Consider the following 269045-nt stretch of genomic DNA (forward strand, 5'->3'; position numbering starts at 1 on the left):
TCCAGGCCACGTTTTAGATGGCCCTTATAGGTATGGGTCCTGAGCTTCCTCAGTGCCAGGAGTCATCAGCAGGCCCTAGCCTCCTTTTGGAGATGGGGTCAGCCAAGTATAGCCCTCTAGGAGCCTGATTTTGGAAGGAATGAAAGGAACATTATCTCTAGTCCCTGAGGCCCAGATCCTCTTCCCCTAACACCAGTGCAGTGTATTTATACCTCTCAGAGCCAGGTGCCATGTGGGTGCACAATTCCTGCCTTTATGTTGCCCTGCCCTATGGTCACTTTGCTTTTAACTGGCCAAACCCTCTGCTGCTGGCAGCACTTTCTCAGCAAACTGAGGGTACTAGGTCTGGCTGAGGGTTCAAATCCATGGCTTTGTCCCTAGTCCCTGGTGTACTTTCTGGCTCCCCGTATAATGCCATGTTTTCATTCATGTGCTCTAGCCTCTCATGTGCCAAATGTAGAAAGCATGCTTTCCCATAAGCCTGTGCCTCCTGCTCCCTCCCATGGAGGTGGCTTTTCTGACCCCTTCTGGAGTCACAAGCAACAAGCTGGCCCACAGTGGTGCTGAGGTTTAGCCGGCATAGCCCGTGGGGCCGTCATTCCCACCTACTGTGCGTAGTTGCCACTTAACAGTATTGCCCATTTCTGAGTTTTGAGAGGTCACATATGGGAGGCAGGGGTCTTTCTGCTGGACCTAATGTTGTCTAACCCCAGGGATAGTGACCACCTGCTGTACCTACCTTTCTCATAGGCCTCCAGGGAGGTGTGCTGTAACTGGCATGGAGAGCAGCAAGGGAGGGAAGGATGGTTTATGAACCATGTGCAACCTTGTCACCTTTCTTTTAAAAAAAGGAATTTAAGGTTTTCTTATATCTGAAACATTTCAAATTCTTTGTACGTTCCTTAGCAATGTGGTGTTGGAGAAGTGGAACAAGAAGGCATTTGTCTTTTTTTGTAGTTTACCTAAATTTTCATCCCCTATTCAGCTATGTGTAACCTGGGGCATCACAGAGACATGGGACCATAAATTGGGAAGGAATTGAGGAATTCTGGAACTTTCCTTGAAGGATTTGGGCCCTTGTAAATGGGGCTGAAGGCCAAAATTGCAGTTGTGTGCTCTCCGAGGAGTTGTTTTCAGGGAATATGCTCTTAAGAACAAATTCAGGTAGGAAATACTTTAAACACATTTCCAGAACACAAGTTCTGAACCTCGGCTGTAACCTCAGACTCACCTGGCAAATTTAAAATGCTCATACCTAGGTCCACTCCCGGGGCTTCTGGTTTAATCATTGAGAGCACCAGGGTTTTAGTTTTGAAATACTTTTAGGCTCACAGAAACATTCTGTACACCACATTCCCAGTTTCCTCTAATTGCAGCATTTCACATAACATTGGTACTTTTTCAAAACTAAAATAACATTGGTGCAATACTCTTTATGGACTTTATTTGGATTTTACCATTTTTTTCCAGTAATGTCCTTTTTCTGTTGCAAGATGTAGTGTAGGATACCAAGTTGCACTTAGAGCTAATGCTTTCATTTTCCCCTTTGTTTTGAAATCATAGATTTAATAAGAAGTTACAAAGATGGAGGTCCCATACACCTTTAACCTAGTTTTCCTCAATGGTTATATCTTTTTTTTTTTTTTTGCCGGTTGTGGGGCCTGAACTCTGGGCCTGGGTGCGGTCCCTCAGCTCTTCAGCTCAAGACTAGCACTCTACCACTTGAGCCACAGTGCAACTTCTGACTTTTTCTGCTTACGTGGTGCTGAGGAATCGAACCCAGGGCCTCATGCATGTAAGGCAAGCACTCTACCACTGAACCACCTTCCCAGCCCTGGTTATATCTTATAGAATTATAATACAGTATCAAAACCTGGATTTTTGACAGTGGTGCAGTATGGCCATAGAAGTCTACATCATTTGGCATTTGCAGATCTATAGAATTCCTGCCCTAGTCCAATACAGCCCTGTCCTATCACCATCAGGATCCCCACAAAGTGCCCTGTTAGAGCCAATATGCCCTTTGCCCCAGTCCTTGGCAACCACTATTTTCATCTTTTTTTTTTGGTCATTTCAAGAATGTTGTATAAATGGGATAAATTAGTATGTAACTATTTGGGATTACTTTTTTCAATTAACGTAATTCTCTGGAGGCTCATCCAGGTCCTTTTGTGTGACAGTGGTTCATCCTTTTATTGCCAAGTGCTATTCCATGGTATACTTGTTGACCGTCAAAGGATATCTGGATTTTCAGTTTTGGGCTATTCCAAATAAAGCTGCTATGAACATTTATGTACAGGTTTCAGTGTAAATATTAGTTTTCTCTGGGATGAAGTCCACTAATTTTTCTGTAGAAATCGAAGTCCTTGATCCCAAAATTTGTCTTTTTTCCCCCCTACATTTTTTTTTACACTTAAATTTTGGTCTGTTTTGTAAAATGTGTGGTGACTCAATACCTTTTTTTTTTTTTTTTTTAAACTACATGCCTGGGCCTTACTCTGTGACTTGGGCTTGCCTCCTACCTCAGCTTCTCTGTGCTGTCATTACAGGTGTGTACCACTATACCTGGCCTTTGAAGTAGAGCAGTACTTGGGTTTGAACTCAAGGAATTATGCTTGCTAGGCAGGTCCTACCATTTGAGCCTTATGCCTACCCCCTTTGCTGTGGTCTAGACCAGTCTTACACTTGCTATACGCCTGGGAAAATGGACACCCACTATCATGCTGGTGTATTCTCAGCAAGCTTTTTATCTCAGTTGAGATGGAGCCATGTGGACTTTTTGCCTCGTCTGGCCTTGAACTGTACTTCTTTTGATTTTCATCTCCTGAGTAGCTGGGATTACAGGTATAAGCCACCATACTGTGCTATTTTTTTCAAGCCTACAGTTGTCCAATTATTTTAGCTCCATTTGTTCAAAAGCCATCTTTCCACTCACTGAATTGCTTTGCACCTTTGCAAAGCTCAAGTATATCAAGGCCTTTGGCCCTGGCAGGCAGTCCTTGGTGCCCAATGTACTGTACTGGCTTAGCCCCGCCAAAGAAAGACAACTAGGCTGTGAGGAATAATCAGTTTAATGAGAAAAACAGTACTTCTCCACATAAAAAAGTGTTTTTGTCTGATACATAAATATCATCATTTTCTAGATAAGGCCCTTAGTCTTGAATGCCTATTTTGCCTATGGCACCAGAGTCTGGGTGCGCACTGGCTGTGTCACCACAGGTCACTGCCTGTGGAAGGTGTGTGTGGCCCCTGGGTATGGAGCACTAGTCGCTTCTTTTTCACATAGTAAAGGTAACCTTGTTCTTAGCCTCAGAAGGCTGTCAAAGTTAGATTAAAAATTAACTGCTGCAAATTAGATGCCAACCCAGGTACGTAGGTAACCCAGGATCGTGTGAGGGAAACAAAGCCTTCATCTTTTTAATCCTCTCAGCCTGTGGTCAGTTGGGAGTAGAGCTCTTTCAGATCAGCTTTCTGGCATTTAAGGAGCCGGCTCCGCCAGCAGTACAGGTCTCTGCCAGTGAAAGAGCAAGGGGAGAGGAGCCAGAAGGGAGCTGGTACACCACCAGTTAGCAGATGAGGGAGGGGAGCGGCGTGCTCCTCACTTTCCCTGTGACCCCCATAGGCCAAGTCCCGAGTTGCTCAGTGTGCAGAGTGGGATACAGGGGCCAGGCCAAAACATCTCCAGTAGTAGAGGACATTGAAGCCTTGAGCAAAATAGGGTTGCGGGCCACCGCCTCAAGAGTTGAGTGGGCCACAAGCAGTCCCTAGCACCCAGGCACTCAAACCCCTCAAAGGAAAGCCGCCAGCCAGCCAATAAAAGTGTGGCAGGCTGGCCTTACCGACCCTTACAGAGTGAGCACAGGTCTCTCCTAAATAAGCTCTAGCTCAGGCTTCTGAGGCAACCCAGTAGGTACTGACTTCTCTGTGGGGCCTCAAACCTGCTGATGCCCTCACAGCCTGCCAGCACCCCCTTCAGAGTCCTGAAGACCAGAGATGGCTAGAGCTACTCCAGACACTATCAGGGTTGCCGTTGATAGGAATGGAGTTCCCAGGGGAAACCTCTCCTAAGGGCAGTGGCCAGCTGCATAATGCCTGGCACCTTCATGGCCTGCTTCCACTTTGGCTCCCATCAAGTCCTGGATATAATTGTCGGTCACACCTGAATCACCACCCACAGAAGACTGGCTTTTGTGGAAGGCCAGGGCTAGTCTTCTGAGGGGTAGCAGACACCAAGGAAGTCTAGCACCCAGCCTTGGGTAGTACCGGCCTGCTCACTTTCTGCTCTGGCTTTGGCTCTCACTCCATCCCCTGACCCTCCTTGTGACCCACTTTGCTTTCTGCTGCACTCTAGTCCTCCGCCCTAGCTCTAGCAGGGAATGCAGCCCCACCTGGCACTGAAGCCGGGAAGGCCTGCTTTTTCTACCTGCTGTGCCTCAGGCCTGAGGAAGCAAAGCCCTGAGGAGTCTGGACTGAGGGTCAAGAGACCCAGAAATACAGTTGCAAGTGAGGTACTGGAATGGTGGCTATGAGAACCCCACAGGTCCGAGTCATCAGCACCGGGTGCGGGGGTGCCCAACATGGGCCTGCAGTGCTTCCCGGATGCCTCGCTGCCAGTCTCGTGACAGCTGCACTGGAGTCAGGGCAGCCTGGAAATAAGGATAGCTGGTCAGTGCTCCCTTTCTTCAAATGCTCCCCTGACCACCTTTGCCCAGCTTGCACTTACCATGTTCTGCACACCCAGCTTGGCTCCATAGAGCAGCAGCAGCTTCATGGCTTTGTAGTGGCCATGCCGCACAGCCTCGTGGAGAGCTGTATCCCCCTCCTGTTGAAAGAGAGGAGGTCACACTCCTGCCATCAGCAGGAAAGTCAGGGTGGCAGGCCTGTCCCTGAGCAGAGTACCTTATCCTGTGCGTTGAGGTGGGCTCCACACTCAATGAGGTGCTCCAGGCAGTCAGAGTGGCCAGTGCGTACTGCCACGTGAAGGGGGGTACTCCAGATCTAGGAGGAAGCAGTAGTCAGTGTTGCCTCTGCCTTCCAATCCCTGAGGATTATACCTTTTCTTCTGCAGGCCTAGCATCTGCTCGCCCCATGCTCTGCTCACGTGCTTCTAACAGGCCACCCGAAGCGGGCACCTTGTCTCCTCACCTTGTCCTGTGCATTAACCTGGGCTCCCTGGTTAAGCAGCTGTTTGAGAATGTCCAGGTGTCCTCCACGGCAGGCCCAGAATACAGGTGTCCTGTCAAGCTGCAACAAAAAGCAGCAAAGCCCTCTGACCTATGGCTGCTGGGCATATTGACTGAAGAGTAGCTAGTACATTAGCCACCAAGAGTGGCCTTGCCTAGCTTCTCACCAAGTCCCGAGCATCCACAGTGGCACCAGCTGCCAGCAGCTTGTTCACCAGTTGGATGTGACCCTTCAGACAGGCCCAGTGCAAGGCTGTGCGGTGGAGCTGTGGGCAGAGACAAGAGACAGCACAGTCAGTCTCAAGTTTACACCCTTCTTGTTCCCAGAGTTGCCTGTTCATATGGCAAAGAGCCTCTCCCTCCCAGTTCAGATATACCACCATATTCAAGCCATGCAAAAGAAAAGCCCTGATGTATCCCAGGCCAGGACTAAGTGTGCACCACTACAGATGCTATATAAGCCCATTCACCCACCAATACTACCTTGTCATGAGCGTTAGGGTCCCCTCCATCTGTCAGGTACTTGTCAATCAGGGCTTCCTGATTTTCAGCAGCTGCCTTCAGGAACATCTCCAGGCCCACAGGCTCCTGCTGGGCCTGTGGCTGTGGCTGTGCAAGCAGAAAGACAAAGTCATTCCTCCCAAGACTGAGCACTGGACACTATAACTTCAGCAGTATATCCCAGTACACTCTGCTGTACCGTTGTACTGTTGGTCTGTGCAGTATTGTTCTTTCATTCTCGAGTACAAATAGGAGTTATATGAGAGAGATGCGCTGACTTTTGTCTCCCTCTCCATGTTGAAGTCATAGCCCCAAGTACCTCAGAATGTGGCTGTTTAGAAATTGGGGCCTTGAAGATATAATTAGTTAGGATGAGGTCATTACTGGAGTAGGCAACCCTTTTAATGTAACTTGTGTTAAGAGAAGCTCTAATCCAGTGTGAAAGACATAACCAGGGACCAGGGAAAGCATCATGTGAACAAGGCAGCAGAAACACCAGGAGCTGATGGCTCACACCTATAATCCTAGCTACTCAGAAGGCTGAGATCTGAGGATTGCAGTTTGAAGCTTGGGAACAATAGAGATTGCTGCTAGCTAGGGAGGAAGGTGAGAATGGCCCCTCCCTCAGCTGTCAGAAGGAACCAGCTCTGCCAATAGCTGAACTTCAAAAGCCCCAGAACTTCAGAAATCCAGTTCTGTGGCTTAAGATCCCCAGGGCACTTCATAACAGCTGCCCTACCAAATACATGAGGACTCAGATGGGTTCCATATGGCCTCCTGGGCACTAGGGGTTCAGTTGTAGCCACAACACCTACTCTTCTCAACCCCACAGGATAGGAGGCCGTACCTCAACAATTCCAGCCCGGGGAACTTGAGTCGCCCTAACTTCTCACTTACCTCAACCATGGGCTCAGGTTTCCTGGGGGGGACTCTGCGTCTCAGTCGTTTTTCTCTTCGTCTTTGAACCAAGTTTTCCAAGTCTCTCAGGTTCTCCAGATTTAGTCTGGAGCTGTTAAATCTTTCCAGCTGGGATGGAAAGAACGCACAAGTCAAGCAAAGGGCCCTGCTCAGAGGAGATGCCCAGCTGTTCAGGTTGCCTGAGGCTGGGCCATGATTCTGAGGCCCTAACATTCAGAGCTGCCCACATCTTAGTTCCCCAGCATCACTCACTTTCTTCTTCTTCTCTTCTTCCAATTTCAACTTCTCCTGGGCCACGGACTCTTGGCGTCCCAGCCTCCAGTCACTAGGCCAGCCTCCAGGATCAGGAGTTTCATGTCCAAATCCCAACACTTTCCTTTCAACTCTTTCTTCACTTACCTATAGGATAGAGTATAGATGAAAGAATCAATGAGATTGGAGGAACCCCTGGAAAACAATCCTGCAGTGCCAGAAGGTGGCTGACCAGCTGATGTACACAGATCACTGCTTTGGACCCGAGTGCCAGCCTGATCCACCCTTTTGAAAGCTTCTTGGCAAGTCCCTGCCTCCCCTGACACCTGTGGTTCTTACCAATTGTGGCAATTGTGGCAATGGCCCAGGCCCAGGGGGCCAAATACTGCCGCCTACTTTGCTCCTGTCAGCAAGATCACAGGGTTGAGCCATGTGAGAAGATATTTATACTGCTGCCAGGCCAGTAGCCTTTGAGCAGATGACACCTTAGCCTCCCTCCTGGGCTGCTACCCTAAATTCCTATTAGATCACATCACACCGCCACCCAACCTGAAGCTCAGGGGTAAAGAAGGTGCTATGGGTAAATCCCTGGTTCAATTCTTGGCAAAGTTGTTTCTACATCTTTAAAGTGGGCTCAAACTTCCAGCACCCAGTGGTTCTTTCCTGTAGTCTTGGAATTTAGGTTTGAAGTCAGCCTGGGCAGAAAAGTCCATGAGACTCTGACCCCCAGTAAACTAGCCGGGGTGGGTGGGGGGGAGGGGAGGGAGGAAGCCAGAAGTAGAAGTAGAGCTCAACTGGTTGAGTAACAGCTGTGAACTCAAGGCCCTGAGTTCAAGTCCTGGTGCTGGCAAAAAAAAATAGTATCAGTGATTCCCACCTGTAATCCTAGCTACTCAGGAGGCTGAGATATGAGAATCAACAGTTCAAAGCCAGCCCAGGTAGGAAAGTCCATGAGACTCTTAACCTCCAGTGAACTGCCAGAGAACAGAAGTGGCACTGTGGCTCAAAGTGGTAGAGCACTAGCCTTAAGTGAAAGAGCTCAGGGACAGTCCAAGTTCAAGCCCCATGACAAACAAAACAAACCAACACCAAGTGTTCTCTGAGCTACCACCAACACCACCATTGGTAGCACTAAGGAAGGTCCATAGTCTATGTCTTCTGGCAACCTAATCTGGCCCCAGCCAGGAGTGATACAGGCTGGGGCCCTAACCCATAGCAGGTATCCTCTATATCTTAGCTCTGAAATTGATATCCCAAAATGTTACTGGCATCACTGTTCATCACTGCCTAGGTAACCCAAGAACACACAAGCCTGTCCCAAAGCAGCCTTTAGACATCCACAGAGCAAGTACTAGCACAAGGCTTTAAAGAAAAGCCCAGCTACACCTGCATCTTCCAAATAAACTTACATGTCCCATATCTACTGTCACAAACTAAGACACAACAGGAAACTTAAGGTGGGGATGTGGCTCAGAAAAACATCTCACAAGTGATGGCCCTGTGACGGATCCTAGTGCTACTCCCCGCCCTGCCCTTCCCCCTCCCCCCCAAAAAAAGAGCTCACTTTAACTCAAGGACTTTTCACGTGTACCATCAGCCAACTCCTTTCCCATGTCTTCCCTCTCTTGCTCCCTGACCCCCTCACCACTTTACATGAGACCAGGAGCTACATGCAGCTTTCTCCTACAGCCTGACTTGCCCAGAGACCAGCTGCCTGCTCTTGGCAGTACTTAGCCACTCTGCTGCAATGGTATAGATATGCCCACCCTTGGCCCCGCAGCCCCACAGCCTCACCAACTGCTGAATGCTGATGAAGTCCATGGTCCCCCCCCACTCTCCACACCCCCAGTGAGAGCACAGAGCTGCTCAGCCCTTTTATAGGAGAGCTGTCTCTTAGAGGTGGGCAGGACAGAGGCATGTGCCAGGGTTAGATGACTCTGGGGCCCTGTCACACTAACCAAAATACCAGTCTGGGAATGTGGCCCACAGAGGGCAGGAAAAGGAGCTATCTATAGCTGAGTCAGCTCCTGAGCCAGACACCCACTACCCTGCCCCTGGCCACATTTCTACATCTACTGGTGAGGAATTTAGTAAACACATCCCGGGGTAAACATTTCTCAGTCTCCTGAGAGCCCACCTGTGAATAGGCCAGCCTCCATGTTGTGGGTCTGGCAGGCTGAGACACTGGGATAGCCCAGCTCAGACACCCCAGCAAAAGGAGGCTAGAATTCCACAGAGAACCTTGGGAGGAGGAGAAGACCACCTACTACAACAGGATTCCGTCACCACAGTGATTACCCCACCATCAGGAGCAAACCTGGCCTGTCTCAGATCCTTCTCTACTGGAGAAGCCTTCCATGTCCCTGTACAGGTCCCTACAGCCATTCCCTGGGCATGGAGGGTGTCATATGGGGAAGGAGGACTCAGAGCCACTCCATCTCATGTGCAGTGACCACCATACCTAGCTGCACAGCAATCTGTCTTCAACCACTAAAGTCAAATTAGCTCATTCTTCTGAAGCCATACAAACCTTCACCCAGCTTGGGCCTTGAACACTAACTTGACCTTTGAAAGGAAATTAGATAGCCAGTAAACAAGACTCCAGAGTTGGCAACATGAGCAGAGATGATCAAACGAGGGAGGGGAACTGTGGCTGGAGAACTAGCGGCCCCACGGGCTGCCAGATGTCCCTCTGACAGAAGCTGGCCATGTGGAAGTGCTCTAGAATGTTGAGAAAACTTAGGGAGACTTTGACTTTTTAACTACAGTTCTGCTTGGCAATAGTGGCACATGCCTATAATCTGAACTACTCAGAAGGCCGGGATCTAGAGGACTGTGGTTCATAGCCAGCCAGTCAGAAAAGCTTGCTAGAACCCATTTCTAAAATAACCAACAAAAAGCAAGGGCTGAAAGGATGAATCAAGAGGTAGAGAACCAACCATAAGCAAGAACACTATATGAGAGCATAAGACCGAGTTCAAATTCCATAACAACCCACTCTAAAAAAAATCAGCTGCTATCCTAGCTACTCAGGAGGATGCCATTAGACTATTGAGGTTTAAAGCCAAACTGAGCAGACAAATTGAAGTACAAGGCCCTGAGTTCAAATTTGGGGGGAGGGGGCGTGAAAAGATAATGTTCAAGAGCTCTTGATTATTCTTGCTACAGATAGCAGTTTAATCCATGTCCTAATTCTTCCTCTGTATATTTTGTGTTCATACATCACCACAATTTGAAGAGGCGGCATGATGTGGAGGGGACACTTGCTATTCTTCCCATGAGAGTCTGTGCTATACTCCAGTAATGTTTGCAGACTTGACCCTTCCCTACCAGAAAACAGGTCAGTTCTCTCAACCTCTTTTCTTTCTAATATACTCCCATGCTTCAGTACATATCTGATGCTGAGGCCCTGTGCAAACTAGATGAGTGTTCTACCACTGATTTACACTCCCAGCCCCCAATGTGCATCTTTGTGAATGCTTCTGAATTTAGACAGCTTTGTAACAATGGAAGAATCTCTCTAGGAAACTCCTGAGAAAGCACTCCTGTACAGTGCCTGCAACGTGCCAAGCACTCTCTTAAGTGCCTTTCCCCAGAGCGACCCTGAGGTGGCTTCAATCAGTGCCACCAGATGAGGAAGCTGAGGTACAGATACCTAGTGTCGTGCACCAAGCTCACTGCTAGAGAGCAGCTACTGCCACATTATTTCCTATTTCTTTCAGTACTTGCAATTTGGAATTTTCATAACTCAGCCTCTTATCTTGAATTTTACCTTTGAGTGGGGGATGAAGTCAGAATATAACTTTATTTTTTTTTTCCTAACTGGATAGATGTTGCTCCGTGAATAACTTCGAAGATGATCATGTGTCTAAACTTAAAGCTTTCAGCCTCACCGAACCTCCTCCCTGGTTACCACGAGGCTCTTCCTATGTTTCCCACCCTGCAGTGTGGGTGCTGGGCAATACAGGGATGTGAAGCGCTAGTCTGTGTACCCTTCAAGGGCAGCTGAAGGGGGAAGGTGGTGCCTCAGCTGGCCAGCAGGTCCCATAAGTCACTGTCACAGGGCAGCAGGTCACATGCTAGCCGTGCTTTCCGGTCTCGGACGGCCTTCAGGGTCGGGCTATGTTGCAACAGTAGAGAGCAAATGTCCACGTGACCCTTCTCTGCAGCCTGTGGAGAGAGAGAGAAGCCCAAATCAGAAGGCATACCTCTACTGAGCCCTGCTCATTTTTGTTCCACTTTCAGGACCTTCTTGCTCATAAAACAGAAATCTGTTGAATGGAAACCCTAGGTTTTGAGCAGATCTCTAATTCCTACCAAATCCCAATTACTTATACACAGACTAGACTATTTCTGTCATCTGAGCATTTAACCCTACTTTTTCTTTCTAGTGACCTTTGCCCAGCAGCCATTCTTGTCTTTGGTCAGGTCTTCATACTAAAAACAAGAACAAAAAAAGCCAGGTGCCTGTGGCTCACAACTGCAATTCTAGCTACCTAGGAGGTTGAGATCTAAGGATCACAGTTCAAAGCCAGCCTGGGCAGGAAAATCCATGAGACTCTCATCTCCAATTAATCACCAAAAAAATCTAGAGGAACTGTGGTTCAAGTGATAAGAGTTCCAGCCTTGAGGGCTGGGAAGGTGGCTCGGTGGTAGAGTGCTTGCCTCGAATGCATGAGGCCCTGGGCTGGATTCCTCTGCACCACATACACAGACAAAGTTGGAAGTGGCACTGTGGCTCAAGTGGTGGAGTGCTAGCCTTGAGCTGAAGAGCTCAGGGATGGTGCCCAGGCCCAGAGTTCAAGCTCCATGACCGACAAAAAAAAAAAAAAGAAAAAAAAAAAAAGAGTTCCAGTCTTGAGCGAAAAAGTGCAGGGACAACACCCAGGCTCCAAGTCCAATCCCCAGTACTGGTGAAAGAAAGAAAAAAAGTGGGGGAGATTGAAGGGAGGAGGGAAGGAAGGAAGAAAGAAAAAAAGGGAGGGGGAGGGAAGGGGGAAGGAGGGAAGAGTTAGGAAGGGGAAGGAAGCAAAGAAAGGAGGGAGGGAAGGAGGAAGAGAGGGAGAGAGAAGATGTGCAAGCAATTGGTAGAGTGAATACCTCAAAGGAGGGGCCAAGGAGACTGAGGGACTAGGAGAAAGATTTCAATGAAGGATCACCCTGGCTACAGCCTTGCAAGGGAGCTGGAGGAGAGGTAAAACAGTCTGCCTAAAAAGGAAAAAGAACTAAAAGGCCAATACCTATCTGCATTAACTGTAGGTATATGTACATTAATAAAGGTGAATGCTGAGACTAACAGGTGATTTCTGTTTTTTTCTCTCTGCTTTTTGTTTTCTCTCTGTTTCCCACAATGCACAAGTTCTAACTTTTTGAACAAGAAAAGGAAAGTTTTGAAGGGGAACAGGGCCATACTTTGTGTAGACTGGTCATGCCGTCATCATCTACCAGCTGGGGGTCAGATCCATGTGAGAGCAGCAGGCGTGCAATCTCGGTGTGACCACAGTAGCTGGCCCGGTGCAGAGCAGTGGCTCCCCCATGGGTCTGGGCATCACACTTTGCTCCACTTTCCAGCAGGAACTGGCAGACGGCATAGTGCCCGTTGCGGCTGGCATAGTGCTGCAGGAGCAAAAACTGAGGTCAGACAGCAGGCAGGCAGATGACAGGGTGGCAAGAGCTCGTGATTTGTCGGTGGAGGGGTCTGAGTCATCTAGGGACCACCTGTAGCAGCTGAGTGACTGGGCAAGCCTCTTTACTCCTACCATCAGTTTCAGCAGTTGGAGGAGTTGAATAATAAGTATTCCTAACTCTGGGGATTGTTAGGAAAATAAGTTGCATAATGGGTATGAACTCTATGTGTGTAGTGGTACTGGGGTTTGAATTTAGGGACTTGCAATCTATTGGCTTTTCTACTCAAATCTGGAACTCTACCACTTGAGTCACACCTCCACTTTTGGCTTTTTTTGTTCTTTTTTGTTATTGTTTTTACTTGAAGATAATAATCTCTTGGATTTGTTTGCCTGGGTTGGCTTTGAACTGAGATCTTCAGATTTCAGCCTCCTGAGTAGCTAGGATTACAGGCTTTGGCTGTACACTAATTAATACACCTAGATTTATTTGATGCTTAAAAGAGTAACTGCTGATAGAGAGAAAATTCAGGCCAAACACCAATTCCCTCCTCAGAGAACAGGCAGCACCCCCAAACTAAAGCTTCTCTCAACAGGTGTGATGGAGTATACCTATAATCCTAGCATTTGGGAGGCTGAGAAAAGAGGAGGATCCAGAGTCCCAGCCAACTTGGATTATATACTGTAAGATCCTCTCTCAAAAGAGAAAAAGAAAAAGAGCTTCCTTGTCTTCCCACTCTGCTCCTCCCAGCTCACCAGAGCAGTATAGCCAGCTGAGTCGGGCTGGCTAGGGTCCGTGGCCTTCTGGATAAAATACTTCACTCGGCCCAGGTCTCCATTCAGTGCTGCTGACCAGATTCCTGCAGAAAGCCAACCAAAGTACTGAGCAGTGCAACACAACCAGAGCCTTTAGTGCTTCCTCCACCTTTTGACCAGAATGTCCCATCTGTAAACTGGAAAATATTTTTTTATACAGCAAATATAAACCAAGTGCTTCTTCTGTGCAAGGATTGCTCTAGGTGTTGTGACATAGCTGTGAACATGACAGACAGGGTTTGTCTACTCAGGACAATAGGACCAGAAAGAGCATCTTGCCATGTATCCTAGCTGACCTTGAACTCAACATCATCCTGCCTCAGCCTATTCAAAAACAAACAAAACAAAATCTTTCAAATACAGAGAGGCTGGATAAAGAATGGTGAAGATGTTCAAATATAAAGTCAAATTCTCAAATAAGAAAATGCCTGGGTACAAGTGGCTCATGCCTATAATGCTAGCTTCTCAGAAGGCTGAGTTCTGAAGACTGGGGTTTGAAGCTAGCCTCGGCAGAAAAGTCTGTGAGATTCTTAAAAAAAAAAAAGAAGAAAGAAAGCTGAAGTGAAGCGATGGCTTAAGTGGTAGAGCACTAGCCTTGAGCAAAACAGCTCAGAGGCAGGGCCTAGTCCCCCACCACACACACACACACACACACACACACACACACACACACACACACACACACACACACACACACACACACACACACACACACACACACACACACACACACACACACACACACACACACACACACACCACCACACACACACACACACACACACACACACTTTTTAATGAAAAGGAAATTGCCTAGTCCCGACACACACACACACACACACACACACATTTTTTTTAATGAAAAGTAAATTGCCAGATTCTAGGAACAAAGTTAAAACCATAAACAAAACAATGAAAAGTACTGACTCTATAGGACCCAAAGGTACTTGGAACTGGACAGCCACTGCCCACCTCAAGGGGCTTTCTGTCACTGCCTCAGCAGGACGGGGAGTGACAGGTGCAAGCATGTGTGGCGGGAGCCAGAGCAAGGCTCTATGTATGAAGCAGGGAGGTAGTGGAGCCCAAGCAGGGACCACTGAGACTGGAGGTCTTCACTTTCCCTCTGCCGAGAGCAGGAGGCAAGCTGCCATGCTCAGGCAATACACTCAACAAGGACCTGCTGAATACAGGATTTAGCAACCCTAATCCAAAAATCCAAAATCTGAAATACTCTCAGCAAGTGGAAAATTCCACAACTGATTTGATGTGGTAGGTTGCAGTGAGAACACAGGAATAGTGTAGAAAATGCATGAAGTGTATATGAAACAAAGGTCAATTTCCTGCTTGTACTTAAGTCCCATCCCAAGATAGCCTACATAGTACATGCAAATATTCCAAACTCTGAAACAATTCCAAACAGTTCTAGGTCCAAGTATTTGGGATAAGGGGTACTCAACTTGTCCCCTGCAGTGTTGTAGACACAAGGGATCAGCTGAGAAAAAAAAATCCCCCCCCAAAAAATTAGCTTTAATTCTAACGGAAAGTATCTATGTGCACACATCTATAAGTTATTATCTATTTATACATGGAAACTATATATTCTATATAATTCATACATATTGTATACATATATATCATATACATTTTAAGTCAAGTTGAAGTGCTAAGTGTGCTAAAGAGAAATCAGAATCTAGACACCAGTGGTTCGCACCTTAATCCTAGCTACTCAGGAGGCTGAGATCTGAGGATCGAGGTTCAAAGTCAGCTCAGGCAGAAAATGCTGTCAAATTGAACTCCAATTAATCACCAAAAAGCTAGAAGTGAGCTGGGTGCCAGTGGCACATGCCTATAATCCTAGCTACTCAAGAAATTAAGATTAAGGTTCCCAGTTCAAAGCCAGCCCAGGCAGGAAAGTCTGTGAGACTTTTTTTTTTTTTTTTGGTCAGTCATGGGGCTTGAACTCTGGGCCTGGGCACTGTCCTTGAGCTCTTCAGCTCAAGGCAAGTCTACTACTTGAGCCACAGTGCCACTTCGTTTTCTGGTGGTTAATTGAAGATAAGAGTCTCATAGACTTTCCTGTCCGGGCTGGCTTTGAATCCAGATCCTCAGATCTCAGTCTCCTGTGTAGCTAGGATTACAGGCATGAGCCACCAGCACCCGGCTCTGTGAGACTCTTCTCTCTAATAAACTACCATAAATCTGGAAGTGGAGCTGGGCTCATGTGGTAGAGTGCTATGAGCAAAAAGAAGCTCAGGGACAACTCCTAGACCCACAGGTCAAGCCCTACCAGCACAAAAAAAAAAAAAAAAAAAAAAAGATGGAAGTGGAGTTGTTGCTCAGATGGTAAAGCAAAATCAAGAGGACAGTGCCCAGGCCTTGAGTTCAAGCCCTAGTAATGACACACAGAAGGAAAGGAAAGGGAGAGAGGAGGAAAAAAAGGAAAGGAAAGAGGGAAGGAAGAAGAGAGATGAGAGAAGGGAAAGAAAGCAAGAGAGAAAGGGAGTGAGTAAGCAGGCTGGATGCTGGTGGCTCACATCTATGATCGTAGATACTCAAGACGCTGAGATGTAGAAGATTAGGGCCCAACGCCAGCCTAGGCAGAAAGGTCTATAAGACTCCCATCTCCAATTAACCAGCAAACTTCTAGGCTGGAGGCATGGCTCAAGTGATAAAGTACCAGCTATGAGGGAAAAGGATAAGCCAAAGCATAAGCCTTTATGTTCAAGTACTGATACTGGGGAAAAAACAAAAAACAAAAAAAAGTAGGAGCCAGACATCAGGCATGGAGGTTCACTCCTTTTATCCTAGCAACTCAGGAGGCAAAGGCAGGAGGATCATCTAGTCCAGGCCAACCCAAGCAAGAGACCTCCTTGCCTCAAATAAACTTCCCCCAAATAAGCAAGCAAAACAAAGATACAACAAAAAACAGATGTGGTGGCTCAGGAGGATAACTTCAAGTCAAGGCCCGGCAAAAAGTGTGTGAGACCCCATCTCAATAGGAAAATTATGGTCCAGTTGACCCTGATCAAAAAGTGAGAACCTATCTCAAAAATGACCAGAGCAGGAGCTGGGAAGGTGGCTCAGCAGTAGAGTGTTTGCCTTGCATACATGAGGCCCTAGGTTCCATTCCTCAGCAGCACATAGGCAGAAAAAGCTGAAAGTGGTGCTGTGGCTCAAGTGGTAGAGAGTTAGCCTTGAGCTGAAAAGTAGTGGGACAGCGCCTAGGCCCAGAGTTCAATCCCCATGACCGACCAAAAAAACAAAAACAGAAACAAACAAACAAAAAAAAGGGAGCACAAAGGGCTAGTGGAATGGCTCAAGTAGTGGAGTATCTACCTAGCATGCATGAAGCCTTGAGTTCAAACTTCAGTACCACCAAAAAGAAGCACTGAGATATGTGGCACATGCTTCACTGGAAGTATAGTGGTCTAAGCTGGCACCAGGCATAAAAGGGCTGATCTACACCCTATTAGAAAAATTACTAAAACAGAAAGTGCTGGGGGCCTGGCTCAAGTGGTAGATAGCTGCCTAGTAAGCACAGGCCCTGAATTTTAACCCTAGTACCACCAAAAAATAAAATAGCCAGGTGCCAGTGGCTCATGCCTGTAATCCTACTACTCAGGAGGCTGAGATCTGAGGATTGAGGTTCAAAGCCAGCCTGGGCAGTAAAGTCCGTGACACTCTTATCTCCAATAAACCACCAGAAAATCAGAAGTGATGCTATGGCTCAAGAGCACTAGCCTTGAGCTGACGAGCTGAGGGACAGCACCCGGGCCCAGAGTTCAAGCCCCGCAACTGACAAAAATAGATAAATAAAATAAGATAAATAATAAAGGGGAAAAGGACTGAGGACTTAGCACAAGTGGCAGAACACTTGTCTATCACTTACAAGGTCCGATTTGAGAAGGGAGTTGGGGAAAAGGACAGGAAAGAGAGAGATGTTATAAACAGTGGGTAGGGGTGGCCTCTCTGATAAGGTATCATGTAACAAAAAGGAAAGAGGCATAATTTGGATAGATGTGTAAAGAATGAAGAAACTAAAAAAATTCGATCCCTTGACTTATGCAACTTGGAAGAATGGGACCTAAGTGTATCTGTATTACCTACCCTCAGGGAGCAAACACCCCAAGCTACCAATGTTATAATCTGGATCAGTCATAAAAGCTAGCTGAGACAAACTCTGTAAGTTAATAGTAATATTTGAAGCTAGGTGTGGTGGTACACCTCTGTGATCTCAGCACTCTTAGAAACTGAGGCAGGAGGATCAGAGTTCAAGATCAAGTTCATAGTGAGACTCTTGTCCAAAAAAACCCTGCAAATCTCAAATACTAGAAAAGGATGCTTCCACAGCTAGCCAAGGCAATGTAAGAACATCCCACAAATGAGCATCTCAAAGACCAGCGTCTGCCAAACAAAAAGAAATCCACCAACATGAGAACATCCAGCAAATACCAGCAGGAAAAGGGATGGCTCAAAATTAGTCATTAAAGCATTAAACAGTGATGTCTAATGTACTCACAAAGCTGAAGGACAGAATCCACAAATCAACAGATCATTAGGGGAAAAAAATCAAAACACAAAATGAGATTTGAAACTGGGTACCAGTGGCTCACTCATGCCTGTAATCCTAGCTACTCAGGAAGCTGAGATCTGTGGATTGCAGTTCAAAGCCAGCACGGGCAGTAAAGTCTGTGAGTCTCTTATCTCCAATAAACCACTCAGAAAATTGGAAGTGGTGCTGTGGCTCAAGTGAAAGAGCATTGGCCTTGAGCTGAGGGATAGTACCCAAGCCCAGAATTCAAGCCCCACGACTGATTCCCCCCCCCCAAAAGAAATCTGAAACAGAAATATGTTAAAATGTAAAATCAGCAAAATAAACAATGAAGGGCTGAGCCATACAGCAGGCCCAGCGGAAGTGAGAATTAGAGCTTTGGAATTCACCCAAATGCAACACAAAATGACAAAAAGAAATGCATTAAAGAGACATAAACACAGAAGACAGAATGAATTAAAATATATTAAAAGGCCGGGTACTGGTGGGTCATGCTACCAGTAATCCTAGCTACTCAGGAGGCTGAGATCTGAGGATTGCAGTTCAAAGCCAGCCTGGGTAAGAAAGTCTGTGAGTTACTTATCTCCAGTTAACCACCAGAAACCCGGAAGTGGAGCTATGGCTCAAGTGAAGAGCTCAGGGACAGGGCCCAGGCTCAGAGTTTAAGGTGCACAACCAACAACAAAAAAGAAGATGGGGTTGGGAAGGTGGCTCAGTGGTAGAATGCTTGCCTTGCATGCATGACACCCTGGGCTCAATTCCTCAGCACCACATAAGCAGAAAAAGCCAGAAGTGGCTGAGGAAAGGAACTTGTCAACCTTGTAATGCTCTGCTCGCCTTAAGCTGAAGAGTGCAGGAACAGCGCCCAGGCCCAGACTTCAAGCCCCACGACCAACCAAAAAAAAAAAAACCACCACCATTGAAAGGAGTGGGGGGGGGGGAGCATACTTGCTATAAACAGAAATAACATCTAAAAATTACCCAAGCCAGGTGTATAATCATAGCTATTCAGAAGGTTGAGATCTAAGGATCATGGTTTAAAGCCAGCCCAGGCAGAAAACTCTTTTTTTCTAGTCAGTCATGGGGCTTGAACTAGGTCCTAGGTACTGTCCCTGAGCTCTTTTCGCTGAAGGTAACACTCAACCACTTTATACCACAGTGCCACTTCAGTTTTCGGTGGTTAATTGGAGATTAATTGGAGATAAGAGTCTCATGGGGACTCTTCTGTCTGAGCTGGCTTCGAACTATGATCTTCAGATCTCAGTCTCTTGAGTAGCTAAGATTACAGGCGTAAACCCAGCCTTCCGTGAGACTCATAATTATTCAGAAATAAAGAAAACCATTAGTCCCCAAGTGAAAAATTGTATTAAATCTCCAGGAGGATTAGTAAAACAGAAGTTAAAAGTTATGCTTGAGGCATGGCTCAAAACAAAAACATTCATCAAAGACCAAAAATCATCCGGGTGCCGGTGGCTCACACCTGTAATCCTAGCTACTCAGGAGGCTAAGATCTGAGGATCGAGGTTCAAAGCCAGCCCAGGCAGGAAAGGCCATAAGACTTTTTTTTTTTTTTTTTTTTTTTTTGGTCGTGGGGCTTGAACTCTGGGCCTAACGGCCATAAGACTCTTTTTTTTTTTTGTCGGCCGTGGGGCTTGAACTCTGGGCCTGGGCGCTGTCCCTCAGCTCTTCACTCAAGGCGAGCGCTCTACCACTTGAGCTACAGCGCCACTTCCGGTTTTCTGGTGGTTTATTGGAGATAGGAGTCTCACGGTCTCTCCTGCTCGGGCTGGCTTTGAACCGCGATCCTCAGATCTCAGCCTCCTGAGTAGCTAGGATTACAGGCGTGAGCCACCAGCGCCCGGCGGCCATAAGACTCTTATCTCCAATTAACCACCAGAAAACCAGAAGTGGTGCTGTAGCTCAAGTGGTAGAGCGCTAGCCTTGAGCTGAAGAGCTGAGAGACAGCGCTCAGGCCCAGAGTTCAAGCCCTATGACCAACAAAAAATAAAAATTAAAAAATTAAAAAGACCAAAAATCAGATTTTTCAACAGTTTAGCTTGTAGCAAGTACAAGCAGATAATGAAATTATATTCCCAAAAGACTGAGGACCTTGTCAACCTGTAATGCTCTGCTCTGAACTCACTAATGTCACAAATGTGAGGAAGAGTAAATAAGGCATCCTTCATGGAGAAAGAAAGCAAACTTTAACAGTATTTCTAGAAGAAAATGAAGGGAAGGGTTGTGATTTGAATAAACTCACTAAAACAGATAAGGGTTTTTGCAGTGTGTAGGAAACAGATAATGAATAAACAAGATGGTGTCAGATGGTACAAACTGCTTTAATGAGCAAAGTGCCAGGTGTAACAGAGTAACCTAGAAGGGGCAGGACCTGCTTTCTCAGCAGGGGCACAACTGACATTTTGGGCCAGATTCTTCCTTTTTGAGAGCTGTTCTGGGCATGGTAGGATGTATGCAGTACACACAAAAATGGCTTGACATTGTCAAAGGCCTTTATGGAACTGACATCTCTAGAATGTCTCAACTCAATAGACTTGAGATCAGAAGGCAAGGCATCAGTTAACTTACAATTTGCAAGAAGTTCACTCTCAGGAGACAAGACAGCAAGAGCAGTGAAAGACCCTAATCAGGAAAAGGTCTTGCATATTTGAAAAATCAAAAGTCCAGTTTGGCTACCAGTCAGTGATTGATGGAAGAAAATCATACATGAGAACTGTATAAGGATAGAGAAATAACAGTAGGTAGGCATTAGCCCTCATAGAGCTTTGTGGGCCACGAAAGGAAACTTGAATTTAAGCAATGGAAAAGGCAATGATCTTATTTATTTGCTGTCTTGAAAAGGTTACTCTGGCTGCTAGGTGGACTACTGCCCAGAGGTGGTCAGTGGGAGGGAGAGGCGTGGAATGGTTATGACCACATCACCTGATGACTGTGATTTGGACTCCACAAGCTGCAGGGTGTGGTGCAGCCGCTGCAGCACGGCAGCACAGCGGTCCCAAACAGTCATCCACCCTGGAGAGCAAAATGGCTAGGCTGTCACCTGTCTGGAGATGGTTGCCCGGACAGAAAGCGCGCCCGAGCGGCCAGCTCCCCAGGCCGCGCCGCGCCAGCCTGGAAGACCCCGCCCTCCGCACTCCAGCAGCGGCGGGCTTCCGGGCCCCGCGCTCGCCGGCGCCCGCGGGCGGCTCCCAGGTGAGTTCCCCCGGTGAGAGGCCGAGCCCGGCCTCGCCACTTTGCGGGGGGGGGGGGGGGGGGTTAGATTGAGGTTCTCTGAAAGGTTTTTGGACACCGATGTCTTAGCTTTCTCGCCTGCACGAGAAGCGCGGTGTCCGGTGTCGGAGGCCGCGTCGGGTCGCTGGCGAGATCCCAGCTACGCGGGGCTGTGGGCTCCGCCCCGGCCGCCCTCCCGCACCAGGCCCCGACAGCGAGACTCGGCCCGCAGTCCATAGGGCCGCCAGGCCCGGGGAGAGCTCCCAGGCCCGCCTCACCCCTCTCGAAGTCCATCTCCTCTAGCGTCTGCTGCACGCCGGGCACCGCACCAGAGTGGGAGCAGCAGGACCCGTCCGCGCAAGGCCGCGGTGCCGCCATCCCGGCTTCCACTCTCGAGCCCAGGCCTCGCGCGGCCAGGCCGACGGATGCAATGTCAGTTCCACTAGTCTGGCCAGTCGGCGTGCACGGTAGTCTTTTCAGTCCCGCCACCTCGCCTGAGCTGACCAATCCAGCATCTAGTTTTTAGGTCTAGAGCCAATCGCTTTGAGGGGAGGGACTTGCTGCTCTGGGCCGCGCTCTGAATGCCGCCACGAGAGGGCGCGCGAGGCTAAGCGAAGGGAAGAGGCGCTGCGTGTTGGGACGGGACTGTGTGGGACGGAAGGCCGCACCGCCCATCCCTGTAGGAGATGCCGACCAAAAACCAAACAGCCAGGAGCCTTCACGCTGGCCAACATCCAACCTTCCCGACGCTCTTCCCGTCCACTGCCCTTGTCCCACCAGACACTCCGGGGAACGGGTCTCTTTGGGCCCTCACCCCCTCTTCGTGCATCTCCCAAGGCTCAAGGCGCCTGCGGGCGGTGCAGCGACCGCGGGAAATCACTCAGACACTCCCTGCCCGCTCCCGCCAGGTTACTTGGAAATCCTGTAGGGAACCAGTGGCCATCTTGTCCTGTGACAAGCCCCGAGGACAAGCCAGGATCAAATTTCCGTCCACCCCAGAGTGGACGTTTACATTACCGGGTCAGTAAGTATGTATTTCACATTATGGATTGACATCCGCAGGCTTGCTTAGTGTCCTGTAGGCGTCAGATCTAGCCTTCTGAACCCATTTGGGGAAATCCTGGACAGTGGCCTGAATGTACAGGGGCACCTCAAACCCACCGCCTCCATCCTCGGACATGGATGAAGTAAGTCTGCGCCCATTGGGGGCTCTCAGAAATCCAGACTACAACCCGGTTGTCTTGGGAGACCTGTACTGGCCCACTGGGAGGGCCAGGAGCTTGGAACTCGCTGGGTGGCAATATGGAGAAGCCCATTCCCTACATGGTGGTTCAGGCATTCAACATGTATTCTTGGAGGTTAGGCTAGAACTCTCCTCTGCTAGTTGGGACCCCCAACCTCAACACCCAGCCACACACCCCAGAGTTGCTTCTAGGAAGTCCCCTCCTTTGTACTCTGCACCACCCCTTCACCAGTTCTGGGAAGACAGGCCTCTCCTCCTCCCCCAGTGCCCTGACTTCTCCCTCTGGCCAGAGTCCAAGGTTGGCTCCCTTGGGGGCTGTGGCCCTGGTTCCCAGCCCCATAGGCATCACTGTGGGAAAACGCTGAATTCTGGGCTGCCCTCTCCAGAAAGGGGCAGCGTAAGCATGGGGCAGCTGCTCTGGCTGCAGTGAGAAGGGAGGATTCAGTCCAGCATTGCTCAACGGATAGGTTTTAGTCCAAATATCTTTGTCCAACGTTTCATTTTGTCCATTTTATTTGTCCATATAAAAATACTCAAATATTTACAACAAATAAATACGTAGGGACACAATAAATTACACTGTTAGGAGCCCTTTTTCTAGGGCTGAGAGAGGATGTCAGTATCCACAGCATGCCCACCTTTTCCCTCCCCCTCCCCCACACAACCTTTCCTAGCCCAGTATGGGAAGAGGACAAGTACAAAATACCACTGAACCCAGGGGCCAAGTGGGAAGCCCCGCCCACCCTTCCCCCCAAACACACAGGAGGCTCCATCTCCCTCCCCCCACCCTAAAAACATTCACAGCCCTAGGAGCAGGAGCAGGCCCATCCAGAGCCCTGCACTTCCCCCAAGGGGTATAGCACCCTGCTCCCCCCACTATGTACATGGCTGCCCCTAGCTGGGGACAGGTGGGGGTGAGGCAAAGTGATCCAACCCCTTCCCCTTCATAGCTCCAAAGACTCACCAGGAGGACCCCAGGCCAAGGGAAGACTTAAAACAGGAAGGTTATGCCGTACATCCACCTTCACACACACACACACACACACACACACATACACTCACACTCGGACACACGCACACAATTTTAAAACTTCTGCCTTGAAAAGTTTGGCTGCTGGGTCCCATGTGGCCAAGATTCACAGAGGAACAGGAGCCTCCTGTGAGGCTGGTGCCCTGGTAAACCACCAGAAGTGGCAGTGCCCATGCTGAGCAGGTCCTCATGGCCAGGCGGGTGCTGGGCAGTGCCTGTCCCAGGCAGAGCAGGTGCCCGTGCCATGTCCCTGAGGTAGCTGGTGCCTGTGCAAAAGTAGGAGCTGCACCTCCTACGTGCCCCCGCCGCCAGTGCGGTGGGGGGCTCCCCTCATACTGAGGACTCCTCGGGGTTGGAGTCCGGCAGTGGCTGGCGCTGCTGCAGTTTTCGCCTCAGTTCATCAGCAATCTCAGGCAGGGGGTTCCCCAGCCCTCCCCGGTCCTCCCCTCCTAGTTGTAAGCGCACGTAACCATTGGCATTTGAGTTCCGCCCACCCCCCAAATGAAGCCTAGTCGGAGAAGGCAGGGGCTGGCCAGGGATGCCAGGAGGTGGAGACGGCGGCCCGCCCCCAGGCTGGCACCGCGCATGTCCAGGCACAATCTTGAGGGAACCATCTGAGTAGTAGTATCCAACAGGATCCCAAAGTTTCTCGTCGGTTTCCGAGCCAGGCCGAAAGGGGGGACTGGTGGGTTCCTTGGGCAACTCCAGGGGATACACCAGGGTCCTCTCTGTTGCCTTGGCACCTTTTTCCAGCTCTTCTCGCAGTCGCCGGCGCAGTGACAGAACGAGCAGCAACAGCACTAGGCACAAGGCCCCCAAGGCCACCACAGCCAGCCATACTAACCCTAGGTTTTCCAGTGGGGCCCGAGCCTCTAGGGTCACAGACTGGCCTGCCACAACAGCCACAAGGTAGCCTTCAGCAGCCAGCCGCGCTCCTTGCTCCTCTGAAAAGCAGTGGTAGGCCCCGGCATGACGGGGCTGAGCAGCCATCACCACGAGGGCCTGGAGTTGGGCATCGTAGAGGAAGGAGCCAGGCTGTTCCACAGGTAGATCTCGGCCCCCAAAGGTCCAATGGGCATGGGCCAGGTTGGAGGAAAGACGGCAGGGCAGCACCAAGTCTGTGCCTGCTACCACTGTTATGTTTTTGGGTGTTAGCCTGACTGTAGTGGCAGAAATGAGAGAGAAGAGTTAGTGCAGTCACCCCAGAGTGATGAGAGGCAAAAATTCTTCTCATCATTCTTCTTACCACTAGGATGAAAGGCAGAAAAGTCCAGCTGTTGTCTAGGGCCCATCCCAACTGGAGGGGCATAAAAGGGTAGCTTACCTTTCTTAGTGTGCAAGTTACAAATGCCTGAGGTGTCCAAGATTGTCACATGCTGCATCAGCAGGGATCTGGTAGAGGAAGCAGGGGACGTCAGCAGCTCAGCCCCACCCACTCTGCCCTTCCCACCTGCAACTGGCACTCAAAGAACCCATCTCACCCGGAGTGGCTGCCTACGGCCACACAGCGGCTAGTGTTGACATTCCAGGCACAAAAGGGGTCCCGTGCCAGGACACAGTCCACACAGGAACGGTACTTCAGACAGTCAGCCAAGGGCAGCTGTACCAGTTGTGAGCGAGAGCCCGCAAAAAGCAGTTTCTGCAGGAAATTCAGGCACAGGAGGGTCAGGGATGCCACATCTGTGGCAGGGCACGGTAGGGAAAGATGACAGTCCTGCAAGGGACCAAAAACACAAGCGGCATCCCAAGGAAGGAAGCAAAACTAAGACCTGCAGATGGAAACCTTAGTCTTGAAAAACTCAGAGGGCTGGCTTACAAGTCAGCAATCTTAAGCACCTTACAGACATGACCTTATTAGACAGGGGCAGCACGCTTGTGAGGCCAAGATGTAATCTCTCTCTCTCTCTCACACACACACACACACACACACATGCAGCCTGACAGACAGGGGCAGCACACTTGTGAGGCCAAGATGTAAACACACACACACACACACACACACACACACACACACACACACACACACACACAAACACACACACACACACGCAGCCTGAACAATAGCACCAGGAAAGCATAAGGTGTTTCCTTGTTTGAGTGGTGCCTGCCAATCTTTGTTTATTCAGCCCCACACTTTCTTTCTGTTGTTATTCTGTTATTATTTCATGTTCTAGCGAACAATCTTGAGTCACAATAACTGGTAAAAGGCAAACAACTAGAAACCCAGAGGGTGCTGCAAATATGCCAGAAAGAAGTTTTGCATGGGCTAGGAGCAAATGCCAACGCTTCAGGAAGTGTGGAGGAAGTAGAGGGTCTGGCCCAGACAGTCACTGGGGAGTGGAAAGAAGCTAACATCACAGGGCAATGTAAACAGTGTGCAGCCTGGAAGGTCTGGCCAACGGGAGCATTATGGGAGAGGAGAGTGCAGGCAGAGTCTGGCCCACCTTGGAGAGACCTGATGAAAGCCTGAGAGCAGTTGCCAAGGCTTGATTTGGGGAATGCAGCCCCTAGGGACCACTATAAATAATGGCCCTGGGGCATGCAAACTCCCTTATGTTAGCACTTGCTTACTTCCTGGAGCTTGCCTGAGCTAAGCATGGTGTTCTGCACTGGCCAAGCACACATAAAGGAGGAAAGCAGACATACAGAGGGCGTGAGACAGATGGTACTAGGGACAGTACTGTGCAGGGCCTAATTTTACTACCTTGCTCTGAGACAACACCAAGCTTTCCACAGGCTCCTGGTCAAACACCTGCAGCTCCTCAATCAGATGGACCCAGGACCCCAGGCTCACAGCCTTCAGCAGCCAGCCATCTCCTGAAGCGTAGGGTGTGGGAGGCATATGTAAGTGACAGGAAACAAGGTCCTGGGGCATCTTGTCTTCCTACCCTGGGCACAGCTGGACACTGACCTGTGCCAATGAACAGCACTGTATAGGTGGTTCCATCAAGCCCTATAACCCGGTCAGCCACCAGGTGAGTGAAGTTGGTATCCTTCTTCACAAGCAGGGGGCGGCCCCACCGAGGCCCCACCTGTTCCTCCATCAGCGGGTGCTTCTTGATGAAGTTGAGGGTGTTGTCAGGCAGCTCCAGGGAACTGGTGTAGCCATGGTGGCGATGCCAGTTGTTGATGCACTGCATGGGGTCAGGGTGAGGGAGGAGCCATCAGCCAGTGGAAGGGCACCAGAGATGACCACAGGAGCATGTGTCCCTCCCTAGGACTCACCGAGCCAGGCCGAGGGCTGGGGACGGGGTCAGTATAGCGGCCCCACTTCTGGGCTTGCTCATGGTACTCCTTGTAGGGACCCTCGAACACCCGCTGGATGTCTTCCAGCTGATACTCACAGACGGCTGACAGGTCCACATCCCCCCTGTGGCAATGCGGGAGAGATCTCTAGGGTTAGGTTTGGTGCCTACCTTCCCCCATCTTTCCCCAACCTCCAAGGCAAGCAGCAAAAAGGCAGAGTTCAGTGCAAAGGGCAGAAGAACATAGAAGTTCTAAAGTGTCTTTTGGGGCAGAGCCCTGTCCACCTCCTCCAAGGCACTCAAAGGGAGGCACAAGTTCAGTGCTCTTGGATACTAGCTACTAGCTACTTAAGACTCGCTGCAGGGCCTCACACCCATCCGTCACCTCTAACCTGAATACCTGCTCCTTCCCACCCCAGGGATTCCCAGGTCACTCACCAACGTGCTCGAAAAACCCCAAAGAAGGTAGTGTTGTGCCAGGAGGCACCCTGCAGGGTATGCATCGCCCGTAGCTGGTTGAAATAGAGTTGCCAGTTGGGAGCGGAGCATGCCAGTCGCGCTTTTAAGAATGTGGTCCACTTTTTCTGCAGTGTCCGTGCGCCTCCCATGTCACCCTGGCAGATAACATGGCTGGTCAGCCACTGCCAGGCAGCAGGCAGGGTTCCCAGGGCCCACTGCTGCAGGACTCAGTACCTTACATACACGGGCCACACGAGCCACCACCTGCTCAGCGTAGCAGTCATACTCCACTGCCCGCTCACTGAAGAAGAAGTAGATCTTGTCATCATCTCCTGTGAAGCTTCCTACACTCTCGGGGACATAAGCAGAACCTACAAAGTGGGGCTCTGCAGCAAAACAGGAAGGCAGTGGTCAGTGGCGGAGTACACAGCCCTCACAGGGTCTCCCATGCTCCACAAACCCAGCTACACTGCAATGGCTCACCATTGAGCCAAAAGGCCAGGTACTCTGTCTTCATGGAATGATGGGGTCCCATGTTACGCAGGATGACGGGCTCTGTGCCCAAGAAGTTGTTAAGCGTTGCCGAGTATAGCTCACCATCTGTGGGAGACAGAGGGTCAGCTAAGACCAGAAGCACTGGCCCACAAGAGCCTACAGGACCACCAAGTCCCAGAGAACCTGCCCTGTCTGCATCAGGGATAGCTACTCACCCACAAGTAGGCCAGTGTGGCCCTTAGCTGGGTCGTAGGGACACTTCCCCTTCCCATCCTCAAACTCTCCATTCCCCAAGGTGAAGGTGAGTATGTCCTAGGGGTAAGGGAGGAATGATGAGAAAGAGGCACAAAGCAAGGCCCCTCAGTGTCTAGGAGACCACAGTCTGTGGGTCCAAAGAAGGAAGGGCACAAAAGACTGGAGAGCGATGGGGCAAGAAGTGTGGACACCCAAGAGGAAAAGCGGCACTCACGATATAAGCACACTTGGGCTGGAAGGCATAGGTACCACAGACGTAGAGGTGGGAGGCATTGTATGGCTGGAGGAAGCGGATGAAGTTGAAGCACTCAGTCTAGAAGAAAAAAGTCTCCAGTCAGAATATGAGGACCAAACGTGGGACCACTAGTGCCAAGAATGGGAGTGAGGCCAGCAAGTACCCTGAGAGGCCCAGATGACGGGCAGTACCCTGAGCACCTACCTGGTTGCTTTTCCCTTTCTGGATACATTCAGTCTTCTTTTCAGCAGGGGCCTCCCAGGAGATCTGGGGACAAAAAGGAGTTCATCAGCAATGACAGTTATGTGCGGGGCATGTGCCATCAAACAGCTTGCAGCTGCCACATGAGGAATACTAAGTGGACTGTCCCTAGCGTATAAGGGCTTCGTTCAGTGGAGGACCATCCCATCATGGCCAATCCAGAAAGTACCATAGGAGTGGGAGAGCAACCTGCTAATCTCAACTAGAGGGGGCAGCCTGAGCAAGCCAGGCCTTGGGGTCCTGCCCTCATCCTGCCTGTGTGCCTCCCCCTGCCCCACCTCTCACCACTCCTTGCAGCTCCAAAGCCTCCACGCTGAAGGCAAACAAGGCCTCCCGGGCCCCCACGTACAGGAGCCCCGACCGCTCTGTCAGAGTCAGCGTCAGAAAGTCCTGGATGCCCGTTTGGGAGAACCGCCGCACAATGGTGACCAGCTCTGCATGGACAGATACAAGTACAAGGCAGGAGTGAGTAGGCTGTGGATGGGCAGGCAGGTTCCAGGAACCCCTATGGTTATTCCAGCCAGGTGCCAGTGATTCACACCTGTAATCCTAGCTACACAGGAGGTTGAGATCTGAGGATCACAGTTTGAAGCCAGCTTGGACAGCAAAGTCCCTAAGACTCCTAACTCCAATTAACGACCAGAAAGCTGGAAGTGGAGCTGTGGCTCAAGTGGTAAAGCACTAGCTTTAAGCAAAAAAAAAAAAAAAGTTCAGGGACAGTACCCAGACCCTGAGTTCAAGCCCCAGTGCTGGCACAAAAAGAAACTGACATTCCACATGCTAGCCAGGCCTGACTGGACTTGAGGATATTTTCTGAATAGGCTTTTGCTCTAACAGCCCCACCCAGGCCTCTATGGCCTTCCTCAGCCTGGGAGGAGGCAAATCCGGCTGGTAAGGAGGAAGGAAGGATCTCTCAGCCACAGCTTCCGGCCAGAGGAAACCATCAGACTGATGGCTCTCACTCTCAGGGTCAGCAGCATCTCCAGCTCGGAGCTGGGCACTTCCCACCCCTTCTTCCTCTGAGGGTGTTTCCTTCTTTGTTCTGCTGCCCACATCAGGGTCCAGCCAGACCCTGGCAGCTGATTCAGCAGAGGAGGAGTTACAGGAACAGATATAAGCACTACTTGTCTCAGGAAACCCTTCACTCCAGCAGGACCAAATCCAGACTGCTGGAGATGCAAGCACAGATGGCCCTGGGACAGGCAGGGGTGGCAGGGGGAGAAAATGAAAGGAGTTGGGATTGGGAGGCCTGGCTGGGACCAGCAATGGCACTGTAGCCTAAGGCCTGGGAAGCCTTGCAACACACATGGGGTACAATATCCATGGTCATGTGGTCCTTGTCACACACACACACACACCCCAAAAAAATACCTGTCTAGTAGTCTAAAAGGTCCCATCAAATCAGCCTCAGTCTTTGGAGGCAATGATGGGAGAGTTTCATTAGCACCTGGGTGCAGCCTGTGGGAGGTGAGCTCACCCCAGGTCCCCAGAGTACAGAGATGACACAAACACCTGACATCACCTCTCATACAGGCGTGTGTGTCCAAAGAGCACTGCCAGGACCCGGACCCCTCCATATGTACACATGCGAATACACACATCCATCCAGGGCCACCAAAAGACATCAGCAACAGGGGGTCCAGCAGGGTGGATAATGGGGCTTCCAGAGGAAGAAAGCTAGAAAGCCTAGGGGTGGGAGTGAAGCTTTGGCTTTTACCTATCCTGGTTCTTCTTTCTCTGGGATTCCAGCACTAGTGATAATTCAAGAAGTAAGACACAGGAGAATGACACAGAATGGGCTGTATCTTTCTCCTTGTATATCACCAGCCAGGTCTGGGTTGGGGGTTAGCAAGAGGCTCGCAGAGGTATCCTAATTATCAGAAGAGGGCAAATCTCAGGTCCTGACCTGTACTATCAGTTTTGAGTCTCTTGGGGCCTGACACATTTCTTAGAAAGACATACAGACACACATACAGACAGACAAACACACACACACACACACACACACACACAGGAATAAAGACAATTCATAATTGGGGATAATTCCTTAACTGCATCCCTGTACTTCCTGCAAGCTCTTGTTTTTCCCCAATTGTCCCTCCTGCTACCCTACCCTCCCACCCTTTCCCCTGGACACTCACCCCCAGAAGATACTGTCTTCCGGGGCACAAGGTTCCACCACACCTCAGCCCCAATGCCCAGGCCCCACAGCCCTGCTGCCAGCAGCCAGACAGCCCAGTGTGGGGCCATGGCACACAGGCAGGCTCTATATTCCAGGCCAGCTGCCCTAAGAGGAAAAGAAATGGTTAGCATCACAGTCCAAGAAAACAACCTAGAATGTAGAGAGAGCAGCATAAAACACACACCTGATCAGAGCTCTCCAGGACCCCTTGGTTTCAAGTGGGACCTGGCCCCCCTGCACCTGGCCTCGGGCCCCTTACTCCAGAGAAAATGAGGTCTCCCTGGAGGACCGAGGGAAGAGCTGAGTCAGCAGGAGGCGTGGACAGACATGAAGAAATGAAATCCTCCAGGTTTCCAGGCTATTCCTACTCCCACTAACAGGAAATACTGTAGAAAAACAATTTTCGGGGGTCGGGGGAGGACTCCACTCCCACCTTCTAGCCCCAAAGACTTAAGTTTCTTCCATGAAGCAGGAGCTGCAATTCTGGGGCTCGGCTGAGCTTCAAGCCCTAAAATCGGGGAAAGCAGCCCCTCGGTTGGACTAGGGCGGCACCGAGGTGGGATTCGCAGAGCCCACCCCTGGGGCCTGACGAGGAGCGCGTAAAGGGCCTGGGCCCAGCCGGTCTCCTCCCTCGGCGCAGACAATAGCCACGCAGAGCCCTGAACCGGGTTCCACCTCAGCAGAGCCGGAGCGGGAGTAGGGCCGGGAGCCGAAGGGGCCCAGCTTCCCGAGGCCTCTTTGTTGCCCAAGAGGGAGGCAGGAAGTGGGTGGGATGGGCGTGGACAGGACCAGGCCTCATCCTGTTCCCCGCACAGCCTCCGAGGAGACGCTACACCTCTGGCTAAGGGGCCACCGGACCGCGAAGCTCCGGTCTACGCGGGGATCGCCTCGCGGCGCGGGCGGGCGGGGAGAAGCGAAGGGGCGGGATCCCCGGCGGGGTTCCTCCAGGACGGCGGGGGACGCACGCGCACGGCCGGCGCCCACGGCGCTCCCCTGGGTCCGACGAACCTTCCCAACTCCGAGATTGCGCCCCAGGGACCCCGGCCTCGGCAGGCCAGCAGGACTGATTTCCTCTGCTCCAGCTCTACTGTGCCGGGCACTGGCTCACCCAAGCCCGGGATCGGCTTACCCCGGAACAAGGGATCCCCGCCAAGACCCCATTTCGGGGTCGTCACCTTCAGTCCCGGTTCTCCCCTCCCCCCAGCTCCCGGGATTTGAATGCAAACAAAGCGGCGGCTCCGGGAGCGTGGCGGAGCCCGGCCTGCGGACGCCCCCTGTCGGCCTGCAACCCCAGCGCGGGAAGGGAGCGGGGCCGGAGCGTCGATGGCCCCCGACAGTCCCCCCCCTCCTACCCCCCCCACCTTCCTCTGCCCCTTGCCCCGGGCTCAGGTCGAACCCCAAGGCGTGCTGAGAGAATCTCCCGCGCAGCAGAGCCCCCACCCCCAGCTCCTCCCCGGGCCGCGGGGCGGGGGTGGGGGGCGGGGGGTTGCGGGCTCCAGGCTGAGCACCCCGCACCCTAACCCACCTCAAGCAGCCCGGCCAGGGATGGCGGCGCTCCAGCGCGGGACCGGGCGGCCAGGTTCGGACTGGGGGGCCTGGCTTTTCGAGCCAGCCCGCCTCCCCAGCGGAACTGGCGGGCGGGGGGCCGCGGTAGGGAAATCCGATCCCACAACATCGGCCTCGGTCCAAGCCCGTCCCAAACTTTCCGTCAGGGGTGGGGGAACCAGAGCAGCTCGGGGAGCCTGAGCAGGATCCCGGCCGCGCGCCCGACAGCACGAGGGTCCCCGGCTCCCCGGGGCCCTGCTCCCGGCGGGCCCGCCCCTCCGGCCCCGGGAGGTGCGGACGCGGCCGGCCCGCTCCCGAAAGCCCCCTCCCGGGGGTCGCAGGCAGGACCTCGGCGGGCGGCTGTCTCCCCGGCCGCTTCCCCTCGAGCCCGCAGACACTGACTCCTCCGCGCCCGGCAGCCTCAAGCCCGAGCAGTCGGACAAAGCGGCGGCTCCGGGGGGGCCCCCGCGGCTCCGGCCCCTTGCAATCCCGGCCCCACTCACCTCTTCCCCCGCGCAGCTCGAATCCCTGGGCGCCGCCCTCGCCTTCGGCTCCGACCGCAGCCTCCCCCGACCCCCGCGCCGCGCCTGTGCGCCCGCGCTCGCCAGCCCGCCTCCGCTGCCCCTCTGCCACCGCCCCTCGGTCCCGGCTCGGCTCCGCACCCCTGGGCTCGGGCTCCGAGCTCCGCCGGGCGCCGGCTCTTTCTCCGCCGCTCTCCGCCCCCTCCCCTGACGTCAGGCGGGGGGGTGTCGAGCCGAGGCCGGGGGCGGGACGCGCAGGCCCGCCCAGGAGGGGGCAGCGACCTGCGGCGACCGCCGTCTGGCCAGCTCCGCGGCCGGGAACGGGACCCTCGCTCCGCCCGGTGCCCGGCCGCCCCGGTGCCTTCGAGTCGGGGGCTGCGCCACGGCTCTCGGAGGGAGGTGAGGCCGGGGAGGGGCTGTGGGCACCGCCACGGGGGAGGCGCACTCACCTGGTCTTTCCGAAGTGTCCCCTGAGACCTGCGGCGGGCTGGGCTCGGGAATAGGGCTGAGAGACTCCCCCGCCGCGCTCCAGTTACGGAAACGGGCGCTGGCCAGCCACTTCGGGGCGCGCGTCCCGGGGGCAGGCACAGGGGAGGAAACCAAAGCTCCTCTTGGGGGCGGACCAGCGTGGTCTGTCGTTTGGCCCCAAATTCTGTCTCCTTTCTGGGCCCCAACGCCGCCCACTGGACCTTGTCCTCAGCCCGAACGGAGCTTACCAGACCAGCAAGACTCTCGAGTCTCTGATAGCTAATGCCTTGTTTTCAAACTCCAGGCAGAACCTACCCCTGGTGTCAGTGGAAGGCTGGTTAACCAGTGATTCCAGCCCTTCTGTTCTGATGACAGGGGCTGAGGGGAACCACGCTGTGAACCAGCACCATCTTCAGAACAGCCAGCCTCCTCCCACAAGCCTTAGAAGTAACTTGTAGCTCTGGTCTTCTGGGCGGTTTCTGGCCAATCCTCCTTGCCAGCTGGTCCACCGAGCTAGGCAGGTGGACAGAGTAACCTCAGGGAGAATGCCCCACAGGCACTTGGAGATAGATGCCACCCCCCTTGGCTAGAAGGGCAGGGGTGAAGGGCCTCAAGGCCCCAGCTTCGCGTGGTAACTTTAAGCCATGGGGTAATCCTGGAGGGGGGAACACATTAGGCCCTGTCAGCAGATCTGCAGTATAAATCAGCCCGACAGCAGCTTTTGTTCTGAGTTAAAACTTGGCATCTGAAAAGTGGAGACCAGAAGAGCAGTGGAGATAATTGAGAAAGTCAGCCCAGTTTGGTTTTGGTAACAATTGGGTCTTTGCTGCTACATATAAAGGCCCCTTCTCCCTAACTGGCCAAAGCTGCATTTCCCAGCATCTTTCCATTAGGACCAAACAACAACAACAAAAACTGTGGCCTTGGAGATGCTGAAGATAGGAGCCAAACCAGATAACAATGACCATGGTGGGCAGGGGAAACTCCCTGTTGAATTGGCCAGTTAGGGAAAACGTACAGTACCCTCTTTCCCTCCTCTTGATTAGACCCTGTATCTATTTAAGTTAGGGTAAATTGATAGGCAGATGCACCCACATTTGTTCTGAGCCTCAGATCTTACAATCTGCCTTTCTATTTCCTCTACTCTCATGCCCACACTTTAAATAAAGTTGGTATTGATGGGACTGGGAAGGGTTAGACCTTAAGGGTTAGATCTTAAGTTTGAGGTCGTCTAGGGCTAAATAGTATTTGAGGCCAGTAAGTATTGTTTCTCCCATTTTTATCAGAAAGATTAAACAACAGCCCAAATTCAGGTCACCAGAAGGGTCAGAATTGTTATTGTTGGTCATGAAGCTTGAACCACTTTGAGCCACAGCTCCCCTTCCAGTTTTCTGATGGTTAATTGGAGATAAGAGTCATGGAGGCTGGGAATGTGGCTTAGTGGTAGAGTGCTTGCCTAGCATGCATGAAGCATGTATCAATTCCTCAGTACCACATAAACAGAAAAAGCCAGAAGTGGTGCTGTGGCTTAAGTGGTAGAGTGCTAGCCTTGAGCAAAGGAAGCTCAGGGACAGTGCCTGCCCAGACCCTGAGTTCAAGCGCCAGGACTGGTTAAAAAAAAAAAAAAGTCTCATGGACTTTCCTGGGCTGGCTTTGAACCACAATCCTCAGATCTCAGCCTCCTGCCTCCTGAATAGTTAGGATTATAGGTGTGAGCCATGGTACCTGGCAAGGTCAGATTTTTTTTTTTTTTTTTTTTTTTGGTAGGGGCCTGAACTCTGGGCCTGGGCGCTGTCCCTCAGCTCTTCAGCTCAAGGCTAGCACTCTACCACTTGAGCCACAGTGCTATTTCTGGCTTTTTTCTTATGTGGTGCTGAGGAATCGAACCCAGGGCCTCAAGCATGCAAGGCAAGTGCTCTACCACTGAGCCACCTTCCCAGCCCAAGGTCAGAATTTTTAAATTAGACCTGGGAGCTGGGAGCTGGGAGAAACCTATAGTCTAAGCTACTAGAGAGGCCAAAGCCAGAAGACTGCTTAAACCTATGAGATTAATATTCACCTGAGCAACCTAGCAAGACCCCATCTCAAAAAACAAATAAAGCATGTCTTCCTACACTGCTCTACTTCCTGTTTTCCCTCATCTTCAAACCTTACCCTCAGTCTCTAGGTGTGAAGGTTACTAGGCAGAGACCTGAGCTCCCTGGCTCTACCTCCAAGGTGGCCCCAGTGGAAAGTTTCAAAAGGCGGTTTGGTTTCATTGGCAGGGCCAGTGTTGTTCTGTACCTCAATGACAGGTGTCAAGGTCCTCCAAGCCAGGGATGTAGGTGGAAAGTAGAAGCCTCCAGTGAAGCCAGTCCTTCCCAAAGGCTTCTCAAAAACCAGGCTCCAGATACCCCTTCCCTTTCCTACCTCTGTGCATTTCTTGCTATGCTCTGTTCATTGCCAGCATTGGTCTTTTCCATGAGTGGGTGTCAGAGGATAAAGTTTCCTAGACTATTAGCTCATGATTCATGTGTTTTAATAAAAGGAAAAATGAGGATTCCTGTGTCTTCTATTAAGAAAAAGATTAAAACCAGAAAGGGGGGGGGAGGAAGGTTCACCAACCTGTGTAGTCTGCCTGGCATATTCTATGGGAGGCATCCACCCTTCAGATCTTAAGCCTGAAAAACCTGAAGATGTGTTACATGCCTCCCCAGGCTCCCCAAGATTCCCCAGGAGCTCAGGCCAACCTCCACAGATGGCCCTATTGGTCGTAGGCTTTGGTGCCCTGCATTTGAGCTACTCACTGACCACTCTCTAGCGGCAGCTCTCTGTCGAGACCCAGGGCACACATCGGGTTCTCCAGTCAAGGCCACCTGGACCATTTCCAAGGCAACAAGGAGCTGTTCTCAATCACATATGGGGAAGTGAAAAGGGTTGGGTGAGCCACCCTCCGGGGAGCTTTCTGAGGACCTGGAGACCCAGGAGCTGGGACATAGGAAAACAGCTTCCTCTCTACTTCCTCCAATAGGAGAGTTATCAAAGCTGTCCACCTGGGAAGCCTTTCCCTTCCCAGCCCCTCCCTGTCACCATCACCAAAAGGAAGCAGGAAAACATCCGTCATCACAGCCCCGGATGCTGTTTTTCCAGTGGCTTCTGTCAGGATATCCCCTGCCTTTTCCCAGGGGCTGAAGGGTCAAAGACCTGGAAAGCAAATGGTAAAATTGCCAGCAATACTGCTAAGTGTTTGGCTTTGAGGAAAGCAGGTTTTTAACTGATGCCAGCCTGGCTGCAGCTCTTTGGTCAGCTCCTAGCCAGTCCCAGACAGGGCACATTACATGGCCCAGGGGATAGTGTCCGCCCTTGGGCAACCTCACAGTGCATACTTCTGCTCAGGTTACAGCCAGGTCTCTGGAGAGACTGAGTTGTCACCAACACCTCCTCTCCCCTTGGTATCCATTTCTCTCTTGGGGTTGAGTCTGCTTGAGGAGCAGGGAGTCAGGCCTGGGGAAGAGGACTTTAGATGTCTGCCTTGATGGACAGCTTGATTCCGTTCTCAGAACCAGGTAGGCGCAGCTTCAAGAACTGGAAACTCCCCAGTTCAGTGTCTTAAGACTCCCTACTCCTCATCTGTGTGCTTGGCAGTAAGAACAAAGAAGGGAAATTTCAAGGTAAATTCCAGGTTTCGGAGCAAACTGAACAGTTGAAGATTGTCAGGATATGCAATAGCAGAAGCAGCAACAGGCCCCAAGGGAGGAGAAGAGGCTGGCTCCCTAGAGTCCCTGTTTTCTGAGGCCTACCTGACGCTGCTGGGCTACGGTGGTGTCCCCAGCCAAGTGGCATGTGATGCAGCCAGGAAGAGAAACCAGAACTCTGAGTCAAGCCCATGGGCATCCAACTCACCCTGGCCCTGGAAGGGTTTCTTCCACTTCTCATGTGGCAAAGACTTTGAGGCAGAAAAAAAAAAGTCCTGTGTGTACTTGGTGCTGTGCTGTGCTCTCTGAATAATAGATATCCCAGCTCCTGGCATTCTGGGGACAGCGTGAGGCAGCTGTGCCTAAAAACAGGCCCAGGAAGAGCTGAGATCTATTTTGGGTCTGTGCCACTTGTCCTAAAGTTCCTTTATTTGGGGGTCAGGGGGTGTCTTTTAGTTAATTCACTTTACCATAGCCCCTTGTATATGAAAGGCAAGAAAGGAGAGGGACACATAAACAGAGAAAGCTCCATGAGAGACCTTGGAATTCAGTTGATGTGTGGGCACAGGCTAACAGGGTCATCTTATGCCACTTTCTTTTTTTGGGGGGAGGGGTCCAGTCGTGGGGCCTGAACTCTGGACCTGGGCGCTGTCCCTCAGCTCTTCAGCTCAAGGCTAGTGCTCTACCACTTGAGCCACAGCGCCACTTCCAGCTTTTTTCTTTTTGCTTATGTGGTGCTGAGGAATCGAACCCAGGGCGTCAGGCATGCAAGGCAAGCGCTCTACCACTGAGCCACCTTCCCAGCACCTCTTATGCCACTTTCTGGCCACTTCTTGTACTGCCTGCAAAGCTTCAACCCAACAGATCAGCCTAGCCAGGGATTCTTAGGAGTGACCAGACAGAGAACGTGGACACCCAGGGGCCTCCTGGGGACACAGAGAACACTCATTTCTCAAGTCAAAGATATCTAGTACCCTGCTCTAGGGATCCAGACCTATTAAACTGATCTGAAGAAGGCCAAGGGAAGCAATAGCAAGATCTGGGACTGTAATTTGGACTACCCCCCCCCTCACCCCAGCCTCCACTCCTAAGTCTGGGGAATTGGACTCAGAGCTCTGTAATAAATTGAATTAAGCATAATTACAGCTCTGACCCACCATCTGATTCCACATGGCCTCCCCAGTAGAGTTGGAAGTAGCCTCTGACTATATTCAAACAATGTTCCCTATCCCAGCTCTGAGGCTTCTAACACCTCTTGGACCACAGGACTAAATGCTCCTCAGTGGGGATTTACAGTGTGGTAGGGAGCAGGGGTGGGACCTGAAGCCATCAAATGACTGTCAGAAGTGACAGTTCAGCACTGGACAGTTGGCTCTCAGGATAGGGATTGAAGAAAGTCTCCTAAACCACTGATGTTGAACACAAGACTTTAATGTGCACAAAGGAACCTCACAATTGTGACAGGGAGAAAGGAAGGAGATAGGGGAAACTATGGCCAGTTAAGAGAGCCCCAGATCCCCAGGATGCCAGAGCTATGGAGTCAAGGCCTTAGGGAAGCAGAGAGATAGCTGGGTGGGGCAGGGGAGCTGAAGGGTAGGTCCAGCAGGGAGAGGCTGACCCCTACAGGTTAGGGGTTTGGGTGTGGTGGTGGCAGGCTCTTCATCAGGCAGGTCAGCATCTGGCTTCCTCTGGCCTCCTTTTTTTTTTTTTTTACTTCTTCAATGCCTTGATCACTAGTGAAATGAAAGGCTCTGGGCTGCCTTGCTCTTGCCTCTTTATGTGCTTTTCCACGGACTGAAAAACTGAGCCTAAGGAGAAAAATAGGCCATGATGTCTGACCTTGGGTGCTGACCCCTGTCCCTGAACTCACAGTGTCCATTCAATATCCACTAATGGGGGGGAGCAGGGGGAGGATGGGAAGGGATGGAAAGGAGAAACAAAGGAGGAGGCTTGATAAGAAATGTACTCATTATCTTGCCCATGTAATTGGAACCCCTCTGTACAGTATTTTCACAATTAAAAAAAAAAGTTTAAAAATATCCACTAATGGCCTCTCTGTAAGGTGCTATGTGAGCAAAACATAGGCAGTCAACAGATCACTTGACCACTTGACCACAGTGCCAAGAAAGGGTCAGCCCTAAGTCAGAGGTTAGAGGGAAGGACAAGAGAAGAGGCAGAGAAAGGCAAGCTGGGAGCGGGGAGCCATGGGAGGGAAAGGTACAGCAATGCACCTGCCAGCCCCAGTTGTTTCCATCAAGGACTGGGGACTTGGAGCAGGAGCACTCCCCAAGCCATGCCCCCAATATGCTGTGTGTTGGGTTAATGGAGGCCAGAAGCAAAGGTGTGAGTGGAGACTGCACAGGCGTGAGAGTCAGGTTGGCTTTGGGCCCTGAGTGTGATGCTCATACTCACGTGAGCTGCCTACAGAATGGGGCAAGGCAAGTTATTCAGTGAGGAGGGGCCTCTGGTTAGCTTGCTCGTCTGTATAACGGGTTCCTAACAGCCCTGGCTTTGTGAGGATCTTAGGGATTCATGTTGAAATGGATCCTTGGCCCAAATATTTTAGCAATAAATGTTATTACCTAGAAGTTCCGAGAAAAGTCAAGGGCTAAAGTTGCTGCTACAGAAATCAGAAAGAGCCTAGGAGTGTTCCTCCAACGGAGTATGAGGCCAGTCCAAGGCCTGCAGGATATGTGCATAGCTGGAGCCTCTGGTGCCCCTTACTGGTCTTGCTCCGCACAAAAGAATCCACTCCCAAAAGAATCCACTCCCCAGAGCTTAGTTTCTCTTTGCATTTGGTCAGAACAGGCCTCTCTCTATCTGCCACCCCTCCCCCTACACTGGCACTACCATCCTGGGCACAGGATTCTAGATAAGAATGATGAAGGTCCCTGAGGCATTTCTATTCTTTCCCATCCCCCGGCCCTGTCCATCCAGTCCCTTTGGAGCTTAGCAGCTGCAGTGGGGGTGGACATGCTGCTGGCTCTGGCCAGCTCTGCCCAACTGACCACTTCCTTCCTCTCCTAGGCCTAAGGGGTTAAGGGGCACCACCTGGGGCTGACAGTGGGCCAACAGCTCCTGCCAACGGATGTAGATCTGGGTGGCCAGGTCCTTGAGTTTGGTCCGGTGCATGGCCTGGGGGCTCTCCCGGATATGGGTGTTGATGTGGCGGTCCAACTGCATACACAGCAGCTGCAGCTCTCCCTGTGGAGGTGGAGACCAGAGGGAGGGTGTATGGCATGATCCAGGCACATCCCAAGGAGAGGAGGGGTCAAGAGGGAGTGCTAGGTCAGAAAGGGGGAGAGCTATCTCTATGACTGCTTGGAAGTTGGGCAAGAAAGGGAGGATAGGGCTGGGACAAGTACTCAGGGACAGGACAGGATGCCTTGTGAAAATCTGAGGGGTTCAGTGGGAGGAAGAGGCCCTGGCACGCTCAGCATCTCTTCCCTGGCCTCTCACTCTGCAGTTCCTGAGGGAGGGCTGGCTCCATCCTGCCCCCTCCCACACAGCTGGACACCCCACCCTACTCTGGCCTAGCATCTTGGGAGACTCACCCACTGGTCTGGAGTAATGTCCTGGCTGCTGACCACCACCCCAGCTAGTGTCAGGAGGCTATGGCACAGGTAGCAGACCTGGGGAAACAGAACAGATGGATGCTTCCTTAACTCTGCCCTGGTCTCTCAGGTCCAGTGGCCTGAGGGCAGACTCGTCCCTCCTCGGGAGTCCAGCAACAGCTTCCAGGAAAGGCATTTTCAAAACGGACTCAGGGAAGGGGAGGTGTGGCTCAGCTTTGAGCGATAAAGCTAAAAATGAGAGTGTGAGGAGCTAAGTTCAAGTCTTACCACCTGAGTGTGTGTGTGTGTGCTTGCGCATACACACCCACACACACCCACACACTCACGTAAATGGGCCTCAGGACCACACTCACACAGAACTGTGAGTGTTCCCCAGCAGATGAAGTCCAGAGATGAAGGCAGAGGGATCCCTGTACTCTGATCTCTGTGCACTCTGTGTCTGCTGAGGCACCTCTACCTATGGGCATTCATTGCTGGGGTGCCACTGTTTCACAGATAGCCTTGAAGCAGCAAAAGGAAGCCCCATTAGGGGAGGGGAGATATGGCCTACAGCTCCCTGGTTCTGCTTACCTCTCCTGTACAAACCTTGGCATGGCCTTGAAGTCAAGTGAAGAGAGAGGAGGCAGGTGGAAGATGGTTTGGGGTAAATCTCTGCACACCTTTCCTACCAACTCCACCCTCATACTTGCCAGCGGACACTTCAGAGGTGAAACAGGACAAAATCCCAGTCTAACTGATGAGACAATGGGTTGGCTCCCGGGAACCCTTGTCTGTATGGGTTCCCCTCATTTATGGGACATTTGTCTGCTAGGTTGTAAGAATGAGATATGGGAGTACTCCAAAGGCAGCCGGGGCTCCTGACGAAAGGTAGCCTTTCCCGGCACTCTGAATTGCTGTGGCACACTGACCCTTATCCGGAGGTCCCTTCCCCTCTGGCTCCTTAGGCTTGAGATAAGGAGAGCAGCTGCAGCTTTTCTGTAACTTTGCCTGTGGCAGATAAGTAGCGCTGAGGAAGAGCTGGGATGGGAAGAGGAAGGCCCCAAGGATGGGCAGCTGCGCTTCAAAGTAGCCTAAGGCCTCCTGCCCCCAGCCCCCAGACCTTATCACCTGCCCTCTTAGAGCACCAGGTGGTACCCGAGGAATAGTCACAGACTCTTTGAACCATCCCAGGAACCTCCCTAGACAGAGTTGGAAACTTTTTTTCTTTTTTTGGTCATTACTGGTGCTTGAACTTGGTGATATTCCTGAGCTCTTTTGCTCAAGGCTACAGCTCTACCACTTTGAGCCACAGTACCACTTCTGGTTTTCTAGTGGTTAATTGGAGATAAGAGTCTTATGGACTTTTCTGCCTGGGCTGGCTTTGGATTGCGATCCTCAGATCTCAGTCTCCTGTATAGCTAGGATTATAGGTGTGAGCCACCAGTGGCTGGCTGCGGGGAACATTTCTGAGGGCTCTAGCCTTGGCATGGTGAACCTCCAATATCTTTTTTTTTTTTTTTGGGTCCAGTCGTGGGGCCTGAACTCTGGGTCTGGGCGCTGTCCCTCAGCTCTTCAGCTCAAGGCTAGCACTCTACCACTTGAGCCACAGTGCCACTTCCGGCTTTTTTCTTTTTGCTTATGCGGTGCTGAGGAATCAAACCCAGGGCCTCAGGCATGCAAGGCAAGCACTCTACCACTGAGCCACCTTCCCAGCCCCGTGAACCTCCAATATCAAATTCATGGTACAAAGTCCTGATGAAATCTTCCACTGGGACTTTCACCATAATACCTTGCCCTACCCAAGACCCAAATGGTTCAGCAAAGCAATAAGGCCCATAGGGAAAGTGATGCCCCAGGCTGTCCGGATCAGGAGCCACTGCACTTAGCAGGCTTCTAAGAGGGCTTCCCATAACCAAACTTGCAACACCCAAGCTCTTGCAGCTCTTCTCCATCTGCCAGGTCCCCAAGCCACCTGTGTGACGGATGTCCCAGTCCCCAGTCAAGCTGGTTTGTCAGCAAGCCGGAGCTTCCCCTGTACAGTGGGTTCAATGGTTCCTTGGGTCCCCTTCCCTAAAAAAACGTGGCTTTGCCCAAAGGAGAGTCCATAGCTCAGTCCATCTAGCCCTTGCAGTCCATTGCCTGCTTCCCACAGCAGGACCACCTCAACTGCCCCTTGCCTGACTAAGATAACAGCCTCACCCACTTAGGGGGCAGAAGATGCTTCAGGACTGACAGCAATCCTTGGTTAGTGAATTTCACATCTCAGCTTCCCTGTGAACCAAAAAAGGAAAGGGTCCTAGTTTGGGGTGAATTGCTGTGGGGACTATAGCTCAGAGGCATCAAGGACTAAGTGATCAAGCCAAAGTAGGATTCAAAAACAAGCCAGGAGCCGGGCGCTGGTGGCTCACGCCTGTAATCCTAGCTACTCAGGAGGCTGAGATCTGAGGATCGTGGTTCAAAGCCAGCCAGGCAGGAGAGACCGTGAGACTCCTATCTCCAATAAACCACCAGAAAACCGGAAGTGGCGCTGTAGCTCAAGTGGTAGAGCGCTCGCCTTGAGCTGAAGAGCTGAGGGACAGCGCCCAGGCCCAGAGTTCAAGCCCCACGACCGACAAAAAAAAAAAAAAAAAAAAAAACAAGCCAGGTACCAGTGGCTCACATTTTTAATCCTAGCTATTCAAGAGGCTGAGATCTAAGGATCTCCGCTCCAAGCAAGTCCAGGCAAGAAAGTTGATGATATTCTTATCTCCAATTAACCACCAAAAAGCCAAGAGTGGAGGCATGGCTCAAGTGGTATAGTGCTTGCCCCCCGACCCCACACACACACAGAGGATTTGAGGAAAATATGGTCCTGTGGGGTCAGAGGCTGCAGATTATAACAGCAGACAGATCCTGAGGGTTGATGAAAGAAACAGAGGCAGGGCATCTTGGGGGACTGAACAGCCAGGTAGCTAGATGGGCTGGTATGGGATAAAAAAGGAGGTAGCTTAGGACACATCTGGCAATGAGTCTGGGAAGGGTAAGGTAGTGGGGGATAACCTGGAGATTCCTGGGGGAAGCTGCTGATAAAAGTAGCCAATGGGTGGGGTGGAACACCAATGTGAGCAAGTGGCCCTCTCTGGGAGAATAGATTACAGGATGTCATTCTCTCTCTCTCTCTCTCTTACTTTTTTTCCCTCTCTTTTTTAACATCTGCTCTTGTGCTTATTAGGCAATAGTTGGTTATGCCTTGCTCATGGTCTCAGAACACTGTTGCTTTTTTGTTGTTGTTGCTTTGCTGGTCCACGGGGCTAGATCCTTTTTTGTTCAAAGCTAATATTCTACCTCTTAAGCCACAGCACCACTTCTCGAATTTTCTGGGATTAATTGGAGAGAAGAGACTCACAGATTTTCCTGCCCTGTCCTGACTGGCTTCAAACCGTGATGTTCAGATCTCAGCCTCCTGAATAGCTGGGGTATACAGGCATGAGCCAACAGTGCCCATTTTTTATTTGTTTGCTTGTTTTTGTTTTGTTTTGCTATTCCTGAGGCTTGAAGTCCGGGCCTGGGCACTGTTCCTGAGCTTCTTTTTGCTCAAGGCTAGCACACTACCACGTGAGCCACAGTGCCACTTCCAGCTTTTTCTGTGTATGTGGTACTGAGAAATTGAACCCAGGGCTTCGTGCATGCGATGCAAGCACTCTACCAATAAGCTACATTCCCAGCCCTCGCTCCCCCTTTTTAAGTAGTTGTACAAAGAGGTTTCAACTCCACCAGTCAGATTATGAGTACAAGCATCTTGATCAATGTCACCTCTCCCATTGTTCTGTTTACAGCCGGTCCTAGGCTTCAACTCAGGGACTAAGTGCTGTCCCTGAGCTTTTTTTTTTTTTTGGGTGCGGTCGTGGGGCCTGAACTCTGGGCCTGGGTGCTGTCCCTCAGCTCTTTAGCTCAAGGACAGCACTCTACCACTTGAGCCACAGTGCCACTTCCGGCTTTTTTCTTTTTGTTTATGAGGTGCTGAGGAATCAAACCCAGGGCCTCAGGCATGCAAGGCAAGCGCTATACCACTGAGCTACCTTCCCAGCCCCAGCTTTTTGTTTTTTACTTTCTTTTTTGCCAGTCTGGGCTTGAACTCTGAACCTGGGTACTGTGTGGCTTTTTCTGCTTATGTGGTGCTGAGGAATCAAACCCAGGGCCTCATCCATGCAAGGCAAGCACTCTACCACTGAGCCAACTTCCCAGCCCTCCTCCCTGAGCTTTTTTGCTCAAGGATAGTACTCTACCAATTAAGCCATAGCTCCACTTTTTGCTTTTTAGTTGTCAATTAAAAATAAGAATCTCAGGGGCTGCCGGGCGCTGGTGGCTCACGCCTGTAATCCTAGCTACTCAGGAGGCTGAGATCTGAGGATGGCGGTTCAAAGCCAGCCCTGGCAGGAGAGACTGTGAGACTCCTATCTCCAATAAACTACCAGAAAACCGGAAGTGGTGCTGTAGCTCAAGTGGTAGAGCGCTAGCCTTGAGCTGAAGAGCTGAGGGACAGCGCCCAGGCCCAGAGTTCAAGCCCCACGACCAACCAAAAAAAAAAAAAAAAGAATCTCAGGGGCTTTAGTACCTGGGATGCTTCAAACCATGATCTCAGCCTCTTAAGTAACTAGGATTACAGGTATGAGCCACTGGAGTCTGGCCTGTTTAAGTTTTTTTTTTTTCTTTAAAAAGAACTGCCTGGCTGGGAAGGTGGCTGGGTGGTAGAGTGTTTGCCTCACATGCATGAGGCCCTGGGTTCGATTCCTCAGCACCACATAAACAACAACAACAACAAAAAAAAACAAGTGGTGCTGTGACTCAAGTGATAGAGTACTAGCCATGAGCTGAAGAGCTGAGGGACAGTGCCCAGGCCCAGAGTTCAAGCCCCACGACTGACCAAAAAAAAAGATACTGCCTGTTATAATTGTACTTAACCTGCTTTGGCACATGGTGGTGGGGTGCAGGGGGTAAGAAAGAAAGACATGACCTTGAAAAGAAGCTGAGGCCCCTCTTGGAGAGGGTAAACCACTTGGCCCTGAACAAACTGTTGGTGAGGAGTGACTGGAGATGTCAAAGAAAATACCTAAACACAGTGGAGCCTGGGAGAGGGTGTGATAACCTGTGAACGTCACCTCTCAGACCTTTGATTTTCACTTGTAAACACCGTTCTCCGGTAAATAATCGAGGCACTTGGAAGGACTACCCCGGGGCTCAGTGCAGGAAGTCTCCCAGTAGTACTGAGGCTGTGGAGCTCTTCCTGGGAGAGGCGGGGTGAGGAATGCCCCGAGGGATACCAAGGAGGAGGAAATTCTGTCAGTGGTATTTACCCAGTGCAGTGGGGGATTTGGTGAAAGAAAAAGTGCACTCAGCTCTGGTTTCACAACTTCATTCTTATGCTGATTCCCACAATTGCATTTGCAGGGAAAACCCCAGAAAAACGAATCTGAGTGTGTTTAAATGGGAGTGGGGGCTGGAGAAGGGGAGACAAGTCCAAAAGGAAATCCCATTAACCACATTTTATAAGCTGTTTTTCCAAAGAAGACAAACCTGCCTCAGCCTGAAGGTTGGACACGTTCTCCTTCACTGGATGGCACTCCCTAGAGTGGATCCTACAGGAAAGGAGACCTCTAAGATGGGGCTGGGGTTCTAACCATGCACATAAATCATGGCTACTGCTGGGGTCCCTGGTAGTGCTTTTGAAAAAGTAGTTTCTATCTGGGGTCTAGCTCAGAGGGATAGGATTTGTCTTAGCATATGCAAGACCTTCTCCAGCTTCAGTGTTGGCACAAGGTAGGCCTGGTCTCCATTTCTTTTTCTCACTGAGGATCTCAGGGAGGTACCACAGGGTCTCACTCTGTCCAGACCAAGTACAGCAGGCCTAGCTCCTTTCAACTGCTCTCCTCTGAGTGCAAGTCAGAGAAGTGACCCATTACTGGGGAAACTAGGGGTTCTGGACTAAAAGCAAGCTGAACCTGAGCCTCCTCTAAAATGCTACTGCTTGGGAGACTTGAGGTAGGCCGGGGTACAGGGCAGGCATGGTAGGCGAACGAGAGGCTGCCCTGCAGTATGTGAGGTAAACAACATACGTGAGACAGTGCTTCCTGCTCTGTCACAGTGACCAATTCTTGAACTCAGCAAGTTTGCTCCTGTCCTGGCTGGCACTACAGAGACATCAAGCCTCCTCCCATCTCTCCCCTCCCCCACCCCTGCTTCTAGTAAGAAGCAGTGGATATGGGAGGGTGCCTGTGATGCCAGCCAGATTTCAATTTGGGGGGAAGGTCAGCATGGCTTCAAGGTCGGCTCCATGCGGGTGGGTTGGGGCTATGCTGTCCAGGCCTCAGGCCCTTGTCTGACCTGCTCAGAAACTCAGGTCCTCTCACATGAACGCAAGGCAAGGACAGGAAGCAAACATGAAATAGTACCCAAGAAACCTCAGCACGAACTTAGAAAAAGAATGAAACGTGTCTGGACCCAATGCTGATGAGAAAAGGCAGGACCATCCTCTGGCTGCAAGAACTGTGTTTCTATTTCCTGGGTCTCTCTGCAAAGCCTGGTAGGCAGGCTCTTCTCAGAAGCTGCATGCAGCACATTGCTTCATTACTGGCTCTAGAGACCTAAAGCAGGCCCTCCCCTTCCCTCCCCTCCCCTTGGGATGCGTGATGGCAGACAGCCCACACTGGGCTTGTCACCCAGCAGGAGAAGGACAACTCCTCTGTGGTGTGCTCTAGCTAGTTCTGATCCCAGGAACCACTAGCTAAATCATCCAGCTTAAGTGAGGCCCATTCGCAGCACTTTTGTTATGAAACAAAAGGGAAACATGGGTGGACATTTCCCAGGAACTTTATCCATCAGGAAACCCCGGCCCCTAGCTAATGCCAAGGGAGCAGCCTATGGCCTGGGGTTACTTTTGCCAAGGAAGGGCAGAAAAGAGGGGAAGTTCTCAGGAAGCCATTTGCATAGAAGGTCAGGACAATTCCTTCTAAACTCGGGTCATAACCGATGATATGGCCTCTCCCTGGACAAATCTTCAAATGGAGTCCTTTTCCTAGAGGCTGTCAGGCAGGAGAGGAGGGCAGGTGTTCTGTGTGCTAGAAAACTTTGTGGGAGCAGCTCCAGTGAGGTTTTGAGACAGCTGCTGGGGTTGAAGGAGGACAAGGCTGACCCAGGAACACCTGCTAGGGGGGCTGAGACTGACTCATAAGCTGTGGTGCTCCAAGCCACAATGCTGGGGCCCAGGAGCTCACCCCTACAGATGTCCCTGCTCTCATTCATGGCGCTAGCTCTATGCTCCCAGACGGGGACACCAGGACCCAGTACAGCCTCATAGGCTTTAGGTGGTGGCTACCCTTAGAAATATACATTTGCCTGGCCTTGAAGGCCTGAGGTCTAGCCCAGACTAACTCCAAGAAAAATATTCTGTCTGAAGCTGTCTAGTGGGTCATGCCTGTAATCTTAGCTACTTAGGAGGCTTTGATCTGAGGATGGAGGTTCAAAGCCAGCCTAGGTAGGAAAGACTGTGAGATTCTTATATCTTATTAACTACCAAAAAGCGGGAAGTGGAGCTGTAGTTTAAGCGGCAGAGTGCTACCCTTGAGCAAAAAAGCTCAGGGACAGCACCCAGATCCTGAGTTCAAGTTATAAGGCAGGTACAAAAAAGAAAAAGTTCTGCCTGAAATGGGAACAAGCGCTCTAAAATCAATCTAGTCTGCACTGGTTTGCCTTGGACAATTTCAGACCTAAGGCAAGAGCTAGGCCATGATTCGTTTGACTTTTTTAAACAAAACAAAACAAAAGCAAAACATGATATTATTATTTAATTTAAACTTATCCATTTAAAATATGCTGACCCAGTAGGGCATGTAGAAAAAGCCTGACGACCCTCCTCCCCACTGCTTTTTAGTAGATTTGGAAGCTCAGGCTTAGGGAGGTCCCCAACATGCATGACTCCTGTCCAGGGATGTCTGGGCAGAAGCAAATGTCTGGGTTTTCACCTTTCAGCAGGACAAGCTACCACAGTGTGGTGATCCTAGGGCCCATGGGGATGTCCTTTTCAGCCTGTGCCCCAAGGGCATAACCCATGTGCTTCTCCAGGGGTTGGGCAAACCAAACAATAACAACAATAGGTAGTAGTGAGTAATCCAAAGGTAGGGCTACTCTCAGGCCCCAGGCCAAGAGCTTCAGCCTGGGGAGACAGCCAGGGCTTTTCTGGCTGGTGTATCCATCAGAACACAAGATTAGAGGCATGCATTTTTCTAGATGTATCTCATCTGAGCCTGTTCTGGAGAGTAGCACTTGTCATCATCAATTGCTAAAGGGTCACTTCTTCCTTGTCCTCAAGACCAAACTGATTACCTATTTTCGTTGTCCACATAGCTTCAGTTCTAAGGTTATACTCTCTGACCTTGGCCTGGACAAACACTAGAGTAGTAAGCAAGGGCTGCCATCTAATGTCCCCAAGGAAAAGCTGACTTTGGGAGTGATTCTACCCAGAACAGGTCATCAGTCCCATCTTAATGAGAAGGAAATGACAAGGACACATGACCAAGTGCTAGGAAATGAGACGTGTGACATAATACCTCTTTCAAGACCAAGGTCCCTGGAGGCACAGGGTGGGAAGGCCAGAGAGCAGACGTCACAGGCAGCACCTGCCAGACTCATGACAGGGTTTGCTATGAGGGACACTCTCTTCTGTAAATGAAAGTGGCTGTGGGGTGTGGGGGTGGGTGGAGCCCTAAATATGAGGCTGCTCTAGGGTGATGGGAGACAGGCTGGTAGCATCTGGACAGGAACAGGACTTCCGGCTCAGCTGCTGGGAATGGTCACTGCATGGAAAGTTACTCTCAGGGCCCCGCTGGGTGGAGAAACAGGAGGTCTCTTCCCAGGCTGCTGGAGAGCCTTGGGAAGCCCACACCCTCCACTTCTTCAGAATGTGAGCTCTGTACCTGCACTTGTAGCTCCCCTAGAGTTCAGAAGCATCAGGCCCTGTCATACTGGTTTTCTCTTTTAAGCTCTATCCCAACCTTTTTTTTTGTTTTGGTCGGTCGTGGGCCTGAACTCTGAGCCTGGGTGCTGTCCCTCAGCTCTTCAGCTCAAGTCTAGCACTCTACCACTTGGGCCACAGTGCTACTTCCGGCTTTTTCTGCTTATGTGGCGCTGAGGAATTGAACCCAGGGCCTCATGAATGCAAGGCAAGCCCTCTACCACCTTCCAGCCCCCTCTATTCCAACCTTGAAATTGAACCTTGAGTAGCCTTAGCTCCTGCTGTGGATACTGAGGACAGAGTGGGAAATGGGAGGCTCTGGTACAGAAGGCTGGGGTGGAACAGTGATAGGGGCTAGGATAAAAGCAGGAAGGTTCAGGGCTTTTTCTTCCCTATACATGTGCTATATGGTGCTCATCTCAGATGTCTAAACCATTCCTATTTTTATGGGAACCGCCAAGGGGTTGTGAGCGATCCTTAAGAGAAGGTTCCCACCAGCTCATCCTTCCTCTGTGGCTTCCTGCTGTGGTGGAGATGAACCCCGATGACAAGACAGGGATGCTAGGTTCTTCCTGCTTCTGAAGCTGGGCCTAGAGACCCTGATCCTTGAGGGGCTGGAAAATCCCAGCTCCTTCAGTGGCCCAGACAGTGACAGGAATCTTGGTGCATGTGTGAGAGTTGACACCTGTGTGTGTGTGTGTATGTGTGTGTGTGCACATCAGCATGTGAATCTGAATGTGAGAGTAAGTATATGGATCTGTGTGAGGAGAAAAAAAAGCCAGCATCAGGGGTCTACATAGCCATGGAATGCTTGCTCAAAGCTATTTCCTCAAAAGAGAAAAGGAACCACTTCAATATCTCTATGAGTGTTGGCATGGCTAGAATCTGGGAAGTATGGCCTTCCTAATACTTTCCAGGAGCCCCAAAACGTAAGGCCTACAACCAAGACCTATAACCAAGAAACAAGGTATTCTATGGAATCCAAGGTTTCCAGGTAACGAGGATTTTCCCCCTTTCTAAAAGCATTCCAGTCTCTGCCGGGCACCAGTGGCTCACGCCTGTAATCCTAGCTACTCAGGAGGCTGAGATATGAGAATCACAGTTCAAAGCCAGCCCTGGCTGAAAGTCCTTGAGACTCTTATCTCCAATAAACCACCAGAAAAACCGGAAGTGGCGCTGTGGCTCAAGTGGTAGAACACTAGCCTTGAGCTGAAGAGCTGAGGGACTGCGCCCAGGCTGAGAGTTCAAGCCCCATGACCAATAAAAATAAAATAAAATAAGAGCATTCCAGTCTCTTGTCTCTTACATTTAGGCCAGGTTGTTTCATGGCAGGTCTTCAGCTCTGAGTCCAGCAGAGGACACATGAACTCAGCTAGCCAATCGCTATAGGCCGGCCTGGCTACCTAACTGGCAGGGTATATGGCCCAAACTAAGCCAAGCCAATGAGATTCCACTCTGGGACAGAAGCTCTTTCTTTCCTCCTAGCTAGGGTGTCTGAGGAAAAGAGGTCACCCTCGCATTTCACACAACTGTCAGGGGAAAGCCCGCCTAGGAATGCCGCAAAGGGGCAGAGGGAGTGGTGGGGACAGTGATATGGGGAGTTCATGACACTGTTTAGCCCTGGATTCTGCTAAGCCTGATGAGTTGTCTCAGGATTATCAGGACTGTTTTCCCTCACTAAAGGGGTCTGGCAAAGACAAAGGAGAAGGGACTGAGAGGGTGAATAAGCAGGGAGCAGATAGAAGGTGTAGACAGTGTAGGAGGGAACCTTCCTCACCCATCCTCAGCCTGAGGCCAACTACCTAGACGCTTAGGCCTACAGAGAAGCAATCTTGTTTCTTTGTTCTTGTGCTCCTATTGAAGCTTGAACCCAGAGCCCCATGATTGTGTTTGGCTTTTTTGCTCAAGATGAGTTCTACCACTTGAGCCATACCTCTATTTCTTTCTGGCTTTTTGCTGGTTAGAGGTAAGAGTCTGTTGGATTTGTCTGCCTGGGCTGGCTTTGAACATGATCCTCAGATCTCAGCCTCTTGAATAGCTAGGATTACAGGCATGAGCCACCAGAACCTTGCCATGGGCAGGCCTTGAGTGTATAAGCTCTAGGGACCCAAGGACATGCAGGCAAGCTGGGGAATGCGGGGAGGAGACTTGAGGCTAAGCCATGGTCACAGAATGCAGGGGTTCTGGGAAAGGCATCCATGGCTTGGATTCAAATGGCATTTGATTTGCAGGCATATAGCTCATAGATGGGGTAGGGCCAGCTGGCAAAGGCTTAGCACAGCAGGGCTTAAGTATGATGTGATAGGTCAGCATGGGAGGAAGACAATACACAGAGCCATCCAAGGGGACATGAAAGCCGAGGAAACCCATTAAGATTGTTAGGTCAGAAGCGGATGAGTCAGCTACACAGGGAGAGAAACAGGCCCGATGGCTGGGTTGGATCAAAAGCTGCCTGAAGAACTCCAGCCTACCTTCCCGTCTTAACTTTGTCATTTAAGCCCTCATTATGCACTTGCAAAAAGTCTAGAATTCTCAGGACCCAAGCACAGTTGGCCTGGGCCTGCCATACCCAGACCTGAGCCTCTCTTCTCTCTTTACCTACCCTACAAGGTAAGCTTCCCAGAGGCCACTGTTTTGAGGTCTCAGTCAAAATTTGTCTGGTGCCCCTCATTTTGGAGGAAGTAAGATAGAGCCAACCACAGACTATGAAGGGGAGGAAGTCAGGAGTCCTGAATGTCTATTTTCTGTTCCTCAAATCCTTTTTTGGGGGGGAGGGGGGAGTCCATCATGGGGCTTGAACTCAGGGACTGAGCACTGTACCAGGGCTGTTTTGCTCAAGCCTAGTGCTCTACCACTTTTTTTTTTTTTTTCTGGTCAGTCGTGGGGCTTGAACTCTGGGGCTGGGCACTGTCCCTGATCTCTTCAGCTCAAGGGTAGTGCTCTACCACTTGAGCCACAGTGCCACTTCCGGTTTGTTATTGGTTTATTGGAGATAAGAGTCTCACAGACTTTCCTGCCCGGGCTTTGAACCATGATCCTCAGATCTCAGCCTCTTGAGTAGCTAGGATTATAGGCGTGAACTCAGCATCCAGCCCAAGTCCAGTTTGCTTCCAACACTTTTAACCTTGGCCTAATCCAAGTCTGCAGTAGGACAAGTCTCTTCTCTCTGTGCCAAGTAAAGGCCAGGAAGGAAAGGACTATGCTTCACCAGGTGGAAAGGCAGACAGCACAGGGGAGACAAAGAGACTCTAGGTCCACTTGTCTTTGAGGGTGAGGTGCCTGTGCTGGAGCCAAGCCCCAAGGAATATCTGCCCCCTTGCTGGGGTTGAGACTGCCGGAGAGGGCAGAGGCAAGCACAGAGCTGCCAGAGGGCCGTGACACCCTCTCTGTCTCGGCCTGCTCTGCCCCTGCAGTGAGAGCCAGCCTCTCCCCACCACAACCACCCATTAAGACAGCTGCTGGCAGGGTCACCAGCACTGGGACCAACAGCTGCAGTCTGCATTTGCAGAGCAAAAGCAGTAAAACTTGTTCGTCAACTCTCTCAATACACACACACAGCACACCACAGAGATTTACAGTAGATGCTCACAACACACTTGCACACAAACACACACAGCAAGCTACACACCCCACAGAAGCCAGGCTGGTGGTTAATTGGAGGTCCAGAGTTTGTGCAGCTGGGCAGGGCTGCACAGTACTCTCAGGCTCAGGAGCACTCCCATAAAATCACTTTTTCAAAATAAGCATCTCTATAAACAAGTGTCCCCAGGACTCGGCAGCACGTGGCTTACCCAGGACCTTACTGGAGCGCACCTGGAGGAAGCTGACTGCAGCCATCAGAGCTTAGTCTAATCTCTGACAGCTCTGCTGACTGCCAGGGGCTCAAGCTTCTAATCCTAGCTATTCAGGACGCTGACTTCTCTGGATCACTGTTCAAAGCCAGCTGGGCCAAAAAGGTCCTTGAGACTTCATGTCCAAAATATTCAGCAAAAAGCCAGGCTGCAGGTGTGACAGAGTTCCAGGTGTGAGTAGGAAAGCCAAGGGAGAGAGGGAGGCACTGAGTTCAAGCCTTGGTACTGGCACAAAGCAAAGCAAAACAAAACAAGCCTGGTACAGATGGTTTATACTGTAATCTTAGACACTAAGAAGGCTGAGATCTGAAGATTCTGGATCAAACCTACCTTGGGCAGACAAATCTAAGAGATTCATATCTCTAGTTAACTAGCAAAAAGCTGGAAGTGGATGGAGGTGTGACTCAAGTGGTAAAGTGCCAGCCTTGATCAATAAAAGCTGAACAAGAGTATGAGGCCTGGAGTTTAAGTCCCATTACCCCCCCCCACACACACACACACCACACACACACACAAAAAACTCCCCCATGCCCGGCCCTCAGTGTGTTCCAGGCTGGCATTCTCTGAGAACACTTTCAGACTAGGAGGAGGTGTACAGGGAAAGGAGCTAGGCTCTTGGTGCTTCACTTCTGTCTGATTCTACCCTCCCTCCCCATCCTTAGTTTTTCTCTCACACATGGGAGTCAGTTAACTTCTTCTAAGACCTCACATTTAATCAACTAGAGAAAACTTTCCATTCTACCATAAGGATCCTGATTCCTTATACCTTTCAGATCTCTATAGGGAAAGACTCCCAACAACACAGTACCTGGCAGAGGTATTGTTCAGTGGTAGACAGAGCATGTGGTTTGCATTTGAAAGGTCCAGGGTTCAATCCCCAGCATCCTCCTTCATAAGTATATACATAAAACATGTATATACTTACACACATAGAAGATATATATATATATATATATATATATATATATATATACACACCTATACACACATAAAATACATACACATACATATAATTTGTGTGTGTGGGGGGGAGGATCATGTGGCTTGAACTCAGGGCCTAGGTGATATCCCTGAGCTTTTCATCTCAAGGCTTGCACCCTACCACTTTGAGCCACAGCACCACTTCTAATTTTCTGGTGGTTAATTGGAGTTAAGTGTCTTACTGGCTGGGCACGCATGGTTCACGCCTGTAATCCTAGCTACTCAAGAGGCTGAGATCTGAGGATCACAGTTCAAAGCCAACCCCAGGCAGGAAAGTCCATAAGACTCTTATTTCCAATTAACCAACAGAAAATTGGAAGTGGCGCTGTGGCATAAATGGTAGAGCATTTGCCTTGAGCTGAAGAGCTGAGGGACTGCGCTCAGGCCCAGAGTTCAAGCCCCACAACCAATAATTTAAAAAACAACAACAATAACAACAACAACAACAACAACAAAAACCAAGTGTCTCACTGACTTTCCTGCCCAGGCTGACTTTGAACTGCAATCCTCACATCTTAGCATCCTAAGAAGTTAGGAGTACAGGTGTGAGCCACCAGTGCCCGGCTCATATAATTTCTTAATGGAGAAAAGCAAGACCAATTGGCCAGTGGAAAAAATGGTATGCAATGCAAGTCTAGCAAGACACAATTTTAACAATTTCAATAAAAGTGAGTGGATCATAATCCTGAGATTGGACATAACATAATCAGACCAAATATGACCACATACAATTTACACTGTCCATTTAAAGTAAGCAAAAGGCCCCTACTTCTGAGTTGCTAAGCTGGTAGCTTGGAGGAGATAGTGACAAACTGAATCAAGTTGTGCAATGTTGGTCTTCCTAGGGCCAAAATAAGGGTCTGGGAGGACCAAAGGGAAGCTCTGGAGGCCAGCTCTGAAGCACTGCTCTCTCTTCTGTAGACCTGTCTTATCCTCTCTATCTAGCTCTACTAGATAGGATGTTAGACAAGTATCTTCCTACTAGATGCTCTCTGGGTGAACCCAGCTCAAACTAGACAGACCAGGGCCGACGGATTCAACACTTCTTTATCTTTTCCTTCAGAGATGGTATCTTGCTATGTTTCCCAGGCTGACCTTCAACTCCTGGACTCGAGGGATGGATTCTCCTGCCTCAGCCTCCTGAATAGCCAGCCCAGATGGCTCCGCACTTTAAAATGCTTAAAGTATTTCAGCCACTTCTGGAGAAGCAGGAGAGTCCATGGACGTTCTTATTTTCTCTATATGATTTGCTAAGCAACTTTGATCCAGCTGAGACAAATAGCCAGCTTTGAGAACCCAGCCTGTCCCTTCTTCCTGACCAGCTCTTCCCCTGCCAGCCTCCTTGCTCCCTCACAGAGCTAAAGCCTGAGCGTGTTGCTCTTTTGTTAAAGTACTCGTGGCTAGCTTTCCCATGCAGGAACCTCACTAACTTATAATTACCAACAAAGTACTGTGATTGGTGCTCTCCGCACACAGGTAACACTTCAGAGAAGCCTAGGCCCTAAATGCTTTCAGCTTTAATAATACAAGGACATTAAGAGACCTGGGGGCCATTACTGGTCAGAGGGCATGCAGAAAGGGAGGGCAGTTTCCAGAATGGTGGCATAACAGCAGATGGACAGAACAAGGTAGAAGAACATTCAGAAGGGGGATTAAAACAGAATTAATTCATTTTGTTCATTAATTCATTTATCTAATGACAGAAGTAGGATGCAAGGCTGAGAGGCATGGCTGTGCCCACGGTCTAGCTAGCTAGCCAGACAAGGAGAGAACAGTGTGAGAGAGGAGGAGGCTGGGGAGACCAGGGGAGAGGAGCCAGGCAGAAGTGTTTATTTGTAGGGTTTGAGGAGGGCTGTGACCAACCCCCTGCAGTTTAGGGCAGGAAATCTCCCAGACAGGAGTGAACTGGCCAGGGGAGGAGGAATGGGGGATGGGGCTCAGTATGGCAGCCCCAGAGGCTGGGAAAGTAGCCATTTCCTCCTTGCTAAATCACCTCCAGCTGACCTGACTCTGGTCTCAGTTTCCCCACTGTACTCAAGGGGCAAAATGGCAGACTTTGAGCTCTGGGGATGAAAGACTTATCCCCAGCCCAGACCACCACTCCCTATAAAATAGGGCAGATGACGCCGCGGCTCTTTTTGGCTAGTGAGTAGCCCCATCTTGTCTTTGAAGATGAAACACACTTAGGCCTAATGAGGAGTCAGTGAGCCGAGGTGGGAGTGGAGCCCAGTCACCTGCCCTGCCTGGCCCCTCCCAGTCTGCACAGGAGACAGCACTTGGTCCATTTCACACTTTTCTTCATCCTCACTGACTCCATGTACCCCCACTCTTGCCTTCATCTGCTCTTAGGTACCACACCCTCAGAACAAGGTGAAGGAAAGCCCAGTAAACTCATACACTGTAGTATAGGGGTTCTGAGAGCTACCTCAGCATTGTCTGCCCCTTCCACTGTCCCCAACCAGCACCACCGTTTGGGACAGTGACTGCCCAAAGATGTGCAAGCCCTTCTCTGCTAACAGACCAAATCAGTCATTTCCAATATGGCTGCCAACCAGTGGTTTAACTTGGAGAGGCCTTTTCACAGCTTTTCACAGTGAGAAAAGCCCTCAAAGTAAAAGGATGCCTTTAATCAGCTCATCCCCACCCCTCAGGCCATCCTGTGAACACCTCCTGCACTACTACCAGACAGACTCAGAAATGTAGTGAGACAATTGGAAGCCTCGGGCTGGTAGGAACCACATATCTACTCGGTGAGGTCCAGGTTGCCTCGAGGCTACAGTCTCCACTCAGCCAGACCAGACACAGCCTCCTCTTTGTTCTCATCTCCCTTTCTCCCCTTGCCCCTAAGCCTCGGTTGTCCTGCCCAGACAGAACACCTCCCCACGGGCTACCCTGTCTCTTTCTGGAGTCCCACAACCGGCCTCTGTAACCATCCCCTGCTTCCTGGGAAATACTTGGCACAGGAGAAGAAGAGGCCATGCAGACGGCTCACACACTCCCGGGAGGCCGCAAGCCTCATAAATGTACTAATATGAAGCATGACTGAAAGATAACCTTCCCTACCTGTTCTGGAAGAGGAGCTTGCACCTGGGGATTAGCATATCTTCTTAATGGTTCATTTGTGTTCATTAAGTAGTTAGCTTATTTATCTGATTTGCAGAGTGATGCCCACAAGGTTGGCTTTCTAGATCATCAGCATTCAACCTCCGACCGTGGTTTGGGAAGTACTGCTTTCCTGGTTAGGAAGAATCCTATCTCCATTCTTCATCCTCAGTCTCAGTGGAGATCTGCACCCCTCCTGTGCTCCAGGGAGCTGGGCTCTCGGCATCTATTCTCAAGCCTCCACATGGGACATTTATCATTTCAGAGATCCACAGGTCTTACTGTTCCAAATTCTGTAACCTCCTGCTTCAGGAATAGCTCATTGCCCAACTCCCACCAGAGTTTAGCTTTAGAGAAAGCTGGGTGATGCCTGGAAGGTCCATTAGGAGAAGCTGGGGGTGAGCCAAGGGCTCAGCCTCAGTCACAGTCAGAGTGGGAACCAGCAGGGAGGCTGAGCCCAGCGCTACCCTCTCCTATCTACATGTTCTCTGAACTTCTAAACATACTCCCTCCTCCCTTCCACCAGCATATTTTGGCTCTTGCATCTTTCCAAACTCTACTTAAAGACCGAGCTCTCACAGAGCACACGCAAGCAGGGCCAGGTGATTCAATGGCCTGCATGTCCGTACACACAACCTTCCTTACATCTGAGTGCATGGTGTGGGCCAGGGTGCTAATTACAGGTTTTGGAAGGATGCTGAGTATCTCCTCTCTACATAGAAGGCAGCCTGCTGGCCTCTGTCCTAGCATGGCCTGAGGTTCTGGGAGGACTGGCAGCCACAGGTCCCGCAGGCTGTGCAATGCAGACAGCCCTGCCTTTCCCGCTACGCGTAGTGGCACTGCCTTGATGGAGGCAGACAGATGCCAGGTGCTTACCTTGTGGTCTAGCTCGGCACTGGCTTTATGCTGCTGCTTCTGGAAGGGTGGCAAAAGCTCAGAGACCAAGTACTGCCTGAGGGATGATGGCCTCATAAGGCTCAGGAGCTGGCTGAGTAAAGACAGCTGCGGAGGAGAAAGGACAGTCACTCAAGAAGTGAGGGCATGGGTGTCGGGGACATCTTCAGCTTACACCAGTGGGCTGTAACACCGTTTCTAGCATCTGAGTCCTCATCTCCCTTTGGAGGTGAGTGGCCTCTTAGACCCACAGGTATTCTCATCTACAAAAAATTCTCTTTCTCTTGCTGGGTGCTGGTGGCTCACACCTGTAATCCTAGCTATTCAGGAGGCTGAGATCTGAGGATCATGGTTCAAAGCCAGCCTGGGCAGGAAAGGCCATGAGACTTTTATCTCCAATAAACCACTTCAGAAAACTGGAAGTGGTGCTGTGGCTCAAGTGGGAGAGCGCTATCCTTGAGCTGAAGAGCTGAGGGACAGCGCCCAGGCCCAGAGTTCAAACCCTATGATTGACCCCCCCCCCAAAAAAAAATCTCTTTCTCGTGCAAAAATCAGAGCAAGGGTTCCTCTGTCACTGGGAAGGCCTGTGCCCGCCTCCGCTTCTCACCTGCCAGCCCATTCTCCCCTTCAGACTTCTCTTTTCATTGAACTTATCATTGTGGCATTTTTTTTTCATTGTGGCATTTGTGACAGACATGATGGAGAGAAACAGTGCCTTAACCCCCCTGTCCATCCTTGAGTGGTAACTACAATCATCTTTGTTTTGCCCTGCCTGTTTCCTCTGCCCTCACTATGTCCCCTTCCTCCTCTAGAATTCTAAACATTGAGTTATTTCACTCAAAAGGGTCAAGAAGATCCCACCAATAATCCAACAATCCCCAACAACCCCAACAATACCATTTTCATTAAACATTATTTCCTTTTAAAAACACAATACCATGTTCTTATCCAATAAAATTACCAAGAGGTCATTATCATCTGACACCTGTGTCAGTTTTCTCTGTCTTAAAAACCTCCTCTTACAGTAGGGCTGTTTATTTTTGGTCAGCTGTGGGGCTTGAGCTCTGGGCCTAGGCGCTGTCCCTCAGCTCTTCAGCTCAAGGTGAGCACTCTAGCACTTAAGCCACAGTGCTACTTCTGGTTTTCTGGTGGTTTATTGGAGATAAGAGTCTCATGGACTTTCCTGCCCAGGCTTTGAACCACGATCCTCAGATCTCAGCCTCCCGAGTAGCTAGGATTACAGGCGTGAGCCACCAGCACCCGGCAGTAAGGCTGTTTAGAGAGGGATTCCCCACAAGGTCCACACAAACATTGAGCTGATGTGTCAATCTACCTCCCATTCAACTGTGAAGCAACTGCCCATCCACTGAATAAATTGGCCCCTGAAATCCTTGGAAAAGCATGTGACTGCCTTCTAACCTCTCCTGGCCCAGCCCATGCACCAGGTTTTAGGATCACCTCAGCTGAGTTCCAGCAAGGACTGCTGGGCAGAGACAGACAGGCTCCCAGCTCCTGGGCCTTCCATGTCATGTGTAACCCTGGGGAGAGGGGAGCTGCAGGGCAGGGGGAGGGGCACAGGCAGGGTAATTCACAGAACACTGTCTCATAAGGTCCAGCAGGTGCACTGTGGCCACAGGCAAGGCACCTCAGCCCCAGGCTCCTTGCTGGAGCCCAGCTGGGCTGGCACACCTGGCTTCCTCCTGTGACTCACTTGCCAGCACCTGCTCAGCACCCTAGCAGTCTTAGACTTAGACAGACAGGACAAGAGCAGCTGGGCTGGAGGCTAGGAGGCAGGCAGGCCTTGCTTCCTGGAGAAGAGCCAGGACTTCTCTGCTTAGGAGGGGAGAGGAAGCAGCAGGAAGGAAGGAGAAGTCAGACTCTGGGCAGAGAGGGGCTTCATCTGAGGCTGTACCGCTTTGCCTTGCTAAGGCCTCCTGAGTCTGGGGATAGTTTCCAAAAACAGCCTGGCCTGCTGGCTGGAGGCTCACAGCTGTGCAAGCACAGAGGCTGGCCCAGCAGCCCACACCCCGGCAGCAGCCTCTGGCAGGCCGGCCTTACTCAAGGCCAGGACGCTCCCTACTTAGGAGTCCTGGGTGGGGCCTAACGAGGAAAGCATACAACAGTGCTGACTTGCTCACTCCTGTGTTTTTCCTTTCACTCCTTGAAAGCAACTTCCTTGTGCTCCGCAAGCTGCTGCCTATTCAATCTGCTAATTTTCTTTTGTTTCCAGCTCAGCCCCTCCAGCCAATCTCCTTCCTGGATCTGGGCTTATTTGAGCCATGTGGGTCCCATCAGGGCCAGGGCTGGACCAGCAATCTCCCCACCCCCACCCTTCCCCAGATGCCAACTCAGCAAACACTCAGCATATTAGGACAGACACCTGGGGCAAAATGATCACCTAAGAGGACAGGCCTCCACCAGTCTTTTCAGCACCCTGCAAGCAATGGCAGTTCTAGTGAAGCAACTGTCCACACTGCATATGTAGCTCCTATATATAAATCCTGGTGGTGGATCCTATTTGCACAGCCAAGATTGCTCTAGCTCACCTTGCCAGGGGGCCTGTCCACCTGAACTCCTCATCCAATCTGTAGCTTCTGTGCCTATCACCTTTGCCAACCGCTTTACTATGAGTTCTTCTTTCCACAGCGCCCCCTATTTCTTCCCCACAAGGGAGCTTCCTTGCTTATGTTGCTAATTTACTACCAGCCCTGAGCCCTAGCCAGAATGTACATTCTCTGAGGGCAGCTTTGTTCACTGCACTAAGTATTTGTTAGGTTTATAAATAGCTGGTCAGAACTGCAGATTACTTCATCCGAGGAACTTCAAACATTTAATCTCTTTGATTTTGCCCACTTAAAGTCCGTGCTTTCCAAACTAGAAAACACAGTTTGACAAAAGTGTTTTGCCACAGAGTGTGATGGTATACACACTAGGGAAGACAAGGCAGGATGGAGAATTTGGCACTAGTCTGGGGTATGAAACCAGACCCTATCTCAAACACAATGACAACAAAATTGGTTTGTTGGCTAGGCACCAGTGTCTCACGCCTAGCTACTCAAGAGGCTGAGATCTAAGGATCACAGTTCAAAGCCAGACCAGGCAGAAAAGTCTGCAAGACTCTGATCTCAAATTAAGTATCCTCCTCCCGTCCCCTCCCCCCGCAAAAAAAAATCCCCACAGAATTGGAATTGTGGCTCATGAAGTAGAGAGCTAGCCTTGAGCAAAACAAATAACAGCATCAACACCTCAGGGGCAGTGCCCAGGACTGGCACTAAAAAAAGCAAAAACAAAAAACAAAAACACAATTGGTTTGCTATGTTGCAAGAAGTGGCCTGGAATAAGAAACAAACTCCCAGTTTCCTCCCAAACCTGCTCTACCTGTGTCTTGCCTGGGTCTTGGCTGGGTAAATGAAGGGCATTTTATCTAGCCTTGTATCTCCTGAGTACTCTAGGCTATTTTCTCTACCCTGCTGGTCATACTTGGGAAATGACTTAGGATTTCAACTCTTCCCACCCCTGCTGCTACCTCCCAGGCCAACTATCAGGGCAGGATAACTGTACCCTTCCTTTCCTCCATACCCTGGACCAGTTAGTTTCAATGCAGCAGTCAGAGTAAACCTAAAACTTTTTACAAATCAGATTTTGTCTGGCCTCCATTCAAAATCTTCCAGGGTGTCCATCTGTGACCAGTGGCTCACACCTACAATCACCTTGCTACTCAGGAGGCTGAGATCTGAGAATTGAGATTGTAGCCAGCCCAGTCAAACACATCCACAAGACTCTTAATACCCTCTTTAACTGGCAAAACCTCAGAGACAAATGTATGACTCTAGTGGTAGAGTATATTAGATACAAGCAAGAGTCCAGCAGAGACATGAGGCCTTGACTTCAAGCCTCAGCACTGGCACAAAACAACAACAACAACAACAACAAACTTGTAGCTCTTCTCTTTGGCATGAAAGCTAAAACCCTCACATCATGGCCTTGAGGCTCTGGCTCACTGAGCCTCCACTTAACCTGTCTTGACTTCAACACCTGCTATTCTACCCTCAGTCCTCTACTCCTACCCAAGCAGCCTTTGTCTGTCCCAGAACCATTGCACTTGCTATTCCCTCTCTCCTGAGCATGCTTTTCCCTAGGAAATCTGCTTCCTTTAGGTCTGTGTACAAATGCCATTTTCTCTGTTCTTATAAAATTGCATCTTCCTGGGATGGGAATGTGGCCTAGTGGTATAGTGCTTGCCTAGCATGCATGAAGCCCTGGATTCGATTTCTCAGTACCACATACACAGAACAAGCCAGAAGTGGCGCTGAGGCCTAAGTGGTAGCATGCTAGCCTTAAGCAAATGAAGCTCAGGGACAGGGCTCAGGCCCTGAGTTCAAGCCCCAGGACTGGCAAAAAATAAATAAAATAAAATAAAATAAATTGCATCCTCCCAGTGCTTTCTCTCCTCTGTAGCTAGCTTTATTTTTCTCCACAGCATTTATAACCATCTGGCACTTCATCCCAACTGTTACTTCTTTCTCAGTGCCTGTGTGTTTGCCTTCCCCTGACTAGGAATGTCCCAAGAGAGGGGCTGAATTCTGTTCTGCTCTATCTTCCATGCCCAGAGCAGTCTGGAGCATACTAGGGCCTGAAGCCAAAACACTGCTATTTCTGGAATATTCCCAGTATTCAACAGAACAACAGGATTACTGATTAGACCTTGGGACTCTCCTGGAAAATTCAAGCCTTGGGGTTGTTGCATCCCAACTCTTTCCTGTCCCTTAAGTCCAGCAAGACCCTGTCTTGCTCCTGGGGTTTGGGATTGCAGGTTGGGGCAGTCATAGGGCAAGCAGCTTGGATGCTGAGGACCCCTCTTGCCCAGTAATGCTCTGCAGACCACTTGCACACCTCCAAACTAGGCTTCTGCTTCTACAAGAGTATGTTTCAATCCTTGAGGTGTCTTTACAGAGAATGAGCAGGGCACCTTCAGCACCAGGTGGCAGGTGTGGTCCAGGCTGCTAAGGACTACCAACACAGCACACTGCAGTGGTCATAGGTAGTACTCTGATCCCAGCTCCTCTGCTTTTCTATTATGTGGCCCTGGGAAAGTATCCTGCCTCAGTTTCCCCATCTGCACAATATGGTAGCAATCCTTAGAGCCCAGGGCTGCTACCAGAAGTAAGCACTGAGACCAGCACCAATACATACCCAGTGCTGCTGCGCGGTAGTGACCTCTATTTCTAGCGGGGCATGATGGTAGAAAGGAAGAAGGGGCCAGTGCACAGCCAAAGCTGTGTGCAGACACAGGCAGGCTGAGCTTGAGGAGGCTGAGAAGATCAGGCAGCACTGGACAGGCCAGCTGAAGTTGGGAAAGGGGGCATGTGGGCTTGATGTGAACAGCTTTGGGGATGAGGGGGCCCTTGGAGGCATGTTTCAAGGAGATCAGTCTGACAGGCCAGACTGGAAAGGGGTGTGCCTGGCAGAGGCAGAGCTATGGGGTGGCTGTGGAGCCGCTGCTGGGGCTTGCAGTGAAGAGGAAGCACATGTGGAGGGTTATGGACAGGCCCCTGCTGGTTCTCCCCATCCTGGGAGCCATCCTGATTGTCACTTCCTCTGCTCCTGGAAGTACAGGCACAGACTCATTCTCTAAGACCTGGCTTCAGAGCCATCTCACTGTCTTCAGGCAGAGTTAGTCACCTGGCTGCAGCCAGGTTGCTCACCCATCTTTCAAGGTTGTCTGGTGCTGTCTCCCCAGAGCCTGTTGGTGCCTGGCACCTGAGGCAGAGCCTGGGACATGGGCTAACAAGCAGATGGGCATGTAGTCAGGTACTGAGCGGATGCTGGCAGATGGGTGATGGGTGACTGGTGTACTATAAGGCCCTGCAGCTGGGAACCCCAGACTATGGGTAGATCTTGTTCTGCTCGTAAGCACTCTCAAGATCCAAGCCCTTAGGGAGCCAGCTGATGGGACTTCACAAGACATCTCTCAGTGGGAGAGGCAGCACCCTGATGGGCCCTTATCAATTGCCTCCCTCCTTTGCAGCTTCCCTCCTGGCCCATGTGGCTTCATCGTGCACCCCTCCAGGAAAAACATTCAAGGCTTGAAACAGTCTGGTCTTTTTGGTCATTGCCCACAAAGCTCCTAGGCAAGGTGTCTTCCTTGTACTCTGCTTCCTGCCTCCCCCTTTCACCACCCCTCTATTTTCTTTAGCCTCAGTGACACGCCCCTGCTCCCCCATCAAAGTCTGCATTAAGTTGCCATCTGAGTCCCTGGAATGCCTCTGTTCTGTGTCCCCTATATCTCTGTGGCTCCTTACTCTAATATACTGGCTAGCCAGTGACCTCTAGGAAGATCATCTCCTCCATGGGCCTCCCAAGGATAGCCTTGGGAGCACTGTCTCTTGTGTACCCTGACAATCCACCTTGGTATTTGTTCACCCGCAAGCATAGACTGCCTCCCTAGTATGTACCAGGGGGAGCAGTAAACAGAAAAATGGGTTTTCCTCCCTCAAAGACCTGGCTCCCAGGAGGATGGCACAGACACTGAACATATCAATGAAAGACCCAAGAGATATGAACCACAACTAATTTAAGGGGGAAGAACAGGACTGAGGCATTGGGGCTGGACCATCACCTCTGGAGAAGGAAAGACAATAGCTTCAGATATACCAAGTTCTAGGGCAAAGGGCAACATTGGAACAAAAGCCAGGCTGAGCCCATCCTGACAAGCCAACTACCCATCATTTTTCTGAACTCCCTTTTTACAATCACAGTATCTAGACACCTGGTCCACCAGGCCTGAGGATATGCTGGAATGTTCCACCAGCACTCTGAGGATTTACTCAAGCTTACCATGTACACCTCCAGGGTCTAGTGTAACCCAGCCTTTGCCCATGTGCCTGCCTCTTCTTTTTTTTTTTTTTAATAATATTTTTATTTGCATACACAAATGGATGTATCTATGCATTTTTGTTGTGGTGGTCATGGGGCCTGAACTCTGGGCCTGGGTGCGGTCCTTCAGCTCTTCAGCTCAAGGCTAACACTCTACCACTTGAGCCATAGTGCCATTTTGGGCTTTTTCTGCTTACGTGGTGCTGAGGAATCAAACCCAGGGCCTCATGCATGCAAGGCAAGCACTCTACCACTGAGCCACCTTCCCAGCTCCATGCCTGCCTCTTCTAGTGTGGTTGTGTTGGGAGTTTTGTTGGACCCTACATCTCTTCAGGAATTCCTGGGAAAATCCTGGGGAGGTGAGATGTTCTCAATTTCCTTAACCCATTTTTAGCATCTCTAGGGCCTCTGAGCTGCCAGATCAGATGACTTAACACTAGGTCCCAAGGGGCACCTAGAGGGAAGAGCTTTTATTTGGTAGTATTTTGCTTGTGCACTTGCATGTGCACACATGCACACACACGTGTGTGTGTATGTGTGTATTAGCACTTGAGCTTGAACTCAAGTTCCTTGCACTCTTTCTGGGCTTTTTCCACATAAGGCTGGTGCTCTATCACTTGAGCCATAACTTTACTTTCAGCTTTTTGGTGTTTAACTGGAAATGAATCACATTCTGTCCAGGGTAGCTTTGAACTGTAGTCCTTAGATCTCAGCCTCCTGAGTAGCTAGGACTAAAGGTCTGAGCCACCAGATAGTATTGGTTTCCATTTTTATCATTCATTATCTTTTTTTTATTATTGTGAAAATACCACACAGAGGAGTTACATTTACATGGGCAAGATAATGAGTACATTTCTTATCAAGCATTGTAGCCTCCTCCTTTGTTTCCCCTTCCTATATCCCCCCCACTCATTATCTTTTTAAAAATCTTTTTTCTTTTGTGTGTGTGTGTGTGTGTGTGTGTGTGTGTGTGTGTGTGTGTGTGTGTGTGTGTGTGTGATGGGGCTTATACTCAGGGTATAGGTGCTGACCCTGAGCTCTTATTGCTCAAGGCTAATGCACTACAATTTTGAGCCACAGCACCACTTCTAGTACCACTTCTAGTTTTCTGGTGGTTAACTGGAGATAAGAATCTCACTGACTTTCCTGCAAAGGATGGCTTTGAACTGCTATCCTCAGATCTCAGCATCTTAAGTAGCTAGGATTACATGTGTGAGCTGCTGGCGCCCAGCTGAGATAATTTAAAAAATAAATATAAAAATATCCAATTCAGCTGAGTTCTTGGAGTAGTCTTTCTGGCAAAGCTTCAAGACTGAGTAGGCAATGCACCACTGACCTTCCTGCTCCAGCTGAGACGGACTTACCTGAGTTTTCTCTTGCCAGAGAAAAAGTATGTCTTGCTGGCCCAGCATCCGGGTGATGATAACAAGGCTGAGCTGGCTTCGAAGCTGCCTGGGAGGGAAGAGCAAGCAAAACCTGAGAAAAGGCCAAGGGCTAGGCTGGAAGTCAGGGAGCCGGTTAAGCAGGAGCCCAGGAAGATCAGGATACCCATGAAGAGGGTAATGTTGTCAACCCTATGTCCCTATGAACCTGTGGATATGTATAAGCAAAGGAGTGTTATATTCAAAAATGTTTCATAGTGTTAAGTATGTGACTCAAGTGGCAGAGTACCTGCCTAGCAAATTCAAGGCCCTGAATTCAAACCCTAGCACCATCACCACCACAAAAAAAAAAAAAAAAAAAAAAAAAAAAAAGTTTTGGCATGGTGGTACACACCTGTAATCCTAGTACAGAGGTATGAAGATTGTGAATTCAAAGCCAGCCTGGACTACATACTAAGACTATGTCTCAGAAAACCAAAATGTGGGCTAGGCCTGGTGACTCACATGTATAATCCTAGCTATCTGGCAGGCGGAAATTTAGAGGGTCTTGGTTCAAGATTATCCCAAGCAAAAAGTTAGCAACTATTTGAACAAAACATGCCAGGCAGGGCTGGGAAAGTGGCTCAGTGGTAGAGTGCTTGCCTTGCATGCATGAGGCCCTGGGTTCGATTCCTTAGCACCACATAAGCAGAAAAAGCCAGAAGTGGCACTGTGGCTCAAGTGGTAGAGTGCTAGCCTTGAGCTGAAGAGCTGAGGGACAGCACCCAGGCCCAGAGTTCAGGCCCCACAACCGGCAAAAAAAAAAAGAAAAAAAAAAACCAAACATGCCAGGCAATATGGCTGTCTCCCAGCTACTGGTGAGGTCATAGCTAGGAAGATTGCTGTCTGGGCTAGGGTGGGGAGAAAGACTCTAAAAAATAACCTTAAAACAAATAGGGCTGGAGATGTGGCTCAAGATGAGGTCAAATCCCAGCACTGACAAAAACTAGCAAAAAATCCCAAACAACATGCAAACTGGTTCAACATCCTTGTCTCTGTATATCTTCTGCATATCGATACATCAAGGGATAAAACTAGGCTTGAAGTATATAGCTCAGAGGTAAAGTGCTTGCTGCCTAGCATGCACATAGAAAGCTCTGGGGTTTATTCTCAGCACTATAAAACAAACAAAAGTATTTAGAGGAAGAAAACAACTGAGAGGGGGCTGGAAAGGTGGCTCAGAGGCAGAGTGCTTGCCTTGCATGCGTGAGGCCCCTGGGTTCCATTCCTCAGCACCACATAAACAGAAAAAGCCGGAAGTGGCCCTGCAGTTCAAAGTGGTAGCTCACTAGCCTTGAGCTGAAGAGCTGAGGGACAGCGCCCAGTCCCAGAGGTGACCTGGCTTGATGGGGCTATATTTTGTGTTTGCTTTTACTCAATGTAAAAAAAATCTAGAACCTTTCCTTTGGGGACCCCCACCCCAGTTTGTTTTTCCATGGTGGGCAGGAGAGTAACAGCCACTAACATGTGCTCAGGGCCTGGCTGGACCATTGAGAAGTATGTCTTCCCAGTAGAGCTGCTAATGTGACACATTACCAACCCCACAGTGCTGGTGGTCATCCTGTTCCCAGTGGGAAAGCCTAAAAGCAACATCAGGGAGGCAGACCAGCAGAGGACAAGTGTGTGGCTGAAGCCAGGTGTGCTTGAAGCCAGCAGCCCCTGGACTTCTTAGTACATGAGCCAAATGTGAATCAGCAGAACCTCTTGCATCAGAAGCCTGAGTGGAGATTCTGAGTGGTCATTTAGCATTGCTTTGACTGGCTCAGGATGGAACTAGAATTCCTCTTCAGGATGATATTCCCCAAACAGGCCTTCAATGCTAAAGGTTGGAACTCTGATTTCAGGGTTGGAGACATGGTGTAGTTGGTACAGCACTAGCCAATGAGGGAAAGTATCAGGTACTGAGTTTGAGTTCTGGTCTCAGATCCCTTCCTGTCCCCCCAAAAGGAACTATGATTTTATTCATGAGGTCTCAAGGGTTAGGGTGAGTTAAAAGCAGCAAGGGAAGAGCCAGGCACCAGTGGCTCATACCTATAATCCTAGCTACTCAGGAGGCTGAGATCTGAGAATCAAGATTCCAAGCCACCCTGGGTAGAAAAGTCCATGAGACTTTGATCTCCAATTAACTCCAAAGGCTAGAAGTGGAGGTATTGCTCAAGGGGTAGAGTACCAGATAGAGTGCTCAGGTCCTGAGTTCAAGCTCCAGTGTACCAGCACAAAAAAAAAGAAAAAAAAAGTGCATATATACCTTTTCCTGACCCTGAAATGCTATTTGTAGGGAATAAGTAAAAGAGAAAGAGGTACTAAAATGTTCATACAGGTGGAAGTACCCTGCATAAACAGATTAGGCTAATCTATACAGGTAACTCCTATGGAGAGTCATGATCACACATGAAGGATTACTTCCAACTCGGCCCATCTTCACAGTACTGTGGGAAAGAAGACACACACAAAAACTTAGGTGTCACTGGATGCTGGTGGCTCACGCCTGTAATCCTACCTACTTAGGAGGCTGAGATGTGAGAATCCCTGAACTGGAGAGTTCAGGGATAGTGCCCAGGCTCAAAGTTCAGGCCCCATGACCAATGGGTGTGTGTGTGGGGGGGGGGGGAGATGTAGGTGTCTGAGCTCAATCACTTAAAGTCCAAAACAAATTTTAGCCTGCTGGATGTGGGGATACTGGGGAGAGGCTCAGGTACCATGTCCTCTCTTGACCTAAATGTCCGTTTCATACATGTTTGGCTTGTGAAAATCCGCTGACACATGCATTTAATGGTCTGTGTGCACTGTTGTTTGTATGCTTCAGTTCAATGAAACCATGATGTTAAAAAAAAAAAAAAAAGAATTTCAGCCAGAAGGGCAAAGTAGACATGGCTGACTTAGTAAATCAAAATACAGGATGGCCTATTAAATCTGAATTTCAGATAAATGATCATTTTTATTTTAGCATGTTTGTTCCATGTGATATTTGTACTCCATCTGGCAACCATAAGAGCAACCAATCATTCTCTCTATTCTCGACATGGGCCTGACTGTTAGGAAAATGGAGTCTGTGCATATCTTTGTGGCTTGCCTGACATCTGTATGCACCTGGGAAAACAGTGGGGGGGGGGAGGTCAATCCTTCACTGACTATCTCCCTTTGGCCATGACCTCTTTCTGCAGAGGGCTGCCATGATCTGCATGGACCTTCCCCAGGGCCCTGGACTAGAGCACTGAGGACAGGCAGCCACCATTAAGGGGTGGTAGTGAGCTGGAACCTCCATCTCTACCCCACTCCAGGCCTCAATGGTGCAGACCTTGCCTGAACTCTGAGCCTGCCTTTCCTCCCCTCTTACCCTGCCCCCCCCCCCCCCCCCCCCCGACCTCCTCCGCTTCCCCCAGCAGCCTCTTCCATCTCCTTACATTCATTCAGCCAGGACCTGCTTTCCAGCTTTTTAAACAGCAGCTGGGCTAGGACACAGTGGGAGGTAAATGGCTCCTCCAAGCTGCCTCTGCTCTGAAGCAAACTTTGGGCCAGTCAAGAGTCCTGCATCTGGGCTTCATTAATGCCCCCAGCCTAGGCCTGCAAGGGATCCTGGTCACCCACAGTGGGCCTGGAAAGCGGGCCAGAGCTGGCAGGCTTCACAGCAGTGCTGGGGGCGGGTCCAAAAGGGAAGAGGCGGGTTTGGGGAGGGGCGGGGGTCAGGCCAGGGCTGTAATCCAGAAAGGAAGAAAAGAAAACAGCACTGAGGGGGTGACTGGATGCAAAGGAACCCACATCTGAGAGAGGGAGCTCCTCCTTTCAACCCCTCTCTGCTGGCCAGCCCTCCCACTGTCTTTCATCCTAACAGCCCTCCCCGTCTTTTCAACACAGACCCTACATTCTCAGTTCCCACTGGGACTCAGGAGAGGGGAAGGGCTACCTTTTTTTATTTTACAAGTGGAGCGCTTGGTCTACAGAGGACAAAAAGAAGGGCCCTACCCCACATGCCACCTCAACTGTGCAGCAAGCAGGCAAAGCGCACAGCCTAGGCTGGCCTGCGGGCTCTTCGTCCCCAGAAGTACCCGGAAACAGCAGGCAGAGTTCAAACCAGGCAGGCAGAGAAGGATGCCGAAGCCACTGGAGCCCTCCCAGTCACTGTCATATAAGGCAACAGGCTTCAGCACAGAGACACAGGCCAGGCCAGCCTCAGCCTCCACCCTGCCCGCCTCCAGGGGCCTCTGTAAGACCAGGACACTGGATTAGCACTCGAGGAGTCTAAGACACTAGATAATTTGGAGTCCACTTTTCTAAACTTACAATACAGAGGATTCTAGCCTGCAGTTGCCCCTGCAGTTCGCACAGGAACATGGGGCTGAGTACTTTGTACAGGCAAAGGCATCAGCTAGTGTGGGCAGAGAACCGGATCAGTACAGCCCCACGGATGCCCTGTCTTCACTCTCCAAGGGAACCAGGGCCAGCTGAGGCTGAACTGCCCTAAAAGGCTGTCAGGCATCTGGCCAAAGGTGTGAGCTGCCTTTTCCACATCTCTAGGGCAGCTCAGGAAGCAACAGTAGTGGCCAGTTTTGCTATGGAAATGCTGCCTGACACCCAGCCTTATGGTGTCTGCCTGACTTACATCTCTGAGGATATCTAGAGAACACTGCACAGTCCCTTTTAGGGATAAAAACAGGCAAAACAAATCTGCACGATGGAAGATTACAGGAAAGCTGTTTCCTTTGTGGAGGGGATAGGCCATCACCCACTCTGGCCTGTGGCTGAACAGCAGTATGCAGATGGTCTCCTTTCTAAGTACACTGAGTACCTTGTGATATGCAACCTCCCTGATTAACTGTAAGCAACAAAATGTTACCTTTGGAAAAGTGAAACCTACGACAGAGTCATCGACCCTCCAATTTAGGAAACACCTTACTGTCCCCTAGACTAATGGCTTACATTTCCTCCTGGCCCTTACCAGCATCCATTTTAACCAAAGAAGTACCATGTCTGCCAAGCAGCCCAGACTATTCATTGGACTAAATAAAGGAAGTTGCTCCCATATTATGCCAAAATCTGCCCTTCTGGGATTTATTCCAGGACGTCTAGATTCTGTGCTCTGGGAGCTTTCTGATGGGCTGGGCACCCAATTCATGATGCACTTGCTGTACTCCATGGCTGGCTATTCCTTTTCTAGGTGTCACTGCCCCACTTTTCTATCTTTTGGCCATTTTCCTTTGTTCTCCTAAGGCCACACGGTTGTCAGTGTCCCTCTTCAAGTGAGCCATTCTGCATGGAAGACTAGAATCTGATGCTCATTTTCTTGGCAGGCTGGAGATGCCAAGCAGCTAACAGATTGAGCTGGAGTCTTTTTTTTTTTCACACATCTTGCTATCAAACCCCATTCCCTAGATCCTGCTTTTAATTGTATAGTTGGGCTTTTGTTTCCGACTCAGCCCATCATTATTGTCTGCTGAGATCTCGGATTTTCATTTGTTGTATTCTTGTCGCCTTTGAATCTGACCATTGTTCTACTAATGGCCTCATCCAAGATACTAGATCTGCCCTGCCTCACCAGTTAGGGAAGGCAAAACTTAGGGTGCCCCAGCTGCCTGCCTTGTGGGTGGATTCTCGTAAGTCTACCTAATTCTACCATCTTTCACATTTCTCCATCCCTAAGATGTGGTGACAGCCTCATCAAATGTCCTATGATGCTCTAGATATACCATACATACAGCCCTCTGACTGTACCTGGTTATTCTGTCCAAAGATAAAATTAGGAGAGAGGGAAGGGGTGACTTTGTCAAAAAAAGAAATGCACTATTTACCTGACTTATGTAATTGTCACCACTCTGTACATCACCTTCATAATAACAATAATTTTTTTAAAAGATAAAAATAAGACTCAGCCGGGCGCTGGTGGCTCACGCCTGTAATCCTAGCTACTCAGGAGGCTGAGATCTGAGGATCGCGGTTCAAAGCCAGCCCGGGCAGGAGAGACCGTGAGACTCCTATCTCCAATAAACCACCAGAAAACCAAAGTGGCGCTGTAGCTCAAGTGGTAGAGCGCTCGCCTTGAGCTGAAGAGCTGAGGGACAGCGCCCAGGCCCAGAGTTCAAGCCCCACGGCCGACAAAAAAAAAAAAAAAAAAATAAGACTCATCTGGTGGGATTTGTTTTTAGGACTCCCAGAAATCAGGCCTTCATTTCTTAAGTACATGCTCACGTACTGTTCCCTGAGCATGATGAGTTCACAGGGACTACTACGGCCCTATCTCTCTGAAGCCCTCCTACCTCCAAAGGCCCTTGCAGGGTCAGGGCATCCCATCTGCAAGTCTCTCAGCACATTAGTGGAACATCTTTCCCCTGGGATGTAGGGACTGAGCATCACTCCTCACCACCAGGGTCCATGATCATCTCAGGCTTCAGCCCCTGGTGATCACTTCTGAATCCGGGTAAAAATCATTCTCTTTCATAAAGTAGACAGAAGCAAAATAGGAAGCACAAGGTGCTGATTTGTGCTTATCAGTGCTTAGAATTCACAGTCGGCTCCAGATAGCATGCTTTGCTTTGGAGATAAATACACAGAAGACCCTCTTAGAGCTCTTGGCATTTCCCAACAATACCATTTCTGACTTTGGCTACTTGTCTGTTTGCCTCACAGTCTTTTTTTCCAGATCTGTGTTTTTCAAACCTGTTGTCACACAGAAGCAAGCACTGAACTTGAGGACACAGGAAACTATCTAGACACTTACTCCTTTTCCTCTAGGTTTTTGGGTCCGGTCATGGGGCCTGAACTCTGGGCCTGGGCACTGTCCCTCAGCTCTTCAGCTTAAGGCTAGTGCTCTACCACTTGAGCCACAGTGCCACTTCTGGCTTTTTTTTTTTCTTTTTGCTTATGTGGTGCTGAGGAATCGAACCCAGGGTCTCATGCATGCAAGGCAAGCACTCTACCACTGAGCCACCTTCCCAGCCCCTTTCCTCTAGGTTCATCTGCTACTAGCCATATTCAAAGGTCAGTACAGATCCCCGAGCCCACCTTAGCTATCTTTTGCTTTTTAAAAAACAATTATTTATTCTTTATTTTTAACAATTAGTTTGGGGCTGGGAAGGTGGCTCAGTGGTAGAGTGCTTGCCTTGTATGCACGAGGCCCTGGCTCAAGTGGTAGAGTGCTAGCCTTAAGCGGAATGCTGAGGGACAGCGCTCAGGCCCAGAGTTCAGGCCCCATGACTGACCAAAAAAAAAAAAATTAGTTTGTACCTGTACTAGGGTTTGAACTAAGGGTATAGCACTGTCTTTTAGCGTTTTTTGCTCAAAGCTGGCACTTCTCCACTTAAGCCACAGCTCTACTTTCAACTTTTTGGTGGTTAATTAGTGAGAAGAGTCTCACAAACATTCTTGCCAAGGCTGGTTTTGAATTGCAATCCTCAGATCTCAACCTCCTGAGTAGTTGGAATTACAGGTGTGAGCCACAAGTGCCTAGATCTCTTTTTTTTTTTCTTTCTTTTGCAAAAACATTCACCTTTTTAATGATTTTAAAAGGCGCCTACTATATTAAAACTGGCTTGCTCTGTTACATACAAGGGTCATCAGTAGTGAGATTACTGTGATGTGCATCTGCTGTCTGGAATTTCAGTTTAAAAATAAATTTAAGGCAACTTGGCTACTGCTGCCCTCTTAGTCAGGAAACATAGTGGGGAAACCATCAGCTGGTGCCTCAAATCGCTACACATACGTTTACAGAAACAAGCTTCCCAGGTGGTTATTGACCCTTGCTCTTGAGAGGACATCCCCATTTTAAGATGTTTGGATATACTCCTCCTCTTGCTGGATAGTTTCCTTAGAGAGAAGAGTTTTTTTTCCCCCCTCAGTATTAGTTTTCTTCCATTTTGATCGGTCAAACTTCTCCACTTTGGACATGTCTGGTTTATCACTCATTTTGAGTAAAAGGCTGGAGGCCTGGTGGCCCCTGTGAGGACATTGGCAGGCGAAGACCGCTGGTTGGCTTTAGGCCAGCTGGGTATCCTGTCTATCTTTTGCTTTAGAATCTGTGACTAAATCAACCCAATAGGTGAGTGCTTTCTGTACACTTTTTGAAACTTGCCCTCTACAGTCAACCACTGTACACCACTCAATGAGCCCTAGAGAGCAAAGCCACAGCTCCTGTCCTTACCATGCTCAAAACTAGTGCAAGGACTGTAAAACAAGCTAGTCAGGAAGGATGGAAATCCTGATTTAGACAAAGGAAGACAGACAGGAAGAAGACTTCTATGAAGGGGGAGTGGAGTATGGCAAAGCTTAGAGGCAGATGCTTTTTATGAGTTTGAACAGCTACAACGTTTTAGGTATGTATGGCAGAAGAGAGGGAACCCACTGAGCCTGAGTTGAAGAACAGGCATGAAGGCTTTTGGCACAGTAGGCTGGACTGATTAAATTTCCTTTCCAGGATAAAAGCCTGAAGGACACTCTTAAGCAAAGGAGTGACATGACGGGTGTGCAGTTATAGAAAGGTCACACTGCCAGACAGACAGCGCAGAGATGGGAGAGCTTGGGAGGAGGAAGGAGCTGGAGCCCAGGGGCTCTGAAATCAAAGCCTGGTCTGGAGGAGGCACAGCCACCTGGATCTAGAGCTGGGGTCTTGTAGAAAGGAAGGAGGTAGGAAGTTGGGTCTGCTGGGTCTGTTTAAGGCAAGGCATAACACGGCTGTTGGGAGTGGAGAGGCTTCGGTGGCAGGAAGTGTTGTGAAATCTAAAATCTGCTGAGAGCCTGGAACAGGCTGACCAGCACCCCCAGAGTGGCTCCTGAGTGGCGCGAAGGGGTCGGGGCCTGGATGGGGACAAGGGGAACTGCTGAGGTGACAGATTTAAAGCCCAAATTGGAAGGGAACTATGGCTGGGAAAGAGATCTAGAAATGGAACCAGGGCCAGGAACAGTGGTCAGCTGGGAGAAGAGAGGGTGGGCGCTATGGTCCTGCAGTGAGAACAGTGAGTGGGAACACAGAAGGAAATAGGAGAGCTTTGGGGAAAACCCCAGGGTGCTTGCTCTGATTCTCAGGCCTGATGATTTTCAAGGCTGCTTCCTCCCAGAGCGCCTGAACTGCCACTCTATAGGCCAGTTCCTCTTGGTGGTCAGACAGTACTTCTGTGGCTGGTAGCTTTGGACAGAAAAGATGTGGAGAGGACACTGGGGTTCAGGCAAGAGCCTTGTACAGGAAGACCCTGGTGAAGGCTGCTGTCCCTAGGTCCTTCCCCAGAAGCTTCCTATTAGATCTAGCTCCCAGGAGATGAAACAAAGGAACATCTGCCCACGACTCTGGTGTAGAACAGAAGGCACGTCTCCCAACACAAGAAACATGACTATGTTCTGGGAACTCCCCTGTCCCTCACAAACCCAGTGCATTTCCATACACAGAAGAAGAGATTAGAGAACCAAATATTGGCATTTATTGTCTTCCTGCATTTAAGGCTCTTGCTGACATTCTAGTCTCTAAAATGGGGGTCTCTTGTCAAAGTGGGGACAGTAAGGTTAAGAGAAGGGTGCTGGGGCCACATCTTGAAGGTGTTACAGGTCATCTTTATTTTAAAACATTGACAGTACTGCAGCTTGAACTCACATCCGCATGCTCATGTTGGGCTTTTTGTTCACAACTAGCAGGCTTCCTTTTTGGAGATTAATTGGAGATGTGAATCTCATAGACTTTTCTGCCTGGACTGGCTCTGAACTACCATCCTTAGATTCCAACTCTCTGAGTAGTTAGGATTACAAAAGAATCACTGGCTCCTGATGTACTGTTCAACACCCTTCATACTTCTCTTTCCTCCTTTTCCTCTTCTTCCTCTTCCTCTTCCTTTCCGCCTTCTTCTTCTCCCTCTCTCCATTCCCACTCCCGCACCGCCCCCCCCAGGGCCTAGTGCATGCTAGGCAAATCTCTACCACTGAACTACAGCCATAGTTAAACAATCTGTTAAACAATTTTTGTCACTGTCACTGTCCCACAATACTGTGAAATATGTGAAATTTATGTAATCACCTAATCTCAATTAAAAAAAAAAGTGAGAGAAGGGATGGGTTAGGAATGATGGCTGACAATGTTGTCAGACACCTTGTCCTCATATACTGTTTTGTAGAGTGGGAACTTCTTTGCACAACTACTTAAAGATAATAATAATAAAAATATGTAAATAAAAAACTTTTGTCAATAAATTTGTTTGTTATCTAGTTCCCAAGGTTTGAAGTCATCTCCTTCATCTTGCCAAATTGTCCTCCAGAGGAGTGGCTGGGGCAGAATACAGTAAGCACAGGAGCACAGGAGCACACAGGAGCAGAGAAGCGCAGGCCTGTTTGCTCACATCCTGTGAACATATATTCTTTTTTTTTTTTTGTCGGTTGTGGGGCTTGAACTTTGGGCTTGGGTGCTGTCCTTGTGCTCTTGAGCTCAAAGCCAGCGCTCTACCACTTGAGCCACAGCGCCACTTCCGGGTTTCTAGTGGTTTACTGGGGATAATAATCTCACGGACTTTCCTGCCCGGGCTGGCTTTGAACCGCGATCCTCAGATCTCAGCCTCCTGAGTAGCTAGGATTATAGGCGTGAGCCACTCACGCACGCCTGGCTGAACATATATTCTTTACAGCTATACTACTTTGACAAGCAAAGAGTGCTATCTTGTTTTTAGGGTCAGTTTTGTGGCTTCTCAGAATCCTTCCCCCTCTTCACCATCTTCTCAGGCAGTCTGATTTCTTTTTCTTTTGGCAGTAGTGGGGATTGAATTTAGGGCCTTCTGCTTGCTAGGCAGGCATTCTACCACTTATGCCATGCCCCCAGCCTAGCCCTTAAAGCTGGCTTCAGCTTTCCTTCTACTTGAAAAGCCATTTGTGGCATCGTACACAGGATATTTATTAAACAGTTGTGGTTGGCAAAGGAGGTGGGCTTTCTTTCATTCTTTCTTTCTCTTTCTTTCTTTCTTTCTTTCTTTCTTTCTTTCTTTCTTTCTTTCTTTCTTTCTTTCTTTCTTTCTTTCTTTCTTTCTTGTCGGTCATGGGTCTTGAACTCTCAGCCTGGGCACAGTCCCTCAGCTCTTCAGCTCAAAGCTAGCACTCTACCACTTGAGCCACAGCACCACTTCTGGTTTTCTGGTGGTTAATTGGAGATAAGAGTCTCATGGATTTTCTTGCCCGGGCTGGTTTTGAACCAAGATCCTTAGATCTCAGCCTCCTGGGTAGCTAGGGTTAAAGGTGTGAGCCACCGGTGCCTGGCTGGGTTTTCTGAGGAGCAAGAGCAGTCCTCAATGTCCCTAACCTCTTGATGGGTGCTCCTGTGTGTGGCTGCAGGGGTTTGTACTGAGTGCATGGGAATGCACTAGAGACTGCTCAGGAGCTCGAATGGCAGCTTCCTGGGGCCACCGGAGTGGAGTCACCCTTCTAATATGGTACTCCCCAAGGCCTCCTCCACCATTGGCCCCCTTTCCTTTTTTGTGCTTCAGCTCAACTCTGCAGTTCAGACTGCAGCCCCCCCCCCCGCCACCGCTTTTCCCTGCCACGAAGGCTCCATCAACAAAGCAGGCAATGGGGGCACATTTCACAAATATGCCATCAGTAGGAGTTCTTGCTTTGTGCTTAACAAGTCAAGTAGACCAAAAGTGTGACAGCCTCTGGCACAACAACCCGCCCTTCTTCCTGGGGACAGTTTGGGCTCTGAGCCCAATGGGACAGCCACCAGCAAGGGGGGGGGGCATCGCTAAGATCTAGAGAGAATATGGCAAAGCTGTAAAAAGAATTAGAAGCTCTTTATGACCCAATTTGGAAGGACTGCCAAACATACCTTGAAGTGAAAAGAACTGGCAGGGAACCCATGCATGCACATACAGATATGCACAAAAACTGGCAACAGGCCACATGGCCAGCCACAAAGGTGAGGAGGTTTTTTTTTTTTTTTGGCCAGTCCTGGGGTTTGAACTCAGGGTCTGGGTCTGTCTCTGAAATCCTTTTTGCTCAAGGCTTGCATTCTACCACTGAGCCACATTCCCAGCCCACATGGGTTTTTGATATCTATTCACTCCTTGACTTTTACAGCCCATACTTTTTTTTTTTTTTTTTTTTTTTTTTTTTTGTGAGTCCTGTGGTTTGAAATCAGAGCCTGGGCACTGAGCTTCTTTTGCTGAAGGCTAGCACTCTACCACTTGAACCAGAGCACCATTTCTGGCTTTTTCTGCTTTTGTGGTACTGAGGACTCGAACCCAGGGCTTCACGCAGGCTAGGAAAGCACTCTACTACTGAACCACATTGCTAGCCAGCGTGTAAATGCTTTATTCATTAGAAAGAAAAAGTAAAACTACATCTCTTTCTCCCCTTTTTTTCCCCCCCAAGAAGGTAGAATATCACTATGTAGTCCAAATGAGCCTGGAACTTGCATTCTTTCTGCCTGAGCCTCCTAAATCCTGGGATTACAGGCATGTGCCATCATAACTGAGCTAAAATAAAATATCTAAGTAAGTAAATAGCATCCTATGAGGAGCCCTCTTCCCTAGCAAAACTCTGGGCTCAAGGCATTATTACCCTGTTCAGGTAGGTGGCTGCTTCAAAGCCAGTCAAAAAATGTTCTACTTCATTCTCTCCTTAGCATTTAAGGGGTACTAATCACAAGCTGTGGAACCACAAAGAGAACCTGAGAGACTGTTTCCCCAAATCACAGTTTACCATGCTTAGCAGATGAATGAGCAAAGTCATAAATTTGAAGTACCACAAAAGTAGCTTCAAATCTACTATAGGGAAAGAGTGGATTATTAATATCAACAATTGGTATGTGGTCTACTGAGTCTTGGTGGTAGAAATAAAATCAGCTTAGATTCTTGTCTCATACCTAAGAAAAGTAGACTCCATATAGGTTAAGACCTGAGAGTAGAGTAAGGTGGTCAGGTATGGCCAGAGCCATATTGGCCACATGGCAGATGGTAGGGTCTGGCATTTTGTCTTCATGCTGGGGGAAGGAACCCCCAGGGCTTCCAGGTGATGGGCTTGCCCAGATCCCTGGCGGCAGGGGTGGGCATCTGGCTGATAGGTTACTGAACTGGTCAGTACAGTGACTGAGACTGGGAATTTTCTGTGGACCTCCCCCTCCCTCCCTGCGCTGACCCTATTTAGGCCCAAACTAGCACAGGTGCCATTACGCCAGGCCACGTGTGTTTCCGTGATTGGGTCATGTCTGATCTCCCGTTTCCAGGCATCAGGGAGCTGAATTCGTTTGTTGGTATTGTTTTGTTCTTTCTTCCCTCTCTGGCTATAATGTCTGCCCTGAGCCATGCAGGCCCTGAGCAGACGCCTCTCTATCCCTTAGCTAGGTTTCTGCCCAGTATCTGTGTTACCTAGGTTAACTGGCACACCTGGAAGCAGTCACCTCCCCCTCCTGCTAGGTGACGTCCTGGGCTGCCTCTGGTCACGCCTCCGTCTCAGGCCCTGAGGTCACATCCAGATCCAATTTGGCCACACCTTTCCCCCATCTGGCCACACCTCTTCCTGTCCCTGGCCTACATAAGTCCTGGTCTGGGGGTAGGTCTCCACTTTTCAGCCATGCCTCTCCATTATGCAGGGTGGATATAGCAGTTTTGTAAATAAACTTCTTTTCCTACCTGAGCACAGTGTGGTGTTCTCTTCCTCAGCTACCTAATGAAACCTACGTACTTATACCTTACACTGGCCTGTTTGCTAGCTATGTTATATGTATTTGTGTACTGTAGGCCTTTGTAACGACGGGTGGTGTGCAGACTGCTAGTGTTGTATAATAAAAACTCCAGTATTCCAAATTCCAAAATGTAGCTTCTGGAATAATTCACCTTACAACAACAGGGCTGGGCACTGTTGGGCTAGCGATTCAGGAGGCTGAGATCTGAGGATTGCAGGAAAGTCCATGAGACTCTTAATTAAAATCACCAGAAAATGGGAAGTGGCTCTGTGGCTCAAAGTGGTAGAGTGCTAGCATTGAACAAAAAGAGCTCAGGAACAGCGCTCAGGCCTGAGTTCAAGCCCCATAACTATACTACTAATAATAAAGAAAAAGACCTGACAGGACCAAAATTCTATAAGTACATTAAAAACAAACAACAAAAACTTTTTTTTTTGTAGTCTTTGTAAGGTCCGCTCCTGGATGGCTAGCATACTCCACCCTCCTCGCAGCAAAGTCTCCACCCAGTACCTGCGTTACCTAGGCAACTGGGACACCTGGAAGAGGTCACGTCTGCATCTGCTGAGGTCACATCTGAATTTGATGTGGCCACACCTTTTTCCGCCCATACCCTAGATAAGGCCTAGCCCAGGCCCAGATGCCCTCTTTCTGCTCTTGTCTAGCTCTTTTCTCTCTCTGTCCTCTCTCTCTTACCCAGCTCGCTCTCTTTCCAAGGCCTTTCCCAGCCATGTGGAGTGCCAACCTTGCCTGGTCCCAGCAGGTCTACTGAATAAACCTACCCCTTACCTGAATACCACGTGCGTGGTGCTGTTCTTACTCGGCCACCTCTTTTTAAAAACCTAACAGTCTTAGGGTAGGGAAGACCTTCCTAGTGAAAGATTCAACTCTACTATTTATGATAATCTCCTACAAATTTGCAGATCATTGAGGAATTGAGAGTGTAGCTCAACATTAAAGCGTTTTCCCTTAGCATTTGAGAGGCCATGGGCTCAATCTCTAGCACTGATAGGAGTCAGTAATAGAAAAACAATCAGTCCTCAAGTGGTAGAGTGCTAGCCTTGAGCTGAAGAGCTGAGGGACAGCGCCCAGGCCCAGAGTTCAGGCCCCACAACCGGACCCCCCCTCCAAAAAAAAGAAAAGCAGCCAGTCAGGGAATTGTGGCCTATAAAACTTGGAGATGACAGGATAAACCAAAACCTGCCTGACAACCAAATAGGGATGGAGGGGGGAGGGGGATAAGGAAATAAGGATAACACAGTAAATCTTTGGCTTCACAATCTTACAGAAAACAAAGGGGACCTACTAACCCCGTGCTGGTGGCTCACACCTGTAATCCTAGCTACTCAGGAGGCTGAGATCTGAGGATCTTGGTTCAAAACCAGCACAGGCAGGCAAGTCTGAGATTCATCTCCCATTAACCACCAGAAACCCAGCAGTGGCACTGTGGCTCAAGTGGTAGAGTGCTCACCTTGAGCTGAAGAGCCTAGGGACAGACTTAAGAAGAATAATGTACAGGCTAGGTATGGCTGTGCTTGCCTATAATCTCAGTATTCAGAAGGCAGAGGCAGGAGGATTCCAAGTTTGATGCCAGCCTGTGGGCTATCTAATGTGACCCTGTCTCAAAAAAGAAAGAGAAGCCGGGCGCTGGTGGCTCACGCCTGTAATCCTAGCTACTCAGGAGGCTGAGATCTGAGGATCGCGGTTCAAAGCCAGCCCGGGCAGGAGAGACCGTGAGACTCCTATCTCCAATAAACCACCAGAAAACCGGAAGTGGCGCTATAGCTCAAGTGGTAGAGCGCTCGCCTTGAGCTGAAGAGCTGAGGGACAGCGCCCAAGCCCAGAGTTCAAGCCCCACGACCGACAAAAAAAAAAAAAAAAAAAAAGAAAGAGAAGAAGAGAAAGAGCAAGAGAAGGAGGAGAAGCATGACAACAATAATAACAATTTACAAGTTTAGGAGAAAACAGTGTTTACAGCATATATAAATAACATATAAATCAATAGAGTTAATAAGAAGATAAATTTCCTAGTAGAAAAATAGGTAAGAGAAGTGGCGCTTTGGCTCAAGTGGTAGAGCACTTGCCTTGAGCTCAGGGACAGTGCCTAGTCCCAGAGTTCAGGCCCCACAACAGACTGAAAAAAAAAAAAAAGATATTGCTTTATTGGGCAGGGAAGGTGGCTCAGTGGTAGAGTGCTTGCCTTGCATGCATGAGGCCCTGGGTTCAATTCCTAAGCACCACATAAACAGAAAAAGCTGAAAGTGGCATTGTGGCTCAAGTGGTAGAGCACTAGCCTTGAGCTGAAGAGCTGAGGGACAGAGCCCAGGCCCACAGTTCAGGCTCCACAACCGCCAAAAAAAAAAAAAAAAAGAAAAGAAAAAGATAAGGAATACTAGAAGATAATCTGTAGTAAATACAAAAGTTCAATAAACATGAAAAAAGCACCCTATTCACTGGCAATCAGAGAAATGAAACAGAAACAGGATAAGATTTTCCATTCACTAGTCTGACAAAAGTCTTAATGAGAATGTGCAGAAATAGGTATTTTCATAACCACTGGTAATATTACTTGATCCACTTTTGCTTTTTGGAGACAATGCTTTATATGTGCATACTTTAGGATGACAATTTCCTTTCAAGGAATGGATATTTTTGTCCTTTAGAAATATCTACACAAATACCCAAAGCTCCTACCCATGGAGCGAATGACCAGTATTAGGGGACTGTTTTTACATATACCATAGAATATTATACAGCTATGAAAAGGAATAAGGCTCATCTCTTGTGGGGAGGGGTGGGAGTGTGCTCGTGCATGCATCTGTGAAAAGCCACTACAAATAACAAGGCCTATGTGGAGTAACTGGAAAACTGAACTGGACTACATGGACCTTGGAGACCACTACTTGCTATTCAGGCACTGGGCAGAAAGGTGAGGCAGAGGTGCAACAATCTTAGGTCTGTCTCTTCAGGTCTCTTCAGACTTTTGAGGAAGAGGAAGAGATAGATTGCCTTGCTCCCTCTAGGATAGATAGGGAAATGAAAGCAGGAAGGTGACAAAAGTGATGCAGACGTGGCACCACTGTCATGGAGAGAAATCTTAAATAAGAACTGAGGATTTTCTGAAGGCAGAAAGCACAGGATTTGGTCTGGAAGGAATAATGGCATGGATACAGGAGGACAATCAAGCTGGGATTAGGCCACTGAGTGGGTGAGTGATGGGGGAGAGGAAAGACCGACAGAATGGCCCGGCCAGGGGCCATTTGGTGAAGACAGTATCCACTGGAGCACCTAGATACCTCAGACAAGAGTTTCCAGAAGCCTGGTTTTATGAAATGCAGAGCAAAACCTTCCCTTTCAGGGCCAGATTCATAACAAAGAGCCTGAAGCTGGGCTGGGCATGCCCATCAGGAACAGAGCATTTGCTGCGCAGCACAAGTGTGTAGTGACCCTGAGCTCCATATCTGCACATGAGAGCGGTTCCCAGGAGGGAAGAAGGGCCCCTGGGAGGGCAGGAATGCCAAGTGTAGAGTCTTCTGTCTAAGCATAGGGATGGACAGTATGGAGAGGCAGAGGTGAGAAAGGGCAGGGATCTGCTCAGGGCAGGGGCAAGACAGAAGGAAAAGTCAAGTCCAGCAAATAGGTCTTAGCTTCTGAACTGAGTTGATTTTGTTCACCTCCTTCATCATTCCAAAGAATTTACAAAGCACCAACAGCCTGCAGAAGAACCTGGACCAGGCACCAGCCTTGGTGAAGCAGTGACTCCAGAGGCAACTAGAAACAGGAAAACAAACCTTAAGATAACTTCTGGCAGAGATAAATGTGCAGAAAATAAACAGACCAGTGAATTGAGAGTTGGAGAGGGCTAAGGGAGGAGCGAGGGAGTGATCAGCTGCAGTCTGAATGACAAAGAAGAAGCCTGCCAAAGGTTGGGGAGGAAGCCCAAAGAAAGGCAGGCGGGGCTCCGCAGGCAGAAGATAATTGCACAAGGCAGTGTTTTGCTAATAAGACCATGTTAAGAAAATTAGGCTTTTTCATTTGTAAAGAATTCATTAGGGAACTGTATTTTTAGTTCTTCCTCTGAGGTTTGTTGGGAAGAAAATGATTCCTGCAGGACTCCTTAGGAATGCCTGCTAGGGCAGAAGGCAGGAAGGAGGAAGCACCCACCTGCCTCGAGAGGTCACATTCGGGAAGAACTGCACAAGGGCCAGCAGGTTATGGTGATGGTTGGACACCCAGCTGAGGGCATTGCACAGTGGCTGGAGCTGTGGGGACAGGGGACACTGGTGGGCTACAGGAAGAAGCCACAGGACCTGCTGTGACTCAGCCCACATAAAGAAGGGTGGGGGGAGGAGAATCCCAGAGATCAAGGACATCCTGATGGCCTGCAAGCAGTGCTGGCCTCACTCAGGGTGCTCTAGGGGGTGCTGTGGTTTCCAGTAGCTGAGGGTTGGCTTGGGCCATGGTACCTTCCCTGGCCATTCACAGATGCTTTCCAGAAGTAGGAGCAGGAGCTGCTGGAGGTCCGTCTTGGGCAGCAGTCGCAGCTCCACATCCAGGCCTGCACGGCACAGCAGCTCTATCAGCTGCAGGAGGCTCTGGTCGGTATAGCTGCCTGGCCGCATTAGGACACACAGCGTCAGGAACTGGAAGGAAAGAGAACTAGGGGTGTGAGGCATGTGGTGGGGGAGAGGGGACTGTGGAACTGGTTCCCTGGAAGATGACAGACAGGAAAGGGCTTGTCCTGTGAGCCCCTTAGGCTGTGCTGGGTAGGCACAGAGCAAACCCAGCATGGCTGGACTTGAAACCCCCGTGGGGTGAATACATTGTGCAGCCTGTACATTGTGCAGCTAGTACATTGTACTAGCAGCCTGTATGGTGTCTGCAATGGTGCTGAGCTCGCTGGCTGTGTGTGACAGGGGAGTCACACTGCTGACTATGTCTGGATTGTACCTGAGTGCTTTGGGGTGAGGCAGGTAAGGCTTGACTCACCTTGTAGATGTAGCTCAGGCTGATGTCCAAGACCACCTCTTGTGGGGAGTCCTCCTGCTCCTGACAACTCAGGCTGATTTTGTTTTCAAGCATTCTGAGGTAAGACAAAAACACCCACAGCACAGATGATAAGGGAATGCACAGAACTGAGCACAAGGAGACAGCAAGGCACAGCCAGTGGCCCACGTGTGCTCAGGAGCAGATGATGCCAGAGGACTCACTTCTCCAAGGTCACCATTGCCATGGGTGCTGGTCATCTACTGGGCCATAACCAATCACACCCCCCCCCCCCAACCTCACAGACTTATTAAGAACACACTTATTATCTCACACCGTTTCCGAGAACCAAGAATCCAAGGGAAGCTCAGCTGAATGGTTGTGGCTCAGGGTCATTCCTCAGAACTTTGGGTGGAGCTGCAACTATCTTAACCTTGATCCAGCTGGGGAACCAAGCTCTAAACTTGCTCATGTGGCCATGGAATGGCCGGCCCCAGTGAATTGTCACATGGGACCCTCCACAGGCTCCTCAGTGTGGCAGCTGGGTTCCCCAAAGCTAGCCAAGGAGAAGAGAGAACAGGACAGGATTGGGGAAGACAAGAGGGAACAGGAGTAAAACAAGTGGAGGGCCAAAGACAGAACATTGTCTTTCCTAATCTGACCTCAGGTGATATACCATCACCCGTGATGATTCATGGGTCACACAAGCTAGCCTGACTTGGCAGGGAGGAGACTACACAAGAACATAAATGCTAGTGAATAGAAGACCACTGGGAAGCTGGCTCCCAGGGCCTGCCACTCAGGCGAGATCTCCAGCTTTAGTTTTCTGAGACACAGAAACCAGAAAAAGCATCCCTTCAATTACCCCAAAGCATTATGAGGGGGACTGGGAAGGTGGCTTAGTGGTAGAGTGCTTGCCTTGCATTCACAAGGCCCTGGGTTCGATTCCTCTGCACCACATAAGCAAAAAAAGACAGAAGTGGCACCATGGCTCAAGTGGTAGAGAGCTACCCTTAAGCTGAAGAGCTGAGGGGCAGAGCCCAGGCCCAGAGTTCAGGCCCCATGACTGACAGAAAAGAAAAAAAAAAAAAAAAAGCATTATGAGGGACTTACATGGGCCTAGTTTCTAAAGTTTCAAGGAAGGCGAAAACATCAGAATAAAAACTATGTTGAAACCCCTTTCCAAAGGTGATGCATTGTATATAACAAGTTGTCTATGGATAGGCCTGTCTTGCTTGTTTGCCCCAAGGAAGGGACAGATCTAGCTGAGGGAGTGAAGTAATCCCTCTTGGAAAGATCAGAGCTATACACAGGGTGCTGAGACGGTTATAGTAAGGTCAGCAGTAGGCAGCAGTCACACCACCCTTCCCACAGGCTAGCCAGGTCACCCCCCCCCACCCCCACCCCCCCGAAATGATTCTTTCTGGCCAAATGTGCATTGCTGACTTCAAGTCAGTTAAGTGAGTTTCTGACAAAGCCCTTTTGCTGTCTGTCTGTCTCATTGACTTCTTGGTACCTGGGAATGCCAAGGAAGACAATGTTAAGAAGAAAGAAGCCTGGTGTAGTCACCTGGCCATGAGCAGAACAGAGCAGAGTATTGGTCCTGAAGCTCGGGGAGAAGTCTCTGTACTTCTTCACTTCTTTTTTTTTTTTTTTTTTTTTTTTTTTAAGAAATTTACTTTAATTCTAAGCAATTAATCATGAATGTCCAGCATTTTTTAGTCTATTCAAACAGTCCACAGTGACAAAACAACCTTCTAAAATATACAGCACACCTTTATGTTTATTTTAATTATTTAATCTAATACAAATGCCCTCATTTGTATATGTATTGTAATGTATACTATTTTCATCTTAGATCTTAGAGCCCTAATGAGGGCATTTTCATGAACTATTAGTTTATACCTAGAAAGGGTAAAGACAACATCTGAATTTGTAATAGCCTACTATCCTAAACCCAAGTTACAATGTCCTCTGAAGAAAAATTTCCATAAATTATTAATGACTAAACTGTATTTAAAAAACAGCTTCAGCAAATGAGAAAAACAGGAAAAAAGCCTATTTGTTGATTCATGATGAGAAGAGAGAACAAGACAGAGCTATTAATCTTCTACAGAAAGTTGTTTTATAAAACACAAAGAATCAAAAGGTCCAATAAGCAATCCACTTGCTCAGAACAAAATTATATTCAGTGTGTCTGTTTTCTGAATTGCTCAATAACCCCAGGTGATTTTCAAATGAGGAGGCAAATTACTGACAGTAAGTTCATCAAACTTAGAGATATCTTTAACAGGGACCTTATAGAAATCAAGAATATCTCTGACTCTTCACATTTGGTGAAGCTTGGAGTTGGGTACTGCATGGCCCAAGTCATGGGCCAAGTGTGCCAAGAGACTGAACTTCATATGTCCATCTTCCACGGAGATGTCTTGCCAATCACTAGGAAGAGATGAACCCAAAACTTCTTTAAGACGTGATTCTAGACGACTTTGGAGATCTTCGGGTGGTGTGTATGCTCGGCTTCGTAAAGGTGGACACACCAGAACAGGTTCTTTCCTCATCTCTTCTACTGGTGCAGCCACCACCGGTTCTTTTTTTTTTTTCTGGTGAGAGACCAAAGTTCTCTGCGTGTTGCCCCCAAGCAGGCCCGTGTCAAGCCACTTGCAGCAACGCCCCGGACACACAGAGTGCCGCCACCTTCATCCTTCCTCACTTCTTGTCCCTGTTGTTTCTCAGAGGGGAAGGAGAGCTGTGTCCTGGATGCCTGGGAAGTTGGTGCTAACAAACCAAAGCTAGAGGTAGGGTAGATGAGGCTAGATTCAGCCTTTCTTCTCAATTTTAGCATTTATTAGGGCCAGAGGCTGGTACTTGCACATTTGGGTGCATACTGGACCTGCCCCGGTATGTGTGAGGAGTTGTTCTGGCTGTACCAGCCTGTGAGCAGGCACTGGGAACACAAGCATGGGTGGGCATGTTTTCAAAATTTCTCAAAGGGTGGGGCAGATTCTGGCGGCTTTAGAGAAACAGGCTTTCAGACAATTTGCTTCTGCCAAAGCTTAGAGGAGGAGCATAGAAAGTGTGAGCTGGTAACACATCTTCTTGGAGTTGAGGAAGGGAAATGTGACGACAACACAGCCAGCCTTCCCAAGTAGAGTGGCTCACAGTGGAGCAACGAACCCTTCCCAGACCTTCTCCTAGGGGACAGCAATGTGATGGGGGTCTTCTTCTGTTCTTTGCCTTTCAGAGCTGTTGGCCAGACAAATTCTTGGCATCTGTGACTGACATTTGTGTGTGTGTGCTGATCCTTGGGCTTGAACTCAGGCCTGGGGAGCTAAGACTAGGGCGCTTCCACTTGATCCACAGCTCCACTTCTGGCTTTTAGTGATTAATTGGAGATAGAGTCTCATGGACTTTCCTACCCAGGCTAGTTTTGAACAATGAGCCTCAAATCTCAACCTCTTGAGTAGCTTGGATTATAGATATGAACCATTAGCTCCTAGCATGACTGATATCCTAAGTGTAATTATTATTATTACTATTGTTATTTGACAGTACTAAGGATGGAATACAGAGCCTCATGCATGCTAAGCAAGCTCTCTATCATTAAGCACGGTCCTTTAGCTGCTACTCTAGTTATAGTATCAGTTGGCCCCAGGACTGTACCTCTGCTTCCACAAACAACACAGAACTGAAGATTTGGGGTCTATCAATCCCCACTGCCCTGCTTGACACGAAGGTTGAGTGAGCGGATGGTCCCATGGTCAAAGCAGCCTCATTTGCTTCCTCAGTCCCCTGCCTGAACTGTGGCTTAGAGTCCTCATTCTGCGGCCAGCATCTAGGACCTAGAGTTTGTGTGTCACATGGACTACAATAATAAAGTATAAGATAAATATCACTAACCTCTACCTAGGGTTCTGTATTTGTTCTGAGGGTGAGAGACCATAATAAATCACTATCTGCACAGTGCTGCTACATTCTCAGAGGGAAGATTGTAAGTGTATGAGCACTGCTGCCGCTGTAATTGCCAGACATCTGTTAATAAGCAGGGGGCCCTCCGAGTCTCTACTCCAACACCAAACTAAAGCTGCGCTATCCTTCAATGAAGAGTATTTGATGCTGAGCCAACAGAAGGGGGCAAGAATGAATTTTATCTGGAGGGAACTAAGCCACACTGTTGTAGAAAGGTAGTTTCCAACTATCTCCATACTGGACAGGATGTCCTTTCAATATGCTGTCATTTATTTCTGTTTTGACTCTGCCCAGGGTTGCCCTTTCTGAGAACTAAGTAAACTACAAGCACCAGGCAACGGCATTGTGCTGCTGGTCTTGAAGAGCCAGGCTGAATGTCAGGGCAGGCTCCTCAGATGAGGAGTTTAGATACAAAGTATCCCCACAAAATGCTCTCATGGTTGGTCATATGATATCAATGGTGATTGGATCATGAGGGCATTAATTTCATCAATAGGTTAATCCATTACATTCATAGTTGACTGGGTTTCTAGGAGGTGGTGCTTGATCGGAGGAAGGAACTCATTGGGGTATCTTTGAAGGGCATACCATGGCTGTGACCTCTTCTGATCTTTGTCTGACTGGTTCCTGGTTACCACAAGGTAAATGACTTTCCTCTACCATGCCTCCATGATGTTTCCTCCATAATGTTTCTGCCTTGCTCAAGTCTGAAGATAATGGAGCCAAATAAGGGTGGACTAGATTGTGAGCCAAAATAAATTCTTCTACCTGTAAGTTGCTTTTTTAGGTATTTTTCACAGTGAAGAAAAACGAACAGCTTTGTAATCAGGAAGTAGCTTTGAAGGGGTAGTCCCAGCCCTACCTTAAGGATGTTTTCTGAATTCCTAGGAAAGACCAGGGCACCTGAGGAAGTCCCTTTGAGAATGCTAACATTCTGGCTCCTATTTTCTGTTCTTGTTCCAACGTGTTTCAGATGAGATGGGGATAGAAATCTGGCATGAGGAATAAAATGGGAAAAGACTATATTTCTCACAACAACTAGAGACAGATCCTGGGGTTATGTGCAGAGACGTCTCAGCCCTTCATTTCCTGCCTTAGGAGCAGCAGGAACACTGGCAACAGCCAGGCAAAGTCCTGGAGCTCAAGTACGAGAGTTAGGAGGTCAAAAGTGCATTATTAGGAATGAGACCATGTAGCACTGGCAGCTCCCTTGGCCCTGTCCTAAGGACAGCATGGTTCTGCCCTCTCAGTGAGGGCTTCAAGACACCTGGTGAAAACTGAAGTCTGAGCGCAGGTTGAGTGACACATTTAAAGGGCCACAATGTTAATGCCTCTCCTACTCTGGAGACTAAAGGTTTGTTCTGAAGCATAGAGGAAGGGCAGGAAGGAGCAATTCTTGGAAATACCAGGAAAGGTGAGATAGGAAAGTAGCTCTTCAAGGAGGGGCTATCACTGGGTGGGAAAAAGTCCCCACGACTATCTCCTACTTTCCAGGTGTGCTAATATGCTTATCAGTCACCATGGCTCTTCTGATCCCTTCCAGCAGGCCATTCCCCTTGGTATTCTAAATGTGATTCACATTTCTTCCTCTCATCCGAGGTTGAGGTATAGGAAGCAGCAAGTGGCTTGGTGAACTAGAAGTGGAATGCTGAGCTCCAGCAGGAAAAGGGGTAGAAGTGTGGCAGGCTGGCGCATGCATGGGGGTATTTATAGCATAGCTGAGTGTGGTTTGGCTTGGCAGACAATTACTAAATGTAGTCGTGGAACAGGTTCTTAAGAAAGCTCCAGTTTTCCCTGTAGAGGAACATCCAGCAGCCAGCTACCAAGGGAAAAGGGTCCTAATACCTCCTTGGGTGAAGGGATGTCAGCTAGATGCATGGGGGTGGAAGAGAGCCTTTTCAAAGAAGTCTCAGAAAACCTGAGATGTGTTATTCTCTGAAGAATAAGAACATATGACACCTTTCAAACCTAGATCAAGTGACCAGTTATTTATGTATTGTATGACTATGTCTCTAGAGGCCAGGGACCATGCACATGTAAGTTAACACCACCATACCAAGCTCAGTCACAAAGAAGACACTTTGGAAACAACATTAAGCATTATAAAATTTTTTATGCATAAAATTGTGCCTTGTGTCCAGGAGTTGCTATTAGGTAACTGGCCAAACAACAGACAAAGAGATTGGAACATGTGCTGGGAGGTATTAACTTGGTGAAAAATCTAGATTCCACCAGGAAGGAGGGGGCAGCAAAGGCTTACTCAGTAAGCAGATAGGCATTAGATGAAGCAGAAGAGTTCAACCACCCTGCTCTCTCCATGTCCCTGACATTTACCACTCATGGAATGGTACTTGTACTCAAAGGCAGACATGTGGACATCGCCGCAAGGGGCTTCCCACTTGTGGGCTAAAGCCAGAGTCCATTAACAGCTAAACAAAAGAGGGAAAGCATGCTGGGTACCAGTGACTCATGCATCTAATCCTAGCTACTCAGGAGGTTGAAATCTGAGGATCAAAGTTTGAAGTTGGCTGGGACAGATAAATTCAAAAGACTTTTTTTTTCTTGTTCCTTGGACTTGAACTCATGGCCCACGTGCTGTCACTAAGCATCTTTTGTTCAAGGCTAGTGCTCTACCACTTGAATCACAGCACCGTTTCCAGCTTTTTCTGAGTAGTTCATTGGAGAGTTTCATGGACTTTTCTGCCCTGGCTAGCTTTGAACCATAATTCTTAGATCTCAGCCTCTTGAATAACTAGGATTACAGGTGTGAGCCACCAGCTCCTGGCCCGAAAGATTCTTATCTGCAATTAACTAGCAAAAATAAACTTCCCCCCAAAACCCCCAAAAATCAGGAATCAGGAAATGAAGGGTGTGGCTTAAGTGATAAGAGTGTTAGCCAAGAGCAAAAAAAAGAGGACTAGAGCACACAGCCCAGAGTTGGGGGCTGGGGTGAGGGGTGGGGGGTGGGGGTCCCGAGGGGAGGCAGACAGGAACTGAGAGAGAGATACAGAGCGGAAGGGGAAGTACTCACCTGCCACTGAGCTGTAAGGGCTCCAGTGAGCAGAGGTCAGAGTTGGGGGCTCCTAAACTGTGGAATGCCTTTGTGACCTCCTCTAGTGAGGGACACCACAGGTGCATGTCTTCATCTGTCAAGTCAAAGAAGGGCAGAATTAGACTAGGGAAAGGATGAGGGGACTCAGAACCTACTGGAGAGGCTGGTGTGACAATCTGAGGCATGGCTTTCTGAATTCTCTAGCAGCCTGGGTATTATCTATAAAAAAACAAAGCAACCAGTGTTTTTTTTTTTTTAGGTGCGTTGGAACTTTGGGAACTAGGGTTATTCTCTTCTTTGGTTCTCAAAGAATGGGTGTGCTAAAGTGTAAGGGTCTGAGGATGCCATGCCCTGAGTGTGCGGATCGAGTGGCAACTGGGTTCTCAGCTTCCCGAAACTAATCAGGATGAAGTCTTAAGCCAAAGGCCGTAAGACCCAGAAGACATCCAGCCTCAGCACCCTGAGGCTCTGTGTTTCAAGAGAGCTGAGGCCAGTGCCACCTGCACGGCTGTCTCATCATCCTTGATGTGACCTCTATGTGCTCCCTAAGGCCACAAGCCTGGCTAAGAGCACGCCTCCTCCTGCAGCTTGAGACCTATCTCATTCAGTAGGTATGAACTGTGGGCAAGTCTCTTGAATATGCTAACAGAATGTGAATGACAACCTGTCCACAAGAAAACCTATATAGTCAGGGCTTTGCTTCTGTCAGACCATTTTTCACATCAGACTGCGTCACACTCCCCTGTCCCACATGCTCTTCTGGCGCTGTGGTTCTCCATGCCCTCACTGGGAGACAGTCTATGTTTCCACCTTGTTATTATATCCCCACATTATCTTATTTGTCAATTTGCTTGCTTCTTGCCTGTCTTTCCTCATTAGGAAACAAAATCTGCAGAGGCTGAGGCCATATCTGCAGGTGAAAGGTACAGAGGAAACTGAAGGATTGAGGGACGGAATGAACGAGCAGGAGGAATCCCAAAGCCTGACCAAGTAGTTCACAACTGAACGATCCCAAGATGAGCTGGCAGTGTTACTGTAGATGCTGTCAAATTTCAACAAGGCAAGGCAGGAGCCAGGACTTGGAGGCTGGGCTGGAGAGGAGGAGCTCCAGGCTGAGAACTGAGAGCAGTGCTCACTTGATCCTTTGCTATTCTAGAGGGTGAGTGTTCTACCCTAAGAGCTCATTTCAGTCAAGCCACAGTGGCTTGCGCAGGAGTTAGGCAGGGTGAAAGGTTAAAAGGGGCCTAATGTAAACCTTGCTCTCAAGGAGCTCACAGCTCAGGAGGAGAGGAGTCAGGTAGAGAATTACAGTCTGTGAGCATGTTCCTACAAAAATCCAAGCAGGCAAAAGGTACAGAGCCTGCTCAGAGGAGGAGGAACTGAGTGTAATTAGAGAGGGAAAGCTAAGGCACCTGTCACAAGTAGCTCTGGATGTCCACAGGACAGAGAGGCAGACTGTACAAAGGCAGGGGAGGATATCAAAGAACATGGCTGGACCAGAGCAAGGAGGCAAGAACAGGGCACCCAGCCAGAGGAGAGAGTGTGGGGTGAGGGGCCACTGCTGAGTTAGTTTCCTAAGTTCACGGAGCATTTCTGCAAGCCTCACCAGCTGTGGTGCCAGCAGCCAGCAGGTCAGTGGGCAGAGGGTCTCTGAAAGCTGTCCAAGGACATTTCTTCCTCAAGCATCGAGTGTCTTGCACTTTGGAAATGTATATGGGTCAGGACTCACCAAACAAGTAATTAGACTCTTGGAGGAGGAAAAACTTTCATTTGTTGTTTTTTCCTCTCCAGCAACTTAACAAGTAAGAGAGCGGTAATGATAGCCTTGCCCCCTGCACAAATGAGATGGGCAGAAAGAAGTCTACATAACAATGCGCCTCCATTGGCACAAGAGGGCTGTTTACAGGCTGCATACGTGCTGGCCCGCGTGGGCAGCGATGAACTTTCCAGGGAGGGAAGAGAATAGGCCCAGGGCAGGGCAAGGCCAGGCCAGGGGTGGCCCCGCCCAGCTGGAACGTGTAGCCAGCTTTCAGACTCCAAAGAGGATGGTGTACAGCCTCACCCCAGCCCACACAGGTGCAGGTCTGATGTAAAACCCCCTCAATGGGCAGCAGTACCAGCCCTGCCAGCCTAAGCAGGCTTTTTCTCCTACCCAGTAACAATTCCACACCACCGCTAAACCAGGCTGAGGTGTCAGGAGTGGTTTCTGAGGAGGGGACCCAGGGTGCCTCTGGATAGATCAGTCCCCATCAACAATCCTAGAAGTTGGTTACATGATGACAGGAAAATACCACCCCAGAGCCCATAATTAAGGCTGCTGTCTATAAGTAGGCCATGTGCTCAGCTTTTCCTCAGCACTATTTGTCCCAAATGAGGAATTTCTGGAGAGCTGACACAGAGGAAACCCAGATGGGAAACTGCAGGGCTTCATCGCCCTAACTCAGTTTCTCCACACACCAACACTATTGCTTTAGTTTTAGGTGACTCTAGCATCAGTGCCAGCAGTATGGAGCAGCTGGGCTCTGTCTAGAAGCTAGGGCTGGGAGCCCTTTGGTGGCTCTCTTTGGATGGAACCGATGGTTGGTGGTAGTGGGAGGGAGCATCCAGCTTAAAATAAACATGCCTCTTCCATCTGTGTTGTGGAAGAAGCTATTACTTCACCACTGTGGCCCCAGCTGGGGTGACATGAGATGGGAAAACCACACACATTTCTGTGCTCCAATACTCTCCCTTGGGGCCTCCTCTCCTACTAAGTTCCTTGTCTTGCAGGTGTGAGGGCAACAGGATAGGCCCGCAGGACACCAGTCTACAGGGTACAGCCGTGTTCTTGTCCCCTTGCCCATCTCGAGGCCCAACAGCTGATGAGCACTTAGAGGGCTGCACCAGGAGGGCTAGGCAGTGCTGTCTGTCTGAGTCTTCATTCTCTGGCACTGTCTCAAGGGCCCCTAAGTGCCTTGGTGGAGGGGAGCTCCCCATCCTCTTAATGAAGGGGAGGTGGGTTCTCTAGGAAGGCATGCTGCACACCAGATAGCCCCCCGTCTTCACAGGAATGTGGGGCTCAGGACATTCACAGGAGGCCTAACATCATCTCATTTGCTAACCCAATTCTAATTACTTAACTTCCATTGGCACTTTTGTACTTAAATTTAAACTTGTTTCAATACCCTGCTTTAGTCAATTAGCTTCAGCTTCAGTTGTTTAAAATGTTTGTTCATTCAGCAAATGTTAATTGAACGCCAGGCAGGAGCTGTTCTGAATATGCTCGGGACCCACCACTAAACAAAAGGGATAAGAACCTTGTGCCTGGGAACTGATTGGTTTGGTTGGGGAGGGGAGAGGGCAAACAACACGCATATGAAAAATGAACCTAACAAATGCTCACATGCCATGGAGGAAGGATGGTCAGGTGAAGCTGGAGCCGAGACCCAGGGAAATGGGCGGCAGAAGACTACATGGGTCTAGAGACTGAGGTGGGTGTCAGGGGTCCAGGGTGTTGGACTGGGTGCCTGGTGCAGAGGCCCACTTGTCCACTCATATTATGTGTGCATGTGTGCACCTGTGTGTGCATGCATGTGCATGTGTGTATATGTGTGTGTGTGTGTATGTATAGATGGAGGGTGAGAAGCAGGGCAGGATGAAGGGCAAAGGGCAGTATTTGGTCTTGGGAGGAGATGGTGGAATCTAGGCATTCAATGGAAAAGCCAATTCCTGAGTCAAGTCAGTGTTTTAGCTTCTTTTTCTGTTTCCCCTGTGGTAGGAGGGAACCAAGAGCCGTACACGTGCTAAGCACATGTTTCACCCCGGAGTACTTGGAGCCCATGAGTCCCCAACCACAGTGAGTGCACAGAGCAGCTTGCTGTGCTCCCCCAGGAGATTGAGGAGGCCCATCTGCTGGCCCATCTTGCCAATCACTCTCTTCATTTCAGGCCTGTTCCTACTTTCTTTTCTCCCTCCCTCCCCCCCCCCCCCCCCCCGCTCCCCCTCACCCCCTGCGCCAGTCATGGGGCTTGAACTCCAGGCCTGGGTGCTGTCCCTGAGTATTTTTTTTGGCTCAAGGCTAGAGCTCTACCATTTTGAGTCGCAGCACCACTTCCGGATTTTCTAATTGGAGATAAGAGTCTCACAGGGACTTCCTGACCGCACTGCCTTCAAACTGTGATCTGCAGATCTCAGCCTCCTGAGTAGTTAGGATTACAGGCATGAGCCTTTTGGAACATTTTTTTTTTCTTTCATCTCTGTCCTTAAACAACTCCAAAAGTGCTTTTGTTTTCCCTTTTATCTCCACTCACTCGGGGTTTGAAACACTCCCTTTGGTGTCTCCTCCTGCACACCCTTACCCCTGCTCCACAGGCCTCTGCCTGTTTATTCTTGGGAGTGTGGAGACGCTGCCGTCCCCAGGCCACCTCTCCTCTCTCCTGCCTTTTGTAACTCATACCACTGCCTGGTGTCATGTAACTCTGACAAGTATTCAAGGCCCCCAGTGAACAGGACAGACTTGCATTGTGCCAGCCAGAGAACTCATTCCTGCTAGAGTGAAGTTCAGGTGCAAATAACAAAATGCCAAAAAAAAAAAAGAAATGAAAACCGACCTAGGCTTAAAGAAGCTCAAAACTTACGTTTCTGATGAAAAAGAAGTCTGGAGTGGGATAGATTATAACCCATGCAGAGACCAGGCTGCATCTGCAAGATCTTGGGTATCTATCTTTTGGTTGTGCCATTCTCTGAACATGCCTCTCATTTCAGGGTCCAGAGTGGGTGCTAGAGTCCAGCTATTATATCTCAACTCCAGGCCATGCAAGTATGCACTACTGGGATAGCTTGTAAGGATAGAGAGTCCCCTTAGTGTGACCCAGGAGGTAAGGACAAACCACTCTTCTACATCTGAAAATCCAGAATTTGAAACCAATTTAGATTCAGCCAAAGAGCTTCCCGGTAGTGTTTCTGAATGTGGGAGTCTGTACTAGATTCTCTCTTGCTTCACATTTCTGAGCCTGAGCATTTTGGATGATGCCTGATCTCTGGAATAAAACCAAACAGAAGACACAAAATGCTGGTAAGGGTATGGAGCAATGGGAACTTTCATTCATTGTGAAATGAATGAAGCCACTTTGGAAGACAGTCTGGCAGTTTCTTACAAAGCTCTTACTATGACCTAGCAATTGTGCTTGGTAGTTAGCAAAGTGAACTGGAGTTTGTGCTCCCAGATAAAGTGCATACTATAAATACAGGAATGTTTTTAGTAGCCTCTTCAGGCTTGTAAAAAATTGGAAGCAACCAAGCCATCCTTCAATAGGTAAACAGATCAATTGTGGTATACTTATATAATGGAAATTATTTGGCAATACAAAAAAAAAATGGCCAGGGGTGAGTGGCTCACATCTATAATTTTGGCTATTCAGCAGGCTAAGTAGGATTGAGGTTCAAAGCTAGCCTGGGCAGAAAAGTCTGTGAAACTTCATCTCCAATTAACCAGCAAAATGTTGGACTGGAGGTATAGCTCAAATGATAGCCGTGAGCAAGAAAGCCAAATTCATGAGACCATGAGTTCAAGTTCTAGTACTGCCCTCCCCCAAGGAAAGAAAGGCAGTGAGGTTGAAGTGGAGAGAATGAGATCAAATGAGCTGGACAGGGGCTTGTCAACCATACCATGACACTCAGATAAGCATCAGTCCCCAGTTATCTGTAAAATAGTAACATAATAGTATCCACTTACTGGTAGCTGTGGCAACTAAATGAGACAGGCAAAATTGTGGGCTGGGAGCCTTGTACAAATTAAGCCCTTTCTCTCTCTCTCTCTCTCTCTCATGTGCAGTTATCAGGTATTGGACAGTGATTTCTTTCTTTTTTCTTTTTGGTTGGTTGTGGTGCTTGAACTCTGGGCCTGGGTGCTGTCCCTCAGCTCTTCAGCTCAAGGCTAGCGCTCTACCACTTGAGCTACAGCGCCCACTTCCGGCTTTTTCTGTGTATGTGGTACTAAGGAATCAAACCCAGGGCCTCATGCATGTACTCTACCACTGAGCCACCTTCCCAGCCCTGGACAGTGATTTCTTATAGACAAAGGGAGAGATCAGTTAGGAAGAGGCACCAAGAGACTTTGGAGTGGGATGGATAAATTCATTAGCTTAAGCTGATTATGGTGATATTTTATGAGTATGGCATATATGTATGTCAAGTGTTTCTGCACTGTGGGAGCCAGGTCTGGTGGCACATGCCTATAATTCCAGAAGTTGGAGATAGAGGATCTCAAGTTCCAGGCCAGCATAGGCAAAGTTAACAGGACCCTATCTCAAGAACAATAACAACAAAAATATAAAAGCAAAAGGTAAGTGTTGAGGGCATGGCTGTAGAGGTAGGATAATTACTTAGTATTTACAAGGTCCTAATTTCAATCTCCAGTAACCCCCACCTCAAAAAAAATGTATAACCTGTGTACAGGTTAATGTGTCAATTACACCTCAATAAAGGTTTTTTTTTTTTGTCGGTCGTGGGGCTTGAACTCTGGGCCTGGGCGCTGTCCCTCAGCTCTTCAGCTCAAGGCGAGCGCTCTACCACTTGAGCTACAGCGCCACTTCCGGTTTTCTGGTGGTTTATTGGAGATAGGAGTCTCACGGTCTTTCCTGCCCGGGCTGGCTTTGAACCGCGATCCTCAGATCTCAGCCTCCTGAGTGGCTAGGATTACAGGCGTGAGCCACCAGCGCCCGGCTTAAGGGTTTTTTTAAAATGAGCTAAAATGTAAATATGTACTAACTTTGATTTTTTTAATAGAATAATTATTTAAAATTTTTAACTTAAAGGTTTGAATTCAGGGCCTCAGGACTTGCTCAACTGGTACTCTACCACTTAAGTCATGTCTCTGGCTTTTTTGATGGCTATTTTGGAGATGGAGTCTTGCAGACTTTTTTTGCCTGAACTGGCTTCAAATCTTGATCCTCTAGGTCTCAGTCTCTTGAGTAGCTAGCATAACAGGCATGAACCACTGGAACCCAACTTTTTATTCTAGCTGGGGTCTCACCATGTATCAGCTTCCCAAGTACTAGAATTATATGGTACATCATCACATTGTTTATTCATTTGTTTTTGAGGTTGAATCTTGCTGTATATTCCAGTCTACTTTCCAGTATCTGGGGTCAAGTGATCCCTGAGTAGCTAGGATCACAGGAGTACTATTACACCCAGCTAAAACATTTTTAAAAGAAAGATAGCTAAAATGTAAACATAAGCATTTTCTTTTTGTTCTCCAATGATTCATCTCACTTCTAGCATCTCCCACTTTGAAGCCCTGGTTTAGAAAGCTCTACTTGACCCGCTTTGTACATACTGTAGCCTTCCAAATGTTGAGGGAAGAAAATTTACAACTCCTAGCAGAGAAACTCCTCACTGGTGGTAATTTCAATTAGACATCAATGTGACTCAAGAAACAGATAAACGTAAAGGCATGTATAAAATGGGATTGTGCAACAATTTTGTTCCTGGAAACAATCAAAAGAAGCTACTAATGAATCCTTGGTAGGTAGAAGTGGCTGGGGGCGTGGTGTAGGGTGGTGGTGGGGAAATGAAGGGTAGGAGGTGGGGGTCTGGAGGCAGGTTTTCACAGTTTGCAGCTTTCCTGCTATTTTGCACCTTACTACTTGAATTTGCTCAAGTGGGTATATGGAATACTTTAAAATGCAACAACAAGACCTACCTGGGTAATAAGAGAATTAACTATCTAATTTTTATTTTATTTTGTAAGAGGCAACTATGAATAGTATCTGGGAGGAAAGGGGAGGGGGGGAGAGGGAGAGAGGAGAGAAGGAGAGGGGAGGAGGAGAGAGGAGGGAAGAAGCAGAAAAGAAAATGTCTTGTTAAGATAAAAGGTTGTGCAAGGAAGCCCCAAAGCCCCAGTAACTCCCACAGGAATGAAGGGAGAAGTGGGGACCAGGGAAGAACAAAGTGTCCAAAGACCATGCTCAGGAAAATGCATTCTTCTCGCCCACTTTCAAAATATCCAAAGAATGTACTGGCCAGGGTCACTCTATTTTATTATACCCCTTACTCCTACACCAGTACTATACAGGCTGGTGGAGAATACAATGAGTAGGTAAAAATGAACATTTTTCTCAGAAGCAAATGACAAAGAACTTTACACAGCTTGTCCCTTCTCTAAAGTGTTTTGATCTTAATCTAGCTGATTGGCACTGGGTTAATGGCCAGTACTACACTGACTAGTACAGCCAAAACATGTTTGTTAAAGAAACATGAGGTAATTTCTTTTAAGAAGTTAATTGCCCAAGAATATGTTTGCTTTCAAAACCAATTTTTACTACGTACATACAAAAACAACTATTAGAGCTAATAAATTAGTTCAGCAAGGCCACACACACACACACACACACACACACACACACACACACACACACACACAGAGTCTTTTGTGTTTCTACACACTAACGATGAACAATTTGAAAAAGAATTTAAGAAAATAATTCCATTTATAGGAGTACCAAAAGCCAGACATATAACATATACCTGCAATCCCAGCACTTGGAAGGCTTGAAGCAAGAAGATTGAGTCTGAGGCCAGCCTGGGACATTCATTGATAACGTTTTTTTGTCGGTTGTGGGGCCTGAACTCTGGGCCTGGGCACTGACCCTCAGCTCTTCAGCTCAAGGCTAGCATTGTACTACTTGAGCCACTGCGCCACTTCAGGCTTTTTCTGCTTATGTTGCTGAGGAATCGAACCCAGGGCCTCATGTAAGGCAAGCACTCTACCACTGAGCCACCTTCCCAGCCCATTAGTGATAATTTGTGTTAAATAATATTATTATAGCACCAAAAAGAATTAAACATTTAGGAATAAGTTTAATAAAAGAAATATTAATAACCAGGTGCTGGTGGCTCATGCTTATAATCTCAGCTACTCAGGAGACTGAGATCTGAGGACTAAGGCTCAGAGCCAACTTGGACAAAGAAGTCCATAAGATTCTTATCTCCAATTAACCAGCAAAAATGCCAGAAATAGCATGGTAGAGTGCCTTGAGCTTATAAAGGCCAAGTAAAAGCACAAAGCCTTGAGTTCAAGCCCCAATACTGTTACACACAAAGAAAGTATTAACATATATAATGAAAATGGCAAACCTCTGTTGAAAGAAGAGATCCAAATATATGGAGATTTATCCCATGTTCATGGACTACAAGACTTATTATTAAGATGGCACTGTGGTTTGTACCTAGCACATGTCTCCCTGGGTCCATAATGGAAACTTAATAGTCCCTAGTGCCACCATGTAGACAGGGGACTGATTAAGTCACGAGGGCAAAGCTCACATGATGGACAGCTTTGCTCCTATGAGAATGAGTTATTCCAAAAGTAGGCTCTGGATAAGGAATGAATCCAGCCTCCCCCCCTTTTTTTTGTTGGTCTTGGGGCTTGAACTCTGGGCTTGGGCATTGTCTCTGAGCTCTTCAGCTCAAGGCAAGTGCTCTTATCACTTGAATCACAGTGCCACTTCCAGTTTTCTGATGGCTAATTGGAGATAAGAGTCTCATGGACATTCCGCCCAGGCTGGCTTTGAACCATCCTCAAATCTCAGCCTCTTGAGTAGCTAGGATTACAGGTGTGAGCCACTGGCACACAGCAAATTAAATGTTTTTAATAAAAAGAATTGTGTGTGTGTGTGTGTGTGTGTGTGTATGTGTGTGTGTGTGTGTGTGTGTGTGTGTGTGTGTGTGTGTGTGTGTGTGTGTGTGTGTGTGTGCCAGTCCTGGGGCTTGAACACAAGTTCTATGCCCTGTCTCTTAGCTTTTTTTCACTCAAGGTTAGCTCTCTACCACTTGAGCCACAGATCTACTTGTGGCTTTTTGCTGGCTATATGGATGTAAGAATCTCATGAATTTTCGTGCTTCAACTGCGACCCTCAAATCTCAGCCTGCTGAAATAGCTAGAGCTTGAACTCAGAGTATGCGTGTTGCTGTTGGCGCTTTCTTTGCTCAATGCTGGCACCCTACCACTAGAACCAGGGCCCCACTTATAGCTTTTCTGATGCTTAAATGGAGATGAGAGTCTCAACTACTTTTTTGCCCAGCCGGCATGGAAATGTGATCCTTAGACCTCAGCCTCCAGATTAGCTAGGATTATAATAAGTATGAGCCACCAGTGCTGGGCTAGGCTAAAACTTTTTTTTTTTTTTTTTTTTTTTGGTACTGAACTCAGAGTTTCTTGTACTTGCTTAGCTTTATTTTGCTCAAGATTGGTGTTCTAGGGCTGGGAAGGTGGCTCAGTGGTAGAGCCCTTGCCTTGCATGCCTGAGGCCCTGGGTTCGATTCCTCAGCACCACATAAGCAAACAGAAAAAAGCCAGAAGTGGCGCTGTGGCTCAAGTGGTAGAGTGCTAGCCTTGAGCTGAAGAGCTGAGGGACAGCGCCCAGGCCCAGAGTTCAGGCCTCATGACCGGACCCCCCCCCAAAAAAAAAAAAAAAAAGATTGGTGTTCTATCACTTGAGCCACAACTCCACTGCTGACTCTTTGCTGGTTATTTAAAGGTAAGAGTTTCTTGGATTTGTGTAAACTAGCTTTGAATCTTGAATCTCAGATCTCAGCTCCTGAGTAGCAAAGATTAGAGGCATGAGTCACAAGTACACAGATAAATTGTATCTTAAAGGAAAACAAACAAAACAACAATTACATCCTAGTCTCACCAAACATTAATAGAGCTTCACCTTACCAGGCCAGACCCCTACTATTCCCTGAGATCTGACACAACTTTCAGTCTTATTTCCTACTCAATCTTTGTTTGTTTGCAACGCTGGGGATTGAACTCAGAGCCTCCTAGCTCTATCACTTGAGTCCCAGCCCCCAATCCCTTTGTTTCTTAGTTTGTTCCTCAAAGGGAGATTCATACTACCTCTTTGCTCAGCTTGGCCTAGGACAGTGATCCTTCTACCTCTACCTACTGAGTAGCTGGGACCATAGGCATATATTACCACACCCCATTTTTTGTTTACTTTTTCAGTTCTGGGAGTTGAATCCAGGGCTGTGTGAGTGCTGAACATGGATTAGCACTAAGCTGCTCCCCCCTCAACCTAGTCTATACCCCCTTTTATTATTTTTTTCTTTTCAGGGTGTGGAAACTAGGGATTGAAAACTGGCAAGTGTTGTAGCAAGCAGTGCCAGGCCCACAGACCTTTTAGGGAAGCTCTGTTCTCCCTTCTTCTTGCCTTTGTTATTGTTGTTTTAACTCAATTAGTTCCAAGTGCAGATTTCACATAAACATCCTTATTTGGCTGTGGCAGATTCTGCTGGCTGCCTCTGGGACAACCATGCGCCCTTTTCTGGGAAGGGAACCCTGGTTTTGTGTTGGTATCTGAACAGGGAGACAAGTCCCCGCTTCTTTACCTCCTCCCTCCTTCAGGAGAAGAATCACTATACTCCCCCTGCCTTTGCAGAGACTGGTCTAGTCAGAGCTTTGAGCCTCCGGCAACAGAAACAGTGCTATGTCATCAGGAAGTCGGTTTAGTACTGCTGGAGGCCACCTTACCAGAAGGCTAATAATAATAAGCCAGGGCTCCCGGGCACCTCACTTTTCCAGTCCTCTGCGAGGAAGGAAGGCCAGGATTGTCATCACCAAGTGTTTCCTTTTGTGCTGGAAAAGAAAACCCTCCAAGGTCCAGAATTTATTATTTCTTTATTCACTCCCAATAAATGAACACTATTGTTCTGAGTCCCTCATGTAATGAATTAAATAACCCAGATGTTTGAATTACAGACAAGGATGAAAAGCAGCTGTTATGGCAGCTATGCTCATAGTGATAAAGAAAAAAATGGAGCTGTCCCTTAGTATGGAAAAGGGTGGTTGGTTCCAGGATCCTCTGTAAAGGAGCAAGATCTGAGGACACACAAGTCCTCGTGGTATTTGTATATCATCTGTGCAACCTTCTCATGTTCTTTAAGTCATCTCTATATTACTTCTGATACCTAATACAATGCCAAGGTTATATAAATAGTTGTTATACTGTATTGTTTACAAAATCAGTCAAAAACGAAAACTTGAAATATCTGAAAGTAGGCTGGGAAACTGAGTTTCATTGCTTCTGATCTGGAGGAGGAAGAATTCAAGAGATTGGAAATCCTTCAGAGGTAGCGAGGGTGTTTAGAGGACACCAACATCAGAAAACATGGAAGGGCTGTGAAGGTGGCTCAGTGGTAGAGCGCTTGCCTTGCATGCATGAGGCCCTGGGTTCAATTCCTCAGCACCACAGAAAAAAACTGCAAGTGGTACTGTGGCTCAAGTGGTAGAGCTCTAGCTTTGAGCTGAAGAGCTGAGGGACAGCGCTCAGGCCCTGAGTCCAGGCCCCACGACTGACAAAAAAGAAAAGGAAATTAAGAAAGAGAGGAAGAAAGAGAGGAAGGAAGAAAATATGGCAAATATCCAGTGAAAGAGTATCCTGATAGCAATAATAAAGAAAAGTATGAAAAGCAATGACTCTTATGCCTCATTTTTTCCTTGCTGTCTTGAACTGTGTTGCCTCAGGAAAACAATAGTAATGCTTGGAGCTCTGGCAGCCATTCTACATGGCTGGGGGAAATAATGAAAAGAGCAGTCACAGAAGCCAGAGCCCTGTCACTGCAGATTTGTTATACACTCCATGGTACCACCTACCTCTGGGGCTTCTTGTTATATCAGATGATAAAGCATTCTTCATTGGAAATTTGCTACTTGTAGTCAAAATATATTCTAATTAAACATGTGTAGAAAATGGAAAATCTTGTGATGCCAAATTTGCATTTACCATACCAAAACGGGTAGATGGCCACTTTAGACAGGTAGGAGCTATGTCCGAGCCTGCTTCCTCCCTGCAGGCAATTGGGTTTGCAACCTTTGTCCTGCATATTTTCCAGAGATGTCTCAACTGTTCCTCTCCCAGCTTCCTGAAGGCCAGCCCTACTCAGCCACCTTTTTTTTTTTTTTTTTTCCAGTACTGGGGTTTGAACTAGGGGCCTCATGCCTACCTTATTTACTTACTCAGCTGGTTCTTGATTACTTAAGTCATGCCTTTTAGCTTTTTGCTGGTTATTCTGGAGATAGAGTTTTGTGGACTTTCCTGTTGGGGCTGGCCTCAGACCAAAATCCTCTAGATCTCAGCCTCTGAGCAGTTAGGATCACAGGCATAAGCCACCAGCACCCTGTTCTTCCTTTCCATCTCTAATGGTAGCTACTCTTGTCATCCCTTCCCCTTGGGCACAGGCCTTCAGAGGATGGGACTGTGTCTCATTCATCCTAGTACCACCTGCTCCAGCCAACAGGGGCTTGGAGACAGGCAATACTCAATACATCTGTGCTGAACAAGTGAGTGAACACTCCCTGAACAATGGCAATGTTCCAGAATATTCCATTCTCCAAGCTTACTAGGAGCTTTACATTGGTTATGTGTGGTGCTTTTCAATGTAGGAAAAGAATTCCTTATCTGATGGTCCCTCCATCCCGTACACCTGAGAATTGTCTATCTGAGTTGCTCAGTCCCTCAGTTTCAGTCACTGCAGGAGCATTCCCATAATAGGGGACACTGATGCTGGTCCCATGCTCCAGGATCTTGACTCAGGGAATGGGCTAGCATAACATCAAGTGAGCTGAGACTATATAATCCCCTCTCCATGACAGTGAGGCATAAGGGAAGAACTGTCAGTTACCAAAAACTCCAGAGAAGGATGAGAGTTCACACATCTCCCTTGTTCTACATCTGTAATCGATCAGGTGACTCAAAAACACACAAACACATGCACACACATATATACACATATCTTGGATACAGATGAAAGGCAGGACAAAGTTCTGCTGTCCCCAAAGACATGCTAAGAGCACCTGGGCTGAAGGACAGCCCCAAGGAACACGGCTTGCTCTTGTGTCTGTCCAGGATCTAATTTGCCCTTAGAAATGCATCCTGAGCCTGGGTGAAGCTCAGCTATGGAGCATGTGCTCAGCATGCGCAAGGCTGCTGCACCCAGACCACTTACTCATTCCTAGGTGTGTAGGGCAGCAGCAGCAGCAGCAAGTGTACTGTCATGAATACTGTCTTCCCAAGGTGAAGCTCCCTATATCCCTCCCCCAGACCCTGGCAGCCACCATTCCATGATTAATGTATGAATTTCACTATTTGAGGGAGCTTATGCATGTGGAATCAGATTTGCTCTGACTTATTTCACTTAGCACAAAATTCACAGGGTTCATCCATGATGCAGCATGTGTCAGAAGCTCTTTCCTTTTGAGGGTTGAATCATATTCTGTCATGTGTGCATATTGTATTTTGTTTATCCATTCATCTGTCAATGAATTGATTTCTACCTTTGGTGAATAATGCTGTTATGAACGTAAGTGTGTTCAGGTCTCTGCTGCAGTTCTTTTGGAGATCTGGCTCTGATTTTTCCCAAATCAGTGAGGATATTGACCTCAGGCATGGAATTCTCTAGGCCAGGCTCTATTCCACTGAGAACAGGACAGAACCCAAGGGTGGACTCTTAGGTATTGTCCACTAGTTAGAGATGAGCTGACCAGGAGTCCTGTAGGGGGCTGTTTCATGGCCCCTGCTGACAGAGGGTGAATCAGGGGCAATGTGGCAAGAGGCCAAGAGCAGGGCGGGGGAGACACATACCACTGTACGGAGGAGAAGCACTGACAAGAAGGCTTCTGTTCTCCAAAGGGCAGGCATGCTGCATAGGCGGCCCCAGGGGCCCAAAAGGGCAATGTGGGCTTCAGGGGCAGAGGTTAGGAAAAGGAAGAGCATGTTGTAGGACTGTGCTGCTCAGAAGAGTTGGTGAGCGTGGCCCACAGGCCATCTAGAACTCTCTAATTTGATTGATGGCTCCCAATTCAGCCAGCCCCCGAGCAGAACACAATACAGGAAGGCAGAGGGCTGAAAGCTCATAGTTTGTGCCCACAATTATGGCCCTCAGAGCTACACTTGCATGCTTCTGCCCTAGGGTGGGAAGACCCTGTCTAGACAAAGGAAGGGTCCAGCTACCCATGAATCCCTCTCACCTCTGCTCTAAGCAACTTTCGAGTTGTCACATTATATTTTTTGATGTTGATCTGTTCATGCACTGAATAAGTTCAGCCACTAGGGAGAAATTAACTGCTCCTGTGGAACTCTGAGTTAAACACAACCACGTAAATGCCATGGTGAAGGTACAGACTCAAGGTTCACTCCAGACCAGACCAAAGTCAGGGATACTGATAATGTCCAATGGGCTAAGGACAGTTGTTGCTGGGGGTCAGCTTTGAGGCCCTTCCCCTTGGTGACTCCAACCCAAGGTACTACCTCATATGAGCTCTGAGGAGGACCCTGGAGGCAAGCTATCCCCTCACACTCCTTGCCAGCCTCATTCTGAACTCACCTTCCCAGACTGCTTCTAGACTGCTTGGGGATCCCAAGAGTCTGTGAGGTCAGCCTGAGTTGCCACGGTGACCTGGACCTGAGGCCAGATAGAGGTGCCAAGGAGCCTGTCAGCTCAGCTTTTTACTAACACTGGAGCCAGAGCCAAAGATGCATGGCCTGATGTCTCCACTCTGGGTGATGCCATGTCCTGCATACTAAGCTCTAGAGGGATTGAGAACCACGCTTGATATACAAGCTTAAGAGCTGGACTGCTCCACCCTGTACCTCAGGACCTACCTGACTGACAGAAGAGCCCATCCATACTGAGATCCCAAAGGAGACCAAAAGCTTTTGAAGAAGTTTCTGGAGGCCATGTTAGCAGCTAGAAAGAAAGAAAAAATATTAAATAAAGGTTCTTTCTATGGAATATATGCATGCATATATACAAATGAATACATTTATGTGTATGTATTTATACATATATATATAACATTTATATGTGTGTATATACACACACACACACACATATATATAGCTATTAATTAAAAATGAATTCAACCGGGGCTGGGGGTTTAGCCCAGCGGAAGGGCGCCCGCCCGGCGCACGCAAGGTCCTGGGTTCAGTCCTCAGCCCTGGGAAAAAAAAAAAAAAAAAAAGACAAAAAAGCTAAAAATGAATTCAACCATGTGGTAGAAGGGTACTGTCATGATCATCGCTTTACAAAAGAGGAATGACAGGCAGCTCTGGGGTTGCACAGCAGGAAGCACTTGAGGATTCAAGCCTAGATAGTGAGCGTGACTTGAAGTCTGCTACCATTTCCTGTGGTCACAGCCATGCCCCTACCACCAGGCCAGGGGCCAGTATAGGGACGGGAAAGGGCTTTCAAGCACTGACCAGTCAGCTGGATAATCAGTGTTGACCCCATTAATGATCCTCCCATCATTTCCAGGAAAATGCCTTAATTTACAGTCATCTGAAACCACTGGGCTAGAAGGTCCTTGGTACCTGAGCAGATTCTTGGAAAACTAGAGGGGTGGTCACCAACCCACCTCAGTTACTTTTTTTTGGGGGGGGGTCCGGTCGTGGGGCCTGAACTCTGGGCCTGGGCGCTGTCCCTCAGCTCTTCAGCTCAAGGCTAGCACTCTATCACTTGAGCCACAGTGCCACTTCTGGCTTTTTTCTTATGTGGTACTGAGGAATCAAATCCAGGGCCTCGAGCATGCAAGGCAAGTGCTCTACCACTGAGCCACCTTCCCAGCCCCCTCAGTTACTTTTTAAATGCTCCTTAAGGGTTGTACCCTGGAGGGGGTATAACATGGAGATGAATAGTGGGATAGCACTTACCCACAGTGCCAGCTGGGAATACTTGGACGAAGTCATGTCTCAGTAGCAGGGCTCCTACCCATTGTTGGTCATGCTAAGCATTACCCACCTACTCCTGAGAATGCTGGGTAGGGGGGCAGGGACACACCTGCTTTGGGGGACTAAGCATTGTTGTGTCCCTCTCTAAGTCTGCCTCCAATAACTGGCTGATGCTGGGTTCCAAGAGTCTGGACCCTTTGCCTCAACTAGGATAACTCTAAAGTCACTGGTTCTAGTATACTTCTCCCTCCAACAGTGACTCACTGCAACCCAGGCAGTCTCAGTCTGCAAAGAAATCTTTGCCTCAGAGTCCATAACTCTGCCTCTCTCCTCTATTCCTAACTTCTTGTCACTTTTTCAGAGTTTAATGTTTTAAAGTCTACCTCGTTTTGTCCAACATCCCTGGCAAGGCCCACCAGCAGGTGCACACAAAGCATCAGTGACCAGCATCGAGGCCAGAGCCTGTCCATCCAGACCCCCCAGCATGTCCACCAAAGCACCCGGCGAACAGAGTCCCAGGAGAAGGAGGAGGCACAGGACCCAGTCACCATGAGGATCTCCTTTCCAGTGGCACAGCCAAGTTATCAGGGTTAGTGAGACCTCACTGTCCCAGCCCATAGCACCCAGAATAGACCTCAGGTATATATGCAGCTCCAGCAGCCCTGTGGCCTGTATACTTAGCTGCCTTTCATTGGAGCAGTCCACTTGGCCCATTTTAAGTTAAGTACATTCTCCTTTTTTGGGGATTCAGGTTTAGGAATGACACCCTGGCCTAAGAAGGAGACAGAAGTGGAGAACTGTCCAAGAATCCTGGTCCTTCTGCCTTCCTGGCTCCAACTCCTTCCAAGGCCTGGCTGCATCCTTGCCTTGAGCTCCTATGAGCTACCCTGTGGCTTTGTGAGACCCCTCTCCCTGACTGGTGACTTCGAGAAGGCCCTTGGATTTCTGCTTCTCACTGGAGTGCACCTCCCAGAAAGCTTCCAAAATCAAGTGTGTCCCTCACTACTCTGGCTTCAGTAGAGGACTGAAGGAGCTTGTTTTTCCTTCCTGTAGTATAACCTGGAACCTCTGTGTTGACATCATTTCTTGAGGACCATGCCCAGGCCCTACCAAAGCCAGAGCTATAGGGGGACCCTCAGGACAAGGCAGCTTACAGAACTTATCATTTAACCTCCACATTGGATAACTGGCTCCAGCATACAGAGATGATACTGATTTGCTCAAAGCAACAGTAATAAGTGGCAGGACCAGAGCTAGCGTCTGGTTTGTCCAGCTTCAGGGCTAGGTCCCCAGCTCTTTTCCCCTGTGGGGATCTTTCCTCCCAGTCTGAAGGATGAAGGAAAAGAGACAAGGAGGACTCACCCATACCACTTAGGGTTGGGGTTTTGGAACCTTGTGGAGACAAGAGCCACCAGCAGGGCGGGTACTCCATGCCATGTCAGGGTCACACAAGGACCCTCTGTGGGCGATGTCTTAGAGGAGCTCTTTGTGCCTCCCAATGCCTGATTGTGTGTTTTGCCGTACACTGAGCAAGGAGCAGAGAGAAGCTGCCCTGACTAGGGTGGAGAATAAAGGCCCCAGTGTTCCCTGCTCCTTATCCACTGTCCTACCAACCCCAACCCTAGGCCTGGGTGGGGGGCAAGGGCAATAGGCACACACATGGGTCCCAAAAGCCTAGCGTCTTTCTCTGGGCCAGGGCAGAATGTTGTGGATGAGCCCAGAGGGAAGCAGAGAGTTTTGGAGGGCTCTTTCTGGAAGATGGCCAGACAGCAGAGGCTGAGGAGTTCTTTGAATAATCCACCCCACATGGTAGCTCTGATTTACATCTGGGCTCCAGGCCCCAACTGGCAGCACTGGGACCAGCTGGAACTTGTGACCTGCCCATCCCCAGACAGGGACAGCCCTGGGTGAAGGCCAAGGCTACGCTGGCATGCTGGGCCATGCATTCAGACCTAGCATTGGCTCCTGGGCTGTCTGCTTAGCTTCTCACAGTCTCTCTCAGCGCAAAGGTTTCCAGCCCTGGGAGAATGTGTGTTTCCCCCAAGGCAAAATGTTACAGCAGCAGCCAGGAAGGAGGAAATTGGGGCAAAAGCAGCAGCTGCTCTAGGCTTTTCCAGCCCACCTACAACCACAGAGAAGGAAGCAAACACTCATATCCTACAGCACTCTCAACTCTGAATTGATGAGTTCCCAGTTGGCTACTACCAGCTGTGTCACAGAGACCACTGCGTCTCAGGGAGACATAGAGACCAAACAGGCAGGACTGTGTCTTCCTGACTTTGATGTTCCTAACATTAGAGTAAACATTGATGGTCATCAGCCTTCTTCCCCTCCTCTGGGCCTGAGTCAAGCCTCTCAGCTTGCTGACTTGCCTGGACTATTAGGCTGCACGGCTCCCGCCACCTAGTGGTTCTCACCTGGAACAGCCACTGGAGCAGAGGCACTGAGCAGTCAGAGGCGTGCAGGTAGAGGTTGTGCAGGAGGCCATTGTGAAGGAAGCAGAGCTGCTGGTCTGGCGGGGAGCTGTGGGACGGAGAGGCCAGGTTAGGGCAGGGTCTATACTAGAAGCACTTCAGCCTTGTGCAGTGGGACTCGGTACAACTGTCTCAGTGATACCTCAGGAGACTGTCCCATTTCAGCATTATTAGGATGCTGTGAAATAGATGAGAACAAGATGGGCATATGTAGTTTTAGAATCCTCAACATGAACTACCATCAGAAGGAAAAATACCTCAAGACATCATCAGAATTGTCTGCTTTTCCTAGTGCTTTCTGTGAACATACCTCAGGGTGTTTTGTATTTTTTGTTTTCTGTTTTTTTGTTTTCGGTACCAGTCCTGGACTTGAACTTTGGGCTGTCCCTGAGCTTTTGTGCTCTACCACTTGAGCCACAGTTCCACTTCTAGCTTTTTGGTTGTTAAATGATGATAAGGGTCTCAAAGACTTTCCTGCCTGGGCTGGCTTTGAATTGTGATCCTCAGATCAGCAGCCTCCAGAGTGGCTAGGATTACAGGAAAGAGCCACCAGTGCCCAGATCCTCATGATAGCTTTTTTGTTGTTGTTGTTGTTGGTCATGGGGCTTGAACTCTGGGCCTAAACTAAACACTGCTCCTCAGCTCTTCAGCTCAAGGCTAGTGCTTTACCACTTGAGCCACTACGCCACTTCCGTTTTTCTGAGTGATTTGTTGGAATTAAGAGTCTCATGGACTTTCCTGCCTGGGCTGGCTTTTGAACCACGATCCTTAGATCTCAGCCTCCTGAGTAGCTAGGATTACAGGTGTGAGCCACCAGCGCCTGGCTCCTTGTGATGTTTCAAATACATGACTGAGCACATTGTTGCTCTTATCATTTGACAAAGGGAGAAACTAAGGCATCTAGCAGGATCCTGGCCATGTAAAGGGAGATTCCTGGAACCAGGCATCCCAGTTTGGGGCTCTGGGCTACAAGGGGTGGACAGGATTACCACAGGTGCCAGCATCTTGGGTTATGGTTACACAGTGTTTCCGCTCTAACTTGTGTTTTTCTGACACAAAGGGGACACCTGAGAGGATGGAAAATAACAGAAAGGGGCCCAGAGATTCTGGGAAGGAAATACCAATCAACGTTCCATGCAGAAACCACATGAGAGTACCTGTAGTGAGGAGGGATGGTGATCAGGCTGGCCATGTGGCTATAATCATAACCTTCATGTGTGTGTGGGGGGGCGGCGAGGAGATAGATCTCATCAGGCTCCACCCCCTAATGGGAGCTCTCAGAAGCAGACAGCTGGTATGAGAGACCACCTCTTTGACCTATATAAGCCCAGGTCTGCATAAAACAAGGAGTTCTGGCCAAGCAATGGTGGCTTAGGGACATGCTCAGGGACAACACTCAAGCCCTTAGTTCAAGCTCCAGGACTGGAATAAGCAAAAGCAAAAGCAAAAACAAAAACAAGGAGTTCTGTAGTCTGTACAGATGGAGAGCCCCCTCATGGAAGGTAGTTTGGAGGTTAGTTTAGACAACTTCAGAGAGACCAGGTTTGGGATGGATCTCCTACTCTCTGTGCATTTTGTTCCTTTTGTCTAGGGATGGTCCTGAAGAAGGCCAATGTGGGTTCCAGGAAATTAAAAAGTGATACTGTATTTGTTCTTTGTTTTAGTGGCCAAACTCATGCAAAGAACACACAGATAACACTTAATGACTCCAGAAAGAAAAATCTTTGGCCACTTCACTCTCCTCTTCCTTCTTTTGAAAAACGGACATTATACTTTAATCTGCCAGGAACAAAATGCTCTAAAACCAAGATTCTCCTCTGAGCCAAACTGCTGTCTTTTTGAGTATGTACAGGCAATTTACAAATTATGTATCTTTTTCTAAGTCATTTAAATTCAGAGGAGAAAGAGGCTTTGTTCCTAAGGTGGTGAAGTTTATGGCTCTGACACAGATCTTCTTGTGTGCAACAGACACGTGTATACACAGGGCTGCTGCCATACCCGTTCTAACCCGCATGTCTGCTCATATTTATGTGCTTATGGATTGAACCCAAGATACACAGTACAGGTGCATACACTGGAGATGATACCCCAACAAACACCAGTGTGGGAGGCACTTGCACCTCAGGACTCTGCCTGAGGCCATGTGTTGAGGAGGCAGGCACCTCAGGGACTCAGAAGGGGCTCTAGTTCTGGCACTCTTCCTGAAGGGAGGAGGAGGGACTGCCAGTTTCTCAGTGGGGGAATCGACTATACAAGCCCCTGCTGGCTCACAACAACACATATCCAACTGTGGCTCATAAGGAGAAATCCCTACAGTTGCAATGTCTTCCTGTCGCTATCCTGGCCTTGCAGTGCAGTTTCTGCCAGAGGAATGACAGACCTACCTTTGAGTTCATTGATGTTGATTTAATTTGTAAGATGAGGAACAAGAAAGCTGAGAGGGCATCTTCCTGCTTTGCTTTGGAGTAGATGACTTTCAAGGAATTATGGATCGAGAGCTAAGTGAGATGCACAGATGAGCTGTAAGATGGTACATGAGCCAAGTGTGTGCACTCACTGTATGAGGCATGCTGCTGCTCATGGCCCAGGTAACCTGAAGCCTGGCTATGTACAGACACTGCCCTGCCTTTGGGTAGGAAGAAGAGGCTTCACATCAGCAGCCCAGCACCCAAGCAGGAAAGTATGGAGGAAAAGGAAAGATGATAGGAGGTGTGCATGGTGAAAGCACAAAACTGGTAGAATTGGGGCTGGGAAGGTGGCTCTATGGTAGAGTGCTTGCCTTGCATGCATGAGGCCCTGGGTTCGATTCCTCAGCTCCACATCAGCAGAAAAAGCCAGAAATGGTGCTGTGGCTCGAGTGGTAGAGCACTAGCCTTGAGCTGAAGAGCTGAGGGACAGTGCCCAGGCCCAGAGTTCAGGCCCCACAACTAACTAGATAGATAGATAGATAGATAGATAGATAGATAGATAGATAGATAGATAGATAGATAGATAGATAGATAGATAGAATTAGCCGTTGTCAAATTTAAGAACTCTTGTGTTACATTTCCACATCAAGAACAATGGTGTGGGGTCAAGGGGTAACTTTGCCAATGCTGAGGACAAAAGTTATCCTGAGAATGTCAGACGATTCTTATGGAGAAGGGAAGGGTCAGCAGATGCCATACAGGCCAGCTGCTGGCTCCAGAGTCCCCTCCCTGGAAAGTTCCCAAGGAGGCCCTTAGTTGTTACTGGGCACAGCCACAGTCCCAGCACTGCTAATCCCCAGCCATGAGAGCTGTGACAGAGGGCAAATGACTGCTTTCACCCTCACCACTGGGACGCAAGGAAGGATAGGGAGGAAATCTATGGAACAAGTAGACACTAGGTGGAACTGGCCTGGGTCAGTGTGTAGGGCTTCTGGAACAGAGCACCATCCTTGGAATTTCTGGTCCTAATAATGTCTAAGGGTAAATTCTTCAAGCTTCTACCTCTTTGTCCATTTTGTGGGCAGCCGTCCCAGCAGCAAAGTCTCTAAATGCCTTGCGAATCCCAAGTGACAGCAGAAGGATAAACACCAAGGACAGTTATTTATATAGCATTGGCTTCTGGGTCCTGGCCAAGTTCTCAAATGAAAGTTTCAATAAAATGCCTGAACTGAACAGAACGAATAATGGTTGAAGCTTCTGCCAATGCTATCCAGCCAAAAGCCCAGGAATCCCAGCAATTGCCCAGCTTGTCACTTTCTCTTTATCTGGGGGCACCTCTACAGCCAGCTGAACAGGTAGGCCTTGCCCACATCCCAAACTGGTGGGCTTCTTTCATGTGGCTTCAACTCTGGCATCTTCCTCCTAGAGAGGTACACACAGCATAACAAGAGCTGGATCTGCAGAGCCTCAGTGAGATGCAGGACACAAGCACCATTTAGGCTGATGAAGCTCAGGATCACCCACCTCCTACTTCTTTCTTCCAGCTTAAGTATGTGCAGAGAAATGTTCCAAGGGACGTGTGTAGACCCTGATACCTCAGTGGTCACCTACAAGGTCCTATAAACAAAGTGATGCATTCCTTCTCTTGGAGCCTGCTTCTGCCTGAGCTGCATGAGGGCTCCAGTCCTTACTGACTCACTTCCAATCCTGCTCACTCTGGAGAATCAGATTTCCTTCTGAACTGCTGTCAAGGGAGGAGAAAAAAAGTTTAGCCCCTGGAATTTTCTAGAACCAGCCTCTGTCATTAAGGCATATAACTTTGAGCCTAGAAAAATAACCTGAGGTTATACAGGCAGCCTAGTGATGTACTACAGAGGGTTATCTAGTCCAGCTCCAATTGCATAGCCAGAACCTAAGAGGAACCTTCCTGTGTATGATCCTATGAACCTATGTAAGGCCAAGGGAGAAGGCCCCTTGAACTCCATCTATACTCACTTGGCTGTTGGAGATGGACAGCTTGCTTGATCTGTGCTGACATTTCCCACTTCTTTCAGAGGAAAGAAGGGTAAGAAGTGAATCCCAAGAGGTGATTAAAAAAATACAAACCCAGTATCCACATTCTCTTCCTCTAATGATGATAATGATATATGGTCACTGTGGAAAGTTTGCAAAATGCAAAGGAGTGTAACCAGGGAGATAGAAATGACTTGTAAGTACATAAAGCATTGACTTTTTTTTTTTTTGGTGGTGCTGTCCTTGAGCTCTTCAGCTCAAAGCTAGTGCTCTAAAATTTGAGCCACAGCACTACTTCCAAGCATTTACTTTTTGTATGGCAAGACCCAGTGTCTTCTTCCAAGGCTCTGTTCTTGGCCAAATACAGCAGGAATAGCTAGATTGACCCCACACTTGTGTCTAGACTTGAAGTCTTTGACATAAACAGGAAATAGAAGATGACTCAACGGTAAATGATAACTTCCCAGAGGTGGCCTTTACCCACTGCCCAGCTGGAACCTCCTGACATGTCTCAGTGCTGTTACAGAGTGGCCATTCCTCTAGGAAGCTGTGTACAGATTCCCCAAGCCTCAAGAGTTGACTGGCAACACCATGTCTACTGTGCTCATTAGCATATCTGAGGGAGGAGGGAGTGAATTCCTCCCCCAGGGAAGCTAGGCAGCCACCTGGCCCTGTTTGGCAGAGCTGCTCTGATCCCAGGTCATGGCTCCATGAGCAATTTCATCTATCAAATACTTCCTGCTGGTTAGCCAGTGCATGGCAGAAAACCTGCTGCTGGCACCAACCCTAAGGCTGAGGCAGCACAGGAACATGCCCTTCTTTTCTCCTTAGTGCCCTGATTCCTACCCAGCCCATTCTTTGTTCCTTCCCTTTCTCAGTTTTACTTTTTTCTTCCTTCCTGCTTTTATTTTATTTTCATCAAGTTCTTATTAAATTTCCTTTCAATATAGTAAGGTGAACCTTTGCCACTGTTTATATATTCACACTCGATAATTTTACACTGAAGCTTGGGACATTCTCTAGACCTTCAGACAAGAATTTATGTATTGTTTATCACAGAGAAGATTTGGAAGTAACATGCATGCCCAAAAAAGCCTAGGAAAATGGAAGAAAAATTTTTATGTTCAGGCATCAGGGCAATGCAGTATTGTTTCACTGATAGTTGTCTAATTGCAATGCTTGGATCTTGTTCAGATCCCAGTGGGAAGGACCCACAAAACACATTTATAAGACATTTAACAAATCTGACAATGACTGAAATGAATAACAAACGACTATTTTTAGCTGTAATAATAGTATTGAACTAATCTAAAACTAGAGTGCTCCGTTTTAGAGACAGATTTAACATTTAATAATTATTAAGCAAAATATTTATAGATTAAATTATGTGTGTCTACTTTTAAGTAATCCTGGGAGGATGATATTGCTCAACAGCAGTGAAGAGAAACAAGACTGGCTTTGAGGGGCTGGGAAGGTGGCTCAGTGGTAGAGCGCTTGCCTTGCATGCCTGAGGCCCTGGAATCGATTCCTCAGCACCACATAAGCAAAAAGAAAAAAGCCAGAAGTGGTGCTGTGGCTCATATAGTAGAGCACTAGCCTTGAGCTGAATGGCTGAGGGACAGCGCCCAGGCCCAGAGTTCAGGCCTCACAACCGGACCCTCCCCCCCATCCACCCCCCCCCCCCCCCCACATACACAAGACTGGCTTTGAGTTGATTCCTGCTAAAATTGAGAGATAGATAATAGAGGTAGGTTATAGTGTTCACTTGATTTTTACACATGCTGGCAACTTTCCATAATATAATAAAGGAAACATTAAAATGTTAAGGGTAATGGGTACCAGGTATCAGTGGCTCACACCTGTAATCTTACTTACTCAAGAGGCTGGGATCTGAGAGTCATGGTTCAAAGCTAGGAAAGTCTATGAGATTCTTATCTCCAATTAAACACCAAAAAGCCAGAAGTAGAGCTGTGGCTCAATTGGTAAGAGCCTGCCTTGAGCAAAAAAAGCTCAGGGATAGTACCTAGGCCCTAAGTTCAAGCCCTAGAACCACACATACAAAAAAAAGTAGAGAAGAGGAAAACAAAAACTAATATTATAGTGTGCATATAGTTTGAGTTTGTCCTTCAAGAGCTTGTGTCTCCAGTATGAAAAATGTTGGGAGAGTAATGCAAAGTGTAACTCAATTAATTTAATGAAAATTGTAATAAATTTAATATATAATAAAATAATATAGCAATAAATTTAATTAATGTACTTTTGTGTTAAGAGTAATGTTAAAAGATGGGCCTTGTCGGGCGCTGGTGGCTCACGCCTGTAATCCTAGCTACTCAGGAGGCTGAGATCTGAGGATCGCGGTTCAAAGCCAGCCTGGGCAGGAGAGACTGTGAGACTCCTATCTCCAATAAACCACCAGAAAACCGGAAGTGGCGCTGTAGCTCAAGTGGTAGAGCGCTCGCCTTGAGCTGAAGAGCTGAGGGACAGCGCCCAGGCCCAGAGTTCAAGCCCCACGACCGACAAAAAAAAAAAAAAAAAGATGGGCCTTTGGGAGGGCTGGGAAGGTGGCTCAGTGGTAGAGCGCTTGCCTTGCATGCCTTAGGCCCTGAGTTCCATTCCTCAGCACCACATAAGCAAAAAGAAAAAAGCCGGAGTGCTAGCCTTGAGCTGAAGAGCTGAGGGACAGCGCCCAGGCCCAGAGTTCAGGCCCCACGACCGGACCCCCCCCCCAAAAAAGAGTTCAAACCCCAGTACCAAGAAGCCCCCCCAAAACCAAAAAACCAAAAACCAAAACAACAACAACAACAAAAAGATGGGCCTTTGGGGCTGGGAAGGTGGCTCAGTGGTAGAGTGCTTGCCTTGCATGCATGAAGCCCTGGGTTCGATTCCTTAGCACCATAGAAGCAGAAAAAGCCAGAAATGGTGCTGTGGCTTGAGTGGTAGAGCACTAGCCTTGAGCTGAAGAGCAGGGACAGTGTCCAGGCCCAGAGTTCAAGCCCCATGACTGACCAAAAAAAAAAAAAAGTGGGACTTGCCAGGCATTATAGCCCATGCCTGTAATCCCAAAGCATGGGAGACTTAGAGAAAGGACCAAGAGTTGATGTTAGCCTAAGCTACATGGTGAGACCCTGTCTTAAAAACAAAAGCTGCAATGTAATTCAGTGGTACATTATTTACCTAGCATGTGCAAAGCCCTCGGTTTGACCCCCAGTACCATAAAACAAACAAGAAAAGAGGTGGACACAAATCATTTAGGTGGGCCTAAATCATTAGAGAACTGCTTTTTGGTTTCTTGCCTGCTCTCATCATTGTGGTGGCATCCACCAGGAGGTGATACAGATATGAGGGATCTTTCCACTGTGCTGTTAAGGTTTTCAGCCTCCACTGGCAGCTAAACAAATCTCTTTTCCTTATAAATACTAAGCCTCAGGTTGTATAGTAATGAAAAATACACTAATACACATAGAAAAACCTTGACTAGCTGGAAAACAGAACATGATTCCTGTGTTCATGTCCTAATGTGTCCTAAGTGTCCACAAATGCTGGTCAACCTGCATGTGTCTTATTAGGTGGGCAGTGGTAGTCCTTTTTCAACATCCTCAGCCTCCAGAGCAGGTACCACTCTGTGAACTCCCAGTAGAAACTACTGCACAGAATCCTGCAGGTGTCTCTTTCTCTTATTCTTGGATCTACTGGCTCGCAAGCACAAGCGTTAGAGAGTATTGTGGTAAGGCATTCTCTTAAAAAGTGATCTAATAGGGCTGGGAAGGTGGCTCAGTGGTAGAGCCTTGCATGCCTGAGGCCCTGGGTTCGATTCCTCAGCACCACATAAGCAAAAAGAAAAAAGCCAGAAGTGGCGCTGTGGCTCAAGTGGTAGAGCGCTAGCCTTGAGCTGAAGAGCTGAGGGACAGTGCCCAGGCCCAGAGTTCAGGCTCCACGACTGGACCCCCCCCCAAAAAAAAAAAGAAAAAAAAAGTGATCTAGTAGTGATGATGAGATCATTATCATGAATTTACTCCCCCACAGAGGAGAATCAGGCAAATGTCCTAATGTTACTGAGTGTGCTTTTGGCTGGGGACAAACTTCACACAAACTGAAGATGTGCCATGACTCTAACAAATATAGTGGACCCTCATCCAAGGGGGATACAATCTAAGTCCTCCAATGGACTTCTGAAATGGTGGGCAGTACTGATAATCTAATACAACGTAACTAAGCACTTATTGCAAACTGTGGCTGAAATGTTTGCAGGTACAACAGCAAAATTAGCATGAATATGTCTTCCTCCTTCACAATGACACAGATTTGATTTTTACCTTTGATCTCAGTGACTCAAGCATATACTTTTTCTTTCCTTATTAAGCTAAAGACTTTCACCTTTTCTCTTAAAGGAAACTCTTTATGACTTCTCTTTGGCATGTCTTGGTTCTCAAAATTATTGTACTTGATCTCTGTAGTCATTAGTAAAATAAGGGTTACTTGGACATAAGCACTGTGATAGTGAAAGTTGATCAGACAACTGAGATAGCCACAAAGTGACCAATGGGTGGGCAAGAGATGCAGTGTGTATATGCTAAGGAGATGGCTCCCATCCCAGCCTGGGTGGAGTAAAATGGCACAAGATTTTATTACATTACTCTAAATAGTACACAACTTAAAACTTATGAGTTATTTCTAGATTTTTCTATTTAATACTTCCAGATCAATTGACTATAGGTAATTGAAAACCACAGACAGTAAAACTGTGGATAAGAGGTGCTACTACTACAGATGGAAGCAGCCATCACAGGCTCTCATGGCCCAGAGATTGCACCTAGTGCAGAAAGAAAAATGCTTAGGCCATGGATAATGAGTCTGACTCAGGGTATATGGAGAAACTGGGGCATGGAGAAGGAAAAAGCTACATGAAAATGTAAATGCGCAACCTAATATTTTCTATAAGTAGAATTTAAAAAAGTTTGTACATCTAAATTAGTAATTATATAAGCATACACATATGACTATGTCACTTATATCCTTAAAAGGTGCTATGTTCACATTGGATGGAACACAATTTTGGATTTCTCCATTTGGGGAAGTCCTTTTTCTTGGAATCCAGGAGGAAGGGAACCTGGCCAGGCTATACTGTTACCCTGTCCTCCCCTCTTGCTTACCTGAGGAACAGCTCTTCCAGGTGGCTGTGTGGCTTTAGGTGTAAGGAGTCCAAGATGCAGGGCAGGGGATGACGCCTGGGCAGAAACACAGTCTCACCTGGATGTACTGAGGGGATGACCTTCAGGGACACAGAGAACTTCTCCACCAGTATTCTGGCAAGACAAGGGGCAGAGCAGTAGGGGTTAGAAGCACATCTAGGTTTGGAGCACAGCATGAGGCCTGGGAAGGCCAGGTGGGCCTAGGTGTACCTTGTCTGTCCCCTGTAGACCAGGGGATACAGTGCCATCTGCTGATGGAGGAAGAGCCCAGCAGCAGAGAGGAGAGTCCTTACTCCCCCAAATGCCAGAATCCCTCTCAGGATACCCCTTTCAGGGCCAGGAGATGGCATATTAGCACAGCTCCACCCTGTTGGTTCTGCTCAGGTCAAACTTTCACTGCATGTTTTCAATGCCAGTTGCTAAACAATGAGTCAGCTATGGGTCACTCAGGAAAAGTATTAACAAATCACCACACTAACCTCTGGCTAAAATTGACTTGCTGACACAGAAGTCTTGACAGTGCTAGGAGGGACAGAGGGGAGAAGGGTTGGGTGCAGTGAGGACCAGGGAAGATTTCCTGAATGAGTTGAGGAAGCACTGTAGTAGAAGCACAAGATGGCAGGAGGGGCCCTGTGCCAGCTGAAGAAGTCAGTAGTCCGTAAGCTCCAGAGCACTTGAGGACTATCCAGAGAACCTAATAAATGTAGCTCAAAGCCCACCATGCCCAGGAGTCTGTTTTAGCAGATCCAAACTGGGCACATGGACAGGGAAACAAGGGAATGCTTTCCAATTATATCATGACTCAATGAAATGGGAATAAGGAAAGGAATACAGTTATGATGAATCCTAAGCCAGGTACCAGCTATTCAGGAGGCTAAGATTAATGATTATCATATAAAGCCAGTCCAGGAAGACAAATCCAAGAGACTCTTATCTCCAATTAATCAGCAAAAAGCTGGACTGGAAGTGTAGTTCAAGTGGTATGGCAAGTGCTGGCATACACATATACATGTGCACATGTGTGTGCACATACACCAACATGAATGTTAAGAAGGAGCTAAATCTCCACACAATGGACTAGCATGGACAGTAGGATATGAGTGAAAACAGCAAGATGAAAGTGTGTGTGTGAGTGTGTATGTGTGTGTATGTGTGTGCACGCGCGTGTGTGTACAGTTCTTCCCCCTGCCCTTTTCTATAGGTGATATATTCCAAGACCTTCAGTGAATGCTTGAAATTGAAGGTGAAGGTAGTATTGAACCTTATAATATAATACCTCTTCTACAACTTGGCACTTAACTAATCACATATTGGCTCTTATTTATGCAGTTTGAGGAGTGACTGTAAAACTAGCACATATTACTTTTTCCTTCTTCACAGTTTCACAGATAGAAGATCTGTTCTTCTATAGATCTTGGCAGACACAGTTTACTTTTTTTCTTTCCTTAAATCAAGAATATTTAGCCAGGAACTGATGGCTCACACCTATATTCCTATCTACTCAGGAGGCTGAGATCAGAGGATCATGGTTCAAAGTAGCCTGGCAGAAAAGTCCATGAGACTCATCTCCAGCCAGAATCCAGAGGTGGAGGTATGGCTTGAGTGGTAGAGCTCCAGCCTTGAGTAAAAAAGCAATCAAGAATGCAAGAATCCCTGAGTTCAAGCCCCCATAGGACTCCCCCTCCACACACAAAAAAGGAGCTTCCACCCTTTCATATAAAGGAAACACAGAAGCATATCTGAAATTCATTATCACTATTCTGTACCTTAAGATCATTGCTAAGTAAAATAGGGATTACCTGAACCCAAGAACTGATTATTAAAGCCTATCTGTTAATTCAGACAACTACTTAGTTACTAACAGGTGAGTAGTGTATACTATGCACAAAAGGATATCCCAGGCGAGGTGAAGCAACACTGTAAGATTTCATCATACTACAGTACTCAGAATAGTATATAATTTGAAGTTTGTTTTTAACTTCCCAATAAGTATTTTCAGACAGTACTTGATTATGGGTAGCTGAAACAGAAAGTGAAATCATAGGTGGAGAGGGACTACTTTAACCATTTTCCCCACCCAACATACATACTTAAACACAGTCTCTCTCTATCTCTGTCTCTGTCTCTGTCTCTGTCTCTGTCTCTGTCTCTGCCTCTGTTTCTGTTTCTGTTTCTGTCTCTGTCTCTGCCTCTCTCTCTCTTCTCTCTCTCTCTCTCTCTCTCTCTCTCTCTCTCTCTCTCTCTCTCTCTCTCTCACACACACACACACACACACACATACACACACACGTGATGTACTCAATTAGGTACTAGGATCATTCTATGGAGTAGAAATATCGAGAGAGAAGAATAGACACATTCTGTTTGTTCCATATGACAATCTGCTTGTTTGCTCGATGGTTTGGTTACAATAATGAAAGCAAATACCTCTTCCCTTTCTTTCACTAAAGGATCACCCATCCCGGGTTCCCATTCTGACCCACCATCTGTAATATGAGCAGCTGGCATTGGAGGTGCAATAGCATAGCTGTGGCCCACTGGCTGCCCAACCATAAGAATCCATCTTACTTTCTGACAAATGACACAAAGTAAGATACTACCTGCATCACAGGACTCTCCTGAGAATAAAATGGCTCAACAAATGGAAATAATGATAGAAAAACAGGAAAACTGATTCTGTAGACTTTTCAGAAATAGTCTTAGCAAACCACCATGCAGATGGTAAAATATTTTGTTTTGTTCATGTGTTTGCCATTAGAGCTTTGTATATATTATAGCTCTTTTTGTTACTTTTACAGAAGATAAAAATGTTCAAATTATCCAAAGTCTGGAAGAACTAGGCTCATCTGTAATGGGGGGCGGGGGTCATAGTTCTGTCCCCCAAACCATCATTCAAAGGGACTTTTGTGAGGTTAACTATAATGTATGTGCATTTTTAGGAGTTCTGAGACACTTTCACATGTCTAATTGAGGATTTCCTGTACAGCCTAGAGCTGAGGATAAAGGATGATGTTGTGGTTTAAATATCCATCTCTCCCTGCCCCCTCTGGTCACTGCCTCAGCATACACAGAAGGTCTTGAAACTTAAGAAAGAGAGAATTTAAGATGTCATTTCCTCAAGATACAAGCCAGTTCTTAGGGCATAGACAGACACTTTGCTCAGGATGATCAGAGCCCCTTTTGTCACAGACAGTTGTGACAACCATATGACATCTTGTCTGGCAGAAGGTGCCTAGCCCCCTCCTCAGTCCCATCCCTTCCAGACTCATATTGCTCCCCTGGCCCCCACCATGACCCTATTCAAACATGAAATAGGTTTGTTGGCTTCATACATCAGAGTCTTTTTAAAAAAAAAAAAACAACACAAGGTTAAACAATTCCATCAAAATGATCCCACATCAAAACAACCACCTCAAAGTGGCTGTTGTCAAAGAAGCTTTCTCTAAGCACTACTGGAGAATATCATGTGCCCAGAAAATGAACCAGAGATTTCAAAGCCAGGAACACCTTCCACAGTAAGCCAGTTGAAAAAATAGCACTGATTTCAGAATCCTGGGATTTGTTCAATAGAAAGGTCAAGAGTGTAAGAATTATTCTTGCTATAGAAATTTTACAAAGGTTTTATTCCAAGGCTATGTATTCAGTGAGTGGAGACTCCTGAAGCCAAGTCCACAGGTCTCAGCTCAGAGAAGACCGCTCTCCTTCCATGTACCACCACCAAGACAGTTCTCAACACACTGGAGAAATTCAGTCTCCCATGATCCATCATATCCATCCACACGCCTCCTGAGACATCAGACCAGCTTCTACACTCGGGGGGATTTGGGTGCAACTTCACAGTAAGCCTTCTCTTGGTTCCTGGGCAGTATGTAAGGAGCTTTCATTCCCTCTCTGGGATGGCTGTTCCAATCCAGTTTCCTAGAATCATGGTAAAACTGAGAGAAACTTGAAGGACCCTCAGTTCCTTCAGTAGCTTGCTTTCATTAGTAATTGCAAATATCAGGGAGCTAAGTAGCACATTCCCACTAGCTTTTCTGTAGGTATAACTACTGATTGTGGTCATGACAGTAATGGTCACTTAAGTTGTTCAGGAACTTAAAGAGACTGCTCTTATCTACTCAAATCAGTTGAAGTCACTGTTTAGTAGGACCTGAACTGCTAGCCAATGAGCAGTCTTAACACCAGAAGGCCAAAACTCCACTCCCAGAACACTAATGGTGACATTTTGTGAACATGTATCTTATGAAGAGCTATGACGTCAACTACTCATGTGCAGACCACTGATTATTTCTTTTTGTATGCCTCCAATCATCTTGTTTTTGTTGTTCTGTTTTTTTTGTGTTTTTTTTTTTTTTTGGGTCCGGTCATGGGGCCTGAACTCTAGGTCTGGGTGCTGTCCCTCAGCTCTTCAACTCAAGGCTAGTGCTCTACCACTTGAGCCACAGCGCCACTTCTGGCTTTTTTCTTCCACAGGAAGGTCTGTGCTCCTCACTGGCAATAAACACTCCTAGCCTGTTGACGATCAAGTCCAACCTATTTCTTTTCCATTCTCCTCCATTTTCCTAACAATTAGGTCATGATATTGGAGCCCTCATGAACAGGATTATTGTCATTATACAAAATTCAGAGAGGTCTCTAGCCCTTTTGGCCTCATGAGGGCACAAGGTATTGGCTGTCTTCAACCTGAAAAAGGACCAATGCAGAACCCAATCATGCTGTCATTGTGATCTTGGGCTTCCATTCTCCAGAACTGCAAGAAATAGACCTCTCCCCCCTCTCTCTCTCCTCTCACTCACTCTCTCTCTCTCTCCTATTCTTTTCTTTTCTTGTACTGGGGCCTCATGCTCTCACTTGGCTTTTTTGCTCAAGGCTGGCACTCTAAAGTCTCAGAGTCAGCTTGCCTATTAAGTCCGGCTCTGGGTCCCTACCTGTTTACAAAATTCTGTTAAGTCTCTATTTCCTCTATGCTGTATTGTTTTCCCAGTGTGAGGTAAAAATTTCTGCTCCAGTTGCAACAGTCTTGTTACACTTCTCCTCAGAATGTGACTCTCTCCTCAATTCCTGTAGCCCACATAACACCTTTGCAACACTTTCTCAGAACTGACTCTCCCCCCCAAATTCCTATGGTCCACATAATGTGACCCATGTGACTGCCCCCTAAAATTTTGTTTAAATTCTGCCCACACCTGTCCACATCTGCTGCCTCCATTCCTGCTTGGAGCAGCCTGGCAGGTCTGTCCCCCAATAAAGCCTTGAGCTTATATTGGTTTCCCACCTCTCACTGCTTTTATCTACTATTTAAGCCCCACCTCCACTTCTGAGAAATGGACTACTGCTGTTCATAAGCCATCTAGTTCACAGGACTCTGTTATAGGCAATCTGATTGTGGTCCCCAGCATTTCTGAGACCCTTGGTACAGATGAATCCAGATCTTCCTCTAACCAGTTACTTATTAAATCAGTGTCAATGGAACTTTGACCCCAGATGACAGCCATATTTCCTCCCCCATACATGGGGTAAGATTTTTTTTTAACTCCTATGGCCAAGACCTCCCTTCACAAGACAAGTTTTCAATATGACTATAGTTTTGTGTGGAGCTAGCGCCTCAAGAGATCTGGGTCTACAAACTTGGACAGATAATCTCTATGTCATCAAAATCTAGACAATACCCAGATGCCCAGCAGGTGACTGGGTATTTCTTGAATCAATAAGTAAATATGACTGTAAGAGGAGGAAACAGTTTTAGAACTCCTAAGTGGTACACAAAGAGCTGACTGAACTCTGAACAATAAAAGGCCACACAATTTACCTCTGCTCAGGCATGAGAAGTACTTCACTGTTCTCTGAATCTGAGGAATCAGGATCAGGATGATCGTGCAGAAGCAGCTTCTCCCACTTCTGCTCCAGGGCCTGTTCCCTGTGGAAGACAGGAGCCAGAATCAGGGAGCACCAAGTTGCAGAGATTCCCATGAACAAGGCCGGCCTAGTAAGAAAAAGCTGTGTTCCCCAGTCTCTCTGAACCAGGACTCTTAGGTTTAAACTTCTGGGGGACATTGCACTCTCCAGATGGACTAAACCATCCCATGGTCATCTCTGTCCTTTACCCCACAGACTACTGAGAGGATCTTGTGGGCTCTCCAGTCCTTATTTGGCCACTGAGCAGCAGATATTCACCAAAGCTGTGTTCACAGGCCCTCAGTTCTGAAATATACTATCTTCAGTCCAGGCCTCTTGCACTCAGATCCTATCAGATACCAATTAGATGATTTTTTTTTTTCAATTCAAAGTGAACCAGTCGGTCTAATTCTGCATTCCTCTACTCCACACAGCCTTGCATCTCAATAACTCAGGGTATCAGACAATAAGGAGCTCTACTATCCTCCTCAAAAGGGCCTCCCAGGTATGAGCTCTACCCCAAGCCCTACCTCACCCCCTTGGCCTACCTCATCTCTCATTTGTCCCACTCATTCTCTAAAGGCAAGCTTTTTAAATGTGGGAAGATACATCTCTGACTGCAAAAAATTCTTCCATGATTTGACCTGTTTCTGTGGGACCACTCACTATCCAGCCCTCCTGCCACACCTGGGCTGAATTTCCTGACCCTTTTAACTTACCCTTTAGCACCTACAAGTTCTGTCCCACCTAGAAACAGCTTGACCTGTCCCATCTGCCTTTATTTGGTAGTAAACTTCCATCTCAAAACAAAAAAACCTTCTTATCAAGCCAGGCTCCAGGATAATGACACCTCTGAAGATTCTTTTTTGATCTCTTGCCTAAGTGAGGTAGCACTTCTGGGCCCTTCTGTAGCAACTTTACAACATGGAAAATTCCAGCTAGACTCATTTTGTTAAATTTCTAGGTAGGCTGGGTAGCATCATCAGCATCAGAAACTCCAGTACTCCAGACCAGCACCCAGTATAGTGTGCTACAAATTGAATGTCTGTGCTGCCTCCAAATTTATGTGCCAAAACTCTAACTCCAAATACAGATATTTTGGGAATAAGTAAGTATCATAGTGGGGGGTTCTGATCTTGTAAGACTATTGTCCTGATAGAAAAAGACACAAAAGATCTGCATTCTCTATCATATGAGCTCATAGCAAGAAGGTAGCCAGACCCTTGATCTTGGACTTCAACACCCCCAGAACAGTGAGAAATACACATCTTGGTTAAGCCCCCAGTCTCTGGCTATTGTTTAATTGCAGCCCAAGCTGACGTAGACAGCAAAACCTTCCCAATACTAGGCATACTGATGGTAAGACAGTTGCCCACAAACATTTACTTTCCTACCACATTATCAAGCACTTAGTTTATAGCACAGTGCTAGGCACTGGGGAAATAATGGAGACACAGTCACTTTCCTGACTTATAATCTAATTTCAGATAAAGAAAGTTAAGTAACAAAAGCCTCAGAATATGAAAATCTAGAAGCGTATATAAAGGAAGAGATGAACTGACTCTGAGAGGTCAGAGGGCCAGAAAGAACAAAGGCAGAGTTAAAAAGTAATTGGGGGCTGGGAAGGTGGCTCAGTGGTAGAGCGCTTGCCTTGCATGCATGAGGCCCTGGGTTCGATTCCTCAGCACCACATAAGCAGAAAAAGCCAGAAGTGGCACTGAGGCTTAAAGAGCTGAAGAGCTGAGGGACAGTGCCCAGGCCCAGAGTTCAGGCCCCATGTAATTGTTCTATACATATATCTAACACCCTCCTGTGGGCAAGAATTCAGGACTGGGAGCTCTGGGGGAAAAAAATACAGTATAAGGAGGCACTAATCCTCACAGCCAGAGGAGATAAATTAACTTCTGCAAATGTAACATATAAGCACTGAGCAAACTTGATACTACCAAACAACAAAAGGAGAGGGGACCAAGGGGCATCAGGTCATGTGAGCAATCTGCTCACATGCCATCAAAGAGCAGGCCAACAAACATGACCCCAACACGAGCAGCTGTTCTCAGCTACCTCACAGCATGAGGAGTCTGCAGCAGACAGCAGGAGTCTGGCATTTCTACCCAGAAGGGTCCCTCCATGCAAGCCAACCTTCAAGCATTCATTCAGATTAAGCACAATAGGTGCTGGTCTCTGATACCATCTGCAACTCACTAAAGGATTGCCAGTGCCAACCAATGTGATTTCTGCCTTCAGAAACTGCTGAGGGGGAAGATAATAAGAAGTTAGTTCAGAAACTGATTTCTCCAGAAACAGATTTCTCTGAGATAGGGTTTTACCAAAAGACCAGAGATAAGGCAAGTGTGAACAGACACAGTGCAACTGCAGTCAGATATGCTTCAATGACAGGGAAAGAGAAAGTAGCAGAAGTATAGAAATGTCTAACTGACCAGAGTGACTTCTAGGCTACACAGTCAGACTATGTATCTTAGCATTCAACTGTTTGCTTTTCCTCTTTCCTATCTAACAGAACACCCTCAAAGTGGTATGAAATGGGTAGAATGGAGCCAAATGAGGGAAAGGACCTAGAATGAGTATTGGTAGTGGATTTCCAGCAACTCTCTGCTTAGTAATGTCACCCTTGGATCTGGAAACCATTCCATGTGCTCATTTGTAAGTAGAGCACACAAGATGAGCAATGACTGAATGGAGAATGTTGTTTCACTCAGATAGGAATTTCCTCTGAGTCCTAAAATTGCTTCCAACTTCACAGAAATAAACCCTCATGGTGGACCTTCTTTCACACTCACCTCTTTTCTTGCAGTAAGTAATCTAAGCTGTTGACATAGTGCTCTGAATGCCCAGAAGTGTCCTGGAAACACAGGACGTGGGAATGGGGGAAAAAGAAAGACAAAGATACAGATTTAGATTCAATCTAACTTAAATCCTTAATTTATACTGTTTATTTTTATGGATAGATAAATCATTACATGATTAAAAAAATAAAAGCCAGGTGCCAGTGGCTCACGCCTGTAATCCTAGCTACTGAGGAGACAGATCTGAAGATCACAGTTCAAAGCCAGACCAGGCAGGAACATCCATGAGACTCTTAGCTCCAATTAGCCACCAAAAACTGGAAGTGGAGCTCTGGCTCAAAGTGGTAGAGTGCTAGCCTTAAGCACAAAAACTCAACAATAGTGCCCAGGCCCTAAGTCCAAGCACTATGACTGACAAACAAAACAAAATGCATGACGGTATTCCTTCACCTTCACCCCAGCTTCCAAATTCCCTTCCCATAGGTGACCTCCTTGTGTTTTTACAAGGAATATTTTGTACATGGATCCCTCTAATTTAAGCAGTATATTCTATCCTGCACTCTGGTCTTTTCAATAAAAAATATATCTTGAGGATCATTCTGTATCAATATGAAGTGGAAGGGGAGGGAGGAAGGGAGGGAGAGAGAGGAGAAGGGATGGAGGGAAGGAAAGAGAGGAGAGAGAGGGAAGAGAGAGAAAAGAGAGGTTGAATAACATTTTCTGGAGATTTTTCTGTATGACAGGAATATAGTTTATTTCCCTAGTTGTGATCATCATGAGCTACTGCAAACAATTAAAGCCTTATGCTTTATGTATTCCCTTACGTCTTATATATAAGTCGTCTCCATTTAGGAACCCCAATTACTGGACCAGAGTCAGCCTGAGTCTCATCAGGCCCAGAACTTGACCCTCCCTTTGCTCTAGGGTCATAATCCCAACTTCAGCTATGAAAGCCTTGAGAAGCACCATTGAATTTGGTTACCACCACTGGCTACCCAGTTAGCAGGAGTCAGGAATAGAAACAAGGAGAGAGATTCAGCCAGGCTTTGGGTCCAGGTTTCTAGCCTCTAGGGTGTAAGAGCTGGAGAGGGGTATGGCATACAGCTGAGCAGGATGGTCAGCTAGCTAAAGAAAGGATAGATGGGGCATAGCTGAGGATCTGGGAGGCCCAAAAGGGGCATCCTTGGAATAACTGAGAAGGGGTGACTGAAGAAGGGTAGCCAAGAAGAGAGGCTGATATAACTGTTGGCTTACCAAAGCATGGCTGTGCTTTTCTAGGGTTCCAGCCTGTTGGCTAGGGCTTGCCATGTTCCAGAACAGGTCCTCCAGTGAGGTCATACCCTGCTTTGAGTCCAAGTCCAAGGGCTTCTGCTCCAACTCCTTGGGCGGTCTCCTCTGGCCCTGAGGGCCTGCTGCACCCACCCACCGTGTCTGTAGTGCCTTTGGGTTTAGGAACTCTACAGGTGGTGGGCTCCAGTCAGTAGGGAATATGTCCCCAGCCATCTGCATCTTGGGCTTCTTTGGTGATTTGGGAGTTGGAACCGAGGTGGGACTACAGAGTTGCTGGGCAGGGCAGAGGAGCCCCTGGTCTGGGGGATGGTCCAATAAGGTGCTCTTCAGGTCTGGAAAGAAGATGCACAAAGGGGTTGCTGCCTAGGCCCCTGTGGATGTGACAGAGCAAATGTGGTGTCACTGTGCACCCACCACCATCCCAAGCCACACTGGATGAGCAGAGGGGCAACTGGGGATTGCCAAAGGAAATCTCCCAACCAGGGGATTTTCTAGTCCCTCTTGACCCTGCCCTCATTAGTGATTGACCTGTACAGGTGAAGAACACTTACCTTGTCTCTGTGGAAGAGGTAGTGGAGTCTTCTGGGGTGTGGACATCTGCAAACCATAGGATGCTCTGTCCTGGAAAGAACTGACAGGTCAGGACTGGTGAACCTCTAGAAGAAAGCTAAAGGCTTTGTATCCCTTTGTTCCTCAGAAAAAGAGTGAGTGGGCTGCTGGTACCCAGGGGAAATTGCTTTTCCAGGTCCATTATAAAAAGTGAATATCATGCCCCCACAAAGGTCAAGTGGCTGAGGTAGATGCATTACCCGACTCCCATTTTAAGACATGATGGAAAAATGGAATGACACTGACTTTTCTTGTTGTTGTTATTATTATTGGTCATGGGGTTTAAATTCAGGGCCTGGGCACTGTCCCTGAGCTCTTTTGGCTCAAGGCTAACATTCTACCATTTTGAATCACAATGCCACTTCTGGTTTTCTAGTGGTTTATTGGAGATAATAGTTCCAAAGACTTTCCTACCCTGGCTGACTTTGAACTGCAATCCTTAGATCTGTCTCCTGAATAGCTAGGATTACAGGTTTTAGCCATTGATGCCTGGTGACACTGTCATTTTTTAAAAACCTCTATAGAACTAAAACCAGCACAGCTCAATAGCACAGCTCTGCTTTAAGATGGTGTCACTTGACAGTACTTGGCTATCATGACCAACTGCATCCATTGGTACTGCATGCTAGTGCTAAAAGTGGTGATATAAACTTTATTCTCATGGTTTTATTTACTTATTTAACTTATTTTTGTGGTGCTCAGTATGGAACCCAGGGCCTCATGATCATTTGCTTTAGCACTCAGCAATATGCCAGCCCTTGATTGTATGCTTTGACCTATCGTGTGGCTTCTTTACATACTCATTCAGGGTTTGCCTTGGTTTCACTCACCCTAGACTTTTCTCAGGGCTGGGTTAAGCATTCTGCAAAGTAGGTCTCAAATGTATTTAAAGGCAAATACACCAGTCATTGTTACCTGGGGCTAGGGAATACAGATAGAACAAAAGGTAAAGACACCAAAAAGCTAGAAAAGGAAGAGGCTAGGGAAGGGACACAGGGGGTAATAAAGGATATTACCCCATATAATATCTTTCCACATGAACTAGACAATCTAGAAGACCACAATGCCAAGGGCTAGGAACATGTTAAGGAAAGACTGAGAAGAACTTAAGCTTTCACCTTTGGCTGATGGTGCTACATAATCAGGAAAATAGTGATAATCAAAAAAAGGCTAAGGAAGAATTGCATAAGATCTGGTTATATGTTGAAGGAATGTTTCAACACAAACCCAATCTGCAAGAACTAGAAGACCTACCTATTTTCCTATTTTCTTTTCCCCCTTCCTTCCTTCCTTCCTTCTTCCTTCCTTCCTTCCTTCCTTCCTTCCTTCCTTCCTTCCTTCCTTTCCTTCCTTTCTTCCCCCCTTCCTTCCTTCCTTGTTCCCTTGCTCTCCCCCTTTTCCCCAACCAATTTGTCTCTTCTTCTCCCCCTTCATACCCTCTTCTCCTCCTTTATCTCCTTTATTCCTTTCTTTTTCCTGGTACTAAGAATTGAACCAAAAGCCTCACACGTGTTAGGTAAGTGGTATTCCACTTGAGACACATTCCAAACCTTTTTTTCTATATTTGCTTTTGAAATAGGGGCTTGCTAACTTTGCATGGGCTGGTCTTGAATTCACATTTGCCTCTCAAAGTTTCATTTTGACTCTAGATGTTTAAAGAAATTCTATCAAATCACCAGTTGACTACAAAGCTAAGAGAACAGAGGCAAGTGACTACAATCAATAGACTCTATATAAAAATAGTTTAAAAAGTCATTTAAAGTGACAGATATGGAAAAAATCACTCAAATTAAACCAAAGGGATATTCAAGAGCAAGCAGATAATGCTAAAAAATTTAACCTTCGCATAATTGGAGTGGACGAAGGTGAGGAATTCCAGAGCAAGGGAATGCAACACCTATTTAACAATATAATCAATGAAAATTTTCCCCACCTCAAAAACGACCATCTTAACTACATCACAAAAGCTTATCGAACACCCAACAAGCAAGACCCCAGGAGAAACACTTCTAGACACATTATAGTAAAAATGATAGATCTGAATAATAAGGAAACAATCCTGCATGCAGCAAAAATGAAGAAGGAGCTATACTACAACGGGAAAAAAATAAGAATCACTGCAGATCTCTCCACACAAACAATGAATGCAAGAAAAGCCTGGGAAAGCACCATACGAGCCCTGAGAGCCAATAACTGCCAACCCAGACTGATATACCCGGCAAAGCTAGCATTCACATTCGATGGAGAACTGAAAACTTTTAATAGCAAAGAAAAACTAAATGAATACATAAACATTAAGCCAGCATTACAAAGAATTCTAAGAGGGGGGACACAACCTGAAGAAAGCAACCAGGAACTGGGGCCTGCCCCAAACAGGCGTTACTCAAAGTCTAACTGAGCAAGCACAGGAGGAAAGGAAAGAAGAAAAACTTAGGAAAACGGAATGGCAGGGACAACAATGCATCTCTCTATACTTTCTCTTAATATAAATGGGCTGAATTCGCCAATTAAAAGAAAACGAACTGAGGACTGGATCAGAAAACAAGACCCATCCATCTGTTGCTTTCAGGAGACCCACCTCTCAGCCAAACATACAAACAAACTCAGAGTGAAGGGGTGGAAAAGGATCTACCAATCAAATGCCCCCAGTAAGAAAGCAGGTGTAGCTATCCTGATATCTGACAAAATAAACTTTTCATGGGGCTGGGAAGGTGGCTCAGTGGTAGAGCGCTTGCCTTGCATGCTCAAGGCCCTGGGTTCGATTCCTCAGCACCACATAAGCAAAAAGAAAAAAGCCGGAAGTGGCGCTGTGGCTCAAGTGGTAGAGCACTAGCCTTGAGCTGAAGAGCTGAGGGACAGCGCCCAGGCCCAGAGTTCAGGTCCCACGACTGGACCCAAAAAAAAAAAAAAAAAAAACTTTTCATTAAAATCAGTACAGAAAGACAAGGATGGACACTACATATTAATAAAGGGAACAACCCAAGAGGAGGATATAACCATCATCAACTTATATGCCCCAAATATTGGTGCACCCAGATATGTCAAACAAATGCTCTCAAACTTACAGAATAAAATAGATCCCAATACGATAATACTAGGAGACTTTAACACACCACTCTCACCAAAGGACAGGTCTACCAACTAGAGGATTGGCAAAGAAGCTACCGAATTAAGAGAGGCCATACTTCAAGCGGAATTAACTGACATCTACCGAGTATTTCGCCCTAAAACAACACAGTACACATTCTTCTCAGCAGCTCACGGAACTTTCTCCAAAATAGACCATATCATAGTTCATGCAAGGAACTTAAGCAAATACAAAGGGATTGACATAATCCCCTGTATCCTATCTGATCACAGTGGAATCAAGCTAGCTCTCAATAACAAAGCATACCGCAGAAATTTCTCTAATACATGGAAATTGAACAGCACACTCCTTAACAATGCCTGGATAACAGAAGAGATCAGAGAAGAAATAAAGCATTTCCTACAACTCAATGAAAATGAAAACACCTCACAAAGAAACTTGTGGGACACAGCAAAAGCAGTCCTGAGGGGCAAATTTATTGCCCTCAGTGCCCACATCAAGAGAATGGAGACAGACCAAGTAAATAATCTCATGTTGCAATTAAAACAGCTAGAAAAACAAGAAAAAATGGGACCTAAAGCTACTAGACGAAGCCAGATAACCAAATTAAAAGCAGAGATTAACCAATTAGAAAATCAGAAAACCATAACCAAAATAAACCAAACAAAAAGCTGGTTCTTTGAAAAAATAAACAAAATTGATGGCCCATTGGCTAGATTAATTAAAAAAAGAAGAGAGGAAACCCATATTAATAGGATTAGGGATGCCACGGGAAACATCACAACACGTACCCAAGATATCCAAACAATTCTAACAGACTACTTTCAAAAGCTATACTCTCTAAAGGAAGAAAATTGGGCAGAAATGGATGCATTTTTAGAGAAATACAAGTTGCCCAAACTGAGCAAAGAAGAAGTTAACCAATTAAATAAGCCAATATCCTATAATGAGATACAGGAAGCTATCAAAAGTCTTCCAACAAAAAAAAGCCCAGGACCAGATGGATTCACAGCAGAATTCTATAAGACCTTTAAACAAGAACTAATACCCATACTCCTCAAGCTCTTCAGAGAAACAGAGAAGGAGGGAGCTATCCCAAACTCATTCTACGAAGCCAATATCACACTCATCCCCAAACCAGGCAGAGACCCAACCAAAAAGGAGAATTACAGGCCAATCTCCTTGATGAACACAGATGCAAAGATCCTTAACAAGATTCTAGCTAACAGAATCCAGAAACACATAAAAAAAATAATTCACTATGACCAGGTAGGCTTCATCCCAGAGACACAGGGATGGTTTAACATACGTAAGTCAATAAATGTAATCCAACATATCAACAGAGCCAAGGTCAAGAATCACATGATTATCGCCACAGATGCAGAAAAGGCCTTTTACAAAATTCAACATTCATTCATGCTAAAAGCTCTGGAGAAAATAGGAATAGAAGGAACATTTCTAAAAACAATAAAAGCCATTTATGACAGACCAATAGCCAATATTATACTTAATGGGGAAAAGCTACAACCAATTCTCCTAAAATCAGGAACAAGGCAAGGATGCCCACTGTCTCCACTCCTCTTCAATATAGTCCTAGAACCCTTAGCCAGGGCAATAAGGCAAGAAAAAGACATTAAAGGGATCCGCATAGGGAAAGAAGAAGTTAAACTATCCCTTTTTGCAGACGACATGATACTATACCTCCACGATCCCAAAAACTCCATCCCCAAACTCTTAGAAATCATAAATCACTTCGGCAAAATAGCAGGATACAAAATAAACCCACAAAAATCAGTTGCCTTCCTATACACTGATAATGTACAGGAAGAGAGGGAAATAAAGGGAGCAACCACATTCACAATAACCTCCCGAAAAATAAAATATTTAGGAATTAACCTAACCAAAGATGTAAAAGAACTATTTAATGAGAACTATAAAAAGTTAAAGAAAGAAATTGCAGAAGACACTAGGAAGTGGAAAGACCTCCCATGCTCCTGGATAGGCCGACTTAATATAGTAAAGATGGTAATACTTCCAAAACTAATATACAAATTCAACGCAATTCCTATTAAAATCCCAATGACGTACATCACTGAAATACAGAAAACAGTCCAAAAATTCATATGGAACAACAAAAGACCTAGAATAGCCAAAACAATTCTAGGGGATAAAGACAATATGGGAGGGCTATCCATGCCGAACTTCAAACTCTACTACAGAGCTATAATAACAAAGACAGCATGGTACTGGCACAAAAACAGACCCGAAGACCAATGGAACAGAATAGAAGATCCAGAAATAAATCCACAGGCCTACAGCCAGCTGATATTCGACAAAGGAGCCAAAGACATACAATGGAAGAAACACAGCCTCTTCAACCGCTGGTGCTGGGAAAACTGGGCAGCCACATGCAGAAAACTAAAAGTGGACCCCAGCCTATCACCATGCACCAACATCAACTCAAAATGGATTAAAGACCTTAACATTAAACCTGAATCTCTGAAACTACTGCAGGACAGAGTAGGAGAGACACTTGAACTAATAGGCACAGGAAGGAACTTCCTGAACAGAGTCCCAGGGTCACAACAAATTGGAGAGAGACTCGACAAATGGGACTACCTTAAAATAAAAAGCTTCTGCACAGATAAAGCTATCGCAACCAAGCTAGAAAGACAACCAACTAATTGGGAAAAAATATTTACCAGCAATATATCAGACAAGGGGTTAACATCCTGTATATACAGGGAACTCAAGAAACTAATCCCTCCCAAACCCAACAAACCAATTACTAAATGGGCAAGGGAACTAAAGAGGGACTTCTCAAATGAAGAAATAAAAATGGCAAAGAAACACATGAGGAAATGTTCATCATCCCTGGTGGTGAAGGAAATGCAAATAAAGACAACCCTGAGATACCACCTTACCCCAGTCAGAATGTCCCACATCCACAAATCAGCCAACGACAAATGCTGGAGGGGATGTGGAGAAAGAGGAACCCTATTACACTGCTGGTGGGAATGTACACTTATACAACCACTTTGGAAAGCAGTCTGGAGGGTCCTTAGAAAGCTAAAGATTGACCTCCCTTACGACCCAGTCATACCACTTCTAGGCATCTACCCTGAACAACAGGAACCAATATACAAGGACACGTGCACCTCCATGTTTATTGCAGCACTGTTCGCAATAGCTAGGATATGGAAACAACCTAGATGCCCCACCACAGATGAATGGATCCAAAAATTGTGGTATCTATACACAATGGAATATTATGCAGCCATTAGAAATGACAAAATAATGGCATTTGCAGGGAAATGGATGGAGCTAGAAGGAATCATGTTGAGCGAGGTAAGCCAAGAACGAAGAGACAAACAGTACATGGTCTCCCTGATAAGTGGATGATAAATCCAAAATGTTAGGTGATATGACAAAACTAACAGGACTTAAGAAACAAAGAACTCCCACTCATCTGGTTGAACCACTACCAAATATCCCCATGCTGCTGATCACATATATGGTATATAACATGTGAGCACCGTTATATATTACAGACTGTGATAGACAATTTGCTCCAGGAAAGTTAGAATGAACTTGTGACTTTAAATGAGCATCATTATTCCACAATACTGTGAATTTCCGGAAATTAAGTAATCACTTAATCACAATCAAAAAAAAAAAAAAAAGAACCTTGGGGAAGGGAGGGAGGGAGGGGATGGTAGGGGGAAAACAATGGAGGGGGTAACAATGTTCAAGAGGAAGTGTACTCATTACCTCACTCATGTAAGTGTAACCCTCTGTATAGCATCTTTACAATAAAAAAATTAAAAAAAAAGTTATTTAAACAACTATAACCTACAGTAAGTAGCAATTATAAATCCTAAGGAGAAAGAAGAATATGATTTCCAGAGTTATTGCATTATAATATTCAAAATATCCAATTTTAAACATGACATTGAACACTTGCAAATAAAAGTGAGAGGGTAAATAATTGGAGAGGAGATAAATTGACAAATCATGACTACATCTATTGAACAAAACCCTAAATCAATTGTCTTAAATATCTTCGAAGAATTAAAGGAATCTATAACAAAGAATAGAAACTAGAAGCATACTGCATCACCAAGTAGAAGATATTAATAAAGAATACAACTAAGATGAAAAACTCAGTAGAAAGTCTCAGTACCAGATCTGAGCAGGCAGGTGAAAGAATCTGTTAATTTTTAGGTAGACCAGCTTAGATGATCCTGTCTGATGAATAAGATTAAAAAGAAAAAAAGAATAATGGAAGAACAGAGCCACAGCATCCAGTACACAATCAAGTTTTTGTTTTATTTTTTTCCCTGCCAGCACTGGGGCACCTAGGCATTATCCCTGAGCTTTACTTGCTCAAGGCTGGTGCTCTAACACTTGAGTCACAGCTCCATTTCTGGCTTTTTGCTGCTTAACTGATGATGAATCTCATGAACTTTCCTGTCTCAGCTGGCTTTGAACAGCCATCCTCAGATCTCAGCCTCCTGAGTAGCTAGCATTATAGGTGTGAGCCATCAGCACCTGGCAATCATATTAACATATACATAATTACAGTCCCAGAAGGAAAGAGAGATAAGGAAGCCAAATGAAATAAAGTCAGAGACTTTTTGGTATTTGATGGAAATATTAACTTATAGTTTGAGGAAGCTCAATGAACAATAAGCGGTATAAACTCTAGGAGTCCACAACTAAATGTATCATAATAAAACTGTGAATAGATAAAGATAAGAGAATCTTTTTAATACATTTTTATTGTAAAAATACTGTACAGAGGGGTTACAGTTACATGAGCAAGGTAATGAATACATTTCCTACCAAGCATTGTTGCCTCCTCCTTTGTTTTTCCCTTACCTACCATCCCTTCCCTCCCACCTCCACAACTACACTCCCTCCTACCCCCCACCCCTCTCAAGACAAAGATTCTTAAAAGCAGGAAGCACAAAATGATTATCACATACAAGGAATACTTAAAAAGATTAATAGTTGCCAGGCATGCACCTGTGGCTCACACCTGTAATCCTAGCTACTCAGGAGGCTGGAAAGTCTATGAGACTCATCTCCAATTAACCACCAGAAAGAAGCAGAGCTGTGGCTCAAGTGGTAGAACACTAGCTTTGAGCAAAAAAGCTCAGGGACAGCATCTAGGCCCTAAGTTCAAACCCCAGGATGGCTCAAAAAATAAAAGTCAAATTCTCATTAGATAGGAAGGAGGGCACAAGGAAATGAGGTGAAATACTCAGAGTGTTAATCACCTAAGTATATAATACTCAACAAAAGCATCCTATAATAAAGGCAGATAAATTAAAGACATTCCTAGGTAAACAAAAACTAAAGAAGTTTGCTGCTAGGAAATATGTGTTATATTAAATATACTAACATAAACCCTCAGGATGATATGAAAGGATAATAGAGAATAACTTGAATTCATATGAAAAAATAGAGCAAATAAAGATAACTACATAGATAAATATAAGAAGCATACATATATTTTTGGTATTTTTTTCTCTTATTTTATTTAAAAGATAATTGCAAGCAAAGGAAGGAGTGACAATGTCCAAGAAGACTTGCACTCATTACCTGACTTAGGAAATGGTAACCCCTCTGTACAACACCTTAATAATAACAATAAAATTATAATAATAAAAAAGATTATTGCATAACGCAAGCTCAAACCTGTTTTGATGGATGCACAATAAAGTTACAATTTATATGACAACAATAGCACAAAGGAAGCAATGGGAACAGAGATACACAGAAATGAAGTTTTGTATTTTGCTGAAATTTAGTTGTTTTGTGTGTGTGTGTATGTGTGTATGTGTGTAACTAGAGTATTTTTGCCCAAGCTAAAAATTAGTGAAACCTCAACTCACCTAATAAAAATGTTGAATGTGGTGGCATATACCTGTGGGAAGTGCAGATAGGAAGATTGTGATCCAGGCCAACCTGGGTAAAAGGCTGGACACTATTTAAAAAGTAATGAAAACCAAAAGGGCTAGAGGCATGACTTTCTCCTAGTGGCAGAGTACCTGCCTAGAAAGTATAAGGCCCAGGGTTCCAACCCAGTACCACAAAACACACACACACACACACACACACACACACACACACACACACACACACACACACACACACACACGAGAAGAAAATGAGGTGCTCAAAACAGTACACACCAAATAATCAGTTAAACATAAAAAAAGCACTTATGGAACAACAGAAAAGATACAAACATTTTTTTCAAAAGCAAAATGGCAGAAGTCTTTCACTATCAGAAATTAGTTTAAATGCAAATGGACTAAATTCTCCACAATCAAAAGATAGGCTGGCAAACATAATTTAAAGCTATGATCCAATTATAATATGCCAATGAGACTCACTTTGAATCCAAAGGTAAAAATAGATTGAAAATGAAAGGATGGAAACAGATATTACTTTCAAATAGTAACCAAAAGATAGTTTTGGTAGTTATATAGTATCAGACAAAACACTCTTTAAGTGTTTAACTACTGTAAAAAACAAAGAAAGATATATATTGATATAAGGATCAGTCATCAAGAAACTATAACAGAGATGTTGTTCAAAGGATAGAAAATTTCAGTTAGAGTATGGTCAAGAGATTATATAACATGCTGACTATGGTTAGGATGTATGGTATTTTTTATTTGTTTATTATTTTTGCTGGACTTAGGGATGAATCTGGGTGCTGTCCCTGAGCTTTTGTGCTTAAGGCTAGCACTTGAGCTGCAGCTTCACTTCTGGTCTTTTGGTAGTTAACTGGAGATAAGAGTCTCACAGAATATCCTGGCTGGGCTGGCTTTGAAACATGCTTCTCATAGCTCAGCCTCCTGAGTTGCTAGTATTACAAGTGTGAGCCACTGGTGCCCTGCTGTATTCTTGAAAATTGCTATGAATAGATATTAAGTGAGAATTCTTAATATGTTCACTGGCTTGATTTAGTCATTCCACAGTGTAAATATATTTAAAAATATATTTTAAAATGACATTGTATATGATAAATTTACACAATTCTTAGTTTAAAGAAGTTATATCAATTAGCTGTCTATTTCTAAAGAACAAAGTTCTAAAGTACACATGAAACAAGCTGACAAACCTTAAGAGAGAAATAGGTAACTATAAAATATATTGCTTTCAATAATGAAATGAAAGCATTTATCTATGTGGGAGGCTCTGGGTTCCATCCCTAGCATAACAAAAGAAGGAAAAAAGGAAAAACAAAACAAAACTAGCAGAAGCTCAAAAGGAGATAGGGAACTGGGTTTAGTAGTACACACCTGTAATCCCAGTACTTGGGAGACTGAGGTAGGAAGATAGCAAGTTTGAGGCCAGCCTGGCCTACATAATGAGAATTTGGCTCTACATTAACGAATCATTTAAAAGAAAATATCTAGGGGCTGGGAAGGTGGCTCAGTGGTAGAGCGCTTGCCTTGTAAGCATGAGGCCCTGGGTTCGATTCCTCAGCACCACATAAACAGAAAAAGCCGGAAGTGGCGCTGTGGTTCCAGTGGTAGAGTGCTAGCCTTGAGCTGAAGAGCTCAGGGACAGTGCCCAGACCCAGAGTTCAGGCCTCATGACCGGCAAAAAAAAAAAAAAGAAAAAAAGAAAATATCTAGCCGGGCACTGGTGGCTCACACCTGTAATCCTAGCTACTCAGGAGGCTGAGATCTGAGAATCACAATTCAAAGCCAGCCGAGATACAAAAGTCCGTGAGACTCTTAACTACAACAAACCATGGAAGTAGCGCTGTGGCTCAAGTGGTAGAGCACTCACCTTGAGCTGAAGAGCACAGGGACAGCGCCCAAGCCCAGAATTCAAGCCCCAGGACCGACAAAAGAAAAAAAAAAAAAAGACAATCTTGCAACAGAAGATTACACATTCTCCTCAAATACACATGGAATATTCTTTAGGAGCAATCATGTTAGGTCACAAAGCAAATCTCAATAAATGTACAAAGACACACCCACACATCCAAGAGAACTGACAAACAAATGTTCATATAAGATCTTGAATAGTAATATCCACAAGTTCATTATTATAATAACCAAAAGGAGCCAGGTGGTTCACACCTGTAATCTTAGCTGCTCAAGAGGTTGATAGATGAGGATCATGGTTCTAAACCAACCCCAGCAGGAAAGCCCATGAGACTCTTATCTCCAATTAACTACACAGAAAAAGCTGGGGGTGGGGCTCAAGTGGTAGAGTGCTAGCTTTGAGCAAAAGAAGCTCAGAGACAGGGCTGGGAAGGTGGCTCAGTGGTAGAGCGCTTGCCTTGCATGCCTGAGGACCTGGGTTCGATTCCTCAGCATCACATAAGCAAAATGAAAAAAGCCGGAAGTGGCGCTGTGGCTCAAGTGGTAGAGTGCTAGCCTTGAGCTGAAGAGCTGAGGGACAGCGCCCAGGCCCAGAGTTCAGGCCCCACGACCGGACCCCCCCCCCAAAAAACAAAAAACAAAGAAAGAAGCTCGGAGACAGAGCCTAGGCCCAGAGATTCAAGCCTAGGAATGATAAATAAATAAATAAGTAAATAAATAAATAACCAAAAGGTGGAAAGAGCCCAAATGCCCATCTATTGTTAATAGGATAAATGCAGTATTATCTCTATAATGCAGTTGTGTTCAAAAAGGAACATAAAGGAATGAAATACTGATACATATTACAATACTGAGGAACTTGTGAAAGAACCCAGTCATAAAAGACTACATACTACATGGTTCCACTTAAGAAACATGCAAATCCATTAGTAATATCTGGGGTTAGGCAACAGGAAAGAAACTGAGGTGACAGCTATGGGATGCAAGTGATAAAATGTTCTCAAATTGTAATGCAAGTAGCACAATTCTATGGGTTGTTCATATTAGGGGTGAGAGTGTTAGAGCTATATGGCTCAACAAAATTACCCAGAAAAAGTAAACACAGAGTGAAATTTAGTGTGGTGACATACCCATAGTCATTCTACAATGTAGATATATTTGAAAAATGGCATGCTTACTAAGTAAGTAATTCTTACTTAGTTAAAGGAAGTTATATCAATTATATCAGTTATATTAGCAGTATAACTGCTTGAACACAACAGTTCGATGCCAGCCTGAGTAATGGATATTCCATGTCAAAAATAAAATAAGTAAATAAACATATAAATAAAAATAGCATATATAAAGAAATTAAAATTAAAGAAGTTGGGTTTTCCAAGAAGACAACACATCAATGGGAAGCTAAGAAAGAATTTATCTTCTGAGCCAGAGGAAAGAAGGCATCAAAAAAGCAAAGAATAATAGCAGGGGAAAGGATGAAGAGGGAGAGTGACAGAGGTGGGAAGCTGGGTCAAGGTACATGGTCTGCATGTATGGACATGTCACAAGGAACCCCTCTGGTGCAACTAACATACATGCAAATTTAAAAATAATAACGAGGGGTTGGGAAGTGGCTCAGTGGTAGAGTGCTTACCTTGCATGCATGAGGCCCTAGCTTCGATTCCTCAGCACCACATAAGCAGAAAAAAGTGGGAAATGGTGCTGTGGTAGAGTGCTAGCCTTGAGCTGAAGAGCTGAGGGACAGCACCCAGGCTCAGAGTTCAGGCCCCATGACTGATGATGATAAAAAGTAGAGTGTGGCTCAAGTGGTAGAGCACCAGCCTTGAGTGAAAAAAGTTTTTTTTTTTATACTAAAACCTTCCAGAAAAGTTTCATGTGAGTTATAACACCTTTTGAGGACTTATAGATGACAGAGAGAACTAAAGTCTTGAAAATCTTAAAACACCAAGCAAATCTGGAACATCTGCCAAAGACAAAACTACGAACGAAAGCCAGCAAATGCTTCCATGTGAAGTCTACAGAGATGGTAAAACCAAGAATGAAAAGAAACTTCTGATGCACCCATGAAACCAATTCTATGTAGCAAAAGCTGGGTAAGTAGAGGAGGAGTGAGAGGGAAGAACATGTCTCCTTTTTAGATTCGTTTCTTTTCTGAGCACAAGTGCTCTCTGTGCTCCAACCCTGGCCCCCCCTGCCCCCAACAATTGTAGTACTAAGTTTAGGCAACATAATACCAGCCTTTGTTCCCTCCACTGTGGAGTAGACAGATTCTGCTGTTTCAGTTTTGGTTGCTCCTCATCACCAGGCCCAGCACTGTCTGGCTTTGCAAGTTCAGCAGTTCACTGCTTGGAGGAGTAGGGGAGGAAATCTTAAAAGTGGATCAGAGGAGAAAATGTGTCACAGCTGACTGGAAAGAAAAAAGGATACAATTTCTCATTCTCTCTTCATCCTCATGAGGATGCTTTGTGCATCTTTACCACACTAATGAGATGGTTCTCTTTCTGAGTCATTTAAGGGCACAGATGTCTCTGTGCCCCAGCACCCAGGGCCCAACCTAGAAAGCATTTTCAGGAAATGAGGGGATTGAGGCCATTTGCACATTAATATGCAATGTGCCAAACACTAGGGCTGGGTGCAAATCAAGTTAACTTGAAATTAATACTGCTCAAAACCTGAGGGCATGGCTCAAGCGATAGAGTGCCTGCCTAACAAACTTAAGGACCTGAATTCAAACCCCAGTATTACAAACAAAAAATACAATTCAACTGTTACAGAGTGAACCCATCTGGGTAATCATCTAGCCAAAGGGAAAAAAACTGGCACATTCTTAGCACCTCAAAGCCGACTTGTAGGTCTGGAATGTAGCTTAGTGGCAAAGCGCTTGTCTAGCAAGTGCAAGTCCTGGGTTTGATCACCAGTACCAAAAAAGAAAAAAGACCAAAAAAAGCTGTCTTCATCTCCCTTCCACTCAATACTCCTACCTACTGTACAAAGTTAAGACCTCAACACCATACATTGTTTTCCTATTTTAAAAATACTGCATACTTGCTTACTAAGTTTAAGGCCCTGAGTTCAATCCCAGTACTGGGGGGGGAGGAAACCTATATAAATGGAATCACACAATATAAATTCTTTTGTGTCTGACTTCTTTTGTGCCTGCTTACAAATTGGAACTCTCCTGCATTTTATCTCACTTGGTGAGCTGGCTTTCAAAGCACTTGACTACGGAAGCTGCAGGGCATCAGAATCTCAGACAGCAGACCAAGCTGTCTATGCCAAGTTGGGTGTTTAAACAGGTGAGCAGATCTCTGACCTGGAGGAAGTGAGAAAATGAGTGAGAATCTCCTGGAAACCTAGGGGCAAGTTTATCTTCTGCATGTTTTCAGAGAAGACCTGAACTGGCCTTCAGGATCTGCTAGATTTAATCCCTATTCCTGCTCTCTTACCCTAGCTGACCTTAGCTTCTTCTAGAATTAGATGCTTTAAGCATTCATTTCTTAGCCTGCAGCTAAGACTGCTTGATGGTATATACAGAAGTAGAGACTTTTTGAAGCCACATCTTTCTTCTTTTGGAAGTGAATTCCTAGGCTCCCAGGGAAGACACACCACCAGTGGGCTGACTTTTACTTTTTTATTCTTTGTGGATGACTTTGGGGATATTTTTATGGTAAATGTTTCATGGTCTTCAAAATTTCAGTTTGATGTGGTGGAAGTCCTGATTATCACCACAGATTTTTGAAAAAGAAAAAAAATCAACTGTGGTGTTGGTAGAGTAATTGCAGGTTTCAGAGTTAGAGACTCAAGAAGAAAAGATGACTTGCTATCAGACTGTGTTCTACTGTACTCGAATTCTTCCTCCTCTCCCTCCTCCTATCACACAGGTACAGTATTCTACTGTACCTGACCTCCTCCTCCTCCACCTCCTTCTTCTTTTTTGCCAGTCCTGTGGCTTGAACTCAGGGTCTGGGCACTGTCCCTGAACTTCTTTTGCTCAAGGCTAGCACTCTACCACTTGAGCCACAGCACCACTTCCAGCTTTTTCTGTTTATATGGTATGGAGGAATCGAACCCAGGGCTTCATGCCTACTAGGCAAGCACTCTACCACTAAGCCACATTCCCAGCCCTGATTTCTTTTTTGAATATGCTTATATAAGGAATGTGAGGGAAAGGACCCGTGAAAGCCTAGAAGCACAGGTATCTCGACCTTGAGAGCTTGTTCGGAGGTTCTAACAGGGGAGCACAGCTACTCGTATACCCTTGACCGAAGACCGGTCCTCCTCTATCCGGGATGGTCGTCCTCTTCGACCGAGCGCGCAGCTTCGGGAGGGACGCACATGGAGTGGTGAGGGAGGAAGGGGACACCCGCCTAGCCAGCCAGATCAGCCGAATCAACCCTGGCCATCAATGGGGTGACAGATGTTGCAGCCAGATCGCCCTCACATCCAAGCACAGGTATCTGTATGAAGAATATCTGACTCTGTGGGTCAGAGAAGCGAAGAAACAACTGGCAGATGTGTCTCCTTTCCAGGTAAAGTCAGAATGTCACATAACCTCTGGATGATTAGTACCTTACAGTGAAATACGTTGGAGGCAGGCAAGCCTAGTCCATATGCTTCTGAAGCAGCCAGTCTGAATATATCAGTTAGGTCAGTGAGGGAGTACCCTGGGTGTATTCCATGGTAGAACCCTCCCACTGCTTTTCGTTTTTTCCAAAACAGAGACCTCAACCTTGTTTTACCAGCACTCAGCACAGTGCCTGACATGTAAGAGATGCTAAATAGGAGTTTAATGAGCAGAAATATGTTGAACAAGCTTAGGTAAGTTGTTCTCTTGATCCCCAAGACAACATTTTCATCTCATAAGTTTTGTGTTCTGGATAAAGGTTCTATGCTGCTACTTTGTGAACTACTGGTTTTTCTAGATAACCAGGACCCTCTACCCCACTGGCTTGCCAAATGTGCTTTTGTAGTGTTATCTAGCTTAGGCTGACCTCAAGCTTGCAGTCCTCTCGCCTCAGCTTCTCAAGTGCTAGAAGTACTGGCATGTACCACCTGGCTTGACTCTTCTTTGGTCAAAGCTGAGATGCTGATGATCTTAATGTTGGTGAATTGTGTGCCTAAGACTGACAAAAAGCTGCCAGGTGACAGTGATAGGAAAAACATCATGAATCGTGGGACTCAATCCAAGCTCAGAACAGTAATAAACATGTATCCCAGAGTAAAAAAAAAAAGAAAAAAAAAAGATGGTAATTTGGGTTAGTCAATGTGCTCCATGGGGGTGTATGCTAGGTGTCAGGACCAGAGTACAGGAGGAGACAGAAATCCTCTATAGTCAAACAGAGATAAAAATAACATTAAAATTTACTTTGGGCTGGGCACCAGTGGTTCATACCTGTAATCCTAGCTACTCAGGAGGCTAAAATATGAGGATTATAGTTCAAAGCCAGCCTAGGGAGGAAAGTCCCTGAGATTCTTTCCTCAACCACCAAAAAGTCAGAAGTGGAGCTGTTACTCAAGTAGTAGAGTGCCAGAGTAACAGCCTTGAGCAAAAAAATTTAAGGCACAGTGTCCTGGTCCTGAGTTCAAGCCCCAGCACGCATGTGTGCACATATGCACATGCACACACCTACCCACCCACACCTGACCTCTTTTGTCCATGTCTTTCTCTGTCCTTCCCTCTCCAATGTAGCTCAATTGTGGCTCCCTCTGCCTGGTTAATGTCTCTCCATATCATGCAAAGCCAAGACCACAACCCTTACTATATAGCTTCCTTCTCCAAGCCTCTGACTCTCCATCACTGTGCCACAGTGCAGTTTTAACATGCCACTTCACCTTTTTGCTCTATTTTCTCGGCTAGGAAAAAAAAATGAAACAATCTGTTTTGAAGTGTGTATCTTATAGGGTCAAATAATTACAAAATCCAAAATGCACTGAGCCTTGATGTCAAAAGAGCCAAGATTAATTCACAATATAATAGCTGCCCTGTTTCTGTGAATACAGATGCCTTATTCCTAACACCATGTTTTGTATCTGTTCCTTTAAACAAGTATTTAATAGCTGAGGAATGCTTCTGAGGGCAGTGGCTCTGGTCAGGTAGAACTCGATTGAATTTGAAAGATAAAAAGATAGGAGTTCTACTCTCAAAGAAAAACAGTCTCCAGTGTCATAAACCCTACATCAAACAGAGCAGGGATAGAAACAAAAACTCTGGAAAGAAAAACAACAGCTAGGTGCCAGTAGTTCATGCGTATAATCCTTGGTACTCAGAAGGCTGAGATCTGAGAATCTTGGTTTGAAGCCAGGCTAGGCCTATCTCTCCAATTAATCGGGGGTGGGGGGGTGGCGGGGAGCCAGAGGTGGAACTGTGGTTCAAGTGATAGAGCCTTAAATGAAAATGCTAAAGGACAGTGCCCAGGCTCTGAGTTCAAGCCCAGGACCAGCAAGATGGCTAGAGAGGGAGAGGAGACAGAGAAAGAGAAAGAGGGCGAACTAACCTTTATGTCCTTGAGAACATTAAGAAATAAAAATAAAACAGGCCACGTCCATCAAAATATAAACCACTTCTCCAATTACCTTGGTGTCAGTTCCACAACAAGCCTGGTCTTGGTGGATGGCAAGAAGGGCTCAGCTCTCTTGGTATGGGGTACCCCTGTGCCCAGAATACTGTCTGTCTCAGAGAAAACCACCCTCTCCATCCCCACTTTGGACGAAGGAATCCATGGACACCTAAAACAAGACTCAGGCAGTTGTAGTGTTGATACAGACCAGGCTTGAGGCAGACATGTGCCCACCACAGGCCTTGAGAGGTTCCTCAGCCCAGGTTTTCTCACCTGTAATGCTGAGCTGTGGTCCCAGGCGGCCCCTGGAAGCGCAGGGGGCAGGAGGGTCAAGAAGGACGGCCCCAAGATCCCCCCTCCAACCCTTGAGGAGGGGGCAGTGGCTGAGGACAAGAAGGTGGTGCAGACTGCCCAGATGGGGGGCACAGGACAGCAGAGAGGAGGGTTTCTCTCTCCCAGGCTGCTAGGCCCCACGAGTCCCCAACGTTGCACCTAGTGGCCAGGGCACGGAGTCCAGTTGCTACACGCGCACTGACGCAGCGTCACCTCATGCTGCGTCCGCGTGCAGCGACGCGCCCGCCACGCTGCAAGGCGCACTAGCGGCCCCTGGAGGCCAGGCCTACAGTACAGAGCTTAATTTCCCGACGGCCCCTTCCCCACCCCCCATCTATAAGGATCAAGTCATTTAAATACTCACCTAGGACAACGACTTCATTTCACAGATAAAGACCACTTTTGACAAGGGCATGAAGACAGAGATTCAGTGGTTTAGCTATTCCGATCTTGACAAATTTGAGACCCTACATTCATGCATATGAGAGCATCTGTTTTAACACCTCCCGGGGACTAACACTGGCCACGTTTTGCTTTGAGACCAGATCTCCCCTGAGTATGTGTGCAGAAGCCACCTCTGTATGCATGAGGTTTAGGGGATGTTGGCCCTTGATTCACTCCACAAATTCTAGTTGAGCCTGGGCACTGTAACTAACATTGAACTAAGCCATTTAAACAAATTATTTCACTTGAGCTTCAGCCAGCTCTATAATGAATGAAAATCTGTGCCCTACACTTCTGAGTAGCTGGTGTGTTTAATTAGACATTGTGAATAGCTAATGAAGGATCTGCCTGGGTGGTTCTTCAGGTAGAAGGACAGCTGAACTGAGCTGAGGTTTGCCAGGTTGTGGTTGGGAATATAGCAAAGCCAATCCCCTGAGGAAGCCCCTCTTTGGAGCCAGGATAGGAGTGGAAACACCCTAGTGTGTTGTTGGCATCCTCCCAATTACTGCTTGTTTTTCACTTCTTTTGATGAATTGTTCTAGCAGTCCAGACAAGTTAATTATCTGATTCCTGTAAGGTCTGCACAGGGACACCTCCCAACCTCTTGGCTAAGTTTCTGCCCAGTACCTGTTACCTAGGTAACTGGCAGACTTGGAAGCAGTCACCTTCCCCCTCCTGCTAGGTCACATCCTGGGCCACTTCTGGTCACTCACCTCCCATCTGACCTTAGGAGGGTCCCAGACCCTGAGGTCATTTCCAGATCCAGTGTGGCCATACCTTTCTCCCCACCTGGCCATACCTCTTCCTGTCCCTGGCCTAGATAAGTCCTGGCCTAGGGGTGGTTCACCCCCCTTTTCCTTTTCAGCCATGCTTCTCCACAATGCTTGACAGGGGCAGCAGTTCGGTAAATAAACTTCTTTTCCTGCCTGAATAGCACGTGTTCTCTTCATCGGCTACCTAATGAAACCTACCTATTATACCTTACAATTTCCAGTGTCATGAAGTAAATTTTAGACGTTGACAGTGTCTTCTTGGTACTTCTTATGTTCTTTGGAGAACTCCTGCCATTTAAAATGTTTAGGCAGGTCCAGTTTAATGAACATCATCTGAAAGTTTAATATAAAGAGACAAAGCCAATTACAGGCAAAAATGAGACTAACTCATATAAGAATAAGCCTTTACAGTGTATACATTACTTGTGGAAATGTGACCTCAATTGATCTTTCCAGCAGGCTATAGGGAACTAGTCTTAGAATCGCTTTTCATGGGAAGAAACTGAGGCTTGGAGGCCAATTGTCCAACTCAGGGTCAAAACCTGCTTTAGGAGAGTGGACACAAGCCCAGAGCTTTTATTGCCACTGATCTGTCTTCCTTCATGTCTTCTAAAGTTTTCCTTTTACTTTAAGGATCTGCTGCTCTTCCTTTAGGCTCCCATTCCTTTAGGTCCTTTGCCTTCCAATCAGGGGATCTAGGAAGGAGCACAAAGATTAGGCAAATGGGGATGCTTCAAGGAGTTTACAACTCCAGTAGGTCTGCCTTAAAAAGGACTCCTTATACCCTCTTCTTCTGTCTTGACTCAGGCCTTGTTCTGGGGAACCATATGGTATGTGTGCTCACTTCTGATGTGTTCATCTCAACCCATGGCATAAGCCTGTATCCTTAGCTACTTGGGAGGCCCAACATAACAAAACGTTATATTGAAATAAGGATACTGGCCAGGTGTTGGTGGCTCATGCCTATAATCCTAACTACTCAGGAGGATCTGAGGGTCTGAGGATCACAGTTCAAAGCCAGCCTGGGCAGGAAAGTCCATGAGACTCTTATCTCCAATTACTCACCAGAAAACAGGAAGTGGCACTGTGGCTCAGGTGGTAGAGTGCTTGCCTTGAGCTGAAGAGCTGAGGAACAGCACCCAGGCCCAGAGTTCAAGCCCCATGACCGACAAAGGAAAAAAAAGAAAGAAAGAAAGAAAGAAAGAAGGATGCTAGAGCTAAGTAATGCCATCTTAGCATCTTAATAAAAGTTAATAGAAAGCCGGGTGTCTGTGGCTCACGCCTATAATCCTAGCTACTCAGGAGGGTGAGATCTGAGGATCGTGGTTCAAAGCCAGCCCAGGCAGGAAAGTCCATGAGACTCTTATCTCCAATAAACCACTAGAAAACTGGGAGTGGCGCTGTGGCTCAAGTGGTAGAGCACTTGCCTTGAGCTGAAGAGCTGAGGGATAGTGCACAAGCCCAGAGTTCAAGCCCCATGACCGACAAAAATAAATAAATAAATAAATAAAAATAAAAGTTAATAGAAGATGGAGACTTTCTGAAAACTCCAGAGTTTATAGAGAATATTCTTTGGATTGCAAATATGTCCTGAGTTGTAGAGCTCCAGGAAACTTACGCTCTCTCTAGATAATTGGGATCCTGATTGCCCCTTATTGTTCCCCTAGATAGGCTGCTCTGCCGATGTATAACACTTTTCTTAGAGAGAAGTATCCACATCTAGCTTGCTTTATTTTATGTTCAACAGTTTTGTTAAGGTTATTAAGGCTTGGTCCCACCTCAAGCCTGTGGTTTTTGTCTTTAAAAGCTATGGGCTAACTCTGTTCTGGGCTTCAGGTCTTTGGGACAGGAGTCTACCATGCAGATGCCGGCTTCCCGATAAAGACTCTCAATCTCAGTATCTCACTCATCGAATTCCTGTACAACACTTTGGAGGCCCCAATGAGATCCCAGTGCCAAGGAGGGCATCTGGGTTCCTTGAAGCCACTGGCGGATGGCCTTAGAGAGCCTGCTGCCAACAGATGGAAACCCCCACAGGGCAGGTGCCCCCTGAGACATTCCAGGGTCCTGTGGTCTTTCTGCTGCACTGACAGCTATCTCACAGATGCTGGACTTACCATCCAAAAATCTTTGTGCGGTCATTCAGATATCTTCCAGAAGTAAGTCTCTGTTTCTCTGTCCTGTTTTCTATTTGTATGTTTTTCTGTGTTCTGGGGATTGATCCACCTGCAAATTGAAGAGGTAAGGGGAGCCTGTTAGGTGTACCCAGGAAAAATGCTCCTTCCTCTAAGGTCTGCCTGGGGACATGCAGGCCCCTGTACAGATGCCTCCCTAGCTCTTGGCTAAGTTTCCACCCAGTATCTGCATTACCTAAGTAACTGGCACACCTGGAAGCAGTCCCCCCCCCCCCCCCCCCCCGCCCCACTAGGTCACATCCTGGGCTGCCCTTGATTATTCCTCCCATCTGACCATAGGAGAACTCAGGCCCAGAGGTCACCTCTGGATCCAGTGTGGCCACACCGTTCTCCCATCTGGCCATACCTCTTCCTGTCCCTGGCCTATCTCCTCTAGGAAGGTAACTTCCCTTGTCTTCCAGTGCAATCTATCCTTCTCTCTGTCTTTCCTTGAGAACACCCACACTGTTAGAGGGTGCCCCTTCCTTTCTGCTTGTCTGCTTGTCTGCTTATTCAATGAAGCTCCACCAAGTTTTCTTACCATGATGACTCGTTCAAAAATTGGCCGTTTTGAGTTTGCCATCTTGGCCACATGGTGGGTTAAGGGTTTGCCTTTATCTGCCCCTCACCCTTCCACCAAGCTTACTACTTTTCCACCCATTTATTCTAATGTGCCTTGCTAACGAGTTGCTGCCTCTTTTCACAGGCCCTGGAAACTGAGGCCTGATCATCTAATGTGCTTTGTTAGCAAAGATGTCTAAACATATTGTAAAAAGTTTTGGGTTTTGCTTTTTTTGTTTGGTGTTACCTATTATAGCACTGACCACATGGTTCTAAAATACTGGGAAAAATAATGTCACCTTATGGCTGGAATTCCAAGTCTATGGCTCTTCTTCTTCTTCTTTTGTTAGTCATGTGGCCTGAACTCTGGGCCTGGGCGCTGTCCCTCAGCACTTCAGCTCAATGCTAGCACTCTAACACTTGAGCCACAGCATCACTTCCTGTTTTGTGGTAGTTTATTGGAGATAAGAGTCTTATGAATTTTGCTGCCTGGGCTGCCTTTGAGCCTCAGTCCTCAAATCTCAGCCTTCTGGGTAGCTAGGATTATAGGTGTGAGCCACTGGCACCCAGCTCTGTAATTCATTTTTGTGTGCTGTAAAACTTAATGTGCACAGTGTGTTTGTGTATGTATGTGTGTATGTGCCTGTACCTATGTGTTTATGTCAGTGACTGTGTAAACTTAGCCAAGAGGTAGGGAGGTATCTGTACGGGGCCTGCATAGCCCGGGGCAGACTTTACACTTCCCTACTGTTTTTCCTGGGTACATATGTGGCACCTTCCCAATAATTCCCCTGCCCAGCACTCATAACACAGGTAACTGGCATGCCTGGGGGCAGTTACCTCCACTTTCTCTGTAGTTGAAAGGACATCACATCCATCCCCTGGACTGTCGGGTCACACCTCCTTTGGACCATGGGAGGTTCCCAGATGCTGAGGTCATAGCTGCATCCACTCTGGCCACTCCTCCTCCTACTCTCTTCCTATATTAACCCCAATCCCACCAGAAGTAGTTTTGTTTTTTCCTTCTGTGCTCCTTCTTCCCTTCCCTTCCTCTCTCCGCATGCCTCCATCTTGTGTGGGCTGGCAGTATACTCTCCCCCCAATAAACTCTTTTCTGCCTGAATCATGTGGCAGTTTCCTTTCAGCAAACCTTACATCTGGTGCTGAAAATCTGGGAAGGGGCAGAGTCAGGAGTTTCCAGATCCCCTCCTCTTCTCTTTCCGAGGCCCAATTTACCTCCTTGACTGCCCCTCCTCAGACCAAACTACTGAAAGCCAGAGGAACCCCACTTCTGACTTCTTGCCTTTACCACTGCTGACTATGCATCCACCATACTGTCTCCTCTCTACATCTGGTGAGTGACTATGACTTCCTTCTTCTCTATGTCTGGTGAGTGTCTACGAGCCCTCTGCTGTCTCTCCAGACATGGCACCATGCCAGAGGGCTCTTATGCCTCCTTGGCTGGTCACTTCCTGATTTGGGGATGCCTGAAATGGGAATCTGACCCTCATTCTAAAAGAAACTTGGGTGGACAGGGATGCCTTCCATTGTAACCTATTAACAGTCAGCAGACTCAGCCGGGCGCTGGTGGCTCACGCCTGTAATCCTAGCTACTCAGGAGGCTGAGATCTGAGGATCGTGGTTCAAAGCCAGCCCGGGCAGGAAAGACCGTGAGACTCCTATCTCCAATAAACCACCAGAAAATCAGAAGTGGCGCTGTAGCTCAAGTGGTAGAGTGCTCGCCTTGAGCTGAAGAGCTGAAGGACAGTGCCCAGGCCCAGAGTTCAAGCCCCACGACCGACAAAAAAAACCAAAAAAACAAAATAACAGTCAGCAGACTCTTCTACATTCTACGAGGCTCCTCCCTTTCTACACCCTATGTGATGTCTCCCTTCTGTGTCCTTCAGGACTCCTCCTCCTTTCATCCTTTGGAACTTCACCCTTCCACATCCTCCAGGACTCCTCCCCCTCCATGTCCTCATTAGACTTCCTGCCTGCATTTCTGGGATACTCTCTTAGACTGTCTTCTTTGCTCTTTAGATATTCTCCTACTCAAGCCAAAATGCTTCAATAGCCCAACCCTCTAGGTTCCCTCACAAAGGTTAGCCATTCTAGGCTTGAAACCAGATATAAAATCAAAAGAAACTTGTCTGCCCCAAAATTTGGCCTCTTATCAATTGGATGATCACAAAATTTAAAAACTTAACTGCTTCAAAATTTGGCCTTAGTACCAATTGATAACAGCACTTTTGACCCCACAATATTATTGCAAGATTTGAACAATTTCTTCCAAGGAAATGGTAAATGGTCAGACTTTCCATACATTACAATTTTCTTTGTTCTCCTGTCTCTCTAAGCAAACTCACTCTGTTGACCTTCACCTCTGCCTCCCAGCCATCTCCTCTAGAAAGGCAGTTTTTCTTGTAGTTCAATCTCTCCTCTCTTTCTCTCTCTCTCTCTTTCTCCCTCCCTCTCTCTCTCTGGGCTGGAGATCATTTAAAACTCTCTCTCTTTTCTCAAGAGCACCTACACTCTGTTAGAGTGTCTCCTTCTTTTCTGTTTGTCTGCCCATCTGCTTGCTTACTCAATAAGGCTCTGCCAAATTTTCTTACCATCATGACTTGTTCAGAAGTTTGCCATTTTGGCCACATGATGGGTTAAGGGTTTAGCCTCACTGGACCCTGACCCTTCCACCAAGCTTACCACTCCTCTACTCATTTAGAAGGCATTCAATGGTCAATTAGATGCTAATGTGTCTTGCTAACAAAGTTGCTGTTATCTCTTCACAGGCCTTGGAAATGGAGGACTGTCCTTCTAATGTGCTTTGTTAGCAAAGATGTTTAAACATAATTCTGTTCTTGGCTATCTAGATCTTGGTTATCCTACAAGAAATTCTGTTTGTTGTTGGAAAAAATTTTGTGTTTTGAGTTTTGCCTTGTATTTTGTTTGGTGTTGTCTGTTTTTTCTAGCATTGACCATGTGATTCTATCATGCAATGGGCAAAAATATCTTTTGCCACTGGAATTCCAGAAAATTTATGGCTGGTTTTCATTTTTTTTTTTTTTTAAACCTGTGTGCTTTAGTATTGGGTCATGACCACTCAAGCTCACGGTGACCCTACCCCTTGACCTGACCCTACTTAATTCCAGACCAGCTAAGACATGATTACACCATGCTTCATGTCCTGTGTCCTGTACCCTGTGTCCTAGCTCTTTCCTGGTCACCAGTGAATCCCACTTCAGCTTTCTATTGGAGCTCTGGCTCCTCTCTGGCTCTCATGGCTGTTTTCCGACAGTGCTAAGTGTACTGGTGGGGCTACAGCTCTTTGCAACGAGTCCACCTGCATATGCTGGCCTTCTAATAAAGACTCCCAATTGGACCTCTCAACAGGTGGCTTGTCTGTTTCTCACTGCTGGGACACTTACAACATGTAGCTGAAGCTGGCCTTGAACTCACAGTCCTCTTCCCTAAGCTTCCAAAGTACTGGGATTACACCACCAGACCTGGCTTTTTTGAATAGGAATCATAGTGATAGGCTGACTTTAGGCAAATTGGCCTTATTCTTTCCCAGTTTATCTCACACAAGGGGTTGCTTATTGTTCCAAATGTCAGCTTGGTGAAGTGACACTTTCAGTTATTTTATTCTTGCGCATTCTCCCTTTCATGTAATTATCATTTATTAGCATATAGTATGTGAAGGATTGATTTACCCCCACCACATTACCTCAGGTACATATAGGTGTCAGGCAAAATAACATGTGTGTATAGATGCGCTTGACTGCAGGTGTGAGATTCCCTAGGCCTGACCGCTAGTTCCTGCCACCTTGGATGGAACACTCCATTGTGAGCCTGGCCAGAAAACCCCTCTCACCAGATCTAAAGGTTATTTGATTTTAAAGCCAATTTTCCTTGTCTAAAATTCTATATAAGCCAGCTTCTACCCCGCCTCCAAGCACAACCTTCATTCCCTGGTTGTATCCCTTGTTGTATTACCTTAATAAACAGTCCTAGTCTGTTGAAGATCAAGTCTGGCCTATTCCTTTCCATTTTTCCTAACAGTATATATTTTAAGTTGGGCATGGTGGAACACACTTATAATCCCGGTTTTGGGGTGGCTGAAACAAGGGAAGAAGAACCTAGGAAATTCACAGCAACAACCTTTACTTGACCAGGCATGTTAAGGAATTTTCTTTTCTGTCTTAACTCTATAAGGAAAGGAACCTTGAAGCCAAACTTTTTGTTCTCTCTGCTTTCTTCAGCCCTTGTTTATAAAGTCAGCTTCCTCTGCTCAGCTTTAAGTAGGGATACTGAATCTAACCAGCACCATCTCGGCCATGTGGTGGATGATAGGGAATTGGGTTTAACTGGCACCATATTGTCTTTATGGTGGAGGTGGGCAAGTCCCACCTCCCAGGTGATAGGTGTGCCTGAAATTCCTGGAGGCAGGGACAGGGACTTGGACAATAGGCTACTGGACCTGCTGGTATTGGGCTGTGAACTCTCAAGCTCCTGATCCTATTTAGGCCTGGACCAGCTAGGGGCCATGCCTCCTGTCTCTGTGTCTCCTGGTGCTCCTCCCAGTCAACATGACATCCCACTTTATCTCTACATTAGAGCTGATCTGGTTTGTTGGTATTGTTTTTCTGCCTTTTCTTTCCTCTCTGACTTTCATGGCTTCGGTTTTCTGGCAATGTTAAAGTGTATTTGCTGGGCTGCAGGTCTTGTGACAAAAGTCGACTTCCTACAGTGGCTGGCCTTCTAAAAAGACTCCCAATTTGACCTCTCAAAATGTGGCTTCTTTGTATCTTGCTGACTGGATTCACCTTACAACAATCTCATTTTATTTTATGCACTGAACTGCTGCCCAATGCTACAGAGAAAAGCCAGTTAAGATCTTTAAAATAGATGTGTTGTCAGAGAGGTTTAATAAGGTGCCCAGTTGCAGTCTTCCATATTTTTTTATTGACTGCTTCCAGAAAAGTTACTTGCTGGGAAATATTGCTGAAGAAGCAATAGATTATGAGAAAAGCTGGGAAGGGGACCTGCTGTGTCAGGCAAGTGCACCCAACTCAGTTTGAAGCATGCCAGTGACATAGTTAAACCACAGAAGCAGGGGATTGTCCGAGACCAAGATCAATGCTGGCCAGTCCTTGTTTTCCTTCCCTTTTCTCTCCAACAGCTATGCCGAGCCCCACCCCCACCCCCTTTTCTCTCTGTTCTCTTTGCCAGGTGGGCTGTCCTCCACTCCCAAATCAAGGGACTTCTAGGTCCTCTGGTTGTCAGCTGGGTTTGCTGGCAGGGATTGGAGGAGGGGCACCTGTGCACCCTGGCTGCCTTAGCACAGCCCCCACCAGCGCCAATCCTACCATGTACATAGGTTGGTCAATGTATCCCACCATCCCTTGTAAGTTCCTCCTGCCATAAACAGCCCTCACCTCTTCCACGTGCTTTGGTGAGATGCTGATTTAGGAAGCTGGGACTCATGGCATCCCCATCATGGGTAATAGGAGGAAGGAGGGAGAGGAGGAAGTAGTAGGGTGTAGAGGAGATAGGGGAGCAGGATTCCCCAGGTGAGTATTTGGGGATCATGACCACTGTTTAGAGAGGATGAAGGAGTTTACTGCTGGCGATGTGAAGCAGGCTAGCACCAGAAAAAAGTTCAGATCCTGAGAGGGGAGACCTTGGTTTTAATACAAACTGGTTATACACAAAATAGGCATTAATCAGATATAAAAGGTCAGGTGGGCTGACATTGACTCCTTACCAGATGGGCAATTCCTTTCTAGTTGTGCAGAAATCATGACATCTGGCTACAACCCCTTCTGTATTGTTAGTTAAAGATGGCTTGTGGGCTTTCCTCTATCAATTCAGATAGCTCCACCTAGTCTGCCCCCAACCCATATACTAGGAGCAGTCCCACCTGGCCACATACTGGCAAAATGGCCCTTGTTGGGAACATAATTACTAGGGAGGGGTAACTATATTTACTTCATACCCAGAAAGAGTGTGGGGGATTCAGTGGATTAAAAAAAAAAAGTCATGGGTTTGGGGAGGTACCATGACTGTTACCCCATTTCACCAAAATAAGATGTCTGCCTCATCTAACTTACATCCGGACCCCATGCTGATGGGGTGACCCATTATGGATTTGTACCATCTGCTTAAAAGTAGTTCTTCACTTGAAAAGGTCCAGGCTCCCAACAAACTTTTTGTCTAGTCTTCTTCAGGCCTCCCAAGGAGGCCCTGAGGTCGAGGCTACCCTGGGCTGATGCTGGAGATCAGCAGGCTTATGTGCAGTGGCATTCTACCTCACCTGACTACTATATGAAAAGTGTCCAGCATACATTTTCCATAGTTCTCAGGGCTTCTGGGACCACTGGAGCTCAAAGCTGTTCCTGAGGAAACAGAAATGTAGATTAAGACCCTTTTTTTCAGGTGCTTAGTGGCTATCTCCTATAATCCTAAGGGGCTGAGATCTGAGAATTTTGGTTGAAAGCCAACCTGAGCAGACAAATCCATGAGACTCTTATGTTGAGTTAACCAGCAACCCCCACCAACCAAAAACCAGAACTAGAGGTGTGGTTCAGGTGGTAGAGAACCAACTGTGGTTGGGAAAGTTGAGCAAGAGTCAAAGGGTATGAGTTCAGCCTCCAGTACTGGTATTAAAAGAAAAAAAAAAAAAGACCCTTTTCTGATTTCATTATTTTAAGCTTTGTGGAATCTGCTTCATAGCCTGCTATTTGCAATAATAGATTCAAGGCAGCAACTATGTTTTACTTGCTTTTGAAAACTGATCAGTCTTGGTCTATGGGAAGGTCTTTATATAATCTCCATAATATTCAATAAAAATCAGCCCCATAACAGACCAAAAAAAGAGAGAGAGAGAGATAGTGCAAGTCATGAGCAAAATAGCCAAAGCCTGGCATTGGTAGCTTACACTTATAATTCTAGCTACTGGGGAGGGTGAGATCTGAGGATCATAGTTCAAAGCCAGCTCCAGGCAGGAAAGTCCTGAGACTCTTATCTCCAATTAATCACAGAAAAAAGCTCAAAGTAGTGCTGTGGCTCAAATGGTAATGCTATTCTTGAGCAAAAAGGAGTTCGGGGCAGCACCCAAACCCACAATTCAAGGCCCAGGACAGGTAAAAAAATTAAAAATTATGTTTAACACACACACACTCATAGTTCCTATTCTCCAGAAACAAAAGCTCTGGACTATAAGGCTGTATGACTTGCAGATGTGCACTGAAGCAGAAACAAACAAAAAACTAGAAATCTGCTCTGGTGTGGTGGTTCAACCTGTAATCTTAGCACTCTGGAGGCTAAAGAAGGTGTTTGAGGCCAGCCTGGGCTTTATCACAAGTTTGCCTCAAAAGCAAAAAACAGGGCTGGAGTCTTGGCTTAAGTGGTACAGCACCTGGCTAGCAAGTGTGAAGCCTTGAGTTCAAACCACTAGTATCATAAAACAAAACCTAGAAATCTGAATATTTATTAAAGGGGAATGACTGGATACATCAATAGTGGGGAATATTATGCAGCAAGCATATAATAAATTAGATCTTTATGGATTTGTTTTGTTTTCCAGTACTGGAGTTTGAGCTCAGGGCCTGTGTGCTACCCCTTCGCTTTTCTGTTCAGTTAGTGCTCTACCACTGGAGCCACAGTTCCACTTCCAGTTTTTGTGGTGGTTAATTGAAGATGTGTCTCACATACTTCCATGCCCAAGATGGCTTCAAACCTAGTTCCTTAGACTCCAGACTCCTGACTAGCTAGAATTATAGGCATGAGCCTCTACCACCTGGCCTGACCAATAGGGTTTTTTTTTTTTTTTTAATTATAAAGGTGATGTAGAGGTTAGTTACCTAAATCAGGTAAAGAGTTCTTTTCTGATCAATAGGTTTTTTTGTTTGTTTGTTTTTGTTTTTGTCAGTTGTGAGGCTTGAACTTGGTCTGGGCGCTATCCCTCAGCTCTTCAGCTCAAGGCGAGCACTCTACTGCTTGAGCCACTGCACCACTTCCAGTTTTTTTAGTTATTTATTGGAGATAAGAGTCTCATGGACTTTCCTTCCCGGGCTGGCCTTGAACCGTGATCCTCAGATCTCAGCCTCCTGAGTAGCTAGGATTACAGGCGTGAGCCACCGGCACCCGGCTTCAATAGGCTTTACTATGGAGGGATGCGCACAAAATATTTTGTTAACTGAAAAAAAAAAAGCAACCTACAGTAGCTTGCATTTCATTTTATTTTTGTCAGTCCTGGGGCTTGAACTCTGGGCCTGGTCTCTTCAGCTCAAGGTGAGTACTCTACCACTTGAGCCACAGCACCATTTCCAGTTTTCTGGTGGTTAATTGGAGATAAAGAGTCCCACGGTTCTGAATACACAGATAAAATGTTTTTATTCCTAAAAAAAAAAAAAAAAAAAAAAAAAGAGTCCCACGGGCTTTCCTGCCTGGCCTGGCTTTGAACCTCGTTCCTCAGATTTCAGTTTCCTGAGTAACTAGGATTACAGGTGTTAGTCACCCGCACCTGGCTTCATTTTATTTTTATTTGCCTGGTCCTGGGGCTTGAATTCTGGCCCTGGACGCTGTCCCTGAACTCTGCACAAGGTGAGCACTCTACCACTTGAGCCTCAGTACCACTTCTAGCTTTTTCTGAGTAGTTTATTGCATAAAAGTCTCATACTTTCCTGAGGTTGAGGATTTCCTTCTGCCTCCTATGGTACATCTGCAGAAAGATGGTCTTCCTCCGCCTGTTCTGTGGTCTTCCTTCACTTGCTTCACAAGGTCTTTGGATGGTAAATATTATTATTTCTTTTTCAAAAAAGTAAATTCCTTGTACTGACCGGTATAGATCCAGGGGTTTTCCTTTCTTCCCTCCTCACTTAGAATTATTGTCCCCAGTAGATGGAGTCCTCTATACTCCTTGAAAGGATCCAGAGTACTTTTCTCCTTTTCCAAAAGGGAAGTGCCTCTGAGGTTGTTTTGCCCCCAAGAGACATGGCAAATACTGGGTGAATACTAATAGCAAAGCAGCTAAATCCTATAATCCATACAGGACAATCTCACCTTCTCCCCATGCAGAGAACTTCCATAACCACATGTTAATTGTGCTGAGGTTGAAAAACTGGCTTAGAGAAAGGGAAAAAAGAACTACAACTAAATCTTTTCCTTATGACTTACTGAAATATGTATTTATTTTCACAGTTAAATATTATAAAGTAAAATATTCTCAATAAAGTTTTATTGTTTTGGCAGAGACAATGATGAAACAAAAGGAGGTAGATTGTTCCTGCTGCCTCACCATATAATATAACCATCCATTCCAGGCTATACAGTGGGAAATTAAGTTGAGGCTTGTTTCTCACTCATATAGATTTCCCTAATAATGGAGGAGGTCCCTGGGAACTGGCCTATCTAAGTCTATTACATCCCTTTCTGCCTCTCAATCTCTTCCCTCAGCCTTCTCCCACAATCACCTTAGAACTTTAGGAAGGACAGGATTAACAGATAAACATCTGTGGTTGACCTTTAAAAATACAATGCTTTCTTCTTCCTAGGGTATAACCTACCTAGGACAGATAGGGACAACTGGAATGGCAGTCCTTTTCAATTTGCCTCAACTGACTTCTTTGTGCCTGCAATCCTAGCTACTCAGGCTGAGATAGGAGGATCAAGATTCAAAGTCAGCCTAGGCAATAACGTCTGAGGCTCTTATCTTCAATTAACCACCAAAAACCAAAAAGTGGAACTGTGGCTCAAGTGGTAGAGCACCAGCAGTGAACAAATAAAGCTACAGAACAGCACCCAGGCCCTGAGTTCAAGTCCCAGTGCTACCAGCATAAACAGACAAATAATCTCTTTGGTCAGAGGCAGCTTGGGCCTATATATGCTCTCTAAGAAATAAATTTACTAAAAATTACTTGATGCTATTATAGACCAGGGCTCAGAAAGGCAATGTGAAAATTCAAGCATTAAAGTACAACTGAAGGGATTTTCCACCTGGTAAGGAAAAGGCTAAACTGCATGTGGCTAAATTGTTTTAGGGATCTACTGACAATATGAACAAAGAGACAGGGCCCAGGGAAGGGGCCAAGTTTTGCACACTTGTAAGCCAAAGGGAGCTACAGCCGATATCTACTGCTTTACAGAGGACTCTTTGGTCAGTTCTGACTCTGCTTTCCATAATCAACTATCCTTCCTTCTCCTCCCCCTCCCCCTCTCTACCCTCGGCTAATCGCCTCATGCAGTGGACCATCCCTTCTATACACATCCCTGAAGCCAATGAACACCTCGTCAATGTACATCCCCAAAGGCCGTGGACACCCCATCAACAAACATCTCCGCAGGCTTTAATTTGCAAGGGTCCGGGCCCAGCCCCTGAAGGCTCAGCCCGGGCCGGCCACATCCCACGGAACACCTGCGGGAGGTCCTGGGGTCCCAGCTCCAGTTAAGGTGGGCCAGACCCCAATTTCCCATCCTAACCACCAACACAGTGGTCTTCCGGAGCTCACTCCAGGTCTGTATTATTTGCGGCCCAGCTAAGTGTCCAGACGGAGATCTTTCTGTTTACCGGGCTCGACTGCCAGGTCAAACCGAAGGCAATCACAACGTTGTTGGGACGGAGCGGCCGAAAGCGCTTCACCACGATTCATCTAGCAGATGGCTAGCCAGCGGGGGACAGGCAAAAACCAGGCAGGAGCCAAACACCAAACCCGGCGCAGACACCTGAACTGCCAGGCTCCCCCGAAGTAGGAAACGGAAACCCACTGAGGGCGACACAGGCCCGCCCCCGGAAGTCCCGCCCAGCTCCCGAGCGTGTTCCCGGAACTGCAGCTGTTAGTCGCGGGCGCTATGGCTTCAAGGTTACTTCGCGGAGCCGGAGCGCTGGCCGCGCAGGCCTTAAAGGCCCGTGCTCCCAATGGAGCGCCTGTGGTGCGCTCCATGGCGTCTAGAGGTACTTGGTCCGTCGGGCGCGCCCGGAACCGGCGTCGTGGCCCCCTTTTGGGTGGTGGGTGGTGGGCCGGCAAAATGGGGTCGGCCGTTCCCCTCCCCGGGCTCCTCTGACCTGCTCCCGGCCCCGAGAACTCTCGGCCCCACCGGCTCTCGCTGTGGTTCCGGGCTGCAACAACCGCCGCCGCCGCCAAGCCGACCCTACTGTGGACCGTGCCCTAACTAGAGGGTGCTGGGTGACCTTGATGGGCCGGGGCCGCCGCTAGTACCGGACCGGCCTAACGGTCCCTTAAACCATTTGCTCACCCCAAACGGAAGGGGCTCTGGTTGGCTTGATCAAAACAAAACAAACTGGAAAAATTGGTGTCGGTGGTTGGAGAACCACCACGCTTCTCCGCCACGCTTGCCACTAGGCAATTATGACTTAGAGGACCATGAGTTATCAGTGGGTTTTTTTAAAGAGCGCCATGAGTTCACCAAAACGCGAACCTTTACCGATTCCGTGTATGTGTGTGTGTGTTTAAATCTTGATCATGTCTGTTGGTCACGTATCTTCCTTTAGGTGGTGTTCCTACTGATGAGGATCAGGCTACTGGACTGGAAAGGGAGATCATGATGGCCAGGCAAAAGGGACAGGTGAGGGCAGATTCTCTGCTATGTCCTCTGTGGAGCCCGCTGTCTTGGGTGGGATAAACAGTAGTTTCTCCATGGGAGCATATGATCCTAGAAACCTGATTTGTAGGAAAAGCCACCCTGTACTTATAGGCTGGGTGTGGGCAGAGATTGTTTAGCGTTAATTGCTCAATTCTTTTTTTCCAGGACCCTTACAATATATTGGCCCCCAAAGCAGCTGCAGGCACCAAGGAAGACCCTAATTTGGTTCCATCCATCAGCAACAAGAGGATAGTGGGCTGCATTTGTAAGTACCTCATGTCTATTTTCTGTTTAATACAGGATGCTGCTTCAAAAATTTTGTGTGAGCCTGGGTGCTGGTGGCTCATGCCTGTAATCCTAGCTATGCAGGAAGCTGAAAGCTGAGGATCCTGGTTCAGAGCCATTTTGAGCAGAAAAGTCTGTGAGACACTAATCTCCAATTAACCACCTGAAAAACGGAATGTGGTGTTGTGGCTCAAAGTGGTAGAGCTTGCCTTGAGCAAAATTGCTCAGGGACAGCACGCAGGCCTCAAATTGAAGTCCCACAACCAAAAAAAGGAAAAAGTTTTGGGTATGTATATGTAATTGAGTTATAAGGGTTTTGGTCTTCCGAAGCCTTATTATTCATGAGTAGATCATCTTATCGAAAAGATATGTAGAACAGCCACAGAAATGGCCAGAAATGGGTCATGAAGAAATAGTCATCCAGATAATATTTATGATTATACTTCTTTTATGCATAGAAGGATGCATACTGGTATGGACCTTGCTTTTAAATTTTCTGGTAGTCCTGGAAGAAATTCAGTTTACTCATAGGTAAAGTCAAGCCTGCAGTTTCTTTGTTCGAGGAGGAAAGAGCTTGAACTGACAATCATAAGTGTCTGAGGGAAAGAGATTAATATTGAAACTCTCCCTTTTTAAGCTGGGTGACCTTCACTTAACCTTTGTTCCTTTCAGGTGAAGAAGACAACTGTACTGTCATCTGGTTCTGGCTGCACAAAGGGGAAACTCAGCGATGCCCAGGTTGTGGAAGCCACTACAAGCTAGTATCCCACTAGATGGGCCACTGAACCCCATACTGATGTTCTTAGAATGTGCTGTAAAGTTTCTTCTTCACAATAAAGACTAGCCATTGCATTGGCTCCTCCCATAGGTAGCTAGTCTTTTGTTGTTTGGGGTAGGTATATGTGATTTGTATATTGTAAATTGCTATTTTTCAATATGAGCTTGTCATCAACTTAAAAGTGTGTAACTGCTGCAGTCTTTAATAATAGATTGGATACTAGCAATATAACTCAGTGGTAGACGTCTTGCCTAGTATACATGAGGCCTTGGGTTTAATTCCTAGCACTGCTAAATAAGTTATTTTAAAAAATAGATTCCGCTGTACACTGATGGCTCAGGCATGTAATCCTAGCTACTCAGAAGGCTGAGAGGATCACAGTTTGAAACCAGCTCGGGCAGACTCTAGTTAACTAAAAAAAGCCAGAAGTGGGAGTTGTGGCTCAAGTGATAGAGTGCTATTCTTGAACACATAAGCCCAAGGACAGCATCTGAGCCCTGAGTTCAAGACCCAGAACTGGCACACACAAAAAAAGATTGGGTTTGGGGATATAGTTCAAAGGTAGTGTACTTAGCATGTATGAAGCCCTTGGTTCAATACCAGCACGCACACAGGCAGACACCCCCCCCCCCCCAATAATAATAATTACATAATGTGATGAGTGAGACCACCTGGTACAGGGGAAAAGGATGTGCTGTAGAGTCTGGCTCCATTATTTGATGTGACCATGGGCATGATCTGTGGTTGATTATGCCTACAGAAAAGGTACTTTGTGTGGTTTCAAGAGGTAAAATGTGTAAACAGCTTGGAAGGTAGTAAGTCCTCTTGGCATCATAGAGGACAGAGTGGCCTTGCCAGAAGTGCTTTGGGAACTTTGAAGTCTTGAGGGATCCGGTTCAAAGCAAGAGTTCATGGGGATAACAGCAGCAACATCCAGAATAGGGGATGGTTCTAGAAACGAAAGACCAGGTTTCTTTAAATAAACTGCAAATAGAGGGGGGAAAATCATAGGGGGAAGTGAGAAGGGAAGACAAATTGCAGTGTGTGGCTGGTTGGATCTTGATTGTTGTGTTAGGAATTTAACACTAGGGTCTTATGCATGTTAGGGAAAGGCTGTGTCACTGAGTAATCTCTGGCCTTGATTATTGATTTCAATCTCCCTGACAGACATTGCAGTGGGTACTATGACCTATCTCCATGGCTCTTGAATAAATTCTGGCTTGTCAAGTTTAGAAAGAAATGAAGGAAAAGAAAAAGGAAGAAAATGGTACTGCACATAGTAATAACTTCTGTAGTTGTACCTGGGAAGCCACTGTGGAAGGATCACATAGGATCCTCCCAGGAGTTTGAAGCCAGCCTTGGCAACATAGACCATGTCTCAAAAGAAGAAAAAAAAAGGAACATTTAATATTTGGACATTAAGTTTTAGGTGTATTTATAGGAGGCTTTTTTTTTCTGCTTTAGAAATACATTTTTAAAAATTCACTATAGTTGTTGTGTGGCAGACAAGTTCTCAATTTTTCTTCTGTAAAATAGAAATGCCTTTTTGTTGTTGTTGGTTGTAGGACTTGAACTCAGGGCTTGGGTGCTGTCCCTGAGCTCTTTTGCTCAAGGGGACTTTCTTGCCTTGGCTGGGTTTGAACTGCAATCCTCAGATCTCAGCTAGGATTACAGGTATGAGCCACCAGTGCCTAGTAGAAACACCTTTTGATTTTTTGTGGAGATTAACCAGAGGTGGCTTCAGTAACTATCTACAATATTGGTTCAAACTAGACGTTTTGTGTTTGAATTCATGATAGGAGAGTGACTTGAGACAGGTCCTTCCCCTCAAATCTTGCTTGCCTGTCTTAAAGGTGTGTTCCAAGCTACTGTTTCCATTCCTTGCTGTCATCTCTACTTTCAGAAAGTGCCCAAGCACTGGTTTGTCACTGAGGCCTTTTCTTCCTGGAAGGGAAACTCTTAGATGGCTGTTGAATCTAACTTAATCTTGCACCATAAAACCTTAAAAGTTTTCCACTATCTTGAAGACTATTCCAATGCTATTGGTAAGTCTGCCTTTCCCTGTACATTTTCCCCTTATAGTCCCAACTGCTTATGGTGAGCTTTGACTCCTATATCACTAAACCAAACCAGCTTCCTCATCTCAAAAGTCTTTGTTCATTTCCCTCTTAAGATTCTCTTACTAGCACATATTCTATATATGGGGCGGTGTTTCAATACATTTCCATACATACAATGAACACCTATCAAAATCATCTATCTCTCACATTTCTTCTTTTCCCTACTTACGACAATTTCAACAGATTATTTTTTTATATATGCATATAAAGCACGTCTACCATATTCACCTTCACCTTCATTGACCCTCCCTCTGTGGCTGGTAACTGTCCCACAATATGCATAGCTTGTCTTACTTTCCTGTCATTCATTTTTTTTCTATGTAAAATGGACAAAGGGTTTTTACCACAGTAATTCACATGCATATATTAAAGTTTAGATTAACCTTGTATGTTGCTATTTCCTGGGGTTCCTCCCTCCCCCTATGTTTCAATAGTTGTCAGTGAATTTCAGTCAATATTCCTTAAGTCTAGATTCTGCAAATGAGTAAAAACACGCTCAAATGCTGGCCAGGAGGTGGGGAAAAGGAACTCTCATATACTGTTGGTTGGAATGTAAACTAGTGCAGCCACTGTGGAAATCAGTATAGAAGTTTTACTAAAAAGTAAAATGGGCTGGGTGCTGGTGGTTCATGCTTATAGCTAGTCAGGATTCTGAGATGTGAGGATCACAGTTCAAAGCCAGCACAGGCAGGAAGATCCATGAGACTCTCATCTCCAATAAACTACTCAAAAAAAGTTGGAAGTGGTGCTGTGGCTCAAGTGGTAGAGCACAAAGAGTCTCAAGGATAGGACCTGAGTTCAAGCCCCAGGATGGAAAAAAAAAAAAAAGACAACAAAAGTAAAGTGGGTCTACTTTATTATGACCTGTCATGCCACTCCAGTATATGTTGAAAGGGAAGCAAATGTACATGAAAGCTCATATTTACTGTAGCTCTGTTCACAATAACCAAACAGCAGAATCAGCTGACATGTCTTACAACTGATGGGTAGGAAAAAAATATGGTAGTAGTGGAAACAGCTTAAGTGGTAGGGCACCAAAAAAGCCCAGCAAGGGCTTAAGGCACTAAATTTAAGACCTGGTACAGGGTTGGCATGTGTAATATAGCTAAAAGGAATTAGAGCTGCAGATAGAATTGAGGTTGCTAATCACTGACCCTAAAATAGGGAGACTTGGATTGTCTAGGTAGTCTCAATAAACACAAAGAAGGCAGAGAAAGAAATATGTCAACATAAGCCACAGAGATGTGATACTGCTGGCTTTGGAGATGGGAAAGGGGCTTTGAACCAAGGAATCCAAGTAGCCTGTGGAAGCTGAGAAAAGCAAGATAGATGAGAAGCCCTACAGTATCTTGGACTGCATACTAGGGACTTCTACAAAACCATATAATACATTTAAATTTTAAGCCACTATGTTTGTGATTAACTTTTATAGTAGCAATAAGAAATTAACATAGGGACCAATGAATTCACCTCTCACTCTCTGGGAGAGTCAGTCTTCAATATTAGCTACAGTATTAGAACCATTTGGGGATCTTTTACAAATCCCTGTACTCTGGCATATCCAGACTACTGAATGAGAGTATATGGAATAGGATCCAGACATCAGAACTTCAGATTTCCCCTGTGTGCTTCCAATTTTGAGAATCTATGCTTTGATCATCATGTGCACTGAATAGATCATTTCCTTTCGTTTTGGTAACCAACAGCTTTTGGTTCCAAGAGGAAAGAGAATGTACTCTGCTGAAAGGACAAACCTTTGCTCCTGTGTGGAAGTGAGCTCCATCTGAATTTTGAGCCATTTACCGTTAGAAACTGGATACCATTTCCCATCACCAAGGAAGAACATAGGCCTCAGTCTAATGGCATTTACTAAATGATTGGCATGTGTACAATAAAGAACATTTTTCAAGGACTACTTGAGAGAAGGTTGAACTATACTCCTATCATATTCAAATGTGTACTTCTTAAATTCTCTCAGTCTCCAGAGTATGACCATCAAAAGGACAACTGATGCAGAACTCTAGGCATTCACACACAGTGAAACCAAAGGAGGATACTCTTAGAGGAGGAACACAAGGGCACAATAGCTCTGTCCCTCTGATCATATAAACTAATATTTATCAGTTGGGTGCTGGTGGCTCATGCCTATCATCCTAGCTACTCAGGAGGCTGAGAGCTGAGGATCATGGTTTGAAGCCAGCCTAGGCAGGAAAATCATGATATTCTTATCTCCAATTAATCACCAGAAAATCCAGAAGTAGAGCTGTGGATCAAGTGGTAGAGTGCTAACCTTGAACATAAAAGTTTAGGGACAGAGTCCAGGTTCTGAGTTCAAGCCCAGGACTGGCACAAGATAAAAATATTTATTGAAATGAATTCCAGGGAATTTTGTTTATCTGTATTTTTTTGTGGTGGGGTAAGGAAGGCACAGAAAAGGAGGGACAAAGGGTGAACAATTGCAGCAATGGTACTCACTAGATACTCTTGAAAATGAACTATACAACTTGTGGGCAGGGACTGGAGGGAAAAACTAGGAGAAAGCAAGAGAAGGGGTGGCACTGTCTAAAAAGAAATGTACTCATTAGCCAGGCACTGGCTGCTCATGTCTGTAATTCTAGCTACTCAGGAAGCTGAGATGGGAGGATCAAAGTTCAAAGCCAGCCTAGGCAGGAAAGTCCATGAGACTCTTATCTCTAATCACATTAAAAGTAAGAAGTGGAGCCGTGGCTCAAGTGGTAGAGTGCCAGCCTTGAGCAAAACAGAGCTGCGGGACAGTGCCCAAGCCTAGAGTTTGAGCCCCAGGGCAGAAAAAAAAAGTTGTAAAAGTCACTACTTGACTTATGCAATGGTAACCCCTCTGTACATCACCTTTATAATAACAATTTAAACGAAGTACAGTTGATATATTCTAATCACCTAATCCTCAGAGCCTATTTAAGTTTCACTAAATGTTCCAAGGTCATTTATAGCAAAGGATCATATGTGCCTTTAGTTGTCATGTTGAGACAGTTCCATCTCCTGACCCTGACAACCAACAACTTGGGTTTGGCTTCGATTTTGCTTCTTGGACTAGTACCACCAACTTGTCCTTGTGTTTATGGTGTGTGCGCGTGCGTGCGTGTGTGCACGCGCGCGTGTGTGTGTACTGATACTGGGGCTTGAACTCAAGGCCTATAAGCTGTCCCTTAGCTTTTTGCTCAAGGCCAGCACTCTACCACTTGAGCCATAGTTCTATGTCTGGCTTTTTAGTTGTTAACTGGTGATGAGTCTCCTGACCACTACTACTCAGGCTGGCTCTGAACTTTGATCCTCATAATGCAATCTTCTGAGAAGCTAGGATTATAGTTATGATGAGAAGCTAGGATTATAGTTATGAATCACTGGCATCCAGCTTCCAGCTTGGATTTTTGCTTGTTAAGATGAAGTGTCAAGGACTTGTCTACCCAGGCTGGCCTAGAACCTCAATCCTTTAGATCTCAGCCTCCTCAATAGCTAGAATTAAACGTGTGAGCCACTGGTACATGACTGTTTTCATTTTTTTTTTTCAATTGTGAAAAAATTTTAGACTTACAGAAAAATTGCAAAAGTACTTTCCTATTAGTTACAAAGTATTCCTGTTTATCTTTTACCCAGTTTTCCCTATCAGCTGTTCAGCTATTACCATAGCAGTCACTGAAGCTAGGAAATTAACATTGATACAGAACTACTAACTGATCAGCAGACCTTATCAGGATTTTGCTGGCTTTCTGCAAAATCCTTTCCCAAGTTAAGATGTCACATTGCACTCAAATCCTTTCTCTTCATGACCTGTCACTCTGGAATAAGAGGGAAATGATCTATAAATTTTAGTTGGGATTTGCTCACTGCCAGTAGGCCCCTCATTAGATGTATTCTGCAGGAAGACCATAAGGAAATCTGGGCTCCTCTTAGTGTAAGAGACAGTGGCTTCTAACTGGAACTGTAAACTCTGGTCATTTGGTTAAGGTAGGTAGTATTTACTAGGTTTCTTCTATACCATAAAGTGACAATTTTTCCTTATGCAATCAAAGTAAATACTTTGTGGAGAGTCAGTGCAAACATGCATATTATACCAATTTTTGCATTTTTTTTTTTTACCTGCAGTGACTATTGTATTCACCCAAAAGCTTTTTTGCTCAAGCCTAGTGCTTTAATACTTGAGCCACAGCTCCATTTCTGGCTTTTTTTGGGTAGTTAACTGGAGATAGGGACTTTCCTGTCCCAGCAGGCTTTGAACTCTAATCCACTGATCTCAGACTTCTGAGTATCAACCATTAGCACCTGGCTAATAGCAGCTTTCTTTTCCCATTATTTTTTTCATTAATTTTGTTTCTACTAATAGATGTCCCTTTTCCCCCTGTGTATGTATTTCTTTAGCCTTTTATATCAGTAAGTCCTGGTCATCCCAGCTCACTCCTCACTTCCTAACTTCTCTTTGTACCACTGTTGGCACCAGGCTGCCTCAGTTCATCTGAGCAGGGCATGAACAGGTGTTCAAACATGACCTGTGAAAATTTTGCTGTATGATTTTTAATTTAATTTGGTCCCCATGTCCTATAGACAAATTGTTTTTGTTGTTTTTGTGCCAGAGCCTAGGTGCTATCTCTGAGCATTTTTGCTCAAGGCTAGCACTACCACTTGAGCCACAGCTCACTTCCAGCTTTTTGGTGGTTAATTGGAGTTAAGAACCTTAACAGCGTTCTGGTCTGGCTGATTTTGAACCTCAATACTAGATCTCAGTTCCCTGAGTAGATAGGACTGTAGGTATAAACTACCCAGTGCCTTGCTAACTTAAGTTTTTTTGGTGCTTATAGTATAGCCACAAAATATTCTAGGCACATCTTGTGTTTCATTTTATAGGGAATTAAAGAATGGTATTCAGAAACCAAGATCTGTATCAGTGTTACTGGAGTGCTGTGCTTCTAGAGTTTTCTAGTAGACAGGGCTAGGAAATGCATGTATATATTTTAACCCTGGTGCCCACAAATAGATGTGCATTTATTCCAGCTTCTGCTTGTATATATAAAGAACCATGACTTCATACAACTTCCAGTTCCACCCCAACACAAGGTTTATTCTAGCCATTTACCTTCCTTGACTGCATGCTTTTCTCCATAGAAGCCGGGTAGAAACTGAGCTCTTTAAGCAGGCTATCCCTGGTGGAAAGTGTAGAAGGATGCTTTGCCTTCAAGGACAGGATTTTGACAGATGTAAGGGAAGAGCATTCTTGTGGAAAGGATGGTGTAAACAAAGGATGGCAGGCAAAGCAGGACACAGAATGGAGAAGCCTAAATAACGGAGGGAAGGAACAGGTTTCATGGAGCTGGACAGTGTGTGTAAGTTCATAAAGGTGATTTTATCAACATCATGCCAATTAAGTGGAGAATTGCTTGACTGATGTAAGGGGGTGACCAGAGCATGAGGTCTGAAAGTAAAGACTGAGCCAGTGAGAGAATGGACAAGGTCATGAGCTAGGTTGGTAGAAGCCCTAATGGAAAAGCATGGCTAGGAAAGGTCCTCTACAGGACCACAAACTGACACAGTGTGGGAGGAAAGTAGGAAAAGGGAGGAGTCAAAACTTTAAAATGTAGGTGGTGGGGAGTCAGTGATAACTTGAACAGAACCCTGCAGGGAACAGCTAGTCTACAATGACCCCTAAAGTAGGGTCTTTTTTTTTTTTTTTTTGTCGGTCGTGGGGCTTGAACTCTGGGCCTGGGCGCTGTCCCTCAGCTCTGCAGCTCAAGGCGAGCGCTCTACCACTTGAGCTACAGCGCCACTTCCTAAAGTAGGGTCTTAAATGAACTGATACTATACTGTGATTACAAGGCTTCACAAAAGCCTGGCACAGACATATCTCAGTTTCTCCTCCTACCTGAACTCAGATCTAGGCCCTTCCTTGGCCCCCAACCCAATTACCTTTAACACTGGGCTCTGGCCATCATCTTCCCATAGCTGGCTGCCTATCATCTAGGACATACCTAAATATCCAGGCCCTCCCTGTACTGGCCCACCCAACCTCTTTCATTTATGTCACACTGGGCAGCAGCAGAGCACTAGCCTTTCCCTGCTGACTTGTCCTCTCCAGCACCTCTGCCCCAGGCAGCAACTTGAGCTCTGACCTCTGCCTAAAACCTTTCTACCCTGGCTCAGCCCTGGACCCTTTCAAGTACACGCCTCATTTATTGGCTTAGATGCCTGTGCTGCTGGCCCACTCGGCTCTGTATTGGGTTTGGAGTGTTTTCCTCCTGATACTTGTTGGGCAAGAATAGATTCTTGCTTACCATTGGCCCCCAAACACATGGTATCTTCCCAGTCACACTGTTGGTACTCACAATTGTCTACCTTCAGAATCCTTCCTGCTTGTTCTCATCCTCTTCCTGTGGAGCAGGCTCACTCACTGCCCACTAGCTGGCCTCCCTTGCTTGTCCTGATTTCTGAGCTGCTGAACCTGCATCAACACTGGCACTAGTGGTGCCTCAGCCATCTGAGCAAGTGCTCAAACAGGGGAAGATAAGATGCACACAGCACTGTCCAGGAGGAAGGTAGCCTTAGTCTCAGTTTTCCCTTGGTGGGTGCCAACAAGGAGGTAAGGAGTGGGGAGTTATGCTCCAGGGTGAGCCCTCTTCTGGGGCCTCCTATGCCACATTGCCCTGCCAACCACAGAAGGCCTCATACTCCCGAGTTACAGCCGGTGCCTCGCTGTGTTCCCTCCCATCCCTTCAAAGACCCCAGGGACAGGTGAGCAAACAGCACATAGAACCATAAGAAAACAGTCACACATTGGCCTTGTCCATAATTATTACTATAATTAATGATTTACAAAAAAAGGTTCTCTTCAGGCAACTGTGTTAAATTATTGTACATTTCTGGGGGAGGGTGGTAGGGCCCTGGCCACAGTGAAGACCCTTTTCTTGAGAGAGGCAAGAAGGAAATGCTCCCCCCCTTGGGTCTGACTCCTGATTAAGTGGCTGTCCTTCAACAAATGAAGATGATTAACCCTTTCCCACCCAGGGCACTAGGGTAAAGAAGAGGAGCAGCAAGTCAATGAAATGCTTCGAAGGGGCGAATGTGACAAACCACGAGCTGTGGCTGGCTGTGGCTGTCCATGGCTCTGATGCTCTGACCCTGGATCACATCTCCTTGCTGGGGATGTAGGACTGCCCAGTATTCAGCCCTACACAAAGGCATTTGCCCATCAAGACAAGGGGGGAAAGAGTATGCAAAAGGGTCTGAGTGGCCCTTGAGTCAGGAAGAGGTGGCATGAAACACACTGATGTGTGTCACTGAGCCTGTGGGAGAGCTCCTCCTTCAGCCTGCTCCCCAGATATTCCAGACACTGGCCCCAAGTGGGAACTTGTCAGACAAAATGGGGCATCTAGGTGTCTGGTCTTGGAGCGTGGGGAAGTAGCTCTGAGAGTCAGAGCAAGAAGGACAGGCCTAACAGACCCTGCTGAGGGGAATACCTGATACTGGGCTTCTCAATCCTTATGCTCCAGCTCTAGACTGCCATCCATGCAGTTAAATGTTACTGTGTATGTGTGCGTGCACGCATGTGGGGGGAGGGCTGCAGGAGAGCACTTCTGTACCACCTGCCCACGGGGCTCAGGGCATGCAGAAGCCTAAGCCTAGAATGTGAGCCCAGATCTAAAGGGCAAAGGCTCACATTCCCCTTTCTTCCTGTCCCCTCCAACATGTTCCACCCTCTTTGGGCGTTAGAAGGTTTTGCGATGAATAGCACGGGAACCATCCTCTTCATACTCCTTTTTGGATACCCACATCTTCTTAAAAGTATCCAGCGAGGCCAAGATGGAACCACTGCAAGGATGGAGGCATGGTATCTTTGTGGATCTGTGGGCAGAGCCAACTGCCCTCCCTAGGTACTTGGAGTTACTACCCCCTTACCTGGGAGAGAAATCTACCCACCTCCACCTAGCCTGGGCCAACCCTGGGAGAAGTGTCCAGGGCAAAATGATCTCTTCCCAGAGCCCTCCCCTTGCGCCCCATCTCACCCGATCCACGTAGAGTACAACCGTTCCTGAGGAGCTGAGATCTAAAAGGAGCAAATGGTCATGTAAATGCCCCATCTTCACACAGCAGCTGCCCTCCTACCCAGAGCCATGGGCAGGCAACAAGGGATGAAGGGGAGGAAAAAAGCAACTGGACAAGGAGGGGAGGGCTGGGTGGATACAGAAAGTGAGAGGAATTATGGAGGTGGCTCACCGTCTTCCTCAGCACCTCTTGCCTAGGGCCATCTCTAAAAGCTTACCTTTATTTTAACGTCCTTAGGGGCAAGCTTCTTTACTTCACTTAATAACCGGTCACCGAAGCCTGTGAATCAGGATGGTAAAATCTGTGGCCTACATCTGGTTTCCTTGCCACTACCTTCCCATACCTAACTCCCAGTGACCCCATTTACTACCATTCATCTTTCTTTTTCTTTTTTTTTTGGTCCGGTTTGGGGCCTGAACTCTAGGCCTGGGCGCTTTCCCTCAGCTCTTCAGCTCAAGGCTAGCACTCTACCACTTGAGCCACACCTCCACTTCTGCGTGCGTGTGCGTGTGTGTGTGTGTGTGTGTGTGCCTGTGCGTGTGTGCGTGTGTGTGTGTGTGTGCTAGTCCTGATTTTTGAAGTCAGAGCTTGGGCACTGTCTCTGAGCTTTTTTGCTCAAGGCTAGTGCTCTACCACTTGCTACAGCTCTACTTCTGGCTTTTTGGTGGCTAATTAGAGAAAGGAGTCTCACAGACTTTCCTGCCCAGGCTGGCTCTGAACTGTGATCCTCAGGTCTCAGCCTCCTGAGTAGCTAGGATTATGGGTATGAGCCACCAGTTCCTAGCCCATCTCACAGATTTTTCTCCCTGGGCTAGTTTTGAACTTGGGTCTTCATATCTCATCCTCCTGAATAGCTAGAATTAAGGGAATGAGGCAATCTCTTCTTAACTTGGACTGGTAAGAAAGGAGGTGGTGGGAAAGGGGCAAGGAAGGAAGGAAGGAAAGGAGGAAGGAAGAAAGGAAGGAAGGAAGGAAGGAAGGAAGGAAGGAAGGAAGGAAGGAAAGGAGGAAGGGAGGGAGGAGAGGATGGAGAGGGAAGGGAGGACAGCATAGAAATGGCCATGTTCCTTGGCTAAGGCATGGGCACAGTCTCTGAGGGCCTAGCTGCTCTGGGCCTTGCCCTGGTCCTGCCACCACCCCTACCTTTGAAAAGTGTTGAGCCACCCGAGAGCACAATGTTGGCAAACAGTGTCCGGCGAAGGTCCATGTCCGACTTGTGGATGGCAAAGGCCAGCACTTCATGGAGCCCCTCACTCTCATCACCTATCAGATCTGGCTGGAATAGCAGCTCAGGGGCCCGGAAACGTGCAGGGCCCACCTGTGGAGGACAAGATTGAGGCAGACATGTTCCTCAGAGAAGCCAGGCCTCCCCTTCTTCCAGGCCCAGAATCAGTTGCCACTTACATCAAGTGTGCTGCCATCTGGCAAGGTATACTGCACCTTCTCCGTCTCCAAAGCCTCATCCTTCTGTGGGTTGATGGACAGGTAGCAGGCTCGCTGTGGGGGGCAGGGACACAACCTTCAGAAAGCTGCAGCAGGGACACCTGCAGTCAGGGCTTGACCTTACGCCTTAACTCCATGTCCCTTCCCTATCCCAGGCCATGCCCACACACTCTGCCCCTTGTCACCTCTTTGATGGTCCGGACAACTTCAAACTCAGCAGAGGTGTGAAAGTCGGCCCCTTCCTTGCGTAGCAGTAGCCGAAGATAGCGGGAGACATCACGGCCAGCAATATCCACCCGCATGATGGAGTGTGGCATGGCAAAGCCCTCGTAGATGGGGACAGCATGAGTGACCCCATCCCCCGAGTCTAACACCACTCCTGTTGTGCGTCCTGTTGCGTACCTGTCACCGAGTCAGCATCCCTTCATCTCATCCACCAAGGCCTGGGGACCACCTCACCCTGATGGGAACCCTGGGATATTTACATTATCTACTCTGAGGAAGGGTGTGAGGGACTTCTGAGAGGAAATGTCACTGGGAGAACCGAGGGGCTGTTTCTCTAGGGAAATCAAAAGGACAGTCCCGGGGGGGATGGGGAGTCAAGGGCCACTCACAGGCTGAGCACGGCCTGCATGGAGATAAATAGAGCTGGCACGTTGAAGGTCTCAAAGAATACCTCTGCAGCTTTCTCCCGGTTCTTACTGGGGTTGAGTGGGGCCTCTGTTAGAAGAACAGGATGCTACAAGAGACGGGAGAGTCATAGGTGTGCATAAAGATGACCAACTAGATCCTAAAGCAATCATTCCCAAGCCACAGCCTGCTGTCCTTCCTAAGGGCTATGTTTGGGCTATGGAAAATGAAACTTGGCTGTCCCTGACTGGGTAGGTACACACAGACTCACAAGTGAGAAGGCAGGAGGCCCTATCCATATGCAGACAGGGACTGGGAACCCTGATCAGGTTGGAAGCACAGCTGGGAAAACGGGGGCTTGAAGGGAGAGGCTGGCTACCACACCTCCTCAGAGAAGGTCTGCAGCTGATCCTTGGAATAGACATACTGCCAGATTCGCTCCATGTCATTCCAGTCCCGCACCACGCCATGCTCCATGGGGTATCGGATGGCCAGCAGCCCCCGGTGTTCCTGGGGGAAGAGTACGAAGGGCCATATGTAGCTCCAGGTCCCTCACTGAACAGCTTCTTCCCCCATCCTTAGCCCTCAATAGACCTATTTCTGCCAGAATCTGGGTGTTTCCCTGCTAGGTGCTAGGTCTATAACTCTGTACATGCTCATCTGATCAACAGCATCTAGGACTCTGAGTTTAGTTAGCTTCAACTGGTTGGGGAACAGAGAAAATGGCAATGTGCCCCACCCTACAGTCCCTTTTCTTCCTCCTGCCTCAATTCTCAGGTTTCCCCACTCACTGGCAACACACCTCTTGTTCACGCAAAGCTTCATCAGCATGCCCCTCCTGTGGCCACTTGTACCCACCACTGCTCTAGAACACGGCTGAGGCTTTGGCCTCTTTCCTCAGCTGTCCAGCCCATACCTGTTCCCTGCCTGTGCCTCAACCTGACCTGACCCCTCTCACCCCTATACACTCTTCCTCATCATGCACCACTTAGCTTCTCTTACCTACAATCATGGCTGCTACTAATCTCTTCTCCTAGGTTCCCCACATATGCCCTCTGGCTCAGTGTTTCCCTTACCAGACATAGAAGCAAGGCTTCCCTACCCAGAGTTCCACAATTGTGTTCCTTAAGCTTTTCTCCCCCATCATCTCTGACATACATTCTCTAGGAGGATCTCTCCACATTAAGAGTGCAAGAGGTGGCCCCCACAGCCCCAGTCAGAGCAGCTATAAAATCCAGGTGATTCTTTTTAAAAATCTTTTTGGGAATAGAGCCTCACTATGCCTAGAACTTGTCATCTTTCTGCCTCTACCTATTGCGTGCTGGAATGGATTATAGGTGTATACTACCATACTCAGCCGTGATTCTCTTAAATTTGTTTTTTCCTCTGTAGTTTCTAAATAGTTTCTAAAAGGCAGGTCATGAGAAGGTCTAACTATGTTCCTCAGGAGTGTTACCCAATACTTCACAGACCAGATGCCCCATACTTAGCACTTCACTGCTGGCATATGGAGAAGGAGATAGGGGCACACAGAACAGGTTTCCTGAGCAGCAGTCAGCACTCCTGTGACTGAAGATCCCAAGTCCAGAAAAGGCAAGACTCATTGTGTTACCTCTGCTTTTGGTCCGATGAAGATGTCCCCCTCTAGGGCTCCAGCCATCACCCTCATGTGCTTAGGCCGCCCAACACTGCAAGGACACATAGGATCAGTGAAGGGAGCAAGGTTGGCTGGTACAACTCCAAAGTTCCAGAGGACAGAGGTTCAAGATGGGTCTGTGTGACACAGGCTTACAGCACAGGCCTTGCTAGGACAGGAAGCTCAGGGTCTGGTGGCATGAGTTCCCTCCCAGAGAGGGGAGTGTGTGACCCTGGCAGAGGGTCAGCCATCTGAAGCTACAATGACTCAGCCCTTGTTCTTGACTTGAGCAGGCAGGGCTGCTGCCACAGTCTGTACACTAAGGGGAGGACAGCCTTAGGAAGCTAGGTGGTAGCTCCCCTGTACAGCACTCTCACTCAGTCCAGTCCATGCTGCCCTGTTCCACTACAGGAATTCTGGAACAGATTCTTGAAAACCATGAGATCTCATGAGTTACCATTCCAAAGTATGACTTGGTTTCCCATACACCAACAGGAGCCTTCCACCACATCCTTCTATCTGCAGAGTTCTCAAAGCTGATATCCTCCAGGGTGTCCATCTGGCTCTGTCACCAGAGGTGACAGGTCTGGGATTATCACTCTGGAGCCAGCTACTCTGGGGCCCAAGGATCCTGTCTGGAGGCCACTAATTCTAAAGTCTCCAGGATCTGAGGGAAGAAGCGCCTGAGGGAATTTTCTTAATGAGCCAGAGGGGCCCAAGAACTCTAGACTCTCTCTAGGATGGCACCCCATGCTACCCTGCCACCACCAGCACCACACAGGGAAAGACCCTCCTCAACTGACACAAAGTATTTTCTAAACAAGTCCTCAGGAAAACATTTCCAGGGGTTCTGTGGGTGCTCAGAGCATGTGCTTAGCATTAAGGAGGCTCCAGTTTCAATCTCTAGCACCAAAAAAAGGTACAAAAAACAAAAAGCATTTCCACAGAGGAAGGTAGATCCGTGTACCTGATCCTCCACCTTTTCTGCAAGAGCTTAACTCTTCCCCCCGAGAGAACTCCCTTTTGTTCTGGCTGCCATCACCACGCCTCATCCCAAGGGCAATGCAGGATGCCTCTTCTCTTCCCCAGCTTAGGGAAAGACAAAAGTGAGACTCTCTAAAGAAGGGGAAACCCACAGGGCTTGTCGTTTTACAGCTCTCTGGAGAATGTCAATCCCATAAATATGATGCTGGAATTATCCTCAAAGAGGGATGGGACACCCGGCCAATGTTCTCCCAGGAAGCAAACAAAGAGGGGGCTGCTGCAACACTTACTAGTTTGGAAAACAGTATTTAGGAATCTGGTCTCCTGCAAAGCCAGCCTTGATCACCCCTGAACCCTACAAGGAAAAGCAATGTTAAGTTTCTGACATTCATCTCCAGATGAAGAGAGTACCCTGCAGTGGAGGACTGGGTGCTGCAGAAATATAGGCTGAGGGGCCAGGGTGGGGAAGCCAGAGACCCTGCCCAGAGGACAAAATCATTTACATCAGTGGCTCAAAACTGGGGGTATCCTGATTTTGCATCTCCTGCCCTAGAAACATCTGGTAGTGCTTAGCAACTGAAGTGGAAGATGAGAACAGGATGATAGTGGGTTTGTAAACATCCTACAGTGTGCATAGGCTATTTCTAAGACCCAGAAGGTGTGTAGTACAGAAACTAAGAATTCTTATGAATAGAGGATAGAATATATCTTGTGGTTCCTGGCTAGAAGAATCAGAGGCACAAGCCACTCCTAAGACAGCTTGAAATAATCCCTCAGAGTAGTTTGATTTTTAAGAGCCTGCCCTTCCCCATTTCTCAGAAGTGGTGAACCACACACTGGGCCTGCCAGGGAAGATCACAGTACACAGACAAGGGCACTTTTCTTCAAGCGACTTCCCCAGTGACTATGAGGAGAATTTGGTCCCGCGACTGCTCCAGCCTTGAAGCTGGACCTAAAACCCCAAAAAGAAAGTGACATCCAGAAATCTCCCACGGATGAAGGAATTGGCTTCTCAGTCTATCTTCCCACCAGTCTCCACCACAGCCCTCCAGGTCTGCAGTGTAGAAATAAACATCTCCAAATTCTAGAGCAGAGTCTGGAAACCCAGAGGGCTTCCAGAGGTCTAAGGCAGCTGCCCTCTGGACTTACAAGCTTGTTGATTAGCTTATGTGAGTTATCTGCCCACCAAGTAGGAAAGCCTGCTGGTCTGACAGCACATCCCCAAGTCCAGGTCCAACCTTCTTGTCAAACATTAGGAGAGCTCACATAAGTACTCAAAAGAGGCAGCCATTTAAAGGATCCCACCAAGGTCACGTGGGAAGGACTCAGCATTAGTGAGTCACTGTCAAAAACTCCAAGGCCTGCATGTCAAAGGCTTCAGCTAGGTGCACATCCTGGGACCAACGCCTGGAGCATGGTGCTTATCCTCCCAAATTAGAACTCTGAGGCCAGAAAAGCTCCTAGGACAGCTGAAGCCAGCGAAGCCCCAGTGCTGAACGTGTGGGTCACATGAAGCCAGACATCTTTCTTCTCAGGCTTGTAAACAATTATCCCCAAACTACTTCTTGTTCATGGGAGGAGTGGCGGCTCTAAACTCTACACTGCCTGGCTGAGGGTGGAATTTCTTCTCACACAGAAGGCATTTAAGGAGATGGGGTTAAAACCGAGAAGCCAACCAGGTAGCGATGGGTATGCGGCAGGTAGCGAATAACTGGTATATTTTTTGCCCCTGGGTGCAGCCTCTTGGGAACAGTTGCAAAGACTACCAAGGCAAAACGCCTCCAAAAGATGAGGCCAGCAGCGTGCAAGGGCAAATGCCAGCCCACCCTCGCCAGGTGGTCAGAGCCACAGCCTCAAAGGATAATAAGCAATGGGATTGGGGTTGAGACCTCGGTGACTTTACTCTCCATCCAGAAAGGTTAAAAGCATCCCTAGGCCTATGGGCCGGCCACCGGGCTGTGTCCAGATCTGACTTGCCTCCGCTCGGGGTGGGGCTGGAGCTGGGAGGCGCCGGCAGGAGGCCAATCCCAGGGCCATTGCAAAAGGACCACTTAGCCTCCCTTCCTCACCCCCCCCCCCAATCTGGTCCTTCTGCTCTGGCCTTGGAAGCTGGCAGGCCCGCGGGGGCGACGACCCTGCAGTGAGCGAAGGACGAGCCCCAGTCCGGCTGGGGTCCCTCCCCACGCCGCCGCGCGCGTCCCCGGGGACAGGGCGCCCGTCCTCCCCCTGCCTGCTGGGCCTCACGTTGTCGATGACCACGGGCTGATTGGCGATGATGTCGTAGGACTCCATGGCCCGGCCGGGCCGGCCCTGCCCACGAGGCGGGCAGCAGGAGGCACCGGCGGGCGGGCGGGCGGACTGGGACCACGGCGACTCCCGACCCAGCGCCGCACCCCTTCCCCCAGAGTGCACGGCCTACGCAAGCCCCAAGGGGCTTTCGGGGGCCCCGCGGCCAATCACCACTCTCGCTGGTCCCAACTGACAGCGGGCACCAGACCCGGCTGCAAAGGAAGGGGCGGGGCCTTCAAGGACTGGCCAGCCAATGGAAGCAACCCTGGAGAAGGGACAGTGCGTTGCCAAGGTAGGCTGCGCAGAGACGTAGAATGATGTCATAGCTCAGCTCTTAAAGGGGACTGGGGCTGGAGAAGGCGGGGCTGGGCAGGTCCTAGGCTTAGTTGGGCTGTGCATAAGTTCACCTGTCCCTAAAGATGTCTTTTCTATTTCCCAGAGACCACACTTCTTTGTGAACACTCTAGCACTGGATATTTTACCAAATGCAATGTGTGTGTGTGTGTGTGTGTGTGTGTTGGTCCTGGGGCTTGAACTGAGGATCTGGCACTGGCCCTGAGCTTTTTTGCTCAAGGATACACTCTACGACTTGTGCTGGTAATTGAAAACAAGGGTTTCATGGACTTTCCTGCTTGGGCTGGTTTTGAACCTGTATCCTCAGATCTTAGCCTCCTGAGTATCTATGATTATAGGCATGAGCCACTGTCACCAGGCACCAAATACATTTTTTTCTCAGTCAAGGGGCTTGAACTCAGGACCTGGGCACCGTCCCTGAACATTTTCTGCTCAAAGCTAACACTCTACCGCTTTGAGCCACAGCACTACTTCCAGTTTTTCTGGTGATCAGAGATAAGAATCTCATGGACTTTCCTGCCAAGATGGCTTTGAACCATGATCCTCAGATCTCAGCTTCCTGAGCTGCTAGGATTACAGGTGTAAGCCACCAGCTACCAACTCCCAACTCTTTTTTTTTTTTCTTTTTCTTTTTTTTATGCCAGTCCTGGAGTTTGAACTCAGGGCCTGGATGCTATCCCTGAGCTTTTGTGCCCAAGGCTAGTGCTCTACTACTTGAGCCACAGCTCTACTTTTTTTTTTTTCGGGGGTGGGGGGGTGGGGTGGGCGGTGTTAATTGGAGATACGTGTCTCACAGGCTTTCCTGTCTTGCTTGGCTCTGAACTTCGATTCTTAGATAGCAGTTTCCTGAGTAGCTAGGATTACAGTCATGACTACTGGCTCCCCACTATACATGTTTAACATTTTAAAAGAACACTAACCTGTTTTCCAAAGTGTTATATCATTTTCATTCTAACCAGCAATGTATATGAGAGAGTTCAAATTGTTCCACATGCTAACATTTGCTATTGTTACACTTTTTTTTTTTTTTTGATATTTCTGCCCAAGCTGGCCCAGGATTTCAACCTTCTGAATCTCAGCCTTGAGTTATTAGCATTATAAGTGTAAGCCATTGTACCTGGATTTTATTTTGTTTTTAACCTCCCTCCCTCCCTCCCTCCCTCCCTCCCTCCCTCCTTCCCTCCCTTCCTCTCTTTCTGCCAGTACTGGGGCTTGAACGGAGGGCCTTGTGCTTTTGCCTTTTTCTGTCAAGGTTGGTGCTCTACCACTTAAGCCATACCTTCACTCCTGGCTTTTTGCTGGTTAATTGGAGATAAGAGTCAGGGATTTTCCTATGTGGGCTGATGAAACTTGATTCTTAGATCTCAGCCTCTTGAATATATAAAATTACGGGCATGAGCCCCCCAGCACCTGGTTTGCAGTGGGGTTTTTTGTTTGTTTTCTGTTTATTCTTTTTGAAAGATTATGAGCTACAAACTCAATTTCTTTAGTAGATAAGGAACTATTCTCTCTCTTCTCTTCCCTCTCCTTTCCCTCTACCTCCTCCCCTGAGTTCACCCAGGCTAGGGATGGTGAAAAGTCCTGTTCCAGCTCTTTCCCTGGACAATGCCTTCAGAAGCCAGAGCTACATGTGACTGCAAGCTGTGGTTGTCATGTAGCCTTCAGAATAGCTGGCACTGGTGAGAGGGGTGTCACTTCCTGGTTGGTGTTCTTTTTCCCAAGACAGTGGAGGCCTGAGGGAAGACTATAAAAACTATGAAACAAAGGCTCATAATTAGCATTAATGATGCTTTAATACTATTTACCACTGCTCTTAACCATGCTCAACTTTGCCCAGTGGCTCAGGGAGACGTGAGTCTTCACCATCTGTGACAGCAGGACAGGGAGGAAGGAGGAAGGCACCAAAGATCCAAGGGAAGTGGGCAGAGAGGCCACCAGATACTACTCTGTTCCTGCCTATAGAACAGACCTGGGCCTCTTTTCCTTCTCCCTCTCCGCTGAATGTGACCTCACAGACCTGGGTTCCATAGTATCCTGGAGTTCAGAAGGACCGTCAGAAGCTTGGCTTCTCCCTCTTGCTATACAGGTTGTGACAAAGATGAGTGGAGCTGTGTTCCTCTCCTTTGTTTTCTTCCTGGACTATTGGTTGGGGGCACAGCCCCATCCTCTCCCCACGAATGAAGGTACCATCACAAGTACACTGCTGTGGCAGCTGGAGGAGTGTGAGACTCGTGGGGAACCCCAATGGGGCTGGGTTGGTGGTCCTTCCCACAGGGTGCTGGGTGATAAACACAGGTGTCCTGTCCTACCTTCTCTGCCTTCCTAAATTGACCACTAGCAGGTATTGTTGGAGAGAAGGAATTAACTTGGAAGTTTTCTTAACATTGAAGCTTTCTCAAAATCCAGACCGCCGCAGAAAGACAGCATATATGCATATTGAAACTTCATTACAAAAAGTTTGGAAAGTCAGATGCTGGTGGCTCATGCCTATATCCTGGTTACTCAAGTGGCTGAGATCTAAGAATGGTGGTTCAAAACCAGCCCAGGCAGGCAAATCCTTCAGACTTAATCTCCAGTTAACCAGCAAGAAAACCCTCCCAAACAAAGAAACAAAAACCCGGAAGCAGAGGTGTGGCTCAAGTGGGAGAGAGAGAGAGAGAGAGAGAGAGAGAGAGAGAGAGAGAGAGAGAGAGAGAGAGAGAGAGAGAGAGAGAGAGAGAGAGAGAGAGAGAGAGAGAGAGAGAGAGAGAGAGAGAGAGAGAGAGAGAGAGAGAGAGAGAGAGAGAGAGAGAGAGAGAGAGAGAGAGAGAGAGAGAGAGAGAGAGAGAGAGAGAGCTGGGAAGGTAGCTCAGTGGTAGAGTGCTTGCCTTGCATGCTTGAGGCCCTGGGTTCCATTCCTCAGCACCACATAAGCAAAAAGAAAAAAGCCAGAAGTGGTGCTGTGGCTCAAGTGGTAGAGCGCTAGCCTTGAGCTGAAGAGCTAAAGGACAGCGCCCAGGCCCAGAGTTCAGGCCCCACAACCGGACCCCCCCTTAAAAAAAAGCCAAGAGAGCCATATCACCAGACCCTGAGTTCTAGCCCTAAACTGTTAAAAAATTAAAAATACAAAATTCAACATATGCAAAAGCAAAAAAGATTCATCTAAAGAATTTCCATGTGCCAATCATCCCCCCCCCCCACACACACTTTAATAACAGCTTGCTTTATGGAGATAGAAAATCTGCCCATTAATTAACTGGGTGCTGGTGGCTCATGCCTGTAATCCTAGCTAATCAGGAGGCTAAAGTCTGAGAATGGTGGTTCAAAACTGGCCCAGGCAGACAAATCCTTCAGACTTTTAATCTTTAGCAAAAAACAAAAACAAAACCACAAAACCCAGAAGCAGAAGTATGGCTCAAGTGGAAGAGCCTTGATCAAAAAAGTGAAGAGAATGAAACCGTGATACCCTGAGATCCTGAGTTTAAGCTCTAGACTGTCAAAAAATTTATAAATACAAAATTGAACATATGTAAAAGTAAAAAGATTAAAGAACTTCCATGTGCCAATCATCCCAATCTTACACACACACACACACACACACACACACACACACACACACACACACACACACACACACACACATTTTTAAATAACAGGCTTTAACAAGAGAATATCTACCACCCATTAGCCTGGCACCGGTGGCTCACGCCTGTAATCCTAGCTACTCAGGAGGCTGAGATCTGAGGATCACAGTTCAAAGCCAGCCCAGGCAGGAAAGTCTGTGAGACACTTATCTCCAATTTCTATTCAGAAAATGATGGAAGGGGCACTGTGGCTCAAGTGATAGAACGCTAGCCTTGAGCACAAAGAAGCTCAGGAACAGCGCCTAGGCCCTGAATTCAAGCTCCAGGACTGGTAAAAAGAAAAAGAAAAAAGAAAAAGAAAAAAGAAAAAGAAAAAACATCTACCTATTTATGAGATTCACCTAAGTCCCTAAGTTTGTTTTTTTTTAATGGGAAGCCCATAAAAAAAACAGCCAACAAACAAAAAAAAATTCACCTTTCTTAAAAAATTTGTACAGGGGGACTGGGAAGGTGGCTCAGTGGTAGAGCGCTTGCCTTACATGCATGAGGCTCTGGGTTCGATTCCTCAGCACCACATAAGCAAAAAGAAAAAAGCCGGAAGTGGTGCTGTGGCTCAAGTGGTAGAGCGCTAGCCTTGAACTGAAGAGCTGAGGGACAGCGCCCAGGCCCAGAGTTCAGGCCCCACAACCGGACCCCTCCCCCCCAAAAAAAAATTGGAACAGGGTTGATATGTAGTACAGACTGATCTTCAATTTGCCATCCTCCTTCCTCAGCCTACTAAGTGCTGACGTTACACATGAGCTTCTCCCAGCAAACTGCACCCTTCTAAAAGTATATAATTCTGAAGTTTTTAGTATATTCACTAAGTTGTGAATCACCACTACCTTAATTTTAGAACATTTTTGTCATTTTAAACAATAACCTCATACTGGTGATTATTTTCCAATTCCCCTTTTCCCAAGCCCTCAGAAGCCCCCAAGCTAATTGCCTGTTCTGTGGATTGCCTAGACCAGATATTCATGTAAGCGGAACCATGTAAAATGTGGTCTGTGAGTAGTATCTTCAATTAATATGCTTTCCAGTAGCCTATATCATTATAGTCTTCTTTTTTGTCAGTTGAAGGGCTTGAACTCAGGGCCTGGGTTCTGTTCTTGAGCTCCTTAGCTCAAGGCTAGTGCTCTACCAGCTCCACTTCTGGTTTTTGAATGGTTTAATTGGAGATGAGTGTCACTTTTCTGCCTGGGCTGGCTTTGAACTGTGATCCTCAGATCTCAGCTTCCTGTGTAGCTAGGATTACAGGTGTGAGCCATTGGCATCCAGCACTAAATTCCTTTTTATGTCTGAGTAATATTCCATTGTCTGGTTATGTTACATTTTGTTCATCTGGTTATTTACTGATAGACATTTTAGTATTTTGAACACTGCAATTATGAACATTGCTTTTTTTTTTAAAGGTTTTCTTCCTCTATATTTTAGTTGCTGCTATAGTTAGAATCACTATTGCTATTCACTAAACTGGCTGATTGACCACATTCCATGAAATTCTCTCAATGGGAATTATTAGGTCTATTTTGGGTTTTGACCTCAGGGCCTTATATTCTCATTTGACTTTTTTGCTTAAGCCTGAAGCCCTACCACTTGAGTTACAGCTCTACTTCTGGCTTAAAGAAGAGATGAGTTTAATTAGATATAAGGGTTAATTAGAGTTAAATAATAATAACTAATTAGAGGTAAAAGTTTCATGCTTTTCTGCCCTAGCTGGCTTTGAACTGTGATCTTCAGATCCTGAGTTGTTAGGCATGAACCACAAGTGCCTGGCTAGGTTATTGGGCCTATAAAGAAAATAAAAGCTGTAGACACAAATCTTGTGATCGATGAAGCTCCAGCATAGTTTACCAACAATTAAACAGTATCACTTGACATGGAGTTTGGCTGTATTATAAAAACACTGAAAGAGGGCCAGTAAGTGTTACAAAGCTCACAGGGTGCAGCATCTTATATGGTGAGTCAGTCACTTAGAGTGATAGAAGAGAATAAAATGGCTATTCTTGTCAGGATACCTGAAATTCCCAGGTGCTCTTTGCTGTTTCCTCATGAGTGTATGGTGTTACTTACAGTTGCCTTATATGCCTTGAGATGTATATGCCTTAAGATTCACAAATGAACTGGGTGCTGGTGGCCTATGACTATAATCCCAGCTACTCAGGAGGCTGAGGTCTTAGGATCATGACTTGAAGCCAGCCCAGGCAGGAAGGCCCATGAGACTCTTATATCCAATTAAGTATTAAAGCAGTTGGAAGTAGGGCTGGGAAGGTGGCTCAGTGGTAGAGCGCTTGTCTTGCCTGCATGAGGCCCTGGGTTTGATTCCTCAGCACCACATAAGCAGGAAAAGCTGGAAGTGGCGCGGTGGCTCATGTGGTAGAGTGCTAGCCTTGAGCTGAAGAGCTGAGGGACAGCGCCCAGGCCCAGAGTTCAGGCCCCACGACCGAACAAAAAAAAAAAAAGAAGTTGGAAGTAGAGCTGTAGCCCAAGTGTCAGAGCACTAGCCTTGAGATTGCTGTGTGCAGTACACAGCTCCTCAGTGTCTTCTTGGGCATTCCCGACACTGAGAATATGTGGGTGCTGTAATCCTGCAAGTGGTTTGAAAGTAGACAGGTTTCTCCTTCCCAAAAGGATAAAAAGCTGGTCATGACCTTGAATCAAGAAAACATGAAGCTGGGCACCAGTGGCTCACATCTGTAATTTTAACTACTCAGGAGGATGAGATCTGAGAATGGAGTTTCAAAGCTAGCCTGGGCAGAACAATCCTCAAGATTCCATCTCCATTTCACTAACAAAATGGAGGCATGACTCAAGAGGTAGAGTGTCATCTAAAAAGCTGTAGCTAGGATCATAGGCTTGAGCCATCACACCCAGCAGCAAGTAAGCATGCAGAGAGAGAGAGAGAGAGAGAGAGAGAGAGAGAGAGAGAGAGAGAGAGAGAGAGAGAGAGGAGGGAGAGAGGGAGGGAGGGAGGGAGGGAGGGAGAAGGAATGTGTGAGGTCCAGAGTTCATTTCCAGAACTGCATTGTAAAAACCAACCAATAAAACAAATAAAAGTAACCAAGAAGAGGTGGAGATGTGGCTCAAGTGTCAGAGCACCAACCTTACATGAAAAACCTAAGCAAAAGCATGAGGCCTTCCGTTTAAATCTGAGAATCAGTGCATACGTGTGTGTGTGTGTGTGTGTGTGTGTGTGTGTGTGTGTATGTGTGTGTGTGCGCGTGCAAGCGCGCACGTGTAACACATCCCAAGAAAAGGAAAAAAAGAAAGAAAACATGAGCCATCATATCCTCAGCCAAACAAAGTCCAAAGTCTGAGGATGTAGCCCTTGGATTGAAGTAGAGCACATAATTAAGCATGCATGGCATCCTGGATTCATTGCCTAGCACCAAACAAGTAAATAAGTAAATGTCTGTGATCATAGCTCAAAATCTCCACAGGTTGCTGCAAGCCACTTCCATTAACAACTTGACTTCTTCATTTATTAAAGACATCAGGTATTTCTTGTGTTTAGCCAAAAAGGCTGAGACAACCTTGGCCCATCTGAGCATCCTCCAAACACAGACCCACAGTGTGTGTGAGGGTAGAGTGTGTGATAGCATTTTCCTTCTCCAAATGAGAAGGCAACATATTTTCAAAGTGATCAAAGCTATGCCTTACTGGCATCATTCTTTTTCTTTTTTTTAGTATTGGGATTTGAACTCAGGGCTTTGTACTTGCTAGTCAGACACTCTGAACCTGAGCCATGCCCCTTAACCCTTTTTTGTTGTTTTAATTATTGTTCATACAGGCTTGTATGTTTGCCTGGACCAGCCTAGACCAAGATTCTTCCACCTATGGTCTCCTGGGTAACTGGCACTGCAGGTGTATATTACTTTATATGAGATGAAGTCTAGCTAACTTTTTGCCCAGGCTGGCTTCTAACCTTGAACTTCCTGATCTCTACCTCTTGCATAGCTAGGATTACAGGCTTGAGCCACTGCACCTAATAACATCATTCATTTATTCATTCTTTCTTTTTTTGTATTGGTCCTAGTGGGGCTTGAACTCTGGGTCTTACACTCTTGCTCTGTTTTGTTTTGTTTTGTTTTGCTCATGGCTGATGCTCTCCACTTGAGCCACACCTCTACCTCTGGCTTTTTGGTAGTTGATTGTAGATAAGAGTCTCATGGACTTTCTTGCCTGGGCTGGCTTCAAACCATGATCCTCAAATCTCAGCCTCCTGAATAGCTAAAATTATGGGAGTGAGCTGTCAGCATCTGGCTGAAAAGTCTCCCCCTCTCCCACCTTTTGCCAGTACTGGTGCTTGGACTCTGGGCCTGGGCACTATCCCTGAGCTGCTTTTGCTCAAGCTTAGTGCTCTACCACTTGAGCCATACATAGCACCACTTCCAGCCTTGTCTATGATTAATTGACAATAAGAGTCTCACAGATTTCCTGCCCAGGCTTGCTTCAAATCAAGATCCTAAGATCTCAACCTCCTGAGTAGCTAAGATTACAGGTGTGAACCACTGGCACCCGGTGAAAAATTTTCTTTTAAAACCCCAAAATGTTCCAGGTACAGCACAAACAGGTAATCCTAGCTACTCAGGAGCTAAAGTTCCCCATGAGTAGGCTATCTGTATGATGGCCTCCTTTCAAAATACAACACAAGGGCAGGGGGTCTTTTCGTGCCATGGTGGGTGATTAGCATGTTCCAGGCCCTTAGTCCAATCCTCAGCACCCCTAAAAATATACCAAGAGACTATTGAGTTACAGAGAACATAGCAGACTTCTTTAATATTGGTTTTACTTTCTGCGGTTTTTATTATTATGGTCAGCAGTAATATTAAATATTACTGCTGAAAATATTAAATATAGAATTCCAGAAATAAACAATTTGTGACTTTTAAATTTACATATTGTTGTGCACGGCTGGATGAAATTCGGTGACATCTTGCTCCGTTCTGCCTCGGATGTGATCATCCCTCTGTCTAGTGTACCTACATTATATATGTCACCTACAAGTAAGTCACACACAGTAGCCATTTTGGGTGTCAGGTCATTAGTCATGGTATCTTAGGGCATATGTAGCCCTTATTCTTCTAAGAATAGTACCAAAGCACCAGTGAGCTGGCAATTCAAGTAGGCCAAAGCAAGACAGGAAGTACTTCCTTTAAGTGAAAAGCTGAAAGTTCCTGTCAATAAGGAAAGAATCATATGATAAGGTTGTATGGTCTATGGTTAAAAAGAAATTCAATTTTTTTTACATAAATATGTATACATATTTATATATTTAATGTTTCGGACAGATCTGGAGTTTTAACTCAAGCATGCTGCTTACCACTTGAGCCATGCCTCTAGTCTACATTATTATTACTTGATACTGGGATTGAACCCTGAGCTTTGAGTATGTCAAGCATGTACTCTACAACACTCAGCTCCAGAGGGATTTTGGGTGTGTGTACGTGCATGCACATGTGCAGGCAAGCATGTGTATGCAAGCCTGTACACAGGCCTGGGTGCTGTCCCTTAGCTTTTTAGCTTGATTGGCAATCTATCACTTAAGCCACAGCTCCACTTTGGGCTTTTTATTGCTGTTAATTGGAGACAAGAATCTGGTGGCTCATGCCTGTTATCCTAGCTACTCAGTAGGCTGAGATCTGAGGATCACAGTTCAAAGCCAGAATGAGCAGGAAAGGCCATGAGACTCTTATCTCCAAAGAACAACTCAGAAAACCAGAAGTGGCGCTGTGGCTCAAGCAGTAGAGCGCTCACCTTGAGCTGATTTGCTGAGGGACAGTGCCCAGGCCCAGAGTTCAAGCCCCATGACCGACAGAAAGAAAAAAAAGAATAAAAAGAGTCTTATGGATTTACCTGCCTGGGATAGCTTTAAACAATGATCCTTAGATCTCAGTTTTCTGAATAGCTAGGATCACAGGTGTGAGCCATGGTGCCTGGTCCCAGAGTGATTTTTTTTCTGCATAATTGTGAAGAAGTAAAAAGAAACTAGTGCTAGGCCTTTAATTTTTTTTCCCTTTTTTCTAGTACTGAGATTTTAATTCAAGGCCTTGAGCTCACTCAGCTTGCTTACTTGGGTGGCACTCTACCACTTGCACAATGGCTCCAGCCTGGCTTTTTGATGGTTACTTTGGAAATGGAATCTAGCAGACTTTTCTTCCCAGGCTGGCCTTGAACCTCAGCTCTTTAGTCTTAGCCTTCTGAGTAGGATTACAGGGATGAGTGTGGGTGCCTGTGATAAAGCAAAACTGTAACACCTGGATCAGGTTCTTTGTCTCTGTGGTCTCAAAGAATGAGTCTACAGACACAGAGGGAGAAGTAAAATGACAAAGACTTATTGAAGGAAACGGTAAGTTGAACTCCTGCTAGACATGAGGGGTCCCAAGGGAGGGCACCACCTGGGGTGAATTGTATAGAGGCTAATAAGGTGTCTCCAGGAGAGGGCTTTATAACTTTGGACAGCCTAAGGTCCATATGAGTTCTCCGATCCAATCAGAGGCTCCACATAGCCTGCAGGAGCTCTCTCATAGGACTTTTAGCCCCACTGGCTGGAGGTCTGTTCCAGCACACACCTCCTCTGGGGTCTCTGGGGTCTCCTCAGTCTGTTGTTCTTGGGCAAGTCTTCCAGGGGTGATGGGCTATGACTTGATGCCCAGGGGCCTGCTTGGGCAATTGCTCAAAGCCATGGTAATATAATGTTTAGGGGGGTCTGCATATGAGACTGCTCAAGACCATGGCAAGGAATACAAAACCTCTACGGAAGCGTCCTTTGTCCTCATTACCTCATCAAGCTCCTTTTCTGCTCTCACTAGTTTTGCTACTCTACAGCAAAATCTAAAACTTAGGCCCTTGATAACTGATAGGTACTTAGTTAAGATGAAAAAAAGCCATTATATTTATGTACATATAAGGTAAGCAAGCTGAATATGGTGGTACACACTTGTAATCCTAGCATTTGGGAGGCTGAGGCAAGAGGATTGAGTTTGAAGTCAGCTTGAGCTACATGTGCAACATCCTGTTTCATAAAACCAAACCAAGCTGGTGCTGGTGGGTCATGCCTTTATAATCCTAGCTACTCAGGAGGCTGAGGTCTGTGGATTGCTTGTCCCAGGCAGGAAAGTCTGTAAGACTCTTATCTCCAATTAACCATGAAAAAAGTCAGTTGTGGAGCTGTGGTAGAGAGCTAGCTTTGAGCAAAAAAAAAGCCCAGAGACAGTGTGCAGGCCCTGAGTTCAAGTCCCAAGACTGTCACTAAAACCACCCCCAAACTCAAAGCCCAAAACACATCCAAATGAAACCAAGATATTAACATACTCAGTACTCTCCAGAGTTTCAGGCACTGGGAGAAGGGTTGATTTTATAATATAACCCTCACAGATAAGTGGGTTGACCCTACATACACTTCCAGTAAAAGAATCACCACCAAGGTTTATTTTCTCCACAGGTTCAGATCATAAGCATTCATCAAGTTCAAATAATCTAGATGACAATTTGGAGAAAATATTTGGTAAGTTTCTTTCTTCTGTGAAATCTTATTTGAAAAGTCAACTCCTTGTGGTTTGTTTCCTGCTGCTTTGAGGGGAAGGCAAGCACTTTGCCTTGTGGCTAATATTAGTTTCTGCAAAACTGAGAAATAAGCAACACATGAAAGACAAATATTGGGAGAATACCCTGCTTCACAAAAGGGGCTGGGGTAGGATTACCATCTGCATTGTGTCAGAACCCACTTCAGACCAGCTGCAAAACACCTGCCTGAACAATTCTGCTCATCAGAGATGGAGATGCCCCAAGATTGAACTTTCAAGAATGCCAGTCCAAACCAAGGAAGAGAGTCACCTGAATAGTTGCTAAAGGAGCCATTTCACTCTGCCCACAGTAATCAGGTTCAGAGGTACAAGATGCAAACTTTGCATCAGTTACTTATTTTTAAGCAATTTGGGTTTGAACTTAGAACCTCATGAATTATAGGCAAACATTCTATCAACTGAGCTATATCCTAGCTCTGCATCCATTAATGTGTGTGTGTGTGTGTGTGTGTGTGTGTGTGTGTGTGTGTGACTGTGTGTGTGTGTGACTGTGTGACTGTGTGCTGGTCCTGGGTCTTAAAGTCAGGGCCTGGGCACTGTCTTTTAGCTTTTTCACACAATGCTGGTGCTTTACCAATAGCTTTGTTTGAAAAATATGTATAATACTATATATTATGTATTTTGTTTGGTGCCTGTCTTGTGGTTTGAACTCAGGGCTTCTTGCTATCCTTAAGCTTTTGTGCTCAAGGCTAGTGCTCTACCACTTGCGCCACAGCTTCACTTCAGCTTTTTGTAAATAGGAGTCTCAGGGACTTTCTTGCCCAGGCTGTCTTTGAACTGTGAATCTCGGATCTCTGCCTTCTGAGTAGCTGGGATTATAGGTGTTAGTCACTTGTGCCCAGCTATATCAATTAATTTTTAAAGTCTTCTGGGTCTCAAGTCTCAAGGTTGGGACTTACTGATCCAATCTCTCATTTAAGATTTGAGAAAAAAATGAAGGGCCAGGATGTTAGCTTTAGCAGAGATCTTAGGCTGAAAACAAGTTAGAACTGTAGCTGTATACTGAGGAAGCTGTTCAAATTCCAGTAAAATTACTCTAGTGCTTGTGATACAGGTCTAGAGTAGATATTATGTCCACTTTTTGTCTGAGAGTTTCCTAGTGGCCAGACATGGTGGTTGACACCTGCAATCCCAGGTACCTGAGAGGAAGAGATTGGGGGGTTCTCAGTTTGAGGTTACCCTGGGCAAAAGGTTATCAAGGCCCTATCTTAGCCATCTTAAATACAACAGGTTTTGTGTACCTGTGATCTTAGCTATTAAGGAGACATTGGTAGGAGGCAAGCTCTGGGTACAAATTTGAGACCCTACCTAAAAAATAATGAATGAAAAACTAGGAGAGAGCAATAAATGAACTCTTTACTTGACCTATGTAATGGTAACTCTGCTGTACATCACCTTTATAATAGCAATAAAAATAAAAAATAATAAAAGCGAGAGGCTGAGGGTGTAACCTAAATGGTAGAGCATCTGCCTAGCAGGAATGAGGCCTTGAGTTTACACTGCAGTACCACCAGAAAGGAAGAAAGGAAAGAAGAGAGGAAGGAAGACAGGCAGAAAGAAAGAAAGGAAGAAAGAAAGAAAGAAAGAAAGAAAGAAAGAAAGAAAGAAAGAAAGAAAGAAAAGGAGAAAAGGAAGGAAGGAAGAAAAGGAAAGGAAGGAAAACAAAAGAGAAGAAGGGGGAATGGAGAGAAAGAAAGAAGAGAAAGAGGGAAGAAGGGAAGGAGAAACAAACAAGACAAAATCTCTGCTAACAGCATAGTGCCTGACTTGCCTGCTTTTATTACCCAACACCTGAAAGACCCCTGTTCCAGGAGCTGTCTGTGGCAGGAGCTCTGGGTTTGGTCCTCTTCCCCATGTGCTATCAAACTGGCCTCTGTCCACCTGCACTGACATCCTGATAGATGACTGACTGGCAGATGACATGGCTGAATGAATGCATAGACACAGCCAGCTCCTGTAGCCTACCAGAACTGCCCTCCAGTGTTACCATCTAGGAATCTGAGGATGGTCTTCTCCAGTGTGTGCACCCAGGCCCATGTGAGCAAGGGGAGTGAGGGCCTTGGAGGCAAGCATGTGTCTTGGAGTTGAGAGGATGCTATCCTTCTTAAGCCGTGCCTGTGCCATGCCACTGTTGGCCTTGGCACTTGTGAGCCCCTTATGACTTTCCAGCTTCTCTCTTGCAGCAGTATTTCCAGGGACACATAGGTCAAGGCTTTTATCTAGGGGATATGGTGAGGAGCACCTGGTCACTGTGGTAGTTCATTCTTAGCATCTGCTGCAAGCTTTTTCTACTCAAAACATGGATCCCCTTGGAAATGAGTGTGTGGAATTTGCGATGATTGTTTTCTGTGTGGGTAGCAGGTTATATTGGCTAGGTTTATTTCACAGAAGGTATCCCTGTCATTAAGTGAATGCATCTCCATTGTTGAGCTACGGGGGAGTATATTCCAAAATTTAAAAAATTAGTGAATGTTTTTATAACAAAGTACATTCTGATCTTACAGAACCAGTTGACGCTCTCTGAGGACAGTGTTTGAGTTTGTTGGGGTCTAGGCAGTACTGCAATGGTCAGGGCAATGGTCAGGGCCAGGTCCCGGCTTGCTCTGGGTCCTTCTCTTAATGGCTTGGGATGGGTACCACATACTGTTGCCAGTCAGCTACTGGTTCTCTATGGCTGCTTCAAGGACTTTCCTGATGTACAAGCATTGCTGATTTAGTATCCTTGAAAGGCTAGTTCTGTTAGGCCCTGGGAACCTATGCCCACAATGCTTGCTACTCAGGAGGTTGAGATCTGAGGATCAAGGTTAGAAGCCAGCTGGGGAGAAAAGTCTGTGAAATTCTTTTTTTTTTTTTTTTTTTTTTTTTGTCGGTCGTGGGGCTTGAACTCTGGGCCTGGGCGCTGTCCCTCAGCTCTTCAGCTCAAGGCGAGCGCTCTACCACTTGAACTACAGCGCCACTTCCGGTTTTCTGGTGGTTTATTGGAGATAGGAGTCTCACGGTCTCTCCTGCCCGGGCTGGCTTTGAACCGCGATCCTCAGATCTCAGCCTCCTGAGTAGCTAGGATTACAGGCGTGAGCCACCAGCGCCCGGCAAGTCTGTGAAATTCTTATGTGCAACTAAACACCAAAAAACTGGAAGTGGAGCTATGGCTTGAGTGGTAGAGCACCAGCCTTGAGTGAAAAAGCTAAAGGGCAGCATTCAGACCCTGACTCCAAGTCCAGGACAAGGAGAGCAGGGGGGAAGGGGGAGGGAGAAGAGAGAGAAGATGGGGCAGGGAGAGTAGTTTCAGGTATGTTTCTGTCACTAGCTGACCTGCCAAAGCTGCAGAGGCTGAGTTCTAAGTGTCAGTCGGAATTGATAGAAACACGCAGCATCTGTGGGCAGAGAGGACTTGGAATAGTAGATTCTATGATCAACTGGATCCACATCTTCCTTGAAGTCTATTCAGATAAAGGCCTATGTTCTGGCTGTCTCAGTGCAGCTGTTTCTCTTTTTGTCCCCTCTGCCTGGCCCTGTCTTTGCTGTTCTTTGTGGCTGTGTCAGTGTGTCTGGTCACACACTGACAGGGTGTCTGCCTGGCACATGTGTCGGGGTGATCTGGGATGCATATCAGCCACCAGGTCTCCTTCCTCAGAGCCCCTCAGCACCTCACCCAGCTTCCATGCAGAGAATGGGCTGAGAAAAGAGTGTGCTGTGCAAATGATACCCACTGTCACTCCACTCCATCTACTAGGGCATTATGATCTTTAGGAACTGGAGCTTGGTTCTCTATAGAGTGGCCAAGATAATCTCAATGAAGGGAATCCCCATGTTCCCTTAGTCACCATGCCGGGCAACAATGCACTTGTATGCAGTTACTGGAAAATCTGACTTGCAGTGGCTTAAACAATGAGCACTTTGTTTTTAGTCCTCAGCAAACATGCCACAGAAGGCAACTGAACCTTTGGTGCAATTTGGGATGGCTTCTCTGAAATCATCAAGGCCTTTCCAGATGCTTGTATCTATTAGTCACAAGATGGCTTCTCTAGCTCCAGAAAATATAACTGCTCTCAATGCAAAAAGAGAAGAAATAGGGAAACACAGTACTCTATTTTTCTGTCCAGAGGAACAACACTCTTCCTGGGTCTCAGGGGTCTACTGAGGACTTCTGTGTTTGTGTGGCCCTCCCCTAATTGCCAGAGAGAGAGAGTGGGAAAGGAAGTATCTTCATGTGGACTTGGCTTTCAAGGCCACATGGGTGAGAAAAACTTGGGATAGAACTGCTCAGAGGCTGTGGTGGATGCTCTATTTTTCTGTTCTATGTTAGTGACATCTTTGCCTTGTATGTCTATCTTCTTTCATATACACATATCCACTGGTGCAGGGTTCCAGTAAGTAGAGAACTAGCAAGGTTAACTAGCTAATCTGGGGATTATTGTTATAAGAAAGATGGTGATGAGACATTTTGCCTTCAGCATGAGAGTCACACTGGCACTGTATTAAATGTTTTATAGAGATCATTATACTTAATTTCCACAAAAGTCCTCTGAGCTAAATAATAGCCTCCTCATCCTAATAGTGAGGAAGCCAAAGATCAAAGAGGTGAAGTCACTTGTTAAAGATCATGTTCCTGCAAGCAACAAAGTCAAAATTTGGGTCTAGGCCATTCTACCGAAAAAAACAGGCCTCTCCTAAGAGAAGCAATAAGATCTTATAGGAACAAATAATATGCATCTTGTAGAAACAAGAAAAAGGAGCTAGGCTCTGGTGGCTGATGCCTATAATCCTAAGTACCCAAGAGGCTGAGATCTGGGGATTGACATTAGAACCCAGAACAGGAAAGCCTGTGAGACTCTTTATCCTCCAGTTAACCAACAAAAAACCAGAAGTGGAGGTATGGCTCAAGTAGTAGAGTGCCAGCCTTCTGTGAAAAATCTAAGGCGCAGCACTGAGGCCCTAAGTTCAAGCACTGGTACTAGCACCACACACACACACACACACACACACACACACACACACACACACACACACACACACACACACACACACACACACACACACACACACACACACACACACACCCCACAAATAAAAATAACAATGAAAAAAAGGTTTGTTCATATGTAAGGACAGCTTGAGATAGTCTCAGGGGTGAGTCAGAATGCCATCAGGAAGAAGCAGAAAAAATATGGCACTAGATAACATGAAATTTGGCATTGATTTTCTCGTGGTACATCTCTGCTGGATAAAGTTACCTGCATAGACTGTCTAATGCAATCACAATTTTCAGTAATGGATTAGGCATTTAGAAATTTCCTTTGCGAAGACAGGGCATCTTAGAGCACAGCATTTCATTCTCATGGAGTTACCACACTTACTAACATATTCACAGAGTGCTTTAGGTTCTTAGAGGGTAAAGTATACCAGTCCTGTGGTTGCTGGTATTGACATGCCTTTGTTTGCTTCACTTGAGATGAGATTCTACTGCAGGTGTTTCCCAGTGATCCATATGACACATCAAAGTATGAAGCCAAAACAGCAGGCAGACTGATTACAAGGAGAGACACGAATGAAGGCAAGTATGTGCTGTTAGTCCTGGAAGGGTCCATATTTCATAGGCCCATGCATTGTATTAAGTGTGTGATGGTTATCATTTTATCATCCTGAAATTCAGCTAGTGGTGGAGCAATACCAGAATGACATGTGGAGCAAGGAACCATCTGAAATCCTTTTAATAAATTTCCATTAACTCTGGAGTCATGTGACTATCCCTGTATTTTGGGGTGATCCCTGATGTGTAGGGTCAGGTAGGTCCTGCCATTTTGGATGCTGATTAGAGAACCAGGCACCTGATTTGGAAGTGGCTCGTCATTTCTTATAACACAAACTTTATGCTGAGGAAAAACTTTTCCCCTCCTCAGTTCTTTATAGTCCACTGCCTGTGAGGGTAGCAGTCCCTGGCCTGGGAAAGCAGAATCTCCCCACATTCCTCCTCATCACCCTCACCCTCACTTCAGCCTTTGTAAACTATTTGGCCAAGGCAACAGAGCTGATTTCTCCTTCAACACTCATATTCAAATACCAAAGCTAGAGGATGCAAACTCACTAACTAAAACAACCTTACCTCCCATTTCTATTAGCCCCAAATGATATAAATAGCAGAGAAGCTGTTTAAATTATAAAGAAATTTGGAACATAGGGTATTACTTATCAGGATAAACCAGATGTGCTGTATTACAATTACAAGACCATCGGCAGAGCCATTTTATAACTAACCAGCTTGTCAATGCATTTCAGAAGCTATTTGTTGAAGACAAAGAAATGTATTTGGCTGCATAATCTTGCTAGCTTGCTCTGTGCTGTGTGTTATTATGTTCCTTTGGATAACACAATATGGAACTCATTTTTTAGCTAAGTGCTCCCAGAATTAAGAGGATCTATTCCAAATGATTTGCCAGTGTCTTGTTAATAGAAAACGGTGCCTTTGTCATTTATTTGATCAAAGCACTTGCATTTGATGTCATTTGGCATACTCTGTACAGACCCTTCTACCAGTTTTCTTGTAGAGTTAACAGTGCCATGTGCACAAATTATTCAGTGGCTATGCATGTGGCGGTAGGAAACCACATGAACATGAGCTTTGTGTTGGAAATGAGATGCTTACAGACCCTTCTTGGATGCTCTGTGACAATCAGAATAGGTGGCTTCAGGCCAACTGCATGATGCTCCACTTAACATTCCTTGCAGAAGAATAGGCCTTAAAAAGAACACAAGATGCAGATTCTTCACAAGATTTCATTCCAACTAAGGTTTATTTCCCTCCCATAGGTCACTTCCAGACGAACAGCTTAAACAATTCTGACTTTGCATCAAGTGCAGTTAAGCGAGAGGAACATTTGGCTAAAATATTTGGTAAGTCACCTCCTACCGTGAAACCTGAAGAGTCACCTGCTTGTCCTTCATTGTCTCCCAAGTCATCTGTTCCTGTTGCCTTGAGGGGGGAGATAAACGCCTTGCTTCAGGGCTAAAATCAGATCCTGTAAATTCTGAGAAATTAGGTGAAATGGAGGAAGATAAACATATTGAGGAGCATGGCCCTGCTCCTCAAAGGGAGTAGCAGTAGCAGAAGCAGCTAGCAGCAATAGAAGCAGCAGCATGCTGGGCCATCATCTAGGAATTCCCTGGGGGACAATTAAAATGAGATGTCCCATCCTGCCCACAGCAATCAGATCCTGTGGTGCATAGGGGAGACTTTTGCACCAATAATTTTTAAAGCTCTCTGGGGATTCTTAGCTGTGCTTCATTGATGGAATCCCAAACTCTCAGTTAGTACTTGAGAAAAGCAAAGGTCCAGATGGAAGATGGTGGGGTAGGGACACTCCAGGTCTCTGTCTCTTTACCAAAACAACAGTTGAACTGGCATCCACTATGGTAAACCATTATTCTGGAACATTGAAGAACTGGTGAAATACTGGCAGTGCCCAAGGAGAGCTGAATGAAAAGCCGAGTATATTCCTGGTGAACTTCAGCATGTTATGTAGAAGTTACTATTTTCTACCCTCAAGCCCTGAAGCAGGCAACTTTGTTGGATAGAAGTCCATATCTCCTTTCCTTTGTTGAGGGAATTAAAAAAGATTCCCTACCTCCTCTTTGGAAATAGAACTAACAATTGAACTACTTTTGTATGTATGTGTGTGTCTTGGTACTGGGGCTTGAACTCAAAGCCTGTGTTCTCCCTTGATTTTTTTCCACTTAAGGCTGGCACTCTACTACTTGAGCCATGCCCCTACTCCTGGTCTTGGTGATTTTTCTGCCCTAGTAGGCTTTCAAACCTCAATTCTTAGATCTTAGGCTCCTGAGTAGCTAGGATTACAGGTGTGAGTCACAAGCATCTGACATCTAAAAAAGCTATTTTTGTTGTTGTTGGTTGTGGGGCCTGAACTCTGGGCGTGGGCTCTTCAGTTCAAGGCTAGCACTCTACCACTTGAGCCACAGCGCCACTTCCAGCTTTTTCTGCTTATGTGGTGCTAAGGAATCGAACCCAGGGCCTCATGCATGTAAGGTAAGCGCTCTACCACTGAGCCACCTTCCCAGCCCCTAACAAGCTATCTTTAAGAACAAAGAAAAGACTGTGTGGCCATATCTAAGCAGCACTCACTGTGGCTGGGGCAGTGGCCAGGTAAACTACAGATGGCTGATTTTTAAAAATAGGATTGCCTGTCTACAACAAAAGCAATTTTAACCAATTTCATGCTTACATTGTGCACAAAACTTTGAATTGATGCCTCTGTGTCTACCTGTCCACTTGGGAATACCCAACCAAGTAAATCATCGTGAGAAAAACACTCTCCTGCACTACTTACATCAGCCATGGGACAAAAAGAATGCAGCCAAGAAGAGACTAGGAACAAATGGATGGGGAGGGGGGAGAGTTCAGTGCAACAGCCCAGACATGGATGAGGAGGACACACCTCTCTCCACAGGGGTCTCCTGTGCCAGCTACTCCATCACCCACCTGCCTACCTTCCCTGTGTAAGCACCCCTCTCACCCCCATTGGCTCCTACACCCTGTAGTCCACTCTATGTCTAACCTCACAGGAGCTAATGTATTTATTTTCCTTGAGTTTTCATTTATACTGTAATATGTATCAAGTGTTGGTTAAAGAGGATGTCAGACCCCAAGAGTGTGATGCAGTAGATTGTGTGTGTGTGTGTGTGTGTGTGTGTGTGTGTGTGTGTGTGTGTGTGTGTGTGTGTGTGTGTGTGTATGCCAGTTTTGGAGCTTGAACTCAGGGCTTGGGTATTGTCCTTTAGCTCTTTTCACTTGGCACTGGTGCTCTACCACTTGAGCCACAGCTCTAGTTCTGGCCGTTTTGCTGTTTAATTGGAGATAAGAGTTTCATGGACTTTCCTGCCTGGGCTGGCTTTGAACTATGCTTCTCAGATCTTAGCTTCCTGAGTAGCTTGGACTATAGTCATGCACCACTGATACCCGGCCCTTCCTCATTCACTTTAAGAAGCCAGTATTTTCCTGATACTAAGCAGACAAACACTACAAGAAAACAACAAATGCATAACTTTAGTAAATAGATATCCAACCATCTACAACAAAATATTAGCACACTAGACCTTTTGGGATTTATTCTTGGAATAAACATACAAAAGTCTGTACGTGCAGTATACTATATTTAAAGAATGAAGAAAAACCCTATATGATTATCTTAACTGATACAAAAGAAAGCCTGTGATTAAATTAATTTTTTTTTTGCCAGTTCTGGGGCTTAAACTTTGGGCCTAGGCTCTGTCCCTGAGCTTCTTTTGCTCAAGACTAGTGTTCTACCACTTGAGTCACAACACCACTTCCAGCTTTTTCTGAATAGTTTATTGGAGATAAGAGTCTTATTGACTTTCTTGCCCAGTCTGGCTTCAAACTGCAATCCTCAGATCTCAGCCTTCTGAGTAGTTAGGATTACAGGTGTGAGCCACCAGTGCCTGGCCTTACATCTCTTCATATCCTTCGTGGGTTTTTTTTGGTTTGTTTTTTGTTTTTTGCCAGTCCTGGGGCTTGAATTCAGGGTTTGGGCACTGTCCCTGAGCTTCTTTTGCTCAAGGCTAGCACTCTACCACTTGAGCCACAGTGTCACTTCTAGTTTTTTTCTGTGTATATGGTACGGAGGAATCAAAACCCAGGGCTTCATGCATGCTAGGAAACACTCTAACACTAAGCCACATTCTCAGCCCCAGAATACCCTTCTTACAGGTTTTTAATCATGACACTCAGGATTGAAAAGAATACTTACTTATTCATGGACTGCTAGATACCTAGCAAAATATACCAGTCTTGTGTTGCTGGCATTAACATGTCTTTGTTTGTTTCATTGAGATGAGATTCTACTGCAGGTGTTTCCCAAAGATCCACACCACATGGTACACAATGAAGCCAGAACAACAGGCAGACTGATTACAAAGAAAGACATGAATGAAGGCAAGTACATATTGTTGACAGAGGAATTGCCCATATTTCTTAGGCTGCATATTAAGTTTACCATGCTATCATTTTAGCATTCTGGAAGCCAGCTGGTGGTGGAGCAATACCAGAAGGACATGTGGAGGAAAGAATTGTCTAGCATCCTTTTTATAACCTTCCATTAGCTATAGGGTTAGATGATTGTAGGGTCAGGTGTATTTGGGGGTGATCCCCTGTGTGTAGAGTTAGGTGAGCTGGGCTGATCAGGGGACAGGCACCTGATTTGCAAGTGGAGCTCATATTCCTGGGTCACGTGAACCCTGAAGTAGCAGAATAATTTTTTTCCCCATGCAATATGTTTTATATTTCCATGGGCATGAAGTAGTTTGAGAGACCCATGAATCATTTATACCGTCATCCTTGAAAAGACAATAAGAACAATAGTGACTTGCCCTGGGAACACCCACAGAAATGACAACAATGGAGAAAAAAGCAACTTCATACCATCAAGAAAGAGGAACATTAGCTGAGCACAGGTGGCTCAAGCCTGCAGTTTTAGCTACCCAGGAGGCTAGGATATGAGGATTATAGTTTGAACCTGGCCTGGGGAAGGAAAGTTTGTGAGACTCTCTTTTTTTTTTTTTTTGTCGGTCGTGGGGCTTGAACTCTGGGCCTGGGCGCTGTCCCTCAGCTCTTCAGCTCAAGGCGAGCGCTCTACCACTTGAGCTACAGCGCCACTTCCGGTTTTCTGGTGGTTTATTGGAGATAGGAGTCTCATGGTCTCTCCTGCCTGGGCTGGCTTTGAACCTCGATCCTCAGATCTCAGCCTCCTGAGTAGCTAGGATTACAGGCATGAGGCACCAGTGAGTTTGTGAGACTCTTATCTCCAATTAAAAAAAAAAAAAAGATAAAAGTGGAACTGTGGCTCAAGTGGTAGAGGGCTAATCTTGAGCCCCTAAAAGCTCAGGGATAGTACCCAGGCCCTGAATTCAAGCCCCAGGACTAACACAAAACAAAACAAAAATACTCCAAAATAAGAAACAATATTGAGAAAATTAAGATATCCAGATGGTAACAGGTGATTATGATGAAATTATGTAATAGCAAGCTACTAAGAGTGAGAAACAGTCCTTGGTGGCAGCCCATTGGTATGCTGCACACAGATATGCATTCCCATGTCTTGATACATCTGCCCAAGCTCTGCTGCAATCAGCAGTCATGTGCAATCTCATCATTATATTCAAAACTCATATTTCCACATTTAAGTGGGATTCTATGTTAGCATTTAAACTTAGCTACAAGCTCATGCCTGTACTCCTAGCTACTCAGGAACCTGTGGTCTGAGGATTGTAGTTTGGAGCCAGTCCAAGCAGAAAAGTCCGTTGAGACTCTTATCTCTAATGAACCACCAAAAAGATGAAAGTGGTAGCATTTAAGAAAAAAAGCTCAGCCCTGATCAGGTTCAAGCCCTAGGAGCAGAAAAAAAAAATTAAAAAATGAAAGAAAGAGAATGAAAAAGAAACAGAATATAAAATGTAGGGGTCAAGATGCTTGTATCTATGTACTGACAAAAATCTTTCTCTTTTTCATGCATTTTATCAAAGAAATCAGTGTTGCCCAGAAGTCTCCAGAACCAGAATCTTTTCTTGACCCAATGGACAAAACGCAGAATGGTAAACACAAGCGGATAAAATTAGGATTGGGGTCAATTCATAATAGTTACTATTTTCCTCTTTCAAGTTCAGAACTAAGTTTGCAGCTGTGCCCATGGCGCCTCTGGCTGGTGGAGTCGCTCTCCTGTAGAGGATGCTTCGCCTGGCACTGCGGGTGCTTCACCTCACATTAGGGAGCATGTCAAATCCCTGGTCAGGTTGAGGGAACTGTGATACCCTGTGAAAATCGGCTTCTGTAAAGTGAGCAGACCTATGTCTGGCCTTGGCAGGCAGGTTCATGACAGGGAAAGAAACTGGCCCAGCAAGGGAATGCTGTTCCACGCAGTTACCAGATCCCTTTTCCCCGAGTGTGGGGGGTTGGGCTTGTGAGGGGCTGAACACATTCCTGAGGCGCCACCCAGAGGGATGCTGGTGGAATTGCAGCCTTCTGAGTTAGGGAAGGCTTATCTTACTTGACCTGATTTTGGTGAATGACAGAATGAGAAACTATCCCAGGAAGTATTTCTTCTTTTGTAAATTGTCATTGTTTGAGGGGGAAAAGACAGGTTCTTCCTAGGTACAAGTGTAGGCACAGGCACTGGGGTTCTCTGATCTGATTGTGCATCAGCTAGCATTAGTTCTGTAAGTGGAGCCTAGGAAGCTGCTGTGGATTTTTGTTGTTGTTGTTTTGTTTTGTTTTTGTCAGTTGTGGGTCTGGGCGCTGTCCCTCAGCTCTTCAGCTCAAGACGAGTGCTCTACCACTTGAGCCACAGCACCACTTCTGGTTTTCTGGTGGTTAATTGGAGATTAGAGGCCCACGGCCTTTCCTGCCTAGGCTGGTTTTGAGCTGTGATCCTCAGATCTCAGCCTCCTTAGTAGCTAGGATTACAGGCATGAGCCACTGGCCCAGCTAAGGCACTAATTTTTACACCGTCCCTGGGTGAGTCCTGAAGTCAGCCCGTGACTAGTTTCTGGCATTTGGAAACATTGACTTGGATGATTTTCAGGGATGAATTTATAACAGAATCCTTAACATGACAATTGTGGGAACTGGAGGCGTAGCTCAAGTGGTAAAGCGCCAGCTGTTAGTGAAAAAACTGAGCAAACCTTGAGTTCAGATCCCAGTACCTGCCCCCCCAATCCATAGTTACATAAAATGACTATTGTGTGCTCTGCCTAGTGTTTTGTAATAGGAAGGCAACTGATTTCTGTACCTTAATTTTGTATCCTCATCTTACTTGATTCTAAGCTTCTGATTATGTCAGTGATGTTTTTTTCTTTTCATTATTATGCCTCTCACTGACTAACTCATGTCTAACTACATTGCTAATATCTCCGACGAACTTGAGTAGTAGTGGAGATAGTTGCATGCTGTCTGTATATCCCCCGTTTTGCTTTTTTATTTATCCATTGATGTATCAGTTTTGTTGCCTTTTCATTTTGTCATGGTGAATATGTTGATATATAAATACTGCTTTTTGTTCTGTGTGTGTGTGTGTGTGTGTGTGTATGTATGTATGTGTGTGAGAGCGAGGTGGGGGGGTATGTATGTAAGTACCAGCAGTAGGACTTGAACTCCGGGCTTGGGTGCTGTCTTTTAGCTTTTCACTCAAGGCATCAAGGCAGCACTCTACCACTTGAGCCACAGCTCCACTTCAGGCTTTTGTTGGTTAATTGAAGATAAGAATCTCATGAACTTTTCTGTTTGAGCTGGCTTTGAATGGATATTCTCAGCTATCCTGAGAAGTACCTTCCTAGCTGCTTTCAGTTCTTTTGTGCACATATATATTGGATATATTTGTATATATACATATATATATTCTATTTTTACGTTTTTCGACAGCTGCCATATGTTTCTATATTGGTTCAACACTTTACAGTTTCACCAGTAATAGAACAATTTTCCAATTTCTCCACATTCGTGCCAACATGTGTTATTTTCTGTTACTATTTATTTATTTATTATATTTTTGTTGGTTGTGGGCATTGAACTCAGGGCCTAAGCACTGTCCCTTAGCCCTTTAGCTCAAGGCTAGCACTCTACCAGCTCCACTCCCCATTTTCTGGTGGTTAATTGGAGATAAGAGTCTCATGGACTTTGCTTTCCTAGGCTGGCTTTGAACCATGATTCTCAGATCTCAGCCTCCTGAGTAGCTAGGATTACAGGTGTGAGCCATCAGTGCCTGGCTTAGTTTTTTAAAATGGTGGTCATATTCATGTGTATGAGGTGTTATCTGATTGTAGTTTGCTTTGCTGTTTTTTTTTGTTATTGTTTTTTGGTCAGTCATGGGGCTCGAACTCAGGGCCTGGGTGCTGTTCCTGAGCTCTTTTATGTTCTAGGCCAGAACTCTACAACTTGAGCCACAGTGCCACTTCTGGTTTTCTAGTGTTTAATTGGAGATAAGAGTCTCACAAACTTTCCTGCCTGGGCTAGCTCAGAACCATGATCCTCAGATCTCAGCCTCCTGAGCAGTTAGGATTATATGCATGAGCCATTGGCATCCTGATCCTTTTTCTTTTTCTTTCTTTCTTTTTTTTTTTTTTTTTTGGTTGATCGTGGGGCTTGAACTCTGGGCCTGGGTGCTGTCCCTCAGCTCTTCAACTCAAGGCCAGTACTCTACTGCTTGAGCCACAGTGCCACTTCTGGTTTTCCAGTGGTTTATTGGAGTTAAGAGTCTCACGGACTTTCCTGCCTGGTGATCCTCAGATCCAACCTCCTGAGTAGCTAGGATTACAGGCATGAACCACCGGCGCCCGGCTTAATACAATTTTTAATAATTAGTGATCTGGAGTTTTTTTTTGTTGGTCATGGGGCTTGAACTCTGGGCTTGGGCACTGTCCCTCAGGTCTTCAGCTCAAGACTAGTGCTCTACCACTTGAGTCATGGCACCACTTCCTCTACCTTTTTGGATATAGTATATACTTCATAGAATTTCAGGTAAGTTGCATATATTCCTGGATGTATCCAGAGATCCCAGATTAATGTTCTATTCTTCCAAATTTTGCAGGAGACATCAATGAAAAAAAAGATGCTTTGGCGGAACATCAGAACTATAGTAAGTGACTCTGAGAACAGAAATCTTTTTATTTCTATTCCAACACTTTTTTTTTTTGTCTGTCGTGGGGCTTGAACTCTGGACCTGGGCACTGTCCCTCAGTTCTGCAGCTCAGGCTAGCGCTCTACCACTTGAGTCACAGCGCCACTTCCGGCTTTTTCGCTTATGTGGTGCTGAGGAATTGAACCCAAGGCCTCATGCATGCAAGGCAAGCACTCTACTACTTAGCCACCTTCCCAGCTCCTGGAGTATTTTTTTAGCTGTATTTCCCCCCCTGTTTTAATGGAAGGCCCATTTTATTTTATTTATTGTGAAAATACTGTACAGAGGGGTTACAATTAAATGGGCAAGATAATGAGTACATTTCTTATCAAGCATTGTAGCCTCCTAACTATTTTTTGTACTTATTGTACATTTCTGTATTTCCTTTTGAAAAAAAAAAGTCTCTTCAAGTCTTTTGATCATTATTGTATTTTTATTTTTATTTTTTTTGTCGGTCGTGGGGCCAGAACTCTGGGCCTGGGCGCTGTCCCTCAGCTCTTCAGCTCAAGGCTAGCACTCTACCACTTGAGCCACAGCACCACTTCTGGCTTTTTCTGCTTATGTGGTGCTGAGGAATCGAACCCAGGGCCTCATGCATGCAAGGCAAGCGCTCTACCACTGAGCCACCTTCACAGCTCCTGTATTGATTTTTGTTGTTATTGAGTTTTAGAAATCTATTATTTTCCATGTCAAAAATTGGATTTGGAAACATTTTCTCCCTCTATTTTTTAATCTGTTGATGTCGTTTTTCATTCACAAAAAAGTTTCAATTTTTCTTTATAAAAAAAAACAAATTGCATCTCACAGTTTAAGCTTGCCTTGAACTCTTTTTATTATATATATACATACATATATATATATATATATACAGTATATATGTATATATTTTATTTTATTTATTTTTTGGGTCCAGTCATGGGGCCTGAACTCTGGGCCTGGGTGCTGTCCCTCAGCTCTTCAGCTCAAGGCTAGTGCTCTACCACTTGAGCCACAGCACCACTTCCGGCTTTTTTCTTTTTGCTTATGTGGTGCTGAGGAATTGAACCCAGGGCCTCAGGCATGCAAGGCAAGCGCTCTACCACTGAGCCACCTTCCCAGCCCCTGTCCCTGAGTTTTTGTGCTCAAGGCTACCACTCTCCCAAGTGAGCCGTAGCCCCAATTCCAATAAGACTCTCATGGACTTTCCTGCCCAGGCTAGCTTTGAACTATGATCCTCAGATCTCAGCCTCTTGAGTAGCTAGCCAGGCAGGAACCACTGATGCTGGGTTATGGCCTTGAACTCTTGACCCTCCTTTGCCTCTGCTTCCTGGAATTACAGACTTGAATCTACACCCCAAGAAAAAGTTTACAAAAATTTACATTTTTATTAAGTTTAGTGTGCCTATTTTTTATTTTACTGTCTGTGCGTTTGCTATCATATCTAAGAAATCATTGCCAAATGGAATGTCACCAAGTCTTTGCCCTGTTTTTTTTCTAACAGTTTTATAGTTTTAGGTCTTATATATAGGTTCTTGGTATGTATGTATATATGTATTTATTATAGTACTTTGGATCATACCCAGGGCCTCCTACATGCTGGGTGAGCACTCTACCACTTAGCTTTGATGGCTTCTGAAATCATAGCTGTATATAGTGTTAGATCAAGGTCTACCTTCAATTCATTTGCATGTTGCTATCCCATTTCCTAGAATCCTTTGTTGTTCCATTTGGACTTATGGTAGTCTAAATGGTTCCTGCAGGTGTCAGGTGTTGTGTGCCCAGGAGTGTTTATATAGTACCAGCATACCTCATCCCCTAAAGAATGTCCCTTAGACCCTGCATAATACAATCTCATTGCTAATTGTATAAGTCTAATTAATAATATAGTTGGAGTGACAGTGCTTGCTATTTAGTTTGAATTTTTGTTTCGTAAAACTATCTATTTGATTACTTTTGAATAAATTTACTTCCCAACTTCTATTATGCCTCCAGGGAAAACCAAGACAAAACTTTCTTTTAACTCTAGTACTTATTTACAATCTCCCTCATTTTTTCCCCCCAGTGGTTTGAACTAAGGGTTTGTGCATGCTATACTTAGCTACATCCTACCTCTTCCTTTTATAAAAATGAACAGAATTTTCTAATTAAAGCCTTTTTTTCTCATTTCCTGAGCTGTCTGCTTCCCCTTTCATATTTACTAGTATCATTGTAGTCTACACATTGAAATGTCCAGGGGGCAAATCATAACACAATCTGATACAGTCACAGTTTGGTTCCCAGGGATGGGTAGTGACATAAAAAGGTTTTAATAAAACATTAGAAGTGAGTAAGTATGTGAATGAATGGTATGCTTCTCTATAACAGTGATGATCACTATTATGGTAATAACACTGACATACAGAACACTTATTGTTTTCCAGATGTTGGAGTTTTCAACTACATTATCTCATTTAATTCACACAGAAGTCCTATGTAGTTTTTCTTCTGTGTCTCTATTTTCTATGTGGAAACAGGTTAAGAAACCTGATGCAGCTCAGATGGCTAATAGGAGTCAGTGCTCATCTTTAAATGCAGGATGCCTTGAGAGACACCACTTACATCAATGTTAAGGACATCCGGAGGAACTTGAAGGCAGACAGTTTTGCAGACATCACACACAGCAATAATCCTCAGATGCACCCCCTTAGATTTTCTAAGTAACCCAGTAACTTGGGGTCCCCAGGGTGGGACAATTTGGCTTCAGCTGTTCTAAGTTCTGCTGAGTGGATTCCACCTGGGTCAATGAAACTTTCCACTGGAGCTGGGTATCAGTGGCTCATGACTATAATTAGACCTCAGGAGGATGAGATCTGAGGATTGAGGGTGAGAGCCAGTCTGGGCAGACAAATCTGACGGATGTGTTTGTAAATAACCATCCAAAAACCCTCCCGAAGTGGAGGTGTGGCTCAAGTGATAGAGGGCCAGCCACGAAGGGAGACAGGAAGCCAAGTGGGAACTCAAGGCCCTGAGTTCAGGCCCCTGAACCAGCAAAATAACATTACCACTGGAGCAATGGAAGGTAGTGTTTCCCTGTAAGTGTTCACACTGTATGAAAGAATTTTCAAATGCAGAACCTACTGATAGCCCTTTTTGTACCCTATTGGGTTCATCTGCCCTAGAACAAGCATACAACCACCTCCTAGACCTTGTGCCAGGTCCCAACCTGTCATGTTGATAGATTTTTCTAGAATGTTTGCTTAGTATCAAAGATGACATCTCTAAAGCTATCCTTTAACAATGAGCTTGCTTTATTTATTTATTTATATTGTGAAAATACTGTACAGAGGAGTTACAATTACATGGGCAAGATAATGAGTGCATTTCTTATCGAGCATTGTAGCCTCCTCCTTTGTTTCCCCTTCCCATCCCTTCCCATCCTCCCCCCCCAAACCTCCCCGCCCCCTTTTCCCCCCCTCCCCTGCACCAAAGTTGTAAAGTTCGTTTTCAACATAACGACTTGTACATCTCATTGTTGCAATGGGTCCACCTGTATCCCTATTTAAACGATTTGTTTTTCCCCTTCCCCTCCACAAATTATACCTACATCAAATGCATTGAAAGCAGGGGTTATACTGTGGGGAAGGGACATACAAAGCAACAAAGAAATAATCTTATAAATGTGGAAATAATTTTATAAATGTGTTAGAAACAATCGCATGAAAGAAAAAAACGATTTGAATACATGTCTTAGGGTTCATTTCATGAGCTTTATTTTTTTAAATAAGCTTTTTATTGTGAAAATACTGTACAGAGGGGTTACAATTACATGAGCAAGATAATGAGTACATTTCTTATCAAGCATTGTTGCCTCCTCCTTTGTTTTTCCCCTACCATCCCACAACTACTGCACCCCCCCACCTCTGCCCCCAGCAACGAGCTTTATACAGTTTTCTCCTTAACTTAATTCAGTGCAGGATCATTTTGTAAGTATAAACGGTGCTTGCTACCTTCTATTTCCCCAGATATCAAGGTCTCAGCTGTGTAGCAGTCAATCTAAACTTCATTTAAGGTCAATTTTTTGCTTTTTTTTTTTTTGTGGGTTATGGGACTTGAACTCTGGGCCTGAGCTTTGTCCTTCAGCTCTTCAGCTCAAGGCTAGCACTCTACCACCTGAGCTACTGTGTTTCTTCTGGTTTTCTGGTGGTTTTGGGGAGATGAGTTTCATGGCCTTTCCTGCCTGGGCTGGCTTTGAACCAAGATCCTCAGATCTCAGCCTCCTGAGTAGCTAGGATTTACAGGCATGAGCCACCGGCGCCCGGCTGCTTTTTTTTTTTTTTTTAAAGAAAGGATAGTTGGGAGGGAAAAACTGGGAGAAAATAGGGAAGGGGTGACATTGTCCAAGAAGAAATGTACTCTTTACCTGACTTAAATAACTGTAAGCCGCTTTATAATAACAATAAAATATATTTTTAAAGAGAAAGAATAGTACTATAAGTTGGCCATGACATTCGTATGGACAATAACTAATGTTCAAAAATGGAAAACATGTATTGGGAAACTTCCTTTGGGATTAAAATATTAGAATAATGTGAACTTAATGTGTAGATTAAAAAAGAGTCACATATCTGATTTTGTAGGCTCAGTCTAATATTTTTGAAATCATCTAGTTATATATTTATCTATAGACATCTTGTAGAATGTAAATCGCTCAGAAATATTGTGACTTCTGTTATATCTACAACTCTTTCAGAGAGCTTGAAGTAGCAAGTTAAGTCCTGTCGTTCATGTAGACAGAAGTGAATGTTTCATTGTTCAAGTATGTTCTATAGATTTCAATTCCTGTAGCGGTTTTAAAATATGACCTAAAATTCTTTGTTGCCTCTCCTTTGACAAGATGGGTATGGGCTGGACTTGGCAACTTGTTTTAATGAGCGGTGGTAAACTAATCTGTAAAGGGATGGTGGGCTACTCATAGATTAGATCATAAATGACATTGCTGTCTCATGGATTGCTCACTCTGGTGAAAGTCAGCTTCATGTTGAGAGAACACTCCAGCAATCAAAAAGAACATGGGCCCTTGTGCAGAATCATGCCCTCCTGCCTGTAGCCAGCAAGCAAGTCAACTGTCCTATTAGTGAGCCATTTTGGAAGCTGATTTCTCGCAGCTGGTTGATCTCCAGCTTTGGCCCATAAGAATGTTTACTTGGGTGGTTCTGCTTCAAACTCTCTTATGAGTTGCATCAAGAGTCTTCAGGATTTATTCTCTTACTTTTAAGATCTCACTGCATATTTCTCCTACTTGGTCATAGGCACTGTGCTGGAAGCTAAAAGGGAAATGATCATTTTTGTCCTCTTGACAGCTCATAGTTAAATAAAATCAATCTAATCATAAGTAATTATTAAATATTAATATGCCAAACAGAATTAGTATTTAGAAAATACTTAGGTTGTATCCACATGGAGCATTGGGAAAACAAAAGAGAGACAGGTCTCCTTGATTTTATTTATTTATTTAGAGTTGGAAATTAAATCCAGGACCTCATGTCTACTACTGACCTACACCTCCAGCCCAAGATTTGTATGTGTGTGTCTGTATGTGTGTGTGTGTGTGTGTGTGTGTGTATGTGTGTGTGTGTGTGTGTGTGTGTGTGTTTGTGTGTGTGTGTGTGTTTGTGTGCGTGTGTGTGTGCCTGTACAGGGACTCACACTCAAGACCGTGCATTTTTACTTGGCTTTATTTTTTTTGCTGGTACTGGGGCTTGAATTTAGGGATTAGGTGCTGTCCCTGAGCTTCTTTTTGTTTAACGCTAGTGCTCTACCTCTTGAGCCACATTGCCAATCCTGGCTTCTTCTGAGAAGTTTATTAGAGATAAGAGTCTTATGGACTTTTCTGTCCAAGATGGCTTTGAACCATGATCCTCAGATCTCAGCTTCCTGAGTAGCTAAGATTACAAGCATGAGTCACAGGTGCCCGGCTAATTGGTGGCAGATTTTCTATCTCCATAAGTCCTGTTATTTAAAATATGGTGTGTGTGTGTGTGTGTGTGTGTGTGTGTGTGTGTGTGTGTGTATAAGATTGGGATGATTGGCACATGGAAGTTGTTTTTTTTTTTTTTTTTTTGGTCAGTCGTGGGGCTTGAACTCTGGACTTGGGTGCTATTCCTGCACTCTTCAGCTCAAGGTGAGCGCTCTACCACTTGAGCTGCAGTGGCACTTCCAGTTTTCTAGTGGTTTATTGGAGATAAGAGTCTCACGGACTTTCCTGCCCAGGCTGGCTTTCAACCGAGATCCTCAGATCTCAGCCTCCTGAGTAGCTAGGATTATAGGCGTGAGCCACTGGCGCCTGGCTGGATGTTCATTAGACCAATCTTTTTACTTTTACATATGTTCAATTTTGTATTTATAATTTTTGACAGTCTAGGGCTTAAACTCAGGATCTCAGGGTCTTATGGTCTCATTCTCTTAGCTTTTTCGATCATGACTCCTACTTAAGCCATACTTCTGCTTCTGGGTTTTTTGTTTTTGTTTTGCTGGTTTATTGTAGATTAAAAGTCTGAAGGAAGTGGTGTGGTAACTCAATTGGTAGAGTGCTAGCCTTGAGCACAAAGAGGCTCATGAACAATGCCCAGGCCATGAGTTAAAGCCCACAGCTGACCAAAGAAAATAAAAAACAAAAACAAAAAACCCTGCATTTCACAGGCTGGAAATGTGGCTTAGTGTTAGAGTGCTTGCCTAGCATGCATGAAGCCCTGGGTTTGATTCCTCAGTACCACAGAAACAGAAAGGCAAGTGCTAGCCTCGAGCACAAGAAGCCCAGGCCCTGAGTTCAAGCCCCAGGGCTGGAAAAAAAAAATGATCCCCAAACCCTCAGCTGTTCATGTTAACTCTAGAAGAAAAAATTTATAAAAATGAAATTAATCACAGGCCAATGGTTGGTTGTAGATGAGCATGGATGTGTTAGCTTTCTGTCACTATAATGAAGCATCTGAGTTAATCAACATGAAGAGAAATGACTGATTTTGGGGCCACAGTTTTGGAGGTTCTAGTTCATGATTGATTGGCCCTGTTGTTTTGAGCCTGTGGTGCATCATGGTGAGAATTTTGCTCACCTCATGTCTGAGAAGCAAAAGAAAGAAGAGGGGGTTGGTGTTTCACAGTCCTCTTCAAGGGCACGCCCCCAATGATCTAAAGACCTCCCATTAGCCCTTGCTTCTTAAAGCTTTCAACACTCTTTTATCGAACCACTGTGGAGGCCAGGCCTTTAACACAGGAACCTTTGGGAATTTTAGGATACAAACAATGGCAACATATCTTTTTGCTTTTTGTAGATTACATTTCAGAAGAAATAAGGGATAAGGAATTCTCTCTCTTCAACAGACATGCAGAAGATGAATTAACTACTCAAGCTGAAGAAGTAATTCAAGAAACAGTTAGTCCAGGTAATAATACCTATAGCATGAACTAATAATCTAGTACAGATGATTGCAGACTATCTTGTACCTTTCATAGTATTTTACCCCAGGAGACATCAGCAAATCTTCAGTTTACATACAAAAACATATTGGCTGCAGTTAAAACGATTAAGTCAGGTGTATGTGGCTCACTCCTTCCTGTAATCCTAGCTACTCGAAGACTGAGATTTGAGAATAGTGGTTTGAAGTCAGAACAGCAGGAAACCTGCTTGACTTTCTTCTGGTCATTCATGGGGCTTGAACTCAGGGCCTGGGTGCTGTCCCTGAGCTCTTTTGCTCAAGGCTAGCACTCTACCACTTTGAGCCATAACTCAAGGTTATTGAGTGGTTTTTGAGTGATTAGTTGGAGATAAGAGTCTCATGGAGACTTTTTCGAACCACAATGCTTAGATCTCAGTCTCCTGAGTAGGTAGGGTTACAGGAATGAGCCAGTGGTACCCAGCTTGTTTGACTCTTATTTCCAATTAACCAGCAAAAAGACAGAAATGGAGCTGTGGCTCAATAATAGAGCATCAGCCTTGAGAAGAAAAGCTAAGGAGCAGTGTCTAGGCTCTGAGTTCAAGCCCCAGTGCTGGCGCACATGTACACACCAAATATGAATTAAATAAACTCTAAGGTTTGACCATTTTTAAAAAAAGATGCTACTTTATATTGTTTCCACACAGACAAGGCTGTTTTCAATACCTAGAGATGGGTTTTACTAATCTCTTAGACATCTTTCAACTCAATCAGGTTGATAAAATTAACCTGTACATATACTCCAGCAAGGAATGAAGCTGGTAGGGCAGAGAGGAGGGGCACCAGAGAAGAGTTGTTTTTGTTTTATTTATTGTTTGAGGGTGCTGGGGATAGAACTCAGATCTTTGTGCATGATCTCACCTCTACAAATTGTGATTTATTAAATTTCCTTCTCTTTCTCCTTTTTTTTTTTTTTTTTGCCAGTCCTGGGGCTTGAACTCAGGGCCTGAGCACTATTCCTGAGTCACTCTATGCTCAAGGCACTCTACCACTAAGCCACATTCCCAGCCTCCTCCCCTTTTATGTTTTTTTTTTTTTTTTGGTCGGTCATGTGGCCTGAACTCTGGGCCTGGGCGCTGTCCCTCAGCTCTTCAGCTCAAGGCTAGCACTCTACCACTTGAGCCACAGCACCACTTCTGGCTTTTTCTGCTTATGTGGTGCTGAGGAATCAAACCCAGGGCCTCATGCATGCAAGGCAAGCACTCTACCACTGAGCCACCTTTCCAGCCCCGGCCCCCCTTTATGTTTTTGTTGGTCGTGGGGCTTGATCTCTGAGCCTGGGTGCTATCCCTTAGCTCTTCAGCTCAAGGCTAGCACTCTACCACTTAAGCCACAGCGCCACTTCCAGTTTTCTGGTAGTTTATTGGAGATAAGAGTCTCACAGACTTTCCTGCCCAGGCTGGCTTTGAACTGTGATCCTCAGATCTCAGCCTCCTGAGTAGCTAGGATTATAGGCATGAGCCACCAGTGCCCGGCTCCTCCCTTCCTCCCCCCCCCCACTTTTTTTTGTATTGGTATTGGAGCTTGAACTCAGGTCTTGGATGCTATCCCTTTGTTCTCTGTGGTAGAGTGCCAGTACTACTTCCAGCTTTTTGATGGTTAATTGAAGACAAGAGTCTCACGGATTGTCCAGGCTGCTGCAAACTGTGATTCTCAGATTTCAGCTTCCTGAGTAGTTAGAATTACAGGGGCAAGCCACCAGCACTTGGTCTGAGCCTTCTTTTTGGCTGCTTTGTTGTTGGCCAGCCCAAACTTTCGGCATCTCACTTTACCTCTGGACAGCATACATATGGGTCTATCGCCCTAAGCAATGCCAGTCCTTCTTGCAGTTAGCAGTTAATAGGCTAGCTAGCCACCAGGTTGTCTTTGCATTTGCTCCTGGTCATGGGTGACTGGGCAGGGATGTACATGGGGTCAGCCCTTAGTCTACTCCGCCCTGTGCCTTCTTATTTAGATATCCAATATAGGAGTCAGCCGTGTGGGCAACTGATGCGCTTCCTACAGAGGAATATCGTTACAGCCGCCATTGCAGTGGCCTGCATCCTAGCCATCATCGTGCTGTTGCTGCTCATGCTCTCTGCATACCTCAGAAGGAAACGCCCATTGTGAGTGGCTCTCTATACCCACTTCTCTTCCAAGAACACATGGGTATTTGGATCAAAGCTGCCCCCAGTGTTTCCTGTGGAGTCCAGATCTAGGAGGAGAGCAGGAATCACCACCTCCTTTTGTGCTTTGTCACCTGACATGCTCTTACCTGCCAGGGCAATTGATTTGGGGCATTGCCTGGTGATTCTGATGCGCACCCAGGTTGGGGGATATCTGGCTTGGGCTAAGGTGTTTTCCTTAGGCCATTAATGGTTTGATTACACACTCCCCATATTGAGCGTTACTCAGGAGGAGGTGATAGAACCTCTGGCTGGAAAATTGGAATATGGGTATAGAAAAGAAAGGCTGAGTGCAGCAATAGGAGAGTGAGGAAAGATGAAAGGAGGGCTGAAATTCAGTTGTTCACCCTGGGGTCAATTGTGCTAATTGTTACAATATAGAAGGGAGGTGGCTCAACAGCCACTTCCTGGAACTTCCCAGGGACTGTAAAATCCCCTTGATCTTATGCTTGGCATAGTAGGGCTTTAAGAGACAAGACTGCAATTGTGGCCACTTTGCTTCCCATGTCAAATATTCTGATTATCCTCCTGGACAACTAGGCTCCAGTGCTGAGACAAGAACCTTTAGCAGGCACTGGGAAACAGATAGTTTATAACATTAGGTTTAATTGCTTTCAAAATTATGAGACTCGTTTTGCATCCCCAGACGGAAGAACGGTCTTTCAGGCCTCTCAGGTTCTGCCCAACTCTGTGTTGGGCAGGGAAAAGGGGACAGAGGTATGTGAGGAGGGATGGTGTCCATTTCCCACTTATATGTCTCCTTCTGGTTCTGAAGCTACAATATTTACATTTCTCCATAGGAATGCATTGCTGAGCTAGGCTCAAGTGGCTCATGCCTGCAATCCTAGCTACTCAGGAGACTGACATCTGAGGATTGCAGTTCAAAGCCAGCCCAGGCAGAAAAGTCAATGAGACTCTTATCTCCAATTAACCACCAAAAAGCCAGAAGTGGAGCTATAGATCAAGTGGAAGAGTAGCAGCTTTGAGCAATAAAGCTCAGGAACAGTGCCCCAGTTCTGAGTTTAAGCCCCAGGACTGGTAAAAAAAAAAAATGGCATTGCTCTGGACACCAGCCGTTTATGCCTAAAACCCTAATGACTCACGAGGCTGAGGTTTGAGAATAGGCTTCAAAGTCATCTTGGGCAGGAAAATTTATGAGACTCATCTCTAATTGACCAGCAAAAAGAAACTGTGGCTCAAGTGGAAGAGTGTTAGCCTTGAGCAGAAAAAGCTAAGGGATAGCACCTAGGTGCTGAGTCCAAGACCTAGTATTAGCATAGACAGACAGACAGACAGACAGACAGACAGACAGACAGACAGACAGACAGACAGACAGACACACACACACACACACACACACTCACACGTGCATGCACACAGAAAAAAGAATGGTATTGCTTTTCCTAAATGCCAAGGCTCGTGCCACTGGTCACTCCTTCAGGCCCTACATCCAGGTTCTGATTCAAGAATGGAGACAAAGAGGGAGAGTAGCTTGGATATGATAGAAATTAGAGACAGAGGATTTAACTACTCTTGAAAATAAGCTTGGCCTGTTTCACAACTCTGCTGGGCCCATTGTTTTCCCTCACGCCTGTAATCCTAGCTACTCAGGAGGCTGAAATCTGAGGATCACAGTTCAAAGCCAGCCCAGGCAGGAAAGTCCGTGAGACTCTTATCTGCATGTCAACTCTTCCTGATGTAAGAGGACAGCTCTGATCCTTTGGAAATATCAGCTTCTATCACTGCCCAACACATATGTACTAGGAATTCCTGTATATAGAATGAACAGTGTCTTTTTTCTTGCTCTGTTTTAGGTGTCCTCCAGCAAACATGACATACAATATTTTTATAATGAATGGAAAGAGTTGGTGGCAAAAGTCTCAGGACAAGACTCTCAGAAAATTTAGGGGAAAAGTGAATAAGCTGAAGAACTGTTCCTGTGTCTAAGCCAGGTGAGGGATCAACCAGTCCTGGACTCACAGCTGAGATGGGAGCATATACTCAACCCAGACACTATGGAGAGGCCAATTCAATTTGTGGCTATGAAGTGTATGCTACAAAAACGTGTACCTTCTTTTCCCAATCTTGAATGGCCCAAGAAAGAACACTTTGCCAATGGATGCTTATGGTGGTATGGTATAGGGACCTTAGCACATTTACCCAAAGACAAACCTAACAAATAGGTTTATGCATTTAATAAAAGCACTGACTCATTTCTTAAGCCATTCACTGCACAGACATTGATTGAACAATTGATATACAGACTATCAAAATATGAGGGAACGGGGCTGGGAAGGTGGCTCAGTGGTAGAGTGCTTGCCTTGCATGCACGAGACCCTGGGTTCGATTCCTCAGCACCACATAAGCAAAAAAAGAAAAAAGAAAAAAGCCGGAAGTGGTGCTGTGGCTCAAGTGGTAGAGCGCTAGCCTTGAGCTGAAGAGCTGAGGGACAGCACCCAGGCCCAGAGTTCAGGCCCCACGACTGGACCCCCCCCCCACCCCAAAATATGAGGGAACTAATGATGAGTCAGACACGGTCTCTGCCCCATGGAAGACTACAGTATTGTGCTGGGATGTGATTCAAGTGGTAAGTGCTTGCCTAATGAGGACTGAAGTCCTGAGCTCAAACCCTAGTACCACCAAAAGAGAAAAAAATCACAATGTGGGGGGTGTGTGTGAGAACATGACCTTACCAAATATCTTCTGTCCTTTTGAAGTCAAAATATATGAAAAATTTAATCAGAAACTAGGAAGAATTTTGAGAGCTCACCAACAGAGGGTATTTTCTGCTTAAAGGATCAGGAGGGTTTTATTTATTTTTTATTTTTATTTTTGTCAGTACTAGAGTTTGAATACAGGACGTTACCACCATCCCTGAGTTTACATTGGTTTTTTTGTTTCTTTTTCTGCTCATCTGGTACTCTATAACTTGAGCCACACCTCTACTTCTAGCTTTTTAGTGGTGAATTAGAGATAAGAGGCTCATGGACTTTCCTATCCAGGATGGCTTGGAATCATGATCCTCAGATCTCAGCCTCCTAAGTAGCTAGAATTATAGGTATGAGTCACCAGCACCCAGCTTTGGATCAGGAGAGTTTTAACAAGAAAAGTAACTGGGGTAATTGGAAATATAATGAAGGGGGCTTATTTATAAAGTTGTGAGCAGAGTCAGGGGAAACCAACAAAGAAAAGCACCCTGGAGCAAGCCAGAGTGAGAAGCTGTTACCTTTAAGGGTGAAGCAAAGACCAAGGAGGGCTAGGGATTAACTCAGTAGTAGAGCACCTGCTTAGAATTCATGAGCCCCTGGCTTCAGTCTCCAATGCTGAGGAGAATAAATGGGAATCTCTAACATGCTATACACTTTGTGAGAGGAATGTAAGTGGATTGTAACAACCCAACATGAACAGACTAGGGGACTCCACACTCCAAACTCAGGGTCTTTCTGCCCTGCAGTCTCCTCCAAGCTTCCCAACAGGAAGTTAGAAGGTAAGGGCATAACTGGAATTCATCGGCAATTAGACAAGAGCAGGTTGGGAGGAGGGCAAACTGAAAATTCCTAACACAGTCATCACTTAGGTGTTATCTGTCCTTTTTAATGAATGAAAACTCCAAATTTCACGCCTCATCTCCCACAAGTGGCAAAAAGAAAGTCCCAGGAGCCACATGCCATTGAAGAGTGAGATCAGCACAACCTGAAACTTAAAGCACTCACCACTGCATGGCTTTTCATATAAGGAGCTGGGAGAGGGAAGTGAGCATGACAGCTGCTATGGTCCCTGATTTAGTGTTTCCTCTGCCTGCCCCGTGTTGCTCTGTCTTCCAGCACTTTGGCTACACAGGTTCATTTCCTGGGGGGAATGTTCCAGGCTTCCATGTCTTTTTTTGTAGGGGGAGGGGAGCAGTCACTGCAGTTTTCTGATGACAATGGATCCTTAGATATGATGCTCTTGTCCCCTCCTGAATCTCTGGTATATTGATGAGGTCTTTCTGAATCTTCATAGACAAACCCAGCTTCCCTGAGGGGAGCAAGATCATTCGCTCCAGGGGATGCTGTAACCTCTTCCTTGGTGTGATATTTCACTACGTCAACATTACCACACTGGAGCCCCACCTTTCAACATATGAACCTTTGTGGGGAGACACTCAAGTAATATCTAAATCAAAGCAGTAAGCTCAGTGGTATTGGTTACCAGGTATTGGATAGATAGGATAAGATAAGATCCTCTTATCTATTACTGTGGCTTCAGTGTCCATAGCAAATCCAAGGTAAATATTTTTGTGGAACAAATATTCTCACATTTTACACACACTGAGAACTCTTATGTTTTCCTTCCCAGTCCTTCTTGATACCAGTCTTCCAATTCTGTTCTTTCCAAGTCCCCATCTGCTAGCCAGCCCAACAGTTACCATCCACAAATTAATGTAAAGCAGTGACACTCAATCTGGGGTAGTTGACAAATGTCCAGAGACATTCTTGGTTATCTCAATTTTGGTGGGGGAAAGATTTCTAGCTTTAGATGCTATTATACATCTTATGATGCATGGGACAAGACTCTGCCCCAGAAAGGAATTAGGAATTATCCAGCTCAATGAGTCAGTAGTCCTGAATCTGAGCCTTGGTGGAATGCCTGGACAGCTTCACTGTGATGCCCTTATCACCGTCACCCAAGGCTCCTTCTGATTGAGCCTGCTATATAACTTCTGTCCACTTCTGGCTGGGGTCTGCATGTTTTGTAGAATCACTTGTAACCTAGACCTGAATATTTTCCTCTTCTGCTAACTGACCAGAAGAACAATGTCAATTCAGTGAAACCATAGGAACAGGCACTAGGGATCTAAGCCACCTGCTGACATTGGATGGTTTGGCCTTTGGGACTCCTAAGCTTGTTCCAACATATAGTCATGTGCAGGGACCAGTCTGAGAAATGCATCATTCGCTGACTTCATTGTTGATGAACATTAAGGAGAGTACTTACACAAGTTGCATCTGACTTCACTAGTTGATGTAATCTTTGGAAACCACCATTGTATATTTCAGTCCATTGTGTCATGATGCTGTGTGCGTGTGACTGTGTATCACTTCTAGTTACTGTGAAATATAATTTAGTAGACCAGATAATAATCAGTTTGAGTTGTTTTGCAGTTTGGGCACCCTAGTCACTTGTCCTATGGTCTAGTGTTCAATATAAGCCAGGAGCTGCTTTGCAAATAGAGAAATGAAGCCTTCAGAACCCAGGCTCCAACTCTGGATCCATGCAGATGTTCTCTTAACAGGGTTTGCTGGAGGCTTCATATGGCTTCTCTCTCCTATCTGGCCAGCCACACTGAAGTGTGGAACATGTGGACAAAGTGTATGGCTAGAGGAGATGGAGAAATGGGAGCATTTCAGAGTGGCTGAGGCTCAAGGCAAGAAGCCTTTCTCTGACGCTTTGATCTTGAGGGCACGTAGGATTGGTCTAGGTCTAAGCCACTTGTCAGGAATAGGGAATCACTTGGGGGTGGGATGGCAGTGTGAGGCAGACCCAAGCTGGGCAGTGGGCCCTGATGGTTGCTGTCAGCACATTTATAGTGCCATGGGAACAGCTGATGGAATTGTAGATGTGTGTGTGTGTGTGTGTGTGTGTGTGTGTGTGTGTGTGTGTGTGTGTGTATGTCTGTGTGTGTGTCTGTGTGTATTGGTACTGGGCCTTGAACTCCACACCTGGGCACTCTTTCTTAGCTTTTTGCTCAAGACTAGCAATCTACCACTTGAGTCATGCCTCCACTTTCAGCTTTATGGTGGTTGGAGATAAGTCTCATGGACTCTCCTCCCCAGGCTGGCTTCTAAGCCTCTTGAGTTGTGAGGACTACAGGTGCAAGCCACTAGCATTTGGCACTGTGAATTTGTTATGCATATATGGGGCTTTGGAGTGTAGCAGGGAAACAGTGGTCAGGAGGCTCAGAAGTAGTCCAGCCAGGGCTTGGAGGACTCATGGATCATTTCAGTCCCTATGGAAAAGGAATGAAGACAAGATGACCCCAGAAACCTCTGTGCAGTTGTTTGCCAAGTTACCCAATCTACCAAGTCTAGCCTTTGTGTTCAAAACTTCATCATTCATGATCTTGGACTGTGCTTCTGTTATAGCCACATGTGGCCTGATGTGTCAGACAGAGGCCGGCCTTCCCAGCTCCCATTCAGAGGCTTGGAGAAGTAAGAATCCTAGCCTGGATTCTGATCTTGTTCTCAAGCATCCTCTGCCGCCTTATGGTATTTGTGCATATCTCCCATTGGCCCTAGAATGGTTCAGGCCACTTCCTGTCTCTCCCATGTTCCCTGCTTGGTAGTTTCTTGTGGGGAGTTCTGAATCCCAAAGCCCTCACCCTGGTGGCTGTGTCTTCCAACATGTATTCACACCAACCTAAGCTCACCTCAGATGCTTAAAACACACAGAAAACCTGGCCATACCACCTCATCTTCCCCCAAGCACAAATAGGCAGAGATACACACACACACTGCTCCCCCAAGTGCCCAGATACTCATTCACACACACACAAAAGTGTATTTTGTTGTCACACACAGGAACACCTACTGTCACAATACTCACATCTGGACAGTCTGAGTCATCATGGCCCCCAGCCCAACCATGAGACAGTCACATAAGGTGAAATCCCAGCGTGTCACTACCCTATACCCCGTGGAAGGAGACTCAAAAGGGCTCTCCCTAAAGAGCCACTGTGGTTACAAAAAACCAGACTATGCTTTGCTAGAAGCCCTGGCTATCATGTCCAGTCTGCCCAGGCCAGCGGGGAGGGAGGAAGGGAGGAACCAGAGCCACTTGGGAATGGAGTGAGGGAGACTGAGAGGTGAAGGAATGAGGTAAGGGGAAAGGGTAGGGTAGGGGAGGAACCCCAGAGGGGAGAGAGATGACAGGAAAAAATACAAAGTTGGGGCCTGGGATATGTATGGGGCAGGGGAAGATGGGTGGGAAAGGTAAAGAAATAGGATGAGAGGAAAATGGAGGAGGAGGAAATTGGTGGGGTTGGTGAGGTGTTGGTGGTGCAGTTGGATTGGGGGTGAAGCATGTAGGGGTTAAGGGATGAGGTCAGAGTGATAGCCACTAGCCATGAGTGATTGGAACCTAAAATGGAGGGTGAGATTACAAAGAGAAATATAATTAAGGCTTGCTGACTCTCAGGTGGCCTCAGTCCTGGATACCAGACCAAGGGATCTGAATTTCTCACAGGGTTCTCAATAAGTACTCAAACCCCTAAGGTTATGCTGCTGTTCTCACCTTGGAGACAACTTGCTTTTAGGCTATTGAAAGTGTATCTGGAACAGGTGCTTAAACTATTTTGCTGCTACAAATTAAAGCTGGAGAAAAGCCTGGCCTCTCTGCCTTGATTGTGGGTTTGTCATTGTTCTGAGTCTTTCTCTCCACAGTCACTTTGCAATCTCCTTGAGTTCCAGGAAAGTCTGGACTGGTGGATAACATCTTTATGACACCTGACTAAAACTTCCCCTTAGGAACTGCAGAGCCTTTCAGGACGGATCACCTCCAATGGGATAATTACCCATAATAATCAGGCTGCACTTTGAAGCCACAGATCATCTCATAGAAACCAGATTGCTCCCCTCAGGTGATGACTGTCATGACAACTTTCCCAGAACCTAGAAAAAACAGAACTGAAATGATGACCAGCCAGGTCACACCTGTAACCAGGCCTCCTAAACAAAGCACATATGGAACATTCTATGTCCCCTGTGCCTAATTCTTCCTCTGCTTAAACCTAATGCTTATGTCTGTATCCTGAACATGGCTGAAGATAAACTTAAGTGCCATCTCCCTGTGGCAATGTGCCACATCATCACCTTTCTCTCTGCCATATTTCTTTCCTAATAAGCTTTCTGATCACTTTCACTGTATTTGCATCTTGCCTGAATTATTCTCTGGCTGATAACTGATCAGATACAAGGATGGAGGTTGATTAACTGTAGAGTTTCCCCGCAACAGGAGAAGAATGGGAAGAATACAGTGTGGTTAATTGGAGTTATGAGTCTCACAGACTTTGCTTCCTGGTCTGGTTTCAAACCACAGTCCTCAGATCTCAGCCTCCTCAATAGGCAGAATTACAGGCGTGAGCCACCAGCAGCTGGGTTTGGAGTAAGCATTTATTGGAGGCCCCATGTGCCAGGCACAGTGCCCTAGTGGGCAAGTATGCCCTAACATGTTATAGTCCTCGAGCCATTGCTGGGGCTGCCCTTGGCATCCGTGTTCTGATCCCTTCCTTGTGATGTAAGCATAATCCTTCCATGTCACACACAAAGAAACAAGCTACAGAGGGAAGGGTGAATATTCTAAGAAAGCAAGGCCCCTCCTCCAGTCTCTGAGAGCTTGACCAGGGTAGATAACAACTGGAATGGGACAACCCCACTGGATGTCATCTTACGTTGGAGCTCCAGGGAGCTGGGCCCAGTTGGTCTCTGGAACTGGTCTTGCCTTGGCCTGCTCTGAGCCTCAGCTTCCTCATCTTAACAGAGGAGCAATCATTTACTCCTTTTACAGGGTTGTTCGGTGATTCTGTGAGCAGCACACATTTATTGAGTGTTTGCTGCATGCCAGGCACTGTACTGTGTTGAGTGTTGGAGACACTGGAGAAAGTATGGAACAGCTTCTTGTTAGCAGGTTATTGGGGTCTGAGCTTGGAACGAGAGGTGTATAGGTGCATGCAGCAGGCATATCATACATACTGGATTCTCCTGTAAGCTCTTAATAGGCTGCGTACACACTGTCATTGTACTCTCATTCCAACCTCTTAGGCCCCATTCTTAAGAGACAGATCACCCTCTCGTTGGCTCCTACCCCTATGTTGGATTCCATTTGGTGACCTTTAGCCTCTGCTTTTGTTCCTGCCCTTACCAGTGGTGGTCTACTCAGAGCTGTCTTGTCAGCTTGACATCTACATTGTGGGAGGTCCAGCCCTTGCTTGGTGAGGGTGGCCTGTTGGAAGGCACTGGGGATTTGAATCACACCGTGGGGAAGCTCTGTGTTCCCTCTGAGCGTGCTCCTCCACTCACAGATGCAATTTTTTTCTTTTTGTCTGTTGTGGGGCCTGAACTCTGGGCCTGGGCGCTGTCCCTCAGCTCTTCAGCTCAGGGCGAGTATTCTACCACTTGAGCCACAGCGCCACTTGCAGGTGCAAAAATTGAAGCCTCAGTTTCCATGTCTATAAAACAGTGCTAGCCTATCTAGTAGGGCTGTTGTGGACATTAAACACACCTTTGCTGGGACTAGCATCCAGTAGTGCTCAATACAAAATAAATTAATTTTAGCTGCTAAGATTATTCTGCAAGATGTTGGCTCTTTGTCTAGTATCCTGTATCCTTATTCCTGACCTGGCCCTAAACTCCCCTCACAGCCATCTAGCCATTGGCTTCAGGGATTAGTTGAGGGAGGGATATGTGACCCACTCAGCCAATAAGCTGTGTTGGGGCTTTTTTTTTTTTTTTAAGGTTTAATGTACATTTATTCTTAACACGTGGAACATATAGTATAAAGATTTCATACTGAAGTCGGGCACCGGCGGCTCACGCCTGTAATCCTAGCTATTCAGGAGACTGAGATCTGAGGATCGAGGTTCAAAGCCAGCCTGGGCAGAAAAGTCCGTGAGACTCTCATCTCCAATAAACCCTAGAAAACCGGAAGTGGTGCTGTGTCTCTAGCGGTAGAGCGCTTGCCTTGAGCTGAAGAGCACAAGGACAGTGCCCAAGCCCAGAGTTCAAGCCCCACAACAACAACAAAAAAGATTTCATACTGAATAAATGATATCCATTAAGCCAAAAACGGGAAAAAAGGAGGAATTTACATCAAGTTTGAGCTACATTGTGGAAATACAAATATGCAGATTTTATCACTGAAAAAAATCTCAATTGTTTCCTCATCAAGACTTTCAACTGACCCTAGAACGTTTTCACACCTCAATTAGAAAGAAAAACAAAACAAACCAAAAACCTAGAAAAAAACAACTATCAGTTGGTTGACAGCTGAAACATCAAGGACTTTTTACAGAGACCTGTACAACATCGCATCAAGAAGGGCAATGTCTGGCAAGAGATTAAATAGCTGTGTGTCACTTTGTGCAGGTCACCAACTTGAGAACTCATGGTACTATATTGGGGCTTTTTTATGGGAATACTGAGAAAGGTTCTTACAACTTGCATGGGATTTGAAGCTGAGTCCCTGTCCTGGAGCCTGAGGAGAAAACCTGATGGAGAAAGAAATCACTGTTTGAGCTCAGAGTAGCTGTTCCTGAAGCTCATATCTAGAATTTTCATCCATTCTTGCAATATTCATTGGACACTATCATATGCCAGGTGCCATTTCAATTGCTAGGGACAGAGCTGGGAAGAAGTTCCCGCTTCCCAGACAACACAGTCCTCCTACTTCAGGCCTTTGTAGTTGCTCTTCACTATCTGGACTGTTCCTCCCACCCAAACCTACTTGTTTCTCTTCTGTACCTTCTTCATTTTTGGGGGGCAGGGGGAGGGACTGGTACTGAGGCTTGAACTCAGGGCCTGGGCATTGTTCCTTAGCTTTTTTTTTTTTCACTCAAGGCTGATGATTACCACTTAAGCCATAGTTGCACATCTGGCTCTTTGGTGGTTAATTGGAGAGAAGAGTGTCATGGACTTTCCTGCCCAGGCTGGCTTATAACCATGATCCTCAGATCTCAGCCTCCTGAGTAGCTAGAATGACTGGCATGGACTAATGGCACTCTGCTCTCCATGTCTTGACTCACAAGGAAGTCCTTCCTGTTCCAAATGACATGTCCACAGAACTCACCTTTCATTTCCTGTTTATTTTTCTTCTCTTACAAATACCTGCTATGTTGTATGGTGAACTCTGTGCCCACACTACACTGTCAGTGCAGCAGAGGATTTTTATATGTGGTGCTCATGGCAGTCCCTAGTATCTACTATAGGGCCAGTGCTAATTAGTAGAGATCTCTGAGGTGACAGCAGTGAAATGGCGGTTTGAAGGTTGCAGAAAGAGCCAGGTTATTGGAGCCTCCTCCCCAGTCTACCTGCTTTAAATCAGCTTGGGTAACCAGGGCTTGAACTCAGGGCCTCATGCTCTTACTTAGCTTTTTTTTTTTTTTTTTTTGCTCATAGCTGGCATTGTATCATTTGAATTATGCCTCCAGTTTGCATTTTTCTGGTTAATTAGAGATAGACTCTCAAGGACTCTTATACCTAGGCTGGCTTTGAACCGCAAGCCTCAGATCTCAACTTTCTGAGGAGCTAGAACTACAGGTATAAGCCACTGGTGCTCAGTTTCCACCTTGGGTTAAATTTTGTTTTAGGCGATACTGGGGTTTGAACTCAGGTTTGCACCTGTTAGGCAGGCGTTCCATGTCCTTTTTTGCTTATTAAAGCAATTAGGGTCTTGATTTTTTGGGGTGGAGGGGGCCTGAGTTGGCTTGGACTGAGATCCTCCTATTTATACTTCCCATGTGGCTGGGATGACAGCTGTGTCCTCTCGCACAGCTTTATATTAGTTGAGAGGAAGTTTCTAGAGCCTTTCTTTCCTGAGCTGGCCTTCCAAACTCAGCCTCCTGAGTAGCTATGATTAACAGGTATGAGCCACCGTGCCTGGCCAGCTTGGCTTGATTTCTTTTTTTTTTTCTTTTTCTTTTTTTTTATTTGAAGGAGGGTGATAGTCACTTTCAATTTTAGAATTAAGAACTTGCTGAGTTGTACTGCAGTACTCTAGAGCTGCCCCTGGAGAGCACTAGGAACTCCGTGGTTGCCTGTGGAGGTGCAGTTCTAGCACACTGCAGAACTTAGGAAAATAGAGGGATGATGATGGTGGTGATGATGGCGTCAACCTCATGAGGTAGTACTGTTGTCATCCCCCCATTTCCCAAATGAGGAAGCAAAGGCACAGAGAGTCCAAGCAACTTACACAAGTTCCCTCATATGGAAAAACCAGAACACAGCAGGAAAGCCCACCTAGAGGGAAGGCAGTAAAGTTTCTCAGGGTAGGAGGTTATCCAGTAGGGCTCTTGGTGGAGGAGGATTTCATCTCCACTGCTGGCGTCATTCATCTGAGGTGGGACACTCCTTTGGAAGTCCAGAGCCTCCTCCCCTAGTCTACTTACCTACTTACTTACTAGATGTGTCAACTCCTTCCCTCCTCTTTCTCCCTTGTTGTTGTTGTTGTTGTTGGTTGTAGGGCTTGGACTCAGGGCCCAGGCACTGCCCCTGGGCTTTTTCACTCAAGGCTAGTGCTCTACCACTTTGAGCCATAGTGCCACTTCTGGTTTTCTGGTGATTAGTTGGAGATAAGATAAGAGTATTACAGACTTTCTTGCCCAGGCTGGCTTCAAACTGCGATCCTCAGATCTCAGCCTCCTGAGTAGTTAGGATTATAGATGTGAGCCACTGGTACTTGGCCAGACCCACCATTATGGTAGGAGCTAAGCTTGGCCCACTCAACTTCAGAAGACCTGGACACAGAGACCCACATTTGCCCCGTCTGAGGATTGAGAAAGTTTCCTAGAGGAAGCTACATTTAGCTGGAGACCTAGAAAAGGACCAGCAGTCTAGCAGTTGAAGAGAGTTCAGTTAAGGTCGTAGTGTGTACAAAGACCTGGAGGTGTGAAGGTGTGCCAGCAATTTCTCCCAAGGTTCTTTTATTTACGGTATTTACCTGAACTCATCAGTGCAAGTGCACATCAACTCTCCCAGCCCAGTTTCCATCCGTTGGCCCCTTCCTCTGAGCATTTAAAGATGCATCTACCTCCTCCCACGAGGGTGGAACAGATGACCTTATCTCATCTCAGTATCTGCCTGTGATCTCAATAAGGATACATTCTTCAGCTTCTTTTACACATTTCCAGTTTCAGGATGTGTCCTCTGAGACAGGAAGGGGCCAGTGGTTGCTGAGGCTGGGAATCCCCTGCTCAGGGGACCCTAGACACTGAGAGGCCCTGCCCACCCAGATATATCCCATCCCACAAGTCCCAAATGCTGCCACCCCTTCTTGCCTGTATGCAGCCTGCTCAGCAACAACATCCTGGGAATCCACCCTCATCTCCAAGTTATTCTCCAACCAACGTTTTCTTCCAAGTCCACCAATGCATGGGCTATGAGGACAATCCTGCGTGGCAACTTGGCATCTGCTATTTGCTGCTTAGCCTCTCTGGAAGAACTAGGTTATTAATTAAGTGATTGCAACATTGTTTGGCACCTACTACTACGATGACGATGACCACTACTACTACTATTACTACTGTTGTGGTAGTTGATGTAATATTTATTTATTTATTTTTGTGCTGATCCTAGGGCTTGAATTCAGGGCCTGGGCACTATCCCTGAGCTTCTGTGCTCAAGGCTAGAGCTCTACCACTTAAGCCATAGCTCCACTTTCAGCTTTTTTGGGGGTGTGGTTAATTGTAGATAGGAATCTCATGGACTTTCCTGCCTGGGCTGACTTTGAACCTTGATCCTCAGATCTCAGCTTCCTGAGTAGCTAGGATTATAGGCATGTGCCATTGGCACCTGCCTATATGATTTCAGTCTACCAGACATTATTCTCTCAAACCCAATAAAGTGTACCTTATATTCAGAGAGGTCTTTGTGCACCCCAGGTTGTACAATGCCTGTAGAGAAAGGATAGCTAGAGACAAAAATAGTCTCCCAAGATTGGTGCAGAAGAACAGAGCCCTAGTCTAGAGCCCCATTCTGAATGGGGAGGGGGACTTAAGCAGCAATATCTAGCAGAGACCTGGGGAGGAAGTCCCTGGGGAAGGAGCTGTCCCTGGAAGGCAATTGGGCTGTCAGGTCCACTTTCCCTGTGGACCGCAGGACTCAGGGCAGACAGGTTCTTAGAGGGCCTCCAAAGTGGCCTGTTTGTGAGGTCTTACAGGTGGGCAAGCTGCTAAGACTTCCCAAAGTGTCCAAGAGACAAGGAAACAGTAGGGAAGAAAGGCCCTGGAGGCCTTGGGCACTAAAGGCCTGGATATGAGGTGGGTGGGTAAATACAAGGGAAGGGAGAGGAGGAGGAGGAAGAGGCTGTGGCCAGAGCAGGATGTGGTGAGAGGCCAGGAGTGGGGTCAATCTGGGTGGGACAGGACTGGATTGTGTGAGAGCTGGGGGATGTGGTCACCCTGTCTTTGCATCTAGACTCCGACTCCTTGTAGAGCCCTTCCCTGATTCCTAGTCTATGAGGGGGCTCCTCTGAGTACACAGCATCCAGCTCTCATCTATGTGTGGATTCAGCTATCTCCCCCTACTCTCTCATTTGAGGACATTTGAGGACAGAGACTGGGTGTCACTGCTCTCTCTCTGCCTGGCACAAAAAGGAGCTCAGAAGTTTTAAGTTTTGGCCTTGTTCGGTGGGTTTCTCCTCCATTGAGCTTTTTTTTTTTTTTTTTTTTTGTGGTGGGGTTAGTCATGGGTCCTGAATTCTGGGCCTGAGTGCTGTCCCTCAGCTCTTCAGCTCAAGGCTAGCGCTCTACCACTTGAGCCACAGTGCCACTTTTAGCTTTTTCTGCTTGTATAGTGCTGAGAAATTGAACCCAGGGTCTTATGAATGCAAGGCAAGCACTCTACCACTGAGTTACCTTCCCAGCCCCTCCATTTAGCTTTAACCTGCCTGTGAAACAAATAAATCACCCCTCTGGGGGTTCAGCCAGGGGCAGTCTCTCGTCCAAATCCCCTTGGGGGAAAAGTGGGATGAGAGTGTCTTCCAGTTTTCATGGGACCTGGGGGTCTCCTTCCATCCTGCTGCCTCACCCCCACTTCAGCACATCTAGGCTCCCTTTTCTCTGCTGCTCAGGTTTGGGGGCAACTATTCATTTTACCCACCAAGCCTGCAGTAAGCCTTTCCGTTATGGCCCCTCTCTACATGCGGCTGAGGCAGATATTACATGGCACTGGAAATGTCCTCTGCCCTCCCCAGAGCCTGTGGCGTGTGATTTTCCTTGAACACAGCACTTTGTGACTTTGCCATACACTTCAAATGCAACCCTTCTTTCCTGTCTTCACATCAAAGAAATGCATTGAGTTGTACATTAGTCTGCTGGTGAGAGAGCCCCCCACAGCAGGCCTTCCGGCCAGGCCTGTCCTGCTTGGACCTTAGTGTTGCCACTGGGCCAGTCAGATGAGTGGCCACCACCGGGTTCAGACCATATCCTGTCACAACAGCCACCCAAAGGGGTTCTGGAGCACGATCCCCTCCCCCAGGTGTGAACCTTGGCAGGAAGTGACTTTCTTATACTTGCCGTGTGTGTAAGAAGGGCAGGGCTCTTAAACTGGGGCTCCGGCAACCAGGAAACCCATGTTTATTAAGTGGGCCTCAATTCTTTTCCTAGAGTAGGCCTGTGTTGGTGTTAGGGACCAAAGAGCCTTTCAGGGGCCCTGCGCCATCTGCCATCTGCACATCTTCAGGTAAGTCAAGCCCAGACGGGGCAGCACTTGGCTCATAGCCCTGGGGTGGCCTGTCTTTGGAGGACAGAGGGTTGGACATGAGTCAGGAAGCTGCTGGGAAGGACAGAAGGGCCACACACAGAGCTGTGGCCATGATGGAAGTAGTAGGTCACTTCCTAGAAGGTCAACAGCACAGTAGTGTCTAGGGGATACAGAAATGTCTGCTTAGTCCCTGGCTCCTGCTGAGCCATGTTAGAATCATATCTTTGGCTCCAGGAAGCAGAGAAACCTCTGGAGAAAGCAAATGTGTACTCTAGGTCCTGTGAATGCTAGGGTAGCTCAACAGAGCTGTTAATTTGAACAGCGCAGTGCTGATGAGGAGACCCAAGGCATTCTCAAGTCTCTTGTAGGCAAGCCCATGTAGCCTACAATCTGGGAGGACTCAGAGAGGTGAAGGAACCAACTACTTGATTTCTTCTTGATCACGCTGTGTCCTTGGCAAGTTTCTTGGTTGGTCAGAGCCTTGATTTGTGCTTGATCTATTAAAAGCCTTGATCTGTTAAATGCAGATACAAATATGAGCACTGAGTAAGTGCTGAGGTAGAGGCTGAGAGAGGTGTCTCTGACAGGGAAGAGTCTTGGCAGGGAGAAACAGAGGTTTATTGGTGAGTAACTCAAGAGCTTCATCTCTCTTGTCTTGGCTAGGCCAGTGAGCACGTAGTAAGTGTTTCCTGACAGAATAGTCAGGGGCTCACAGGATGGAAGAAGGTCTTTAGATGCCACCTGGAAGTCTTTCTGGACTAATTTACAGCTTCCTTTTCCTCTCCCCCTTTCTTCTTTTTATTTATTTATTTATATTGTAAAGATACTATACAGAGGGTTACAGTTACATGAGTGAGGTAATGAGTACACTTTCTATTGAGCGTTGTTACCCCCTCCATTGTTTTCCCCCTACCATCCCTTCCCTCCCTCCCTTCCCCGAGGTTCTTTTTTTTTTTTTTTTTTTGATTGTGATTAAGTGATTACATAATTTCCCGAATTTCACAGTATTGTGGAATAATGATGCTCATTTAAAGTCACAAGTTCATTCTAACTTTCCTGGAGCAAATTGTCTATCACAGTCTATAACATATAACGGTGTACACATGTTATACACCATATATGTGATCAGCAGCATGGGGATATTTAGTAGTGGTTTGACCAGATGAGTGGGAGTTCTTTGTTTCTTAAGTCCTGTTAGTTTTGTCGTATCACCTAACATTTTGGATTTAGCATCCACTTATCAGGGAGACCATGTACCATTTGTCTCTTTGCTCTTGGCTTACCTCGCTCAACATGATTCCTTCTAGCTCCATCCATTTCCCTGCAAATGCCATTATTTTGTCATTTCTAATGGTTGCATAATATTCTATTGTGTATAGATACCACAATTTTTGGATCCATTCATCTGTGGTGGGGCATCTAGGTTGTTTCCATATCCTAGCTATTGTGAACAGTGCTGCAATAAACATGGAGGTGCACGTGTCCTTTTATATTGGTTCCTGTTGTTCAGGGTAGATGCCTAGAAGTGGTATGACTGGGTCGTAAGGGAGGTCAATCTTTAGCTAAGAACCCTCCAGACTGCTTTCCATCCTCTCCCCCTTTCTACCAGCCTCACCCATGTAAGCCCTGCCAGAGCCGCTGGGTGGAGGGACAGCTGGCATCCTGTTAAAGTCTACATTCTAGAACCAGGGAGCTGGATTTGAGTTCTGGCTCTGCCACTTGCCAGCTGTGTGACCATGCACACCTCTCTGTGCCTCGGGTTCTGGACCTACAAATCCTTCCTACTCACCCTTGGCTGGTCTTTCTTGAGGATTAGTGAGAAGATAAATAGGACAGACACCTGGCCCATAGCAGGTGCTGTATTAGTTTTTGCTATGATCTTAATGATTATCACTCATTCTCAGGCTCTGAACTCCAATTTCTAGAAACTCTCCAGTGGGCTGCAATACCCAGACCCCTACTGATCACTCTGTGCTAACCACTCTATGCTGACCACCTTCTGGCCTAGTACAAGGAACAGAGGGGAAAGGAAGTGTTTCTGATCTGGAGCCAGTTTTTCTCCCCAGATCCCAGGGCCTCTGGTAGTGCCTGGAGATATTCTTAGTCTTTATTTGGGGCTGTGACTAATGTTCAGTAGACAGAGGCCAGGTGTGCTGCTGAATACCTTACAATATCCAAGGAAGCCCTGTCCTCTTGCTCACTCTACCATTCCTTCTCTCCTTTTTATTGTCCTGGAGCCTCAGATTCAGAGGGGGAAAGTTCCTTGCTGGTGTCACATAGCTCTTAGGACCCAGGTAGTAGAGGTTGGGGGAGGGGTTGGCCTTGCTCTGTGGGGTGGAGAGACACTTGGGGGGTGATGAATTTGAGGACTTGCTCCCGATCCCTCAATAGCCCAGGTCCTGACAGTCTAGGCCCTGATAGTCAACAACAGCTTAAAGTGCTGCTGCTATACCTTGGCCAATCTAGGGCATGGGACCATGAAACCCCTGAGAATTCAGCTCAGAGCTATGTGAGTACTGGTGCTTGAATTCAGGACCTCTCACTCTTGCTGGGCTTTTTCATTGAAAGCTAGTATTCTACCATTTGAGCCCCACTTCTGGCTTTTTGCTAGCTAATGGGAGATAAGGGATAAGGCTTTCACAGTCTGTTTTGTGAACTGGCTTCAAACTGTGGTTCTCATGGTAAGCACTGATTTGAGGCTTTTGATGCTCAAAGTATGTTCTGTGGAACAGTTGACCTTCCACATCTACTACCCATGGGAGTTAAAGTCATACAACCAGAGCCCTCCGAAATGTTCTCCCAGCATTTGAAGCATATTTGACAATTTGGTCCTGTCTCACTTTGAAGTCTGTTTGGGATCAGGTCTGTCTGGGACAGGCATGGGTAACACCGCTATTCCCCAGAGGACATTTGAATGGTGGAACTTCACGCAGGTCTGTCCTGCTAATGATCTTAGGCTTCTGCCATCTCCACTAGCCAGAGTTGTCAGAACAAGCCTAGGGATCCATGGCAATGTTTGGAGCCATCCAGCAAGCTGTTGATTCTGGCAAAGACAAACGATGATGTAGGAGCAGTGAGCTTAAGAAGAGGTGGCCATGGTTACGTCCAGGGGATGAACAGGTTAATAATGGTGGGTTGGAGTAAGTAAAGGCCCCTGATCCAAGTGCTGCCTGGTGTCTCAATTATGCCAGGTTATACATCCCCCAGGAAGGCCAGAGGCTGCAGGTCTCTGGTCCCTGAGTCATGGATCACTCTGGGAAGCTGCAGATAGGCCCAGCTCTTCTGAGATCATCAGCTCCAGGAAGGCCTGGCCTACAGAGGAGTGGAAGTAGCCTGATGATCTGCTTGTGTCTTACCCCTAGCCCTTTGTCTTCTGCCTCCTCTGCCTTTCACTGCCATTCTCCATGTGGCTGGCCATGGGGTCTCTGTGTTTTACTAACAAGGATAGTGCAGAAAGGCTAGGAGATGGATGCAGAAGCAGGGCTGGCTGACTCCTGTACTCACTGCCTGGCAGGACAGTGGTTGTTAGTACTGTTATCATTAGGGTTGTCATGCACAGTGGGACAGGGAAGGTAACGCTGAGGTACACAAGATAAGCTTCTGTCTCTGGGTTGCCTTCGCCCTGGAAGGTCCGCCTCCTCCCAGCTCCTCTTCTGCCCTAATTCACTTCTGTCTACCCAGGCTGCACCTGTGGCCACTGTAGGGTGGAACTTCGCAAACTGCAGCTTCCTGCCACAGCTTCCTGGCCCAGACACCAGCCTCATTACCCACCCCTCCCCACAGGCCTCAGATAAGCCCCCTACCCTGATGCCTTGCTTGGTACTCAGTGGGGGGGGGCAGCTTCAGGGTCTTCTAAGATGGGCCAGCTGGACTTGGGAAGATGGAGGAGGGAGAGGAAGAAATACTAAATGGGGAAGCACTCTGGATAAGAGTTTGGAAGGAAGGCAACAGACACAGCCTGATAAACAGAGGGCTGAGGATTTTAGATCCAATGAAGTTAAGCAAGTGAAAGCTACAGTAGGTTCTTGAGGAAGGGAGGATGTGGGGAAGAATCATCTAGAAGCGCCTGGCAGATCCCACAGCTTATGTAGCTCAAGTGGAAATTGGGGTTCAGCTGACCACAGATACCATGTGAACTAGTTCTAGATCTCAAGTTGTATTAATAGAAACAGTGGGTGGAGATCAAAGTGGCGGTAGTTAATGCTTCCAGTGCAAATCTATCTCAGGATGGAGCTGGGGGTGGCAGCATTTATAGCCACAGACAGAATAACCAAGTAAGAGGACCTGGGAGTGGAAGCAAAGGAAGGAGAGTCAGCAGGAAGGAATGGAGTCGGGGGAGCCAGAGCAGGGTATTTGCTAAGGACCAGAGAGATCTTCGAGGCCTAAGCAGGAGGGGAAGGTCATTGGATCTATTATTGGTGGACCCAGCTTCAAGGAGGGTGATATCAGTGCTGGGGAGCAGGTGGGGAGGGGGCAGAGCAGTTTTTAGGTGGGATCAGAGGTAGGGTGGGAGACAGACTGAACTTTTCTTCCTTTAGTTATTTATTTTGGTGCTGGTGCTTGAAATCAGGGTTTGAGCACTGTCCCTGAGCTTCTTTGATCAACACTAGCACTCTACTACTTGAGCCACAGCTCCATTTCTGTGCTTTTTTTTCTTTTCTTTTCTTTTTTTCTGTCGGTCATGGGGCTTGAACTCTGGGCCTGGGTGCTGTCCCTCAGCTCTTCAGTTCAAGGCGAGTGTGCTACCACTTGAGCCACAGCGCCACTTCCTGGAACAGATTCTTAAAGAAAAAAACTTTTTTTGGAAGACTTTTCCTTTCTTTATTTTTATTTATTTTGTTGGTACTAGAGTTGAACTCAGGGCTCTATGTCTGCTCAGTTTTCTTCTTTTGCTGGTTTGGCACTCTACCACTTGAGTGACATCTACAGCATTTTTTTTTTTTTTGTTGGTCATGGGTTTAACTCTGGGCCTGGGCGCTGTCCCTCAGCTCTTCAGCTCAAGGCCAGAGTTCTACCACTTGAGCCACAGCACCATTTCCAGTTTTCTGGTGGTTAATTGGAGATAAGAATCTCATGGACTTTCCTGCCTGGGCTAGCTTTGAACCTCGATCCTTAGATCTCAGCCCCCTGAGTAGCTAGGATTAAGGCATGAGACACTGGTGCCCGGCTGTACATTTTTGCTGGTTAATTTGGGAGTTTCATAGACTTTTCTGACTGGGCTGACTCTGAACTATAATTCTCCAGGTCTTAGCTTCCTGAGTAGCTAAGATTATAGGCCTGAGCCATGGGGTGCCTAGCTATTTTATTTTCCAGGTTGGCCATGAATTCCTGGATCCTCTTGTCTCAGCCTCCTGAGTACTGGGATTATAGGTGTACACAACCACAACCAGCTAAAAACACTTATTTTAGACACTGCTCCAGATGGAAACACAGAAGCAGAGTTGTGGTCACTGGAGCACTTGCTGGTAACTGTTGGGACATTCAAGACCCCTCAAGCCTGGGCCCATGCAACACCAGGACATTCAGGACCCTTCAAGCCTGGGCCCATGCAACACCAGCACCAGAGACATCTAGTCAGCAGCCTCCAGTGCCCTGACTCAGACTTGGCCTGATTCTCATTCCAGTATTTTCCTCTGGCCCCAGCACCCATCTCTGTGGGCCCCTGGACACCAGGGCAAAAGGCACCTTTCCTCACCCAACAAACCTTTTGATGCATTCTCTACTTACCATTTTTTTTTTCGTCTGTAGTGGGGCTTGAACTCTGGTCCTGGGCGCTGTCCCTGAGCTCTTCAGCTCAAAGACACAGCTGTACCACTTGGGCCACCGTGCCACTGAGATCCTCGGATCTCAGCCTCCTGAGTAGCTAGGATTACAGGTGTGAGCCACCAGCACCCGGCCTCTATTTACATTGGCACTACTGAGAAGACATCTTGCAAACATAGTTTATGTCCTGGTGGCCTTAATGGGCCTAACTTAGAGAGACAATAGGTCATTGTTATATGGAGCTGGTTTTCTTCTCCAGTATTATACAAAAAACTTGCAAGTATACAGAAAATGAAAAGAAAAGTACCCCTGTTATATACAGAATTGTACCCTAGCTCCTACACTATGTGCAATACTTATCACAGAAGATAAACATCATTATTCACAGATTCTACATCTTCAAATTCATGCACTTGCTAACTAACATTTATTTGTAATCCTCCAACTAGTATATTGGTTTTTGGTCATCTGCAGACGCATTCACAAAGGAAAAACATTTGAGTCACTGATGCACACATCCCCACTGAGGTTAAATAACGTGGGGCTCTGGCTTTTTTTCATATCTTATTCTGTAATTAAATGAATTTTTTAAGTTATTAGGGAATCAAACTCGAAGTTGTGCACATGCTAGGCAAACGTTCTATCAAATATGTGCTTTTTAAACCACCAATCTGGAGCAACATTTCTGGAAATTTTGTACTTTTTGCCGGTGAATAAAATATCCTAAGTCCTGGCTGCTGGTGGTTCACATCTGTAATCTTAGCTACTCAGAAGGCTGAGATCTGAGGATCACAGTATAAAGCCAGCTCAGGCAGTAAAGTCCATGAGCTTCCTATCTCCCATTAATCAACAAAAAGTAGAAGAGGAGGCATGGCTCAAGTGGTAGAGCACTAGCTTTGGGCAAAAAAGCTAAGGGACAGTATCCAAGCCCCACTGGTACACCTACACACAAACACACACACACACACACACACACACACACACACACACACACACACACACACACACGTCCCCAAGTATAGTGCTAAGCTGTGCCTAATGGAACAGACATGGGTCAGAGAGGCAGTATTAATAAACCAACAATTATATGTTGCCGAAGTTTTCTTTTTTCCTTTTAGTCCTGAGGATCAAGTCCAGAGTTTCGTGCATGCCAATCAAGGGCTCTACCACCGAGCTACCTCCCCAGGCCTAACAATGTATAACATAAAGTGACATAAAACCCACATAAAATAGTTACATTTTGATCACTTGGTGAAAATGTGATCAGAGTAGTGCAGGAACCCAAATCCGTATTTCCTCTAGAAGCAATGGTTCAGTATTTGGCTAACTCAGTGTTTACAGTGATTTTTCAGTTATTGTGAATCCTAAGAATTGAGTGAGGGAGGGTGAGGCATGGTGGCTCATGTCTGTAATCTCAACTATTTTGGAGGTAGAGGTTGAGAGGACAGTAGTTTGACGCCAGTGTGGACAAAAGTTGGCAACATTCCACTTCAACAAAAGAAGCTGGCCCAGAGTTCAAGCCCCACACTGACAAAAAAAAAAAAAAAAAAAGAAGAAGAAGAAGAAGAAACTGGCCATTGTGGCAGCTGTACTGGACAATTTAAGTAGAAGGTCCTATTTCAAAAATAACAAAAGCAAAAGGGCTAAGGGTATGGCTTGAGTTGCATCATCTCACACACACACACACAAATTGAAACATTTATATAACTATCTACTACCTATTATCCATCCATATCTCTTGATCCTTCCATTTGTAATCGTTATATTTTAGATGCCTTTTGAAGTCAATTTCAATCATCAGAATGCATCACAGCCTACACTTACAAGCATTATTTTCTGGTGCTTTATGGGAGGGATAATAACAGGCCCCTGTGTGATCCAATCTCCATCAAAGATAAAGGACATCACCATCACTCCAGAAAGTTTAAGGAAGACCATTTTATTTCCCAGATTCATTGTTCTTTTTTCTTTTCTTTCTCTCCCTCCTCCTTTTCTTTCCTCCTCCCTTAATTCCAGTTATCACTCATTTACTTGCTATTTTGACAGAACTGGATTTTGAACACAGGGCCTTTCACTTGTTAGGCAATTACTCTACCATTTGCCTGATTGATAAAGATCTTTGTGGTCTCTGCTTCCTGAGTAGCTGGGGCTACCAAACGTGACTACCAGACTACTTACATCGGCTTCATTTTAACGGTGGTATCAGGGTTCCTGGTGGAGTTAAACCCTAATATATCAAACAAATCCCCTATTGATGGATATTCAGACTAGCTCATGTTTTGTTAAGGAGGGTACAGGGACAAGGCAAGCGGCAACTCTAAGGCTGAGCAAGGTAGCTCTCATGAACAAAGCTTGTTGGGCCTCGGGTCCCTTTGCTCGTGCTGTTCCTCTGCTTTATGTTCCCCCACTCCATGGGGGGCTTTTTAAAAAGCTGGATCCATCTTCTGATCTTGGCTCAAATATACCGCCTCCGAGAAGGTGACCGCCATCTCTCCTGAACTAACATTCTTTCTCCTTTGGAATCACGATCTTAACTGTTCTGTTTGTTTTGTCCCACTGCCCCTGCATCTCCCCTGCCCCCCGCCCCTCCCCTTTAAAGTATCTTCTTCAGGAGCGCAGGGAGGGACCCAGTGTGCCCATTGAGTCAATCCTCAGCCCCGGGTGTGAAACAGCAAAGCATTCAACACGCATTTAGGAAATGGCAGAGAGCAGTTGAGGTATCTGCAGCAGGCCGCTGAAGTCAGAGGTGGGTCTGGAACTCGCGGTCTGTGTCCAGCTATGTCCAGCAAGCCGTGGCTCCTCTCCACGCGGACAAAGCAGGCTCTCGGCCGCTGGACGGGCTCAGGAAGGGCAGGGAGGGACCTGATGCGCATCCCGCCCCTCCGCACCCACAGGGCCTGCGCGGGCTGCGATGCCGGACCCCGCGGGACACCTGCCCTTCTTCTACGGCTGCATCTCGCGCGCCGAGGCCGAGGAGCACCTGAAGCTGGCGGGCATGGCCGACGGGCTCTTCCTGCTGCGCCAGTGCCTGCGCTCGCTGGGCGGCTACGTGCTGTCGCTGGTGCACGACGTGCGCTTCCACCACTTCTCCATCGAGCGCCAGCTCAACGGGACCTACGCCATCGCGGGCGGGAAGGCTCACTGCGGCCCCGCCGAGCTCTGCGAGTTCTACTCGCACGACCCAGACGGCCTTCCCTGCAAACTGCGCAAGCCGTGTAATCGGCCGGCGGGTCTCGAGCCGCAGACCGGCGTCTTCGACTGTCTGCGCGACGCCATGGTGCGGGACTACGTGCGCCAGACGTGGAAGCTGGAGGTGAGAGCGTGGGCGGGGGGCGGGGCCTGCGGTCTGAGGGGCGGGTCAGGGGCGTGGCCTGGGGCTGAGGGATGGGCCAGGAGCGGGGCCTGGGGGCTGAGGGGCGGGCACGGGGCGGGGCCTGGGGGCTGAGGGGCGGGCCCAGGAAGGAGGCCTGGGGGCTGTGGGGCGGATACTGGGGCGGGGCCTAAAGCATTTGGACATAACTTGAAGGCGTGGCCTGGAGCCTATGAAGTGGGCCCTGGGGCGGGGCCTTGAGCCTTCGGGCCGGACTTAGGGGCCTCATTGAGGGACAGACCGTAGTGGGGCCAGTGGTCTCTGGGCCGGATTCAGGGACGGATCCTGTGGGGTGGGCCAAGGGTGGGGCCGGCAGCGTGGACCCAGGGGCAGGGCCAGGCAAGGCGTGTGGGGGATTTTTTTTCTCTTTCTGCCTGCAGAATGCGGTAAGGTGTGAGATTTGGAAGTAAGAGGATGAGGTTGATGGCGGGACATAGGAGGGGTTTGTGAGAAACAGGCTCTGTGGTGGCCCTCCACAGTGTGCCATAGCCTGAGCTATGGTGCACAACTATCTGTGCCAGACTAGAAGGGCTCTCGGCCTGGGCGGGTCCAAAATCTCTGACTGGGAACCCAATCAGAGAGGGCTGTCTATGAGGCGTGTTGGCAGAGTAGCTTGAGTAGCCTGGGGGCAGTGGGTTTTAGTCCTCTAGAGCCTGCACTATGCTAGACCATCCAACTACCGCATCTGATCTTCAAGCTGGAGATGTGCTTGAGGGAGCCATGGTGCCTCTTGGAGAGGGTGTAAGCCGCCCTCCACGGTCTAGAGGCTGCATGGAAGAGTGTGACTGAGAGTAGCCTTACTGGATGGGGCAGTCAGGAGAGTCCAGGAGATGGACCTGTGAGGGCTCCTGGGGCTCTGTATTTGGCCACACTTAAATCCTCCTTTACCCTCCTTTTCCAGGGTGATGCCCTAGAGCAGGCCATCATCAGTCAGGCCCCGCAGGTGGAGAAGCTCATTGCCACCACGGCCCATGAGCGGATGCCCTGGTACCACAGCAGCCTGACGCGGGAGGAAGCCGAGCGCAAGCTCTACTCTGGAGCGCAAACAGACGGCAAGTTCCTGTATGTGGGACCTATGGTTCCTGGGTGTAAGGCTGGGGCTTATTGGCTGAGATCCTGGGTGGGTAGGTGATCAGACCCGAGTCTGATCGTGGTAGGATGGGGGGCTTGAGGGTGTGCCTGTGTGGACACATGTAAAGGGACTCCTAGCAAAACCTCCAGGTCCAATGGGTTGAACCCAACTTTTGCCACCTATCAGCTGTGACCCTTGGTCAGGTAGTCAAATTTCTCCCTGTCTCAGATTCTGTTCATTCATTAGATAGCTGCTGGGTATCAGACACTGAGGATGTGGCCTAAATCAAATAGACATAAGTGTCCTGGTGAATGACAGGTAGAACAAAAAAACAAAGGCCTCTCATAAAACCCAACTAATAAGTTCTAGCTAGATATGTATGATTGGAAATCCTGTGTGTGTTGTTTGGGTGGCCAGAGAAGGTTTTCACAAAAAGGCAACTCTAGCACAAAGAACTGGAGATGAGAAGGGAGTTGTGGAAGGATTGAGGTAGCTCAGTGGTGGAGCTCTTGCTTAGCACACAGGCCTTGGGTTAATCACCAGCACCAAACCACAAAACCAAACATCCTAGAAGAGAGATGGCAGCTTTGAGGTGGAAGGTGCTTCTGGCAAACAAGATGGCAAGTACAAAGTTCAGAAGGTAGACATTTACCTGACATTTTGAAGGAACATGGAGGAGGCCAGTGGTCTGGAGCATTAGAGCAGAGTGGGAGGAGGTTGATGCAGAAGGTAATTCTGGCTGTGTGTGTGTGTGTGTGTGCGCTTAATATTTAAGAACATTAAAACAAAGGAATTATGAACAATGTTACATTAGTATTTAAATATAACCTAAAACATTAGAAAGTAACATTATAAAATATAAAATGAAAAATGAGCTGGTGGCTAACACTTGTAATCCTAGCTACTTATGAGGCTGAGTCTGAGGGTTGTGGTTCAAAGCTTGCCTAAGCAGGAAAGTCAGTGGAACTCTTATCTCCAATTAACCACCAGAAAACCAGAAGTGGAGCTGTGGCTCAAACTGATAGAGCACTAGCCTTGAGCAAAAAGAATTCAGGGACAGCACCCAGACCCTGTGTTCAAGTGCCAGAACTGACAAAACAAAACCAATCAGATCTTCATTAGCATGAATAACAGTGCTTGTCTGTTGATAAATTCATTTCAGTCTGGAACACGGAAAGATAATGCTACTCACAGATCTGCTACACCATTGAACCTGCTTCTTCCTTCAATTTTAACTGGGTTAAGATTGAAAACTCTAGTTCACACAAACTGGTTGTGAGTGATAGAAACAGAAAGATACTCTTCTACAAAGCAAAAGAAAGTAAAAAATGCTGACAAACTTTAAGGTGTCATAATCATTCTTAAGAGCATAAGTACAAGTAAGTTGCTATAATTCATTGTCTTTGTCAGAGTTAAACACTAAGTTTAACTCTGTTACTGATTCAGAGTCTTGAAAAGCAAATTAATATGCTAACCAATTTCATGTTCCTCTAATATATCCAATTTCTGTTCTAGAAAAAAGTGAGCTGGGTGCCGGTGGCTTACGCCTGTAATCCTAGCTACTCAGGGAGCTGAGATCTGGTTCAAAGCCAGCCTGGGCACAAAAGTCTGTGAGACTCTTATCTCCAATAAACCACCAGAAAACCAGAAGTGGCACTGTGGCTCAAATGGTAGAGCTCTAGCCTTGAGCTGAAGAGCTGAGAGACAGCACCCAGACCCAGAATTCAAGCTCCATGACCAACCAAAAAAAAAAAAAAAAAAAAGGTTAAATGATTAAAGTTTGAGACAGAGAAGTGAGATGCAGTAATATATCTGGTTTCATTTCTTTCAAAACTCTTCATTAATAACAATCTCTTCAATATGTTGTAAAAACTGTAGAACCATGTAGTGTCTTGGACAATTACTTTTTTTTTTTGGTGCCAACCCTGGAGCTTGAACTCAGACATGGTGCTGTCCCTGAACTCCAGGCTAGCATTCTACACTTGAGCTACAGCTCCACTTCCTGCTTTTGGGTAACTAATTGGAGATAAGAGTTTCATGGACTTTCCTGTTGGGGCTGGCTTTGAAACATGATCCTTAGATCTCAGCCTCTGAAGTAGCTAGAATTATAGGCATGAGCCACTGGCATCCTGCTAAGACAATTACTTTTAAGTCTTGCTTGCTACAGCATCTTCTGGAGTACTTGGATCTCTTCAACATGTTGGAATGCATCACTGATTTTCTGCTGAGCTTTTAAATTCAGTTAACATAATTCCAAACATATTGGTTACATATGCCAATTTCATGACTCAAGTACTCATTACTTCATCACTCATCTTCAAAAATGTTTGCAAAATAAGATTTTCCCCCTTAAGATTATGAACCTCATTTGTGCATTCATAAACCCAATTAGTATTTTACCTTGAGAACCAATGACTTTGGTGTGATAGAGTAAATGGGTCTGACTGATTCCAATTTTTGAACAGTATGTTTCAAGAAGTTAGTTAATAAGTGAGCTCCCTTTAATAAGATTAGTGACCTTTACTGCAGTTTCACATAGTTCTATAAGATCTTGTGGAAGGTCTCTGGATTTCAAGCTTCAGTGATTCTGTGTGGCACCATTATTAGTCACTGGTAGCTTTTATTTTCGATCACTCTGCTTTTGCTTCCCAGTTATGCTTGCTGTACCATCACTTTTAATGCCTTTACCATTTACCCACTTTCATTTGTAATGATCAACAATTATGCACCTTTCTAATTCTGTAAAAATATCTAGTCCACTTAAATGTTAGGTTAAATTAAGAACCATAAAAATCCTCCATAAAATGAGCTCATCACTCATATCTGATTTGTTGGCATTGTTTTTGTTCTTCTTTCCTCTCTAGCCTTCATGGCTCAGTTTCCTAACAGTGTTAAGTGTTTTTCTGGCTGCTCCTCTTTGAGACAGGAGTCTACCATGAGTCTCTGGCCTTTAAATAAAGACTCCAAGATTCAACCTCTCAAAATATGGCTTCTCTGTTTTCTCATCTTACAACAATATAAAATAAGTGTTGTGCAAATTCATCAAGTTGAATTACAAATTCTATACCAGACTGCCACCAATTAATAAGCAGTGTTTCTAAAGGCTCTGCAGTAGCAGGTGTAGTTTTTAATTTATTGGCCAACTTATCAAACATTCTGCACACCATATCCAAACATTCTGGAGTAAGTTTTCAGTATCTGTGGGGGATATTTTTTCTTTTGCTACAGATAAATTCCACATTAAATATTTCTCACTAAAAGTAGAAAAACAACTAAGAAACTGTGTTTCCTAGAAACTGTGCTAATACATTTTGTTAGAAGTCTCTACCGAATAAAGCACACCACACACACATCCAGGGAAGGAAAAGGTTTGATGTCAGAGAACCTGCTTTTATCTTGGGTAATTATAGGGGGGTGAACCTATAGGAATGAGGGAGGAAGTAAACCTTTAAGAATGGGGAAATGGGAGTCTGTATTGTGTATGGGAAATGGATGGTAACAGGGAGTGAGTGGGAAATTGATTGTGAGGGGGTTGGTGTTATTTGTTAGGCCAGGTCAGGGTGACTGAGATGCAAGCAGCCTGGTGGAACCTGAGCAGTTATAATGCTGGCCACCACAGGATGACTCCCAGAGCCAACAACATTTCTTTTCTTTTTTAAAAAATATTCAAGATGCTTATCAATAAGTTCAGCTTGCTGCTGAGTTTCTAACTACCTTTTGAACTTCGGAGGTTTTAAGATTTCGTTGCCAGAACATTATTACAAATAACACACTGAGGTCTGTCATTTTTCAAAGGGGTTTTTACATTTGATAAAATCGTATTTGAGCCTGGGAATGTGGCTTAGTGGTAGAGTGCTTGCCTAGCATGCATGAAGCCCTGGGTTCAATTCCTCAGTACCACATACACAGAAAAAGCCAGAAGTGGCTCTGTGACTCAAGTGGTAGAGTGCTGCTAGCCTTGAGCAAAAGAAGCTCAGGGATAGTGCCCAGGCCCTAAGTTCAAGCCCCGGGACTGGCAACAGAACAAAACAAAACATATTTTGAGTAATCTTCATATAATAGCTTATATTTTTTTCTTTTTGAAATGAGGCTCAAATGAAGTTGGAGTTAGAAGATTAGTGTCAATATTCTTCTCAATATTTTCAGATCCATTAGTTGAACTTGAACAGGTTTCTGCATGTTTCATTATTCCTTTCTTGTGTGTATATATGTGTCAGTCCTGGGGCCTGAACTCAGGGCCTGGGTACTATCCCTGAGCTTTTGTGTTCAAGACTAATGTTCTGCCACTTAAGCCATAGCTTCACTCTGGCTTTTTGGTTATTAATTGGAGATAAGAGTCTCTAGACTCTTATCTGCCCGGTCTGGCTTTGAACCACAGTCCTCAGATCTCAGCCTCCTGAGTAGCTAGGATTACAGGTATGACCCACCAGCACTCAGACCCTATTCCCTTTTCTTTTAATAAAGAAATGATCCAATTAAACAGTTTGCTCCAATCTGATTAAAATATAATCTCTAATCCCCCAAACCATAGAGCCTCTATACTGTTATCAAAAATATACTCAGCATGTGTAACTGAATCTCAACTGAATGTCTCAAGACCTTATGTCTAGTTGTAAATCATAATATGAAAATAGAGTGTACAAACACTTGCTATTATGAAAGTCAAATGACACCCACTAGCAAATGATTGAAAACCCCTTCTTAACCAGTATACACTGTATTCATCATCTACTTTCCATCAGATACCTTTCTAGGATATTGAAATTTACCTACATATTTCAAACAGAGGATCTAGTGCAAAGCATTTAGATATTTTATATTTTATTTTGCTTTTAAATAAAGTTCATTATGACTCACAGAATGGAATCAATGACTCACAAATGGGTCACATCCATACCGTGAAAAACACAAAGACATTTTATGACATGTTGTGTTATTAGCTTGAGTATGTCTGCTTGATGAGGAAAAAGTAGCTTGATCTGCTAGATTATTCTTGAGTTGTATAGAAACTTCTTCATGTGGGAGGAATACATCTTAGATTTTCAGCCCTCATACTTTTTGATGAGAAGACTGTTTAAAGAGTGGTAATTAATGGATGGGTTCAGTGAGGATCCAATGAAGTTTTTTTTCCTATAACTAGGTCAACTATTCGGTTGGAGTTGATGATGTATTATTATTATTATTTTTGTCAGTTGTGGAGCCTGAACTCTGGGCCTGGGCACTGTCCCTCCTCTCTTCAGCTCAAGGCTAGCACTCTACCACTTGAGCCACAGCACCACTTCTGGCTTTTTCTGCTTATGTGGTGCTGAGGAATTGAACCCAGGGCCTCATGCATGCAAGGCAAGGATTCTACCACGGAGCCACCTTCCCAGCCCCACGTATTTTTATAGAGCTTTTTTGGAATACATTCTTGATCTCTAGTCTAGTCCCAGCAAGCACATTTCACACTTGGACCTGCAACTCAGTATACTTGCCATTTATGCATTGAACCACTTCCAGTCTCATCCTAAATTCCCTCATCCAGCCAGAAGTGGCTCCCTTACCTTTTCTGCTCAAGGCTAGCACTCTACTATTTGATCTACAGTTCCATGTCTGGCTTTCTATTGGTTACTGAAGATAAGAGTCTCATGGACTTTCCTCCCATGGCTAGGCTAGCTTTGAACCAAGATACTCCTGAGTAGCTAGGATTACAGACGTGAGCCATTGGCACCTAGCAAGTGTGGATCTGGCTTTTATCATGGGTCAAGTACAAGCTTATTGAAGCAACTCCCTTTACCTGTGCTTCCAATGACATCAGCACCCACCCCAAGGATCTGTCAGAGGATTATACAAATTAATACATGTAAAGCAATAGCACAGTACTTGGCATGTACAAAACCACCTTACATGGTAGATCTTCCTGTATGTAGCAACTGTGTGTCTGTGCAGATGAGGCCTTGTGGCTATTTGTGAGTTTATTATGGCCAAAGAATCTCTAAAAACTAAAAAATCTCTTAAGAACTGCTGGAGGAAAAAAAGTAAAGCAAACCAAAAGTGTTCTACCTAAGTTAGATTAGATTGCTATTAAAAACTATCAACAAAAGCCCCAAAACAAAACAAAAAATCTACTATGAATTTGAGAGCCCACCTGCGGCTGTTGGTCTCTGATTTGCACCCAGGTTGTGTGTGTGTGTGTGTGTGTGTGTGTGTGTGTGTGTGTGTGTGTGTGTGTGTGTGTGTGTGTGTGTGTGTGTGTGCGCGCACACACATAAATGTTATCCAGATATCTACTCAAGTCACTCAATCCTTGAATTGCAGAAAATCTTGGTGCTTGCTTCTTTCCCATGACCCCAGGAAGTTTGTGTTCTCCTCCAGGAAGTCTATGGGAACAATTCCCAGGGTCTTCCTTCTCATGGGTGCAGTCTTGGCTAAAGTTATTCCAGATGGATCCTTATCGTTACCCACTGTCCTAGGGCTCTTCCTCTTCTGAGGCCAGCCCACTTGGAGGAAGTGATCCCTTGCCTTGATTTCCCTCCTCCAGGTGAGGTTCCCTTCCCCAGGCCATGCTGTTGGCTGTTCAAAAGCTCTTTTTTTCCCCACCCTATCTCACAGATTTAGGCTGTGAATTGAAGTGATTTTTTCTGAGGTTTCAGAGGGAGCTCTTGCATGCATATTACAAATTATGCTTTGAGGCTAGGGGTAGAGCGCAGTGGTAGATGACTCGCCTAGAATGCACAATGCCCTGGGTTCAATCCCTAGCACAACAAAAACAAACCAAACTAACTAAACAACAACAAAAAGACTCAACTCAACTTCCAAGATGGTATTTTTGTTTGTTTGTTTGCTTGCTTCAGAACCAAGGTTTGAACCCAGAGCCTTGTGCTTGCTCAGCAGGTGCTTGCCACTTTAGCCAAACAACCAGCCCTGATTTTTGCCAGTTATTTTGGGACTTTTCTGCATTGACTGGCTTTGAACCACAATCTTCTGGATCTCAGCCTCCAAAATAGCTAGGATTACAGATGTGAGCCACTGGTGTCTGGCAAGGATAGCTTTGGAACAACTAAGGTGGGGGTTGTTTTCTTCATGAGGAAGCCTTTGCATTTATATCAGTTAGTTTTGCTGCATAACAAACCATTCTGAGACTTACTGGCTCAAACTCACAGTTTTTTTTTTAACAGTTCTGTGAGTCAGCTGAGCAGTTTTGGTCCCCTCAGTTGGGTGGGCATTGAATCCAGTTGGATGGTCACAGTTATACATGTGGCTCTTGGCTCAGTGTTGCCTTCATGGTCGGGGTGGTGATGGTGGTGATGGTGGTGGTGGTGGTGAGCTGGTGAGCTGGTCAAAGTATGGTCTTGTCCAGGAGTGTTCACACAGTACTGGAGTTCTAGTACTGCACACAGTACTGGAGTTCTAGTACTGTGCAAGTTCCAGAATGCAAGTATTTCCTAAGCCTCTGAATATACAGTGTGACTGATGTCCTTTTGGCCAAAGCAAGTCCCATCACAAATGCAAAGCCACTGTGGGAAAGGGATTACCTTCAAATAATTAAATCAGCTATATTTACAAACATTTATCATAGGATTGGAACAGGAGGTCATATTGAAGGCATGGGCATCTCAAACTTGGTGAGTTTGGGGTTATCTTTCTTCCCTCCCTCCCTCCCTCCCCTTTCCCCCCTCCTTCCCCCCTCTTCTCTCCTTCCTTTCTTCCCTTCCCTTCCCTTCCTTCCTTCCTTCCTTTCTTCCTTCCTTCCTTCCTTCCTTCCTTCCTTCTTCCTTTCTTTTTGTGAGGGAGGGTTGGTGGTGGCTGGTACTGGGGCTTGAACTCAGGGCCCACTCTCCCTTAGCTATTTTGCTCAAGGCTAGTGCTCTACCACTTGAGCCACAGCTCTACTTAGGGTTTTTTGTAGTTAGTTGGAGATAATAGTCTCATGAACTTTTCTGTCTAAGCTGCCTTGAAACCCCAAACCTCAGATAATCCCAGCCTCATGATTAACTAGGGCTATAGGCTTGAACCACCAGTACCTGGAAGTACCCTCTTTTTTTCCCCATTTAGACTATTAGCAAGAGAGCAGGGCTTGTATCTGGTGTGTCTAGAAGACTCTGTCTTCTGGTACCATGAAGGTGTCTGGTCCAGGTGTTCTTCACCTGCCCAGGTGTGATGCTCACTAAGATTTTCCCAGCATTCCCTGGCAAGGCTCACACTTTCTTATGTGTACATCACCCAGGTGCCTGAATGGCAGAGCTCTTTCCCAGTGGAAATTCCACCTGGAATTTCTGTGATTGCAGCCCCCTTTTCCTCCTTCTCTGCTTTTCCCTTCATAAATGTAAATTCATCTTTCTCTGACTTTTTAGTCTGGGTTTCCTTCTTGGGTTCCTCTCAAATCTCCTGATACAGCTTTCATTACCACAAGTCTGTCTTGGTTTTTCTTTCTTCTTCTCTCATTGCTTTCCTTCCTCCTTTTCTTCTACCTAACCATATTGTCTCTCAAATGGTTTAAAATATTTCTCATGGTTTCCTGGACCACCCTTTACTTTTTGTCAGTACTGGAATTTGAACTAAGAATCTCCTGACTAGTAAACAGGCACTCTGCCATTTGAACCACATCCCTAGCCCTTTCTGCCTTAATTTATTTCTCAGATAAGGTCTCTTTTTCCTGGGTTAGCCTTGAACTGCCATCCTCCTACAAGTGACTGGAACTAGATGCATATGCAGCCATATTGGATTTTCTTTGTTTTAGATAATTTCATGAAGTTTTTGACTGTGCTAGCCTGGGATCCTCTTATCTCTACCTCCCAAGTAGCTGGTATTACACCTGTGGACCACCATATCTGTCAAGGCAGATTGGATTCTGAGTCTCTATACTGGTTTCAACAACAGTAGAGTCTCAGCTTTGATGTGTGTGTGTGTGTGTGTGTGTGTGTGTGTGTGTGTGTGTTTTAAATCTTTTATTTCTGGTTCAGTGTTGTTTGACAAACAATTTTATTGCCTGAAGGAACATTTTACAAACTATTTGCACAACACAACAGTTTAGGACAGGTTTTGAGTTAGCCAGTCAATCGAAATACAAGGAATCTCAGGAAAACCAGGACTAATAATGGCTTTGGGAATCAAACTGGCTTGAAGTCTAAGAGGCAAATGGGACCAGCAGATGGCAGGGGGTTGGGAGAAGGATCTGGGTGGTGTACAATGACTAAAGCTTGCAGTTGAACAGGGGCACTGTAAGGGACTCATTCACCAGTTATGAGGAGCCAGCCAGATTCCTGGCAAACTAGGCAGGGCAGGGCAGGTAGTAGATCTTCTCGTAGTACCTATAGTCAGTAACTACTTTGTCAGTATGCGACTAGTTGGGGACAGAAAGTCAAAGCAGTAGCGATAGAACCTCACATGGGAAAGGGGTGAGGGCAAGAGAATAGTCCTGGTTGTCTACTTCCCAGATAAGAGTTCAAGATAAGGGTTCAGAAAGGCAGATACCACTTGGCCTAGAATTAATGCCAAAACTACCCTTACATTGATCCCATCTAAGTTGTTGATGAGCAAATGGATTTGTATGTAAGGCTGTGTGCTGCAAATATTTGCTTTGTTTCTGTGTACTTGGTGGTGGCATTTTATGGTGCTGGTTAGTTCAATTTGAACAAGAACTTGACCCCTGAAAAGGTCATTCTAGAGCATCTTGCCAATATTTCTTAACCCCTCTGGGTCGTGGAACTCCTGCAGAAGCTGAACTCCTTTTATACCCTCCCCAACCCTTAAGTTTCCATCCCTGTAACAAATACTGGAGACAAAGCAACTTAAAAAGAGAAAAGGTTTATTTTTGTTTAGTTCATGAGCAGTTGGTCCTGTTGTTTCAGGCAACAGAGTTAGATGTCAATCATAGGTAGGTATTAGCATTTGAGTTAGAAATGGATTTGGATCCTGATTCCACCTGATACGAATGGTGAACCCTTTAGGTATGAGATAAAAATCTTTTTGTTGTTGTTGTTGTTGGTCATGGGGCTTGAACTCTGGGCCTGGGCACTGTCCCTCAGCTCTTCAGCTCAAGGCGAGTGCTCTACCACTTGAGCCACAGTGCCACTTCTGGCTTTTGACGTTTATGTGGTGCTGAGGAATGGAACTGAGGGCCTCATGCACTCTACCACTGAGCCACTTTCCCAGCCCCAAGAGATACAATCTTTTGCAAGCTACAAAACAGGATGATATTATTTCTATATGAGGAATGCTGTGAAGATTAAATGACAAATAGATGAAGAGTTTAGAACCAATTAGTTGCTCTATTTGTTAATGTTGTCAGATACTATATGTTGTTGTTGTTGTTATTGTTATTATTATTGTCAGGTCCTCTAGCTTGCTTGGCTTGGTTGATGCTCTAACATGTGACCTCCAGCCTGGCATTTTTGTTGGCTGTCTTGGAGATGGAGTCTTGCAGGTTTTTCTGCTCGGGCTGTACTCAAATTGTGATCCTCTGGATCTCAGCCTCCCAAGTAGCTAGGATTACAGGTGTGAGCCACCAGTGTCTGGTTCTATATATTATTTTAAGAATAAAGACATAAGTCAATTTCTTTGCCCATGCCTCTTGCTGAAGGGCAAGTTTAACCTGCAAGTACAGAGAACTACCACTACCTAGTAGGCTTTTTACTTACTTATTGCAAATAAAGTCGGCTATGTGGCACTGGAATATAAGCAGTGACACTACCAATATTTCAGCCAGTGTGATATATTTCTGCTTTTTCATAAGTTCACATCTCTCCTTCTAAAGACAGTATTTGCCGTATAACACACCACCCTAAATAGTGGCGTACAGCAGTCATTTATTCCCTCTAGGCAATGTGAGCTGGGTTTAGCTGGGTGAGTCTTCTGGTTTCTTGAGTTCATTCATGAGTCATCAGCTGGGAGGGTGACTGGAGGGCATGGTCCCAGATGGTTGCACTCACACATCATGCCATGCATGGGCAGGCTGACACCCCTGGGCTTCCCATGTGGCATCTCCAGGTTAGCTTGGTAGACACAGAATTGTCAGGAGCAGCAAGAGAGGGCAGTAAGGGCTTGGTGCACAACTCTTTCTCAAGCCTCTGTGTGTGTCATGCTTGTAAATATCATAGGAGCTAAAGCAGATCACTTGGTTAAGCTCTGATTTAGTAACTAGAGAAATAGATTTTTATCTATCAGAGAGAACAATTGGTGGTGGTGGTGATGGTAGTGGTGGTGGTGGTGTGGTGTGTGGGTGTATGTACAAGTATTATCTACATACTTGGTGTTGAGTTTCTCTTGTCTGCTTAAAACTTAAAGGTGTGGCCCTTTGGAAGTATTTTTACTTTTAAGTGAACAAGTCTCTAGCAACTGTAACCTCCAGACTAGCCCACTAATCTAAATTATTAAAGTGATTTCCTTTGGTGGAACATTTGTTTTTTCTTAGTTTGTGTTCAGCGTTCTCACTGCCACACCTTCCCTGATTTCTTGTCTCTTTAAGTATCCCCAAGACAGTTGTGGGATAGTCTGAGAACTGTGTCATCCTTCTTTGAGTGGCAGTTGTAGATACCCTGGAAACTTTGTTATCCTCATCACTTTGTCTTTTGGGGAATAAGCCATCCAGGAACGGACAGGATGGTCACAGCCACCCCCCTGACTCTCACTGAAGCTCCACTGTGGTGATGTAGAGGATATTTTCCTGTTTTAATCTAAGGAAGGGCCTAATGGACAGGTGTGCTCACAGCTGTCTGGTTTACCACGTATCTAGGCACGGAGATGCATGGCCTGGTGGTATTTATTCAGCGATTAAACATGCATGGTGGGGGCTGCAAGTTTACATTTCTGAGGATTCTCACTCATAGGTCACTTGATGGCTAGTTCCTGTGGCTAACCACAGGTCAGCTGTTTATATCTCAGTGCAATCTCTGAGCTTGGGGATTAGCTGTCCTGTAAACCTTCTACATCTACGAGAACCTTCCCCCTGCATGACCAGCTGTCCTTCCTTCGTTGGAAGTCGACATTAACATTTATGCCAATGGCTCACAGAAAGCAGTTGTGGAAGATGCTTATTGGCTTCAACATGAGTTTCATGCCACAGTTCCAGTGAATGGCACCCAGTTGGCCTCTGTGTGTGTGTGTGTGTGTGTGTGTGTGTGTGCGTGTGTGTGTGCGTGCGTGTGTGAGCAGGCGCATGCGTGCGCATGCACACATGCGTGCATGCACACTGAGTGATACTGAGTTCTAAAAGGGCCCTCAAGCTGCTGTAGGGCTGACGCCCCTCCCTCCCTGACAGGCTGAGGCCCCGGAAGGAGAAAGGCACATATGCACTGTCCATGGTCTACGGGAAAACGGTGTACCACTACCTTATCAGCCAGGACAAGGCTGGCAAGTACTGCATTCCTGAGGGGACCAAGTTTGACACTCTCTGGCAGGTAGGTGACCATGTACCTTGCTCTGGGGTGATGTTAGATCAGTATCAGGGAGACGAGGAGACCCACCTGACACCCTCTCCTCTCCATAGCTGGTGGAGTACCTGAAGCTGAAGGCCGATGGGCTCATCTACTGCTTGAAGGAGGTCTGCCCCAACTCCACTGCCAGCGCTGCAGGTGAGGGGGGCAGTCGGGGTGAGAGGGATATAGATGCAGGAGGCTAGGCCCCATCTCACTGCCACTTCTGTGCCCTCAGGTGCCGCCGCTCCCACGCTCCCAGCCCACCCATCCACCTTCACCCAGGTACATCAGCAACACCTAGGGGCCAGGGTGGGGTGGTTGGCCCCTGGGGAGCTGGCATGGAGAATGACTGGGTTGCAATGGAGGGAAGAGGGGCTCCCAGAGCACAGCCCTCGAGAGTCTTTGGTAGGCCTGGGTCTCGTGGGGGGCCAGGGCCTCAGACTGGGTTCTGCTAACTTACTGACCCCATGACCTTCAGCCTCAAAGACGGGTGGATACCCTCAACTCAGATGGATACACCCCTGAGCCAGGTGAGCCAGCACAGGTGGAGGTTGGGTGGGGCTCATGTCTAGTCGCAGAGAGTGTGGGGAGGAGGAGGAGGCCAGGCCTGAAGCAGTGGATGTGCTTTGCCCCTGTGCCCACACATGCCTGTGTGTGGATATTCCAAGGTGTGCTGACATGGATGGGGGTGGGGAACACTGGCCCCAGAGCTTCCTTCCCTCCCACCCCTGCCCCGAGACACACAGCCTGTATGTATGTATGACGTTCCTGGCAGATGAGAAAGAGGGCAGGTAGCTCATTCTCACAGTGAGATGGGTGGAGATGGGAAGACTCACTTCAGAGCCCATACTCTCAGGACACTGCTGCAGGTGCTCACATGTTTCCTGTGGGTTCACAGAGACAGCTTTGTCTCCATGGTTACACAGCCTCTTCAGCAACCTGGTACCTGCGCTGTGAGGTACCGTTGCAGACAGGGACAGGCAGATGCAGGGTGGGTGTACACCTCCCAGCCGGCCTCCTAATTAGGTCTGATGCACAGGGGACCCGCAGATGTGAAGGCAACTGTGTATAGTATGAACACACACGGACACACACTAACACCATGCTCATCCATATGTCTAGGCATGCTCTGGGGGGATGGCATCCTTGTCTAGGGTGTGTCTGTCCCCCTGTCCATTCTCCTGATTTGGGAGTACCTGACTCTGTGTGTGTGTGTGTGTGTGTGTGTGTGTGTGTGTGTGTGCATGTGTGCCCAGCACGTCTAGCATCTCCAGAGAAGCCCCGGCCAATGCCCATGGACACAAGTGTGTATGAGAGCCCCTACAGTGACCCTGAGGAGCTCAAGGACAAGAAGCTCTTCCTGAAGCGCGAGAACCTTCTTGTGGCGGATATTGAACTTGGCTGTGGCAACTTTGGCTCCGTGCGCCAGGGCGTCTACCGTATGCGCAAGTATGGCTGTTCTTATGTGGGAGCAATGGGGGCCGTGGTGTCTGACTGTCTCATCAGTCTACTTGGAAAGCAGACTTTAGGGTGGTACATGGCATGCTGGAGGACTGTCTGGACAACTTAGGGACACTGGAGAGGGGAGTGGGGATGCAAACCTGGGCCAGCTGTAGCTGCAGCTCAGGGGACCTGCACAGAGGGGTCCCTTGTCCTGTACTGACTATTGGATAGAGGAGACTGTCACTTTGGCTGAGGGACTGACTTTGGTGAGTCTCTCTAGTCATGGTGAGGGCGTGGCTATCAGCTGTCCTCAGTTGATGCTCCTGGCAGCTGGGAAAGTAAATGCCTTTGACTTGATGGGAGTGGCAAGCCAGAGCATCATCACCCAACTTAGGGGAGAAGAGAGAGGTGGGTCGGGGTCGGGTGGGGGTGCAGTGGGATATTCCAAGCTCACACTTCTCCTGCACTCACTTCTGGCATGGCTGGCTGTGCTCCGGGCAGGAAGCAGATTGATGTGGCCATCAAAGTGCTGAAGCAAAGCACAGAGAAGGCAGACAAGGACGAGATGATGCGTGAGGCACAGATCATGCACCAGCTGGACAACCCCTACATCGTGCGGCTCATTGGGGTGTGCAAGGCTGAGGCGCTCATGCTGGTCATGGAGATGGCAGGGGGCGGGCCCCTGCACAAGTTCCTGATTGGAAAAAAGTGAGCATGGATGGGCTGGGTCACCGGGGTGGGAAGGGCAGAGCCAAGATGCACATACTCACATGTGGGAACCATCTATACACTCATCTTCACACCTTCAAGAAGGCCGCTACTCAAGGATTGGAGAACTGAGGATTGTGGTTTGAAGCCAACCTAGGCAGACACATGGACAAGACTCTTTAGTTTCATTAACCAGCAAAAAGTTGGAAGTGGAGGCATGGCTCAAGTGGTAGAACATCAGTCTTGAGCAAAAAGCCAAGCAAGAATGCCAGGCTGAGTTCAAGATCTAGTACTGACACACACACACACACACACACACACACACACACACACACAGAGTATGCACAGATATCCAACCCTTACACCCTTCCATATTCACACTCATGCTGCATAGCAGAGATCCTGAGTACTCTGGTGGCAACAACAGGATCTACCACAGGGTTCTGGTGACAGTTAAAGATGTTGATGCTTATGAAGTACTTAGACAGCATTTGACCGTGCAGACCAGAGCTTCGTGAATGTCATCTCTGTCCCTGCCACTCGGAGTCTCTGGGCCAAATCCATCACCCACAGGAAATGGCTAATAGTTGAGTGTGACATAAATCAGAGCAGAAAACTGCAGCCCACAGTTTGCTTTTGCATCACATGATATAGATTTTTAAAGGGTTAAAGACCCTTTAAGAACAAAGACCATGTGACAGACATCATATGTGGCTGGCAAAGACTGAACTGTTTACTTTCTGCTCTTTACCTAAGTTTGATCATTTCATTTGTGTTCCCAAACTCTTTCCCCACAGGCACAAGGTTACACTCACTGAGGAGTGTTTTGCTACTTCAAACTCTGTGCTGGGGGCAGATGCCTTTGCACTGTGTCCCCATCACACATTCAGTCATAGATGGACGGCTATCTGTTGGGCAGGTTTTTGGTGTCAGGCACTTGGGTTATTAGTAAATGAAAGAGGCAGAGACCTTTACCCTATTTCCTGTCTGGAGAAGAGGCAATAAGGAATACTTGTGATGTAATATTGAGCAAGCTAGGAGACAGATTTTGTAGCTAAAAAGCTGGGCAGGCCAAGGAGGCAGAACTGTCAGGATGAACATGGTGCTTGAGCAAACAAGGAGGCTTGCTGAGCCCCAATCTGGGGGAAGAGTGTTCCAGGCAGAGGGTACATCTTGTGCAAAGACCCTGAGGTTGTGGGTAAAGCCTGGTGTGGTGGTGGAATGAGGAGAAGGGAGCTGATGTGGGCTGAGAGGTGATGGGGCAGATGGTGCCCATGAGAAGTCTTGGTCTTTTACCTGGGGTAAGGTGGAAGCCCTGGGACCCAGGCTGGGAAATGGGGGAAGCGCTCCATTCAGACACAGGGAGGACAAGCCTGTGGGATGGCTATGGAGAAGAGAGGCAGGAGGCTGGGTGGAGCCTAATGTTCCAGTCCAGAAGAGAATGAGGGTCCAGGTGACAGAAGTGGGAGGATCATGGAGGTATTCTCAGGCACAGCTGCCAGGGTGAGGACAGATTCTTCGAAGGGTAGGGCTGTTGGAGATGGGGTGGGAGAGCTCTGTGTGAGTGAGTGTGTGTGTATCATACACGTGTATACATATGGAGACCTTCACTCAGGGCTCTGCTTTGGTTGTATTGGAAAAAAAAATCCTGAATTTCCCAAGGGATACAGCCAGGTACAGGCAGAGAAATCAGCTTGAGGGTTACAGTGTGTACTTATAGACTGGAGTTTCCAGACGGGACAAGAGCAAAGGTTTTGTGGGTTTTGCACATACCCGTGTCCTCATCCTCTTGCCTGGCATATAGCAGCTGCTCAGCAAATGTTTATTGAACCTGTGGTGAACTAGTGGTTCCTTGTCTGGGTTAGAGATGAAGGCTTTGGCCCTGGAACTTAAGCTGTCTTCTCCCTGCTGATGTTGCCTTCCCCTTCACTCAAGGGAGGAGATTCCAGTCAGCAACGTGGCTGAGCTGTTGCACCAGGTGTCCATGGGGATGAAGTACCTGGAAGAGAAGAACTTTGTGCACCGAGACCTGGCTGCCCGCAATGTGCTGCTGGTCAACCGGCACTATGCCAAGATCAGTGACTTCGGCCTCTCCAAGGCGCTGGGTGCTGATGACAGCTACTACACCGTGAGCCTGGGTGGCTGGGGCTGGTGGGTTGAGGGTCCCTGAACCCTGGCTTAGCAGTATCACCCCCTTCCCAGGCTCGTTCAGCAGGGAAGTGGCCTCTCAAGTGGTATGCACCCGAGTGCATCAACTTCCGCAAGTTCTCCAGCCGCAGCGATGTCTGGAGCTATGGGGTCACCATGTGGGAGGCTTTCTCCTACGGCCAGAAGCCCTACAAGGTAGGTATGGGCAGAGGTGGACACACAGTGGGCTGGGGAGGGTGATCAGGATGTTGTCCCCCTAGTTACTTATACATGTCCTTGGCCTTTGCTTGAGCAGAAGATGAAAGGCCCAGAGGTTTTGGACTTCATCAAACAGGGCAAGCGGATGGAGTGCCCACCAGAGTGTCCACCAGAAATGTATGCACTCATGAGTGACTGCTGGATCTACAAGTGAGTGCGTGGGTGGGTGGGGCCCTGGCTTGACCAATCCCTGGGCCTGGGGCCTGAAGGGGGTCCTGGGGTCCAATCAGCGTCACTGTAACTCCCCAATATTATCCCACTCAAAGACCTTTATCCAGGTCACAGCCTTTCTAACACTTGCTATACTTAGTCCATCTGCAGCTCTGCTCAGCTCTCTACCAGCCAACACTCAATGTGTGACAGACTCTGAAACTCTAGTCTATACTTACTCAACATCTAACACTAGTGCTCAGACATTGGGCAATTCTCTAGTGTCCAGCCAACTCTCAGCACCTAATTATTGAGAGAGACAAACAGTAAGACCCAAACACTCAGTATACTCAGCTCCTCCACCTATGTCCTCCCCAAATACCCCATCAGACAACACACCCAGATATTCTGTCACCTTATACTGTTTGTGCAGCAACAGCATTTCCACACTTGATGCTCCACCAGCCTGCACTTAATGATGTGACTCTGAAACACTCAAGCAGAATGGGTGACCCATCTCTCTCCAAAACATGCAATTCGGGCTCCATCAGAACATAACCAGCATGCCAAACCAATAACCAAGGGGGCCGGTGTGTGGCACCATAGCACATGTTCTAGAACTCTCCTCTCCTTTCCCTCTTCTCTCCCTTGTCCTCTTTTGCACTGATACTGGGGCTTGTACTCAGAGCCTTGTACTCTTGCTTAGCTTTTTCACTCAAGGCTGACTCTACTACTGTGCCACACCTCCACTTCTGGTTTTCTGCTGGTTCATGGGAGATAAGAATCCCATAGACTTTTTTGCCTGGCTTCAACATTAGAACCTCAGATCTCAGCCTCCTGTGTAGCTAGGATTATAGTGTGGACCCCAGTGCTTGGCTCCCATTGTTTTTCTGAGCCCTGAAAGCCCACTGCAACCAAACCCTCTCCACACCTCTCTTCACCTGAAGATGGGTTTTAGATCTGCCTCACTTCCTGCAGGTGGGAAGACCGCCCAGACTTCCTGACAGTGGAGCAGCGCATGCGGACCTATTACTACAGCATGGCGAGCAGGGCCGAGGATGCTCCACAGTGTGGACAGGGGGTGGAGGCTGCGTGTGCTTGAGTTCCAGCAACTCTGACCCTGTGAGCCCCATCCTCAGCCTTTTCCTCTCTGCTTGCAGCTGGTCCTGGGAGTGACCATCTGGTTGAGGTCAGCTTGGCTTCTCCCTCCCTCCAGTGGGGATGTAGTAAGGGGCACCTGAAACCTAAAGCCCACAGCCCCCTCCCACTTTCTACCTGGTCTCCAGACCTTTTAGGCTGGAGAGGACAGAGGGGGGGCATGCTGGGAAGCCTGGTTTGGGACTGGTACCTACTGAGGGTCCTGGGCTGAGGGGGCATTGCTCACAAGGAGCCGAAGCCTAGAGTCTCCAATGAAGGTAGCTTCAATCGTGGGAATAAACTCTTTTCTCTCTCACTTGCATGCCTCCTCTTTTCCCAGGAGAAGACCTGAGTCTGGAGGGGGTGGTCACTGGAAGGCATGAAAAACCTGAGTGGTTCTTTCATGAGCCATGCCTGAACACACCTCTAGGGAGATGGGGCTGCTCTCCTCACTTTCCCCCAACCCTAGGAGCATGTTTCTGTGAATGAGGTGCTGGGACAGAATGGGGAAACTGAGGCCAGGTGGGTATAGGCAGGGCTCAGAGCTGTGTACCCACCAGACGTCAGCTTTCCTGGGGTGCAGAAGTGGGCATATCCATAATGACTGTTCATTGGGATCACCTGGAGAGGTTTCAACAAATCCCACCTAGTCCCAGCCCCCAATCAAGTGATACAGACACATATAAGTATGTTTTCAGGTCTCTAGATTGTCCTGTTACCAGCTCCTACTCAACTGCTGCCCTCTCCCTGGGCCTAATTGGTCACAGTTGAGGTCTTTACCACCTGATGTCTCTGCTCACCAGGGCAGTCCTGAGCCTGCTCCCTTGGGTTTCCCCAACAGGTGGAATGAAATGGAGGCATTTCTTTTCTCAGCTGTCATTGGCTTTCTCTCCAGCTCCCAGCCAATGCCTCATCCCGTTGATCTGAGTGATTGGCTCAGGGGAGGGCATGTCACTCACTCAGAGCCAATGAGAAGCAAGGAGATTTGCTGGGCATTCTGGGCAGGTGAACTTTCATTTTATTTATGGTGTGAACCCAGAAGCACTGGAAAGCCTATGGTCATTTTGTGAGACTACGGGAGAGTACCTGGGGCTGCAGCATCATTGTGTGGAGTGGGAACATGATGGCCAGGTAGGCAGCTGCCAAGAGGAGGTCTAGAGCTTTGGTGACATGTGAGTACATTGTCAAGCCACAAAACTCAACATGGGACAATACTATTAACGTATCAAATATATCAGCCCCAATTCTAATTTCCCATTTGCTGTTGAGTTTTAATAATTTCAATGTAAGTTTAAATTGGCACATTTTATTATTTCCCTTTAATGAACTTTGTATTTCCCCAGGAAGTTTCCGCAGTTCTACAGTCAATGTCAGACACTCGGCCACATGTGTAGTTGTTTTGAGGTTACATTTGTAAAGGTTTGGGATAGTTTTTAAGGATCTTCAACCCCCACCAGATGGTACCCGGTGAGGGTACTCCCCTTCCCGCCCGACTGGATTCAAAATAGACAAGAGCATGATAATTGTAAAGGTAAATACATAGAACTCCAACTAATTCAATTTCATCATTCTATGTGACCACTTGGAGATCTCTGGGTATAGACCTTGCCTATAATCCCAGGACTTGGGACTCTGAAGCTTGAAGATCATAGAGAAACGGAAACACCATTAAGGGCCCACTAGGTGTGGTGCTTCAAGCCTATAATCCTAACTACATGGGAAGGGATGATTGGGAGATTGTGGTTCAAGGCCAGCCGGAGCATAAAAGTTCATGAGGTTCCATCTCAACCAATTGTCTGGATATGGTGGTGTATACCGGTTAGCTCAGCTAGGGGAGAAGCACAGTGGGTGGGTGCAGTGGTGTGTAACTCTCATCCCCAGCCACTTAGGAAAGCACAAGTAGGCTCAAAGCCATGGCTGGTCTAGACATTAAGCTCTACCCTACTTCAAGAATAACCAAGGAAATAGGGCTGCAGGCTTGGCTAAATTAGTAGAGAACCTGCCTTACCTGTAAGCGCAAGGTCCTGAATCCAATCTCCAGTACCACAAGGAAAGGAAAAAAAAAAAAAAGAAAAAAAGGAAACCAAAACTAAAATGGTGCCTTAAGAATGATACTTTCTGGGCTGGGAAGGTGGCTCAGTGGTAGAGCGCTAGCCTTGCATGCCTGAGGTCCTGGGTTCGATTCCTCAGCACCACATAAGCAAAAAGAAAAAAGCTGGAAGTGGTGCTGTGACTCAAGTGGTAGAGCACTAGCCTTGAGCTGAAGAGCTGAGGGACAGCGCCCAGGCCCAGAGTTCAGGCCCCACAACCAGACCCCCCCCCCCAAAAAAAAAGAATGATACTTTCCATTGGTGATCACTTCACCCATGATCTATATTATTGAATTTGAATAATGGTAAAACATCATTTCCTAGTTATTTTAAAACAGCAAGAAAATTACATCAGTGGCATGATTTAGGGGCTTCCCAAATTGTACTATATGCAAATGTTTAAGCTTTATTAATATTATCTTGTTACTAGACAATAATTTATGCTATTACCTAAAATATAGCAGAAAGTAAATATACTTTGACTTTTCTTTTCTGCTCAAGGCTAGCACTCTGCTACTCGTGCCACAGCTCCGCTTGACTTTCATTTCTTTTGTTGTCACTGCTATTATTTTTTTTCATGTCATAATTTCTGCTGAAAGTAATATTTCGGTAGATAGGAGGTGTTAATAAAGTGATCCTGTCCGGGAGTCAAATACACTGGGACTCTTAGGACAAGTGAGAGTGCAGTTTCACAAAACTGCCATGAGGTGGCATTGTCTCCAAAGCTGAGGCCAGCTCAGCTCCTCACACCTGGCTTTCATCTACTCTACTTCTAAGTCTCTAGCCTCTGCTCAGTTCTTTAGGACCCAGTATTGTGTCCTTCAGTAAAGGACTATTTGCAGATCTTTCTTACTAGCAGTTCTGACTAAATCCCCAAATATCTACGTTGACTCTTGCCCTTTTGTGTTTACTATTGCTCCCGTCCAGAATGTTTTTCATCCACATTTTACTGATAACCACAGTTTGCTTACACATTCAGCCCTGATTTATCTGAGGGGGCATGTAGCTTAACCCCCTAGTGCCAGCCTCATTTTCTTTTGGTAGACTGGCTGGAAAGAGAATATAAATTCAGGTCAAGTCATCAGGGATCTGAGCAGGGGAGGATCCTGGGGTATAAAGAAAGAAAGGCTTCCTGCTTCCGCTGTCCTGTAGTGGGAGTGAGTGGCTCTAGCTTTAGTCTAGCTCAAATCTCCTTCATAGATAACCAGTAACTAAACAGAAGGTCTTCCTGGTGTATACCTGTGTGCTCCTTGGTTGGGCTATTCCCAGATGACCTTTCTGATTCCTGGCAGATGCCAGTTTTCCAGAGGAGGGGGAGGTACAGCTCTGAAGAAGCCCTGAGCTGCCAACCAGAGGCTTGAAGTCTCCTTCAGAAAAGTGCTTGTGAGACCAGGTGGGGTGGCAGTGGTACAAGCTTGTAATCTCAGCTGCTCTAGAAGTAGAGATCAAGAGGATCACTCTTTGGGGCCAGTCCAGGCAAAAAGCTAGTGAGACACCATTTCAATAAATAAGCCAGATGTGGTGGTGTGTGTGATTTCAGCCTTGCAGGAGGCATATGTTGGGGGATTGATGTCTGAGGCCACCTTGGGCAAAAACTGGAGAAAAATAACCAGAACAAAAAAGGCTGAGGGATTGGCTGCCGTGGTAGAGTACCTGCCTACCAAATGCGAAGTCTTGAATTCCATCCCCGGTAATCACCAAAAGCAACAAGAAAGTGCTGGCAGCCGGGGGCTGATGTGACTCAGGTGAGGCTCTCTGGGATCCAGTGGAGGCAGGGGGGACCCAGCTGAACCCTTGGCATTTAGGAGGCTGGGTATCCTCAGGAGGCTGAGAATCCAGCCCCTTTCTCCTTTGCTCAGACTTTCTGCCCCACTGTCTCTTTCCCTCTCCAGTTTAGTCTCCTTTTTCTGGTCATCGTTGGTCTCTTTTAGCTTTCTCCCCTCTGCCTCTCCCTGTCTCTAGCTCTCTCTGTCTCTCTCCTGGTCCTTGTCTGTTTCCTCTGTCTGCTGCCATCCCCATGCGTCATTCATCCTCATGCTTCTTGGGTAGGAGAGAGCTGGCTCTTCAGCTTTCAGTCTCCTCTCCCCTCCCTTCCAGAACTGCCCTGCGAGAGGACCAGGAGGCCAGGGCCAGGTACCCAGAGCGCCCCCTTCATGTGGAGCTGTGTGGTGCATCATTGAGCCCCAATCCTTGGGTGCTGAACTCCCTGGGCCAGCAGCTACTTCCTCCCAGGCTCTGCTAGGGTCAGTGGGCACTGTCCAGCCATGCAATGCTTCCCACCAGCCTCAGCCTTCTGAACATATGTGGAAAGAGAGTCTCAGTTTCCTGCTCTTCCCTGAGGCTCCACCATTAAGGGTTTTATACGATTGTTCAAAGACCAGGACAACCCAGGACTGTGTGGCTGGGCTACAGACTGGCTGGAGCTGGTTACTGGAGGCCAACGCTGCAGAGGGGTCTGATTAGGACAGGTGGTGGGTGAGGCCCTGGTTGGCCTGTGGGAGGTGTCTTGGGTGGGTGCAGTTCCTTGTCTGTGGTAGGCCCCTGTTGCTCAGGATGGAAGGATTTGGGGCTGCTGGAGGGTTCCAGTGTTAGGGTGGTAGAGTTGGTGTGTGGAGGCGTGTTGGTTCAGTCAGTTGGTGTTCTCAGGTATCTGGCTATTGTGTGCTAGTCTTGGCTGTTGGGTGTGTAGTTTTGGGTGTGATTAGCAGTGAAACATCATTTTGCCTGTTTCTTGTTCTGTGTGTGGATCTTCTTTGCATCTTCTGAATGATTTTGGTTTGAAGTCTGTTTTATCAGATATAAGTATAGCTATTCCTACCTACTTTCAGGGTCCATTTGCTTGGTAGGATTTTTTTCTACCCTTTCACCCTAAGCCAATGCTTGTTTATGTCACTAAGGTGTTTCGTATGAGCCACAAATTGTCATGTCTTTATATATATATATATATATATATATATATATATATATATATATATATATAAAATGTTTTTTATTGTAAAAATACAGTACAGAGTAAGGTAATGAGTACATTTCCTATCGAGCATTGTTACCTCCTTTGTTTCCCCCCACCATCCCTTCCCTCCCCACCTCCCTAACTCCTCCCCCCACAAAGTCGTAAAGTTTATTTTCAACATAGTGTCTTGTACATCTCATTGTTACAATGGGTCAACCTGTATCCTTGTTTCAGCCCTTTCTTATTTCTATTCTCCTCCCCAAATTAGAAAAATAGGGCACCAGAATCAAATACAGTGAAAACAGGGGTTATATGGTGGGGGAAGAACATACCAAAGAAACAAAAAAAATTACATAGTACATTTTAAATACATTAAAAACAATAGCAAGCAAGAAAAAAAAACCACTTGTGTCCCTATCTTGGGATTCATTTCACTTAACATCATCTTATATGATCACATGTACATAGCTTTTGACCTTTTCTGCTTGTCCTAGGTATATATTAGTTATTGCAAATAAAAGAAACCATGGGACCTATGTTCCTTTGGGCCTGGCTTATTTCACTTAATATAATTTTTTCCAAATCTTTCCATTTCCTAACAAATGGGGTGGTATCATTCTTTCTGACGGAGGCATAGAATTCCTACACACACACACACACACACACACACACACACACACACAGACACACACACACACAGACACACACACACACACACACACACACACCCCACATTTTCTTGATGCATTCATCTACTGAGGGGCATCTGGATTGGTTCCATATCTTAGCTGTGGTAAATAATGCTGCGATAAACATAGTTGTGCTGGGAGCTTTAGTGTAGCCTTGTTTGTTATCGTTTGGGTAAATGCCCAAAAGTGGGATTGCTGGGTCATAGGGGAGCTCTATGTGGAGTCTTTTGAGGAACCTCCATACTGCTTCCCAAAGTGGTTGAACAAGTTTACACTCCCACCAATGCAGTAGGGTTTCCTTTTGGCCACATCCCCTCTAGCATCTGTTGTAATTAGATTTCTTGATTATAGCCATTCTAACTGGGGTGAGGTGGAATCTCAATGTTGTTTTGATTTATATTTCTTTTATGGCTAGAGAAATTGAACATTTCTTCATGTGTCTATTGGCCATCCTTCTTTCCTCTTCAGAGAAGTTTCTCTTTAAGTCTTTAGCCCACTTATTTATTAGGCAGTTGTTTCTTTGAGGATTTGTTGTTGGGGGATTTAATTTTTTGAATTCTA

The 269045-nt window shown here is 46.7% G+C and overlaps 8 protein-coding genes, 1 long non-coding RNA gene and 1 pseudogene across 21 annotated transcripts; 3 read left to right on the forward strand and 7 right to left on the reverse strand.

Annotated features, from left to right (window-relative positions):
* Window positions 1-3047: 3047 nt before the first annotated feature.
* LOC138804278 (ankyrin repeat domain-containing protein 23) lies at window positions 3048-8717 on the reverse strand. The gene is made up of 9 exons (XM_069988453.1): window positions 8649-8717; window positions 6855-7001; window positions 6582-6710; window positions 5667-5792; window positions 5351-5449; window positions 5146-5244; window positions 4900-4998; window positions 4724-4822; window positions 3048-4646 (listed from the first exon to the last, which is right to left on the reverse strand). Exons 1-9 carry the CDS (start codon window positions 8673-8675, stop codon window positions 4551-4553), a joined length of 921 nt encoding a protein of 306 aa, XP_069844554.1. The 5' UTR covers window positions 8676-8717; the 3' UTR covers window positions 3048-4550.
* A 1284-nt stretch (window positions 8718-10001) lies between these two features.
* LOC138804279 (ankyrin repeat domain-containing protein 39) lies at window positions 10002-21481 on the reverse strand. Of its 2 annotated transcripts, none has more exons than XM_069988454.1 (4): window positions 21353-21481; window positions 13235-13338; window positions 12267-12470; window positions 10002-11024 (listed from the first exon to the last, which is right to left on the reverse strand). In XM_069988454.1, the coding sequence occupies exons 1-4, from the start codon at window positions 21450-21452 to the stop codon at window positions 10881-10883; spliced, it is 552 nt and encodes a 183-aa protein (XP_069844555.1). In that variant the 5' UTR covers window positions 21453-21481; the 3' UTR covers window positions 10002-10880. The 2 variants fall into 2 exon arrangements, with proteins under 2 accessions (XP_069844555.1, XP_069844556.1); XM_069988455.1 differs by having other exon boundaries at window positions 10878-11062.
* A 1624-nt stretch (window positions 21482-23105) lies between these two features.
* Window positions 23106-32588, reverse strand: LOC138804280 (semaphorin-4C). 2 transcript variants are annotated; one of them, XM_069988457.1, is made up of 15 exons: window positions 32528-32588; window positions 30439-30584; window positions 28583-28731; window positions 28241-28303; window positions 28016-28114; window positions 27762-27858; window positions 27535-27651; window positions 27286-27437; window positions 27031-27206; window positions 26573-26717; window positions 26259-26481; window positions 26052-26164; window positions 24829-24986; window positions 24672-24739; window positions 23106-24507 (listed from the first exon to the last, which is right to left on the reverse strand). In XM_069988457.1, exons 2-15 carry the CDS (start codon window positions 30545-30547, stop codon window positions 23678-23680), a joined length of 2499 nt encoding a protein of 832 aa, XP_069844558.1. In that variant the 5' UTR covers window positions 30548-30584; window positions 32528-32588; the 3' UTR covers window positions 23106-23677. The 2 variants fall into 2 exon arrangements, with proteins under 2 accessions (XP_069844558.1, XP_069844557.1); XM_069988456.1 differs by lacking the exon at window positions 32528-32588 and adding an exon at window positions 30664-30917.
* A 5553-nt stretch (window positions 32589-38141) lies between these two features.
* On the reverse strand, window positions 38142-150720 carry Fam178b (family with sequence similarity 178 member B). 6 transcript variants are annotated; one of them, XM_069988461.1, is made up of 17 exons: window positions 150633-150720; window positions 131326-131395; window positions 130739-131106; window positions 129479-129540; window positions 126592-126699; window positions 120744-120896; window positions 111116-111221; window positions 107634-107718; window positions 91969-92083; window positions 84972-85065; window positions 84449-84625; window positions 84147-84244; window positions 66296-66383; window positions 58038-58163; window positions 40242-40319; window positions 39739-39891; window positions 38142-38495 (listed from the first exon to the last, which is right to left on the reverse strand). In XM_069988461.1, the coding sequence occupies exons 2-17, from the start codon at window positions 131369-131371 to the stop codon at window positions 38463-38465; spliced, it is 1890 nt and encodes a 629-aa protein (XP_069844562.1). In that variant the 5' UTR covers window positions 131372-131395; window positions 150633-150720; the 3' UTR covers window positions 38142-38462. The 6 variants fall into 6 exon arrangements, with proteins under 6 accessions (XP_069844562.1, XP_069844560.1, XP_069844561.1 ...); XM_069988459.1 differs by lacking the exon at window positions 150633-150720 and adding an exon at window positions 149158-149379; XM_069988460.1 differs by lacking the exon at window positions 150633-150720 and adding an exon at window positions 149158-149379 and having other exon boundaries at window positions 131326-131405.
* LOC138804165 (thymosin beta-15A pseudogene) lies at window positions 74108-74248 on the reverse strand (annotated as a pseudogene).
* Window positions 150721-150842: 122 nt separating the features above from the next.
* Window positions 150843-163963, reverse strand: LOC138804283 (uncharacterized). Its single transcript, XR_011365208.1, has 4 exons — window positions 163737-163963; window positions 159483-159564; window positions 152552-152660; window positions 150843-151129 (listed from the first exon to the last, which is right to left on the reverse strand). It is a non-coding gene; the product is annotated as an uncharacterized lncRNA (long non-coding RNA).
* A 15-nt stretch (window positions 163964-163978) lies between these two features.
* On the forward strand, window positions 163979-165912 carry Cox5b (cytochrome c oxidase subunit 5B). The gene is made up of 4 exons (XM_069988465.1): window positions 163979-164120; window positions 164679-164752; window positions 164936-165035; window positions 165728-165912. The coding sequence occupies exons 1-4, from the start codon at window positions 164018-164020 to the stop codon at window positions 165826-165828; spliced, it is 378 nt and encodes a 125-aa protein (XP_069844566.1). The 5' UTR covers window positions 163979-164017; the 3' UTR covers window positions 165829-165912.
* An 8845-nt stretch (window positions 165913-174757) lies between these two features.
* On the reverse strand, window positions 174758-183209 carry Actr1b (actin related protein 1B). The gene is made up of 11 exons (XM_069988466.1): window positions 182958-183209; window positions 181004-181068; window positions 179706-179781; window positions 178478-178603; window positions 178078-178202; window positions 177649-177865; window positions 177425-177517; window positions 177164-177338; window positions 176238-176299; window positions 175981-176021; window positions 174758-175786 (listed from the first exon to the last, which is right to left on the reverse strand). Exons 1-11 carry the CDS (start codon window positions 183003-183005, stop codon window positions 175684-175686), a joined length of 1131 nt encoding a protein of 376 aa, XP_069844567.1. The 5' UTR covers window positions 183006-183209; the 3' UTR covers window positions 174758-175683.
* A 2223-nt stretch (window positions 183210-185432) lies between these two features.
* On the forward strand, window positions 185433-221057 carry CUNH2orf92 (chromosome unknown C2orf92 homolog). Of its 5 annotated transcripts, none has more exons than XM_069988467.1 (10): window positions 185433-185578; window positions 194406-194468; window positions 200000-200101; window positions 201355-201438; window positions 204410-204511; window positions 206098-206166; window positions 209154-209201; window positions 216530-216640; window positions 218646-218796; window positions 220671-221057. In XM_069988467.1, the coding sequence occupies exons 1-10, from the start codon at window positions 185455-185457 to the stop codon at window positions 220801-220803; spliced, it is 987 nt and encodes a 328-aa protein (XP_069844568.1). In that variant the 5' UTR covers window positions 185433-185454; the 3' UTR covers window positions 220804-221057. The 5 variants fall into 5 exon arrangements, with proteins under 5 accessions (XP_069844568.1, XP_069844569.1, XP_069844570.1 ...); XM_069988468.1 differs by having other exon boundaries at window positions 185433-185539; XM_069988469.1 differs by having other exon boundaries at window positions 185453-185539; window positions 200017-200101.
* Window positions 221058-234168: 13111 nt separating this feature from the next.
* Zap70 (zeta chain of T cell receptor associated protein kinase 70) lies at window positions 234169-263068 on the forward strand. 2 transcript variants are annotated; one of them, XM_069988473.1, is made up of 13 exons: window positions 234169-234287; window positions 242966-243384; window positions 244343-244503; window positions 256752-256890; window positions 256980-257064; window positions 257144-257190; window positions 257387-257438; window positions 258165-258357; window positions 258853-259059; window positions 260995-261187; window positions 261262-261402; window positions 261503-261615; window positions 262594-263068. In XM_069988473.1, exons 2-13 carry the CDS (start codon window positions 242983-242985, stop codon window positions 262715-262717), a joined length of 1857 nt encoding a protein of 618 aa, XP_069844574.1. In that variant the 5' UTR covers window positions 234169-234287; window positions 242966-242982; the 3' UTR covers window positions 262718-263068. The 2 variants fall into 2 exon arrangements, with proteins under 2 accessions (XP_069844574.1, XP_069844575.1); XM_069988474.1 differs by lacking the exons at window positions 234169-234287; window positions 242966-243384 and having other exon boundaries at window positions 244422-244493.
* Window positions 263069-269045: the final 5977 nt, after the last annotated feature.

Source organism: Dipodomys merriami, unplaced genomic scaffold (assembly GCF_024711535.1).
Source record: "Dipodomys merriami isolate MVZ:Mamm:240054 unplaced genomic scaffold, mDipMer1.0.p SCAF_36, whole genome shotgun sequence".
Lineage (NCBI taxonomy): Eukaryota > Metazoa > Chordata > Mammalia > Rodentia > Heteromyidae > Dipodomys > Dipodomys merriami.

Excerpts from the sequence above, each read along its gene's own strand:
- LOC138804278 (XM_069988453.1), bottom strand. The coding sequence starts at position 8,675 with ATGGACTTCATCAGCATTCAGCAGTTG. Across the intron at positions 5,450-5,666 it reads ACCCTAACGCTCATGACAAG|CTCCACCGCACAGCCTTGCA; the intron begins GTAGTATTGGTG and ends CTCTGCCCACAG. Across the intron at positions 4,647-4,723 it reads AGCTGGGTGTGCAGAACATG|GCTGCCCTGACTCCAGTGCA; the intron begins GTAAGTGCAAGC and ends CCTTATTTCCAG.
- LOC138804279 (XM_069988454.1), bottom strand. The coding sequence starts at position 21,452 with ATGGCGGCACCGCGGCCTTGCGCGGACGGGTCCTGCTGCTCCCACTCT. Across the intron at positions 12,471-13,234 it reads CAGCTGGCTATACTGCTCTG|CACTATGCCAGCCGCAACGG; the intron begins GTGAGCTGGGAG and ends TTGCTCCTGCAG. Across the intron at positions 11,025-12,266 it reads GCATGACCAGTCTACACAAA|GCTGCAGAGAAGGGTCACGT; the intron begins GTATGGCCCTGT and ends CTCTCTCCACAG.
- LOC138804280 (XM_069988457.1), bottom strand. The coding sequence starts at position 30,547 with ATGGCCCCACACTGGGCTGTCTGGCTGCTGGCAGCAGGGCTGTGGGGC. Across the intron at positions 28,732-30,438 it reads GAAGACAGTATCTTCTGGGG|AGCTGGTCACCATTGTGCGG; the intron begins GTGAGTGTCCAG and ends CTGTCCATGCAG. Across the intron at positions 26,718-27,030 it reads GGGGTTTTTCGAGCACGTTG|GGGGGATGTGGACCTGTCAG; the intron begins GTGAGTGACCTG and ends GCATTGCCACAG.
- Fam178b (XM_069988461.1), bottom strand. The coding sequence starts at position 131,371 with ATGTCCACACCCCAGAAGACTCCACTACCTCTTCCACAGAGACAAG. Across the intron at positions 120,897-126,591 it reads CTTCTCATGCCTGAGCAGAG|AATACTGGTGGAGAAGTTCT; the intron begins GTAAATTGTGTG and ends TTGTCTTGCCAG. Across the intron at positions 111,222-120,743 it reads CTGGAAGAGCTGTTCCTCAG|CTCCCCGCCAGACCAGCAGC; the intron begins GTAAGCAAGAGG and ends TCCGTCCCACAG.
- Cox5b (XM_069988465.1), top strand. The coding sequence starts at position 164,018 with ATGGCTTCAAGGTTACTTCGCGGAGCCGGAGCGCTGGCCGCGCAGGCC. Across the intron at positions 164,121-164,678 it reads GCGCTCCATGGCGTCTAGAG|GTGGTGTTCCTACTGATGAG; the intron begins GTACTTGGTCCG and ends ATCTTCCTTTAG. Across the intron at positions 164,753-164,935 it reads TGGCCAGGCAAAAGGGACAG|GACCCTTACAATATATTGGC; the intron begins GTGAGGGCAGAT and ends CTTTTTTTCCAG.
- Actr1b (XM_069988466.1), bottom strand. The coding sequence starts at position 183,005 with ATGGAGTCCTACGACATCATCGCCAATCAGCCCGTGGTCATCGACAAC. Across the intron at positions 177,518-177,648 it reads TTGTCCGGACCATCAAAGAG|CGAGCCTGCTACCTGTCCAT; the intron begins GTGACAAGGGGC and ends TGCCCCCCACAG. Across the intron at positions 177,339-177,424 it reads CAGATGGCAGCACACTTGAT|GTGGGCCCTGCACGTTTCCG; the intron begins GTAAGTGGCAAC and ends TGTCCTCCACAG.
- CUNH2orf92 (XM_069988467.1), top strand. The coding sequence starts at position 185,455 with ATGAGTGGAGCTGTGTTCCTCTCCTTTGTTTTCTTCCTGGACTATTGG. Across the intron at positions 200,102-201,354 it reads AAGGAGAGACACGAATGAAG|GTCACTTCCAGACGAACAGC; the intron begins GCAAGTATGTGC and ends TCCCTCCCATAG. Across the intron at positions 218,797-220,670 it reads CTCAGAAGGAAACGCCCATT|GTGTCCTCCAGCAAACATGA; the intron begins GTGAGTGGCTCT and ends GCTCTGTTTTAG.
- Zap70 (XM_069988473.1), top strand. The coding sequence starts at position 242,983 with ATGCCGGACCCCGCGGGACACCTGCCCTTCTTCTACGGCTGCATCTCG. Across the intron at positions 256,891-256,979 it reads AGTTTGACACTCTCTGGCAG|CTGGTGGAGTACCTGAAGCT; the intron begins GTAGGTGACCAT and ends TCCTCTCCATAG. Across the intron at positions 261,403-261,502 it reads ACGGCCAGAAGCCCTACAAG|AAGATGAAAGGCCCAGAGGT; the intron begins GTAGGTATGGGC and ends TTGCTTGAGCAG.